Genomic DNA, 271,465 nt, shown 5'->3' on the forward strand with positions numbered 1-271,465 from the left:
CTGATCATGGCTTGCTGCTGAAGCCTTGAATTGCTGGGCTCAAGTGATCCTCCTGCCTCAGCCTCCTGAGTAGCTGGGACTACAGGCATATACCACCATGTTCAGCTAATGTTTTCTTTTAAAAATTTACTTGTAGAGATGGGGTCTTGCTTTGTTGCCCAGGTTAGTCTCATTCTGGTTTCAAGTGATCCTCCCACCTCAGCTTCCCAAAGTGCAGGGATTACAAGTGTGGGCCACTGCACTCAGCCCACAATGTCTTTTATTTTTTCTTCAAAAACAATGTCCTTTTCTGTTTTAATTGACTTATAAGTTTCTTCATTTGGATCATGGTTTATTCCTAGTTTTTCTTGCATTATATTTTCCTGCCAGTTATAGTTTGTAAACAGAACAGCCATTCAAGTGCAAATAAAACCATCCCTGAAGTGTCATTTTCTTACTGAGCAGGTGGATAAGAGTGAAATATTTTTAAAATTCTGTGTCAGCAGAAATGAGGAAATGAGTGTTCTTACATAAGTTGGTGGGGAAAAAAACAGGTACCAAGTTGCTGGAGAGGATCTTGTCTATATGTATCAGATGTACAATGTGCATTGTCTTTGAGCCAATGATCCTGCTTCTCAGAATGTATTTTTAGGATGTAATTACATGAGTGGAAAAAGATGGTTTCAGAAAGAAATATGTTCTAAGAATTTTGCAATAAGAAGACCATAAACGACCTGAAGCTTAATGTATAAGAGATTAAGTAAATTAGGGCATCCCATATAATGGAATAACATGGCTCCATCAACAATGATCTAGACCTATAAAAATGTCCACATATTATTGTCCATGTCCACCACATACTCCAGTCCTCCTACTTGCAAACAGTAGGTTAGAGAAAAAATCTGGGATACACATTATCCCAGGAAGCTTTTGGGGTTTAGAATGGGTGCAACATTCCCTCATGACAGAATCGGCCCTCAGCCTTGGTGGAGGTGTCCCAGGCAATCCTGCAGTTTGGCCAGGAGCAGCCCTTGCATATCACATTAAGCTTTTTAAATATATGATGCTAACAGGATTGTCTCCCTACTTCATAAAATTGTTTGCTTTTCCTCTTGTAACAAAGTAGCATGGAAAAAGCAGAAATTAGTCTAGCTCCCAATCAGTGGGAGCCAACTCATTTACAAATATAGACGCAGAGATCCTATATAAATATGAGCATGTCAAATCCAATGATTTGATAAAAGCATAACAGACTCTGCTCATGTATAATTTATCCTAAATATGCTTATCAGCTTCTGCCTCATAACACACACAAGAACTGAGTAGCTCTACATACAAATTTATTTAGCTCATGATGTGTGAGCTGGCAAGTTCAGTTGGGCTTAGCTGGGCAGTTCTGGTGTGGGACATGCTAGATTATCTTAACTGGGCTTTGTACATGCATCTGCATTCAGCTAATGGCTCATCTGGGCCTGGCTATTTTATGATGGTCATAGATGAGACAATGAAGTTCTCTCTGTCATCATGGTCTCTCATCGTCCAGAAGACCAATCTAGGGTTGGTCCCATAGTGCCAGGGTTTCAAGAGCAAAAGCTGTGATCTCTTAAGGCCTCATCAGAGAACAGGCTCAATGATACTTCCACCACATTCTAATGATTAAAGCTAATGAGCTAATGATTAAAGCTAATGAGTCACAACACTGGCCCAGATTCTTGCGGTGGGATTAAGACAAGATAAAAAATGTTGAGACGTAATCATTGGAAGGAAAAAGAAGGTACTATTTTTATGTTAGAGAATAATGTTATTTACTTATGAAATTCAAATCCGCCTGTAAAATTTGACCAATTGAAGTATGTTTTAAAATTATCAGTTCCAAAAATTGGTTTCATACAAAATTGGCACATGAAAATTCATAGCATTACTATTTAAGAGTCTTTTATAAAATGTAGCCAAAATGTTTCATTCACAATAACAATTGTGTGCAAAGACCAGAATTCTCCAAAGGTAATTCTGGGAGTTCCCTTTGGGATGCCTAGGTGAGTAGCTATCTGGAGCCTCAGACTCCCACATTCTTCAGTGGGAAAAGCTTTACATGAGCTCAACTTCCTAGCGGCTTTCTCTTTCTGATGGGAGGTGTTAGAACCTGGCTTTCTCATGCAACTTCTGTGAAGCTCTGACAACTAAAGCCAGATTGTCTGCTTTGGTCAATCTGTTAGATCAATTAGTCATTTGATCTGACAACTAAAGCCAGATTGTCTGCTTTAGTTAAGTAGTCCAGATTACCTGCATAGTCAATTTGTTCCTTCACCAACATGGATGCCTTCACAATTGCTCTTTAAGAAGGATAAAAAGATAGGGGTGAGGTGTGGTCTATCTCCTGCTTCACTCAGGCCCTGGTGCTTCCTCAAGTGGTGTGAGAAACTGTGGTCCTGTGCGTTCTCTTCCAGACCCTTAGCTTATATATTTTCCCTATAAAACTTAGTCCTAATCCCAGCATTTTGGGAGGCCGAGGAGGGTGAATCATGAGATCAGGAGTTTGAGACCAGCCTGGCCAACATAGTGAAACTCCGTCTCTAAAAAATTAGCTGGGCATAGTGGCAGGCACCTGTAATCCCAGCTACTCAGGAGGCTGAGGCTTGAGCCCAGGAGGTGGAGGTTGCAATGAGCCGAGATCACACCACAGCACTCCAGCCCAGGCGGCAGTGAGAGACTCTGTCTCAAAAAAAAAAAAAAAAAAAAAAAAAAGAAGTCCCTTATGTGTGATGATAAAATTTGATGAAGAGCAACATTGGTGGACTTACACTACCAGAGATCAACATTTATTATAAATGTTCTATAATTAATACAGTGTAGTATTAGCTCAGGAGAGAAAAAATAGATCAATGGAAAAGAATAGGGAGTCTAAAAACAGATCCACATGTATACAGTGAGTCAGTTTATCAGCCTTGAAATACGTTGGAGAAATAATAGTCATTTTAATAACTGATGCTGGGTTCACTGGCTACTTAACACTAGTTCTTCATACAATTGCAGGCAATAAATACAAATAGCATGCAGCTGGCAGACTGGGATCAGTGGCTATGCCTCCACTAGACTGCCCATAGAAGCACATAGTAACAGCTACCAAAGGTGTCTGATCTGTCTTGTCTTTTTTTTAACTCATTTTGTTCAGGTATAATTTACATAAAGTGCAGACTTTAACCACATTTGTTTTAACAAATGTACATATCCTTGTAAATAATGCCCATTCAACATGTTAAACATTTTATTTACCCCAAAAATTTCCCTTGTGCCCCTTTCCCTTCATTTCTTTCCAAAAAAGGATATAATCACTGTTTTGGTTTCTATCACCATATGTTGGTTTTGCCTATTCTTGAACTTTATATAAATGAAATCATACTGTAAGATAATCTTGTATTTGGCTTTTTTTCATTCAACATGGTTTTCTAGATTAGTAATTTATAATAAAGAGTACTGCATATTTTATTATTGTTTATAAATTGTGTTCTAAAAACATTCTATGTTAGTAAAATTTATAGTAAACTTCTATAATGTACAACTTTTCTTTCTGGAGAGCCATTTATTAAACATTTATTAGCATATCACTCACAGAGGAGATGTAAGCCCAGAATTGGCCTTTTTCTTCTGAAGTCAACTAGCTTTGAATTAGAATGTAACATTAGTTATTATTCCTCATTCCCCACTCATTCTCTGTATCTACTTCCCTTATTTTTTTCTTTTATTTTTCTGCAGACACTATGGTTATTTAAGTGTCTACTTCTCTTTTTCTGCATGTCTTTGAGTGGAGACACTGGTCACCTTTGTTTCCCACTGTCTTTTCAAAGGTGCATGTTAGGGAACAAGAATATAGTGTCTCCCTCTGGAGCAGTAGATTTGTTTATGGCCCACTCTAGTGAAGACAGTGTCTCCCTCTAGGGTGAAGGGCAGTGGTTTTATTCCCACAGGCTATCATAAAAGATTCAGATTTCCTAAGCTTAGGGTTCTATTCCTACAACACAGCCCGCTAGGCCTGTGGCACCTGGCCTTCCATGTCACTCTATGGGATTAGAATGCCAGAAACCATTGCAAAGAATGACACTCTGGCTACTGCTGTGGTTGTGGCTAATAAAGTCCTTTGTCTCAGAGCCAGGAGTCTTTTGTCTTGTGCCAGCATCTGTGAGACTGTCAGGCTAACTTGTGAGCTCATAAATTGGTTACTTTCAGATCCTTGGTTTTTGATGGAAATAAATGTCTCTTAATCTTAGAGGCAAACTAGAGCTACCTGGAATGCTTTCAGCTTTTTACAATTTTTTACTGGTGAAATATACATAACATGAAATTTACCATCTCAACCATTTTTAAGTGTATAGCTTAGTAGTGTTAAGTACATTTACATTGTTGTAAAACCAGTCTCCAAAACTCATTTTATCTTGCAAAACTAAAACTCTATCCCATTCAACAGCAACCCTCAATTTTCCCCTGCTCTCAGCCACTGGCAACCACTTTACTTTGTGTCTCTATGCATTTGACTTCTCTGGGTCACATAAATGGAATCATACAGTATTTGACTTTTTTTTTTTTTTTTTTTTTTTTTTTTTGAGGCGGAGTCTCCCTCTGTTGCCCAGGCTGGAGTGCAGTGGTTCCATTTTGGCTCACTGCAAGTTCCGCCTCCAGGGTTCACGCACGCCATCTTCCTGCCTCAGCCTCCTGAGTATCTGGGACTACAGGCACATTCCGCCACGCCCGGCTAATTTTTTCCATTTTTAGTAGAGACGGGGTTTCCCCATGTTAGCCAGGATGGTCTCGATCTCCTGACCTTGTGATCCGCCCACCTCGGCCCCCTAAAGTGCTGGGATTACAGGCATGAGCCACCACGCCCGGCCCAGTATTTGCCTTTTTGTGACTGGCTTATTTAACTTACCATAATGTCCTTAAAGCTTATTTGTGTTGTAGAATGTGTCAGAATTTTCTTCTTTTGTACACTTGGGTTTCTTCCACTTTTCGGCTACTGTGAATAATGCTGTTATGAACATAGGAGTAGAAATATCTCTTCAAGACCTTGCTTTCAATTCTTTTGGACACATACCCAGAAGTGGAATTGCTGGATCATATGGTAATTGTATTTTCAATTTTTTCAGGATCTGCCATTCTGTTTTCTATAGAAGCTGCCACCATTTAACATAATGTTTTTAAGTTCATTTATATTATTATGCTTGTCAGTCTTCTTTTTGTGTTCAGAGTAATCAGGAAATTACCACAGTTTGCCCATTCTCACGTTGGTGAACATTTGTTTCCAGGTTTTGGAAATTTTGAATAAAGCTACTAAGAATATTCTTGTATTAGCGTTTTTGCAGACATATGCTTTGATTTCTCTTGGGTAAATACCTAGGAGTTGAATTGCTGTCATAAGCTAAGTGTATGTTATCTTTATGAAGAATTGGCTGTCCTTGTCTATTAACATAAAGAATGAGGTACTTTATTGTTCACTTAAAATCCTTATGTGGTCGGGCTGTGCGGGGTGGCACATACCAGTAACATACCTGTAGTCTCAGCTACTGAGGAGGCAGAGGAATCACTTGAGGGCAGGAGTTTGAGGCTATTGGGTGCTACAATCGTGCCTGTGAATAGCCACTGCACTCTAGCCTGGGCAACTTAGCTAAAAAAATTTATGTGGTTAAAATTTCAATGTGTTTATGAAATTTTTGTATAATGATTTTTTAAAAGAAAACTTTCCCATACTCCCAGGCACTAATTATTTTCAAAACATGAAGAATATGTTTTAAGTGGTGTCAGGCACAAATCTAATTTTAATTTTTTCTAATTGGATAGTCAAGGCTTTCAACATTTATTAATGAGTCCCTTTTTTATTTACTGATCTTAAAGGTCACATTTATACTACACTAGGTATATCCATTCCTGGAGTCTCCTATCTTTTATGTTTATCACTGAAATCTCTGACCTTTTTTTTTTTTTTTTTTTTGAGATAGAGTCTTGCTCTGTCACCAGGCTGGAATGCAGTGGCACGATCTTGGTTCACTGCAACTTCTGCTTCCTGGGTTCAAGTGATTCTCCTGCCTCAGCCTCCTGAGTAGCTGGCATTACAGGAGCCCGCCACCATGCCCAGCTAATTTTTGTATTTTTAGTAGAGAGGAGGTTTCAGCATGTTGGTCAAGATGGTCTCCTGATATCATGATCCACCCACCTCAGCCTCCCAAAGTGTTGGGATTACAGGTACGAGCCACCATACCCAGCCCATTTTTGTTTATTCTCAAACCACTATCTCACATCTTTAAGAATGATACTTTTGGTAGAAGGCAAGTAACAGTGAATATGCTAAGTGTATGTTTAACTTTACCATTTCTAAAAATGACTATACCACTTTATACTTCCATTAGCAGTCAATGCAAGATCACTTGTTCTACATGCTAACCAACACTTGGGATTTTTAGTCATTGGGATTATTTGTAGTGTTATCTCACTGTGGTTTAATTAGCATTTCCCTGATAAGTAATGATGTGGTTATCAGTCATTTTATCATGTGCTGATTGGTCATTTTATATCTTCTTTGGAAAAGAACTTTTGAAAGTTTTGCTTGTTTTTTGTTGGTTTGTTTCCTTACTGTTGAGTTGTAAGATTTCTTAATATAGCCTAGATACGAATCCTTTCTCAGATAAATACATTATGAATATTTTTTCCTAGTCTTGGCTTGCCTCTTCATTTTGTTAATGTTTTTAAGAGAGTAAGTTAATTTGATGAAGTTCTGGTTTATCTTTTTAAATTAGATTTTGTGTTCTTTTTTGCCTACCTATGAAATCTTTTTTTGCCTATCCCAAGGTTTTGAAAATGTTCTCCTATATTTTCTTGTATAACATTTGCAGTTTTAGCTTTTCATTTAGGTCTGTTACCTATTTTGAGTTCTTTTTGTGTATGATGTGAGGTAAGTGTTGAGGTTCATAATTTTCAGATAGGTGTCCAGTTGTTCTAGTGCTATTTTTTGAAACAACTTTCCCCCATTGAATTACCTTTGTGGCTGCACTGAAAATAAACTGATCATATATACTTGGCTGTATTTTCTGGAATCACTTCTGTTCCACTGATTTATATAGATATTGTTAAGCTTTTGCTATGTCTTGACTACAGGAGCTTTAGAACAAGTTTTGAAATCTGATACTGTTATTCCTCTAATGATGTTCTTCCTTTTCAAAAAATTTTGACTATTCTAGTTTTTTTAGTTGGCTGTTTTTTGCATTTCAGTGTAAATCTAAATATTAGTTTCTGCAAAAAGCCTGCTCTAAATTTGATTGATACTGTGTTGACTTTATAGATCAATTTGGAATTCTGGTTCTGGGTAAGATGGAGTAAGCCAGTGGCTGGGAAATTCTGGCCTAATGGTTAAATATGGTGTATTGACTGTTTTTGTATGCCCCCATGAAGTAATAATGGCTTTTACATTTTTTATTGAGACAGGGTCTCACTCCATCGCCCAGGCTGGCTCACTGCAGCATCAACCTCCTGGGATCAAAAAATCCTCTTATCTTAACTTCCTGAGTAGCTGGGACTACAAGCATGCACCGCCATGTCCAGCTAATTTTTTGCATTTTTGTAGAGATGGGGTTTTACCATGTTGCTCAGGCTGGTCTCAAACTCCTGAGCTCAAGCATTCTGCCCTCGGCCTGCCAAAGTGCTGGGATTACAGGTGTGAGCTACCATACCCAGCCTACATTTTTAAATAGTCAAAAAAATCAAAAGAAGAATATTTTATGACATATGATAAGTATGTAAAATTCAAATTTCAGCATTCATAAATTTTGGTTGAAACACAGTCATGCTTATTTGTTTACATATTGTCTATGGCTGTTTTCCTGTTATATTGGTACAGTTGTGTACTTATGATAGAGACCATATACAATGCTCTCATCACTTCATACTGCGACTCAGTGTATCATAAATCACAGTAACACAGTTATTACAAGTTAACAGATTTTTGAGTGCCATATGTATCACTCTACTATGATATTTTATTTATTTTGCATATTCGTCATGTCAAAACAAGAAGAGAAAATCAAATTTTGAATGTCATGCTTTTAAGGTATAGTAAAGTGTGGATTATTTTGTTAGAGAATCTGATGGCTGACTATTGTGTTTGTTATGCAGTGACAGCTGTACAAGAAGAAAAATTATAACATTAATACTGCCAGATTAAAAACTTATCCCAATATTTCCAAATCACAGATAATTATGGCCAAAAATAAAAAATTTAAAATGGAATATCTTATCAAAGCAGAATTACTTTTATGAAATAACAAATGAAAATGAGGCTATAACCAAAGTAAGTTTTAGAGTGGCTAATCTGTTAGTCAAGCAAGAAAAGTTATTTACTGATGATGAGTTGGTCGAATCATATTTTGCAGCAGCTGAAGAAATGTATCATATAAATTTGTCTAAGACTATAAGCCTTTTGACAAGGACAGTTTCTTAAAAAGTTGAGAACATTGGGAGCAGCACTGATAGTCACTTTAAAAACAAGATCATAAAAAATTCCCAATTATTGTTGCCAGTGATAGTGAAAATTTATCAGCCATAAGTGAACACAAAACAAAACAAAACTGAAAGACAAAATTATAAGAAAATTAAAATGAGAAAAACAGAGGATCAACAAATTTCTATTGCCACTTTGTATTTACCTCTGGGAGCCAAGAAACAATGCAACTGGGCTTAAGACCATCACTGAGGTGTACTTTTCTGGTGACAGATATTACCTGGATTTGTTACATGAATCTATTTGGCATCTCTGTGGGACCCCCAAAACTGTTAAAAAAGTAATTTTCAAAAAATAAAATCATAACTCTTACACAGGTATGAAAAGACCAGCTAGGGAATGATAAACTATTTGCAAATCATGTATGTGTAAAAGTCTTGTATAGAGAACATATAAAAACTCTCAAAACTCAATAGGAAAACAATCCAATTTTTTAAGCTAAAAGATTTAAACAAGCATTTCACTGAAAAAGATATACGTATGACAAAGGGGCACATGCAAAGATAATCAACATCATTAGTCATTAGGGAAATATAAATCAAGACCACAATGAAATATCACTACACATCTATTAGAACAGCTAAAAAAAAATAGCAACAATGTCAAACTCTGACAAGGATGTAAAGAGACTGGAAGTCTCACAAATTTCTGTTGGGAATGTAAAGTAGTAGAGCCACTCCAGAAAACAGTTTGACAGTTCCATAAAAATTAAACATATCCTTACCATACAACCCCATAACTTCAATCCTGGACATGTACTCCAGAGAAATGAAAACTTACATACACAAACAAATGCACACAAACCTGTACATGAATGTTCATAGTAGCTTTATTCATAATGGCAAAAAACTGGAAACAACCAAAATGTTCCCTAATAGGTAAATGTTAAACAAATCGTGGTACATCCATACCATGGAATACTACTCAGCAATAAAAAGGAATGGACTATTGATACACACACAACTTAGAGGGATCTTAAGATAATTATGCTAAGTGAAAAATGTGAATCTATTTTATGGTTGTAGTTGTATAACATTCTTGAAATGACCAAATTATAGAGATGGAAAGCAGATTAGTTGTTTCTAGATATCAGGAATGGTGGAAGGGAGGGGACTGGGTGTGACTATCAAGATGTAGCAAGAAGGAGGGCTTTGCAGTGATGGAATAGTTATTTATCTTGATTGTGGTAGTAGCTATATCAGTCTACAAGTGATAAAATACAACAACACATATTCATGGTATCAATATAATTCCCTGGTTTTGATGTTGTATTTTAATTAAGGACAGTATAATCATTGGGTGAAACTGGGTGAAGGGTACGTGGGACCTCTTTCTACTATCTTTTCAATTTCATATGAATCTGTGATTATTTTAAAATAAAATGTTTAAAAAATAATTGGATGCTTAGGATCTCTATAGAGGATTTTATTTATTTCTGCCAGATTTACAAGCAATACAGGGTCAGGGATTTAGTTGACTTGGATTTGGGTTTGAATACCTGCCAAGTTGGGCCTACTTCCCATTCAACTTTACACCTAGGATGCAGCCCTTTGGTGTTCCATACACAAAACCCAAGTGATTTTTTTTTTTTTTTTTTTTTTTGAGACGGAGTCTCCCTCTGTAGCCCAGTCTGGAGTGCAGTGGTACGATCTCGGCTCACTGCAAGCTCTGCTTCCCGGGTTCAAGTGATTCTCCTGCCTCAGCCTCCTGAGTAGCTGGGACTACAGGTGTGCGCCAACACAACCAGCTAATTTTTGTATTTTTAGTAGAGACAGGGTTTCACCATGTTAGCCAGCATGGTCTCAATCTCCTGACCTCGTGATCTGCCCACCTTGGCCTCCCAAAGTGCTGGGATTACAGGCGTGAGACACCACGCCCCAAGTGATTTTTTAAACCATGGTTATCCACCCCATCTTTGGCAGGTCCTAGACTCCAACTATCAGCTTCTCAGGTTTTTACCTTAAGGAATTGGCAAATTCCACCTCAAACTTTTTTTGAGATAAAAGTGGTCTCAAATACCTAGCTTACCTTAATGGATTTTTTGCAGAGACAAGGTCTCACAGCATTGCCCAGGCTGGTCTCAAACTCCTTGGCTCAAGCAATCCTCCCACCTCAGCCTCCCAAAGTGCTGGAGATTACAGGTATGAGCCATTGTACTCAGTCTAGAATCTGATTTGTTATGATGGTTTCCATATTTTAATCTGTCTCTTTTTGCACATATGCTGTTATTTATTTTTGTCTTTCTCTTCAGAGGGAAACTTGCTGAGGATTTGCATTGACTTTAGTTGAAGAGAATATGGTTTTTGTTTCCAATATTTCCAGTCCCTTCTATGAAGTATTGCAAAAACCAATAACTTGTATTTAATCTAGACTTTACATCAAATTTCTACTTTACAGAACATTTAAAAGAGCAGAGGAGAAAATATGGGGATGCCTTTAGACAAATCCAGAATTTAGACACCTAATTTGACATTTTTATTTCCCCAACAGTTCAAGGAAATAAAAAATGGTGGTGGTAGTGCTGTGTGTGGGAGGGTCGGGGTGGGGGCACAGTTTTAGAGTAAATGACTTCTTGGTGAGATAACAATCAAATAAAATGGATCAAAATATTCGGATAATGACTGGAATAAACCAGCTGTAAAAGTACTTTTCCCCCAAAAAACAGGATTCAAATTGGGATGCATGTTAGATAATACTAAGAATTGTTAATTTTATTTCATGAGGTAACGATTTTGTGGTTATGTTAAAACATCATTATTTTTAAGTGATACAAATAGTATTGGGAAGGGATAAGTCCAGGGATCTACTTTAAAATATTTCAGTAACAAAATTCAATAGTCATAGATATTGCCTGTATGGCAAAATGTTGGGAAGTGTTGAATTTAGGGTAGGCGCATTTGGTGTTTCATGTTATCATTTTCTTTTTTTATTTTTCTTTTTTGTTTTTGAGATGGAGTCTCCTCTGTCACCCAGGCTGGAGAGCAGTGGCACGATCTCAGCTTACTGCAAGCTCCACCTATTTGTGTTAATATCGAAAGTTTCATTAAAAAATTTTTTCCTGCCCAGAAGGAAAGTGGTAAGTACATACTTCCTGTAGTTTGACTTGTTATAGTTATCTGGAGTCCGTCTCCCATCTCAACCTACCCACCTCTTCCTGAATAACCATAAATTCACATGGCTTAAACAGATTTGTAGAAAAGATACGTTTATGTTAAATATGTGAGGTCAACGGGCAACAGAGGAATAGCCAATTTGAAGCCTGATTTGAATTCAAAAAATTTCAAGACAGGAGCCATTTTCCATATCATATTTTCTAAATTTCCTGCCAGTACAGCTTCCTTCATTTTTCAGATACAACTTGCTCTTTCTGTGCTTGATTTCAAGACTGATTTGTCCTTGGAATTCCTTGTGGATTCTTGGCATCTTGAAATCAATTGTCTGTGCCAGATAGCATAAGCAGAGGTCTAGATGAGTACAGGCACATATAAAGAGGCAACGGAGTTAAACCACGTCTGAGATTCCATATTCCTGTCCAGTGGACAGCCCAACTCCCTTTTAGAATCTTGTTTCTTCTCGTACTCATCACTTTTCCGCTAAAGTGTGTTTCTTTTCATACTAAAACCTTCGCTTTTATCCCCAAATAGTTATATTTTCTTTATATTTCCACATGCTCGTTTTATCTTGAGGAAAAAAATTACAAAAATAAAAAGCCCAAGCGCTCATCGCGCTAGAGAAGTGACTTTCAGTTTGAACGCCCTGAACCAACAGAATGAGCTGCAGGAAGGCGGAAGCACTAGCGTGCTGGGCATTCTGGGAACTGTAGTCGGAAGTATTTTCGCCCAGGCTGGTGGAGTCCTTGTCGTCATTCCGCTTAAACATTCTGGGAAGTGTGGGTCAGACGTTTCATACAGTCGACAACACTTCCTCTTCGGGAGTACAGGGTGTGGCCCTCTCGTGTGACTCCGGACTCTGGGAAGTGAGTCGCAGGAACTTCCGCTCCAGGGAAAGTTGCGGCCATCATGCTGCATGTGAGACTTGAGCCCCAGCGACGCTTCTGCGCCTCCTCAGCCTGGGTGAGGGACCAAAGATGGTCAAGGCCCTCTGTCTTGAGGAGGAAAAGTGGCAGCCGGCGGAGGATTAGGATTGGAAGTGTTTGCGTTTCCCTCGACTCAGTAGAGCTTTCTAGTGTTAGGGGATGTTCCTGAGTCCCGGGTTGGGGAATGAGGCAGGGTCTTGCATCATTGGGTTTGATGGTTTCTTGGGTCCTGTACTCCCGTAGCCCTTCTGTTGGACCCACCAATCAGCATTGCTGCTTCCTAGGGAAGTTTTTGTGGCGTTGGAAATATTGTGTATCTTGATCGTGTTGGTAGTTACATGTCTGTACATATTTGTTAAAACTCATTGAACTATACACTTAACAATAGTAGACTTTATAATGTATGTACATTGCACTTCAATAAATGTGACTTTTTAAAAGTGTCTGGAACTTTATTTTTTTTAAGTGGCAGGACCTCATTACAAGTAAGTTCAGAACTAAGTTAGGACTACTATAATCCTGCTAGCACCACCCTCATGTAAACATTTTCATTTTGGTTTATTTTATACGTATATAGATATTTGCTTTTTATTAAATAATGTGTAAATTTTAAATTAGTATTTCAGTTAGTAATGTACCATAAGTTAATTTTGCTGTTTCCCACATTCTTCATAAAGTTCATCTTTAATGATTGTGTTGTATTGAATTGAGTGACTGTGCACTTGTTAAACCTGGGCATCTGGGATGTGTTTAAAAATTATTCTCATAATTTTATGTACATATGAATTGTTTTACAATTTAAGAGATATATGCTGACTTCCATGCCTCTGTTCATCTTTTTTGTCTATCCTACTTGGGGTACTCATTTCCATGGTCATACTATAGGCCTTAAATTAGCAATAGCTGCAATCCCTCCATAGTCTCCATTTAAGGCATTACACTCTGCTCTACATATTCTCTTGCCAGATCTTCCTGTGGTTTACTGTGATATTGACTTCATCAATTTCTACAATTCATTGATCCTATTGCATTTTCAATATCCCTTATTCATCTCATATCCTCAATACCAACCATATCTTTTCTCTTCTTTCTAGTATAAACAGAAGACTTACACTTACATCTAATTGTTCAAAATATTGTCCTATGACAACCGTAGACTTAAGGAACATTAAGAAAGTATTTTGATTTTCCCCCATTATTTTATAGAAGAGACATGCAGGGTCAAAGGGATTATGAATGGATGCTCTGTGAGCCAGTCAATAGCATATGTCCCAAAGGCTACAGGTTAAGTATATTACCTGGCCCAGCAGCTTTAAAATCATCTTTTGGTCTCCTACTCTAGACAGCAAACTTCAGTTCAGGCCCCAGTGATGCTATTATGTGAGGAATATTGACTTGCCTCTGTTTTTGTTTTTAAATAACATCAGATTTGGTATCAGTTATCACTTAAAAGTTATTTGTGAGACATTTTCTCAGTGTATGTGACCTTGGCTGGGAAGCATTGCTTTAGAGGTGCAGAGATCAGAGATCAGATAACTTTGATAAGTCGGTATGTGCAATGGTAGAAGTATTTTAAACATGCCATGAAAGGGGATATTTCAATTCATAGCATCTATTTTTGGGGAAAAGGCTCCCAAATAGTATTGGCTCAGTCAGTCAGATCACTTGTTTGGAGATAGGGTTGGTAATATGACTCTATGCACTGTGCATACTCTTAGATTCAAGCGTCCCATTCAAGGAATTTATATTATGGTAGCACTCATTTAAAGATCAAGAAAAAATGGACATGGGTGTTCACTAAAGCATACTTTTGTGAACCCAAAAGTATGTGAGACAGGTCTCAATCCATTTAGAACATTTAGTTTGCCAAGGTTAAGTACGCACCTGCGACACAGCCTTAGGAGGTCCTGACGACATGTGCCCAAAGTGGTCAGGGCACAGCTCGATTTTATACATTTTAGGAGAAATCAGGCATCAAACAGTATGTTTAAGTTATACATTGCTTAAGTCCAGAAAGGCAGGACAATCTCAAATGGGAGTGGGAGCTTCTACATCATAGGTAGATAAGAGACAAACAGTGGCATTATTTTGAGGCTCTGATTAGGCTTTTACTGAATACAAAACTCACACGTGAGAGGTGGGTAGACGAATAGTGACTTAGGTCTTAATGTTGCTTAGTGAATATGCATTATTACAGAAACAATAGGTAAGAGGAAGCAATCAGATATGCATTTGTTTCAGGTGAACAGACGAATGACTTTGAGTTCTGTCTGTCCTTTGTCCCACACCTGTGAAGATAAGCTATCAATTTACATTACCAGGGTGAAATTCAACAGAAATGCTTTTGGATAAAGATGTTCAGGCCCACAGGGAATTTCCTTGTCGACAAATTATGAAGGAGGTATGTAGCTTTTTCTTCTTTATAGCTATCTTATTAAGAAATAAAATGGGAGGTTTGCCTGACACAGTTCCCAGCTTGACTTTTCCCTCTGGCTTAGTGATTTGGGGGTCCCGAGATTTATTTTTCTTTCACATTTTGCAAGACTATGGATGCTTAATAGGATGAGATTAGCAATTGAAAGAGAAAAAATTTTGATTCTTAAAATCTTCTCCCTTTCCCTCAAACTCTTTGAACCTTGTTCTTCTTCTAATGGACATTTGTGTGCATGATTGAGGTGTAGTATCTTAGGTGCTGTAGGAAACAGTAATATTCAAGAATGTGCTGTGATCTCCACTAAGGAGGTGATGCTACTGAACAAGGCCAAAATAAATCTACCTATGGAGAAGTATTCTTGCCGAAAACGATGAACCTTAATCTCATCTGCTCTCTAAATCTAAATTGTAGTTTACCAGAGCCACAAAAGATATTCAAGAAAATGTTAAATGGCAGCATAATGAAACATTTTTAAAAATCCAGAATGTGGGACATCTTACTTGACAACTGAACTGATGTCTTCTATAGGCCAAAAGCATGAATTTAAAGTGGATCAAAGGGGGGATACTCTTCCAGATTCAAAGAGACTCAAGAGAGAAAACAATCACATGCAAAGAATGGGTATTTTTGAGATGACTGGAAATTTTGAAGTTTCGTTTTGTAGGGTATAAAATAATATTAAGGAATTATTAACTTTCTTCAGTGTGATAGTTGTATTTTTGTTATATTAGAAAATGTAATACTTTGAAGTATGCATGGGAGTGTTTAGGGGGAAAATAATACAGTGTCATGATTTTGTTTTAAAATTACAATAACAAAAAGGGCAGAAAGACAATATTGATAGATAAAGGAAGTGTGGCACATGTTGAAAATTGCTGAATCTGGGTGATGAGGTGATGGAATACTTCACTCTTTACTTCTATTAATGTTTGAAAATTTTCATAATATAAAGGTATGAAAATGTTTAGTTCTTGTCCAGAAGAAAAGTGGTAAGCAGAACCTTCGTGTATTTTTATTTGTTGGATTTTCTGGATTTGCATCCAACTGTCAATTGACTCACCTGAATGAAATACAGTTATTATTGTATTTATGATAATAAGAATAGGGTGGAAGTGGGTGATGTGATATTTGAACTTGAACAAAAAGAAATTTCAAATTTTTATATATTTATCTCTTTTCATATTATAATAATTCCTCCACATGAACACACCTCCTTTCATTCACCTCATGAGCCATGTTTTACAGTGAACAATTAAAGTCAAGGAACACCCAAAAGCTTTTGCTGCTTCTGCTTTATACTTTAATGAACTTTGCATGACCTTCTTGTGGGTTCTTGTATCATGGAATGAATAGCTTATATCTGATAACACCGCCAAGAGTTCTAGATGCATCCAACACACATGGATTAAAGTAGAAAATCCAGTCAAAGTAGGTTTGAGATCTTGTGTTCCTTACATTCGTGCCCCGTTTCTAAGTTCTGCATTTTTAGCTCACACATATCTTCCCCTTTATAATTTATGCCTCCTTTTCATTTCAAACTGTGTTCTCTACTAAAGGGAATTGGGTGGGGGACAGGGTGGGAGTGGCGTTCAAATACACTTGTTTTGTCACATGTGAAAGAAAAAAATGAGAATAAGGAAAAAGAAGGCTGAGCTTGACCAGTGAGATAGAATGATTCGGACTGAACCTAGTTATCCAAAATAAAAAGGGAAACGCTGGTGAGAAGCGCTACCTGAAGAGGATTCTGGAAACTGGTCCAAAGGATTCACGGCGTCAAAAACACTTCTGTTCCAGGAAAGGTGGCTTTAATGATTGGGCTTCTGGGGGAAATATTAAGTATAAATTAGAATCCTGTTTTTGGTGACATTTTGGTTCAAAGAAGACAGTGCTGAGTTTGCATTCTGCTCTAGAATTGTGTGACATACAGTCCAAATTCAAACGGTAGTAGCCAGCCCTCCGCCAGAGAAAGGCAACGACATTGCCAATTCTTTGCAAGGATTCTGGGAGCAGTAACCTTGGAGCTCTGTGTAGGCGGCCAGGCTTCTGCTACAGGAGGGCGTGGCTGTGACGATTATCTCATTGGGGATTCTGGGGTTATAATCCAGGAATTGTGGGTAAGTACAGTCACTTCTGCTCCATGAAAGTGAGGTCATCATTCGTTTCAGGAAGTTGAGTGAGGCCTGAGACAGCAATGTTTCGTTTAGCCTGGCGGTGGCCCTCCTTGTCTTCAAGAAGAGCATCCGTGGCTAGCAGTGGAAGATGGGGTTGGGCCCCAGGTGAGTGACCCTTGGTCGAGTTTGCAGAATTTGGTCTTGGCGGGTTGAGAATCTCTTGTATTTTGTGCGCTCTGTTCCTACTCCAGGACTGACCAGGCAGTTCTGCCACCTTCTAGGGGTGTGAAATTGGGAAGTAATTCAAACTGTATGTGCCTCGCATTCCTTTTACGTAACATGAGGGGAATAGAAGTACCAAAGCGATGCAGTTCAGTGGAGAATTAAATGAGATAGTCACAAGTAAAAGGCGGTAAGTCTGGTTCATTTTATTAATTTTCTTTTAATTTCCCGAGAAGCCCCAGTTACCTGAAAGCTTCTGTGAGCCTGGGAAGGGATCAGAGTTCCACCTGCAGTGCTATTTTGCCCCTTCTTTCTGATCCTTACAGGAAGCAGGACGATTCCTGGATTCCCTTTTTAAAAAAGTGGGGGTGGGGGTGTGGGGATGGGGGTGGGGGGTGGGGCGGGAATCACTCCAGGCTATTGTATGGGGATGTCCTCTGATTCGTGCAGGAGGGAGACATAGTTCTGGTTTCTCTCAGATGGTCACAGGAATGAGGAAAGAATGACGCTTTGGCTCCTAGCAGCAGAATCTTAACTGAGTATGACTTAGCATCCTTCTTCTTGCTGTGTCATCTCTCTTCTCAGGGCAGAAGATATTTACTAATTAGCACATTCTGCTAGCACATCTGTGGGAAAAGGTAGGAAGGAAGGAGGGAGGGTGGGAAGGAGGAAAGAAGATCCACTCTTTATACTGGAAAAAAAGGAGCAATATACTTTTCCTCAAAATGAGAAGTCAAGCCCAAAAGAATTCTGTACAGACCACCTCAAAATAACATCTTTCAAGCCTGTCTGCATGATTTAGTTGCTTCTTTTTTTAAAAAAATTTAATTTATTTTTATTTTGTAGAGACACGGTCTTACTGCATTGACCAGGATGGTCTCAAACTCCTGGCTACAGGCTATCCTCCTGCTTCTGTCTCCCAAAGTGCTAGGATTACAAGCGTGAGCCACCAGGCCTGGCCCAATTGCTTCTTAACAACTTACTATTCTTTGTTCACTACAGTGTATACATAACTGACTTTTTCTTTGGAGCTTCATTTTGTAATGAAGGCTCTGGTCACATGTAAGACTTGTATTAAATAAATTTGCCTGCTGTTCTGTTAATCTGTGTTATGCTAATTTAATTCTTGAGCCCAGCTGGGTCCTGGAGAGGATAGAGTGAAGTTTTGTGGCAGCTACATAAGTCAATGAAATTGGAAACAGAAAAACAATCTTTAAAAATCAACAAAATCATAACCTTATTCTTTGAGAAGATCAATATAGTTTATAAACCTTTCAACTGACTCACCCACAGGGAAAAAGAAGAAAACAAAAATCAGGAGGGAGGGAACATTATTACAAATTTTGCAGATACTAAAAGGATTATAAGGGAACATTACAAACAACTCTTTGTCCATAAATTCATCAATTTACATGACATGGAATATTGCTTGAAAGGCACAAACTACCAAAGCTCACTCAGAAAGAATGGATAACCTAGATACTTGCGTGTATGTATGTGTGTGCATACATACAATTTTTACACACACACACACATATATATATATGCACAGTTAATTTTTTCTATCTTTTGTAGAGATGGATTTTTACCATGTTGCCTGGGCTGGTCTTGAACTCCTGGGCTCAAGCGCTCTGCCCACCTTGGCCTCCCAAAGTGCTGGGATTACAGGCTTGAGACACTGAACTTGCCTGGCCTGATATATATTTCAAAACTGATTTAATAGATAAAGCCTTCCAACAACAATAAAAAAACCAATATTGAGATGAATTCATTGGTGGATTCTACTAAACATTTAAAGAGTAAAGATGTGAATTTTAAATAAACCCAGAAACAAAAAGAGAAGGGAACACCCACCCACCCCCAGCTTGTCTCATGAGGCCAGCGTTAATCGATAATACCAAACAAGACAAAGAAATTACAAGGAAAGAAAACTACAGATGAATATCCTTCATGAACTAAGTGAAAAAATCCTGAATACAGTAGTCCCTTGGTATCGGTGGGGAATTGGTTCAGGGACCCTTATGGAAATCAAAATCCGTGGATGCTCAAGTCTGTTATGTAAAATGGCCATAATATTCTCATGTAACCTTTTCATATCACCCTGCATACTTCAAATTATTTCTAGCCCTACACAATAAAAATGCCCTGTAAATAGTTGTCATACTATATTGCATTTTTTATTTGTGTTATTTTTATTGTTGTGTTGTTAATTTGTATTTTTTTCTGAATATTTTTGATCCCTGTTTCATTGAATCTGTGGATGCTTCTGTAGTATCCACTGGCATGAAGACCTAGATGACAGAGACTGAAGTGACCACAGGACCTGGAAAGTGAGGGAAGAAATCCTGGGAAAAAGATATCAAGCAAAGAATTGCCCCTTATTCTACATTAAACTCTGCCCAAATTTCAGACTGACTGACACCCAGAATGTATAAAGACTTGTACAATTCAATATTAAAGAGCCCAACATCTCAATTATAACGGGCAAAATTTGAACAGTTACTTTACAAAGGAAGACATACAAATTGTTAATATAGCCTGTGAAGAAGTGTGACATTATTGGTCATCAGGAAAAAGCAAATGAAAACTGCAGAGATACAACTACACAACCACCAGAATGGCAGATATTAAAAATAGTGATAGCAGGCCAGCCGTGGTGGCTCACACCTGTAATCCCAGTACTTTGGGAGGCCGAGGTGGGTGGATCATCCAAGGTCAGGAGTTCGAGACCAGCCTGGCCAACATGGAGAAACCCCATCTCTACTAAAAATACAAAAATTAGCCAGGCATGGTGGCAGGTGCCTGTAATCCCAGCTACTCAGGAGGCTGAGGCAGGAGGATCGCTTGAACCCAGGAGGCAGAGGTTGCAGTGAGCCAAGATCATGCCACTGCACTCCAGCCTGCATGACAAGAGTGAAACTCCGTCTCAAAAAAGAAATATTAATAACAGCAAATGTTTATTAGGATTCAAAACAATCAGAAATTGCATATATTTTGGGAGACAGTGTAAAATTAATCTTTTGGGAGATGATCTGGTGTTTTCTTAAGCAGTTAAACACGCCAAGCAATTCTAATCATAGATATTTATTCCAGAGAAAAGAAAGCATATGACCACAAAAATACTTTTATAAGTATGCTGCAGGATCTTTATTCATAAAAATATTTAGACAATTAAAATGTAAGCAAGTTTCCAAAGACATATATTCATGCAATAGAACATCACTCAGTAATAAAAAGGATCAAATGACTGATATGTGCATCAACATGGATGGATCTGAAAAACACTATATTCAGAGAATTGTAATGCAGAAGAGTTCTTACTGTATGGTTCCATATATTTCATATTCTAAAATTAGTAAAATTTATGGTGAAAAAGTGGAACAGTGGTTGCCACTGGGGGAAGGGGTTAGAGATTGACTGGTAAGTGTCATGGGGGAATCTGTCGGGTAATGCTAATGTTCTGATGGATAAGTAATAAGTAAGATAGCTAGATGGATGACTAAGACGTAAATGTTGCTAATTTTAGAATCTAAGCTGAGAATATATGGGTGACTACTGTATAATTCTTCCAACTCTTCTTTATGGTATAAAATTTCAGAGCTAGGCACAGTGGCTCCTGCCTATAATGCCAGCACTTTGGGAGGCCAAGGTGGGAGGATCACTTGAAGCCAGGAGTTTGAGACCAGCCTGGGCAACATAGTGGGACCCGATCTTAGCAAAAAAAAAAAAAAAAAATAGCCAGGTGTGGTTGGGCACACCTATAGTCCCACCTACTTTGGAGGCTGAGGTGGGAAGATGGCTTCAGCCCAGGTGGTCAAGGCTGCAGTGAACTGTGATCATGCCACTGCACTCTAGCCTAGGTGACAAGGTAAGACCCTGTCTCAAAAAAAATTTTTTTAGTAAAATATTGAGAAAAACCTAGTTTTGAGTGAAAAATTTTAACAGAGTTTTATAACACAAGATATATATATATATGCATCTGAAATTCCATACATTTGCCAAAAAGACATACCAGCAACAGGCACACATTAAACAGATCGACCTGGCTACTGATGCTACAGGGGAGAAAATGAGAGTGGGTAGTGGGGGATATAATGGAACAAATAAATAATATGTTTGTTTTTTTCTTTCTATTTTTAATATGTATGCCCTCAAACATTCCCCTATTCAAATAAATGATATTTTATGTTCACATTTTATTCAGTATTTCTATGTAAATAAACTAGGAAGACGGTCTGTGGAAGCTTTATCTGTGTTGTTGCCAAAGGTCTGTAATATGTCTTCAAGAATATTTTCCAGAAAGAATTTAGAAGTGATTCACAACTGAATCTTGTATGCCAAGAATAGTGCACATGAACAAAACATTCTCTGACCATAGAAGGATCAATCTTTTCATCTCAAAACCCCATAGATTATTTTTATATTTTATTACTACTTTTAATATTGCAGACAATAATTAAAATGAAAAGCTTATTTTTTCATTCCTTTGAAATTGACTCAATTCTTTAGTCTTCAGCCTTGCCATTAAAAAATATTTTCAATGTCTACAAGTGCATCTCTAGGAGTCTTTTCCTCCTTTTTCTCTTACTCTTCCTCTCCTACTTCTCCTCCTACACACCCTGGCCTTCCACCCACTTCTCCTCCATCTTCTTCTCCTCCTTCCAATATGTGATTTTGCCCATTTGGATAAATTGTTTATTCTCTCTTAATGATTTATTTATTACAATCTGCTTCCTTCTCTAATCCTCATTTTTTCTCATTAGCTTATAAGATACACCTGATCAATATGTTCATATTCATTATAGAGTTTCTCATTATTTTTAGCCCTTCCCTCTAAGTTCTGAAAAAAGTTCTATGCCATATATTCAGTTTCCTTTGAAACATATCATTGATTTTTTAAAAAAGACTTTATTTTAAGAGCAGTTTTAGGGTTACAGAAAAATTGCAGAAAAAGTATTAATATTTCCCATATGCTCTCCTTTCCCCTGCCCAGTTTCTCCTATTGTTTGCATCTTGCATGTGTGTGGCATATTTGTTACAACTAATGAACCAATATCGACACATTATTATTAACTAAAGTCTGTGGTTGACATTAGGGCTTACTCTTTGTGTTGTACATTCCATGGGTTTTGACAAAGCATAACATCCTATATCCACCATACCATATCATACAGAATAGTGTCACTGCTTAAAAATACCCTGTACTCTACCAATTAATCTCTCTGAACCTCTAACAACCACTGATCACTTTACTGACCTTTAGTTTTGCCTTTTCCAGATTATCATATAGTTGAATTACAGTATGTAGCTTTGACAGACTGGCTTCTTTCCATTAACAATATGAATTTAAGGTTATTCTATGTGTTTTCATAACTTCATATCTCATTTCTTTTTATGGCTGAATAATACTCTATTGTATTGATGTACCATAGTTTGTTGGTCATATATCATTGATTTTTACAGATTGAAATATCACTTACATTCAGAAAAGTGTCCAAATCATAAATATACATGTGAAAGTATGAACATAAAATGAACAGCTGTATAATCACCACTCACAACCAAAAATGGAGCATGGTAGAATTGCAAACACCCCACTCTCACAGCATCATGATGCTTTCTTCCCCAGGAAAAGAAACCGCTACCCTAAGTTTTAAGGTTCCCTTGCTTTTCTTTGTATTTTTACTATTTAATTGTCCAAAGTCATCCTACTGATGAATTTTGCATGTCTAATGAACAAGTGGAATCACGCTGCATCTACTGGGTTTGTCTAGTTATTTTGCTCAACATATTTATGGGAGTCATCATGGTATTGCATGTACAGCTAAAGTTTGTTCAATGTCCTTGCTCTTACCTTGTGTAAATAACAAAAAATATTTATCCATATTATCATCAATAGACATCTGAAGTATTCTCAGCATGTCATTGTGATGAATGATCCTGCTATGAACATTCTCATATGTGTATTTTGGTACACATTTCTTATGGGTTTATACACTGAGTAGATTTAAGTGTCATAAGAAATGCTTTTCAAATTGGGCTCTACAATCCACCAGCCTTAGATTGTTGCATGTAGTGGGATGTATAGGTCAATTTCAGTTTTATTTCACAATATTCAATTTAACAGCAACATGTGTTGAATATTTGCCCTGTTCCCGTGGTGCTGCAGTGCCACATTTGTTGCAGATCTGAAGTCAACATGAGCATGCATATAAAATTCAAAAGATCCACACATAAAATATTAAAATTAATTAGATTAGTTGGCAAGATTGCAGGATAAAGGAGCAAATGTGGTATTTAGTAGAAATGGTTGGAGTGGACATCATTATTTTGTTCCTCATCGTAGAGGAAATGTTTTCAATATTTCACTATTCCTTTTGGTATTTGTTGCCATTTTTGTAGATCTTTACTATGGCTTAGTTGCCTAAATTTTCTTATGACAAATGGGTGATTAATCAAATTTTTTTTTCTGTTTCTGATACCTAGGTCATGATGTGTTGCCCTTTTATATATGATTGGCAACATTTTGTTTAGGATTTTTGAAAGTATATTTATGATGAGATAGACCTGTCATTTTCTTTTTCTTTCTTTTTTCTTTTCTTTCTTTTTTTTTTTTTTTTCTTGAGATGGAGTCTCACTCTGTCACCCAGGCTGGAGTGCAGTGGCATGATCTCAGCTCACTGCAATCTCCACCTCCCAGGTTCAAGTGATTCTCTTGCCTCAGCCTCCCAAGTAGCTGGGAATACAGGCGCGTGCCTCCATACCTGGCTTTTTTTTTTTTTTTTTTTTTTTTTTAGTAGAAACGGGGTTTCACTGTGTTAGTGTTTGCCAGAATGGTCTGGATCTCCCGATCTCATGATCTCCTGATCTCATGATCTGCTCGCCTTAGCCCCCCCAAAGTGCTGGGATTACAGGCATGAGCCACCGTGCCCGGCCAGACCTGTCATTTTCTATTCTAATGAAGCCTCTCACAAATTTTGTCAGTGTTATTATAGTGGCCTCATAAAGTTAGTTGGAAAGTGTTTCCTATTTTGTTATTCTGAGGAATAATTTTGAGATGAACATGGTTTCTTCTTTAAATATTTGGTGGAATTCACTGATGACACCAGATTTCAATGCCATACTCTTTTATCTATGGATTACTTAAAAGTGGTTTGATTAATTTCCAAACAAGTTTATAATTTAGGGTCCACCTAGAAGATAGAAACCTTACCAATTATTTGAAAAGAAAAATTAGCATATTGTAGAGTTGGTAGCTAGATTTCTGAAAGAGCAGAAAAAGAACTCTGGGCCAGATGCTGTGGCTCACGCCTGTAATCCCAGCACTTTGGGAGGCTGAGGTGGGTGGATCACGAGGTCAGGAGTTCAAGACCAGCCTGGCCAACATGGTGAAACCCCATCTCTACTGATAACACAAAAATTAGCTGGGAGTGGTGGTGCATGCCTGTAATCCCAGCTACTTGGGAGGCTGAGGCAGGAGAATTGCTTGGAGCCGAGACGCAGGGGTTCCAGTGAGCCGAGATGGCACTACTGCACTTCAGCCCGGGGAACTGAGCGAGACTCTGTTCAAAAAAAAAAAAAAAAAAAAAAAAAAAACTCTAATATATGATGGAAGTAGCAACTGCAGGAAGTAGCAACTGCAGCAAGCAGCAACCACCTGAGGTCTGAGGAAACAAAGTGAAGAGACAGGAATTACTAAAACTTAGAAGCCTGGAGGAAGGTCATGCTCACCTGAAACTCAGACCTCTAAGGAGAGGCCAGTATTCAGCTGGCTCTGCTGTCTCTGAGCTCAGAAACAGGGCCCTGCAATTTTAGCACTTAGACATCTAAGGATCAGTCTTTGGGAAGTTGTTTAATAATGTGTATAAAGAGCCATGATGAAATAGGTATTCAAGTGTTAGAAAAACTGAAAATTAGGCAGTTGCTACAAGAAAAAGTACTGCTGGCTGGCAGGCACAGGATACAGTATATCTCCCTGCCCCCACCACCCCTATACTCTTCCGCTAATAGTTGCCGAACACAGAACCAGATTGGGGGTGTGGAGGTCGGGAAAGATTGGCTGCAGACTCCCCCATTCCAGCCCCATAAAGCAGAGTGAAGAATGGTGGGTTTGGAGATGAGACAATATTTATTAAATGCACACATGAATCATTTAGTTGTATTTTTATTGATTTCTAGCCAAATTTCACTGTATTCGAAAACATAGTATTTCAGTATTTTGAAATCCCATATCATTTTACTCATTTGTACAAATCTTATGTGCGCTTGAAAAGATGTGCATTTTAATTTTTGCTAGAATCTTTCTTTCCCTCAGCTTCATATAGGTGTCAAAAGTGCTGCAGAGATTCTAGGCTTTTCAGATCCTAGACTAGACCATCATCCCCAGGAGAAAAGTAGCCCCAAATGCATGACTCTCCCAACTGTTTCTGAATTTTGGCCCACCATTTCTCCATTATCTTGTCTTTTGATGTCTTTTGACATTTAAAAAGTTTGCTCACCTTTCCTCTGCTACATGTTTGTTCCAAATCACTCATTTTATTATTACTAGAAGTGGAAGTATACAAAGTATTATTCTGTCCCTTTTATTTTTAAATTTTCATTTTTTCAAAAAAAAATCACCTATTATCAGATTGATCCTCTTTAATATGTAAATCGTATGGATTTTCAAAAACATTTCCTTGGAAAAGAGTTAAATAAAGAATCAAATAGTCTCCTCTCTTAATAGTGTCTTTTAAGCCACTGAGCGTTTTCACAGATTGGTCGTTATGTCTTTTTATTTTCCTCTTCCTTTTCTGGATTGAGTCAACCCATTCACCGTCCTCCCTGAGTCATCCTCCATAAGACAACTTACAATATTTGCTATATCAAGAGCAGGGTGAAAATAGGTGATAGATTTTTCTCAAAGAAGAAAAAAATTTCAAGGTTTTACAAGGAACTTATCCCTTCCCATAATAATAACATTTTGTCTGTATCAGTACAGCCCTTCTATTTGCCTTATGACTTGCATTTCATCATCAGTAGTTAAAGCAGAGGAAACGTGGGAACCACTTACTGTTTCTGCTTATGGCCTCATCAACGGTCGCATCTGTTTTTTTTTTTTTGTGGATTCTTGGCATCCACGTTCTTGTGGATCTTGCAACAAACACATTATGGTAGGTAGCAGCAGCACTATCAGTTTCAGACGCGTCCACACCAAAATGGAATAAAAAAGTAATCCAGTCAAAGAAAGATTGAGATCCTGTATTCCTCAAATTCGGTGTCCAGTACAAATCAGCCCAATTTCCTTTAAGTACCTGCATTTTTAGCGCACACATCCCTTCCATTCTGTAATTCTTTTTTTTTCTTCCTGTATTGCAAGCTTCTCCGTTCTCTCCTTTGTGGGATATTTTCTTGGTAGGTAGGTAGGAAGGTAGGTAAAGTCCGCTTTGGTTGAGTTTATTTGGGTTTGTGTAGCGTTTGAAGAAAAATAAATTCAAACTCTAGGGGGAAGGGAGTAGAGCTTGACTAGCAGTATAAAATTAGACGGCTAACCAAAAGAGAATAGTGACTATACAAATACTGACTATCCAAACGAGAAAGAGACGACTTAAGGGGAAGTGCTGCCCTGCAAGAAATTCCGGGAATTGTCCAGAAGATCCACAGGGTCAGAGACACACGCGCCAGGAAAGGCGCCTTTCATGCACGGTCCTCTGGGGAAAACAGAGAAATATATATAGGAGCTCTCTGTCTTTGGAAGCATTTCGGTTCCAGGAAGGGAGAGTTAAGGAATTCCTCTGGGACAGGCACATGTGAAATATGATCCAGGCTCTCCGCTTGGCACCCTGCACTTGCGTCCTAGGCAGGCAGAGAGTGGAGAGTTTTTCTAGGAATTCTGGGAAGTGTAGTTTGGGAGCCCCGTGTAGTCGTGTAACTTCCGCTCTAGGAGGCTGAGGCCGTCTCCCTGATCCCGTCGAGAATTCTGGGAAGCGTAGTCCAGGAGGTCTCCGTAGGGAGAGCCACTTCCGCCCAAGGTACGCTAGGTCGCGGCCTTCTTTCCTCCCAGAAAGGTGACCCTCCCCGCCCTGCGTCCTGCTCCTTCCGTCTATACTGATGTTCGTTTTGCGGGAGGCCAGTAGCAACTGGACAGTAGCCCTAGGGGAGGAGAATCCACCTGCGGCGAAGGGTGGGATTTGTTTTCTTTGAGCCTTCTCCAGTGTGGGGCAGCTGGCGCATCTCCACTTAGCGCAGGGGGTCCGGGATCCTACATCGCAGGGACTGGGGAATCTCCTGGGTTCTGTACTCCCCCAGCCCTTTCCCCTGACCATCAGCCAGCTCTGCCATTTCCTAGCAGTATAATAAAAGGCGAGTATCTTAATCTCTCTGCCTATGTTTCTTTTTCTTTAAAATGGTACTAGTATCTATCTAATGGAGTTCTTTTGAGAGTTAAATAAAAAGGCTTGGAACAGAGCCTGACAGGTGGTAGAAGATGGGTCTCTTGTTATTAGCACTTTTTAATTTTCTGAGAAGGACTCAGTTCCCTGAAAGCTTCTGTGAGCCCAGGATGGGGTCAGAGCTCCAGCTGCAGAGTATCCCTGGCCCTTTTCTGATCACTGAGAGATTTTTCTTTAGGAGAGGATCACTCCGGGCTGTCTGGGCAGTCCACTGTAATTCATGCAGGAGTTCTGATTTCTCCCATCCTCCTTTCCTTCTTTAGCCTTGACTTCTTGAAAAAGGCTGCAGGGAGAAGGAGGGAATAACCCTTTGGCACTTGGCAGCGGAGTCTCACTTGAGTAGTACTTATCATCCTTTCTTCCCAGGGGAGACGATATTTCCTTCATTCATTGGCAAATTCTGCTCGAAGATGCCCTGATATTTGTTCAATAAATGCAGAAACGGATGAGGGAGAACTTGGGCATGAATAATAAAGATAGTATTTAAACATTGAGTGCTGATCATTCTAAGAGTTTGATATGAATCAACATATTTAATCCTCACAAGAGCCCTTTGAGGCTGGGTTGGGTGCCACCATTCCCATCTTAAAGAAAAGCATAGAGACACACAGCATAGGTGGTTTATCTTTAGGTCACCCAGGTGGTAAGAGCCTGAGCCGAGATTTGAATTCAGATAGTTTCCATCCATTGCCTTAGTTCTTGATGTGTTTAGTGTCAGCTTCAGAAGACATGTTTGGATTTTTCTAGAGGACCGTAAAAGCGAGGTTAATGAGCTTTGAATTTTTTATTTTTTTTAGTTATCTGTAATTTAATTTTATTTGAAATATTTACGTTCATATTCTGATTATATAAATGATTGCATATTGTAAAAGATTAAGAAAGTATAGAAAGAGTAAAAGAAAAAAATTAATTATGCTAACCACAAGATATAACAATAACAATATTAATTCAATGTTTTCCTCTTCCAGTAGACTTCTTTTTGGATTTTTACCCATGTTTAACCAAATAGACTTCATAGCTTTTATTTTTCCCTTAAGTTTTTACTATGGAAATTTATAAGCATAGCCAAATGTAATATGACTAAAATAATTCTGTGGAAGCATCACCCAGCTTCAACCTTTGTTAACATTTGCCTGTCTCGGATCAACTCCATGCCCCTTTTTTTTTGGTTTCAGTATTTTAAACCAAATCTCTAACATCGACTTAGTATAATATTGTTTGATTGATTGTCATAATTGTCAAACATTGATGATCATAAATTGCTTATATCCAAGACCGTGAAAGGGAAATGCCAGCAGCTACTCTAAGGTTTTCATTCGTTGCAGCTTACAGAATGGTCCTTACTTGAGGACGCTAGGGGACGCAAGAGAGTTGTACCTTGGAGAAGAATGGTGCTGAATTTTGTGTTCCAGTATAGAGTTTGCCTTGCCTTAGTCTTATAGCTCTTTGTTTCTTATTTCTCTTTATCTAAGTCCATACACTGAAAGTTCTTCTATTTCTGGGACCATGTCATATTTTTCTCTATGTGTCCAGGACATCGTACAAAGTTGTTAAGTGTTTATGGTTAGAGTAGCTACTCAACAGACAGCTGGCATCAAGGATTTGCAGTGTAGAATTGGAATTAGGTATCAAAATAGAATAGAAATAACCCCTGGATATATTCCTTAATCTCACTTAATATTGGTAGGCTATATAATCCACCAACTATTTCAGAGTATTGAAGAGTTGAAGAGCAATGATTGGTTATGTTTCGATAATCTAAAAAAAAAATCCCTGGAAACAAATTGTTAGAAATGATAACAACATTTATAGACCATGCCTTATAACTGAGATTGTGTTTCCAGGTTTTTAAAACAGGTTTTTAAGAAATGTTTCTACAGTAAAATTGACTATTTTGTTATTTTTGGTGTACAATTCTATTACAACACAGGCATAGTTTGTGTAATGACTACCGTAGTCAGAAAAAGAACATTTCCATCACCCCAAAAACTCTGCTCATGTCTTCCCTCATAATTACCCCTCACCATACCTGTAACCACTGGCAACTACCATAAGCACTAAAACTCTACAGCTTTGTCTTTTTGAGAATGTCATATAAATGGACTGATGCTATATGTAACATTTGAGACCGGATTCTTTTACTCAGCAAATTGCTCTTGACATTCACCCAAGTTGTTATACGTATCAATACTTCATTTCTTTTACTTCTGGTTAACGGAAGTATCCACTTTATGGATATATCACAGTTCATCTATTCACTGGTTGATAGACTTTTTCCCCCACTTTTTGGCATTTATCAATAGAGCTGATATAAACATTCATGTATAGTTTTTTTGTGCTTATTTCTGTAGCATACGAAGCCAGGAGTATGTTTACTGGGTCATATGGGAAATGCATGTTTAACTTTATAAGAAACTGTCAAATTGTAGTATCTGTGCCATTTTGCATTCTCACTAATGATGTAGAAATTTCCAGTTTATTTACATCTTCATCAGCACTTAGTATTTTCCTTATTTTTTTATTGTAGCCATTCTAAGCATTGTGAGTTTAATTTACATTTCCCTAATGGCTAATGGTGTTCAGCAGATATTACTTTTTTGTTGTTGTTTCTTTGCCATCCTTATATCTTCTTTGCGGAAGTGTCTGTATGCATGCTTTGCCCAGTTTTACAATGGGTTATATTTTTCCTATTGTTGATTTTTGAAAGCTATTTATATATTCTGGATATAAGTCCTTTTTTGGATGTGTGATTTGCAAATATTTCTTCTCAGCCTGTAGCTTGTCTTTTCATTCTCTTAATAGTGTCTTTTGCAGAACAAAATTTCTAATTTTAATGACATCTGATTTATCGATGTTATCTTTTTTGGATTGTGCTTTTGATGTCATGTCTAAGAAGTCTGCCTAGCCCCAGGTCATGAAGATTTTCTCTTGTTCTAGACGTTTTATGGTTTTACACTTAAATCTGTGATCCATTGTGAGTTAACTTTTTAATAATATGCGATGGTTAAGTTGGGGTTTATTTCTTTACATATGAATGACCAACCATCCCAACACCACTTGTTTGGGTTTATTTCTGTACTATGTTCTGCTAAATTGATCTATGTGTGTATCTCTTCACCAGTACCAAGATGTCATATTTACTGTAGCTTGATAGTAAATCTTAGGATAGTCTGATTCCTCCAAATTTATTCTTTTTTTCCAAAATTGTTTTTAGCTATTCTGGTTCCTTTGCCTTTCCATATAAATGGAATGCATGCCTTTCCATGCATTTTAGAATCAGCTTATTTATATCTACCCAAAAATTCAGCTGGTATTTTCATTGACATTATGTTAAATCAGTAGATCTGTCTTTCTCACATTGAGTTTTCCAGTTCATTAATATAACAAGTCTGTTCATTTAAGTGTTCTTTAATTTCTTGCTTTAGTGTTTCATGATTTTCTGCATACAGATCTATACGTGTTTTGTTTAGACATATGCCCAAGTATAATCAGCCAACTGGTCTTCGACAAAGTAAACAAAAACATAAAATGGGGGAAAGGACACCCTTTTCAACACATGATGTTGGGATAATTGGCGAGCCACATGTAGGGGAATAAAACTGCATTCTCATCTCTCACCTTATACAAAAATCTACTCAAGATGGATTAAGAACTTAAACCTATTTTCTGAACTATAAAAATTCTAGAAGATAACACTGGATAAACCCTTCTAGACATTGGCAAAGGCAAGGATTTCATGACCAAGGACCCAAATGCAAATGCAATAAAAACAAAGATAAATATCTGGGACTTAATTAAACTAAAGAGCTTTTGCATGGCAAAGGGAACAGTCAGCAGAGTAAATACACAACCCACAGAGTGGGACCCCTGACCCTGACCCTGATCCCTAACCCTGACCCCTAACCCCTGACCCTAACCCTAACCCCTAACCCTAACCCTTAACCCTAACCCCTAACCCCTAACCACAACCCTCACCCTCACCCTAACCCAACCCTAACCCCTAATACCTAACCCCTAACGTCTCTTAACCCCTAACGCTAAACGTTGACTCCTAACCCCTAACTCTGACCCCAACCGCTATCTCCAAACCCTAACCCTAAACTTAACCCCTAACCCTAACACCAACCTTAACCCTAGGTTCGTTACTACGTTGGTATTGACTATGTCAATGTTGATTATTATGATCGCTGTCTTAGGACTGCACGGCAGCGAGGGGATTGCGGATCTATATTAATATTTTTGTATTGAGGCAGTGCATTAGCATTACAGGTGCTTGTTACATGAGCAATGGGGGTGTCATATTTTGGGTGTCATGTCTGCATTAGGAATGCTGCATTTGTCTTCTGAGGCTGCGGTGTGGATCTCGCACTGCGGCCGCCTCGCCTTGGCTGGGGAGAACCTCGGTGGGCAGGATTCAGAGGGGATTTTGGTTTCCCGTTTTCCACACTGAACCCTTCTAACTGGTCTCTGACCCTGATTATTCAGGGCTGCAAACGGGAAGGATTTTATTCACCGTCTATGCGGCCCCGAGTTGTCCCAAAGCGAGGCAGTGCCCCCAAGGTCTGTGCTGAGCAGAACGCAGCTCCGCCCTCGCGGTGCCCCCGGCCCGCCCGCCCGGGTCTGTGCTGAGAACGCTGCTCCGCCTTCGCTGTATCTCCGAAGTCTGTGCTGAGGAGAACTCAGCTCAGCCCTCCCAAAGGCCCAGCGCCGGCGCAGGCGCAGGGGCAGGGAGGCGCCCAGCAGCGAGGCAGGTGGCACCACCAGGGGGGCCCTCAAGCCTGGCGCGCACGCATTCCAGACGACACCCAGACCATGCTCCGCCGCCTGGGCGCCCAAGCTGCAGTCGCCCTCTGTGTGCAGGCAGCAGCTGCCTAGCAACCCCCGAGCCCGCTCGCGCTCCCAGCATCGCAGAACCAGGGCCAGGTATCCCAGTGGCTGCGGCCAAGCCAAGCATTCTGCCCGGCGGCGGCGGCTGCACAGGAGCCAGAACTGAGAACCCGCCGCTCAGCCCCACTCGGGGTGACTGCCGAGTGCCCGTGCCAGCGGCCCCGATCTCCCTCAGGTGGAGGAGTGGGCGAGAGGCACGGCCTGGGGGCCCTCAGGCTGGGCGCGCTGGCGATCCTAAGGCCAACCAGGCCATGCACCTCCAGCCCGCCTGGGCACCTAAGCTGCAGCCGCCTTCTGTGTGTAGGCAGCAGCCTCCAGGCAACTCCCGAGCCCTCCCGCACTCCCCACATCTCGGAACCAGGGCCAGATGTCCCTGTGGCTGCGGCGAAGCTAGGCGGTCTGCCCTGCAGCAGTTGCACGGGGGCGGGAACCGGCCCTCAGCCCCATCCCCGGTGGCTGTAGAGGACCCCTGGCTAGAGGTCTCGAGCTCTGGCAGAGGAGGACCCGGGCGGGGGCAGGGTCTGGCGGGCTCTCAGGCCAGGGGCACTCGGGATCCAGAGGCCGCCCAGGCCGTGCTCCACGACCTGGGCGCCCAGCTACAGGCGCCGGGCAACTTCCAAGCTGGCTGGCGCGCCCAGCCTCGCAGAACCGGGGCTAGATGTCACCGTGACTGAGGCCAAGTCAGGCGGTCTGCCCGGAGGCGGCTGCACCGGGGCAGGAACCGACCCTCAGCTCCATCCCCGGTGGCTGCAGACGGCCCCTGGAGCGGCCCCGATCTCTCTTTGGAGGAGAAGAGGGGCGGGAGTCACGGCCAGGCGGGCCCTCAGGAGGGAAGGGATGAGCGCCTGCGATTCCGGGAAGTCCCGCGCCAGCCCAGGAGAACCCGCAAGCCAGAGGCGCCTGTTTCTCTGTGTGATTCTTTGAGGAACCACCAAACTGTTTTCCACAGCAAGTGCATCATTTTCTGTTCCTAGCAGCCAGTTCATGAGGGCTCCAATTTCTCCACCTCCTTAGCAACATTGATTTTCTGTGTCGTTGTTTTGAAAGCCTTACCAGTGGATGCAAAGTGGCATCTCATTTGGGTTTTGTCTTGCATTTTATTAATGAATAATGGTGTTTAGCATCTTTTCTTTTCCTTCTTAGACATTTGTGTATCTTCTTTGGAGAAATGTCTATTCAAGTCCTTTGCCTCTTTTTTAATTGGGATCTTAGAAATTCTGTTGTTGAGTTGTGGGATATTAAGCTTTTATCAGATACACACTTTGATTTTAGCAGATACATATTTTCTCACATACTATGGGTTGTCTTTTCACTCCCTTGATAGTATCCTTTGATGCATAAAGGGTTTTTATTTTGATTGAATCTAATTTACATATATTTTCTTTTGTTATCTGTGCTTTTCTGTCATATTTCAAAATACACTTAAGACTCAAAGGTCATAAAGATGTACCGTGTGTTTTCTTCTAAGAGTTACATATTTTTAGTCCTTACATTTAAGTCTTTTATTAATTTAGAATTAATTTTTTGTGTATACTGCAAGGTAGGGGTCTAACTTCTCTCCTGTGCACTGACATCCAGCTGTTGAAGAGACTGTTCTTTCCTCTCTTGACTAGACTTGGCCACCTTGTTGAACAGTCATTGACCATATATGTGAGGACTAATTTGTAGGATCTCAAATCTGTTCTATTGTATTGGTCTAAAAGTCTATTGGTCTTATGCCAGTACCACACTCTCTTGATGACTGTAGATTGGTAGTAGGCTGTGAAACTGAAAAATGTGAGTTTTCCAATGTTCTTTTTCAAGACTGTTTTGTCTGTCAGATCCTTTGAATTTTTGTATGATTTTAGAATGAGTTTCTTTGTTTCTGCAAAAATGCCTTTGGGATTTTGATGATATTGCATTGAATCTGTAGATACTTTAGATGGTATTGTCATCTTAACAATATTGTCTTACAACCCGTGAACACAGAATGTCTTTCCAGTTATTTCCACTCTCTTTAGTTTTCTTCAGCAAAGTTTTGTGTATACCACCATGGTTACATTTATGCCTGAATAACTTATTCTTTGATGCTATTATAAATGGAATTTTTAAAATGTTTTCATAGTTATTTACAACTAAATAGAAATATAGCTCATTTGCCTATGTTTGTTTTGCATCCTGCCTCTTTTATTAGTTATAAATGGTTTTGTGTTTTGTTTGGAGCTTTATACCCATAAGATCATGTGTAGATATAATTTTACACCTATTTTTTATTTCTAATGCAGATGCCTTTTATTTCTTTGTCTTGCCTAATTGCTCTGGCTAGAACTGCCAGTGCTACATTGAATACAAGTGGCAAATGCACCATCCTTGTCTTGTTCTAGATGTTAGGAAAACAGCTTTCAGTGTTTCATCATTGATCATGATATTAACTGTTGGATTTTTGTACATCCCATTGTCATGTTGCAGAAGATCCCTTCTATGCCTAGTTTACTGAGTATTTTTATTATAGAAGGATGTTGTATTTCATCAATGTTTTTTCTGCATCAATTGAAACAATAACATGCTTATTCATTTTAGTGTTACAGTATATTACACTGATTGATTTTTTATATGTTACAGTATATTACACTGATTGATTTTTTATATGTTGAGCCACACTTGCATTTTGGGGATAAATCTCAAAGGGTGATAGTTTACAATCCTTTGATTATGCAGTATTGCGGCTAGTATTTTGCTAGTATTGCTAGTATTTTGCTGAGATTTTTGCTTATATATTCATAAGGGATATTGTGCTGTAGTTCTCTCTTTTGTGCTCTCTTTGGCTTTGGTATAAGGATAATGCTGTTACCAAAAAATGAATTAGCAAGTATTCCTTCTTCATATATTTTGTCAGAAGAGTTTGAGAAGAAATGGTATTAATTCTTCTTTAAATGTTAGGTTGACTCAGCAGTTAATGCAGCTATTTGGTCATAAATGTTTCTTTGTTAATCGCTTTTGATTACTAATTCAATCTCCTAGGTTATAGATCTGTTCAGATTTTCTCTTTCTTCTTGAGCCACTTTGGTAGTTTGTGTCTTTCTAGTGATTCATCCATTTCATCCAGAGCACCTAATTTGTTGTTAGACAGTTGTTCACAGTATACTCCTGTAATCCTTTTGTAGTTCTGTAAAGTTGGTTGTAATGGCTCTGCTTTCATTTATTATTTTAATAATTAGTCTTCCATCTTTTGCTCAGTCAATATAGTGAAAGGCTTGATCTTTCAAAGAATCTTTTTTGAGTTCAACAAATGTATACCTTCTGTGTATTGATTTATGTATTCCCCTGTAATTTCTCCCTCTCTAAAATGGAAAATCAACTGTAATTCAGCTGCTTTGCATGCAGTTTCTCAGGACTCCTTAAACCTGTGATTCACTGGGACACAGTCATTCATATAAGCTCAAAATAAGCCTCTTTAAAATCCCTCAAAGAGTTTGGTTTTTCTTCTAAAATTTTGTAATGTAAATTATATGTAAATCATGGTAGTTGGCATTTTTCCACGCATCAGTAAGTTGTCTCACAGTGACCAAATGCAACTTGCAGAAAATAATTGGATATTATCTTCAAAATAATAGCAATCTTACTTCAGATGTTCTTTATCCAACATAGATTTAATACCTAAGAGATAACCTATAACATAAAGATTCATTAATTATGTCATCTTCTCCACCATGATCCATGATGATCACATACTTTGGAACTTATTCTATGGAGAATAGCCTAAAGTGAAGTCATAATAATGACACATTGTTATGCATTATCTGTCTTCTTCTTCTTCTTCTTTTTTTTTTTTTTTTTTTTTGAGACACAGTCTTGCTCTTGTTGCCCAGGCTGGAGTGCAATGGTGTGATCTCAGTTCACTGCAACCTCTGCCTCTGGTGTTCAAGTGATTCTCCTAACTCAGCCTTTCAAGTAGCTGGGATTGCAGGTGCATACCACCATACCTGGCTAATTTTTATATTTTTAGTAGAGATGTGGTTTTGCCATGTTGGCCAGGCTGGTCTCAAATGCATTATGTGTCTTCTGAGAGTGGTCAGGGGATTCACTCTAGCTTAATTGTCACTTCTTACAGTGAGTGCTGAGGTTTGTATTAAGATTTTACATTTTGAATGTATTTATTAGGACCTGATTACACTCTCTTACGCTCTGACCAAACAATATGAATTCTATAAATTTTAATTCTATATCACTTCTCCAGGTACATATCATATTTTCCAAGACCCATTATTATTTTCATGGTGGAGCTACAAGATTCAGCAAATAGTCATATAGAATATACTTAAGTTCAAGATTCTGAAAAAAATAATACTTTTCTATTATGATATCTGCATACTTGCATGCAATATGTATATGCAATACTTTATAAATACACTAACTTTTATCTATTATTTATCTGAAGTTCAAATTTAACTGTGTCTTTTGTTATCTCTCAACTCCGATGCATGGGAACCTTGGTGTTCTTCTGTCCAAGCTTAGCTCCAACTACCTCCAGAGACCCATTGGAGAAAGACACCAGTTTTTGAGCCAACTACTACAATTCTTATAATGTGGATACCATTGTGTCTTAAAGTCAGTTTTTTTCTTATTATTCTTGTGTCCAAAATGACAGTAAAACACAAACAATATGACTGTGCTGATATGTGTTGGTGGCACCTATTAATTATTTGGTTCTGGCACTGAAGATAAATATGTGTATTTATGAGATTAATCTTTTAGCTCGAGAATAACAACCACTTAATAAAATATACAATTTTGCTTTTATAAACTCAAATTTAGATTAAATTTTTTTCAAGATGATGGATTAGAGACTTTAAGCATGCTTCAGCCACATGGACATAGCACAATAGTGCATAAATGTCAACTCTCTGAGCTTTAATTTAAGAAGAAGAATAGGAATCCACCAGAATCATGAAGGACACACCAGATCCCAGGAAGGAGAATGGAGGCAAACTGGCCCCATGATGGCATCCAGCTAATAAAAGTGAGTGAAGTACCAGTAAGTAAAATGTATTTTAAATATATTCTAAATATATATGCAATATATGTCTATTCTAAATATATATGCAGCCAACATTGGAGCACACAGATTGGAACACACCCCAATGACAGTGTTAGACAGATCATTGAGGCAGAAAACTAATAAAGAAATTCTGCATTTAAATTCAATGCTTGACCATTTGGAATTACAATATACTTCATTCATCAACCACAGAACATACACTGGAGTATCATCTGCGTGCAGATGAGTATACTGCTCAAAGCGATTTACAGATTCAATGCTTTTCCTATCAAACTACTAATGTCATTTTGCACAAAATAGAAAACATCTAAAATTTATATGGAACCTAAAAGGAGTCTGAATAGCCAAGCCAAAGCAATACTAAGGCTAGAGACATAGGCTAGAGACATCATATTACATGACTTCAAACTATCCTAGAAGACTATAGTAATCAAAACAACATGGCACTGGTGGAAAAACAGACACATAGACCAATGGAACAGACTAGAGTACTAGAAACTAAGGCCACATGTCTGCAACCATCACATCTTTAACAAAGTTGACAAAAGTAAGCAATGGGAAAAAGACTTTTATTTAATAAATAATGCGGGGATAACTGGCTAGTCATATGCAGAAGAATAAAACTAGACCCCCATATTTCACCAAATACAAAAATTAACTTAAGATGGATTAAACAGTTAAATGTAAAATCTCAAGCTATAAGATGCCTAGAAAAATCCTAGGAAATACTTTTCTTGCTTTTTTATTTTATTTTATTACTATTATACTTTAAGTTTTAGAGTACATGTGCACAATGTGCAAGTTAGTTACATATGTATATATGTGCCATGCTGGTGTGCTGCACCCATTAACTCATCATTTAGCATTAGGTATATCTCCTAAAGCTATCCCTCTCCCCTCCCCCCACCCCATAACAGTCCCCGGAGTGTGATGTTCCCCTTCCTGTGTCCATGTGTTCTCATTGTTCAATTCCTACCTATGAGTGAGAATATGTGGTGTTTGGTTTTTTGTTCTTGCGATAGTTTACTGAGAATGATGATTTCCAATTTCATCCATGTCCCTGCAAAGGACATGAACTCATCATTTTTTATGGCTGCATAGTAGTCCATGGTGTATATGTGCCACATTTTCTTAATCCAGTCTATCATTGTTGGATATTTGGGTTGGTTCCAAGTCTTTGCTATTGTGGATAGTGCCGCAATAAACATACGTGTGCATGTGTCTTTATAGCAGCATGATTTATAGTCCTTTGGGTATATACCCAGTAATGGGATGGCTGGGTCAAATGGTATTTCTAGTTCTAGATCCTTGAGGAATCGCCACACTGACTTCCACAATGGTTGAACTAGTTTTCAGTCCCACCAACAGTGTAAAAGTGTTCCTATTTCTCCATATGGCAAATAATTTATGGCTAAGTCCTCAAAAGCAATTGCAACTAAAACAAAAATTGACAAGTGGGAGTTAATTAAACTGAGAAACTCTTGCACAACAAGAGAAACTATCAAGGTAGTAAAGAGATAACACACAGAATGAAAGAAAATATTCACAAACTACGCATCTAACAGAGGTCTATTATTCAGAACCTATAAGGAACTCAAACAAATCAACAAGCAAGCAACAAGTAACTCCATTTAAAAGTGGGCAACAGGACATGAACAGACACTTCTCAAAAGAAGACATACACACAAGCCCCCAACAAACATATATAAAAGTGCTCATCATCATTATTTATTAGAGAAATGCAAATCAAAACCGAAATGAAATACCATTTCACACCAGTCAGAATGGCTTTTTTTGAAAAGTCAAAAGAAAAACACATATTGGTGAAGATTTAGAGAATAGAGAACACTTATACACTTTCTGAAGGAATGTAAATTAGTTCAGCCACTGTGGAAAGCAGATTGGGGATTTCTTAAAGAACTGAGAGTTGAACTACCATTCAACCGAGTAACCCCATTACTGGGTATATACCTGAAAGAAAATAAATATCCTACCAAAAGGACACATGTAGCCATATTTTTATCACAGCAGTATTCACAATCACAAAGACATAGACTTAACCCAGGCGTCCATCAGTTGTGGTCTGGATAAAGACTCATGGAATACTATACAGCCATAAAAAACTCAAATTTATGGCATTTGAAGCAACATGGATGCATTGTTTCCAGCAAACTAATGCAAAAGCAAAAAACAAAATACCGCATGTTCTCTCTCATAAGTGGGAGCTAAATGCTGGGTACACATGGTCATAATACAGAGGGGCGGGAGGGGCCGGGACTGGTGGCTCACTCCTGTAATCCCAACACTTTGGGAGGCCAAGGTGAGCAGATCACCCGAGGGCAGGAGTTTGAGACCAGCCTGGCCAACGTGGTGAAACCCCGCCTCTAATGAAAACACAAAAATTAACTGGGCATGGTGGCTGGCGCCTGTAATCCCAGCTACTCGGGGTTCTGAGGCGGAGAGTCGCTTGAACCCGGGGGGCGGAGGTTGTAGTGAGCCAAGATCGCGCCACATCACTGCAGCCTGTGCGATGGAGCAAAACTATGTCTCAAAAACAAAGAAAGAAAGAAACAAACAAAGAAAGAAACAAACAAAAAAACAAAGAAGGAGGAGGGAGGGAATACAGATTGATTAAAACTACCGATTGGTTAGTGTCCTCTCTACCTTGGTAATGAATTCATTCATTTAATTCATAATTCATTCATTCAATTCATAATTCAGTTCCCCCTGAGAAAAAAATATTCACTTGTCATTAAAATCTCTCTGTATCTTACTGATTTCAGATAGAAGTTAAATTTCACCTTAATAATAGACACAAAAGAACTAGTTAAACTGACAAAAACTAATAAACGTTTGCTCAAATTTACTGACAGAGTCATGGGTACTTCATATAATAGTAACATTCTACCAGTTTCAAGTAAAATAAATAAGGAAACAATCTTAATTTCATCGCCTACCGGGAGGGACGTGCCCCTGCTCCCAGGTGAGTGGGACCCTGCGCTCTGGGCGGGTTGCGCCGCGGTCTCTGGCACCTCTTGTTGGCAGCGTCGCCGTTGCAGGCACAGGGCAGGTATGGGGGGCAGGCAGCGGGCCAGGCCCAGGCGACTCCTTTGCCAGGGGCTGGGCAGGTGCGGAGAGGGGCGGAGCTGTGCTGCCCTGGGTGAGGGAGCCTCCCGCTCTGGACGGTTCGCTGCCCCTGCCCCAGGAGGGCGCTGCAGGAGCTGGGTGGGGAAGGGGAGGGACGAAGGGACGCAGGCCAGGCCAGTGGCCCCTTAGACCTGGGTGATGCGGGAGGGTCTGTGGGAGACCAGAGAGGACCCGGAGCAGAAACAGGGAACTGATACCTCTGGCTGAATATTTGTCCTCTTGCTGAAGTTTGAAAGTCAGTTATTTCATTAAAGTTTAATTGTATTATAAAAATAACAACTATTAAAAATTCCGTGTAGTCACTGGAATGATAAATTTTGGTGCAGTTTCAGCATAACAATCTTTGGAGTTTTTAGATATTCTAATTATTCAAATTGCGGCCATGTTTCAAAATATATGCCATATATTGTTATGGCATCCACCCCTGTGTCCCTGTGTCCCGCATCCGCGTCTGTGTCCCTGCTGGCTCAGGGAACGAGCTTCTTCCTCCTTCTGCAGACTCAGATCAGGCCGTCCTCCCTCCAGCGCCTGAGGCGGTCATGGGGACAGCCTGCCCTCGAATAGCCCGATAAAGCCCAGCCTGTGCCCTGTGCTCCGCGTGGTGTCCTGGCTCGTGCCGCTCAGAGCCCCGCACAAAGCAGTGTGACAGGTGTGGAAGGACTCAGCACCAGGCAGCGGTGAGCGGATGGATGCTCCAGGGATGTGGGGCTGCTGGCAGTCAAGAACCCATTGCCAAATTCCATGGCATAATTTTGGATATTTTTCCCTTATATTTTTGTGTAAGGCTTTCAGACTTACACATTTTGAGTTTTTAAAAAAATGTAGTATAAACTACAATTCTGACTTCTGTATTTACATGTTGATAGCAAGTCTTCACACCGTTTTTTGTTAAAGGGGGCTATTCTCTCTCCATAGGTTGGCCTTTGCACCCTTGTTGAAGATCATTTTGACTATATATACAAGGCTTTTGTGGAGAGGGGGGTCTCTATTATTTACTATGTCTACATGTCTTGATTTAATACATTTCTTTTTAGATTTTATCCTTTTTACTTTTTGAGACAGGTTCTCTGTCATCCAGGCTGGGGTGCACTGGTGCGACCATGGCTCACTGCAGCCTTGCTCTCCCAGGCTTAAACAATCGTCTCACCTCAGCCTCTGGAATAGCTGAGACTACAGGTTCATGTCACATTGCCAGGTTAATTTTAATTTTTTTTTTCTAGCGATGGGTGTTCTCACTATGATGCCCAGTGTGGTTTGAACTCCTGGGTTCAAGGAATCCTCCTACCTCAGCCTCACAAAGTGCTGAGCTTACACGTGTAACTCATAGTGAATGAATAAACAAAATGTAGTCTGTATATACAATGGAATATTATTCAGCCTTCAAAAGGAATGAGGTCCTCTTACATCCTACGATGTGGATGAATCTTGAAGGCATTATGCTAAATGAGAGAAGCATGACACATAAGGACTAATGCTGTATGAATCCACTCATGTGAAATGATAATATGTTTATAATAGGTCTATCCAAAGAGACAGAAAGCTGACTAGTGGTGCCAGACAGTGGGAGGCAAGAGGAATGAGGAGTTACAGTTTAGTGGGTATGGAGTTTCCTTTGGAAATTAAAATATTTTGAAGCTAGATAGAGGCAATGGTTGCATAGCATTGTGACTTTATTAAGTACCACTGAATTGTTAACTTTAAAATGATTAATATTATGCTATGTAAATTTTAACTCAATAAAAGAGAAAAAAAAGAACTTGCCCCTTTGAGAGTGACATCATCACCATGGCCTTCACCAACATCACCATCACCAACATTGCCACACCATCATTATCAACTCCTCAACCACTATCATCACCACCACCATCATCATCACCATCACCAGCATTGCCACACTATCATTATCATCACCACCTCAACCGCCATCATCATCATTACCGCCACCACTATCATCATTATCATCACCACCTCAACCGCCATCATCATCATTACCGCCACCACTATCATCATTATCATCACCATCACCAGGTGAGGTGAGACAGGAGAACTGCTTGTACCCAGGAGGCGGAGGTTGCACCATCACCAACATTGCTACACCATTACTGTCATCATCATCTCAACCACTGTCATCATCACCACCACCATCACCACCAACACCACCATGCCAGCATTATCACCATCATCTCAACCACTATCATCACCACCAGCACCATTATCACCAACATGGCCACACCATCATTGTCATCACCCCCATCACCATCATTATCATCACTATCACCACCATCATCATCCTCCTTACCATCATCATCATCACCACCATCACCACCATCACAAACTCCATCATCACTAACTCTGCCTGAGCACTCACTCTGAGACAGGCAGCATGCCAAGAACTCTAATAGCATTGTTTTCCAACAACCCTGAAATAATGGGAATTCTTATTATTAGCCTTATTTACCAGAATAGGGAAATTGAGGTATGAGAGGTTAAGTGCCTGCCCATACACAGAATAGTCTCCTTATTCATTCACTGGGGATAGTACTGCCCTTGCCCTTGGGACATTTACACATGCAAATGAAGCCAGGCAAAGAGATGGGTGGGCCTGGCCCAGAGAAAACACTTGTTAGACAGCGTGAGCTGTTTTTATTAGTGCCCTATGTATCAGACTAACCCTCAGGCCACCATGGTCTTGGGCCCTAGACGAGTCTTCTCTTCCACAGCCACCACAGTCCTGAGTTCTGACAACAGAGCATGAAGCCCAGAAAAAGATCTTGGCAAATTGTTTTTGAAAATATGAAATTCACTCTATCTTAGAATACAAGCTAAAATAAAGTCCACGCAGTCCAAAGAGTCAAACGTAAAAGAAAGGCCATTGGCTGGGCACAGTGGCTCATGCCTGTAATCCCAGCACTTTGGGAGGCTGAGGTGGGTGGATCATGAGGTCAGGAGATCAAGACCATCCTGACTAACACGCTGAAACCCTGTCTCTACTAAAAGTACAAAAAATTAGCCAGGCGTGGTGACACACGTCTGTAATCCCAGCTATTCGGGAGGCTGAGGCAGGAGAACTACTTGAACCAGGGAGGTGGAAGTTGCAGCGAGCTGAGATCGCACCACTGCACTCCAGGCTGGGTGACAGAGTGAGACTCTGCCAAAAAATTAAAAAAAAAAAAAAAGCCATAGAAAGCACAACGTGAGGGAATACTTGTCTGCTCTGCTCTCAGGGTGCAAAGTGACTTTCTTTAGAAAGAAACAAACAAAAATTGGAAGGAAAGTCAGCAAGAACATTGATGGATGAAAATCATGCTCCAAAACACCAAAACAAACTTTAAAATGCACGCTATGAAAAATATTTACATCGAATATGACAAAGTGTTAATATTCTTCCTTCATGAAGTTTATACTAAAGGTGCCTTCCTAATGGAAGTAAAGGCCCAAAGCCAGGAACTGGACCAGGGCACAGCACTATGGCACGTGAAGAAGAGCTCAGCAAAGAGGAGGACAGGACAGGGCTGGAAAACGTCACATGCACTGACCACAGTGCCATGTATACCTCAGGTTCTCATCAGTGACACCAAGTTTCAGTCACATGCAAAGACTTTCGTGGGGCTGGATGAGCTGGGAGCTGAGGACAGTCCCTTCAGCACCATCATTATTCATTTCAAAGACACATATTATACTACATTGCCCTGGAGGGGAGCCAGTTGAGCTCTTGCAGCCCAGAAATTAGACCCAGAATCCACACCATATGTCAGACCCCACATCCATGTTGAGACCCCAAATCCACATCCACAGCCACATCCACTCTCCCTGTCTATGCCCACATCCATAGTCACAGCCATGCCCCATGTCCACACCCTCACCTGGCCCCCAGGCTGCTCCAGGCTGTGCTCTCACTGCAGCATCTGGAGCAGATGAAGCCACAGGATGACCTACACCACGCTGACCTGGTTCTGCACCATCTCAGCAGGGCCTCACACGCACATGGCTCATCACACACCCCTACCTGCCAGGCCTTTATGGGTTGGTGCTGACCCTCAGGCAGAAGGTCAGAGGTCAGACCACCAAACTCAGAGTAGAACAGACAGACTCAGTGCTCAGTTAGCAGGGCCAGTACTCCCTGAAACATGCCTGTTCTTGGGACAAGACTTGGAGTGAGGGGCTGGAGTCACCAGGATCCTCACAGGGCCTTTGGACAGGAGCCCACCTGAAGGATTCGCTCTCCAGGCTGGAGGTTGGAAGTCCAAATGGGTCTCAATGGGCTAAAATCAAGGTGTGGGCAAGGGCAGCTCCCTCTGGAAGCTCTAGGGAGAATCTGTTTCCACCTCCTCCAGTTCCTAGAGGCCACCTGCACTCCCTGGCTCCTGGCCCCTTCCATGTTCAAAGCCAGTGATGGCCAGCCGAGCTCTCACAGACATCACCCTGACTCAACCCTCCTCCTGCCCTCCTCCCCTCCTAAGGACCACTGTGAGGACACTGCAGCTGTGCAGACATGCAGGGCAGCCTCCCCATGCACAGCTGGGTGAACAGCCCCAACTCCATCCACAGCTTCCCTTCCTCCTCTCTTCCCATGCAACTTAAAGTTGCAGGATTAGGACATGAGTGCATTCAGGGGCTGTTATTCTGCCAACCGAGCTAAGGAACACACCTCAGCATGACCTCAGGCTCAGCATATGGACAGGCTGGCTGTGCCCTGTCTGGACCCCAAGCCCAAACTTCATGAGGCCCCAGCTGTGCCTGTGAGTGTAAGGAAGTCCTAGTCTCCTCAAACTCCATCCCTCTGGCATCCCAGGCCTCACCTCTCCCTCTGATGTAGCAGGGACAAGGTGCCAACAGCCATGGTGAGCCAGTGACTCAGCACAGGAAGGTCAGGTGGGGATCTGGTCCTCACACCCGGCCCCGCCCTCCATGCAGTGCCCACTTGTGTGGCTCCAGGCTCTGGGCCAGTGTCTGTTGCAGGATGCCCTGCCCTGGCACAGCCAATCCACTTACACAAGCAGGGGTCCCTTGGGGGCTTCGTGCTTCCAGCATCACCCATCCCTGGGACACCCACTGGGAGGATGAACTGGGTGGTACAGGTGACAGGCCTCACCTTGACCAGGACAGCCACCTGTCAGTCATTTGCTGCTTTGTGCAGGAGACCCCAAGAGACTGAGAGAAAAGAGAAGTGGTCACAGTGGGAGGGTCCTTCTGCTGCCCAAATAAGCTCAGAGAACCAAAGGCCTCAGCACCCGAACACCACCTGGGTGACAAGGCCAGAGGCAGGGGCTGCATCCAGGTCCTGCCCACTGGGGGGTGACAACCGGGCTGCCCCTCCTCCCCCACCAAAGCTGAAGGAAGTGGACCCTCCACAGGGATCCAGACCAGATCCCCTGCTGGCACTGATCCTACATCTGCATCACTGCTCCAACCCCCACTGCCTGTGCCACCAACCGTGACAGTGGCCACTTGGCAGGTGAAACTAAGTCTCAGGGCTTTCAGCTTGGTTCTGTCACTAGCTGTGGTTATATGTTGAGGAGACAGCACCTAACTCCTGGGGCTGCTGCTGGGATTCAGGGCCCCAACTGTGCATGCTCCAGCACACTGAGCTCCATTGGGGCCATTCTGTCCTCACAGGAGGGGCTGTTTGCTGACACTGGGCATGTATTTTATTGTATCAGAATTAAGACTCTCTAAAGGCCCCTTAAGAAATTACTTGGAAAGTTGGCAAAATGAAAAAATAAGAGAATAATAATAGCTACAGAAAAATGGAAAACATTTTCCTTGCACTAAAGCTAGGAGCATAAGACACTGAGAATCTGAAGGAGACTAGGTAACACCAAAACAGTTACGGCATCCCAAGGCCATATTAGTGGATAAGTTATTATTTCAGAGACAAAAACGGGCACACACTTCCCATTAACACAAAACCAACCTCACCTCCTCACTAATGCAGAGTGGGCAATTCCAGATGTCCACGTGCTTGTGGGCTGTGGGTGGCTTTCCTTGCATCTCAGCTGGCAGATGGCCTATTGCGGAACTTTAAGATCATGTGATTTAATACTTAATAAACTCATATATATATATATATATATATATCTCCTATTTGTTCTGTCCCTCTAGAGAACCCTAACTAATACAGACACCAAAGGAAATGGCCAAGAAAAAGAAAACAGAAAGGGGTCGGGGGTGGGGAGCGTAGAATTCAGACACTTCCAGAGGCTCCACAATTGTCTCTGAGGATCTCTAAGAAGCCTGTCTGCTCTCTAGGAAGTCAGCCCACTCCCCGCCAAACCTGCACTCCCTCCCAGGTTCTGGTCTGGCTGCATAAGATCCTCAGGCAAGGGTGGCCCCAGAGGGCTAGTGGCTCTCCTGAGCTCTTCCCACAGGAATCCCCACTCTGCAGACATGACACAGTGGCTTTCTCATGGGTGACATGGAATTATGAGCCCAAGCATGCCAGTGACAGCCCTGCTCATGGAGCTGTAGCCCTGCTGCGGGCCACAGGGCACTGCCCCCCATGGGACCTTGAGTGGGCTGGATGCTACCTTCAGAGGGTCTGGAGGATCCAGCACAGAAGCCCAGCCAGGGATGACTGACACCTGGCCCTGGCCCCTGGCTCAAAAACCCTCCAACCATGCCACCATCCAGACAAGGCCAAGTCTAGAAATGATCTCCTGATTACAACTGGATTATATTCCTGGTTTCTTCTATTGTTGTTAAGAACATCTGTTTAATGTAAACCATAATTTTTGAACCTGATTTTGACATTAAAAAAAATTGGCTGGGTGCGGTGGCTCACACCCGTAATCCCAGCACTTTGAGAGGCCGAGGCGGGCGGATCACCTGAAGTCAGGAGTTCAAGACCAGCCTGGCCAACATGGCGAAACCCCATCTCTATTAAAAATACAAAATCAGCCAGGTGTGGTGGCACATGCCTGTAATCCCAGCTACTTGGAAGGCTGAGGCAGGAGAATCGCTTGAACCCAGGAGGTGGAGGATGTAGTGAGTTGAGATTGAGCCATTGCATTCCAGCCTGGGTGACAAGAGTGAAACTCCATCTCAAAAAAAAAAAAAAAAAAATATATATATATATATATATATATATATATATATATAGGAGAAATAACAAAAAAGGAAGTGGCCTCTTTCATTACCAGAGGTGAGGCAGACACACAGAGCCTTCGCCTTACTTTGCAGCCCTCTGCAGCATCTGGCACTGGGTTCAAGGCACACTGTTGGAGCTCACATTGGTGTCAGGCACACATTCAAGCTAGAAATGTCCCTCTGGCAAGGCTTATCTTTTAATAATACAAATCCACAATGCAGGTGGGGCTGCAAAGCAGGCACTCTTTCCCTTATAGTCAGGGGACTAACTTGGGAAGGTGTTTCCTATACCCCAGCAGTATGTATCAAAAGCTTTAAAAAGATTTGCACCCTTCAGGCCAGTAATTCCACATTGGCAAATCTATTTTAAGGCAAAAAGCACAAATGCACCCAAAGATTCATGTTAATGTGGTTCCTTCCATGGTTATTTAAAATAGCAAAAATTAGGAACACCACACATCTCTAACCAGTAGGGGTCAGGTAACCAGGAAATGATGTGCTCATGTGATGGAGTATTACACAGCCATTCAACAATGAGTTGTACAAGTTTTCGAGTTTAGAACTTTACAGTCTAGGCAGACACTAAAAACTACAGCCCTTTTTTCCGTGGTACTAGGCAGCGGCCACGTTCTTTCCATTATACTTTTCTGTGCTTTCCTAAATCACAGAAAATGAGCATGTGTTCCTTTTATAACAAGCAACAAAAGTACTGCTTTATTTTTAAAACCAGAATGGCCCCCAACAGCTCCCTTCCCTGCTCATCTCTTCCTGGCTTTCCTGTGTCCTGGTCCCCTGCAGAGAAGGCCTCCTGAGCCATCAACCCTGGAAGGAGGCTGAGGATCCCTGTCTCCGGACCAGCGGGCAGATGGATTCCTGGTGTTTGGAGTCCCCCAGGTGTCTCACAAGGAACCTGTGGAGAGAGGGGAAGAGGCCAAGTGTTAAGGGGCTAACAGGATGGCAAAAAAGGCCTCCCAGCACAACACATGGGGCATCACCTGAAGCCTGTGACACCCAGTGCATGCAGAAACCCTGGGCTGTGATTGCCACCAACAACTGTGTGACAACAAGATGTACACAACTTCAGTGAGTCTCAGACTCCTTCTCTGCAGAGAGTGGATCATCATATCCAGTAGAAGATCAACGACTAAAATACTGGAGGAGTTGTATGTACCATGCCTACTACTGTGCCTGGCACATAGCTGGTGCCTGTAAGGATAGTTTACTGCTTGTCATAGTTATCATCACCATCACCATCGTCATCACCATCACTGCCACCATCATCATCACCATCACCATCATCACTATCATCATCACCATTACCATCATCAATCACTATCACCATCATAATCACCATCATCATCATCACCATCACTGCCATCACCACCACCATCATCACCATCGCCATTTCTATCACCATCATCACCATAACCATTTGTATCACCATCATCACCATCACCATCATCATCACTATCACCATCACCACTACTATCATCGCTATCACAATCATTATTACCATCACCATTATCACTGTCATCATTGCCATCATCATCACTATCACCATCACCACCATCATCATTACCATCACAATCACTACCATTACCATCATCACCCTCACCACCATCATCATTTTTTTCTGCTGGGCTGGTGGACCATGACCCTAGCTTTCATTTCTGGCAGGGAGTAGCTGAGAAAGCACAAAACTCCACAGAAAACAGAGAATCTGCGTGGAAAGAATGTTGACATCTCTTCTCTCTTCCCAAGTGTGCCATGTCCACACCTCCAGGAGTATGAGCTGAGTGGACCCCAGCTCAGCCCCTTCCTGTCTTTAAAGAGAGGTTGGAGGGGCTGGGCAGCCTCTGTCCGGCTGGGCTGTGCCCCCACGTCACCCAAAGTTTCTTCCTCCCTAGCCATGATGCCTTCATTTGCACCTTCCCTGCACTTCTCTTCAGCAGGAAGGGCAGCCAGAGGGAACAGAAGCTAGCTGGGACCCTCCATGTCTGCCCCGGGGACACTGCTCCAGGAATCTGGAAAATGCCCTGCTGCTGGGAGAGGAAGTGAGGTCCACCCTGTGCTGCTTAAAGAGCCTGTGCTGCTTAAACTTCTCAATTTGTCACAATCCACAAAACAAGTGGGTGATGGCCCTGTAAGCCAACGTCACTCACTCTAGAGGGATGTGGCCAAGGTCTGACGTAGAGGGCAAGCCCTGACACCATGTGCCTCTCCCCTCAGCAGCCTTGGGGCAGGTAACTCAGTGCCTTCCTTCATCCAGAAAGGGGACAAGGAACCACCTACTCCACAGGAACTTGTGAGGATGAAACAGCAAGAAAGGGATGTGTAGAGGCAAAAGCACCAGGTCCACCCAGCAGCCAGGAGGAGAGGGACCAGCCCAGGAGCTGACAACCCATAGAGATTTCTGGTCTGAAAATGTGGGCCAGGTGTGGTGGCTCTTGCCTGTAATCTTAGTGCTTTGGGATGCTGAGGTGATATCCTTGTTATTTGAGCCTAGGAGTTTGAAGCCAGCCTGGGTAACACAGTAAGACCCTGTCTCTATAAAAAGTACAAAAATTAGCCAAGAATGGTAGCACATGCCTGTAATCCCAGCTACTCAGGAGGCTGAGGCAGGAGGTTCGAGGATTTCCTCACTTAAGCCTTGGTGTTCGAGGCTGCAGTAGCTATGATTGCTCTACTGCACTCCAGTCTGGGAGATAGGGTGAGACCCTGTCTCAAGGGAAAAAAAAAAAAAAAAAAAGAAAATCAGAACCTCAATCCCCACTGGCACCTACTGAGTCAGAACCTGTTCCTAAGGACAAGCCAGGCCTGGGTGCCACCGCAGCACAGCCTGTTTCAGGGCCCTTGGCCAACCCTAAGTACCCTGTCACTAATTACCCAGGGTTCCCCATGACCCATCAGGGCTATAACTTCTGTTACAGGGGCCACAGAATCCCATCTAGAGGAGCAGCCCAAATGTGTGACTCAAGTCCCAGAGCTGCCTTCTTGCAGGCCTCTTTGCATGCGGCCATGGAGTCTGTGCTGAGGTGCTGGCTTTGACTCGCTTCTCTGGGAATTCACTTCTTAACTGCATTTCTAGAATATATTTGCTCAAAGAAAACCCCAAGCATGACCGATGGGAATCACATATGGAGCAGAGCCACCTGAACTGTGGAGGTAAGTCACTTATCCTTCACGAGCCCTGGTTACTCAGCTCTCAGGCAAAGTGCTTTGCCAGGCACATCTCAATAGCCCCAGACAGCTAATGCTCTGTGACCAGGAAGCCTAAGGGCCTGGCACCAGCTGTGCCTGCTTATAGACGAAGTGGGGAAGCCCTGGAGTTCCCATTGGCACAATCATTCCACGTGAAAGATGCAATTAAAGTCCCCCATCTGTGAGCAAACAAGAGCATGTCAGGGCTGGCTATGGCATGGGCCTCAGAGGAGAACTGGCCCTCCTCACAAGCCCACAGAGACACTAGTGGGTGGGGGACACCCCTCCCAGTGCCCTGCAAGAGTGTGCTGCAGTCAACATTGTAGGTACAAACATCAAAACAATTCAGGACAATACCATAACTGCCCATTATTCTGAAAAACATCAAGACCCAAAATAAATGCTTGCTTGCAAATGAGTCATACGTACCTAAGGGAAACCTCCATCTACTTCTGAAATGCACATGAAGGATGTAGTAAGCAATATGAAAATTCATTTTCCAAATCACAAAATGAAAATGTTATCTGTCTGACTAGTGATTTAACTTTAAGTAAACAGTTTATATAAAAGGCCACACAAACTGCTTTTTACCATATGAGAAGCTGTGCAACATCACTTGTAGTAAGAAACGGAACCTACAACTGCAATAAGATTTCTCACCTATCTGGCTGGCGAAGGTCAAAAGTCTGGGGTGTGCCTCACATGTTCCTGCTGATATAGACCAACAAGCATTCTCTCATATTCTTGGCAAAAACACACATTAATAAAAACTTCTTCAGTAGGAGCTGTTGGTATTTTAGACACAGACCCTGTTACACGTCCTCTCCCCACAGATACGTGGATCATGTGTATTCACTGCAGCGGCAATAGATTCAAGTCAAGCTAAGTGTCCATTCTTGGGAGACTGAGAGGAATATTCTGGAGTGCCCACAAGGACAAATCCTGTATTTGCTGATCTGGAACAATTTCCAAGATGTATACTGTTCAGCAAAGAGCACAAGTTTGCAGAAGAGTATAGAGATACATCTTTTTTGTGTGTGGAAGATTGAAGGAAATCCATAAATATGCCCTGTCTGTAATCAGAATGTTCTGGAAAGACACACAGGTCCCCGATTCCAGTGGCCATCTCTGGAGAGGCCACACTTTGGTGGCTGTGCTCAGCAGGGATAGAGGGCAGGCTTCTCATTGGAGACAAATTTTTGACTATTCAGTATATTCCTATGTATATATATTGCTACCCATCAAGAAGTGTAAAGAATATTTTTAATCCTGGTGAGGCACAGCCGCTCATGCCTGTAATCCCAGCACTTTGGGAAGCCGAGACTGGAAGATGGCTTGAGTCCAGGAGTTCAGGACCAGCCTGGGCAAAAATGCAAGACTCCATTTCTTCAAAAAATAAAAATAAAAAAACAGCCAGGCATGGTAGCATATGCCTATAGTCCTAGCTACTCTGGAGGCTGAGGTGGGAGGGTTACTTGAGCCCAGGAGTTCAAAGCTACACTAAGCTACGACCACAACAGTGCACTCCATCCTGGGTGAGAGAGCAAGCCCCTCTATTAAAAAATAAAAGGGATATTTTTACCTTTTACCTCCTTTGCTAAGTATAATCTTAAGTTTAATCCAGAAAGACCCTCTGCCACAGAGAAAGCAGAGGTCTAGAGAACAGCATGAAGACAATAAGAGACTTGAGACTCACTTCCCCTTTGTCTTCAGGCCACAGAAAGCCAAAAGCATCTGAACATCTTCTTGGAGGCATTTTCCTAAAAGAGAGCTATTGAAACTTGAAGAAAAATGTGAATCAAGAAACTAAATTTAAAGATACATTATTTTCTCCAACCCTTCCTCACAAATTAACCACAGAATAAGTCTAGTGAGATAAAACATACCATTTACACAAAATACGGAAGTGATACGGTCTTTATGTGAGCAGAAATATGTTCAAATTTTACTCCTTAAATGTATTTTCTTTTACTACTAGAAATAGTAATTTTCACTTGATCATTACTTTATTTTATAATTATCTCAATTTAAATTTGTGTTAGCCCGCTCCTGGGTATCTACCTAAAGGGAAAGAAGTCATATGAAAAAGACGCTTGTACACACATTTATAGCAGCACAATTTGCGGTTGTAAAAATATGGAACCAGGTTAAGTGTCTATCAGCCAATGAGTGGACAAAGAAAATGTGGTATGTATACAGCATGGAATACTACTGAGCCCTAGAAAGGAACCAAATAATGACATTTGCAGCAGCCTAGATGGAGTTAGAGATGATTATTCTAAGTGAAGTAACTCAGGAATACAAAAAAACAAATATTGTGCATTCTCGCTTATAAGTGGGAGCTAAGCTAGGAGGCTGTAAAGCATAAGAATGATATAATGGACTTTGGGGACTTGGAGGGAAGGTTGTGGGAGTGAGGAATAAAAGACTACACATTGGGTACAGTGTACATGACTCGAGTAATGGGTAAACCAAAATCTCAGAAATTACCACTAAATAACTTTTCCATGTGACCAGAAACCACCTGTTTCCCAAAAACTATTGAAATAAGGTAATATATATGAAAACAATGATAGACTTGAGGTGCAATATTCACTAGGTTTTATATGGGAGAAAAACAGAGCTAAAATCAAACACATGGACAGGCAGTCAGAACAATGTCCATCATATGCAAAGTCAAATTAATATGAGGGCAAACATTCATGAGTGGAGTCCATTTGGAATAGCCTGCAGTGAGGATGTATGCCTTAGGGCCCGCATAACTCATGTTAGGGAGAAAACGTAATTTTACTCAACGTGAAAACATCTTTGCAAATAACTCAATCCATGCTGCGCAGATGCAGTCCTGTACTGTAGAGCCTAAGAATAAGAATCATCAAAGTGGAAAAACCTCTGCCCCTGCTCCAAACTCTGCTTCACACAGGAGTAGTACTACTGGAGAGAAAAGCCATACATGTCCCAAATGTGGGAAAGCCTTTACTTATCAGTCATTTCTCATGAGACGTATGAAAATTCACACTGGAAAGAAACCTTACGAAAATAACTAAAGTAGGAAAGCCTTTAGATATTCCCTACACCTTAATAAACATTTAAGAAAGAACATTATGCAGAAGCCCTTTGAATTTAAGGAATGTGGGAAAGCCTTCAGTGAGCCTCAAGACATGCACATATAAGGAGTCATGCTGGAAAGAAATCCTATAAATGTGACAGATGTGGAAAAGACTTTGCAAAGTCATTGGAATTAAAAGCTATCATCTTCAGAGATACAATAGTGAGAAGCCCTGTGAATGAAAGGTGGGAAAATCATCATTAATTTTTTCACCATACTGAACATGTAAGGAGGACATACTGGAAGGGAGCTCAATGAGTTAACATTCATGAGAACACCTTTCCTGAACTCTCATATCTTACAGAAGTGTGAAAAGAAACCCTGTGAAAGTAAAGTCTATGGAAAGCCTTTCATCTTCATTCACCTTGAGTAGATATTTGTTCTCACACTGGAGCAAAACTATGAAAGTAAGGAATATGATAAAAAAAAGCCTCATTATTACCTCAGACTCATAGTTCATACAAGAAGTCACACTGCAGAGACTTCTTCTGGAAGTAAAAAATGAAGAAAAGACCTCTTTAAACACTTATCCCTCCTGTTACACATGATTCCACACCCTGGAGGGAGACTACAATTGGAATAAATAAAGAAAGCTTTCAGTTCCAACTCCTCACTTATTGGGCATTAATGAGCACAGGATCGGACTGAAGCACTGTAAATGTGAACAATTGCTGCCATGCCATTATCATTGTCTTATCCCTCAATTAGAACTCAAATTCAGAAAATCTGTTTGGAAATGGGACAGTTATTTTTCCTCTTTTCTCTTAACCAAGTTCCCCTTGCTCTCTATGCTTGCTGCTCTCTGGAAATAGGATGAAATGCCCTGAGTCGGGTTTAGCACCTTGAAGACCATTGGACTGAAGGTCCCAATAACAAAACCTTCAAATTACAAAATTTCTCACTTCCCAATGGCATATTGGGTATCCATGGCTGCCCTGGACTATTTCTGGACTTACTTCATGCAATTAACCCCTTGTAGAATTAAGAAACATTTTAGGAGAGATGTTTATAAGAGATTAAATGATAAACCTAAAAAATGAATAAAACATACTATAAAAATAAAGAGAACAAACCAAATGGGCTTGCAGATTCTGACTGGCCACATTCATCCTTGACGCTTGTCCCCATGGATGCCTCACCTACTGTGACACTTGGAGGGCTTGCAGCCATCACTCAAGGAATCAGAACACATTGGCCTCTACTGCAGCATCAGGGAACAAAGCAAAAACAGCCTCTCAGCTCTCAAGAGACACACTTATGTGTATAAACATATGTTATATAAATTTATCCAGTGACTTTGAGATGTCTTACACTAAATGGATAAAATTAATTAAAACTAGCGCAAATTTCTGGCAACAGCACTCCAACTCCCCATTGTTTATCCAGGGCATTGAAAATTGGCACACATCACAGATCCTTAAGTCATTCTCTGAATCAGGAGGAGAAAAGAGGAGAACAGAGGGAGCTCACTGTATGTGCCAGGCACTGGGCTGACAGCTGTGCCTACATCATCCCACTTGATGCTTGCCATAACCCTGCAAGATAAAAGTAAAGTAAACACACACACACACAAACTCACACACATACGCACATGCTCAAGCACACACTAGAAACTACAGAACAAAGAAAGCATTGGCAACTAATAGAAGTATAGTGCTGGCCAAGCACAGTGGCTCATGCCTATAATCTCACCACTTTAGGCCAGGAGTTCAAGACAAGCCTGGGCAACATAGCAAGACACCATCTCTACAACACATTTTCTAAGATAGAAATTATTTTTAGAAAGATATAATGCCTAAGGGCTCAGGGAAGCAATACCTTTATGACTGTATGGTAAGCATCAGGCAAGGCTGCTTATCAGACCAAAGTGGTAGTGATTCCAGGGTTCTTTTGCACACTTAGTAGGAACCTGGTTCACTTTACCCTTTCTACAGCTCTAAAGCTCTGGCAGGTGGGACCTAAGCATAAGAGAAAGTGATATTATGCAGGACTCTCTTGACTTCAAATGAGTCCTTGACTCACTTAACCTAACCGGATCCAGCAGAACATTGAATTATTTGTCTATCACAACTAAAAATATCCAGGAGTAGATGGCTTCTGGCTCAGTGGGATCAGGGGTCAACTAATTTCAACCAAGGCTCATTCTGTCCCTTCATTTCCTGGGCCAGCTCTGCTTTTCAGAGAGGCTATTTTGAGAGAGCAGCAAAAATGGCCCCATAGATTTCTTATCACTTACTTCCTTGCAAGTAGCTATTCCAATAAAAATAAAGCATCCCATTCAAGGCCGTTTCATCAAAAGTGCAGGGATGGCTTCCATGAGCCCAGCTTGGATCACATGCCCATCCCTGAATGAATTACCCTGCTGATCTGATTGCCCAGGGTAGGTCAGCCCTTCCCAAAGCACATGGACTAGAAATGGAATAGTGGTCCTCCCATGAAAAAAAAAAAAAAAAAAAAAAAAAAAGAAAGACAGCATAGTGGGAAAGGAATATGGGGGGGATGGTCTAACTCTATATAAAAAGTATGACCGTATTGGTGGTCTTTTGTACACTCATTTATATAGTCACTGGGAAAAAAATTGAGAAAAACTCACACATGAGTTTCTATATGCCTCTGTGCTTTGTTTTCAACACCAAGCTGTGATAAATTTAATTATTAAAACAAAACTTTGAAAAGAAATAACAATTTGGACAATGGGGACACTTAGCTGATGCAGCACAGGTGAGCAGTTCTTTTGTGCCCAGGAAGACACAATTCCCAGGAGCCCACCTGTGGTCTCCTAAGACAAGCATGCAGGCTGCCCACAGGCTGCAGTTCCACCTTTCCTTTCCTGGACTCTTAGGAATAAACAAGTTCTGAATTCAGCTGAACTGAGTTCAAATTCAGGCTCTCTGACTCACTGGGTAAGTCTCTTGCTCTCCTTGAGTCCCATATCCTCCTTGGAAAAATGGAGGGGTAGAGTTGTTAGGTTTTGAAGGCAAGGCGAGGGTTAAAGAAATACAGAGAGAGACAGTTGGCGGCTTCAACAGCAACACTTTTATTGCCAACAAAACCCTGAGGAGGGGTGAACCAGCTTAGTGCCAGCGCCAACTGCCGCTCACAGGCTGAGGTAATCATGGGATGGGAGGGAGGGGTCTGGGTGGTAGAGCTTGCTGCCCAGCAGGAAATGGCAAGGATGTCCCTGCAGTCAGGCTGTTGGGCCTTTGCCTGGGAGGGTGCGATAAGGATGTTCCTGCAGTCATGTGGTTAGGAAGGATGATTCTCACAGCCTGAGTTCCCATGGAATGTTTCACTGTGACCAGGGTCTGCAAAATGGCTGGGGGTTTACAAAATGGTACAGGTTAGGCTAACAGTAACATCTCCCAGGTAAACAGTTCTTCAAAGTAAACTTCCCCTTAGCATTTACACTGTAGTAGACATGGTGCCAGGACCCAGGCCACAGGATGAACAGGACAGATGAGGCCCCTGCCATCCTAGTGTTCATGTCTGATGAAGGAAGCTAACAGGTCATAAGACCAAATCAGATGGTGGTGGTAATCAAAGACATTACCAGAGTGAGAAGAACTAGAAACAAACTGAGGAAGCTGTTCCAAACACAGTGAAAGGGAGAGACCCCTCGAAGAGGTGACTTTTGAGCAGAATCCTGAGAGATGTGGAGGAGGCAATGGAGAAGGACCAGCCCCTGGAGCCATCCCAGCAGTAAAGACCCAGCACCAGGTGGGCAATTGAATGTCCTGACCTGTGCGTCCTTCATGCTTCCTTCCTCAGTGGTGCACAAAGGGAAACATGGGGTAATTTCACGCAGGGTCCATGGAGGAATCAAGAAGCAGGTGTGCTGCAGAGCTGGGATGGGGATGAAATCTGGCCCAACAGTGAAGCTAGAAGCAGGTGCATGAAGCATAACCAGCCCCTGAAGTCACATCCATGGCCAGACCAGCTGGCCGGGCTGCCAACATCTTAGTAGAGATCCCTGGAGATCAGATGAGCTGGTTAGGGGGGTAATAAAAAAGCTGGAAAGCTTCAGAAAATTCCAGAGGACACATGACACTTAGCATGAACTTTCCCCGAGTGGGATCTGTTTGGCATCGCTGGTTCTAAAGAGTTGGTACCACCACTCCCACCTGTCCATTACCCCACCAGGGAAACACTCAGGGTACAGTCCACAGAAACAATCCCTGTGGAAGTGAAAAGGGTGTTTCTCATCCCAAACCAAGGGAGGGGACCCAGAAAACCACTCATAAAGAGCAGAGGGGCCTGCTGGGAGAGACAGGGTTCTGCTGCTCATTTGGGTATCTGCTTCCCAGCGGGAAAGGGGACCATGCAGGATAGAGCGGCTAAGGGGAACCTGGGCTGTCGGGCCAGGAGAGCCGGTGCTGACTCACTGTTGGAGGTGAGCCACAATAGGAGGCTTAGGAACCCTCCCGGCAGCCTCTCCAGTCTAATAAGGGGATGGTAGTGTGGTCAGTAGGGGCATCCAGACGCAGTCAAAGGGCAAGGGAGTGATGTCTCCTCTGGCCTCCCCTTTCAGCTGCAGATTCTCCCTATGAGTTCCTGAGAAAGCTTCTCTATGGCTCCACAAGACTGGGGGGTGGTGACAGTTCCCAGATGACCCTAACCCCAGGGCCTTGTGCCATCCCTCCTCGTTCCCCCTGACCCTGCCCACGCCGTTGTAAACAGCTCCTTCTTAATGGCCCGTCAGCTGATGAGAGTTTCCTGCCAGCACCTGACTGCCACACTGCTTTGCCAAAGGGACCAGGCTCCTCGGCACAGGAGCTGAGGTTTCTACAGGCACAGAGAAAACACTGTCTGAACGTTGGAATGGAGTCAGGAGTGGAAAAAAGAATGTTTGTTCTCAATGCTTACACTTACCAATTGTTTCCTTTTATCACATGAAGACTGTGTGTCATTTTGAAGTAGAATTAGTAATCTACATAATTACAAGTTATGTTCTTAAAAGAAACTGCTCAGTGCCATGCTTGACACAAGGTGGAACTCCATTATGAGATGTGTGAGAAACCAGGGTGCCATGGTTACAGACAAGGACACTAGGTGCAGACTGCTTGCTTCAAACCTGGACAAGCAGTATGAATTTTGGCAACTCTCTTGTATTGCTCTTTGCCCCAGTTTTTTTCACCTAAAAACTAAAAGTAAAAACAAGGTTATTGTGAAAATTAAATGAATTAAAGTAAGCAAAGTACCTACAACAACACCCCGAGGCACAGTCAGCCCTGAGCATGTTTTTCATTATTACTCTTAATGAGGTAAGAATGAGAACACAGGCACCAACCATGAGCCTCTGGCACAGGCATCAGAGACCAAATTTTTAACAGCCTCCATTCATTCATTTGACCCTGATAAGAGAGAAGTCTCATGCCAGAGGAGCAAGCATCCACCTTGGGACCAGACAGCCTATGGTCAAAGTTGAACTCCACCACTGTTCAGCTGTGTGACTTTGGGCAAGTGACTTTCCCTCTCTGATCCTCAGCACAATCACAGGTCTATGAGGATTGTAGGAGCTGACTGAAAAATGTGTGTCTTAGTTTGAGTTTCCTGGAAGTAGATCCAGAGGAAAAGATTCAGATACAAAAATTTTGTTTGGAGATGACGCTCGGACAGTAATTCTACTGCCAGTTCTTCCTTAGGGTGGTAATCCCAGGAAACACCAGAAGAGGAATGGGGAACTGAGACAGGAAAGGAATGCAGCAGTTAAAGCGACCTTCATCAGGAAAGTTTCCACTGTGGCAGCCAAGACTCAGCCCTGCCAGGTACTTCTGAGAGACAGCACAGAACATGTATCTCAGAGTCATCCCACCAAAAGCAAGGGAGCTGGGATATTTATCCACCAATACCCACCAGTCACTCCTCAGGGCTCCTTCCAAAGACATGATTCCTCCTGAACGCCCTGCCTGCACTGCAAGGGTTAGACCTTGGGTTGAGGGCAGGGGAGCTGACAGCACCTCCAGCAATGAGCAGAAACACAGGCTGGTGTGGACTGTTTCAGTCACTCAGTGACTCCAACACACACACACACCCCACACTCCAACACCAATACAGGGCATATGTACATACACATACATGCATACATGACTGTTACCTGCTTCAATCCTGGTGAATCCATGGGATCAATGATAAGGTGGGAATCAGAGGGAAGAGCAAAATAAAGGGGAGTGAAGGTCTTAGGAACAAAATGCAAATATAGGCAGAAAATCAAGGGGGAAGAGGAGTGGTCTGGACTCCAAATGCTGGCTGGGTGCCACCTGCTCTACATTCACTGTCAGGCATTCCCCAAGCAGCTTTGTGAGGTAGAAGAAATTCCCCTCAATTTACAGGTGGCAGAAATGTAGTTCAGAAAAGAAAACTGATTTTATTAATGTCTTACAGAGTTAGTGGGTGATAGATATGTTTCTGTCCACAAAGCCTACAAATTTTCCTCGTTATGCAGGCTGGGTACCAGGCCTTGCTTCTGGGCTCTGCTACTTTTCCTGCTAGGCAATCATGGCAGAATTGACAAAAACATTTTCCCCCTTCACCACCTGGAGCAGAGCCAATGAGAAGGGCTGGGGAACAGGCCATGAGGCCCTGCACTCACCATTCAATGTCTTCAGGACTGTGGTCCCTCAGGACTCTTGCACCATGTTCTAGCAGCACTCCTGGTGTCTGGGGGTCTTGTGAGGTTGTACAGGATCCAGTAGAGGTCACTGGCTGTGCTGTCATATTCTAAAGGTGGCCAGGCAGGTTTGTGTCTCTTGGCTGCTTCAGTACCAGAGGATGGAGAGTGCCAATGCAGTGAGGCCCTTGGTAGAATGGGAGGAGGGAAGGAAAGGGCAGAATGGAGTGATGTAGGGTCCATCCACCATGTCCCTGGATGGACAGACCCCTGTTCTCATAGTAGCCCCACACCAGGACCACCACTGGCATTCATGAACAGGCCAGCCTCCATTTACACGTCCTCATCTGACAACTCCTTCCCATTTTCATCCTAGAGACAAGACCTCTGAACACACTAGCTCTGAGGGCACCTGATTGTAACCTGAGACAGTCTCTGGAGACTGTTCATCCAAGCAGGATCCCTCCCTTGCCATCTCCAGACCTGCCCCACAAGCTCCCTCCCTGGTCTGCTCTTGTTCACTCATTCCAGTCAGCCTTCTACAGTCATCTCTAACACGTATCTGACTGTCCCCTCCTTTATCCAGCACCTTCCATGGCTCCCCAAAGCACTCCAGATCAAGTTCAAGTTCTTTGATCGGACACTTGATCTCAAGCTGCATTCTACCTCCTGAATTAAGATCCCGGAGAAGCCCACTTGCTCAGGATGATGGTGTCTGAAGTTGTGCACCAAGTCACAGGCCTTGTAGAAGCATCACCCCTCAGGAATGGGTACACTGGCGGCAATATAGTCACTGGATTCCTGCAGGGTGAGGCTGGGGAGAGGAAGTAGCTCCATAACACATATGAAACCCTGGAAACCCTTCCCAGCAAAAATCTCAGGACCACGTTACATGCAGAAATGGGTGCCCTCTGAGCACGCTTCTCTCTGCCTCCCACTCTGAGCTCCCTCCGGGCCCCACATGCCCCATCCTGGACCAGGGCTTGGAGCCCAGCAGGTGTTCAGTCCATGGTATTGACTGCTTCCTGGGCCAGGAGAGCCCTTGGTGGCTCTGTGACTCCTCCTGTGGAACCCCTGCCTCTGCCTTGGGACCTCCCAATTCCCCTGGGAAGCCCCCATGGCTATGGATTGCCACACCTGCCCCGGGATCCTCCAACCCCATAAGACTTGCTTAATGCCTTAGCCCTCCCAGAATATGACGTGTTTCTCAGAAGGTGACTTATCTCCAGGGCCATCTGTGGATGTTTGCTGGGGACCTCTTACTGTTCTTCTTTCTGATCTGCAGGGCAGGGCCCAGAGGAGAAAGCAGCCCAACCGCAGAATGAACAAAGGGCTCACTGCCACAAAAAACAAGCACCAGTCAGCAGTGCTTCTGGAAGGAAAGGAGGTTTCATTCTGCAGAAAGCTCCTTGTTTGGCTTCTTTCTGAAGCCAGGAAGGGGTACTAAGCCCAGCTTACCTGTGGTGCCTACGTTACCATCTGTGCCTAGGATGTGCAATGGGCCCCTGCTCCCACTGCAGGGTTGACGTTCCCTCCAGCTGGAGACCTGGGCTCCTGACATCGCCTGGCCTGTTTGTCCTGCTCTGGATGAGCGTGGAAAGTCTGTACCTGGTATTTTCCTAGGTCCTTGGTTTCCACCTTCTAGACATCCAGCAGGATTGACCTTGCCCAGCCCCATACCTGAAAGGGGTCTCCCTTGAGGAGCAGCCGAGGACCGGGACTCCCCTCCCACGATTCAAAGAGTGGATGAGTGCTCAGCGTCGGGAAATCTGATCTAGACCTATTTTTTCATTTAGGTCACCAAGAGACAACCCCTAACCCCTGAGCTAGGGATGGTGCCAGCTCAGGCATGAGATTCTCTTCCAGCAATGTGATGCTTGCAGGGACAGGCCGAAACCTGGTGACCAGGTCTGCTGTCCTCTGGGTAAGGACAGTGTGCTATTCACCCTGAGAGAGACAGGTGGTGCCAGGACACAGCACTGGGTGCCTGTACCCCTGGCTCTGCAGATACCAGTCATGGAGTTCCTGCCCTCTCCACATTACCTTCTTGCTGCTCCTAGATTTCTTCTAGTCATTAAGCACTTCCAGTCATTTTTCTGTGCATCCAATCTGACATTTTTGTTGTCAGATGAAACACAATAAAGTAAGCTGAGCCACCAGGATTCCTGGAGGGGACCTTGGATGCTGGGTCTTGGGCTCCAGGGCCCTGATGGGACTGAATCAGAAGTAGCCAGGGAAGGATAAACACTGGGGCTGAGCCCCTATGACACAATGGCCATTGTTGGCCTGGCCTTATGGCCCCAAGACACACTGTCCTCAGGCCACAGGCACCATGGGTTTTGGTCAGGTCCCAGCCTCCCAATAGTGTCCTGGCACTAGCGGGTGCTGACCCCTGAGCCACAACCACAGTTCTGGGTTTGGGATTTAGTAAAACCACCTCAGGGGCAGAGTTCTGGGGTTGGGTTTGGCAGGAACTATGGCAACTCCCAGGGATGGTGTGTCACTTCTACTTGCCACCAAATGTGCACATAGGCTGTCGCCCGAGACCAGCCAATCCTACTGGACAGAATGGAGGAAGTCAGGGAACAGGCAGAGTGGACAGCTGGGGTGCAGGCAGAGGCAGGTGCATGCTGGGAGGTCAGGCCTGTGAGGGCTGCGGGGATGTCAGGTGGAGTGGATTCCAGGTGCACCCTCAGTGCATGTGGCAGGTCTCAGTCCAGGCCCTCTGGACCATGGCTGGGTGATGTGGTCACTCCCTGGGGTACTACTGTCAGACCCTGGCCACCCACCCTGGGAAGCATCGTCCCATCCCAGGACTGGACTTTCTGAGTCCTGAGACAGGACAGTGCTGTCCAGGCCTGACAGACTGGGAGAACCTGCCAAGTCCTCCATCCCTAGAACAGCCTCCCACACAGCAAGGACAATCTCTTACCTTCACCTTCAGGGCACTAACTGATCCTTCTCACTCTAAGGCAACAAAGGCAGAGCTGAGGACCTGCACCAGGCTGGGAGCCAGTCCCCTCCCTAAGTGGGCCTGAGGGAAGCACCATCCCTGTCCCAATCCGCCGCTAGTTTCCACCCGGGAGACACATAGGGAAGGGAGGAGGGGGCCTACCAGCTGGCTGATACTGGAAAAGTGGGACCTGGGAGAAGAGGGAGTGCAGGGCTGGCAGGGGATGCTCCAGACCCATGGAGAGCTCGGGCTGCACCATGGTGCTGCCCCTCCTGGGCTGGAGGCTGTGCCCTCTGCAGGAACTGAGAAAGTCCAATCCTGAGATGGGACAGCACTGCCCAGGGTGGTTGGCCAGGGCCTGACAGCAGTCCCCCAGGGAGTGACCACATCACTTGGCTGGGGTCCAGGGAGCCTGGGGTGAGACCTACCCAGTGCACTGAGAGTGCACCTAGAGCCCACCTCACCTGATGCCCCCACAGCCCTCACAGGGTCTGACCTCCCAGCATGCACCTGCCTCTCCCTGAACCCCAACTGCCCACCCTGCCTGTTACCTGGCCTCCTCCATCCTGTGCAGCCCATAGACTGTGACCATCTCTCCAGCCACTCTGGCCCTTCCTTTACCGTTGTCCTCTCAGAATCTCTCAGCAGGATCTCCCAGGTCCATCCAAACACATGCTTTGTCCACTTTTGACTGGGCCCTTGGGCACCACTGGGCTACCCCAGCTGTCCACAGGGCCTTCAATAATGCACATTGCACCTGGCTTATCCAAGCAGTGCTCAGTAGCCCACATTGACCAGGTCCCTGCTGACCAGACCCTGCAAATCAGGTCCTCCCTGACAACACCCTCACTGATTAGACCCTCATGACCAGGCCCCAATAACAAGGCCCCCACTGCCAGGCACACAATGACAAGGACTCCACTGACCAGGACCTTACTGACAAGGCCTCACTGACAAGGCCTCACGGACAAAGTCCTTACTGACAAGTCCTCACTGACTAGGTCATTATTGACAAGGCCTCACTGATCAGGTTCCACTGATCATGACCTCATTCCCTGGCCCCAAAGATGAGGCCCCACTGACCAGGCCTCCAGGGAACAGGTTGCCACTGATCAGGCCACTACTAACCAGGCCTAAGGTCACCAGATGCCCCTGACTGGGACCCTCGTGAGTAGACCCCACTGAACAGGCATGTAATGCTCAGATCCCCGCTGACCAGGTCACCCTGTAGACCAGTGCTACAAAAGTCACCACTGACAAAGTCCTCTCTGACCAGGACCCTACCGATTAGGTCCTACTGACAAGGCTGCCCTGACCAGGGACCCACCGACAAGGGCCTCACTGATGAGGACACGCCTACCAGGCTCTGCTGACTGGGTTCCATGTGCCCAGTCCTCCACTGAATAGCACCCCTTGACCTGGTCACCAGTGCCCCAGCCCATGCTGACCAGGCCAGCACTAAGTCCCAGATGACCAGGTCTCCACTGATCAAGCCCCACAGCCCAGGTTTGCACTGACCAGACACCAAACATCTGGCAGCCAATAGGTCCCCACTCACCAAAACCCCTAAAACTTGATCCCAGTAATAAGACCCTCTCTAAGCAGACCCCTGCTGACCACGATCCCACTAAATAGGCCTCACTGACCTACCACTGACCAGGCCCACAATGATCAGGCCCCTCCTAACCACACCGGAAATCCAAGCGGCAATGACATGTTTCATATGGCAGAAGTTGGAGCAAGACAGAGAGAGGAAAGAGGTTCCACAGCCTTTTAAACTACTAGATCTCATGAGAACTCACTCACTATCAGGAGGATGGCATTAAGGTCTTGGTGCTTTACCATTTGTGAAGGATCCACTCCCACTCCTTTATGATTAAAGCTTTTTCCACCTAGGCCCCGACTCTAACATTAGGGAGTGTATTTTCACATGAGTTTTGGAAGGGGCATAGAGAAAAACCGTATTATTCTGTCCCTGACACCACAAATCTCATGTCCTTCTCACTTTGCAAAATACAGTCATGCATTGCCAGCAGTCTCCCAAAGTCTTAACTCATTTCAGCATTAACTCAAAGTTACAAAGTACAAAGTCTCATCTGGGTCAAGGCTACATTCTCTTTTTCCTACGAGTCTCTGAAATAAAAAGCAAGTTCACTGCGTCTAAAGTAAAATGATGGTACAGGCATTGTGTAAGCTTTCCATATCCAAAAGGAAGACATTTTCCAGAAAGCTTCTTATTTTTATCTAGGCCCCCTCAGCCTGGCCTTCACTGTCCATGTTTCTGTCAGCATTCTTGTCACAACCATTTAACCAGTCTCTAAGATGGCCCAAAAATGTTCTCATCTGTCTGTCTTCTTTTGAGCCCTCCAAACTCTTCCAACCTCTACCCATTACCCAGTTCCGAAGCTGCTTCCACATTTTTAGGTATCTTTATAGCAAAGCTCCAGTCCTCATTTGCCATTTTTGGTATGATTTATTTGGAAAAAGAGGTTTAATTGGCTCATGGTTCTGCAGGGTGGACAGGAAGCACAGTGCTTCTGCTTCTGGGGGGTCTCAGAAATCTTTCAATCATTGCACAATGCAATGAAAGAGCAAATTGTCTCACATGGCAAGAGGAAATCACGGAGAGTAGGGAGTGATATAGAGTTTTTAGTGGCCAGATCTCACGAGGTCACTCATGATTGTGATGAGGACAGTACCAAGGGGATGGTGCTGAACCATTCATGAGAAGTTTGCCTTCATGATTCAATCGCCTTATACCAGGACCCACCTCCAACATTAGGAAATATAACACAACATGAGATGTGGTGGGGACACATATTCGAATGGCGTCATCAGTCTTTGAGTATAAAGACATCCACAGCAGGCTTTATCCAGCCAGCTTCTTTGAGACTCTTTATAGGGCTTGAGGTCTATAGCATATCCACTAAAATATTCCTACTTCAAAAGGCAATAAAGTAAGTGATATTATCATTCTTCAAAAAGTAACCATGGTAGCGTAGGCATTCATAGTATGACTTAGTTCATTTGCTGCTGTTTCTATTTTATCACCATATTAACACTATCCTACACAATTCTATATTCAGCTGGGTTTCAGTTGAGCACAAAATCATCCTTGTACTACCACTGATAGCTGGCACTAGCTCTTTGATACTGTTATCATTCTGCTGTAGAAAGTACCTGTGAACTGGAAAAAGTTCACAATCAAATAACTAGTCATTCAACACTATCAAATTTTAGGTGACTTTTTGAAAAAATAGTATCTCTTGTTGCAAGAAATGCTCCATCTGTGATTTCAAGTCTCTCACTTGAGTGAATTGGATGGAAGTGGTAAATTTCAGCCAAAGTGGCCAAAGAAATCCTGTTCCTGTGATAATGACGCCATCAGCCTCTGTAACTCTGTCTTCCCTTCTGCCACATGTTGCCTGTTGTCCGTGACTTTGGTAAGAGCTTCCTTGTGTACGAGGATGATGTCCAGGATGTTGGTCTGGTGTCCCTGAGACAGCACTAACAGGTCCATGGCTGGCTCCAGGTCCTTCCTGGACTGATTGGCAAAGAGCTCACTGATGTTCTTGAAGGCATCTCTGCTGAAGTGGATGGCCTAGTCAAGCTCCAAGGCCTGGCTGAGGCTGAAGAAAAACTGGCCACCTTCTGAAGCTCTTTCTAAAAGAGCTTGCACTGTCATCTGCTTGCATGTCAACTCATTGGCTGTGAGGTTGAGCTGAGTGTCCTGTGTCCATCTTCTTGGGGAAGCATTTGAAGCCATCAATCTTGCTCTCCCACCCCTAAAGGTTGATGGTCCCCACCTGGGGGTGTGCTGAGGGTCAGAAAGAAGCCAGCACTCACCATCTCATCCTTCTCAGCCTTCCTCTTGCACTCTCTCCAGGCTGTCTCTTCAGTGCTGGTGGGATACATCAGAAAGTGATGGAAGATGTGGCACTGTGCCCACACCCAGAAGCTGGCCATGTGGTTGGCTCATCCACCAGAATGGATGCTCTGGTTGCTCTTTGAGCCAGCTTGGCCTTGACTGGCAATGCACAGGCCCCAGGTATAGACACGTTGCTCTGAGTGAACTTGTCCTGCCTTGGGCCAAATTCTGTCAGGCCAGGGCCACAAAAGGCCGAGTCCCACGGGTGGTAATCCTGGCTGTTTTCTGCACTTCAACATAAAGACCTCCTGAAGATGGCCTGTGGTCTGCCTCTTTGCAACCAAGAAGCCCGCAGTGCCATACGAGCCCTGAGGCATGGACTGGAGCCCCCGAGGCAGCGCACACCCTGCTCCTGAGCCTGCTGCTCAATTTCTCTGTGTGGCTCCATTTGTGTCACAGTTGTTGCACTGACTTGTGCATGCCGGGGAAGGCCAAGCTGGCTCAAAGAGGAATCAGCCACCTCTGCAAGCGTGTGCCTGGAGCTGGTGGACCAGCCACCAACCTGACTTGCTGCCGGTCGGGGTACATCAGTTCTTCTACCCTACAGGTAGGGCCACAGTGCTATCTGCTTTTCCTCAGGCCTCTGCTCCATCAGTCATCAGGAGGCAGCCCCTCAGGCTGTAGGAATCTGGCCATCCCTGCTTCCTTGAGTGGGTGAGGTTGGTGGCTGCTCCACCTGCTCCAGGCACACCCTTGCAGAGGTGGCTGATTCCTCTTTGAGCCAGCTTGGCCTTGCCTGGCATGCACAGGCCCCAGCTACCTATACGCTGTTCCAAGTCAGCTTGTACTGTGTTGGGCCAAATTCTACCTCTGGCCAGGGCCACAGAAGGCCAAGTCCCCTGGGTGCTAATCCTGGCTGCTTTCTGCACTTGAACATAAAGTCCTCCTCAAGACCGCCTGTGGTCTGCCTCTTGGCGACCAAGAAGCCTACAGTGCCATACAAGCCGTGAGGCATGGACTGGAGCCACAAAGGCAGTGCACGCCCCATTCCTGAGCCTGCTGATCATTTCCTCTTTATGGCTCCATTTGTAGTACACTTGTTGCAGTGAGGCTTGTGCATGGCAGGCAAGGCCAAGCTAGCTCAAAGAGCAACCAGCCACCTCTGCAAGGGTGTGCCAGGAACAGATGGACCAGCCGCCAACCTCACTCACTGTCAGATGTGGTACATCAGTTCTTCTACCCTAAAGGTGGGGCCGAGAAGCAGACCACAGGCCGTCTTGAGGAGGACTTTATGTTCAAGTGCAGAAAGTAGGCAGGATTACCACCCAGGGGACTCAGCCTTCTGTGGCCCGCAGTGCCATATGAACCCCGAGGCAAGGACCGGTGCCATCTGCTTTATACAAAAATTAACTTAAGATAGATTAAAGAGTTAAACATGCCACCTGCTTTTCCTCAGGCCTCTGCTCCATCAGCCATCAGGAGGCAGCCACTCAGGCTGTGGAAACCTGGCCATCCTGGCTTCCTTCAGTGGGTGAGATTATTGGCTTGTCCACCTGATCCAGGCACACCCTTGCAGAAGTGGCTGATTCCTCTTTGAGCCAGCTTGGCCTTGCCTCGCATGCACAGGCCCCACCTACTGGCACACTGCTCTGAGTGAGCTTGTCCTGCCTTGGGCCAAATTCTGTCAGGCCAGGGCCACAGAAGGCCGAGTCCTCTGGGTGCTAATCCTGGCTGCTTTCTGCACTTGAACATAAAGTCTTCCTCAAGACGGCCTGTGGTCTGCCTCTTGGCAACCAAGAAGCCTGCAGTGCCATAGGAGCCCTGAGGCATGGACTGGAGCCCCAAAGGCAGTGCACACCCTGCTCCCGACCCTCCTGCTCCTTTCCTATATATGGCTCCATTTGTAGAACGGTTGTTGCACCGAGGCTTGTGCATTCCAGGCAAGGCCAAGCTGGCTCAAAGAGCAACCAGCCACCCCTGCAGGGGTGTGCCAGGAGCAGGTGGGCCAGTCACCAACCTCACATCCTGCCAGTCAGGGTACATCAGTTCTTCTGCCCTAGAGTTAGGGCCACAGTGCCATCTGCTTTTCCTCAGGACTCTGCTCCATCAGTCATAAGGTGGCAGCCACTCATGCTGTTGGAACCTGGCCATCTGGGCTTCCTTGAGTGGGTGAGGTTGGTGGCTCCTCCACCTGCTCCAGGCACACCCTTGCAGAGGTGGCTGGTTGCTCTTTGAGCCAGCTTGGCCTTGACTGGCATGCACAGGCCCCAGGTACTGACACGTTGCTCTGAGTGAGCTTGTCCTGCCTTGGACCAAACTCTGTCAGGCCAGGGTCACAAAAGGCCGAGTCCCACGGGTGGTAATCCTGGCTGCTTTCTGCACATAAAGACCTCCTGAAGATGGCCTGTGGCCTGCCTCTTTGCAACCAAGAAGCCCGCAGTGCCATATGAGCCCTGAGGTATGGACTGGAGCCCCCAAGGCAGCGCACACCCTGCTCCTGAGCCTGCTGCTCATTTTCTCTGTGTGGCTCCATTTGTGTCACAGTTGTTGCACTGACTTGTGCATGCCGGGCAAAGCCAAGCTGGCTCAAAAAGCAACCAGCCACGTTTGCAAGGGTGTGCCTGGAGTGATTGGACTAGCCATCAACATCGCCCACTCAAGGAAGCAGGGAATGCGTGTTTGTACCATGCATTTCACTACAGGTGCATTTCCCCTGAGCTTGGTGGCCTAGGTTTCTTCTAGATTTTTTTATGGTTTTAGGTCTTACGTTTAACTCTTTCATCCATGTTACTTAATTTTTGTTTAAGGTGTATGGGTGTGGCCCAGTTTCAGTTTTCTGCATAAGGCTAGCCAGTTTTACCAAGATCATTTATTAAATAGGGTATCCTTTACCCATTGCTTGTTTTTGTCAGGTTTGTCAAAGATCAGATGGTTTTAGATATGTGGTGTCATTTCTGAGGCCTCTGTTCTGTTCCATTGGTCTATAGATCTGATTTGGTACCAGCCGCATGCTGTTTTGATTACTGTAGCCTTGTAGAATAATTTGAAGTCAGGTACTGTGATGTCTCTAGCTTTGTTGTTTTTGCTTAGGATTGTCTTGGCTATGTGGGCTCTTTTTTGGTTCCATATGAAATTTAAAGTAGTTTTTCTAATTCTATGAAGAAAGTCAATGGTAGCTTGATGAGGATAGCAATGAATCTATAAATTACTTTGGGTGGTATAGCACTCAGGCACAGAAATATCCTTGTGTTAGGCAATATCATTCAGGGCAGAGCCATGGGGAGAGACTTCATCACTAGAACACAAAAAGCAATGGCAACAAAAGCCAAAATTGACAAATGGGATCTAACTAAACTAAACAGTATCTGCAGTGCAAAAGAAACTATTATCAGAGTGAACAGGCAACCCACAGAATGGGAGAAAATTGTTGCAATCTATCCATCTGACAAAGGGCTAATATGCAGAATCTACAAAGAACAAATTTACAAGAAAAAAAACAAACAATCCCATCAAAAAGTGGACAAAGGATATGAATAGACACTTACCAAAGAAGACATTTATACAGCCAACGAACATGTGAAGCAAAGCACATCATCACTGGTCATTAGAGAAATGGAAATCAAAACCACAGTGAGATACAATCTCACACCACTTAGAAAGGCCATTGTTAAAAAATCAGGAAACAACAGATGCTGGACAGGGTGTGGAGAAATAGGAATGCTTTTACACAGTTTGTGGGAATATAAATTAGTTCAACCATTGTGGAAGACAGTGTGACAATTCCTCAAGGATCTACAGCTAGAAATATCATTTGACCCAGCAATCCCATTACTGGGTATATACACCCAAAATTATAAATCATTCTAATATAAAGACACATGCACCTGTCTGTTTATGGCGGCACTGTTCACAACACCAAAGACTTGGAACCAACCAAAATGCCCACCAATGATAGACTGAATAAAGAAAATGTGGCATATATACACCATGGAATACTATGCAGCCATAAACAAGGATGAATTCACGTCCTTTGCTGGGACATGAATGAAGCTGGAAAGCATCATTCTCAGCAAACTAACACAAGAACAGAAAACCAAACACCACATGTTCTCATTCATAATTGGGAGTAGAACAATGGGAACACATGGACCCAGGAAGGGGAACATCACACACCAGGGCCTGTCAGGGTGGGGGGCTAGGAGAGGGACGGCATTAGGAGAAATAACTAATGTAGATCATGGGTTGATGGATGCAGCAAGCCACCATAGCATGTGTATACCTATGTAACAAACCTGCATGTCTGCACATGTACCCCAGAACTTAAAGTATAATTTAAAAAAAAAGAAATTTGCTTTTAATTAAGCTTTTAATCATAGAACTTGTAAAGAAAATCCTTTCGAATCTTTTACTACCACATCATAGCTGGGACAAACTGCTCACGTTCTAAAAGTAACACAAATATCAAACAGAAAGAACTAGACTTAGGAATCAAACTCAGGTTTCTGTAGTGAACAGGGCAGAATCTTCACATTAGGTCACCACCAGTACTCCTTCACTTTGGCCTTGGCTAGCAAAAGAATGGCCTTTTTATGTAGATGAGACCACTTACGTAAAAAAAAAAGTTTTAAAAAATAATTTCTGCTAACTGGAATGTTTTTTGTTGTTGTTTATTTGTTTGTTTTTTTGCAGCCATAGGAGTTTTAGCCAATTCAGAGGCCTTGCTCCCCACAATTTGGAACATTCCTTTGAATTTGACCAAGTCAGGAAGAGATGGGAGAAAAGTGAAACAACAACAATAAAACCCCAAGCATAAACAAACAAAAAGAGTTAAGCAAAACAACAAATGCATAATTCATATGATTACTGAGTGTTCTAATGGTAAGGAGAAATTAAAAGCAGAAATTAAAAGCAACTGGTGAGTAATCTTAAATTTTAGTCATTAAGGAAAAATTTTAAGACAAAACTCAAATTCAGCTACTTACCTGGAAATAAGGCTCAGGCTGGTGATCATTCTCTGCCATCTTAGAAGCTGGAAAAAACTTACACTCACCTTCCCTGTCAGAAGCAAGCTGAAACTCAGGAAAGGAGGTGCCTGCTCTCCATCATCGTGGAAGCAGGAAAACTTGCCTTCCTTGTTGGAAATGAGTAAAACTTCAGAAAAGGAGTTGTACAGCAAAATCAAACTTAGATCTCAACTAGGTTTTGGGAGATCAGGGACCCTCTGCAGGGGAGAAACTCCACAAACTCAGCAAATTATCCTGTTGATTTGGGCAATAAAGATAGCCCAGGTTGGTATCAAGCAATAATGAGATTTATCAAAGGTCAGGGACATCTTTGTAATGTCCTTCTCTGTCTTTTTAAATCTTTATTGGTATATACGTTTTGTCAAAACTAGGAGGGCAACACCTGCTTTTTTCTGTTTTCCATTTGCTTGAAAGATTTTTCTCCATTCCTTTATTTTGAGCCTATGTATGGCACTGCATGTGAGATGGGTTTCTTGGAGATGGCATACTCAAATGGGTCTTGGTTCTTTATCCAGCTTGCCCCCCTGTGTCTTTCAATTGGAGCATTTAGCCCATTTCCATTTAAGGTTAGTAATGGTATGTGTGGATTGGATCTTGTCGTCATGCTGTCAGCTGGTTATTTTGCAGTCTTGTGTATGTGGTTGGTTTTTAGCATCACTGTTCTGTGTACTTTGGTGCATTTTTGTAGTGGCTGGTGATGGTCTTTTCTTTCCATATTTAATGCTTCATTCAGGAGCTCTTGTAAGGTAGATCTGGTGATAATGAATTCTCTCAGCATTTGCTTGTCTGGAAAGGATCTTGTTTCTCCTTCACTTATGCTTAATTTTGCTGGACATGAAGCTCTGGGTTGAAATTTCTTGTCTTTTTTTTTTTAACCATTTAACTCTCTAGCTCTCATTTTAACCATTTTAACTCTCTAGCTGCCTTTAACATTGTTTCTCTCATTTTGACCTTGGAGAATCTGATGATTATATGTCTTGGGGACGATCTTCTCATGGCATATCTTACTGCGGTCCTCTGGATTTCCTAAATTTGAATGTTGGCCTGTCTGGCTAGGTTGGGGACATTCTCATGAAAGATATTCTGAAGTACGTTTTCCAAGCTGCTTCCATTCTCCTCATCTCTTTCAGGTACATTAATCAGTCATAGGTTTGGTCATTTATATAATCCCATATTTCTCGGATGCTTTGTTCATTTCTTTTCCTTCTTTTTTTCCCCCATTCTTGTCTGCCTGTTTTATTTCAGAAAGCCAGTTTTCAAGCTCTGGGATTCTTTCCTCTGTTTGGTCTATTCTGCTGGGTGGTCTTGCACATGAGATGGAGCTGGTCTGACCTCAGCCCTCCTTAGTCTGCTTGCCTCTCCCAGGACCCCAGCCTGGCCACAACTGCTTACAGGGCAATCTCGGGTGCCCACACACACTACAATAATTTTCATAATGCAATCACACATAATCACCATGTGACTCCATTATGAAAATTCTTATAGTGTGCTTTTCAGCTCTATTAGGTCGGTTATGTCTTCTTTATACTTGCTATTTTGTCTGTTAGCTCCTGCAATGTTTTACAATGATTTTTAGCTCGCTTGTATTGCATGACAACATACTTCTTTCACTCAGTGAACTTTGTTCCTACGCATATCCTGAACACTGCTTGTATCATTCCAGACATCTCAGCCTCAGCCCAGTTCTGAACACTTGCTGGAGAGTTGATGCAGTCATTTGGAGGAAGGAAGGCATGCTACTTTTTGAGTTTTCAGTGTTCTCACACAGATTCTTTCTCATCTTTATGGGCTTATCCACCTTCCATCTTTGAGGTTGCTGACCTTAGGACAGGGTATTTTTCTTTTATTGTATTTGATGATCTTGAGGGTTTCATTGCGGTATAAGGTGGATTCAACCAACTGGCTTTGTTTTTGGAGGATTTTGGGGGGGCCAATGTGCAGCTCCCAATTCCTGGACTGTGTGCTTTAACTCTGGGGAACTTGTCTTGGGCCCCAACTTTGTTCTCTGGCTCCTCGAGGTTTGGAGTCCACTGCACTGCGGGGACCGAAGTGTAGCAACTGTGACGGAATGCTAGTGGATGCAAAATTCCCTGCCTCCCTGCGGGTGTTCACCCAGTGGTGGAGACAAGACAGCTGGGGTGTGGGCCAGGGCTCCCCTGCTGTGTGTGTGTTGTACTGGAGGTAGTGTTGGTTCAGAGTGAGCTGCTGGCCAGTGCAGACCATGGTGCCTTCTCTGTGCCCCTCAAAGCAACAGTGGTCGCTCAGGGTATAAGAAGGTCCCTTTTTCTCTGCACAGCATTAGCTCAACGGTGAGGTGCTGGCAGGGGTGGGGTTCTTGGTTCTGTGCCCACCAAGGCTCTGTCTTCAATGGCAGTTGGTGTGGGTTGGTGTGTGTGCTGCACTCCCATGTGCTCTCAGGGCAAGTACAGCAAAACCCACCTGTGTAAATACACACAGCAAAGTGATGTAGGAAGTTTCCATATAAAGGGCTGCAGTATGGAGAGGTAATCTGCAGACTGGTGTGTGGCTGTTGGGGCCACCTTGCTGCAGCTCTCCACTGATCAGGTATGGTCCACTAGCACGGAAGCTATGCTGTGGGCATCCGAGAGTGCCCTGTAAGCAGGTGTGGTCAGGCTGGGGTCCTGGGAGAGGCAAGCAGACTAAGGAGTGCTGACATCAGACCAGCCCCATCTCATGGGCAAGACTGCCCAGCAGAGATCAGGTCTCAGAGGAGAACTCTCTCAAAAGTGAACCCCCAGCACAGCATAGCTGCTTTACACAAACATGGGCAGGCTTCTTTTTTAAGCAAGTCCCCTTTTTTAAGAGAGGAACTCTGGGACCTGATCTCTGCTGGGCAATCTTGAACATGAGATGGGGCTGATCTGAGCTTAGCATTCCTAAAGTGCTGGGATGAAGTGTCTCACAAGGGCAAGTGGAACCTAGAGAGATAGCTGTCCCTGCCCTCTGGGCTCCACATCACCTGACTTGCTGCTCCACCACTCTGCTTTTCTCCTGGGTGCTCCATCCCAGAGAGATGTGAGTTAGCAATCACTTAGCGTAATCAGCCCAGGATGGAGGGTCTGTGTTGTGAGCCCAAGCCAGGGTTCCCTCTCTGGTGATGAGCAGTGTGGGGTGTGTGGCACACGTGGGAGATGGACTGGCTTGTTCGTTGGGTCAACTGCAGCTTATTGGAGGTGTCGATATGGCACTTAGGGTCTTTGCTCCCTTGATATTCTGAGGGTAGCAAGGGCAGTTCCACTGCAGAGACAGTGGCAGAGAGAATTTCATTTGCTCCTGGAAGCTCTGTCCAGGGAATTGCTGAGTTGCTACTGGCTTGATAGCTCCAGTGGTGGACTGGCTGGAGACCCAGGCCAGGAGGACCTTCTTATCAAGTAGACTGTCTGGCAACTTTTCTGTCAGGCTGCTGGTATGCTGGGTGTCCCCTCCAGTCCCTATTTGCCTTGTATTTTCCAGGGAAGATGATAGCCTGCCCCTTCCTCTGGGAGCTCTGGGCCACTGAGGTACGAACTTGTTGCCGATATGAACACACCTATAAGATATGACTGCAGACAAGTTGAGAAGTCTTATCTAGTCAGGAGGAACAAGAACAGGGACTTGCTTAAAAAAAAAGTCTGGCCACGTTTTTCTAGAGCAGCTGTGCTATGCCGGGGGTTCACTTCCACTCCTGGTCGCCTCAGACACTCTGAAGCCCTAAGGCTGAAATGGCTGAGTTGCCCCAACAGCAAAGATGACAGTCTGGTCCTCCTCCTGGGAGCTCTGACTCAGCGAGGCCTGAAACCTCTGTCGGCCAGAGAACAGCAGTGAATGTAGCTGGAGACCCTGGTTGAAAGGCTTCACCCACTGATTAGAAATGTGGTCGGGGACTGACTTAAACAAGAGTCTGGCCACGTTTTTGTAGTGTGGCTGTGCTGTGCTGTGCTGAGGTTCCTCTTCCACCCCTTTTCACCTTGGGCTTTCCAAAGCCCGCAGGCCAGAACGGCTAGTCACCCAAACAGTAATGGTGGTGGCCTGCCCCTCTCTCTGGGAGCTCTGTCCCAGGAACACTTCAAATTTCCATTGGCCAAGGAATGCTGGTGGCGGTAGCTGGAGGCCCCAGTTGGGAGGTCCTGTCCTGTGACGTGGAACAGGGTCAGGGGCCTGCTTACAGAAGCAGTCTGGCCATGATTTGGTAAAGCAGCTATGCTGTGCTGTGGGATCTCTTCTGCCACTGGTCAGTTTGTACTCTCCAAAGCCCTCAGGCTGGAATGACTAAGTTGCCTGAACAGGAAAGATGGAGGCCTGCCCCATCTATTCTCTCAGAGTTCATCTTGTTTGATGGAGCTTAATTTTTAGCCTGTTAATTTTACTGTCTACGTTAGACTTGTTCTGAAAGAATCTGTTATATTTTAGGTTAGATATATGAGAATTCATTTTTTTCTGTAAATAAACCTGTTCATGTCTTGTTCTCTGGAAAGAAATCTCTTTCAACTATCTGACTTTGGTCACAATCATGTAGAGCAGTAGCCAGTCTACAGTGACATAATTGAATTTCCATTTCCAGTGTTTCGTTTTTGTGTCTTACATTGTACAGTTCAGAACTGCGCATTTTATTCCCAATTGTCAAAATGTTAAGCTGTCCACTGTACTGAAATACTGTTTTTGTTAATTCTTCGTCATTCAATTTTTTTAAAGATGTGCACTTTTATCCAACTTTTCTCATCAGAGTACAGATAAGCCCTGGCTGCCTCCAGCCGCTCTCAGGGAGACAAAAACCCTTCATACACTCCAAGTTGGGGTACAAAAAAGGGGGGGCATGAAGGCTAATCATTAAAAATAAAAGTTAAAAGTATTAATGCAAAGATTTAAAAATTTTTGCATTATGTAATTTACACAAAGCAATGCTATCACCTCCTCTGTGTGAACTCGGGAGAGGACTGGGCCATTCTCCTTAGAGAGAAGTAGGGTGGCTTTTAGGAGGGCAAGGGGCTTCCTGAAACAATACATCTCACAATATTTGGAATGACTATTGAAAAGAAGAACAATGTACAGTCAAAGTCCTTGGCGACATTGTAGAACCAGCGGGCGCTGACCCCTGAACCACAACCACAGTTCTGGGTTTGGGATTTGGTAAAACCACCCCAGGGACAGAGTTCTGGGGCCGGGTTTGGGAGGAACCAAGGTGCCTCCCAGGGATGATGTGTCACTCCTGCTTGCCATGAAATGTGCACACAGGCTGTCCCCCTGCCCATCCCATCCCGCTGGACAGGATGGAGGAAGTGAGAGAATAGGCAGGGTGGACAGCTGGGGTGCAGAGAGAGGCAGGTGCATTCTGGGAGGTCAGGACCTGTGAGGGCTGTGGGCTCATCAGGTGGAGTGGGCTCCAGGTGCACCCTCAGTGCACTGGGCAGGTCTCAGGCCAGGATTCCTGGACCCCCGCTGGGTGATGTGGTCACTCCCTGGGGGACTGCTGTCAGACCCTGGCCACCCCCCCTTGGCAGCACCGTCCCATCCCAGGACTGGACTTTCTGAGTCCTAAGACAGGACAGTGCTGCCCAGACCTGACAGACTGGGAGGACCTGTTAAGTCCTCCATCCCTAGACCAGCCTCCCAAAAGCAGGGACAGTCTCCTACCTTTACCTTCAGGGCACTGACTGATCCATCTCATTCTAAGGCAACCAAGGCAGAGCTGAGGACCTGTGCCAGGCTGGGAGCCAGTCTTCTCCCTAAATGGGCCTTAGGGAAGCCTCATCCCTGTCCCAGTGCACTGCAAGTTTCAGCCCAGGAGACACATAGGGAAGGGAGGATGGGGCCTCCCCACTGGCTGACCCTGGAAAAGCAGGACCTGGGAGAAGAGAGAGTGCAGGGCTGGCAGGTGATGCTCCAGGCCCATGGAGAGCTCAGGCTCCACCAAGGGGCTGCCTCTCCTGGGCTGGAGGCTGTGCCCTCTGCAGGATCTGAGGAAGTCCAGTCGTGAGATGGGACAGTGCTACCCAGGGTGGGTGGCCAGCGCCTGACAACAGTCCCCCAGTAAGTGACCACATCACCCGGCCGGGGTCCAGAGAGCCTGGGCCAAGACCTGCCCAGTGCACTGAGGGTGCACCTGGAGCCCACCCCACCTGATGCCCCCACAGCCCTCACAGGGTCTGACCTCCCAGCATGCACCTGCCTCTCCCTGAAACCCAGCTGCCCACCCTGCCCGTTCCCTGGCCTCCTCCATCCTGTGCAGACCATAGACTGTGACCCTCTCTCCGGCCACTCTGGCCCTTCCTTTACCTTTGTCCCGTCAGAATCTCTGAGCAAGATCTCCCAGGTCCATCCAGACACCTGCTTTGTCCACTTTTGACTGGGCCATTGAACACCACTGGGCCACCCCAACTGTCCACAGTCTCCTCGATAACATGCATTTCCCCTGACATTTCCCAGTAGTGCTCAGCAGCCCCCACTGACCAGGTCCCTGCTGAGCAGATTCAGCATATCAGATCCTCCCTGACCACACCCTCACTGATTAGACCCCCTTCACCAGGCCTCACTAACTAGATTCCCGCTGCCAGGCCCACAATGACCAGGACTCCACTGACGAGGACCTTACTGACAAGGCCTCACTGGCAAGGCCTCACTGACCAGGTCCTTACTGACAAGGCCTCACTGATCAGGTTCCACCGATCATGACCCCATTGCCTGGTCCCACAGATGAAGCCCTACTGACCAGGCCTGCAGGGAATATGCTGCCAGTGACCAGGCCCCTGTTAACCAGGCCTGAGGTGACCAGATGCCCCTGACCAGGACCCTAATGAGTATGCCCCACTGAACAGGCATGCACTGCTCAGATCCCTGCTGACCAGGTCACCCCATAGACCAGTGCTACAAAAGCCACCACTGATCAAGTCCTCTCTGACCAGGCCCCCACTGATTAGGTTTCCACGGACCAGCCTGCCCTGACCAGGGCCCCACTGACAAGCGCCTCTGCTGACTAGGTCCCATGTGACCAGGCCTCCACTGAATAGCACCCCTTGACCTGGTCACCAGTAACCCAGCCCAATCTGACAAGGCCATCACTAAGCCCCAGCTGACAAGGTCTCCACTGACCAAGTCCCACAGCCCAGGTTGGCATTGACCAGACACCAAACATTTGTCTGCCACTAGGAACCCACTCAGCAAGACCTGCACTACTAGATCCCTCTAATGAGACCCTCTCTAAGCAGACCCCTGCTGACCACCCCCACTAAATAGGCCTTACTGACCAAGTCCCGACTGACTAGGTCCACTGAGCAGGCCCACACTGATCAGGCCCCTCCTAACCATATCAGAAGGCCAAGCGGCAAAGAGATGTTTCATATGGCAGGAGTAGGAGCAAGACAGAGAAAGGAAAGAGGTGTGACATCCTGTTAGACAACCAAATCACATCAGAGCTCACTCTCAGGAGATCAGCATCAAGAAGATTAACCAATGGTGAAGGATTCTCCACCCACACCACCGCCCACTGCTTCCAGGCAGAAGCCTCCTGCAGAGGCAGAACCTCTTAGGAAACTTCCACTATGGCAGTGCAGAAGGAAAATATAGGCTTTGAGCCCCCACACAGGAGGCCACCATCCTCCAGACTCCAGATTTTTAAGCCCACCAACAGCTCACACCCTCAGTATGGAAAAGCTACAGGCACTCAACACCAACCCAGCCCATGACAGCAGCCATGGGGGCTACACCCTGCAAAGCCACAGGTGCACTGTCCTAGTAGAGGTTTCCCATGAGCCTCTGCCTCTGCAGCAGGTTACTCCCACCCTCCCACCTCCCTACTGACAACCTACTCCTCCCCACACTACCACCCCTTTTCCTTCCACCCCAACCCCCTCCCATCCAAGATTAAATCACCTCCCACCTGGCCCACCTCCAACATTAAGGATGACACGTGAGTTATATAGGGACACACAGCCAACCCATATTATTCTGACCCTGATACCCCAGAACCTCATGTCCTTCTCACAGAGCAAAACACAATCATGCTTTTTCAAAAGTTTCCAAGTCTTAACTCATTCCAAATGTAAAAATTTCCAAGTCTCATCTGAGACAAGGTTACAGTCCCTTCTGCCAATGAGTCCCTGAATTTAAAAGGGATTTCTTTTCCTTCAAGGTACAACAGGCATTGGGTAAGGTTTCTCAATCCAAATGGAAGAAATTCCCTAGAAAAATAACACAAATGCAAATCCAAAACCCAGCAGGACAGTATTCACTCAATCTCACAGCTCCAAAGTCACCAAAAGAACGTACTGTCATGCGGACAGCATTAAGGAGATAGAGTTTACCCATTTGTGAAGAATCTGCTCCCCCACCCTTATCTTTCACTCCCACCCACAAAATAATCTCTCCCATTCTCCCCACACCCCTACCTCCAACACCCACTCTTCTCCATGATTAAATCACCTCCCACCAGGTCCCACCTTTAACATTCTCCACTACAATTCCACATGAGTATTGGTAGGGACACAGAATCAAATCATATTATTCTGGCTCTTGCTCCCCAAATCTTGTATCCTTGTCACACTGCAAAATACAATGATGACTTCTCTACTTCCCCCCAATGACTTAACTCATTCCAGCATTTACTGAAATGTACAAGGACTTACAGACCCCATGCAAGTCCAAAACCCAGCAGGCCAGTCATTGAATCCTACAGCTCCAAATCATCCTTTCTGAATCTACATCTCACATCTAGAGCACAGGTGTGTGATGCCTGGGCTCCCAAAGCCTTGGGCAGCTCTGCGCCTGTGGCTGTGCAGGGTCTATCCCCCACAGCTGTCCTCATGGGCTGGGCTGGTGTTGAGTGCCTGTAGCTTTTCCACACTAAGGATGCCAGCTGTTGGTGCGTCTATGAATCTGGGGTCTGGATAATGGTGCCTCCATATTTAGGGACTCCAGCCCTATATTCTACTTCTGTACTGCCCTAGTAAAGGTTTCCCATGAGGCTCTGCCTCTTGGAAAAGATTCTGCCTGAACACCCAGGTTTTTCCTTACATACTCTGGAGTCTAGACAAAGGCTCCCAAGCCTCTAGTTTTGTCCTCTGCGCAGCTGCTGGCTTAACACTATGTGGAAGCCACCAAGGCTTGAAGCTTGCACCCCTGAAGCAGTGATGCAAGCTGTACCTGTGCATCTTTCAGCCATGGCTGAAACTAGAGCCGCAGGGATGCAGGCAGCAGTGTCCTGAGGCTGCACATAGAGGGGGGTCATGGAACTGGCCAAGGAAACCATTCTTCTCTCCGAGGCCCCAGGGCCTATGATAGCAAGGGCTGCTGCAAAGGTTTCTGAAATGGCTTCAAGGCCTTTTCCCTATTGTCTTGGCTATTAGCACTGGGCTCCTTTTCATACAAATTTCTGAAGCCTTCCTCAGTTTTACCCTGAAAATCAGCTTTTCTTTTTGACCATTTGGCCAGGCTGCAAATTTTTGAGTTCTGTTTCTCATTTAATATAAGAGTTGGGACTGATTTAATGTAAGACCCATCCAGATGTCATTTCCTCAGTCACACATAAGGGCACAGGCTGTTTGATACAGACAGGACACCCCTTCAGCTTTGCTGCCCAGAAGTTCATTCCATCAGATACTCAGTAAGTCGTCACCCTCAAATTCAAAGTTTCACAGATCTCCAGGGCAGGGTCACTGTGCAGCCACGTTCTTTGCTGCAGCAAAACAAAAGTAACCTTGGCTCCTGTTTGCAGTAAGTCCCTCCTTTTCATCTGAGAGCTTCTCAATCTGATCCTTACTGTCTATTTTCCTATGAGCCTTCTGATCACAAGTATTTAACAATTCTTTACAAAGATCCAAACTTTCCCTCATCTCCCTGTCTTTGAAGTCCTCCAAACTCTCCCAAACTCCATCTGCTATCCCCTTCTGAACCTGCTTCTATATTATCAGCTATCTTTGTCACAGGCTGGCAATGTGGTAAAGGAAGACAAGCCCATTTTCTGGGGAAAAATTCAAGGAGGCTTCAGATACTTGAGTGAAAAGAAGCTGAGTGCTGATTGCCAAGACATTAGGGAGAAGGCCTTGAAGACACTTAATAGATCCACTTTGCAGTCATAATTTTCTCCATGATCATAAAGAAAACAGGTTTAATTGGTTAATGATTCTGCAGACTGTAAGGAAGCATAGTGGCTTCTGCATCTGACAGGACTCAGGAAGCCTCCCAATCATACCAGAATGTCAAAGGGCAAGGAGATGTCTCATATGGCAAGAGTAGGAGCAAGACAGAGAAAGGAAAAAGTTGTCATACCCCATTATATAAGCAGATCTCATGAGAACTCACTATCAGAAGGTCAGCATCAAGAAGATGGTGCTTAAACATTCGTGAAGGATCTGACCCACACACCCAACTCCCACTGTTTCCAGGCAGAAGCCTCCTTCAGATGCAGAGCCTCTTGAAAACCTCTATTATGGAAGTGCAGAAAGAAAATATGGGCTTAGAGCCCCCACACAGGTGGTCACCAACCTCCAGATCCCAGATTCATAGACCCACCAACAACTCACACCCTTGGTGTGGAAAAGCTACAGGCCCTCAATACCAGCCCAGCCCACGAGAACAACTGAGGGGCTAAAACTTGCAAAGCCACAGGTGCACTTCCCTAGTGGAGGTTTTCCATGAGGCTTTGCCTCTGCAGCAGTCTACTCCCCCTTCCTACTTCCCCCCACCCTCCCACCACCCTACTGCCAACCCACTCCTCCCCATCCTACCGATCCCTTTTAACTTCCACCACCCTACTGCCAACCCACTCCTCCCCATCCTACCGATCCCTTTTACCTTCCACCACCACCAACCTCCTGTCCATAATTAAGTCACCTGCTTCAACATTAGAGATTACAATTCCACATGAGTTTCATAGGGACACACAGGCAAACCATATAATTCTGACCCTGATATTCCAGAATCTCATGTCCTTATCACAGAGCAAAATACAATCATGACTTTTCAAAAGTTTGAAAAAGTCTTAACTCATTCCAAATTTTAAAAATTCAAAGTCTCATCTGAGATAAGGCCACAGTCCCTTCTGCCTATGAGTCCCTGAATTTAAAATGGAGTTCTTTTCTTTCAAGGTACAATGATGGTAGAGGCATTGGGTAAGATTTCTCAGTCCAAAGGGAAGAAATTTCCCAGAAAAATAACACAAATGGGCCCACAGGCCCAGTGCAAGTCCAAAACCCAGCAGGACAGTATTCACTCAATCTCACAGCTCCAAAATCATCAAGAGAACTCACTGTCATGTGAACAGCATTAAGGAGAGTATGCTTAACCATTTGTGAAGGATCTGCCCCCCCACCCTCATCTTTCACTCCCACCCACAAAATAATCTCCCCCATTCTCCCCACTCCCCTACTTCCAACCCCCATTCTTCTCCATGATTAAATCACCTCCCACCAGGCCCCACCTTTAACATTCCCCATTACAATTCCACATGAGTTTGGTAGCGATGCAGAGCCAAATCATATTATTCTGACCCTGGTCCCCATATCTCATGTTGTTCTCACACTGCAAAGTACAATGATGCCTTCTGTACAGTTTCCCAATCTCTTAACTCATTCCAGCATTTACTGAAATGTCCAAAGCCCAAAGTCTCTTCTGAGACAAGGCTGCCATATGTTCTACCCCTGAGCCTCTGAAATACAAAGCAAGTACTTCCAAAGTACAATGATTGTACATGCATTGGGTAAGTATTCCCAGCCAAAAGGAAGAAATTTGCCAGAAAGAAGCACAAAACACAGTTGGGACTTACCGACCCCATACAAGTCAAAAACCCAACAGGCCAGTCATTGAATCCTACAGCTCCAAATCATTTTTTTTGAATCCAGATCCCACATCCAGAGCACAAGGCTATGAGGCCTGGGCTCCCAAGGCCTTGGGCAGGTCTGCACCTGTGACTTTGCAGGGTCTAACCTCCACAGTTGCCCTCATGGGCTGGGCTGGTGTTGAGTAGCTACAACTTTTCCACAATCAAGGTGCAAGCTGCTAGTGAGTCTATGAATCTGGCATTGGCAGAATGGTGCCTCCCTGTATGGGTTTCCAACCCTATATGTTCCTTCTGTACTGCCCTAGTAAAGGAGGCTCTGCCTCTTGGAAAAGTTTCGACCTGGACACCCAGGTTTTTCCATACATACTCTGGAGTCCAGACAAAGGATCCCCAGCCTCTAGTTTTGTGCTCTGTGCACCTGCTGGCTTAACACTATGTGGAAGCCACCAAGGCTTGCAGCTTGCACCCTCTGAAGCAGTGACCCAAGCTCTACCTGTGCATCTTTCAGCCATGGCTGGAGCTGGAGCTTCAGGAATGCAGCCAGCAGTGTCCTGAGGATGGACATAGCAGCAGGGACATGGGGCTGGAAAAGGAAACCATTCTTTTCTCTCAGGTCTCAGGGCCTGTGATAGCAAGGGCTGCTGCAAAAGTCTTTGAAATGCCTTCAAGGCCTTTTTAACATTGTATTGGCTATTAGCACTGAACTCCATTTTATGCACATTTCTGAAGACTTTTTGAACTTTCCCACTGATAATCAGCTTTTCTTTTTGACCACTTGGCCAGGCTGCAAATTTGCCAAACTTTTAAGCTCTCCTTCTCATTTAAATATAAGTTTCACCTTGAGGTCATTTCTTTGGTCACATATAGGACCACAGGCTGTTCGACACAGACAGGACACCTCTTAAGCTTTGCTGCCTAAAATTTCATTCCACCAAATACACTCTAAATTATCACCCTGATGTTCAAAATTTCACAGGTCCCCACGTTAGGGGCATAGTGCAGAAACGTTCTTTGCTAAGGAAAAAACAAAAGTGACCTTTGTTCCTGTTCCCAGCAAGCTCCTCATTTTCATGTGAGACCTTCTAAGCCTGGTGATCACTGTCCATCCTTCTGTCACCTTTTTAATTATAACTATTTAACAAGTCTCTACACTGAACCAAACTTTTCCTCATCTTCCTGTCTTCTTCCAAGACCTCCAAACTCTCCAACCTCTGGCCATTACACACTTCTCAACCTGCTTCTACATTTTCAGCTATGTTTGTCACAGCCTGGCAATGTGGTAAAAGAAGAAAAGTCCATTTCAGGAGAAAAATTAATGCAGGCTTCACATATTTGCCTGAAAAGAAGGTGAGTGCTGATTGCCAAGACAACAGGGAAAAGGCCTTGAAGGCATTTCATAGCTCCACTTTATAGCATTAATTTTCTGTATAATCAGAAAGAAAAGAGGTTAAACTGGCTGATGTTCTGCAAGCTTTAAATAAATCATAGAGGCTTCTGCTTCTTGGAGGATTCAGGAAGCCTCCCAATCATACCAGAAGACCAAGCAGCAATGGGATGTTTTATATGGGAGACATAGAAACAAAACAGAGAGAGGAAAAAGGTGCCACACATTGTATAACCCTGTTATACAACCAGATTTCCTGAGAACTCACTATCACAAGGTCAGTATCAAGATGTTGCTGAACCATTGGTGAAAGTTCTGCCCCCTACCACCCACACCCCTCACTGTTTCCAGGCAGAAGCCTAAGGCAGAGGCAGAGCCACTAGGAAAACCTCTACTAGGGCAGATCAGAAAAAATAGATGGGCTTGGAGGCCCCATGCAGGAGGTTACCATCCTCAGACCCCAGATTCATAGACCCACCAACAGCTTGCACTCTCAGTATGGAAAAGCTACAGGCACTGAACACCAGCCCAGCCTATGAGGGCAGCCATTGGGGTTACACCCTGCAAAGCCACAGGTGCACTGCCCTGGTAGAGGTTTTCCATGAGGCTCTGACACTGCAGCAGGCTACTCCCCCTTCCTACTGCCCACCACCCTCTCACAACCCTACTGCCAGCCTACTCCTCCCCATCTTACCCATTTGTTTTCCCTTCCACCCCTACCAACCTCCCGTTTGTGATTAAATCACCTCCCACCAGGTCCCACCTACAACAGTCAGGAATGCAATTCCCCATGAGTTTTTGTAGAGAAACACAGCCAAACCTTATTATCCTGACCCTGACACCCCCACATCTCATGTCCTTCTCACACAGAAAAATACAAACACGCCTTTTCAAAAGTTTCAAAAAGTCTTAACTCATTCCAGCAGTAACTCAAATGTAGTAAGTTCAAGTCTCATCCAAAACAAGACCAATCCCTTCTGCCTATGAATCTCTGAATGTAAAAGACAATTCTTTTCTTTCAAGTTAAAACGATGGCACAGGCAATGGGTAAGCTTTCTCAAACCAAAGGGAAGATTTTCCCAGAAAAATAACACAAATGGGACACAGGCCCAATCCGACTCCAAAACCCAGCAGGACAGCATTCATTTATCATGAGAACTCACTATCACACAGACTGCATTAAGGAGACTGTATTTAACCATTTGTGAAGGATCTGCCACCCATCCCCATGTTTCACCCTCACTCACACCATGAATCTCCATTCCTCCACATCCCCCTTCCAACCCCCATTCTCTACTATGATTAAATCACCTTCTACCAAGCCCCACATTTAACATTCCCAATTATAATTCCACATGAGTTTTGGTAGGGACACAGAGCCAAATCATATTATTCTCCCTTTGGCCCCCCAATCTCACAACCTTCTCTTACTGCAAAATACAATGATGCATTCTCTACAGTCCCCCAGTGTCTGAACTCATTCCAGCATTTACTCAAATGTCCATTTGTGAAGGATCCACCCCCCACACCTACCTTTCACCCCTAACCCCACCACAATGCCCCCAACCCTCCTCACCCCCTAATCCCCCCCACACTCCCCACCCCACCAACCATCCCACCTCCACTCTCCACCATGATTAAATCACCTTCCACCAGCCCCTACCTTTAACATTTCCCATTAAAATTCCACATGAGTTTTGGTAGAGACACAGAGCCAAAACATATTATTCTGTCCCTGGTCCCCCAAAGTTCATGTCTTTCTCACATTACAAAATGCAATGATGCCTTCCCTAGAGTCCCCCAAATCTTAACTCATCCCAGCATTTACTCAAATGTCCAAAGCCCAAAGTCTCTTCTGGGACAAGGCTGCCATACCTTCTGCCCTGAGCCTCTGAAATACAAAGCAAGTTAACCACTTCCAAGGTACAATGATTGTACAGGCATTGGGTAAGCATTCCAAGCCAAAAAGAAGAAATTTGCCAGAAAGAAGCACAAAACACAGATGAGACTTAAAAACCCCCTGCAAGTCAAAAACCCAGCAGGCCAGTCATTCCATCATACAGCTCCAAATCATCTTTTTGGAATCTATGTCCACATCCAGAGCACAGGGTGGTGTGATGGCTGGAATCCCAAGACCTTGGGCAGCTCTGCACATGTGGCATTGCAAAATCTTCCCCCTACAGCTGACCTCATTGGCTAGGCTGGTGTTGAGTGCCTGTAGCTTTTCAACACTAAGGGTGCAAGCAGCTGGTGGGTCTATGAAACTGAGATCTGGAAAATGGTGCCTCCCTGTATGGGGACTCCAACCCTATACTTTCCTTGTGTACTGCCCGAGTAGAGGTTTACCATGAGGCTCTGCCTCTTGGAAAAGCTTCTGGCTAGACACTCAGGCTTTCTGATATATCCTCTGGAGTCCAGACAAAGGCTCTGAAACTTCTAGTCCTGTGCTTTATGTACCTGCTGGCTTAACACTATGTAGAAGACACCAAGGCTTGGAGCTTGCATCCTCTGAAGCAGTGATGCAAGCTGTACCTGTGCATCTTTCATCCATGGCTGGAGCTGGAAAAGGAGCTGCAGGGATGCAGGCAGCAGTGTCCTGAGGCTGCACACAGCAGTGGAGCCATGAGGCTGGGCCAGGAAACTATTCTTTTCTCCTAAACCCCAGGGCCAGTGACAGCAAGGGCTGCTACAAAGGTCTCTGAAATGCCTTCAAGGCCTTTTTCCCATTGTCTTGAATTATTAGCATTGGGCTCCTTTTTATGCAAACATCCGAAGGCTTCTTGATTTTCCCTCTGAAAATCAGCTTTTCTTTTTGACCACTTGTCCGGATTACAAATTTTCCAAATGTTAAAGCTCTGCTTCTCATTTAAATATAAGTTCCAACTTATGGTCATTTCTTTCATCACACATAGGAGCACAGGCTGTTCGATGTAGGTCAGACAACTCTTGAGCTTTGCTGCTTAGAAGTTCATTCCACCAGGTACACCCTAAATCATCACCCTCGAGTTCAGTTTCACAGATCTCCCGGGAAGGGTCACTGTGTAGCCAATTACTTTGCTAAGTCAAAAAAAAAAACCTTGGCTCCTTTTCCCAGTAAGTTCCTCATTTTCATCTGAGACCTTACAAGGCTGATCTTCACTGTCCATCCTTCTGTCAGCCTTTTACTCACAACTATTTAACAAGTCTCTGCAATGGTCCAAACTTTCCCTCATCTTCCTGTCCTCTTTCAAGCTCTCCAAACTCTCTAACCTCTCGCCACTACCCAATTTGGAACCTGCTTCTACACTGTCAGCTATCTTTGTTGCAGCCTGGCAATGTGGTAAAAGAAGAAAAGTCCATTATCAGGGGGAAACATCAAGATGGCCTCCAATATTTGCATTGAAAAAAGCTCAGTGCTAATAGCCAAGAGAATGGGGGAAACTCCTAGAAGTCATTTCATAACTTCACTTCACAGCATTAATTTTCTGTATCTACATAAAGAAAAGAGGTCTAATTGACTCACAGTTCTTCAGGCTGTAAAGAAAGCATAGTGGTTTCTGCTTGTAGGAGGACTCAAGAAGCCTCCCAATTATACCAGAAGGCCAAGCGGCAATGAAATGTTTCATATGGCAGGAGTAGAAGCAAGACAGAGAGAGGAAACAGGTGTGATATCCTGTTATACAATTAGATCTCATGAGAGCTCACTATCAGGAGATCCGCATCAAGATGGTGCTTAACTGACGGTGAAGGATCCGCCCACCACCCCATATCCACCACCAACTGTTTCCAAGCAAAAGCCTGCGGCAGAGACAGATCCTCTTGGAAAACCTCTACTAGGGCAGTGCAGAAGGAAAATATGGGCTTGGAGCCCCCACGCCACCATCCTCCAGCCCCAAGAGTCATGGACCCACCAAGAGTTCACACCCCCAGTATGGAATACCAGCCCAGCCCATGAGTGCAGCTGCAGGTGCTAAACCCTGCAAAGCCACAGGTGCACTGCCTTAGTAGAGGTTTTCCATGAGCCTCTGCCTCTGTGGCAGGCTACTCCCCTCCTGCTACACACCACCCTACAGCCAGCCTACTCCTCCCCACCTTACCCGCCTGTTTTTACTTCCAACCCCACCCCTCTCCCATCCATGAATAAGTCACCTCCCACCAGGCCCCACCTGCAACATTCAGGATTACAATTACATGTGAGTTTAGGTAGGGACACGCAGCTAAATCATACTATTCTGACCCCGATCCCCCAAATATCATATCCTTCTCACAGAGTAAAATACAATCATGCCTTTTCAAAAGTTGCCGAAAGTCTTAAGTCATTTCAGCATTAACTCGAATGTAAAAAGTTCCACGTCTCATCTGAGAAAAGGCTACAGTCCCTTTTGCCTATATGTCCCTGAATTTAAAAGGGAGATCTTTTCTTTCAAGGTACAATGATGGTACAGGCATTGGGTAAGTTTTCCCAATCCAAAGGGTAGAGGTTTGCCAGGAAAATAACACAAATGGGATCACAGGGCCAATGCAAGTCCAAAACCCAGGAGGCCAGTATCCATTCAATCTCACGGCTCCAAAACCGTCACGAGAACTCACCATCATGAGGAAAGGATTAAGTAGATGGTGTTTAACTATTTGTGAGGGATCCTCCCCCACCCCCACTTTTCATCTCTCACCCCCACCATAATCCACCCATTCTCCCCAATCTCCACCTTCCAACACCCAGTGCCCTCCGTGATTAAATCACCTTCCACCTGGCCCCACTTTTAACATTTCTGATTACAATTCAACATGAGTTTCCATAGGGACACACAGCCGAATCTTATTCCTCTGTCTCTGCCTCCCCAAATCTCATGTCCTTCTCACTTTGCAAAATACAGTGATGCCTTACTTACCATTCCCCAAGCCACTATGCTTTTTTTTTTTACAGCCTGCAGAACCTTGAGCCAATTAAACCCCTTTTTGTTATGATCATACAGAAAATTAGTACAGTGAAGTGAAGCTATGAAACACCTTCAATGACTTTTCCCCATCGTCTTGGCTAAAACCCCCAACGTCTTAACTCATTCCAGCATTTACTTAAATGTCTGAAGCCCAAAGTCTCATCTGAGACAAAGATGCCGTCCCTTCTGCTCCTGAGCCTCTGAAATACAAAGCAAGTTAACTACTTCCAAGGTATGATTGTCCAGACATTGAGTAAGAATTCCCACCCTAAAGGAAGATTTTTGCCAGAGAGAACAACGAAACACAAACGGGACTTACAGATCCCATGAAAATCCAAAACCCAGCAGGCCAGTTATTAAAACGTACAGCTCCAAAGTCATTCTTTTTTAATCCTTGTCCCACATCCAGGGCACAAGGGCATGAGGGCTGGGCTCCCAAGGCCTTGGGCAGGTCTGCACCTGTGGCTTTGCAGTTTTCAGTTCCCGCAGCTGCCCTCATGGGCTGTGCTGGTGTTGAGTGCCTGTAGTTTTCACCCACAAAGCTCTTGGTGGGTCTATGAATCTGGGGTCTGCATGATGGTGGCCTCCAGTGTGGGGGCTCCAACCCCATATTTTCCTTCTGCACTGCCCTAGTAGAGGTTTCCCAAGAGGCTCTGGTTTTTGGCAGCCTTCTGTCTGGACACCCAAACATTTTCATACATCTTCCAAAATCTATATGAAGGCTCCGAAGCCTCTGGGCTAGTGCTCTATGGACTCGCTGGCTTAACACTATGTGGAAGCCATGAAGCGTTATAGCTTGTACCCTCTGAAGCAGTGATGCAATCTGTACCTGTGCATCTTTCAGCCAAGGTCAGAGCAGGAGATGGGGCTGCCGGGATGCAGGCAGCAGTGTCCTGAGGCTGCACTCAGCAGCAGGGCCATGGGGCTGGCCCCGGAAACCATTCTTCTCTCCTAGGCCCCAGGGACTGTGACAGCAAGGGCTGCTGCAAACATCTCTGAAATGCCTCCAAGGCTTTTTCCCCCATTGTCTTGGCTATTAGCACTGGCCTCCATTTTATGCAAATTTCTGGAGCCTTCATGAATTTTCCCCCTGAAAATCAGCTTTTCTTTTTGACCACTTGGCCAGGCTGCAAATGTTCCAAACTTTTGAGCTCTGTTTGTCATTTTTAAATATAAGTTCCAACTTGAGGTCATTTCCTCGGTCACACATAACCTCGGTAACACAAGAGCACAGGCTGTTTGATGCAGACAGCATCCCCCTTGTGCTATGCTGCCTAGAAGTTCTTTCCACCAGATATGTACTAAATCGTCACCCTCAAGTTCAAAGTTTCACAGATCTCGAGGGCAAGGTCACCCTGCAGCCATGTTCTTTGCTACAGCAAAACAAAAGTAACCTTGGCTCCTGTTCCCAGTAATTTCCTCATTTTCATCTGAGACCTTGTAAGCCTGGCCTTCACTGTCCATCCTTCTGCCAGCCTTTTAATCACAACTATTTAACAAGTGCCTACGATGGTCCAAAATTTCTTCATCTTCCTGTCTTCTTTCAAGCTCTCCAAACTCTCCAACCTCTGGCTTTTACCCACTTCTGAACCTGCTTTACATTTTCAGCTATCTTTGTTGCTGCTTGGTAATGTAGAAGAAAAAGAAGTCCGTTTTCAGGGGGAAACTTCAAGAAGGCTTCAGATATTTGCATTAAAAAGAAGTCCAGTGCTAATAGTCAAGACGATGGGGAAATGTCATTGAAGATATTTCATAGCTCCACTTCGCAGTACTTTATTTTCTGTATGATCATAATGAAAAGGGGTTTAATTGGCCCATGGTTCTGCAGGCTGTAAAGAAAGCACAGTGGCTTCTGCTTCTGGAAGGACTCAGGAAGCCTCCCAATCATACCAGTAGGAAAACAGCAATGAAATGTTTCATACGGCAGGAGCAGGAGCAAGGCTGAGAGAGGAATGAGGTGCCACACCGTTATATAACAAGATCTCATGAGAACTCACTATCACTAGGTCAGCATCAAGAAGATAGTGCTTAACCATTGGTGAAGGATCCGCCCCCCAACACAGCTCCACCTCCTACTGTTCCAAACAGAAGCCTGCTGCAGAGGCAGAGGCTCTTGGGAATCCTGTACTATGGTAGTGCAGAAGGAAAATAAGGGCTTTGAGTGACTATGCAGGAGGCCACCATCCTCTAAACCCCAGATTCATAGATCTACCAACAGTTCACACCCTCAGTATGGAAAAGCTACAGGCACTCAACACTAGTCCAGTCTATGAAAGAAGCCATGGGGTCTCAGACCTGCAAAGCCACAGGTGCACTTCCTTAGCAGGGATTTTCCATGAGGCTCTGCCTCTGCAGCAGGCTACTCCCCCTTCCTACTACCCACCACCCTCCCACCACCCTACAGACAGCCTACTCTTCCCCACCCTACCCACCCCTTTTTTCTTCCACCCCTACCCCTCCCATCCATGATTAAATAATCTCCCACCAGGTCCCACCTCCAACATTTGGGATTACAATTCCACATGAGTTTTTCCAGGGGCACACAGCCAAATCATATTATGCTGACCTTGACCCCCCAAATCTCATATCCTTCTCACAGAATAAAATACATTCATGCCTTTTCAAAAGTTTCCAAAAGCCTTAACTCATTCCTACATTAACTCACATGTAAAAAGTTCAAAGTCTTATCTGAGACAAGGCTACTGTCTCTTCTGCCTATGAGTCCCTGAAGTTAAAAAGGTGTTTGTTTCTTTCAAGGTACAATGATGGTACAGGTATTGGGTAAGCTTTCTCAATCCAAAGGGAACAAATTTCCAAGAAAAATAACATAAATGGGACCACAGGCCCAATGGACATCCAAAATCCAGCAGGTCAGTGTTCATTCAATCTCACAGCTCCAAAATCATGAAGAGAACTCACTATCAGAAGGACAGCATTAAGGAGATGGTGTTTAACCATTTGTGAAGGATCCACTCCCACCTCTGCTTTTCACCCCCAACCCCACCACAATCCCCTCCAACCCTCCCCACCCCCAATCCCCTCCAACCCTCCTCGCCCCCCAATCACCCCCAACCCTCCCCACTCCCCAACTATCCAAACTCCACTCTTCACCATGATTAAATTACCTTCCACCAGCCCCCACCTTTAACATTTCCCATTAATATTCCGCATGAGCTTTGGTAGAGACAGAGAGCCAAAACATATTATTTTGTCCCTGGTCCCCCAAAGTTCATGTCTTTCTCACATTGCAAAATGCAATGATGGCTTCCCTAGAGTCTCTCAAATCTTAACACATTCCAGCATCTACTGAAAGGCCCAAAGCCCAGAGTCTTATCTGAGACAAGTGTACAGTCCCTTCTGCCCATGAGTCACTGAATTATAAAGAAACTTTACTACTTCCAAGGTACAAGGATCGTACAGGCAATGGGTAAGCATTCCCAGCCAACAGAAAAAAAAAATTGCTAGAAAGAAGCACAAAACACAGATGGGACTCATAGGATACATAAATGTCCAAAACCCAGCAGGCCAGTCACTCAATGCTACAGCTCCAAAATCATCATTTTTGAATCCTTGTCTCATATCCATGGCACAGGGCTGTGAGGGCTGAGCTCCCAGGGCCTTGGGCAGATCTACACCTGTGGCATTGCAGCGTTCAGCCTCCGCGGCTGTCTCTCATGGACAGGGCTGTTGTTGAGTGCCCGTAGCTTTTCCCCACTGAGGGTGCAAGCTGTTTGTGGGTCTATGAATCTGGGGTTTAGAGAATGATGCCTCCCTGTGTGGGGGCTTCAACCCTATAGGTCCCTTCTTTGCTCCCCTAGTAGAGGTTCCCCATGAGGCTCTGCCTCTTAGAAAAGCTTCTTCCTGAACATCCAGGATTTTCTATACATCTTCTGGAGTCTAGATGGGAGCTCCCAAGCCTCTAATCTCTTTCTCTGTGCACCTACTGGCTTAACACTATATGGAAACCATCAAGACTTTGAGCCACCTCTGAAGCAATGACCCAAGCTGTACCTGTACATCTTTCAGCCATGGCTGGTGCTGGAGCTGCACGGATGCAGGCAGCAGTGTCCTGAGGTTGAGTACAGAAGCAGGGCCATGAGACTGGCTTAGGAAACCATTCTTCTCTCCTAGGCCCCAGGGCCTGTGACAACAAGGGCTACTGCAGACATCTCTAAAATACCTTCAAGTCCGGGTTCCCATTGTCTTGGCTATTTGCAGTGGGTTCCTTTTTATGCAAATACCCTAAGCCTTCTTGAATTTTCCCCCTCAAAATTGGCTTTTCTTTTTGACCACTTGGCCAGGCTCCAAATTTTCCAAACTTTAGATCTCCACTTGAAGTTCCAACTTGAAGTCACTTCTTAGGTCACCCATAAGAACACAGGCTGTTCAATGCAGACAGGACACCTCTTGTGCTATGCTGCCTAGAGGTTCATTTCACCAGATACATCCTAAATCATCACCCCCAAGTTCATAGTTTCACAGACCTCCAGGGCAGGGTCCCCGTGCAGCCAGCTTCTTTGCTAAGGCCAATCAAATGTAATCTTGGCTCCTGTTCATAGGAAATTCCTCATTTTCATCTGAGACCTTTTAAGTCTGGACTTCAGTGTTTACCCTTTTGTCAGCCTTCTGATCACAAGTATTTAACAATTCTCTATAGTGGTCCAATATTTTCCTCATCTTGTTGTCTTCCAAGCTTTCCCAACTCTTCTGACCTCTGTCTTTTACACACTTTTGAACCTGGTTCTACATTGTCAGCTATCTTTATCACAGCCTGGCAATGTGGTAAAACAGAAAAGTCCATTTTCAGGGGGAAAATTCACGAAGGATTCAGATATTTGAATGAAAAGGAGCTGAGTGCTGGTTGCCAAGACAAAGGGGAAAGGGCCTTGAAGGCATTTAATGGCTCCACTTCATAGCACTAATTTTCTGTATGATCATAAAAAAAAGAGGTTTAATTGGCTCACGATTCAGCAGGCTGTAAAGGAAGCATAGTGGCTTCTGCTTCTGGGAGGATCAGATCAGGAAGCCTCCCAATCATATCAGAAGGCCAAGGGGCAATGAGATATTTCAAATGGCAGGAGTAGAAGCAAGACTGAGAGAGGAAAGAGGAGCCACCCCCTGTTTTATAACCAGATCTCATGAGAACACACTGTCATGAGGACAGCATCAAGAAGATGTTGCCTAACCATTGGTGAAGGATCTGACTCCCACCCCCACCTCCCACTGTTTCCAGGCAGAAGCCTGCTGCAGACGAAGAGTTCTTGGGAAACCTCTACTAGGGCAGTACAGAAAGAAAATATGGACTTGGAGCCCCCATGCAGGGGGCAACCACCCTCCAGATCCCAGATTCATAAACCCACCAACAGCTTGCACCCTCCGTGTGGAAAAGCTACAGGCACTCAACACTAGTCCAGTCTATGAAAGAAGCCATGGGGTCTCAGACCTGCAAAGCCACAGGTGCACTTCCTTAGTAGGAATTTTCCATGAGGCTCTGCCTCTGCAGCAGGCTACTCCCCCTTCCTACTATCCACCACCCTCCCACCACCGTACAGCCAGTCTACTCCCTCCCACCCTACCCACCCCCTTTTCCCTTCCACATCCACCCGTACCTATCCATGATTAAATCACTCCCTCCCACTCCCTCTCATACTCTAATCCCTCCAAGCCCTTCCAATCTTTGTTTGCTACCCACTATTGGGCTTGCTTCTACTTTTTCAGATATCTGTATAGCAGGTTGGCTATGTAGCAATAACAAAAATCCCATTTAAGGGGAAACATTCAAGAAGATTTCAGAAATTTGCATATAAAGAAGCCCTGTGCTAATAGCCAAGACAAAGAGAAAAAGGCCTTGAAGACATTTCACAGCTCCTCTCTGCAGTTCTAATTTTCTGTATTATTGTAAATAAAAGAGGTGTAATTGACTCATGATTCTGCAAGCTGTGAAGGAAGCATTGTGTCTTCTGTTTCTGGGAGGAATCAGGAAGACTCCTCATTATATCAGAAAGCCAAGGGACAATGAGATGTCTCCTAAAGCAGGAGTAGGAGGAAGACAGAGTGAGGGAAGAGGTTCCACAGCCTGTTAAACAACCAGATCTCATGAGAGCTCACTATCAGGAGGATAGCATCAAGGTGATGGTCCTTTATCATTCGTGAAGTATCTACATGCACCATTTTATGACTAAATCTTTTTCCACCTAGGCCCCGCCTCTAACATTACAAAATATAATTCCACATGAGTTTTGGTAGGGACATAGAGAAAAACCATATGATTCTGCCCCTGACCCCATGAATCTCATGTCCTTCTCACATTGCAAAATACAATCATGCCTTGGCAGCAGTCTCCCAAAGTCTTAACTCATTTCAGGATTAACTCAAAGTTACAAAGTCCAAAGTCTAATCTGGGTCAAGGCTGCAGTCTATTTTGCCTATGAGTCTCTGAAATAAAAAGCAAGTTCACTGCTTCTAGGGTTCAATGATGGTACAGGCATTGTGTAAGCTTTCCATATCCAAAAGAAAGACATTTTCCAGAAAGCTTCTTATTTCTCTCTGAGACCTCCTCAGTCTGGCCTTCACTGTCCATGTTTCTGTCAGGATTTTTGTCACAGCCATTGAGCCAGACTCTAAGATGGTCCAAAAGTTTTCTCATCTATCGGTCTTCTTTTGAGCCTTCCAAACTCTTCCAATCTCCTTCCATTACCTGGTTCCAAAGTTGTTTCCACATTTCCAGGTATCTTTATAGCAATATTCCAAGTCCCCATTTGCCATTTTCTGTATGATTTATTTTGAAAGAGAGGTTTAATTGGCTCATGGTTCTAAGCACAGTGCTTCTGCTTCTAGGAGGCCTCAGAAATCTTTCAATAATCATGGAAGGCAAAGAAAGAATCAGTTGTCTCACATGGCAAGGGGAAAACACGGAGAGTAGGGAGGGGACATAGAGTTTTCAGTGATCAGATCTCATGAGAGGTCACTCATTATTGTGAGAATGGTACAAGGGGATGGTGCTGAACCACTCATGAGAAATTTGCCTTCATAATTCAATCATCTTATACCAGGATCCACCTTCCACATTAGGAAATATAATTCAACATGAGATTCGGTAGAGACACATATTCAAATTGCATCATCAATATTTGAATATAAAGACATCCACAGCAGGCTTTATCCAGCCAACTTCTTTGAGACTCTTTATAGGGTTTGAGGTCTAGAGCATATACACTAAAATATTCATACTTCAAAAAGCAATAAAGTGGTATTATCATTTTTCCAAAAGTTACAGCAGTAGTTTAGGCATTCATAGCATGATTTAATTCACATTTGCTACTGTTTCTATTCTATCACCATATTAACTGTTTCCTATACAATTTTGTATTCAGCTGGATTTCAGTTGAGCACAAAACCATCCTTGTACTAGCTCTTTGCTAGTGTTATTATTCTGCTGTAGAAAGTATCCTTGAACTGGAAACAGTCCACGATTGAGTATCGAGTCATTCAACACTATCAATTCCTGGGTGACTTTTTGAAAAAGTAGCATCTCTTGTTGCAAGAAATGCTGCATCTGTGAGTCCATGTCTCTCACTGGAATTGGATGGAAGTGGTAAATTTCAGCCAAAGCGGCCAAAGAAATCCTATTCCTGTGATTCTGACATCATCAGCCTCTGCATCTCTGTCTTCCCTTCTGCCACATGTTGCCTGCTCTCTGTGACTTTGGTAAGAGCTTCCTTGTGTATGTGGATGATGTCCAAGATGTTGGTCTGGTGTCCCTGAGACAGCACTAACAGGTCCATGGCTGGGTCCAGATCCTGCCTGGACTGATTGGCAAAGAGCTCACTGACAGTGTGGAAGACGCTCTTTCTTAAAGCCTGTCACCACTCATTGGCTGTGAAGTTGAGCTGAGTGCCCTGTTGTCCATCTTCTTGGTGAAGCACTTGAAGCCATCAATCTTGCTCTCCCACTGCTAAAGGTTGAGTGTCACCCTGAGGGAGGGCTCAGGGCCAGGAAGAATCTGGCACTCACCATCTCATCCTTCTCAGCCTTCCTCTTGCACTGTCTCCAGGCTGTCTCTTCAGTGCTGGTGGGGCACATCAGGAAGTGACAAAAAATGTGGCACTGTGCCTGCACCCAGAAGCTGGCTGTGTGGTTCATCTACCAGATTGGGCCCTTTCTGCAATGGAACATAGGTCCACTTCACCATAGATTCCTTCCACACTGTCAGTGAGCTCTTTGCCAATCAGCCCAGGCAGGACCTGCACCCAGTCGTGGACCTGTTAGTGCTGTCTCAGGGACACCAGGCCAAAATTCTGGACATCATCCACATATCCAAGGAAGCTCTTACCAGAGTCCTCCTCAAGATGGCCTGTGGTCTGCCTCTTGGCACCTGAGAAGCCCACAGTGCTGTAGAAGTCCCAATGCATGGACTGGAGCTCCAAAGGTGGCACACACCCCGCTCCTGAGCCTTCTGCTCGTTTCCTCTATGTGACTCCATTTGCAGCACATTTGTTGCACTGAGGCCTATGCATCCCAGGCAAAGCCAAGCTGGCTCAAAGAGCAATGAGCCACCTCTGCAAGGGTGTGCCAGGAGCCAATGGACCAGCCACCAAGATCACTCCCTGCCAGTCAGGGTAAATCAGTTATTCTGCCCTGGAGGTAGAGCCCCAGTGCCATCTGCTTTTCCTCAGGTCTCCACTCCATCAGCTGTCAGGTGGTGGTCACTCAGGCTGTGGGAACCTGGCCATCCCTGTTTCCTTGAGTGGGTGAGGTTGGTGACTGCTCCACCTGCTCCTGGCACACCCTTGCAGAGGTGGCTGGTTGCTCTTTGAGCAATCTTGTCCTTGCCTGGCATGCACAGGCCCCAGGTACTGAGAAGTTGCTCCAAGTAAGCTTGTCTTGGCCCAAATTCTAAGTCTGGCCAAGGCCACAGAAGGCCGAGTCCCCTGGGTGGTAATCCTGGCTGCTGCAGGGGGGCACATGGTGCCCCTCCCCTCCCAGGGCTCAGGATGAGGCCCGACTGGGATAGGATGCTTTAGGTATGGGACTTGTGCCCCAGGAGGGGGCCTCTGTCACACAGGTTGGGTGAGAAGATGTATGGCATGCTGCTGGCTACCAGGGCTGTTGGGATGCATGTTCACCCTTCCCTTCAGGGACCTCAAAGTGACCAGCTTCCCCTTGAAGAATGACTCTCCAAGGCCCAGGAGCCATCTGGGGCTGCAGAGCAGCTGGCTGCTTGCTGCCCTGGCTTCTTCCATGTTGTGCTGGTCACTACCCACCAAGGGGGGTCAGATGCAGGCACGATGCAGGATGGTTGTCTCTGGACCTGTGTCTTGGTTATCATGGAGCTGGACTAGGCCTGGTGACAGGGCCCTGATGGGGTTGTCCTGGGTGGTCACGGGGGTGATGAGAAAAGATGCAGAATGGAATTGCTGTGAGGATGAATGAGATGACTGTCAGCACAGAACAGGCACCCGGTGAGTGTTCAGGGATTACCCTCAGTAGCTGCCCAGAGGCCAAAACCGCACACCTGATAGTGACTGTCCCCAAGCCAGGAGGAAGAGAGGAGAGCAGGTCCCACTCACCTGAGTCTGATCAGTGAGCTTTGTTGAGATGTGCCTGTCATCTAGAAAATGGTCCTTCACGCAGAGCTACTCACAGACACTGCTGTGTGTCTCTAACTTCTCCACAACACAGAGGCCATGGGGACTCAGGAAGAGTGACACTGTGGGGTGACACAACCCACCACAACGGGAGCCTGCTTGGGTCAACAGGGCCCAGCGTCAGGGTCGTCTATCCCCTGAACTGACATGTGGGTATGCAATGTGTTTGTGTATGCATGTGTGCCTGTGTGCGTGCGCGCATGTATGTGTGTGTTTGTCTTGCTTCTCTGGACAGGCCTAGCTTCTCCACTCATGGGTGCCCCCAGGTCCTCATCACTGTCACCTTAGAGCATTAGAGCCTCTATAGGTGCTCCCCAATCTCTGCCCTCCCCACCCATGGTGGTCCTGGGGATGCAGACAGAGGACGGGCACTGCATATTGCTGAGAGGGCTGGCACCCTCTCTAGGTGGAACACAGGTCATTTGTAAAGTTGTAGGCCTGCCAAGCAATACTGGATTCAACACATTTTCTCACCTTCTCTTACCAGCCACCCTCCAGGGTTCCCTGACTCACCTTCCCTGCAGATGGAGGCAAGGAGGCTCCACAGTCAAACCCCCTGCCTGAGGTCACATAGTGGCTAGCAGGTCACGTACTGACTAACCGCCCCGACCAGGTTCCCAGTGATGAGTGATGAGGCCCCTAAAGACCACTCCTCCATTGACCAGGTCCCACTGATCAAGTCCCCACTGACCATGTCTTCCTAACCAGGCCCGCACTTAATAGGCCTCATGGGCCAGACCCCACTGACCAATTTTCCACTGAGCTGGTCCCCACTGACAAAACCGGGTTCCCACTGACAAGACCACAATTTACCAGGTTTCTGCTCACCCGACCCCCCCACTGAACAATTCTCCATGGATGAGTCCCCAGCTGACTGAGCCCCCTCTGACCAGGCCCTCACTGACCAGGCTTCAAGCCACTAAGGCCCCACACCGACCAGGACCCTGGTATACTGTATATGCCCCACCAACCAGTTTTTCATTGTTTATGTTCCAACTGATCAGGCCCCACTAATAAGGCCACCACTGACTAGGTCCCCCCACTGACCAGGCTTCCAATGACTAGGTCACCAGGTCCCCACTGATGAGGCCTTTACTGAGGAGGCCACCACTAACCAGGCCCCTGCTGATCAGGTCCCAAATGACTAGGTCCTGGTGACCAGGTCATCTCTGACCATGGTCCATTGACCAGGCCTATGAGCAATGGGACTCAAAGTCTCATTACAATGTCCCCTTCAGCTCATAGACCCTCCCTCCCTGCGTGTGTGCCCAGAGATTAGGCCCTGGGGGTTTTTTTGAGACATGGTCTTTCCTCCAAGACACAGGGAAAGACAGTTGGCCTCAGGCTCCAGCTCACCCCAAAGGCCCTCTGGCCCCATCTCAAAGGAGACAGTGAGGTGGCCTGACACTGCCTGGACATGCCATCTACCCTATTCCTGAGTGTCAGAGTGTGAGGAAGGGAGGGACATTTGGCAAATGAGACACCCTGTGCTGTTGGGTCTCCCAGGGCCCTTCCCATACAGCCCCGATCTAAAGACACAACACAGAGGCTACAGGAAGACTAATCCAGAACCTCTGAGTCTAAGCCAGGGACCACCTGAGGACTCTCCCCAGACAGCCAGAAGGCCCTTTGCTAGTTTCTTGGTACCTCAGTGGATGTGGCAGCGGTTCTTCTGTTGGGGACCAGTGAGTACATGCTGGGGAGGGCTCACCTGTGCTTCCTCATTGGCTCCACTTCTGCTTCTAAAAAAAATTACTCATTCCAGAGCTGGGGCAGAGAAAATACAAGATGAGCTTAGAAAATCTTCTGCCAGAAAGTAAAAAAGTGCTGACAGAGTAATGGAGACAAATCAAAGAGACATAAAGTCAGATTGGAATGTCTACTACTGGCCTAATCTTGGGGAATTGGAGCATCAGAATCATGAGCTTTCCTTCCCCCTTATTTATTGGTTTTATTTCTCCATGTAGAACAAAGAAGAGAATAAGAAAATAATCATCTGGCAACCATCAAAGTAATAATTGTTCAAACACAAGTCATCCATGAAATGCTAAATCTAGTGGGTTCTGAGGAGTAACCAGATATTTACAGAGCCTCAAAGTATCTCCATACAAAATACGGTTGAACTACAAAAAGAAAATCATAACATTAGCATGGACAAACCTGGCAGGTACTCCTTAAGTCTCCTAAGTAATAAAAACTGTAAAATGCAAATAAGCCTTTGATGACCTTTACTAACCTTTACTAAAGTATCGATGACGTGGTTCTTTAAACAGCTGACATTTGGGCAATTTGAGTATGTCAAACTCAATAATACTGGTTTTCATTTGCAAGATCCACTTAAAACTTAAGGAGGCTAAAAAACATCATTTAAAATACCCTATAAATTATCATCATACATATGATACAAAAATATCCTACTTCAGTAAATGTTGTAATGTTATATATTTTTTGAGAAACAATTAAAATGTGTAAATAGCCCAGTAATAAAGTTTTATAATCCTTTAAATCATACAATTTTTCCTTAAGACTTTATGGTTAAGTATTCTCTTTGTTAGATATGGCTTACCAGTGGATTCTAGAGAAGAAAGTAGATGGGAGCAAGTGTCCAACACAGCAACAGCTGGAAAGAAAAATAAAGAATTATGTTCGTTACCTAAAACACTTCAGTTAACTAAGTGTGCGTTTAAAAACTAAAGAGTTGAGAACTTTATCAGAGTTAATAAGAATGAGAAATATGTACGTACATTTACAATACAAAATTACTATTTAATAAATTACACATGGCATTAATTCTAATTGTGTTTAAATATCACAGCTTTTTCATTCTTCATTCATGTAATCAACAGCCACATGCTAAGGTACTAGAACCAGCACTGGAATTACAAGATGAAGATGGCATGGTCCACCTCTCAACAATCATATGCTATAAACTAAAAAAACAGACAGGCAGGCAATGTCCATATAGAGTCATAGATACTATGATGGGTATACAGCAGGGCACTACTGGAACACACAGAAGTGACATCTACCCACTTTTATGTCAATATCATGGGCTTTCTGGTGGAGGAGATAACATAGATTGATACCTGAAGGACAAGGAAAAGCTTCCCAGATAGAGGGAAGAGGCGAAGGCAAAGAGCCTGAGGTGAGGAAGAGCCCTGCAGAGTTCCACTCCATCCAGTTTGGTGCTAAAGCAAAGGGCAGAATGCAGTAACTGGTGAGAGACAAGGCTGAGTAACTTGATGAGAATTACTTTGACATGGGTGTTTTTATTTCATGGTGAAAAAATTGGAACTTTTCCTGAGAACAAGTGTAAGCCACTGACACAGTAAATGACAGGAGATTTAAAAGACCACCTGTCAAGTGACTGCTTATGAAGGGTTATTGCTCAGCTAAGTATTTCTGAATGAGTCTTAGGTCTGTTGGCCTTCAATCTCTACCAAAACCTTTGTTTTTTGATGATGCCTTTGTTTTCTGAGAATCGTTTCAGTGTGCTGGCTGACAGTTCCATGAAGATGGCAAAACTTAAGAAAGTGTAGAGCCAGTGAAAAAGAGATGCCCAGACTTCTTAGGAATTGTTTAAGCTATGGAACATGATGAATTTATGGTGCATAAGTACAGTCTTCTCTGTGAAAGTTTTTGTTTTCACATCTTTCATTTGAAGTGTGTAAGAAAATAATACTTGATGTAGTATCTACTAACCCAAGAATGAAAAGGAATGCCATTTGCTATTTACACTTTATTTCTAAAATAAACCTGAATTTAATTAATAAATTTTGGCAATGTACTTCTCTTTGTTTCTCTAATTATTTGTTCTACAAAGTCTGCCTCCATCTACAATAAGTAAAAATAATATTAATGTTTAAGTTAAACAAAAACATTATCATGAAAATAAGGTATCACTTACAAAATGTGGCCTTTAGTATTTTTAGTGACTAGACATAACTTGAAATTTGCTTAAATAGAAAAATAATCACATTAATAAAGTAAAATTTCTACTTATTTTAAGTTTAGATAACAGAGGATGTATATGTATAATGCTGTTTAGAGTAATCTGACAAAAATGCAGTTAATATTGATCTATTGCATATACATGGTTTTAGAAAGGAAGTGTTTTATTAGAACAAAGGTTAAACAGTGGCCAGGCATGGTGGCTAATACCTGTAATCCCAGCACTTGGGGAGGCCAAAGCAGGCAGATCATAAGGTCAGGAGATTGTGACGATCCTGGCCAACATGGGGAAACCCCATCTCTACTAAAAATACAAAAATTAGCTGGGCGTGGTGATGCGCATCTGTAGTCCCAGCTACTTGGGATACTAAGGCAGGAGAATTGCTTGAAGCCAGGAGGTGGAGGTTACAGTGAGCCAAGACTGCACCACTGCATTCCAGCCTGGTGACAGAGTGAGACCTTGTCTCAATATACGAAAATCAATAAATGTAATCCAGCATATAAACAGAGCCAAAGACAAAAACCACATGATTATCTCAATAGATGCAGAAAAAGCCTTTGACAAAATTCAACAACCCTTCATGCTAAAAACTCTCAATAAATTAGGTATTGATGGGATGTATTTCAAAATAATAAGAGCTATCTATGACAAACCCACAGCCAATATCATACTGAATGGGCAAAAACTGGAAGCATTCCCTTTGAAAACTGGCACAAGACAGGGATGCCCTCTCTCACCACTCCTATTCAACACAGCATTGCAAGTTCTGGCCAGGGCAATTAGGCAGGAGAAGGAAATAAAGGGTATTCAATTAGGAAAAGAGGAAGTCAAATTGTCCCTGTTTGCAGACGACACGATTGTATATCTAGAAAACCCCACTGTCTCAGCCCAAAATCTCCTTAAGCTGATAAGCAACTTCAGCAAAGTGTCAGGATACAAAATCAATGTACAAAAATCACAAGCATTCTTATACACCAACAACAGACAAACAGAGAGCCAAATCATGAGTGAACTCCCATTCACAATTGCTTCAAAGAGAATAAAATACCTAGGAATCCAACTTACAAGGGATGTGAAGGACCTCTTCAAGGAGAACTACAAACCACTGCTCAAGGAAATAAAAGAGGATACAAACAAATGGAAGAACATTCCATGCTCATGGGTAGGAAGAATCAATATCGTGAAAATGGCCATACTGCCCAAGGTAATTTACAGATTCAATGCCATCCCCATCAAGCTACAAATGCCTTTCTTCACAGAATTGGAAAAAACGACTTTAAAGTTCATATGGAACCAAAAAAGAGCCCGTATCGCCAAGTCAATCCTAAGCCAAAAGAACAAAGCTGGAGGTGTCACACTACCTGACTTCAAACTATACTACAAGGCTACAGTAACCAAAACAGCACGGTACTGGTACCAAAACAGAGATATAGATCAATGGAACAGAACAGAGCCCTCAGAAATAAAGCCACATATCTACAACTATCTGATCTTTGACAAACCTGAGAAAAACAAGCAATGGGGAAAGGATTCCCTATTTAATAAACGGTGCTGGGAAAACTGGCTAGCCATATGTAGAAAGCTGAAATTGGATCCCTTCCTTACACCTTATACAAAAATCAATTCAAGATGGATTAAAGACTTAAACGTTAGACCTAAAACCATTAAAACCCTAGAAGCAACCCTAGGCATTACCATTCAGGACATAGACATGGGCAAGGACTTCATGTCTAAAACACCAAAAGCAATGGCAACAAAAGACAAAATTGACAAATGGGATCTAATTAAACTAAAGAGCTTCTGCACAGCAAAAGAAACTACCATCAGAGTGAACAGGCAACCTACAAAATGGGAGAAAATTTTCACAACCTACTCATCTGACAAAGGACTAATATCCAGAATCTACAATGAACTCAAACAAATTTACAAGAAAAAAACAAACAAACCCATCAAAAAGTGGGGGAAGGACATGAACAGACACTTCTCAAAAGAAGACATTTATGCAGCCAAAAAACACATGAAAAAATGCTCATCATCACTGGCCATCAGAGAAATGCAAATCGAAACCACAATGAGATACCATCTCACACCAGTTAGAATGGCGATCATTAAAAAGTCAGGAAACAACAGGTGCTGGAGAGGATGTGGAGAAATAGGAACACTTTTACACTGTTGATGGGACTGTAAACTAGTTCAACCATTGTGGAAGTCAGTGTGGCGATTCCTCAGGGATCTAGAACTGGAAATACCATTTGACCCAGCCATCCCATTACTGGGTATATACCCAAAGGACTATAAATCATGCTGCTATAAAGACACATGCACATGTCTGTTTATTGTGGCATTATTCACAATAGCAAAGACTTGGAACCAACCCAAATGTCCAACAATGATAGACTGGATTAAGAAAATGTGGCACATATACACCATGGAATACTATACAGCCATAAAAAATGATGAGTTCATGTCCTTTGTAGGGACATGGATGAAACTGGAAATCATCATTCTCAGTAAACTATCACAAGAACAAAAAACCAAACACCACATATTCTCAATCATAGGTGGGAATCGAACAATGAGAACTCATGGACAAAGGAAAGGGAACATCACACTCTGGGGACTGTTGTGGGGTGGGGGGAGGGGGGAGGGATGGCATTAGGAGATACACCTGATGCTAGATGACGAGTTAGTGGGTGCAGTGCACCAGCAAGTCACATATATACATATGTAACTAACCTGCACATTGTGCACATGTACCCTAAAACTTAAAGTATAATAATAAAAAAAAGATTAAGTAATTAAAGCCATCTTTTGCAGTGAATGGATTGCTTTGAAATTCTTAGAAAACTCTGCCCTTTATAAAAGTTTAATGCATTTTTTACTTCAATAAATTTTATCTTAAAAAGAAATTTCTATTCTCTACTTATAGTAAACTTTTCTTTTTTTTCTAGTTTGTATTCTGAATTAAGGTGGTACCTCTGTAGGTTTCTTTCAAAGGCATATTTACAGATGCCGAGGTTTTCAGTACAATTGAACTCATCACACAGGTAGTGAGCATAGGATCCAATAAGTAGTTTTTCAACCCTGGCCCACTCTGTCCCTCCCCATTCTTATTTCCCAGTGTCTATTATTCCCATGTTTATGACAATGCGCACCCAATGTGTAGCTCCCACATGAGTGAAAACATGAGATATTTGGTTTCTGTTTCTGCGTTGGTTTGCTTAGAAGAGTGGATTCCAGCTGTATCCATGTTGCTGCAAATGACGTGATTTTGTTCTCTTTATGGCTGCATAGTATTCCATGGTATATATGGAATTTTCCAATCTACCTTGGATTTTCAATCTACCTTGGATGCACCTGGATTGACTCCACATCTTTGCTATTGTGAATAGTGCTGCAATGAACATACATGTGTATGCATATTTTTATTACAATGATTTATTGTCCTTTTGTTATACCCCTAGTATAACAATGGGGTTGCTGCATCCGACAGTCATTCTTAGTTCTTAATTTCCAAGCTGCTCTCTATAGTAGCTGAATTAATTTACATTGCCACAAACAGTGTGTGTTCCCTTTTCTCCACAGCCTCCCCAAAATCTTGTTTAATTTTTTTATTTATTATTTTTTTTAACAAAAGTCATTCGGACTGGTGTGAAATGGTATCTCACTGATGTTTTGTTTGGCATTTTTCTGATGATTAGCAATGGTAAGCATTTGTTAATGTTTGTTGGCCACTACATGTGTTATTTTGAGAAGTGTCTGTTCATGTCCTTTGCCCATTTTTAATGGTGTTATTTATTTTTTGCTTGTTGATTTGTTTAGGTCTCTTATGGATTCTGGATAATAGGATAATAGGTGTTTGCTATATCCATAGTTTGTGAATATTTTCTTCCATTCTTTAGGCTGTCCGTTTAATCCTGTGATAATTTCTCATGCTGTGCAGAAGCTATTTAGCTAAATTAGATCACACTTGTCAATTTTTGTTATTCTTGCAATTGCTTTTGAGGACTTAGCCATAAATTAATTGACAAATATGATGTCCAGAAGAGTACTTCCTAGGTTTTCTTCCAGGATTTTTATAGTCAGAAGATGTACTCTTATGTAAGAAAAGCACAAATATTTTTATTTTTTGAGATGGAGTCTCCATCACCCAGGCTATAGTGCAGTGGTATGTTCTTGGCTTACTGCAACTTCTGTCTCCTGGGTTCAAGTGATTCTCCTGCCTCAGCCTCCTGAGTATCTGAGATTACACATGCCTGCCAACACGCCTTGCTAATTTTTGTATTTTTACTAGAGACAGATTTCATCATGTTGGCCAGGCTGGTCTCAAACTCCTGACCTCAGGTGATTCATCTGCCTCGGCCTCCCCAAATTTTGGGATTACAAGTGTGAGCCAACGTGCCTGGGCAAGCACAAAGCTTTTAAAATAAAAATGGAAATGAACATTTTAGTGTTTTGTTTAATTCATAAAATGCAATTATTTTGGATTCTACTAAATAATAAACATCCATATGTGGCAAAGTGTTTTGATGCCAATCATTCAGTTGTGATTATGGGTGGGAAGAGTTGAGATGGTGCAAATAAACTTTTTTTAAATTTTTTTTATTTTCAAGATGGAGTCTTGCCCTGTCACCCAGGCTGGAGTGCAGTGGTGCAATCTTAGCTCCTGCAACCTCCGTCTCCCAGGTTCAAGCAATTCTCTGCCTCAGCCTTCCTAGTAGCTGGGATTACAGGTGCCCACCATCACACCAGACTAATTTTTTTTTTTTTTGTACTTTTAGTAGAGATGGAGTTTCACCATCTTGGCCAGGCTGGTCTTGAACTCCTGACCTCGTGATACACCTGCCTCAGCCTCCCAAAGTGCTGGGATTACAGGCATGAGTCACAGCACCTGGCCGGTGCAAAGAAACTTTAAAAGTGACATGGGCCGGGTGCGGTGGCTCATGCCTGTAATACCAACACTTTGAGAGGCTGAGGCAGGCAGATCACAAGGTCAGGAGTTCAAGAAGAGCCTGGCCAATATGGAGAAACCCTGTCTCTACTAAAAATACAAACATTAGCTGGGTGTAATGGTGGGTGCTTGTAGTCTCAGCTACTCAGGTGGCTGAGGCAGGAGAATCACTTGAACCCATGAGGTGGAGGTTGCAGTGAGTGGAGATGGCACCAAGACACTCCAGCCTGGGCGACAGAGTGAGACACTGCATCAAAAAAAAGAAAAAAAAAATGTGGTATGAACCACAGCTAAACTACAATCAATTAGAGAGTAAGCCAAAGCATCTCAAAGTATATCATCAGTTATCAGGCAATAACATGCAATTTCTAAAACCTAACCTATATGCAGCTTTTAAAGACATTTTAAACGTGTCAGTTTAGTCACATTTATTGAATAAAGTTAGCAAATGGATATCTCTTGAAAATGAGAGCTCCAGAGAATTAAAAAATGTAAAGTTCCCATTTCCTTTCTGTGTTAACACAGCTAATTATGATCTTTACTTAACATGCAAAAGTCAACAGAACAACTCAGTATTTCACCAAATTAAAAACAAGAATTACACTAGAGAAATGAAACCCTAAAGAAAAACGGTCATATAACTAACCTCAGTCAAGTAGTTCTGGCAGTTATTTGAAGTCTGAGGGTTTGAAGTAGGAATTCTTACTGGCATTTGGGGAATATATTTTCTGTTGAGTCCTATACTAGTAAGATTTTCAACACAAGGTGACTCTCAGCCTCACCTTGTAGGAAGAGTGCTGAGAAAATATTTCACCTCCTCTTTCTCCATAAGGAGCTTGTTGCTGATCATTGTTATTTTCTTATTCGATCTGTAAAGATAACAAAGACAAATGCTTAGTATTTCATTTTTCCTTAAATGATTCTTAATGACTTGCAGTTTTTAAAAACTTGCTCTGAGAGTAAACCAAATTACCCACTAAACCGTGTTTTCACACTGAAGATGTGTAAGAGCATACCTGTTGTAAGGAATTATAATTTTAAAATCGTTCTAAAGAAGCACCTTTGTTTCTAAGGTGATTTATACCGAACAAGCAGTTCAAACAAAGTAGACAGGGAAGAGAAATGGCTATCAGTCATGTATGGCTCAACAGGCAAAACTTGCTGCCTTCTAAAATGGCTCTACTTGTAAGATTCTGAAGATTCCATTAGAAATACTTGTATTTAAAAGGTAATAATGTGGGAAAATGAATATGTTGATTTGCTTGATTATAGGAACCACTTCAATAGAAATAATTATATCAAAACATCATGTTGTACTCCTTAATGTAGGTTAAGAAAACTAAAATGAACAAAAAAAAAAAACCTAGGAATACTTGTGTTTAGTAAACCAGTTTTAGATTTCACCCTTGTACATTTCACCCATTATCTAGGACCAATTAAAAATTTGGCACTGAGGAATAATTCAGAGCAACAACTCCTAGGGGAGAACTAGATTGTCTGGTTGGTGATCAAAAATAACTAAAGCATCTCTGAAGGCAATTAGCCCTCAACACTGTGACCCAGGCCCTGGAGGTGGGGCATGTTCTTTCTGCCTTCCACACACCCCTTCAGGCTGAACAAGGTGTTATTTTTTAACCGCTTTGTGAATTACACTTCTTTAAATTCCTGTGATAATTATTCCCTATTTCACAAGGATGCCTTTCTGTAACATCTTGAATATGTTACACAAATAGTCTTTCTTGAGGCACCCTCTGATGATAATACTAAAGATCACAATCAATAACAATTGTGCCCAGAGTAGCAGTACCACTTTGCATTTAGGTTGTGATCTACTGAAAAATAAATTAAACACATTAATATTTCTATTTAGGGAAATTCTGACAAGTAATTTTATAACAGGATCACTTCATTAATTATAAAGCTTCAAAATACTTAATAAAAAAACTAACAGATCAGGTTAATTACATGAGACTTTTCAGGGGAAAAAGCCATACAAAAACAAACCAAAAAAAAAGAGAGGAGAGACAAAAACTATCTTTGACTAACATTTTAGAGGTAAGATTATTTACTAACATTATTTTTCAAAATTACATTGTCAAATTAGCATTCACTTCCTAGTAATATCCTGAAGCCATCTCACTAAAAATTATGCTTTTGAAACAAATTAATGAGCTTAATTCATTTTCTATGAGTGTATGTTTGGACTTGCTTCGTTAATTTTTTTGACATGGAATTGTTAGCTTTCAATGCTGCTGCAAAGACTTCCTTATATTCTTCTAACTCAGTTGTAACCTCTTCATAAGCAGTTTACATTTTGTAGAATTTACATTCCACATCTTTAAGTGTGAGTTCTTTCTTATTTAGTGAAGCCATATTATCCTTGTTTAACTGCTCTAATTGTTTTTTATATTGTGCTTGTAACTAAAACAAAGGAAAAGAATACACTTTTAAAACAATTATAACCTAATTATTGTATGTTTGTTGCCTTTCATTTTGAGTCAGTGATTCAAAGAGCATTTTTGAATATGTTAAAAAAGAGGCAGAAGCTTAAAATATTTCAGCAATATCAAAACTAATAACTGAATTCAGAATTAAGTCTGATTTATAAAAATTTGAAATCATAATTATGTTAGTATTAATGTAATCTGGTCATATAAAAAGTAATAGAATCCATTCATAATTTTAAAAAGTGATTAATGAACAATGTAGCTTAAGACCAATTCAAAAGTGTCACGTAATTTCTAAATCACAATTTTTTCCTATGCCAACTGGTCTTAATCATCAAATGACTCCATAATGAGAATCATTACTCTGAAAGATTGATTTTCTTATAATAATAATGGAAATTTAAATATTTAAAAGAAAAAACAGATGCCATTTTTTTTCTAGAACTTTACAAAGCAGATTGCTACAAGAGAGGCAGAGGAAACACTATATATATACATATATATGTATATATATATGTATATATATGTGTGTGTATATATATGTGTGTGTATGTGTATATATATATATATATATATATATATATATATATATATATATCCGAAATATAATTTACAGTGAAATAAATGACAGTACATTACAGGTAAACTTACCTGATTTAAACAACTAACCTGTAAATGGATTTCTTCTAATTTTTCTACTGCCTGTATTGCCCTTTCATCTAGCTCTGATTTATATTCTTGTAGTTTACTAAGTTCTACCATATTGTTTTCCATATGTGTCCTAAGATTTAATATTTCTTCTTCCAACATCTTTTTATCCTCCTCAAGTTTTTCACATTCTTGTTGTACTTTTTTCATAGATAATAACTCCTGTTGAATAACTTGATTGTCTTTAGCCAAATTGATGCATTTTGAAGATACAGCTTCCTCCTCTGGTGTAAGATCATCAAACTGCATGAATAAAATAGTATAGCTTGATAATGAAATAGGCTGAGAATAATCTAATACAAAACCAAGAGCAAATTTTAAAATGCATTCACTTGTAATAAAATGTTATCAGTAATGCATCAGATTCTTCAAATGTGATCCCTTAAATTACTCAGAATTTTAAGAACAAAGTTAAAGCTACCATGAGTCACAAAAATATATTCTTTAGTATCATCATCTTTGCCACAGAACTTTTGTACTTCATCTTACTTTTATTTTTCTGATAATTTATTTTTGTTCCTCCTTAAATGGCACAAAGTTATCTCCTAGTAAAAAATGTCTAACCCCCTTCCCTCATTATCATTCCCCACAATATTTCAAAAAAAGTTTCAGAGATATCATATTGAGTTATTTAGGCCAAAGTCAATAAATGGCTCTAGGAATAAGACTTTGAAAATAATATTACACTCTATACTAGGCATGGTGGCTCATGCCTGTAATCCTAGCACTTTAAAAAGCTGTGGCAGAAAGATCACTTGAGGCCAGGAATTTGAGATCAGCCAGAGCAACATAGTGAGACCCCCATCTCTACAAAATTTTTTTTTTTAATTAGCCGGGCATGGTGGCTCATGCCTGTAGACCCAGCTAGTTGGGATACTGAGGCAAAAGGATGGTTTGTACCCAGAGTTCAGGGCTGCAGTGAATTATTGTCACTGCACTTCTGCCTGGATGACAGAGAAAGACCCTATCTAGAAAAAAAACACAAAATAACGAATTCTATAATTAAGGATTCTGATGCCATAAGCCTTTCCTTAAACTGCAAATATTTCATGCTAATTTGAATTGCATTTTAAGAAGTAATGATTCTTGGGGTAAAGGCCATAGGATACAGCACCCAGAAATAAATCCACATATTTCCAGCCAACTGATTTTGGATGAACATGCCAAGAACATATGCTGGGGAAAGGACAGCCTCTTCAAATGAATGGCACTGGGAAAACTAAATATCCATATGGAGAAGAATGATACTAGCTTCCTATGCAACACCATATAACAACATAAACTCAGAATTGATTGAAGACTGAACTGTAAGGTCCAAAATTATCAAACTACTATAAGTAAATATAGGGAAAATGCTTGAGGACATTAGTCTGCACAAAGATTTTTATGGGTAAGACATCAGAAGCATAGGCAAACAACAAATGATAGACAAATGGTACTACATTAAGCTAAAGAGCTTCTGTCAGGCAAACAACTGAGTGAAGAGAAAACCTGTAGAATGGGAGAAAGTATTGTCAAGCTATTCATCTAATAAGGGACTAATATACAAAATATACAAAAAACTCAAACAACTTCACAGTAAAAAAAAATCTGAGTTTAAAATTGGGCAACATATCTAACCATATTTTTTTAGAAAAAGAAATACAAATAGCCAATAAATAATTTTTAAAATGCTCAGTATCACTAATCCTCAGGGAAATATAAATCAGATCTACAATGTGATATAATCTTGCTTCAATTTGAATAAATTGCTATCATTGAAAAGACAAAAAAAAAAAAATAGCAAATGCTGGTGAGGCTCCAGAGAACAGTAAACTCTTACATGCTGTTGGTGGGAAGGTAAATTAGTGCAGCCACTATAGAAAACAACATGAGGTTTTCTCAAAAAACTAATAATGGGGCTGCTGAGGGATCCAGCAACCCCACTACTGGGTATTCAGGAAATAGGAAAGAAAACAATAGATCAAAAAGATACCTGTCCTCATATGTTTACTATAGCACTATTCACAACAGCTTATGTATGGAATCAACTTACATGTCCATCACCAAATGAATGGATGAAAAACTGTGGCACACAAACACAATGGAATACTATTCACCATATAAAGGAATTAAATCCTGTTATTCGTGGCCACGTGGATCAGTCTGAGGGATGTTTTGTTAAGTTCAGACACAGAAAGATAAATATTGCACATTCTTACTCATGTGTGGGAGCTAAAGGAAAATTGAGGGATGGGCAATATGGCTGATGCCTGTAATTTCCTAGCACTTTGTAAGACCAAGGCAGGAGAATCATTTGAGGCCAAAAGTTCCAGAGCACCCTGGGCAACATAGGGAAATATCTCTACAAAGTAAAAAATCAGACAGGTGCAATGGTGCATGCCCATAATCCCAGCTGCTCAGGAGGCTGAGGTGTGAGGATCACGTGAGCCCAAGAGTTTGAGGCTGCAGTGAACTATGATCAAACCACTGTCTCCAGTCTGGGTGACTACAGTTGCCCAGAGCCCAGACTACACTAGCAAGATCCTGTCTCTTAACAACAAAAAAAAGCTCATAGAACTAGGGGAGGGGAGGCTGGTTAATGGATACAGAATTACAGTTAGATAAGAGGAATGAGTTCTGGTGTTCTGTGTCATTGTAGGGTGAATATGGTTAACTATGATTTATTGTATATTTTTAAAAAGCCAAAAGATTTTGAATGTTCACAATTGAAAGAAATGAAAAATGGTTGAAGTAGTAAATGTGCTAGTTAGCTTGATCATTACACACTATATACATGTATAAAAATATCACTCTATAGCCCATAATTATGTATATATGTGTCAATTAGAACAAAAGAGAAGCTACATTCATCCCATTTAAAACAAAGAATATGGGCCAGCCTTACTGACTTCCTTCTAATGAGTAGAATGAAGAGAAAGGGATACCATGTGGCTTCCCTATCTCAGACTGTTTTCCCTTGGAACCCAGCCCCAATTGTGAGAGCCATTAGGCCACAAAGAGAGCCTGAAAGTGCCTGTGTCAGTGTTCATGCTGCCTGTCCCAACCAAGTTTACAGCCGATGGCCAGCATCAACCATCAAACACGTGGGAGAGCAAAGCTTCAGAGGATTCCATTTCCCCAACTGATCAGCTGTTCCTAGGGAAGCTGAAGGGAGCAGAGACAAGCTGTCCTGGCCAAGTTTTTCCCAAACCACAGGTTCATGAACAAAATAAATGTTTTTCTTTCAAGCCACAAGACTCTGGGTAATTGTTAGGAAAATAAGTTTTAAAAAGAGACAACAGGAAACATAACTTATGCAGCAGAAAAGAGTCTCCTTTAAAGCAGGATCTAATAAATGTTGATATGTATTTATTGATGTCAAACATTATTGAGAAGCAGCAGATAACCAGGAGAGAGACATAAGCTGCTGAGGAGGAATTTTCCTAAAACTCCTTCAATTATGAGCTCTGATAACAAGGCAAGGGTGTCTCTTTACAATTTCCCCTCAAGTTAGGGAATAAGACTGGGAAGCAAGAAGATGTATGATTTGAAAAACAATTAGAAATGCTTGGTGACATAGCCAAAATCAGACATTTACCTGATTTCAATTAACTAAAATTCTAAAAGAAGAAGCTTTGAGTGTTTACTAATCAACCTAGTATTCAATTTTCATTTTCTTTTCTAAATGAGGAAATAAGGAGAATATTATGGAATGATTTTTAGTCTTCACAGAAGTAAAATAAGCATAGTGTGTTTTGAGTGTTAAGACATTAAATGCAATTTCTCCTTTACCTTACTCCAAGCTTGTTTCTATGGAGAAGTAAAGACCATCCCATCTCTATGTTATGCCACAATGCTTCTCTATAGCACACAACTTGGCTCTGAAATTTTGAAAGTCAAAATAATAATCTACTATGTGTCTCTGATAAATTGCCTGAACATTACCTGATTTTGAAGTGCTGCACTCCTAAGACCTTTTCTTGGAATGAGTTAAACTTTTTATTCCAGGAATCCTCTACTGAGCTAGAAAGCAGAGCTGTGCATCTCTGTTTCAGTAAAAGGAGGTCAATACAGGGAACTGTGGTTTCTGAGAATGCAAGATCTGCACTAAGAAAAGGATTAGCCACAGTGCTACCCAAGAGAAGCAGCTACCAGGAGGAAAGAGGGTCTGTAAACTGCAAGATGATTACTTCACTTGATTTCCACTGAGGAAAGCTGGTGGCTCAGACTTAAACTTCTCCTTCCTAGATGGTAAACATCTATGGAAGGTTCTATGGATTATAATGAGTTAGTAAAACATAATGCACTAAATATTAGACTATGTCAGCAGATCCTGTGACCAAAACTTACTGAAAATATAACTATAGTGGGAGGCAATGGAAAAGAGACTAAAGGTTTGAATGGAGAAAAAAAGAAATTAAGTGTGCCTTGTAAGCCTGGCTTCTGATCATGTCTTAGAAGAAGTAAGGTATAAGCTGGCCAGAGACTCCTTTGTGACACAAAAGGTGAAGTTAAAGATATTCCACTAAATTTAATTTTTATTATGACATAAGACAACTGGTAATATGCAACATGATTGAAAAAAACTTCTCATTCAATTCGATTGGGCCTTGACATAAGAATAGACATAAACGAGCTAAGAACTGATAATCTAAAAATAAACCTGCATATTTACAGTCAATTGCTTTTATACAAGATTAACAAAATAACAAAATGGGAAAAGAATAGTCTTTTCAACAAATGGTGCTGGGACAACTGGGTATCCATATGCAAAAAATAAATAAAATTTGACCAAATATCTTATTTAGAAATTAACTCAAAATAAAACAGTTAACTGTAACAGCTAAAAGTATAAAACCCTCAGAAGAAAACAGTGGCATAAATCTTTGTGACTGCATTTGGCAGTGTTTTCTTAGCTATGACTCCAAAGGAAAAATGCATTCAATGGACTTCAAAATTGAAAACTGCTGTGCCTGAGAAGACAGTATCAAGAAGTGAAAAGGTAAGACGCCAAGTAGAAGAAAGTATTTGAAAAGCGTATATCTGATAAAGGACTTACATATATAGGAAATATAAATAACTCTTGCAATTAATAAACAACAAGATAACCCAATTTTAAAAAATGGGCAAAGATTTTGAATAGATATATCTGCAAAGAAGATATAAAGATGGATAAGCACATTAATAGATGCTTAACGTAATTAGTCATTAGGAAAATGTAAATCAAAACCACATGTGGCATCACTTCACATCACAGGATAAAATCTTTGTTCAAGAAAAAAGAGTAAGTGTTAGGAAAAATGTAAAGAAATTAAAACTCTTATCTAATGCTGCTGGGAATGTAAAGTGATACAGCCACTTTGGAAAACAAACTGGCAGCTCCTTAAAAGGTTAAGCATGAAGTTACCATATGACCCAGAAATTCCAGTCATAAGTATATACTCCAGAAAAATAAAAACATACACAAGCACAGAAACTCATACAAAAATGTTTACAGCAGCAGTATTCATAGGAGTCAAAAAGTAGAAAGAACCGGAACGTCTATCACCTTTGGGTGGGAGAGAACCCAAAGGTCCATCACCTGGCCAATGGATAAATAAAATGTTTGATGTATCCATACAATGGAATATTACTCAGCAATAAGAAGAAATTAAGTACAGATACTGTATTAGGAGGAGACAGCAAAATTCCTAGGCAGATACGGAAGGGTCCCCGGAGAATCTCCCACCAGCCCCACAAGTGTTTACACCAGATGTTATGTGCAGATAAGAGAACCTGGACTTGTCTTGCCTGGACATGCCTGCAGCAGACCGGAGGCCCACATGCACTGGGGGGATGGGGTGGAGTCACCAGGAATTCACGCCTTATGCAGAGGAGGAACCTGGCCGCTTCAGCTCATGTGCTCCTGGTATTCAATTGTGAGGTGGAAACCTGTTTGCAGGACCCCTCTCTTTGCTGAGAGTTTTCCTTTCACATAATAAATTCTGTCCTCCTCAATGTGTCTGCGTGCTTAATTTTTCTTGGTCATGAGAGAAGAACCCAGATGTAGCTGAACCAAGGAGCAAAAGCCCGGCATCAATACCTGCTACAGCACAGATGTAGCATGGAAAATTATGCTCAGTGAAATAAGCCAGTCCCAGCAGACCACTTGCTTTTCATTTCAGAGGCTTATAGGCAAATCTATACAAAGAAGGTGGGTGGTTCCCTAGGGCTGAGGGAGGAAGGGAAAACTAGTGAAGATGGCTAAATGATGTGGGGTTTGTTTTTAGGGTGATGAAAATGTTCAAAATTGATTGTAATGATGACTGCATAACTCTCTGAAAATACTAAAGTTAATGAATTGTATATTTTAAATGAGTGAATTGCACAGTGTGTTCATTATTTCTCAATAAACCTGTTGCCCCCTACCCCAAATTAATTTGGTACTAGTGATTTTGGTACTAGTGATCTGGAGACAGGTACTGCTTGGTTTCAGATCACTGGCCAGGGTTCAAGGCCTAAGAGAATCAACTGCATGTCCTCTATAGAAAAAGAGATTTATATTTTAAAAGCTATCCTTTTCATTAGTATCAAGCCTGTAAAATTAAATGAAAAATCTTTCTTTCACTGCTTAAAGCACTGACAGACTTATATTGAGGAATAAGACCTTGTTTTCTTTGGCCCCAATTTCTATCTAAAGGGTCTCATCAGATGGGTTGTATTAACTCTTATAATGTGGCTTCCTTTCTAACTTGATTCTGGTGCAGCATCACAGAGAGAAGAAGCTGAAAGAAATCAAAATATTTTACCCCTAAATATATTTTTTGACATATTTTGAAATAGCTGCTGCAGGGCCAAGAGATTGAAATGGCTCTCACTAATGTAGCCCAATCTCTCCCCTTCTAGGTCTTCCCAGATCTGGGGAAGATTAACTAAGAGCCTGAGGCATTTAAAGTCTGAAAAAATATATTTACCTTCTATTTTCTCCACATATTTTGGCAGAATTTGGGTTTTTCCATTATCAATATTTTCCAAAATTACATGATTTTTAATACCAAAACTGATTTAAAATTACCATACCTTGGAATATAAATTATTCTACTATAAAGATACATGCATTTGTATGTTCATTGCAGCACTATTCACAATAGTACAGACGTGGAATCAACCCAGATGTCCATCAGTGATAGATGGGATAAAGAAAATGTGGTATATATATACCATGGAATACTATGGAGCCATAAAAATGAATGAGATCATGCTCTTTGCAGGGATATGGATGAACCCGAAGCTGATATCTTCAGCAAACTAATGCAGGAAGAAAAAACCAAACACTGCGTCTTCTCACTTATAAGTGGGAGCTGAATGATGAGAACATGTGGACTCGGGGAGGGGAACAACAAACACTGGGGCCTGTTGGGATCAGGAGGGAGAGCATCAAGATCAGTAACTAATGCCTGAAGGGCTTAAAATCTAGGTGATGGATTGATGGGTGCAGCAAACCATCATGGCAGACGTTTACCTATATAACAAACCTGCACGTCTCACACATGTAATCTAGACCTTACGAATTTTTTTTAAAAACTACCTTCTGTTTTAGCTTCTTAATCAGAATATCCATTTTTAGTTGATCTGTTTTTAAGTCTTCATGGCAAACAAAGTCTTCATTTCCAAATACATTTAACATATTTATTGTCATTTCCAGGAATTTCTTATATCTGCAGAAATGTACAGAATTAGTAAGTCAAGTATTTTTAAGAGTAAATATTTAATAATTGTTTAAACATATATTATGTTATGGCATATCAAAGAAACAAATCTATAAACTATGTTCCTTTCAGTTTCAACTGAACATAGTTTTAAAGCATTCTATATGAAATTATAATCTTAGATAAATAATATGAAGAACAATTTTATGGCATAAATGGCAGGTAAAGTGATATTATAACCATACAGTGTTTTTGTTTTGTTTTGTTTTGAGATGGAATTTCACTCTTGTTGCCCAGGCCGAAGTGCAATGGTGTGATCTCAGCTCACTGCAACTTCTGCCTCCTGGATTCAAGTGATTCACCTGTCTCAGCCTCCCAAGTAACTGGGATTACAGGTGTGTACCACCATGCCTGGATTATTTTGTATTTTTAGTAGAGATAGGGTTTCACTGGTCAGACTGGTGTTGAACTCTTGACCTCAAATGATCCACCCACTTTGGCCTCCCAAAGTGCTGGGATTACAGATGTGAGCCACCACACCTGGCCTAACCATACACTTTTTGTAAATAAACTACTCAAATCCATGTTGGTATGCTAGGTAAAATAACCTATTACTAAATATAAGCCATAACCCAGAGATGAGTAACCAAGATAAAAAAGTAAAACACATACATTTGAAAAAGACACAAAAATACATTTTGATACCCATTGGCCACAGTCTCTCAGAAGAAGAAAAAGTACACACAAAAAGCCTCAAGGAGATCATTCAATGTAGAAAAAGAGAAGAAAACATCTTTAATATCTGAGTTGAGGAGAAAAAGGAAACAGGCAGTTTTAGAAAAAAGGAAAGGGGCAGAGAGATGTGAGACGATTTAAAGACTTTGAAGAAGAGATCTAGACACCTTTGCTGACATAATGTCAACAAAATGAAAGAGATACAAAACCATGTAGAGAAAGGCAATGACAGAAAAATGTTGATTAGAATCAGAAAACCAAATTAAGTGCTCAGTAAATACATAGAAAAGTAGCTGTGTTCAGGGCTTCAAAGACAGATTCCATTGTTTTAAAAAAAATCTGTGATCAAAACATGAATGTTCATTTTACTTTTTCTTCAAGTTATACATATATTTTTATATATATGAAATTTATTTATGTAAAACAAGTTTAATAACATGTATACTTCATGTATACAACAGAGGTACTCATGTACAATGAGTAAATTTCCATGATATGTTTTATATCTAAAAGAAAAAGAAGCAGAAACAAAATATAAGCTACATATCAAGATAAATTTGATGTTAAAGAATGACACAAACAGGTCTTCTTTAAAGAATTTGAATGCAGCAGAGGATACTACAAAAGAAAGAAAAAATGACCACAGACAGCAAAAAACATCTTCAGAAATAAAAATTCAAACTAGATAATGAAGAGTGCACTGGACATTATATGTCCAAGGCGTGGTCATTGTTCTCAAAATCATTAAAGAATAAGTGGCCAGGCATGGTGGCTCACGTCACTTTGGGAGGCCGAGGCGGGCAGATCACGAGGCCAGGAATTTGAGACCAGCCTGACCAACTTGGCAAAACCCCGTCTCTACTAAAAATACAAAAATTAGCTGGGCGTGGTGGCACCTGCCTGTAATGACAGATACTCAGGAGGCTGAGGCAGGAAAATTGCTTGGAGGCATAGGTTGCAGTGAACCAAGACCGTGCCATTGCACTCCAGCCTGGGAAACAGAGCCAGACTCTTTCTCAAAAAAAAAAAAAAAAAAAAAAAAAAAAAGAATATTTTGGCATTCAAAAAAAATTTCACCTTGCCCCAGCAGCTCAGCTGACTCCCATCCCCATGACACAAATGTCTAAAAAGTTGTGCTGTGAGTTTCTGAAATACATTTTAAAATAGAATTCATTTAATTATGAAAATGCAAACATAAAATGAATTTGTATCTATGTTTCAGTCAAGTAAAATTATAGTTAAATCAATTAATAAGTGGTTAACATGTTCTAGAATATGAAAACCATACCCAGTTGCCTCTTCTTCTAATTCATGATTTTTCTTTCTTATTTGATCCACATTATACTCCAGTGATGATATTAACTCAAAAAGTTTTCTTATTTCTTCATTTTTTTCTTCAGGCTTAAAAAAAGTGTTTAAAATTATTTTTGTAAAATCTAGAGTCCCTCTTTTATCTCAAAAATATTATTTCTCATAAGTGGATGAGTAATATGTATTTAGGCAGGTGTATAAAGTGCATTTTATAAACCTGATGCCAATAAGGGCAGATTTCAAAAATAGTCACTTTTCTTAAAACTGCTAAAAATGATTCAAATTTTCATCATCTTTTCTGAAATTTAAACTGCCAAAAATGTTTGTTACAAATGAGGGTTTTTACACACAAAATACTAAGGGTTAGTAAAAAAAAAAAAAGAGTAGTTATATTTACATTTTAGTTTTTAAAGATGCTCTATAAACATTGTCTTTAATAGTTTAAGATATTCCAAGTTTTCTTAAATTACATCTTACTAAGACAATTTTTAGAAAACTCTTATCTAGTTCCCATTACATTTTTGATCCTCATCTGTCTTCAGGCTGAGCTAAATACTGTCATTCTAAGTATTCACCCATAGGTTTCAGTTTTTCCCTTTCTCTTAACCATTTCTCTTTAAATAAAGTTTATTTTTTCTATAATCAACAAAAACAACTTTTGTCTACTTTTTGTGGCTTTTCTATTATCCTGTTTCTCCCCTTCCATTGGACTCTATGACACATGGTCTCATTCAGAAATCTATTTTTCATCACTTATTGTGTTTTTTATACTGAAATCTGATTTTTAATAATTCCAATAAAAAAGTCCAAGGGTCATGAAGGACTTTATCCTGCTTTGCTCAGCAGAGCAGTGACCAAATACTCCCTCTGTTCCTCTGACCCCTCTTCCTTTCTAAATGCAGTGACCTCTATTCTTCAGCCCTAACCCTTTCTATTCCTCTGACCCCACTTCCTTTCTAAATGCAGCAATCTCTGTTCTTCAGCCCTATCCTTTTCTATTCCTCTGACCCCGATCATTTCTAAATTTAGCAACCTCTGTTCCACAGCCCTATCCTTTTCTGGTTTTTTGCTTTGAGATGGAGTCTCCCACTGTCACCCAGGCTGGAGTGCAGTGGCATGATCTCAGATCGCCGCAACCTCCACCTCGTGGGTTCAAGCTATTCTCCTACCTCAGCATCCCAAGTAGCTAGGATTACAGGCATGTGCTACCCGCCCAGCTAATTTTTTGTATTTTTAGTAGAGATGTGGTTTCACTGTGTTGGCCAGACTGGTCTTGAACTCCTGACCTCATGATCTGCCTGCCTTAGCCTCCCAAAGTGCTGGGATTACAGGTCTGACCACCATGCCCAGTGGCTATTTCACTTTTTACATTCTCTCAGGACTCCTAAAATCTCAAAACTTTGACCTAGATTCCCTAATCTATATTTCCAGCTCTGAACTTCTTCTTGAGGTCTCTTCCTTCTAGTACACATATTATAGACAATGTTCTCAACCACACGCTCATACATTGCTACTTGGTGCAGATTACTTTTGTAGATAGTGAATCTTGTCTATTTTATGTTGGCTCTCATTAATGTTACTTTGTGATTTTCTAATCTCAAAGGGGGACTATCTCACTGTTATGATACTAACCAGTATACTTTGTCCTTTTTTTCTTTCTTTCTTCTTTTTTGGACCAGTATACTTTGTCCCTTTTTTGTTTTACATTTTTAATTTTTTTTTTTTTGAGACGGAGTCACACTGTGTCATGCAGGTTGGAGTGCAGTGACACCATCTCAGCTTACTGTAATTTCCACCTCCTGGGTTCAAGTGATTATCCTGCCTCGGCCTCCCAAGTAACTGGGACTACAGGTGCACACCACCACACCTGGCTAATTTTTGTGTTTTCAGTAGAGACAGAGTTTCACCATGTTGGCCAGGCTGTTTTTGAAATGCTGACCTCAGGTAATCCACCCACATCAGCCTCCCAAAGTGTTGGGATTACAGACATGAGCCACGGCAGCCAGCCCTCTTTTTCTTTTATAATGAAAACTTTCCCATGTGAATCAGATTATCAATTGTTTGCCTTTGTTTTCTTTTAAAGAAATTCCTTTTCCATAGAGATATGGCATGATGAAAGGCTTGTTCTAAAGTTTCTTTTGGGGGACATTTAACTATGTCATTGGGAAGCTTCAGTAAGCAGAGATCTCCCTTCTTCCCACTCAAGATTCTTCATCTCAAAATGGTGTCCACCAAATGTCTTAATCCAGGTTGTCTCTTGTTTAGAAATTCATGAAATAGGAACCTTCTCGAGAAGTTGGAGGCTATTGATTGAGATGGTTAAAGCTGCCCCTTATTATATGTTTTACTTCCAAGGTAGACATCAAAGTGGCTAATAATTCTATGTCTGATGTCTAACTCACTTCTATGGGAATCTATACAAAACGTTTTATTTATGAGACAGAGTCTCCCTCTGTTACCCAGGCTCGAGTGCAGTGGCTTGATCACCGTTCACTGCAGCCTGAATATTCCAAGCTCAAACGACCCTCCTACCACAGCCTCCCAATGTAGCTGGGACTACAGGCATGCAGCACCATGCCTCAGCTAAGTGTTTAAAAAAAAAAAATTTTTTTTAGAGACAGGGTCTCACTATATTGCTCCGCCTGGTCTCAAACTCCTGGGCTCAAGCGATCCTCCTGCCTCAGCCTTCCAAAACCAGGTGTTTAACTGGGGACTAACATGAAGCACTTAGAAGACTATGTGGAACATAGTGAGCTACATAAAATATTTCCTATTAGCATAATAATTTTATTGTATATCTTAACAAAATTGTGTATTTTAGGCAGGTGGCATGCCAATGGACCTATAGCTGAACTGAATCATTCTTACCACTGAGAGTTGCAGCAAATGGGGGACATAATTTATAACTTACTTTTCTCTCTGTATGACTCATTAGTCAATGACTATGTATGTACTACAATGTAAACAGCACCTCCTGGATTGAATAGTACATAACTGACATGACCAGCAGAGACAGACTAAAGACACTGAGCTGAAAACCCTGGACTCTATTGCTAAATCAAGGCTCCTGAATCCGTTCACTCTGAGCAACTGTTGCTGTGGTGCTGCCTTCACAAGCACTCTGCTGAGCACTCAGATTGAGGGGCTGTGCTATCCGTCATCAGAGAAGCTGCAGCCAGAACTGTTCAGCTGACAAACTGGTAACAGTCCAGAAATACAGTTCTGACTGCATAGTGAAAAAACGCCGATTTAGATTCTTTTTCATAGAGAGAAAAACATAAACACGTGATTGAACGCGTCTCCTGTATTAGACTAATTGGTTTAGATTTGATACTTAATTGCTAAAAATACATTTAGAATATAAACTTTACTGTGTCAAGGTCTCAAAGCAGAAACAATTGGTATGGCATAAAGGATTGAATTGAATGCTGCAAACTTCTAAGCTAAAATATTTTCAATGTATGCAAGGATAGGTGGCATACATATTATATATTATTCCCCCATTAAGCAAATTTATAATGAGAGAAAATTATCTTCCATAAAAAAATAAAAGCCATGTAAAATTAAGGACTAAGTTTTTCTGCACAGACTAGACAACGATTGCTAACGCATAAGGTCAATGAGAGAACACTCAGACAAAGCTTCTTGGAAACAATAAATTGTCTGCCACGTCTGAATGAATGAGGCTAGATGAACAGAAACTGAGAAGGCAGAAAGGATAGCATGAGCAAGACAAGTGCTGATATCTGCCCAATTAACTCTGAGGATAAAGTCCAATGGCAGGGAAATAAAAACCCGTGTCCACATAATAACCTGTAAGTGAATGTTTGCAGCAGCATTTTTCATAATAGCTAAAAAGTGGAAACTAACCTAAAGGTCCATCAATCGATGAATGAATGGAAAACCAGTATAGCCATGGAATAGAATATCATTTAACTATAAGAAGAAATAAACTACCAATGTGTGCTAAAACAGGCATGAATTCTGAAAACATTATGCTAAGTGAAAAAGCCAGTCACAAAGGACTAAATATTGTATAACTCTATGTATATGAAATATGCAGAACAGGCAAACATATGGAGACAAAAGTAGATAGATGGTGGTTGCCTACAACAGGGGTAGGTGGAGGGACATGGAGGAAGGCTGCAGTCATGCCTAGGAGATGTGGGGTTGCTTTCCAGGGTGATGAAAATGCTGTGAATATACTAATAGATACTGAGTTGTACATTTTAAATGGTTGAACTCTCTGAAATGTGAATGATATCTCAGTGAAACTGTTTTTAAAATCCCAAGGCAGGATCAAGATAATTTTCTCAACTCTCAATTTTTGATGTACATGCTATCTCAAATTTAAATATTTCTACAGTTTTATAGTATATTTTAAATAAAAGACAAAGAAAATGCCTAACTTTTCAAATAGTTTGTAAATTAACCTAAAACATGCACATTTCAAAGAATAGTATAATGGCCTTTCTGTACAAGTTAACCTAGAATCTGTGAAATAAATAGACACAGATTCTGTGTCCATTCACAAAAGTGAAGAAATAAGACAATTTTCTGGAACATTCCATGAAACATTCTCCTCTGATTTAATCTGGCCTGCCTCATCCGAGCAATACAAAAATTACTTAAAAATACTGTTTTAACAGGAAAAAAGTCAGTTTTCTATGAGGAATGATGTATAATTCTCAACTTTTCCAAGGTTACATATTGTAAGAGAAAACGTATGTAATGGTTTTTCAAAATGGTAGAATGAAAGTCACAATATAAAAAAAAAGTACATTATAAAGATAGTAAAATGGAAATAATTCATTGTAATGAAAATAAAAAATCAAGCTTCTGCCAAAATTAGTATCCTAAAACATGTTATATAATTCAACTAGCTACAGAATACAGTTGACATGTTAAGCTCCTTACATACTGACTTTCCACTTGAAATAATTTCTTCTTTGGGGCCTGCGTCTCATCCAAATTAATGTGATAATGTGATATACCTTCCAGTGGAGACTCTAACATAGTTAATTTTTTTAAGCTGTCAGCCGCTTCTTGTTGAAGTTGTCTCACAACCACCTGAGAAAATATTTTTGTTACTAATTTTATAAATTGCCTTATTATTAAATTATGTTAATAATATTTAACTCTAACATACCTACTTTGAAAATTATCACCACACATATCAATTCCCCTTCTTTTAATCACATGTACACATTTTTATTTATTACTGAATTCAGTGAGGGATGCAGAATATGTTCTCTTCCTGCCAAATTGGTATTCTCTTACTTACACAACAGATTCATCCCACCATTCAATCATCTTAGAAGCTCAACTCAACCTCAAAGTTCCTAACATATTCAATCACCTGTTCAAATCCTTCCAACAGATTCCTATCTCAGAATAAAAGTAAAATTCCAATGGCCTTTGAGATCCTAGGTAAACAGGCCTTTACCTCCCTCTCTGACTTCAGAGCTCCTACAACTCCCTCCTGTGATTATTCCATTCCCACTGTACGTGAAGCCTGCCACCCCTCAGTCTGAAAATAGGGATCTAATGCCTAACTCATAAATCACAGGCAGCTACAAGTATCTTTCTACTGAACAAAATTATATTCCAATGATAGTCATTGAGCCTTGAAATAAAAATTATCAGCTAATTATTAATATAAATATTCAAAGTAAACTATAAATATCAGTGGGAAGACTAAACCAAATATAGTTTTGCTAAATATTACCACATGTATCCTAAATTATGATTTTATAACAAGTAGGTGCCTTTAAAACATTACATAGTCATAAAAATATGTAATTTGACATATTTTCAGATTTGTTAAATTAATATGAATAATAACAAAGATATACCAACTAAAATACATAAAAAGCTACTTAAAGCAAGGTATTACAGGACACAGCAATACACTTCAGTTCATCTGGGAAATCTAGAATTAAGTGTCGAAGAAAATCACTTAATTAAATTTTAATTTGAAAATACTCATTTCAGGTGTAAACATTTCCATTTATGCCTATATTATGGTCTTAACATGTGGCAACATAAAGTCATTAAAATTATTATTTCAGCAGTACAGAACTATCTACCTTAAAATATGACTCTGTGCCTAATAAAATTTCATAGGTGACACAATGTCTTTTCTCAAAGTAAATCATCTCTCACCTCTACCTTTTATTTCCTAGAAATGAGGCATGTTTCTAAGATGGCATAGTAAACACATTTTTCCTTTTTTTATTAAAACAGCTTTGTTGAAATATAATTTACATACTATAGAATGTATCTGTTTTAACTTAAAGTTAAAAGATTTTTAGTACATTTACTGAGTTGTGCAGCCATCTCTACAATCCAACTTTAGAGAATTTCCATCACTGCAAGATCTCTCACGCCCATTAGCAGTCACTACCAGCTTCCAGCCCCAGCCCTTTACAAACATTAATCTACTTTTTGTCCCCATACGTTTATCTTTTCTGGATGCTTCATGTAAATGGAATTATACCGTATGGTAAACACACTTTTATCCATTGATTTTTATATTCCACTAAGTTCAACATGTATCCAGAACCAAATGTTTAAATTTTCTTTCTAGAAGTTTGAAAATATTTATCTTCCTTGATACTTACTACTCTTTCTGCTTTCTCTCTCTCATATTGAAAGAGACTTTCTTTTAAATGATCACATTCATTCATTAGCTTCTTATTTTTCTCTTCTAGCATGAGGTCTGTCTTTCCACTCTCAATAAAGACTCTTTGGATATTAGTTACTATCTCTTTATGATCCTTTTTCTGATGAACATCATCTAGTTGCTGTTCAATGCATGGATTTTCATATTGGAGTTGACATATCCTGTCTTCTACAGAGCTCCACTTTCCAGTGGAATTACTCACTTTAGCTTCTGCATTTTGATACATCTCTTTCATTTCCTTTATTTGCTGCTGTGTTTGGCTTAGGTAGTTTTGGACAGTTTCTAAAGCCAATAACTTTTTTCTGAGAGTATCTCTTGTCTTACGGAACTTATCTTTTAAGGTATTGAATTTAATTTGTGTTTTAGAAAGTTGTTCAGTAAGAAACTCATTCTTATCTTCTACTTTGGGAATATCAGAACTCATTTTTACTTGTATGGAAACATCTTGTGTTCACTCTAAAGCAAGTTTTAGGTTTCTTTCTGTTTTCACACTTTCACTATGTTTACTTATAGCAGCAGCCAGTCTAGACTGATAAGATTCAATTTCAGCTTCCAGTCTTTTGTTGCTTTCTTCTTCCTTCAACAGTTCAGAATTGAGCCTTGTATTCTCAGCTTTGAGATCATTAAGCTCTTGTTGATACCGGAATGCTGTTTTTGTTATCAATTCCTCATTGAGTTTTATATAGTTTTCAAGGGCAGCATTTGTTTTTTTAACAATTTTAACGTCCTTAAGATATTTATTTTCTTTTTCCAGGTTGTCATTTTTCATTGTGCATATTTCCTGTCTGAGTATAGCAATATCTGTCTTCAAAATGCAATTTTCATCCATCAGATCTTTTATTTCTTCGTGATTATGAAAATCCTAAATAAAACAAAAGAAAGTTTTAGCTAGTACTCAATAAAATGACATATCATGATTACCTCTGAAGTTAAAGAATAACCTGCGCATCATACACTAAAAAGATTACTGTAAGTGGATGTCCAACTAGAGAAAAAGTTGAAGCAAAACTTTGAACCCTATAGAGCATAAATTCCAAAAAGTTCAGAAATTTATTTAAAAGTCAATGAATTTATAAAAGTAAACACGTATACACACATGCACACCAGAGAACTTTTAAGAATTTCAGAATTGGAAAAGCCTTTCCCTGAATTACAACAACCTCAAAAGCATAAATTAAAGCATTAACAAATTTGACTAAATTAAAATATATCAAAAAATTGCATTTACCCTTTGATATCTAACCCATACACCACCCTATAGTAAGAACCTTAGTTCACACGTATTTGGACAGTTAAATTTCCCAGAGTTATTACAGTTCTGTTTCACTGATAACATTCTATTTCAATTTGACTCTTTTAACACTTTTATAGTCAGTTGTAAGAATTACATTTACTAAATCATAAATCTAGACATTATACTAGTCACTCCTATATACATTCATTGATGAACTCATCTAGTTACCACAATTTTGAAAAGAAATATTGAAAATATAAGCAAGCTACAGAATTTTCCCCAGGACTTCTGACTCTACTTCTAGTTCTCTGACAGATCACAGTTACTTCTGTGGTGTAAATATATCAATACGAAAGAAAACTTTTATTTCAAAACACCAGCGGTAAATAAGATAAAATTTATAGAGCTCTTCTTAGAATATCATGAGATTATTTGTGATTGCAATAATTTGTTTCCTCTTTATAATATTAGGTACAGTAATCAATATGAAATAGGGGGAAGTACAAGGAACAATTTTACTGGGAACAAAATCTTTATCAATAGGTTATCACTAAGTATATATTATGGCATAATATTGTTTTCAAAAGCTCTTTGTAATAAAATAATAACCTACATGGAGGTCAAGACTTATAATAAATATTAATAATTGTACCCGTAACTGTCATCATTCATTTTTTAAAAATGAGATAACATTTCTGGTTTGTTTTAGACCTAAATATTACATATTAAATCAAGAGGATATTATAAGTAACATTGATAAAATAAAGTTTAAAATATAGAATTTTTACCAAAGATTGATTTATCTGATTTGGAGTATTTCTTGCAGTCTTCGGTTTCATCTCTAGTGATTGAACATTTGGTTCAAGTTGTTTTGCTTCAACTTCTTTCTTATATTGTTTCTCTTTCCTTTCTAATTCTTCTCTATTTTTTTGTACAGCATATTAACATTTGTTTTTTCTTCATTTTCTTGTCTTAAGATGCAGCTGCAGATAAAGGCATTTATCTGAAAATTCATTTTGTTAAAAAATAAAGAGATCATCCTGTGATCTACCTCTGCAGATGCTCTTTATCATCCTAATAAAATTTCTATATTCTGGATTATCTTTCCTTTGTAGTTCTCAGATATTTAATTTCTCACTTCAACATCTTCAAAAGAATGCATATACTTGAAAAGTAGTAAGGAAAGAATATTCTGCTAAAGTTTTTGTTACTAGTCACTCTAGTATGTATTATAAAAAAGGATACTGGAAATAATTCAGTATAGTTAGAAGTTCAAAATTACCTTTTCAAATCACACAGTCATAATTACTCCCTGATTAGAAAAGGTCATTTACAATCAACTAAATTTTTAAAGTTACTATTTATTGACAAGCATATAAGTTCACTAGAAATAAATTTTCATCTCTATGAAATATTGCAGGTGTCTCTCCAAATGATTTACAGAGTAAGATGTCTCTCACACAAACTATATTTGCAGATGATTGTCATCTAAAACTAGGCTAAAGAGTCTAACATCTGTTACCCCACACTTTTTATAATTCTTTCTTAATACTTCCAATTCACCTTCTTATTACATATATTTTATATATTTATTAAGCTATTGTTCATTATGTGTAATATATAATTAATGCCCTTAATGTGTGTATGTTTACACAAGTTATGTTTTCCTGTGAAATCTAGTCCCAGAAGTGGAGTTGTTGAGTTAAAGGGATGTCAGGTTATTTGAAATTTTGATACACAGCACTAAGTTACCCTTCAGAAATAATTTACTAATTTCATATACGAACAGTGTATGAGAATGCCTTTTTCCTCACATTTTCAATGGTAGTAATTACTTTTTCAATATCAGCATGACTTTACAAAATATATCTTATTTTATGTGAATTTGCATTTTTCTGATTACCAGGCAGGGCTAAATATCCCTGGTAAAACTGTAAAACTTGTTAATCATAAGGAACATTAGTCCAATTTTGAATTAGTTTATAGCACAATGACAATTATCTGCTGAGAAATACTGCTATCGGTGGCCGGGCACGGTGGCTCACTCCTGTAAACCTAGCACTTTGGGAGGCCGAGGTGGGCAGAACACCTAAGGCCAGGAGTTAGAGACAAGCCTGGATAACATGGTGAAACCTCATTTCCACTAAAAATACAAAAAATTAGCCAGGCATGGTGGCACATGGCTGTAATCTCAGCTACTAGGGAGGCTGAGTCAGGAGACTCACTTGAACCCAGTATGCATAGGTTGCAGTGAGGTGAGAACACACCATTACACTCCGGCTTGGGCAACAAGAGAGAAACTCCATCTCAAAAAAACAAAAAAACAAAAACACTGCTATAGGCTTACTCACCTATCGTGCTCTTCCTTCAGTTTCTTGGGAAATTGCTGAGGATACGTTTTCCCAATCTTTCTTTGTTTGGTTAATCTGTCAGCAGCAGCAGAAGATGTACTATGACATACCTTTTTTGATAGTTGTCTTTTTTCACTTTCGTTTGTATTATTTCCTTCTTTGACCTCTAATAAAAGTAATATGAATAATAATTGTTATTATTTTATTCAATAAAAAGAACTTTTTCCCTGATTTTTTCACTTGATTCAGGTTAACTATCACCATTTTAATGATAAAAGTATTTTGTGCTTACTTTAATTTTATCATTATACATAATTATTATAATTATAATATACTCATCATTTTATCATTGAAATTTTTGTCAAGTCTTCTCATTTCTGTTTGTGTGAATGGAAGAATTTTCCAAAATTTCAAAAAGGGCTCTTCTCCATTTTGTGTTTTTATTCCCATCCACTCTTTGCTATCTGATATAAGTGTTTATGCTATCTGATTGGCAGAAACAGAGAAATAAAAAAAACACAGGCATAACATATATCTTCTGTCATTGCCACCTGGATTTTACATGAAATAGTCAGATTAAGAGGATGTGACCTTGTAGGGCTTCAGGAACAGTAAAGAAGTTTTCCCTTTTCTGCACTGAGCTATTCTTTTCCCCACTGCCTTTTATCTCTCTTTTTTTTTTTAATCCTGTGATATCAAAAAAGTGAAACTTCTCCCTGAACTATGGGAACAAAAGTTTGCCACAACACAAGAAGCAGAGTGAAACTGCTGAGTTTCTAGTGCAGAATTCTGGAAAATGAGATGCTTCGCAGATTTCACATTCAATTACCACAAACGTTTATAGGTGGAAAACATATGGCACAGTTATCTACTTTAGCCCCATTATCTATTGAAAATGGGAGTCAAACCAACCAAGACATATGAAATGTTTCATCCAGAGCTCTTGAGGTGGCATTCTCTAGCATTTCATGGCACCAAATAACATGATACAATTCCATATTGCTGAATGACATAAATTACCAGATAAATTTATCAAATTAGTAAGATATATTAAAAGTCTAACTTGAGCAAAGCAATTTAACACCTCAGAGGGTGGAAAAAGGCCTCATCTGCTTTTATTTTGAAAGAAGAAAATCTCTAGATTTTTGTCTATCTTTAGAACACAATGTACAGAACTCAACTTTCTACTAAAGAGTCAAAGGCTAAATTTTTAGCTAAGAAATTACGCTTCTTACATGATAAAAATCATACATGCCAAAACTTACCATACTTTATTAAACAACATAATGTAAGGTCTGATTCAACAGAAATATTGGAGTGGTGATTTTTTTAAATACGTGGAAATATATATTTGTTTTCAAAGTATTGGAAATAACCATGATGGAACTATAAATTCAAATAGTTTGAGCTAAGCAGATAAACTTATATGCATGAAAACACATTAAACAGACTCATTTGGCTGGGAATATTCATTGCAACCCTCAAGGCTAGACATGTTTTTGTGGCTCATCTCAGTCATTGCTTCCCTCCCATTGTATCCCCATTTTATCATTAAATAAATGTAATTCATCTCTAAATGAATACAAAAAAAGAATCTAGAATCTAAAGCTTATTTCTTTAGCAATTTCTTTATGTTGATCTGGTTCAGAACGTGTATGGCTGAATTAGTTTCCCAGCTCGTATGCCACTTGGAAGACTGAGAGTGAGACTTAGGTTGATTAATGAACAAACATTATGAGAACATTCTCCAGAACCATTGTTTAGATAACAGGACTAATCTACTTTGACACATAATTACACATTTAGAAAACCCCACTGTAACTGTACACATGAGATTTTCTTGAATGGAAAATTTGACTAAATCAAATAATTGATAAAGAGAAAAAAGAAGCAGCAAGTGAACCTCTGCCTTTTTGAAGTTGGACTTTCTTTTTCTCCAAATCCAGGAACTCTACTTGTAACATGCCTACCTAATTCTTTTTTAGTATTATTACACTTTAAGTTCTGGTACATGTGCACAATGTGCAGGTTTGTTACATATGTATACATGTGCTATGTTGGTGACCTTGGAATATCTTGCTGTAAGTCTTCTAGCTATATTTTTGATGTTCTCTTACTATGTGGCAAAGAATAAGCCACATTTTATAATTCAAGATTCATGCTTTTGTAGGTATTAGCACTGGGACTGTCATATAGTGGCTTCTGGAATAAGCACTGTATTGGTTTTCTGTTTTTATAAGTATCTGTAGCAGCAGAAATCCTGTGGCTTTGTATCTGAATCATATGCTTCATTTCTTTGGGGTGAGTAAACCACAAATCAAAAAGACTTTCTGGATCTCTAGACTGAGGTCAATGCCTAATGTCTAATTTCCAATTAGTGATATTTGGGTTTATATTTTTTGCCATTTGCATGTCAAACTCTTAATCATCTTTCATTTCAATCATAATTACTGGGTTCCTTACTTTTCCAGTTTCTGTATCATAACAAAAATTTTCATTATCTGTGTTAGAATCAAGCTATGTGTCTGGTTTGTTACCATTTTTATAGTCTGATTTATTTTAATTTAAATGAAGCTTAGAAGATGACTGGTAAGTGTATTTCAGGGACCTGCAGTGAGAATGGAATAAAAAGACATTTGACATGGGCTTCCTCTGTTCAGGCGCTGCCTGGACTGCCACAGAGTTAGATCCTCCAGATGCATTTTTCTCCTCACAATCAGGGACATGATTCATCAGATTAGAGGGCACTCCTTTTTTTTCGTCCCTCTTTGGAGTTACTATGTAGGAGCTCTTCCTCAGGGCAAGCAGTAATTTTGGAGTTTTCAAAACTTTTACCAATATTCAGCTTGAATTTTTTTGTAATGAATTTTAAAAAAGTCGTGAATATATAGATAGATTCCCTTTATCACAATTCTTACCCAGTTCTGGTTCTTGCGACTTTTTTTGGGGGGGGGGGGGCAGGTGCAAAATGGAAAACAAATTTGCTTGTTTTGTTTCTCAGATGTCTTTTCTGTCAGAGTGTATGTTTTAAAATTAGCTTTAATCAAGTATAAACAAATAAATATTAGAAAATAATTAAATTTTAACTGTGAAACTTAATCTGTGTGTTGCTACTCTTAAATTATGGGATTGTAACTAAAAATTGAAAAATAATTTGTCTTGGCTTAACATAGGACAGAAACATGAACCAGCAAGCTGAACTATCAGTGTCTGTTTGTACTAAACTTAATGCAATATGTGTAAAATCTACCAGAAATGAATTCAAAGATGATAGGTAGTATTATAAAAGCTTCCTCTCTTACAAAGACTTAACCTCAGCATACCAGAAAGAGTGAGCCCCTACAATGCATGTTTATTTCTGAAGATTAACTAGAGCACTAGGCAAACACTAAATTATTAAGAGTCAAACTGAACACCAATAAGAAAGAGAAGCAAAATTTTAAATTCTAATTCAAATGATATACTATGATAGTGTGATGTATCTAGATAGAATTTCTGCTTATATCCATTTCTAATATATTTTATGTTCCAGTAGTGACAAGGTTTGGATTTTTAAAATTTTAGTAATATTTACTATGTATTTATGTTGAAATAAAGTTATTGTTTGCACCCTGACACCAAAGGTCCCATTCTGCAAGGTAGGATTCTCTTAATAGGCAACTGGGTTGACTTTTATGACCCCATTCACTCCCTGAACACAGACACAGAAGTGAACTGGTGACCACGAAAGAGAATAAATCTTTAAACTCGGCACTGGTGACCAGCAATATAAAACTGCAACATTTGAACCACTGGCAATGATGACTCCTTTAACACTACTTTAACTCAGTGGCCATTGTTGTTAAACTGTTCATAATTTCTATTCCTTAATAATATGACCCAATATTTCATGTTACCTTCTGTATTATGAGTAAGGTTATACAAATAAAAGAGCAAGATAATTCTGAAAATTTCTTGCCTCAATTCCAAGGGTAAAGACAGCTATGAGTTATTAGAGATAGTAAGAATTACTAGAATAACTAATAGTTACTAGAGATAGTAAGAATATTTTAAGTTTCATAACTGGTTAAAATGTTTTAAAAATTAAATATAAAATTATGATCTATTGGACTGTAAAGGTATAGTCTAAAAGGTCATATCATTTGGACTATGCTTTGTTACTAAAGCCAAAAAAAAAACTAATATTAAACAAGAAACTTAAATTTTCATATACCTGTGGTTGCTTCTTTTCACTTCTTTCACACCTTTCTTTCTCTTCCTCTGAAGCCACTGGTAAGGCTTGTTCTGTTGACAAATTCACTGGTTTAGTTCAAATGAACTAAGAAGAGTTAGATAAAGATGATAATCTTTATAAAAATAAATAAAGAATAACATTTCTTTATATTTTGAGAGTTTAAATGAAGCTTAATGTTTAATGAAATATTTACTTATGTAAGAAATACTTCTAATTATCCAAAACTTCAACAAATCACTTGGGGAGACACTAGATATCACCAGATTCAAGCCATACAAAATCTCAGGGTCACTCACAAATTGTTCCACCCAACGTAAGTCAACAAAACTGTTGGAAACAAAACAGAATTTTGAAATACAGTCAAAATATACAATGTAACACTTTACTATACCTCATAACAGTATCTTTTTAACAAGATACTAATTGAGTTGGCAGTTACTAATAATTTGCAAAATTATCATTGTTTATATCTCAATTAGTGTGCACACCATTTTTTACATCACAAATGTTTTCCCCTGCTATTCTGAACAATTTATTTTCATCTTTTAAGACTCAGAAAGTAGGCTGGGCATAATAGCTCACATCTGTAATCCCAGCACTTTGGAAGGCCAAAATGGGAGAATTGCTCAAGGACAAGATTTTAAGACCAGCCTGGGAACCATAGGTAACCTTGACTCTACAAAAAATTAGACAGGCATGGTGATATGTGCCTGTTGTCCCAGCTACTCAAGAAGTTTAGGTGAGAAGATCCCTTGAGCCCAGGAGTTTGAGGTTGCAGTGAGTCTCAATCATGCCATTGCACTCCCTCCAGGGTAATAGAGTAAGAACTTGTCTCCAACAACAGAAAAATAAAAGGCTCAGAATGCTACGTGAAGTATTCCTTGATTTTAACTATCTTTCTCCACACACACAGGTGTCTGCTTCGTTGGGGTCCCTTAGCACTTTGTCAATTTTTCTAGTGTCACTTTACCACCTGAACTGCACATCATGTCTTTACATGTTGATCCCCTTTGCTGCCAGACTGTAGAGGACAATCTTTTGAATCATCTTTGTATAAACAGTCTTAATTTTGCTAAATAATTAGTTATTGAGTTCCTGCTAGGTGTTAGGCACTGGGGAATAAGGAAGGAAAATAAAAGCTGTCAGGGATGGCTTTCCTAAAGATCATGCATGAGCTGAGACTTAGAGAGTGAGGTTAGCCAGATTAAGTGAGGCAGAGGGCAGGAAAGAGTGAGCACATGCCAGGAAGCAACAAGAGAGGGAGAGAAGCCTCCAAGAGAGTACGTATTTCTCTGCAGAAGAGGAATGGTGAGGGGGCCATTACAAGCAGCTCAGTAATTCCGGAGAAAAAGGCAGATGGGGAAAGGGCTACAGATGGAGATTTGGGCAGAAATCACTTTCCTTTCTTTTCTTTTTTGGGACAAAGTCTTACTCTGTCTCCCAGACTGGAGAGCAGTAGCATGATCTCAGCTCACTGCAACCCAGCCTCCCAGGTTCAAGTAATTCTCCTGCCTCAGCATCCTGAGTAGCTGAGATTACAGGCACGTGCCACTACCGCCTGCTAACTTTTGTATTTTATTAGAGATGGGGTTTCACCTTGTTGGCCAGGCTGGTCTTGAACTCCTGACCTCAAATGATTCACCTGCCTCAGCCTCCCAAAGTGCTGGGATCACAGACATGAGCCACCGTGCCCAACCCAGAAGTCAGTTTCTGAAATCCTTATATAAACCATTAAGATGCTTGGACATTAGGTATTCAGGAGTGGTTCATGGATCTATTTGCATTAGGGATAATTCACTCTAAATACTGTGAGGAGCATAAAATTCTGAGGCATGTAAAGAAATGAACAAAGATAAAATATAAGGCAATGTTGCAAAGATGATGCAGGCCTGAGGAGATGTTTTCAGAAATATTTAGGATATAGGTATCAGTGGCCATTATAAGAATGAATTTCTATTGAATGAATAAATGTATATATCTGGGTCCCTGGAGAAATACACTCTGCTCATTACTTTACAAATTTTATCAAATGAGAAGTAAAATAATATACATAGACTCTTTCAGTTACTTGTATTTACTTTACACTTTTTCTGTTTCAGTTTTTTGGGTTTTGTGGTGGTGGTTGTTGTTGTTGTTGTTGTTGTTGTTTTTTGAGATGGAATTTCACTCTTCCTGCCCAGTCTGAAGTGCAGTGGTGTGATCTCAGCTCATGGCAACCTCTGCCTCCTGGGTTCAAGCGATTCTCCTGCCTCAGCCTCCCAAGTAGCTGGAATTACAGGCATGTGCCACCATGAACAGCTAATTTTGTGTTTTTAGTAGAGATAGGTTTCTCCATGTTGGTCAGGCTGGTCTCAAACTCCCAACCCCAGGTTATCTGCCCGCCTCAGCCTCCCAAAGTGCTGGGATTACAGGCACAAGCCACCGCACCCAGGAACATATGGGGATTTGTTTTAAAAGTTCTGTTTCCTGGATCTACCAAGCTCATGAGAAAACAAGTCATTTGCATAGGTAAGAAACTTTGGATTTATAGCTTGTCATCACTACTCTAGAAGATTATCATCATGTTTTGCAAAACAAAATGTTAATTACAGACATAAGGGGGAAAAAATTAAAACTATAGGGGTGGGTGAAAAAATATTGCATAATTTATTACTGTTGACCTCATCATATGACTGATTAAGGGCACTGAATTTAACTTGTATGTGAAGTAGACCCCATATTAGCTGCAGTTAATCAGTAGACCAGGTGTTCTAGCAGAATTAAATTTGATGCTCCTGTGTTATCTTTAAATGACACAGCTTTTCTGAAAACCCATACTCATAGTGCATGATTATCCATTAAGAAAAGGTGATGAAATATGTGAATACAGCTGAGGAGACACCACAAGGCAAATGCTCAATGGTTCCCATTAATGTTGGGAAAATCAACACTATAAAACAGAAAGCCATAGACATTGTTTAATGTTTGGTTTTGGAAGGTATTTTTAGTGACTCTGCATACAGTTGTGCCAAATAATTGCTAAATTAGAGACGTAAAAATAAAACAAAGGCACATTGTGTTTGAGTAGGAAATCTGTAGATATCTAGGTGGTTTTCCCATCCAGCCACAAAATTCTAAATATAATCATGGTACCTGCACTCAAATTTATGTTAAATACCAATCTCAATGAAATCACTCTTTCTTCTCATTCTCTTTGTTATTTATATGTTGCTTTCCTTAAGGGAAGAATACAAATGCCTTGCTAAGAACCATTCTGTTTGGTTGTAGGCTGCATAAAGGGAGTAAACACAAAGTACATTTGACCAAAAAATGACTTTTAAAAGTCAGAACTATGGTAGCATGAAGCCAAACGAGGTAATCTAGAATAAAATATTCTATGCTTCTTTCCCTTCTTTGCTCTCTTTCTACTCTAATAACTGCGATTCACACAGGTAATGAAGAGTGTAATTCCCTGATAGAAACACAGCTCCAAGATTAATCCTTTCTTTAACTATGAAGTTCGCGTGTCCAAAATCTGTGGTAGTTGCTGTCTGATTTTTGATCACTGATGGTGATACAGATATTTATCATCAACTCACAACTTCCCAAATCTTTGAAAAGTCTTACTATTGATGGTTCAACTAGCAGAAACATGATGTAAAATATCTGAAAATAAAGTTTTTATTTATTAGAATGTAAATAATAATACAAATTGTAATAAGGTGTAAAAGTTCTTTCTTCACTGAAGCAGTACCATGTTGTCCTTTACCCCACAAATGCACTACTCCCCCATGGTCTAATGTATTTCAAAAGTCCTGTAATTGCTATTAACTCAGACAAGTTTACTTAACTTGTTCTAAGCTTCTCGTATTTACTACAGTTTACTTTCTATCACTCAACCATCTCTGTTATATATGTTGTTTTCCATGAGAAATTTGTTTATTAGTAATTAAGATTCTTCAGGGATAAGAAAATATTTGAATAACTAAGTTTGTGCATAAACACATTAAGGTCAAATACCCATGATATTATTGTGTGTTTCTGTGTACTAGAGACAAAAACTTCAAAAAAAATTTTAATGAATATACGTTAAATTAAAAACTGCTTTCATTAAACTGAGATAATCTTCCCTCAATGCATGAATACCTTCAGAATTCACATAGACCAAAGAATTGTATAAAATATAATAGCCTTAAAAATCTTATTTGTAGCTGGCACAGTGGCTCCCACCTGTAATCCCAGCACATTGGCAAGCCGAGGTGGGCAGATCACCTGAGGTCAGGAGTTCGAGAGAAGCCTGGCCAACATGGTGAAACCCCATCTCTACTAAAAATAGAAAAATTAGCAGGGTATGGTAGCATGTGCATGTAGTATCAGCTACTTGAGGGGCTGAGGCAGGAGAATTGCTTGAACCCGAGAGGCAGAGGTGGTAATGAGCCAAGACTGAGCCACTGCACTTCAGCCTTGGTGACAGAGCAAGACTCTGTCTCAAAAACACAAACAAACAAACAAAAAACTTAATGTTCCCATATAAGTCTATGTTCACACAAGATCTGAAGAGTACACAACACCATGAGACAGGACAGACATATATTTTAAAAGTTATATTCCTGGTTTCTGTAAAAATAAAACAGTTGAATTTAAGCTTTCAAGACAAGTCAAGGAAAAGAGCAAAAAATGCAAAAGTGAAACTCAAAAAGTCATTTCCCCATCAAGGGCTCATGATCACTGGACATTCACAAACTATACTGTTCAAAACATTAGTTCTGAATTTTGACCCGAGTATCCGTTTAGTAGCAGTTTCATTCAAGGATGTCCAAGAGGTAAAATAAGACAATATCATTTGCTATTTTCAGTTTTCTTTTCTGAGAACAGCCCAGCATTCTTTTTCAGAGAAATGAATTGTCCTAACTTCATAGGCTAAAGGCTCATGAGTCATAGTTCTAAGGGCATTAATAAAATATAGTGGTGCATGCTTGTATTCTGAACTTTTCAGGTTTAAACTCTCATATAGTAAATGCTAATAGATACAAACTGATTAAAGAAAAGCCCTCTTAATCTGACATTATTTTTATTTTTATTTCTTCATGTATCAGCAACAGGAGAGTCTAACTAAATGTGGTAAAGTGGCATGAGGGAATACCATGAACAGTGTAAAATGAATTAAACCAGAGATAATCACACCAATGTGGGTACAAGTGTAAAATATAATACAAAACACACCAAAGAAAGTGGCAGAAAGGTATATAAAGCGTATAACCACTCACGTACCATTTTAGGACACAAAAAATTCTGCATATTATTTCTGAGCATCACAATGTAGTTAAAGATTTCAAAAGGGCATTGAAATGAAAAACAACCAACTTATGATGTTGGTAGCCTCTATGCAATCATGTTTTAAAAACTTTAACACCAAAAAGTCTCAAAATCACCATTTTAAAAGACTGTGTCTACCAGTTATAAATGAATCATTACTTTTGTCATTTGTAATAGTCAAAGATGCCACAAACGCACGCATACACACACCTATATATACACCTACACACACAGTCTTGCTCATTAGAACATCTGATAGGCTTCAGATCATCAGTGTAATAACACTAGCAGCAAGCCTCTAAAGTTAAAACAGAAACTGACACTTTAATAAGTGAAGCTTTCCTCTAGGTAAAGATCAGAACTCCAACTAGCACTTAACTCACTGGAAATATCTTAAGAGTCTCAAAATTCACTGCTTTGAATCACTGACAAGTATAAAAATTTTATACTGAAAACTTCATGCTATTCAAAACATTAAAACAGAAACATCTGACTTAAAGCTTACATTTTTAAAATATTTTTTATGCTTCTAAATTTGTTTTTATTCAAATATGGATACCAACAATAACATTTATGTCAATGCCTTCTGTTCAATATTGAACAAATAGAATTAGGAATAAGAATAATGTGAGTACTTCCAATCATTGAATGTACTTATTTCCAGTATCCCATTAAATGTACCTGCTCTCAATGTCTGTACATCCTTTCTTTGTACTGATCCTTTCACAGCAGGATCTTCCACTTCAGTGCTAGGCTGAATGGGTTTTAAAAGAAAATGATTCATAAATCATATATATTTTACACAACATGGAGTTAATGATTCAAAAATATACATAATTAATTACCTTCAAGGAAGGATGTTTTGCAGGAGGCCCTACAAAGCAAAGGGGATATGTCATCAATTATATGTAAGTATGACAGGGCCAACCAAACATTCATGCAGTGTTACTATCGAGCTGAATTCTCAGGCATGGCTATAAAAATAATTACTTAAGGTTTTGAGGGTTCTTCTTGGCTTCTTGTTTTCATTGCCTAGGACAGCAACATGACAGAAACATAATGAGGAAAATAGGAATATAGGATTCCCAAAATGCACAGTTTACATTTCAGTAGTGAGATTATGTTTCAAATGCCTATACTTAAAATAGAAAAGCATTGATATAACCGTGAACATGTGGACTGGTGAGGAGAAAAGGGACCATCAAACAGAGGGGCAAATCAAACCTGAGGGAATCAATGTCAAAGCTGATGGTGAATGTACAGAGTATTTTAACTCCACACACCAGAGGCATTGCTGCCAGCACAGCACAAGTAAATTCCCCTTGTCTTGTCACTGAGGAAATACACAGTTGGGATGACAGTTCAGGTGAATGTGTGATTCACCTCTCATCAAAGAAAGGGTTCTACATTGATCAGCTAGGATACACACTTATGAAATAACAGCTAATCAAACTACTCATTTTTCCCATGATAACATGGGCTACTGCAGCACCTACATTTCTCCTATCCCCTCATTTGGCCTTGAATTAGAGCTCCTTGATCCACTTATGCAAGGTGGTCCATAAAACACATCAAATAAACCATGTCGAATAAGCTTCTGATATCAAAATATTTATCAAAAAAGAAAACACTGAATGACCACAGACTTGCTGGATATGAATACATATTTATATTTCAAAATCAGTGCAGTATTTATTGAAAGTGAGAATTTTGGTTTTCACAGAATGAATTTTATGATTACTTCTAAAATTAACTAAGTTTGGTATGTTATCTTACACTGTAAAGGACTTTTATAAAACAGCTATCATATCAAAGAACTGGCTGTCTCAAAAAAAATTTGCCAAAGCATCTATATGCAACTTAATCACATCTTATTCACTCATGTCAGTGAAACTTCTCTCCCTGAGGCCTGACAGTTATCAAGTGAATTGAGCTGCTGTGGTTTACCCCAACTCTAGCACTCTCTCCTGCCTCCAGTACTCTCCACAGCAATAACCTCTTTTGTGAGACTGGGCATATGCTGAAGCAAATGGAAGTGAGCTGTCTCAAGTTTACTTGGCTTTAACTCCCAAGACCCCAGCAAATATCTTTCTTTCTCCTTTTGTGTCCTTTCACAATCCCTCTTCCTTTGAAAAAATGATTATCAGAACTGTCATCCTGATGCTTCCCTTCCTAACTGCTTTTTATGGATGACTGTGACCACTTTTTTCATCTGTATTCAGCAGTAGTATACACCTGTAATCTCTCCTTTTTCATCTCATTTTCCTTCCCCTGTGGCTAGAATCATGCTCAGAAATAAAAGGAAATTAAAGCTTTCCCTGGATTCTGTTATTTTTTAAATTGCTCTCCAGTGGTTCTTTTTCCAGATTTCTCTAAAGGAAGGCTATTCCCTTGATATTCAGAGCTGTGTCCAAGGACCAGCACAAATATCACCTGAGTGCTCATGAGAAATGCAGACTCCCATACCTGCTGAGTCAGAATGTGCACTTTCCAGAAGCTCCTCAACTAATTCATGACAATTTGAATGCCCTGTTCTACACTGGTGTGCTTCCATATTGGTTTACCCTAATTGGCCTTTTTGGTCTAGCCTCAATTTCTTTCCTATTATGTCCCTGAATTTAATACTACATTATAAGCCATAATGTTTCTAATGAACTTTTAATCAGGCAAAGCTTCTCTAATTAATTTCTTCCCAATAAATCACCCAACACTATTCTTTTCAATTATGTTAATATGATACTATCCTATGAAGTTACAACATTTTCTATAGAAACAAATTATAGCCATACATGGCTGACCATTTACGGTGATGTTCATCTATGGTAGATAAAACACAGGTCTGCGTGGTAAAGTACCTCAATCCTTAATGCCTCCCCAGTAGCGAGGATGACAGCAAGAGAAGGAAAATGTTACTGTAATTATATGACATATTTTGGTACTGGAAGCTCACTTTATCTTCCTTCCTATTTCTAACACACTGTTCTTCCTTCTTCTACGATCAATTTGACTTTACTACCCTCCATTACATACATCCACATTTTTTTTATTTATCCCATGTACACTCTGCCCTCCTCATTCTTTGTTTCTCTTTTATTCATTTCCTCTTCCCTCTCTCCTGACTTGCCTCAGGTCTTAGAGTATCTTAAAATGGAACTCATAACTCAGCTCCTTTAGTGGTACTTCAAATAGAATCAACTGCTGACCCTTGGTTAGAGACACCACTTATCACCATTTCACTTCTCCTTTACTTATTATACAGTTAGTCGGACATTTTCTTTAGCTATTAAACTCTATCAGTGCTCATATTTTAAAAGAAACATTCCATCAGTGACTTTTTTTTTTTTTTTTTGAGATGGAGTCTCACTCTGTCACCCAGGCTGGAGTGCAGTGGCACGATCTCCACTCACTGCAAGCTCCACCTCCCAGGTTCACACCATCCTGCTGCCTCAGCCTCCCGAGGAGCTGGGACTACAGGCACCCGCCACCATGCCCGGCTAATTTTTTGTGTTTATAGTAGAGATGGGGTTTCACCATGCTAGCCAGGATGGTCTCGATCTCCTGACCTCATTACTGGTCCACCTCGGCCTCCCAAAGTGCTGGGATTACAGGCGTGAGCCACCGCGCCTGGCCTCCATCAAATGACTTTTTAAATAAAATACGGTTCTCACCTTCTCCTTTTCCATTGACTATTCTGTTTCCTTTTTCATGAGAAGGTCCACGTAAAGGCTCTGACACTTTCTCGGGGACACACTGCTAAGGTAATATCAAGAATTAGTTTCCATTTAAAATTATAATGAGTTGCATCAAGAGTTTCTTATCAATCTCTTTTTATGAAACTGGGTCTCACTCTCTCAACCCAGGGCTAGAATGCAGGGGCCTGATTATGGCTCACCCTGGTCTCAAACTCCTGACCTCAGGCAATCTTCCCACCTCAACTTCCTGAATAGCTGGAGCTACAGGTGCATACCATCATGCCATGCTAATGTTTTTATTGTTATCTTTGTAGAGACAAGGCCTCATTATACTGCTCAGGCTGGTCTCAAGCTCCTGGGCTCAAGTAAATCTTCCACTTCTGCCTCCCAAAGTGTTGAGATAAGCAGCGTGCACCACCACACCCAGCCCTAATCAATTTCTTTAAATCAATCTCAATGTTGCCCAGGCTTGGTGGCTCACACCTGTAATCTCAGCCCTTTGCCAGGCCAAGGTGGGTGGATTGCTTGAGTTCAGGAGTTTGAGACCAGCCTGGGCAGCATAATGAGAACACATCTCTACACAAAAATACCAAAAGGAGTCAGGCATGATGGTGTGTGCCTGTAGTCCCAGCTGCTTGGGAAGCTGATGTGGGAGGATCACTTGAGCCTGAGAGGTGGATAGTGCAGTGAGCCAAGATCATGCCCCTACACTGCACATGGACAACAGAGCAAGACCTTGACTCCCCAAAAATTTCAATTTAAAATGTGAGAATGAAGAGAGATACAAACAAAAAACAAGCCTAATTGGTCAATGAAATATAAGCTTAAGCCAAGAAAGAAAACAAACAACATGAAGTACAATAAAGCACATGGGGAAATAGATCTATAACAGAGCCTTCGGTCTTTCATACCCCTGATAATACTAATTAATATTTATGCTGCAATTAGTTTTTTGTAAGTACTTCTGTGATAGCGTTTCTTACTATAAGACATTCAATTAGCTAAATATGGTCATCTACCACTACCTGAAAGAATATTATTATAACAGAAAGAGAAAACTGGAACTTTCCATCAACTTTCCACCCAGAAAAAGAATTGGTCACCAGAATTCTAAAGAGTAATGTATGGCAGACACATGAAAAAATACTCATCATCACTGGCCATCAGAGAAATGCAAATCGAAACCACAATGAGATATCATTTCACACCGGTTAGAACAGCAATCATTGAAAAGTCAGGAAACAACAGGTGCTGGAGAGGATGTGGAGAAATAGGAACACTTTTACACTGTTGGTGGGACGGTAAACTAGTTCAACCATTGTGGAAGACAGTGTGGAGATTCCTCAAGGATCAAGAATTAGAAATACCATTTGATCCAGCCATCCCATTACTGGGTATATACCCAAAGGATTATAAATCATGTTGCTATAAAGACACATGCACACGTATGTTTATTGCGGCACTATTCACAATAGTAAAGACTTGGAACCAACCCAAATGTACATCAATGATAGACTGGATTAAGAAAATGTGGCACTTACACACCATGGAATACTATGCAGCATAAAAAATGATGAGTTCATGTCCTTTGTAGGGACATGGATGAAGCTGGAAACCATCATTCTGAGCAAACTGTTGCAAGGACAGAAAACCAAACACCACATGTTCTCACTCATAGGTGGGAACTGAACAATGAGAACACTTGGACACAAGATGGGGAACATCACACACCAGGGCCTCTCATGGGGTGGGGGGGAGGGGAGGGATAGCATTAGGAGACATACCTAATATAAATGACCAGTTAATGGGTGCAGTACACCAACATGGCACATGTATACGTATGTAAGAAACCTGCACATTGTGCACATGTACCCTAGAACTTAAAGTATAATAATAATAATAATAATAAAGAGTAATGTATGGCTTGAAAAGGTATATTTAATAGAACATGAGTTGGGTCTAATAAAAAACTTAAGAAATGTTAATCTAAAATCTCAATGTTAAGATTCCAGTTGAATGATACTAGAAAATATATTGTAACCCTCTTTGCTACCAATGACCTATTTCTATTTTATTTTCTTTTTAATTATGGCATAATTTCTCAACATAACATATCAAAACTTATACACCCTTTAATATTAAAAAATAATACAATGTAAGCAATATTTTAAAAATGGTATTTAATTATTAGATACATTAGGTTTATTATATTACTTATAATATTCCATTATATAAAAATTCATTTGTCTATTTATTCAGATTAGACAACTATTAAAGCTGAATGTCTCATGCCTGTAACCCCAGCACTTTGAGAGGCTGAGGCGAGCAGAACACTTGAGCCCAACAGTTAAAGACCAGCCTGGGCAACAAGGCAAAACCCTGTCTCTATGAAACTCAGCCTAGCATGGAGACACAGGTCTATGGTGACATAGCTCTATTGTTTCAACTACTTGGATTGCTGAGGTGTGAGGATCACCTGAGCCCAGGAAATGGAGATCGGAGTGAGCCAAGATCTCACCAGTGCCCTCCAGCCTGGGTGACAGAGTGAAACCCCATCCCCCAAAACAACAAGTAAAATGCTTCTTACATGGAAGACTGTATTCTAGGTACTCCAGGATACACACAAATATGTTTACTGACCTCCAGCAGCTTATGGTATGCAGGAGCTTCCAATGATTATTTAAACAACTAAATAGAAAACTTTCTGACATTCAAAATTTCAGAATATGATATAAGGACTTTGAGTGGTTATATTATTTTATTTTATTTTATTTTATTTTTTAAGATGTAGTCTTGCTCTGTCACCCAGGCTGCAGTGCAATGGTGCGATCTTGGCTCACTGCAACCTCCACCTCCTGAGTTCAAGCGATTCTCCTGCCTTGGCCTCCTGAGCAGCTGGGATTACAAGCATGCACCATCATGTCTGGTTAATTTTTGTGCTTTTTATTTTTTTTTACAGACAGGGTTTCACCATGTTGGCCAGGCTGATCTTGAACTCCTGACCTCAGGTGATCTACCCACCTCAGCCTCCAAAAGTGCTGGGATTACAAGTGTGAGCCACCACACCTGGCCAAGTAAATATTTTAAATAAACTACAATGACAAAATTACGATGATAAAGTCTTACCATATTGGTATTAAGAGTCTCTGCTTCTAGAACTGGTTATTTGCAGCAAAATACATGTTATTCAATTAGCTGACGTGTTTTATATAAACTCTTCATGGACAACTCATAAACCACACAAAAATCCCTTTGCAATACAAATCTTGAGAACATAAATTTAAATTTCTACATTTCCACAATTTATATTTTTCAATCAGATACAATATTGCCCAGGCTGTTCTCAAACTCCTGGGTTCAAGCAATCTTCCTGCCTCAAACTCCCAAGTATCAGGGGCTACAGGGGTAGACCACCAAACTCAGCTGTTTTTCTACAATTTTTAATATTTTTTAGTCTCACTACAGAACCAATAATATAAGTAGAGAAACAATTTCTCCTAAAAACTATATCACATCAAAATAATAAGTTTCCAAGAACAAAAGCTATATGCTATGTGCTGAACATTTTTGCCACTAAAAATTACCAGGAAGATTCCATGATTACTGCAAATAATTTGATCCACTGAAGATTTATACAAGCATAAATATTAAGAAAGTCACACTTGTATGATTTAAAAGTCAAAGTATTAGTATTTATCCATATAAACCTTAACCAAATTTCATATTTCCTCTATTGGAGAAAGAATTTCCTAATGTGATTTTCCTGCGACTACTTATTTTCCAGTTCATTTATTTTTCAGCTCCCACCCTGTCACAGTACTTATCAATCTCTGTTAGTTACCAAAGTTAAACACATTTTTTGAATCAACTAGCCATATGTATGTTTTTCTCTGAGCAACTTTCCATTACCACCATAAAACAATTATAGGTGAACCACTGCTAAATTTGAAAAGTAAACACTTGCAAAACTACATTCAGAGAGAGAAAATTAATTTTACAAGAGACCACTTTACCTTAGTAGCAACACTCAAGTCTTCATCATCCAATGCAGGCAATGAATCCACACACAGTTCATGCAAAATGCTTGAGAGCAAAAATACACAATGAAAATGAGCAAGTTGATTTCTTTACAATTTTTTTAACTGCTGGTTTATATCCAGCTTCCCCCTCAAAAAAAGGAAAACATAATCTGGGGAAAGGTCAGTGATCTATATATTAAATTGTGATTCTTGATATAATTAAAATATGTCCTCTGTTCTAAAAATAGATTCTATTTACCTACTTCTGCCTCCACCTGTCTAAATCTATAAAATATTCAATGAAAACTAACCTTGAGCTTTATAACAAATAGTGACAGTCAATACATTGGCAGAGCCTGACAATACTTTGCCCTCACAAATTATCTGTCCTGAAGCTGAACTTATAATTCAATCAGTGGATGACATAAATTTTGTTATCTAAACTGGAAGAAAACTGATGACCTAAAACAAGTTAGAAAGATCCACTGTCTCTTTCCCATGATCTGTCTCTGGATAAAAGACTAATCTGCATCACTTCAAAATGGCAGTCTTGATTCCTCAGCATGGATCCAACTTAGGAAGGTCCTATTGCTTTCCTTTGCCCTAAATCGGTACAGGAAAGCCCCTACAATATTTGAAATGTATGAAAGCCAAATGTACAGAAGTCAAATAACAAAGGTGTATGTTCTTACTGAGAATGCTTTTCCCAGAAAGATTAAAATATTAACAATTATAAAATCCCATTATTTTCACTCTATAGGTCCTACCTTATTCAGGTCCACATAAACTAGCAAGCCCTTAAAAATTTTCATAGGCACTCAGACACCCAGGGAGAGAGACTGCCAGAAAAAAACCGAGTCCTCATAGTTGTACCTCTATTTCCCTAAGTATTATCTAAGCATCTTTCTTCCTATGGGCTCCCACTTCCAGATTCCACTTCCGCAGGGCTCCACGGAAGTCTCCAATCTTCAAATCTTCAGTCTATGAAACCACAGATTCCTGAAAGGATGGCCTCAAATAACCAGGAGTAGGAGCTCTCTATATCCCTGCTCTTGAAAAACAAGCTAACTGGAGTCTCCATCACCTGCCCCCAGCTATACACACTACCAACTACACAACTGAACTCCATGACTGATTTGCCAGCTAATCATGCCCCTGACCCAGCCCACATGGACATGGGAAGGACATCAGTGAACTGGGAAAACAGGCAGAGGTGAGGAGACACCTGCCCTGTGCCACATGTCTATGTAGTTCAGCAATTTCCAGCCCCTTAGTACTCCAGGGGCTCTAAGCCACCCCTTTGTAAGTCAGGATGGAAGTAGATGACACCTCATTTGTATCTGCTGTAGACACTCCTCCCAGTGTCTCAAAATGTTTTAGCATCTTTCAGTAAAAATCTTCAAGTTTGTCAGTCATTGATTTAAAAAAAAGCAGCAAACTTTTTAGAGCTCCCTTGAACCTTCTATTTTAATATGCCTTTGTAGATAATTCCCAATATCTTGTGTCCTTCATTTTTATAATTTATCTTTATCAAACTTGTCATAAACCCCAATACTTTGATCTCTTATAGAAGAGTCCGTACTCCTATCCAATCCAGTGCTGTTTATCTTCAAACTTGGACTTCCCCTGCTCATTCCATTCTTATCTACTTCCATTGTGTTCACCAGCTAATTCCATTCTCATTCTATCTACAGACTCACTCCCGTTTGTATTATTAAAACACATGCCAATAGTATACAATAAGAAGCAAGAGTACTGGGCTTTAACATGAGTTCAAATCTCATTTCTGCCAATTCCTATGTCTAAAAAAAAGCATCCTAATCTCTTTGAGCTTCACATTCTCTATCTAGAGAATCACTTGACCAGAGTTCAACACAGGTAAAAATACCAGAAAGTATTTTAATTCATTCCAAGATTCCTTAAAATCCTGTAATTCTGTGTCCTCTTGATTCTGTCTATAGAAAAACTTGGAATACATAGGCAGCAGAGTTTGAAAAAATAATAGAACAAAAGAAACACCAAGAAAAGCAGAGAAGAAAGTTTTAAAAAATGAAGACAAGGTTATAGAAAAGTCATGGAAAAAGCAACAAGACTAAAAAATGTATTATGGAAGTAAGCAGAAATACTTGCCTAAATGGAAAACCAAACTGGGAAGTCAAATAATTTGTCTCTAAGACTTGCCTAAACTTGCTTTGGTAAAACTTACAGTCCTATGGCCAAAGCTAAGTCAGATCTGCCCTAGAGCCTTTGATGGTAAAAATAAGATACTGGCTACCACTGAAATTGTCAAATTTATTAGGACTAACCACATTCTAGCAGTAAACTTAAATGAGAGTTCAAGGTAGTTAAACTCTCATTAACTTAGACATTAATCAGATTAATGAATCTGATTAATCTGATTCAGACCTATACCTTGATCCAAGGGCTGCACAGATACCTATCTATGCTGAGGAGCAAGAGAAAGGATTTGGAAGGCAGGCAGGCTGATGGTCAAACTGTAGGCCAGCTACTTTTTTAACTATGGGATCATGAGGCAATTAGTCAGCTCTAATTCATAGTTGTTTATTTAATAGTAGGTTATAGGAACACAGATGTTATGATGGCTTTATGAGATTATAAATGAATAGAACATATTAGGATGTCTAGCCAAGAATACAACACTCAATAGATATTAGTTTCTTCCATCTATATTTTCTTAGTTAACATAATTTTTTAAATCTATGAAATCTTACCTGACTGCAGATTCATCAGAAATTCCAACACCTATTAAAGAAAAAGGTAAAATGCATTTTAAATCAACAATAAATGTACAGAATATTAAAAGCATAAGAATGCACAGTGACGCATGCCTCTAATCAAAACTACTTGAGAGGATGAGGCAGGAGGATCACTTGAGGAGCCCAGAAGTTTGAGACCAACTTGGGAAACATAGTAAGACTCTACCTTCATAAAAAAATTGTGTACACTTGTGTGTATGCTTTAGATCCTGTTTTGTTGTTGTTGTTGTTGTTGTTGTTGTTGTTTTGTTTTGGTTTGGTTTTTTAAAGCATAAGACTGATGCTTTGTTACAGAGCATTCCTTTGGGAGCATGCCTGGGACCTTATTAGAATTAACATTCATCATACTTATTGGTAGGTAATTAATGCAGTAAGAACTCTTCCCTTTGTATTTATTAGATGCAAAGAAGAATACATTTATTAAAACTTGGTATCTACAAGTGAACTGCAGTATACAAGTCATCCTAGCCAAACCCTATGAGATTGAGTAAAAATGGTATTGTTAGCAGAACAGGTATGATGAGTCAACAGTGTCAAAGAGCATGGTTTCTGGAACAAAATATGAGGGGCCATTAAAACAGAGTATACAATAGTACCCCTTATCCACTATATGCACAGAAAGACATACTTGACAAGTTTTTCTCTGCTGTCACACCACAGCAACAATCATCAACAAAGAAGGCTTCTGTGACCAAATGTGTGGAGAGTTTTTCCCCACCAACAAGTAAGTAATCATTTCTGCTGATGACACAATTCAATTCTCACACCCTATCTACAGATAACATCAGATTTAATTTAATTTATAAATTAAAATTTATCATAGATATGTATGTATAGGGAAAACAGTTTGTGATTTAGTACTATTCATGGTTTCATGCATCCACTGGGGGTCTTGGAATGTATCTCCCACAGTTAAGGGGGAGCTACTGCATTTATTTTGTTATAACACAATACAGCCTCTCTAGTTCTTCAGTTCAAACTGTTTAGTTTAGAATAAAACACGCTATCACCAGAAACCAGCAAAACATAGGACTCAGACCAGAAACAGGAATCCTTGCAAAGACTTTCTAGCCACCAGCGGAGAAGACCTCAATAGAGATCAGTGTGTTACTCTGGCTAATACTCTTCTGGGGAAGGTGCTGGGTGGTTTCCTTAGTTGTAGCTATTTGCTCTGGCCTACGTATAACAAGGCCCAAATTCACCTGCCATTTTACCTCCCACAGAAAGAACCACTGGAAAGATCACTCCTTTAAGAGCTTATCCACATTCAGAGAGAAGCTGAAGAAACACTGGGGAGGTGTGGCAGGCTGCCGGGCAGTATTATCTGATGTGAAAAAATATATAGAAAGAAAACTATCAATGCCCTTTTACTATCAGAACGTTCTAATGCTTGCCCTTCTCCCTAGTAGGAGAAAAAAATTTTTCACCTCACATAAAGCAAAACTCCCTTGTCATCCCTCACGACAGAATCTAGTTGTAGGTGAATCATGTCATCATAATACATGCTATTGTCAACCTCATCCCTCAAAGGAAGAGGATCAGTGAGGAACTTATGTATTTACCTAATAGCATTCACTGCCTGGTCTTATTTCCAATCAAAGATAAGTGTGAAAGACTTTGTGATTCCAGTTTTATAAAGTACAACCCTTTGCACTTGTCCCCTTCCATTGCTAGAGAGTCTATCTGGACCCACCTCACAGAGCAAGATGCTCCAGGTTGTGCTGTGTGGTATGGCGTGGTGTCCTTTTCCTCAACCCTTTCTATTATGTGCCACATATCTATACAAATCATGTTTTCTAAGTATGTAAAGCATATCTCATCAGAATATACCATTCTTTACAATGATAAAGAAGCAAAAGAAAAACAAAAGGACAAAGAACACCTTAAATGACTACATTCAACTGCCATGGAGCTTTAATTTTCTAACTATTCAAAAAGATATCCACTCTTCTTATTCCAACTATATGACTCTTCTGAAAAAAGTAAAACTATGAAGACAGAGTAAACATCAATGGTTTCCACGAGTTGCTAGGGAGAAAGGGAGAGATGAACAGGCATAGCATAGAGAATTTTTAGGGCAGTGAAACTGTTCTGTCGATAATATTACAGTAATAGATACATGTCATGTCATTATACATTTGTCCAAATTGACAGAATGTACAGCATCAAGAGTGAAGCCTGATGTAAACTATGAAATTTGAGTGATTATAACGTGTCAATGTAAGTTCATCAGTTGTAACAAATGTGCCACTCTCTGATGGAAAATACTAATAATGGGGGAGGCTATGCGTGTGTGGGAGGCATGGGATATATGAGAAATCTCTGTACCTTCCTCTCAATTTTGTTGTGAACCTAAAACTGCTCTAAGAAATAAGGTTATTGATTTAAAAAAAAATATTCAGCTGGGCTTAGTGGCTCATGCCTGTAATCTCAGCACTTTGGGAGACAAAGGTGAGTGGATCACCTGAGGTCAGGAGTTCAAGACCAGCCTGGCCAACATGGCAAAACCTCATCTCTAATAAAAATACAAAAATTAGCTGGGCATGGTGGCTGGCACCTGTAATTTCAGCTACTCAGGAGTCCAAAGCAGGAGAATCGCTTGAGCCTAGAAGGCAGAGGTTGCAGTTAACCAAGATCACACCACTGCACTGCAGCCTGGGAGACAGAGTGAGACTCCATCTCAAAAAACAAAAAAGATATTCACTGTCTATGCATCCCAGGATCTCCAGAACAACAATTAAAATAAATAAGTAAAAAAGATGGCTGGGGGCAGTGGCTCATGCCTGTAATCCCAGCACTTTGAGAGGCCGAGGTGGGTGGATCACCTGAGGTCAGGAGTTCGAGACCAGTCTGACTAACATGGTGAAACCTCATCTCTACTAAATACAAAAAATTAGCTGGGCATGATGGTGCATGCCTGTAGTTCCAGGTACCTGGGAGGCTGAGGCAGGAGAATCATTTGAACCTGGGAGGTGGAGGTTGCAATGAGCCAAGATTGTGTCATTGCACTGCAGCCTGGTCAACAAGAGCAAAACTCTGTCTCAAAAAAAATAAGTAAATAAAATAAAAAATAGAGATATTCACTGAACCTATTACTATGATATATTTAAGCAAGACAGGGTGACCCTAAAAATTAGAGATCATTGAAGACCAAAGTAACAACATGTGGTCATTATTTCTCAAATTGAAGTATATAAAATATATAAAATAAATAAATTTAATTGCATGCTTAGGTAAGAAAATATTGATAAAAATGATTGAATATTTTATCTTATTTCATAATTCTAAGCAGGGATTTAGCACAATCTGAAAACTAGATTATTCATGTAATCAAAATAAAAGACAATTTTTATTCTAATTTTAACTCAGAAAATATTTTGCTTATTTAACAATTTTACTGAAAGGTAAATGAGATAAATAGGACAGATTATAATTACCTAACATTGCTATGGTAACTTATGTACAAATAGCTGTTCGTCACTGAAAGTCAAAAAAGTAACCAGCACTGAAACTTAAGATGGATCATACAACAGAAACTAGTACCAAGTTACCTTATCTTATAATATTATGTTATTAAAATGAAATTTTAAAACAACACCAAAAATTAAGTTGGGGCTATACAAAGTGTGCAGAAAAGATTTCATATAACAGGCAAGAGACTGCCATCCTTAGAAAGGCCTACATGCAAGGCTGGCCCTTGGCTGGTGTTTAGGAAATTTGAATTGGGAGGGTTTCCACCATTCCCTGAGAAGAGTGGCTCACTGTGTCTAAAGTGTTTATAGAAACAGTGTGTTTTCTCTGAATAGCTGCTTTCCTTGTAAGAGTCTGGAATTTGGGTACATGAGAGGGAGAGTAACCTCCATAGAAAAACTTGGACACTTAGTCTCTAATGAGACTCTGGTACTGGTAGACATCGCTGCACATATGTTGTCAAAATGTGAGCCTGGGAGAATTAAGCAGATCCTGGGAACTCCACAGGACAGAACTCCTGGAGGCTTGTGCCTTGTTTCCTCCAGAATTGACCACATGCACTTTTTCCTCTTCTAATTTTGCTTGTCCCTTTTCTTGTTATCAATTAAAGATCTGAGTATGACTATTTGCTGAGTCCTGTGAGTCCTTCTAATGAACCAACAAACCTGGGGTGGTCTTGGGAAACCTTGACACAAATGCATTGTGTAAGATTTGTATTAAGTTGATATGATATATGTAACTGTAATCAGATGGTTATTTCACAGAATAACTTTCCGTAATCTGTTTTTCTTTTCTTTTTTGCCCTTGATATTTGACTTGGAGATTCTTGTATTTCTATATCTATCCAATTGAATAAAACCATAAAAGGAATAAATGAAACAATAATGTCAGAAAATAATGTGAAATAAGCAGCAATCCTCTTTTAACCAAACAAAAAATAGAGAATCTGGGTGATTGACAATATGTTCTACAATATGAATGTTTTTAGAAAAAAAAATGAAAAAATAGTCAATTTTCTGCAACTCAACTGGGTTTTATTCCTTTTTATAATAATTGTGCAGGCCAGGTGCAGTGGCTCACACTTGTAAATCTGAGCATTTTGGGAGGTTGAGGCAGGAGGATCACTTGAACCCAGAAGTTCCAGACCAGCCTCAGCCATATAGTGACACCTCACCTATTAAACAAACAAATAAACAAACAAACACCCTTAAAAAGAAAATTAGCCAAGTGTGGTAGTGCATGCCTGTAGTCCCAGCTACTTGGGAGGCTAAGGTGAAAGGATCATTTAAGTACAGGATGCAGAAGTTGCAGTGAGCCAAGATGGCACCACTGCATGCCAGTACTGGAAACAGAGGGAGACCCTGTATCAAAAATAAATAAACAAATAAATAATTGTGTATCAGGCCAGATGTAACCACACAAAACTGTAGTCCCAGCTACTCAGGAGGATGAGGTAGGAGGACTGCTTGAGCCCAGGAGTTCAAGGCTATAGTGAGCTATGATTGCACCAATGAATAGACACTGTATTCTAGCCCAGGCAACATAGAGAGACCCCATCTCCTATGATAATAATAATTGATTAATTGTGCATCATTCAAGTAAATTGTATAACTGGAGAAAAACCTATGACTATTGAGTATACTATTATAGTCTACTACTGACCATAGAGTTCCCGTTTACTTGCTTCTAATCTTTTTCTTCATTTCTTATAAAACTAAAAACATGATTTAAACCCATTAAAGGCAGTTCATTGCAAAACAAGTCAAAAAGTCAAAAGAATTGCATCCAAACAGTAGGAAGTGTTATCCACCGCTTTCTGTGAACAGTTGGATTTGGTCCTTAAGAATCAGCAGGACTTTTAACTTTGTGTCTGTGTGCACACGTGTGTGCACATGTGCGTGTGTGTATGTGTACGTATGTGAACTATGACAGATAAAATCATTTTGCTTGTGTAAGAATATGTAATATAACTTGTGCTTCTCACAAAGGAATTGCTTTTCCATCTTCTGTGCTCAGTAGCTATCTTGAAAAAAATAATCTCCTATTTGTATGGGTGCCCGCTGGTTCAGTTCTACAGTTCTTATTGCCATTTATTTATGGTACCAGAGAGGGATTGCTGAGTTCCTGGTTCTAAAGATAGTTACTTTCTTAGTGACACAAATCAATATGTAATACAGTTCACCCTTGAACAGCAAGGGTTTCAACTGCAGGGATTCACTTATATGCAGATTTTCTTCTGCCTCTGCAATGCAGAGACAGCAAGATCCACCTCTCCTCTTCCTCCTCAGCCTAATCAACCTGAAGATCATACAGACCTTTACCAGGATCTACTAATGCTTTATGAAAAGTCAATATGTTTTTCCTGATGACTTCCTTTCTAACAGCTTCATTTCTCTAGCTTATTTTATTGTACAAACACAGTATATAATAATGCAGCACAAACAAAATAGTTGTTCATCAACCGTTTATGTTATCAGGAAGGCTTCCAGTCAATGGTGGGCTATTAGTAGCTAAGGTGAAGGAATCAAAAGTTATACTCAGATTTTCAACAGCACAGGGATCAGGGTCCCTCACCCCCACATTATTCATGGGTCAACTCTAGTTATTTGTTTACTAAATGTAAACAATTTATTATAAAAATGAAATAGAAGATCCATTTGTATAACAAGTCCCATTTGTTATAATGTGACTATAGAGGAAACATACAACATACTAACTTAAACATCTTTTTTCTTATTTATGCAAAAATATTATGTAGGATTTTATGGATCATAATTAAATAAATGAATGTTTTTAGACAATAATATATGAGATTATAAATTAGCTACAACTACCTTCTTAAATAAATCTGAATTTCAAACTAAAGAAGTTAAATTTTAAAAATTAATTTACATATGTATATACATATATACGCATTCAATTTACACATATTGTTAAACTGGTCTTTTTTGACTGACACTACGATAATATTACATCTTACTTCTTATTTTCTTATCAAGAGTAGGACCACCAAGAGAAGTAAGAAATTCACTATCAGAAGCCTTACCTGGTTTGTCCTTTTTAAGTATCTTCTTTTTATGTTCCAAAATTTGTTGTTGAATTCTAAGTATACAAAAGTAATAAATAAAATTGCGATTTTAATACTGAAATAAAAAATATTTACCAAACATATTAAATTCCAAAACCATTTCAGGCAATATCAGACCTAATATCAGAATTTTAAGGTCCCATACACTTCAAATTTTTAAACCTTACAAGCTTATTAAGCTTATAATTAAAGAAGAAAAGAAAGTGAAGTACCCATAAATGGAGGAAGCACAGCTCAGTAAATTAACTCTAGTTAGCTGGATATCACGCAAAGTGTCCTGCACTCACAGTAAGTCCTCACTCTGTAACCAAAATACCTCATTATGTAGGTATTTTGTTTTCAGACAAGTTGCTTCTCTTTGGCTCCATGGTTTCTTCTAAAAAATAAGGATTCTGCTACCTTACTTCACTAGGTTGTTTAGAAGATGTAATGAGATTACATGTTTAAATGTTCAGAGAAATAGTAAAGCAATGGAATAATTTATACTTGAACCTTATTGCTGAAACCATTTTGGAATCCCAAATAATGCTCGGTGTGTGTTTTTCTATAAGTTCTAATATTCAAATGTTGCAGTTTTCAGAAAATGTTATTAAGTGCTAATTTTGGTTATTACTTGCATTCATTGTGGCTTGTAATTCAGGGCATTTTACCTAATTCATAACTTATTACTAAATTTATATACATATATAAATTTAGTGAGCTCATCACTGAGCTCATCAATCACACCAAGGGCAGAAAACTAATAGGTGTCAAAACCTGGCTTGGACAACTACCACTCCTTCTCTACCTCCTCAAATTCTGAGCCAGCAGATCTGTGCTTGGCTGCTGGATCTCCATGGTCCTCTCCAACTAACAGACAAGAAGAAACCCTGCTATGATTGTTTTTCAGTTCCATGAAGGAAATGCAAGTTGACATTTTCTCATTTCCAAGACACGTACTAGCAACATGTAATATCCCCTTATTACTCAGCTCTGTTCCCATTTCAGAGATCACCGTACATCAATAGTTTCACAGTGATAATCACAATTTCAATATTGTGTGTCACCTGTTTTGGTTTTGCTCACACTGCTTCCTTGGAGCTACTCAGCAAATAGTCAAATGGCCTTCCTGGGACTATGCAAAATATGGAATGCTTTCTGAATTTGTGTGCCATCCTTAGGCAGTAGCCATGCTTATCTGCTCTGTATTGATCCAATTTTAAAATATGTGCTGTTGAAATAAGTACAAAGCCCTGTTTGATACATGGATACTCATGAGTCATGGATGAAGCTTAGCTCTGTTAAATCCAACTCACTTACTTCAGATTCAGAGAATTTTATTGAATGGCTTCCTGTGAGGAGGTAGAATTTTAAAATATATTGAAAACTTGAGGAAGAGCTGCAAGTAGCCCAGGAGATTTTCATGATTATAGAGACACATTACTTGAGGGGCCAACTGCAAGCTGGTTCCCACTACTCAGTGGAAAGATAACATGGAACATTCTGCTATCTAACCAAAGCTGCTGCACAGGATATAAAAAAGCCTCAAGGTACAGATCTGATAGCAAAAGGGAAAGGGAACTCTGATCTCTTCCTGTAACATTATTTGAACATCCCTGACTATTGAGAACAATCCCAACTAATATTGGTTAAAGGAAAGACAAGCATGGCTCTCAAAGGATAACATACCATGAAGGCCTAGGCAAAGTCTAGCTAAGAGGCAGGCTCCATATAAGGTTTTTAGTGTAAGATGAGCATCAACTTGCTCAATATTTGTGTGGATAAAGCTAGGAGGCCTAGCTGCCAGAGCACAGTGCTAGGAACAATGACTGAGCACAAGTACATAAACTAATAAACACCGTAGCTTTGACCTGTATATATGAATCACCATGAAAACTGAGAGGTCTGAATCAGTGAAGGCATCCTGGTGGCAAAGATCAATCATTATCAGATTGCAGGACCGGTTACAATGGCAATAATACAGCAAGTGAGGCCATGGAAATAACAGAATGATTAGAATGCCCTTTTTTCCCCTTCTTCTGACTTGTAAAGAAAGATTGCCTTCCTTGGACTTAGGAAACCCCTTAGCTTCTTGGAAAATTCAAAGAAGGAAGGCACAGGAGAGAGCCCCAGGGGACAATACAAGAATTTCTGCTAAATTGGACATTACAAGACTCAATAACTAATTAGAAAAGTCAGGCCAGTCATGGTGGCTAGCACTTTCAGAGGCTGAGGCAGGGGGATTACTTGAGCTCAGGAGTTCAAGACCAGCCAGGGAAACAGAGTGAGACCTTGTCTCTACAAAAAAAAAAAAAAAAAAAAAAAAAAAAAAAAGGAAAGGAAAGGAAAATAAATCAAAGATGTGGCTCTTTTTATCCCATGCATGGGGATTATACTTAGAATAAAATGAACAACATTGAGATCCCTAGGGATAAAGGTCGCAAAAATCCAGAAAAAATTTTGCACTCTACTTCTAGCTAATCTAGACTTCTGCTTGATTTCTGGCTAGAAGGTAAACTAACTCATGGCTATTTCAAACTATCTGAACCAAACTATGAACTCTCACCTAATGTATATAAGATGGAGTAGTTGCAATTATTTTAAACTTCAATTTAGTATTAACTGGATATTTAACATAAACACTTACTTTGTCAAATGATGAGAAATAGCGTAATCTTCTGCATCTCGTCCACATATGTCTTTAGCGAAGACATCAATATTTTGCTTAAGAAGGATATTGACAATACCTGGTGAGTCATAGTGTATAGCAAGCAAGAGGGCTGACCTAAAGTAACAAAGAAATAACTCCACTCAAGAACTTTAATAGTTTTTTAAAAAGCTAGTTCGATACACTTTACCAATTTAATATCTGCCTGTCAGTGTAGACGTAATAACCATTTGTATGTACTAGCTTTGGTCTATAAGCATCTAGGGTGCTCAAGTGTTCATCTTTGTAAATTGTCACCAAGGCTAAAAGAAAGGGACAACAGGGAAGCCTCTTGTCCTGCTGGGGTAAGACATAATACAAGTTGCCAACTTATAGTCCTTTGATGGCCAAGAAACTGTGCTGAGGTCACTTATCTAAAGTAGGCAAAGATTTAGATGAAGATTCCCCCATTGCTTTCCTAGTTAAATCAGCTAGGGGTCAGATAAGAGTTATCTGCAGGCTGAAAACAACAACAACAACAATGACAATAATAATAATAATGACAATACTAGTAGTCATAAACTAAAAGTCCACACTTTAAAAATTAATAAAACTGGTCAGGTGCAGTGGCTCATGCCTGTAATACCAGCACTTTGGGAAGCCAAGGAGAGCAGATCACGAGGTTAAGAAATTGAGACCATCCTGGCCAACATGGTGAAATCCCATCTCTACTAAAAATACAAAAATTAGCTGGGCATGGTGGCATGCACCTGTAGTCCCAGCTACTTGGGAGGCTGAGGCAGGAGAATCGCTTGAACCTGGGAGGTGGAGGATGCAGTGAGCCGAGATCACACCACCTCACTCCAGCCTGGTAACAGAGCGAGACTCTATCTCAAAAACAAAAAAATTAATAAAGCTAATACAAAACCCTTTAGCTAATAAAAGATTACAGTACCAAAAGCATCTGATTATAAATACCAAACACTCTATATTATAAGAGAAGATGAATCCTACTATATACTATTCTTTATGTTACTCAGTCCAAATATTTGCTGGTCTACCTGATTATTCGTGGTGATATTTTTCATTATATGCCAATAATTATATTAATCTTCTTATGAATATTTCTGACTTGAGTGACTGTTACCACTCTAGAATACTCAGGTTTTATTTTTAAAAAAAGAACTGTACTGTCTCAGCCTATCAACAGCATGTGTACTTGCTTTGGTTTTCAATAAAAGTTCCACCATTTTCTCTTTCTTGCAAATTATGGCAAATAAAAGTGGGGTATTATTGTCCTATGAAACAGCAGAAAAAAAATTAATAATTCACAAAATTACATATTTCTCAACTAAACTGAAAATCTTCTCTGGGATGCTTTGAACTTCAACATACAATATAGAAAGGAAGTAAATGAAAAGCAGTCCCTTCCTTCTCACTCCTCTGACTCCTCTGTGCTTTCTGATGTGCTGCGCTTTGCCTTGCAACAACCCTCCTCTGTCTCCCCGGATTAACTGTGGTCATTGCCAAAACTCACTTTAAACGTTTACCAGTCCCAAGAATCCTTGCTTTGATCACAGCACTTAGCATGGTACATTGTAATCATTTCACTGTTTCCCACTGAAACCAAGAGCTTCTTGAGGCAAGGTCTGTATCTTTTGTCTCTATAGCCCCAAAACCCGAAGACATAGTAGCAAACATTTTAAGTTTTTTACATAAATTAATGATCTAAATTATTCTCACTAAAGCAGTGTTTCTTAAACTATATTCCAAAGAATATTTGCTTTACCAGAAGTATTATACCCCAAGAGAAAGACTCCATGACCATCTGCATTTGAGAAGTATTATAAAACTGTATGTTATGTCCAATAATCAAGAAATCTCTTGAATTTTACCTAATCCCCATTTGACAATACAATTTGTGGCAAACATTAACATTTGAGGAATTAAGAGTTTTAGGGGTACAGTTGCCAGAGCTTCCCAATGCTGGTGGAGGTTTCTTCTGGGTGGTACAAACTTGCTTGATTCACTTCTATCAATGTTGTCAGGATCCCAGATGCCAATGTCAGGCACTCCTGCTCCAAATGGGTCACTATGGAAATGAGCTCTGAATTAAGAGAGATTGGCTTCAAATGCACTTATTTTCCTTATTATTAAATAGTCCATGGGTTTTTTCCCTAATACAAGAGAATAGATTTTTATCTTTACTGTTAGAAAGCTCAGTATGTTCTGTGTAAGAGAAATAGGTTTAAAAAACTTAAGAACAAATATTTAAAAAACCAAAGCTCAGTAAGAAATACTATTCTCAATTTTAATGGTAATCCCAGGACCCCAGGGCAGCTCTACTTTTTAAATCCATTTTTATTGGCTTCCACTTAAAGGGCTACTTAAAATTATTTTTTATTTTAGACAAAATATAAATCAGAAATAAAAACATAATGGCTTATCAATAAAAGTTCTCATACTGATCCATATGAATGATTTCTGGCATAATAAAAGCCAGTAAGTCACTGGCATTTCTAAGGAAGAGCACTGATGAGAAAGATGTAATGTCTGCAATATTCATAAATTATCCAACTATAACCAGGAATAACCTAAAAAGGCTTCTAGACATTCTTATGGGCAGATAATTATTTGTGGTATATATAAAGAAAAGAGTTTCAAAAACTTCTAAATTCTAAAATTCAACTCCATAACTGAGGGATTTACATACTCTATAGACTATATATTATAACAAATACATGCTGACTTAAAAACCTTGAAATCTTTATCTAAATATACTATAACATAGGAGTTGTAAACTCAGATACTTACAAGGACAAAGGAAGGTTGCCTGAGTAAAGGAAGTACTAAGGTGGGCACAGTAGCAAACTGGAGAATACATGCCTTCTCTAAAGGGGCAACCTCTGCACAGCAGACCAAACAGTAATAGAAACTCAGGGGACACCAGATTTGATTTTTTAGAATAAGCCTGAAGTCCAGATATCTACACCAGTCTTCTAAATTTTACATGCTGATTCAACTTATAGAGGAAAACAAACAAATCTGTGTACCACATTAGAATATAGCCCTTGTGTTTTTATATTCACTATTAATGTGTTACTAAATGGTTGTGTATAATCCAAGTATTTGCATGTAAAATATTTTCTTTCTCTAGTATCATATGTTTTACCAAAAAATCAGGCACTCATATATAATAAAAATTGCCAAAAAAGACTCATAATACCTACTTCAAAAATTTTTCCAACATTTATTCATTTAAAATATATTTGTATATAATTTTCCCAGATTGTTAACCAAATAGATAATTGGTTCATAGGACTGTTAAAACTAAATTATTAAAAGAATTCATATCTGTATTTTTATTAACTCCATGGACTTCAGTGTTTAAAACTGACATTTTGGGTATGCTAAAGCTCTATAAACTTAACAAACATACTGAGCTAGTTCATAATACAACTTCAACTAAACGAATAGTTTAGGATTTGCTACTATTCTAATTGAGAAAGCCCAACTTGTAATGAACATTTGTTGACACATAATCACGTGCATGGTGACAAAGGGACATCAAATCATGAAAGGGCCAGCCTCTACTTATTGAATGATTACCCATAAGCAAATTTCTAAAGACTCTGAATGTTAGTGAAGGATTCATGGTGGGAAGGAAAAGGTGCTATTCTGTAAGCTGAGAGATATTGCCAGTAATATTTCCTTTCACTTCCCAGTCACAGATGTAGAGAAAGACAGATAAGTCAGGCTAATATTACTGAAAAGGAGAACTTTGAAGGAAGTAGCACCTATCGAATGCCAATTCTTCTAGAGATTTCTTACGTTTTTGAGATACAGAAATTTATATGTTGCACTTACCTATTCTGGGGTTCTTAATCAGGACTGTATCTGAAACTTGAGGTTTTTTTTTTTTTTTTTTTTTTTGCTGTTATTGTTGTTAGAGGCAAGAGTCTCATTATGTTGCTCAAGCTGAACTTAAACTCAGGCTCAAGGTGGGACTACAGGAACATGTCACTGTGCCCAGCTTCAAGAAAACATTTTTTAAAATGTTCAGGCCTTATTAGGTCTATTACATCAAAATCCTCAGGGGAAAGCCTACAATTGTAGATTTTTAACAAAATGTCATCAGGTCACTGTAATGCACAATTCTGAGAATTGGTGCAGCAATCACTTCAGACTCATCTCTCACCCACATGGCTAATTCCCTTTATCAGTTGGACATGTGGCCAAAAAGAGAAAAGAGTAAGAGATAGTGTCATTTATTAAAACTCCAATTAAGTTTCCTGGGTATGGGTAGAACACAGACAAATAAACTCAAAATCTCACTTGATTTTGCTATTTACAAGCTCCTTATCTCCCACCTTCCCACCAAGACATTCTAGGTTTGAGAGGAGGCTTTAGACTCTTATCTAAGTGGCTGTTTCTGCCAGAATGGGCAATAAGTCAGTTAATAATTTGTTCTACCTTCTGCTGAAGTTTTTCTCACTTCATCACCACCTATTCACTGCCAAATTGGTTTCCTCAGAGTCCTCCTGAAATTAATCTCTAGGCAAGTTTCAACTCATTCTTCTTCAAACCAAAAATTATTAGACCCAAAGCTAAAGAGCACCTTATCTCAACACATAAACTGGAAGAACAACAAACTAAAAAAAAAAAAACAAAAAAACTCTTCTTGTCATTTTCCCTCATTACCTAATTTCCAAGTGACCTACATATTTCTCATTGCTCTCCTTTTCCCTACCCATTTTTCCCTCGTAAGCCTTGTGCCACTGAGAGATGATACATCAGTTTTTCAGAAAATTATCAGCAGCAGCAACATGTCCATTTATTGTAAGTTGCTTTAGTTTTGTTTGAGTTTTAAGATAAAGCCTAGTTCCAGGGCATGTTTTCTTTCCTGTGTTGTTTTACCCAATTCGAGGGGAAAAAAAGGAAAGAATAACCCTGCATAGAAAAAAAATTGAAAAGGTTTTACCTTTAACATATTCACAAATATTCAGGGAATGGTTGAGCTTCCAAATATAAAAAATTGACCCTTACCTATGTCAATGTTAAAACAAATATTTTGGAAAGAAAGTTGATTGATCTATACCTTGTCCAGTGCTTCAATATTTGCACCATGGAAAAGCAGTTTTTCTGCCAGTGAGGTGCTCTCACTATACACAGCATAATGGAGAGCAGTGTTGCGGTAGATATCCTTAAGGTTTGGATTGGTGCCATGTTCCAGCAGAATAACGGTGCAAGCCTCTTCCTGGCAATGGACAGCCTGTCCGTATTAGACCAAGAAATAGATTGTAAATTCTAAGAAATTCAAAATAAACATTCCACAGGTTTCACCAACTAGTTGTATTTAAATGAGATCAATTTATTTCAATTCTATGTATGCAAATCAAATCCATGTCATGCTAAAAGAGTTGGCTCTAATATACCTGTATCAAAGGTGTTCTATTTTCTTTGTCACAGATATCAATCTGGCATTTTCTGCTAACCAGGAGAGTGACCACTTTCACATGGCCACTGGCACAGGCCAAATGTAGAGCAGTTCTACGAGAGTAAGAGGACTTTTTAGGAAACTGTAGTGCAACATCTCAAAACATACAATCATTCATGTAACTATAAAAATTGAAGAGCATGCTTTTCCTCTGCCTTCAAAACAAATACTTAATTTTTTGAAGAAAGCACAATACTTACTAGCTCTTATTGCTCACTGCCTTAATAAAAACAGTAGCCTATTTGAATAGAAAGAACTCAGTCTTTGGATTCAGTTCAACTAGGGCTTGAGTCCTACTTTAAACCCTGTCACTTACCAACTATTGCTTAGCCTTTCTGTGTCTCAACTTCCTCATTAATAAAGATGACAATAGTAGCTATCTCACAGGACCCCACCGTGATGCTTAAATGAGAAGCTACGTATTTAGAATAGTTCCTACAACAACTCAATAATTGTAAGATTTTTGTTTTTTGAGACAATGTCTCACTTTTTTGCCCAGGCTGGATGTAACTATAGCTCACTGCAGCCTGGAACTCCTGGGCTCAAGCGATCCTCCATCCCCAGCCTCCTGAGTAGCTGGGACTACAGATGTGAATCAGCATGCCCAGATATTTATTTAAAAAATTTTTGTAGAGTAAGAATCTCACTTTGTTGCCCAGGATGGTCTCAAACTCCTGGCATCAAGCAATCCTCTCACCTCAGTCTCCCAAAGTTCTGGGATTACAGGTGTGAGCCACTGCACCCAGCCAGATATTATAATTGTTACTATTACTACTACTTAACAAAAACATTTTAATTAGGTAAAAGACACAATTATACCTACTTTGCAGGATGGCTTAAAGAGTAGGTCACATTTTAACACTTCTGACATTGGAATGTCACTTATATTATTATAACTATAATTGGTAGCATTTTAAAAATTATCTTATCTATATATAAAATAGCGGGGCATCTCACAATCCATGAGACCTTACATTAAGTAGAATATGGTGTACTAAACAGGTCTAGGGCAGTTCTAGGCATATAACTGGCACGTAAATACATTTTAGTTCTTAAAGGTACTATGGGGATAGAACACTGAAATTATAATAATGCATTTTTTAAACAAATTAATTCTTTGATTTTCAAACAAATTGACAAAGGAAACTCATGATTCAAATGAATACATATGGCTCATTTTATTCAATATTTATGCTTACAGAATATATGCAAATAAGACTTTCCAATGATTAATATTAGCATTTAAGACTGATAAACTTTTGAATGGCAGTTAAAGGTTATCTTCTACTATTTTCTAACTTCAGAAATGCTTTTGTTTGAAAGTTGGGAGACAAAGTTTCAAGGAGATTAAGTCCCAATATTCCTATTTTAAATCTCTCAGCTTGTGCAGGCAGGGCAGGTAAACACGAAGTTTTTAAGGATAGAAGGGTCCTGAGAGATAGCAGAATATATCTGCTACATAACAGGTACTCAGGTTATGTTTGATGAATAAATGGAATGAAAGAATGGATAAATACAGTTGGGGAGTTCAATATTTTTAAATAACCTCCTATAAAGCAATATTTTTGCAATAGTAATTATTCATATGTTATTTTTATTTTTAAAGAATACAATTAAAATGAAATGATTAATCTATCATTGTTTGCATAAATTGAATGAATACATAAGAAAAACGTATGTACATAATAAAATATATAGATAATAAAATCTGGAAACAGATAAAAACATTCCCTTTTTACTTCTGAAGAGGCTAAAAGTTCAAAGAAGATAACAATACACTCAATAATTATAAAAAATAGAAAGTGAGAAATTATTTTTAATATTGTAAGATTCATATTCCCCTCTTCCCAAGGATTATTCCTTTACTAATAAACTTTACTAGAAGTTTTGTACATGCTCACTGCAGCAATCACAGATAAGAAAAAGGAAAAGAACTTTACCTAAAATACAAATGCTCAGAAATTACAAATTTTATATTTTGTACATATTTTTTGCTAAAACAAGACCATAGTATGTTTGTATGTATAACTTTATTGATTTTTTTCCTCCCTAGCTATAACAAAATACATCTTCACACATCAATATACTTCTGTATCTATTGCCACCTTCAATGGTCACACATTATTCTATCCTGTGGATGCAACTGGAATTTATTTATAGGATCCATTCTATGGGTTCTTTTTAAAATAAGTGCTGTGAAAAATAAAGTGCATGTATCTTTATTTCCTAAGGGTGTTTTAGTATAATGGAATTGATGGGTAAAGGGCATACATATTTTTTAAATGTAGTACTTACCACCAAATTATCTATTTTAAAAGTAATCAGCAACTTAAACTTTAAGCAGGAGTATAAAACATCCTCACAAATATTGTGGATAGAAAACTGTTTCATTCCTCTTAATTTAAATTCTTATACCAGAAATGCGAAGGACTTTTTCCTATGTACACAAGTAACTTGCAGATCTGGAAAAAAGTACTTTGCCCAATTTTAGAGTGTTTGATGATTTGATTTGAAAGAATTCCCTGTCAAATGAAAATGTACTTTTCATCTAATGTGTATATATAACTGACATATATGACATATTATATCTGGTATATACTTATAAGGATCAGTTATATATATATATATATCTTATGATATATAATAAGCAACATAGGCTCGGCACGGTGGCTCACACCTGTAATCCCAGCACTTTGGGAGGCGGAGGAGGGCAGATCACTTGAGGTCAGGAGTTCGAGACCAGCATGGCCAACGTGGTGAAACCCCCCTCTCTACTAAATATACAAAAATTAGCCAGGCACGCTGGCACCTGCCTGTAATCCCAGCTACTTGGGAGGCTGAGGTAGGAGAATTGCTTGAACCCAGCAGGCAGAGGTTGCAGTGAGCCAAGATTGTGCCATTGGACACCAGCCTGGGCAAAGAAGCGAGACTCCGACTCAAAAAAAAAAAAAAAAAAAAGAATGTAATGAATTCCCTATAAAATAAAAACATACTTTTCATCTGAAAAAATATATATATAGTATAGTAAATATTTTTCAAGTAAGCTCTCTTATCTGAGAACTTTTCACCTACTGAAATAACTCACGGTATTTTTGATAGGGGAATGAGTTCTCTCATTAGGCACCTCCTATAATGTATATAAACCATGTTTTAAACGTGTACGTTAAAAATAACAACACTGTGTATGCTTAACTTTGTGAGTTAAATCACTCAAATTCTCCAACTGCTCCAGCCAGGGAATTATGAGGGATGGAAAACAGCTGAGAGTCCTTTTGGCTCCGCCGCTCCGAGGGTGCCCGGTGCCCTGCAAGGCCCCATCCCAGGGGCTGCGGGGAAGCCGGGCCTGGGGACCCCCTCCCACCACGGGCTGAGCCCCCGCTACCTGTGCTGCTTGTCCAGGGCGTCCAGGTCTCCGCTCCTGCGCGCCAGGCAGCGCTCCACCCCCGCGGCGTCGCCCTTGACAGCTGCCCTGTGGATCTTCTGCAGTTCGGAATCCCGGATTCGGTATCCGGAACCCGTGTAGACATGTTCTATAGAGCCCTGGGCCGTCTGGCCCCTGCGGCTCCCGAAGGCGAATAACTTCATAGTGGTGACTTCTCAGACCCCCAACCTCCGGCTCTTGAGCGGGGGCAGCTCCCTGTCACCTTTTCACCACCCCCCTCCCCCGACCCCGGCCGACCTCCCTGTCACCTTTTCACTACCCCCCTCCCCCGACCTCCTTGTCACCTTTTCACCACCCCCCTCCCCCGACCTCCCTGTCACCTTTTCACCAACCCCCTCCCCCGACCCCGGCCGACCCAGCCCCAAATCCCCTATCCAACCCCAAATCCCTGATCCAACCCCAAATCCGCGATTTAACCCCCAATCCGCGATCCCAAATCTGTGATCTACTCCACAATCCGCGATCCAGCCCGGTCCACCACAGCCTTCAGCAGCGACACTCGCAGCCTCCGACCTCTCAGACCGAGTGAGACTTGAAAAGCCGTTGGGCGCGCGCCTGCACGGCGGTTGCTGCCCGGCTCCCGGAAGCCGCTCCCTGGAGGCGCGCGCCGGCAGGTGGGGCTGCAGCTCTGGGCGGGCGCCGATGGGCTCGCAGGTCCTCTTGGGATCGCCCGGGCGGCCCCAGGATCTCAGGAGCGCCGCCAGCCCGGCCTGAGAAGGAGAGCCTGTCTGGCCTTGCAGCCCGCCCCGCTCCTCCTCGGAAGGGAGATAGGGTGCTGGCAAGGGAACTCCGCGGCCACCTGGGTGGCTTCGCGGATGGCCCGGCTTCACGCTGAGGCTCTGGACCTGGAGTCTGTGTGGCTAGTATCAGGTAGCTGGAGAAGCATGGAGGCAGAGTCAGGGGCTGCTCCTTCCCCCACTCGCCCTCACTGCTGCCAGTGCCCCACGCGCAGTTTGCAGCTGCAGATCTGGCACTGGCGCTGGATGGCGGAGCTTCCCTTAGATGGCCTCGGGGTCGCAGAGCGCACAGCCCACCTGGGTTCAAGGTCCGCTTCTCTTGTACATCTCTCTGGATCCTGGGCCCTGGCACTGGGCACTCTGTATCCACACGGATGAAACTGAGCGGCTGCTGGCGGGGCCCGTCGCCTGATTTTGCCGCCTGGGGGTCTGGCCTCAGTGTCCGCGCTACTGGGGGGCGGGCCTGGTCCAGTCACTTGCTGCCGGTGCACCACATCTAGACTGCAGCTGCAGCTCCGATGCCGGCCTGAGCTGGCGGGCCTGGTACCTGATGTCTTCAGGGTCAAGTGCATCGCCCGCCCACTTGAGGGGTTGCAATGACTTGGCCTTCCAAGAACGCAGGGGCCGCCGGGGCTGGCTCTTCATGGTAACCGGGATGGTATCGAGCAGCAGATTTTCACCCTGGTGCCGCTGCTGTGCGGACTGCCTGACTTGGGCGCCCAGGCACCGGCCTCAGGGTCCGCGTGGCAGGTGTGTGTGCGGGTAGGGTGAGTGGCACGGAGGGTCAGGGGTTGCTCCGTCATCTCTGCCCGTGTGCAACTTGCAGTTTTGCAGTTTTCTGCAGCAGCTGAGGCGCTGGCGCGGGAAGGCGGAGCTCCCCTGGATGGCGTCAGGTTTGCAGGCACAGAGCACAGCCCACCAGGCCTGAGGGTCCGCTCAGGGGACATGTTGGTTGAGTTCTCCGTGGAAACTGGGATGGGGTGAATGGCCAGTTCCCGTCCTTTGGCCGCCTGGACAACTGCCAGACTTAGCCGCTGCCGCCCAGGCATCTGCCTCTAGGGTTGCCGCTATTTGGATAGAAGTGGGGGTCGGGGTGGGGCATGGAGCGTCACCGGTTGCCAGGCCAGCACTGCCTTTGCAACATATTCAGATGGCGGCGGGCAGCTCGGGCACCAGCATGGGCAGGCGGGGCTCCCCTGGACGGCCCTCAGGTCGCTCACAGCATTGTCCCGGGACTTCCTCCGGCTGTGCCAGGTGGGCAAGGTAGGGGGGAGCTTCCAAGGCTTCTATCCCAACTCTACCTATTTCTAGCTATTTTCTCTTGAGTTATTTTGCCTCTATCTCAGTTTTATTTGCAAAAATAGTATATGCAAAATACATCCAGTGAATGTACATCAGGCATATAGAAGATCTGGCAGAAACACTTTTTCTCATGCCCATTTCCAGTCACTATTTGAACACAGAGGCTTCCATGGTTTTGATTCTTTCCACAAAAGGTTAGTTTTGTCTGTTTTCACCATTTACGTAAGTGAAACTATAAATTATATAATTTTTATGTTCATTCACTAAACATGTTTGTGACACTTATCATGTTGCTCCTATTGATTATTCATTAATTTTATTTTGTAATACTCAATTTTATGACTATACCACAGGTTTGAGGCCTTTGCTTGTTTTGTTTTTAATCCATTCCACTATTGATAGACACAAAAGCAGTTTCTGATTTGAGGCTATCATGAATAAACCTGCTACGAACAAATCAGATATACATGTTTTTCTGTAATAATACTTTCACATTTCTTGAGTTTAAGTACATAAGAGTGGATTTTCTGGGTTATAAAATAAGTATATATTTGGCATTGTATGAAATGGGGAGACATTTTCCTAAGTGGTTGTGCCATCTTAAACTACAATGAAAATGTTTGAGAGAATCAGTTCCACTTTCTAACCAACACTTGATGCTGTCAGTTGTTTTAGTGTTATCCATTCTTATGGGATATAACTGCTGAGTAGCTGTCTGCCTTCCCAATAACACAGAAAATTGAGGGCTCAGAGGACAGTTTTATTTTCATATTTGACATCTTCTATTATTTTTTATAGAAGGGTGATTTGGGTAGTAAAATTATCTTTCAACTTTCTAGGTTGTCTCTGAATCTTACTGGGGTTCCTTGTCCTAAACCACATTCAGAAATTTTCACGACCAACTTCTTTTTATCTTTGTCATACCAGGCCAATGAGGGACTGCATTCCTGAGACTTTTAAAGTACTTTTTGTGTGTATGATGGTCTAATAATCATAGCCTTAAAACTTTCTGGCTGGGCATGGTGGCTCATGGCTGTAATCCCAGCACTTCGAGAGGCCGAGGTGGGCGGATCACCTGAGGTCGGGAGTTCGAGACCAGCCTGACCAACGTGGAGAAACCCCAACTCTACTAAAAATAAAAAAAATTAGCTGGGCATGGTGGCACATGCCTGTAATCCCAGCTACTTTGGAGGCAGGAGCTACTTGGGCTGAGGCAGGAGAATCACTTGAACCCACGAAGTGGGGGTTGTAATTAGCCGAGATCACACCATTGCACTCCAGCCTGGGCAACAAGAGTGAAATTCCGTCTCAAAAAAAAAAAAAAAAAAAAAAAAAAAAAGAATCTCAGACTTCTGGGAGACACTGAATTTGTGAATGTGTACAGCATGTCACAATAACTTTTTTTTTTTTGAGACCAAGTCTCACTCTGCTGTCCAAGCTGGAGTGCAGTGGCCCATCTCAGCTCACTGCAACTTCTGTCTCCTAGATACAAGCAATTCTCCTGTCTTGGCCTCCCGAGTAGCTGGGATTACAGGTGCTGCAACCATGCCTGGCTAATTTTTGTATTTTTAGTAGAGACAGAGTTTCACATATTGGCCAGGCTGGTCTTGAACTCTTCACCTCAGATGATCCACCTGCCTCAGCCAATGGGTGGATTGTTAACTCAAAATGCGCACCGTTGAATACTGAGGAAAATGTATAGCCATCAACACCAACAGCTGAGATGACAGTTGAGATACCAGAAATGCCCCAGCATGTAACTCCTCTTTTAATTCACACACACACACACACACACACACACACACACACACGTACACTCATGGTAACCAGTTCAGGATGGACACAGAAAGTCACAGTCTTTTTTGGGAACACACTCCCCTGTGACACTTAGATCCTAATGCTGACTCCAATTCCCTCCCGGGACCTCCCCTCTCCTTGCAGGATGCTGGGCTTTCCCTTAGAAAACCCCATGTCATTTCATTCAATGGAACATCAATCAGCTTCACCCACAGTGTCTGCATGTCTCTGTCCATAGCAAATGTTTTTATTACTTTAAAATATAGATTTTTACCTTAACTAGCCAAGACTTAGGACCCTTTTTCCAAGCTCTTTTAGATGAAGTAATAAATGCAAATATTAGAGATGTGTATATGTGTATAAATATATGGAGAAAAGATGTTGCCTAGTTGTACAAATTAGCTTTAACAAAACTCCTGATTTAAATTATTTAATTGTGAGAAGGGCGATTCTAACTCAACACACCAATGAAATTAAAGCCTTATCCCTCTGCTCCGCCAAAATATACCATTTAGAGCCAGCGTGTGTGTGTACACACACGTGTGCACTCATCCCCATCTGACCGTATCAAATTGTTATTTAAACTAGATATTTTTACTTTGTTGTATAGTAGTAGTGGTTTCTGGAATGAAAAAAAAAAAAAAAAAAAAAAAACAGGAGAATAAAACTGTTTAAATGTATCTCCAGGTGAACGCTGTGGCCACTGCACCGACCCAGCCGATGATGGCGCCCAGTACCTGCGTCTCAGGAAGAGGTTCTGGCGGGGCCTCCGCCTGAGGCCGCGCCCCTGGGACCTGTCCCGCGTCCACGTGAACGCGGAGCACAGCATTCACCATCCACTCCCTGAAACAGCGGGCCCCGAGGTGCTCCACAGGCAAGGCCGAGCTGGGCGAGGGGGAGCCCAGGCCCTGCACGGGCCGCCCTGAGCGGCGGGGACGCAAGAAGAGCTCGCCGGCTCCACCAGCCCCTACCCCAGACGCGGGACCTGGGACCAGAGAGGACCTGGAGCCCCCGCCCCACGGCTGCCAGGAGGCTGACAGGGGCAGCTCCTGGGGGGCTACCGCCCCGAGGCCGTTCCGCCAGAACTTGAGCCACTTGGGAAGGGGCAGCGCCCCGCCCCTGAAGAGGAACCTGTGTCCTGGAGGCAGCAGCCTGGGAGCTACTCCTCTGAGGAAAGGGCAGAGGCGAGTGACTCTGGAGGCGCAGCGCAGGCTTTCCCGTCCGTGGAGGAGGAGAGCTGCGGGGCTGGGTGAGCTGGACCAGGGAGCACGGCTGGCTGCTCTCGGCCTCCGATGGGGAGTGGACAGCTTAGGGGGTTGCCCCCGTGCCAGCCGGTCTGCTGGCCACGCTGAGCTTCATCACCGCCTCACCTGCCTGCGCAGGCACCTAGCACCGCAGGCTGGAGCTTCTGGCCATGCTGGTCAACTTCCCCAATGAGCCTCCGCTGCCTGGGAACAGCAAGGCCAGGGCTACACTGCCCTGAACTTGGCAGCCATGTACCTTGGAGATGGTGAAGCTGCTAGTAGGGACCTAGGACGCCGATGTGGAGATCAGGGACTACATTGGGAAAAGGGCCTCCCAGTATGTGAGTCAGAGCATCACAGAAGAGATCGAGACCCTGGTGGGAGTCCTGGACAAGGACGACGGGGAGAGCACCGCCAGCAGCGGGGATGGGTACTGGAAGATTTAAAAGGTGCCCCCTCCATTTCATCACCTACAAACTCTCACACGTCCTGGAAGATGGGGGGACCCTCTTCACCATCACCACTTGGCTGAAGGTGGTTCAGAGGTGAAGCCAAGGATTCCAGGGCACACAGCCTCGGGCAGGACTAATGGACTTAAAAAAACACAGGCTCAACAAAATCCACTTCACAACCCAGATGGTTCACATCACACCCTCTTTCAGGGACCCAGAGCAGCCACTGGAAGAGAAGGAGTAGGAACGCTCTCTTAAAGGCCACTTATCCTATTCCTTCAAATTAAGACCAAAGTCCAATGTATTTAGGTAAAAATAATTTCTTTTAGAAAATGCTAAGGTTTGTCTTCTGAAATTTAATAACAGAAACAAAAAAAGAACACTAGATGTAAGGAAGTGGGACCAGAAAAGACAAACTAAACTATCCTTACTAGGTTGGAATGGATGGGGTGGAGTTCCCATCAGGCTAGCATTCTGGGGAAAGTGTTTTTTTTTTTTTTTTTTTTTTTTTTTGGTGGGGGGGCACGGAGTCTCGCTCTGTCGCCCAGGCTGGAATGGCCTTTGACATGTCAATGTTTTATTGTAAATCGTGACAGACTATCTACATAGAATACTCATGATTTACAATTTGAGATTGTCAACCCAGCCAGTAACCTATGTAGCACTGAATTCAAATACCAGAAAAAGGACCCAGATTCCCTCACCACCTAGCAGAGCTCAAGTGAGCTACACAGCCTGGTAGGAAATGGGGAGTAATTAAAAGGTTGTAAGCAGGTACTACTATAGTCAGATTAGTTTTTGACAGGTTATTCTAAAAGCACTGAGAAAAGAAAACTGTTGTAGTATTCCAGATAAGATCATATGGTCTGTAAAAAGACAGTGTCAAGGATATAGAAAAGAACAATCAAGGAATTTCAAAGGGTAAACTGGATGTGATTATATAGTACCACATCAAATGAACATCAGGCTCAAAGAAGGCACGGGGGAGCAGGAGGCTGCTTTCCCCAGGTACTCTCTTTCCCAGGCTTGCCCAGTAGTCCCGGCAACTGACATATATATATATATGGAAACCATCATTCTGAGCAAACTATTGCAACGACAAAACCAAACACCACATGTTCTCACTCATAGGTGGAAATTGAACAATGAGAACACTTGGACACAGGATGGGGAACATCACACACCAGGGCCTGTCATGGGGTGGGGGGAGGTGGGAGGGATAGCATTAGGAGATATACCTAATGTAAATGATGAGTTAATGGGTGCAGCACACCAACATGGCACAGGTATACATATGTAACAAACCTGCACATTGTGCACATGTATGCTAGAACTTAAAGTATAATAAAAATAAAAAATAAAAGTCTTCCTCAAGTTTACCATCAAAAAGTGCTACACATGATTTGCAAGTATTTTCTTCCATCTTGTGAGTTGTCTTTTCACTTTCTTGATGGTGTCCTCTGAAGTGCAAAAATGTTTAATTTTGATGAAGTCCAATTCATCAATTTTTATTCTTGTTGCTGGTCTCATATTTAAGAAAACTGACAAATTCAAGGTCATGACAATTTACTCCTATGTTTGCTTCTCAGGATTTTATAGTTTTAGTCCTTATGTTTATGTGGATTAGCTCAAAATGGGTCCATTTGATCCATTGTTTTTGCATCCACAGTTTTTGTATATGGTGTTGGGTAAAGGTACTACTCCAGGTTTTGCATATGTTTACATATCTAGTTGTCCCTGTGCCAGTTTTCAAACATCTTTCCCCACTGAATAATCTTGGCACCCTTGTCAAAAATCAGTGTTTATGTATGTATGGGTTCATATCTGACTCTCAATTCTATCCCACTCGTCTATACATCTATACTTCTGCCAGTATTATATTGTCCTTATTACCATTGTCTTGTAGTAAGTTTTAAAGTCGGTAAGTATGAGTTCTCCTACTTTGTTTCTCATTTTCAAAAGATTATTTTGGCTATTCTTAGTCCTTTGCAATTCCATATGAATTTGAGAGTCAGCTTGTCGATTTTACAGAGAACTCATCTGGGATTCTGACAGGAATGAAGTTAAATCTGTAGACGAGTTTAGGGAGGACTGCCATCTTAACAATGTTAAGCCTTCGGTCCATGATCATGGGATACTTTTACATTTATTTAGATCTTCTTTCATTTCTTTCAACTATGTTTTATAGTTTTCAGAGTACAAGTTTTACACTTCTTAAATTTATTAGTATTTTATTCTTGTTGATGCTATGAGAAATGAAGTTGCTTTCTTAATTTCATTTTCTGATTGCTCATTGTGAGTATGTAGTACTCAGTTAAAGTGTGTCAAATACTATTGATTTTTGTATATTGATCTTGTATCTTGCAACCCTGAAGAACACAAGGGATTTGTGTCTGGCATACATAAGGAACAATTACAATTCAGTAATAAAAAAACAAAACAACCCAATTAGAGATGGATAATTCAAGAATGGATAAAAAAACTGCAATACATGCAAACAAATGGAATATTATTCAGCAATTTAAAAAGTGAGCTATCAAGCCATGAGAAAACACAGAAGAACCCTAAATGTATACTGCTGGGTGAAAGAAGCCAGTCTGAAAAGGATACATACTACATGATATTATATGACATTCTGGGAGAGGCAAAATTAGAGAGTAAAAAGATCAGTAATGACCGGGGGTTTAGAAGGAAGAGGAGGGGGAGGAATGACTCAGTGGAGCACAGGAGATTTTTAGGGCAATGAAACTGTTCTACATAATGTCCCTGTCTGACAGCTTTGAAGAGAGCAGTGGTTCTCCCAGCACGCAACTGGAGATGTGAGAATGTGCAGACTGCCTCCTCAAGTGGGTCCCTGACCCCTGACCCCTGAGCAGCCTAACTGGGAGGCACCCCCCAGCAGGGGCACACCGACACCTCACACGGCAGGGTATTCCAACAGACCTGCAGCTGAGGGTCCTGTCTGTTAGAAGGAAAACTAACAAACAGAAAGGACATTCACACCAAAAACCCATCTGTACATCACCATCATCAAAGACCAAAAGTAGATAAAACCACAAAGATGGGGAAAAAACAGAACAGAAAAACTGGAAACTCTAAAAAGAAGAGCGCCTCTCCTCCTCCAAAGGAATTCAGTTCCTCACCAGCAACGGAACAAAGCTGGATGGAGAATGACTTTGACAAGCTGAGAGAAGAAGGCTTCAGACGATCAAATTTCTCTGAGTTAAGGGAGGACATTCAAACCAAAGGCAAAGAAGTTGAAAGGCTTGAGAACTATGCGAAGAATGCAGAAGCCTCAGGAGCCAATGCGATCAACTGGAAGAAAGGGTATCAGCAATGGAAGATGAAATGAATGAAATGAAGCAAGAAGGGAAGTTTAGAGAAAAAAGAATAAAAAGAAATGAGCAAAGCCTCCAAGAAATATGGGACTATGTGAAAAGACCAAATCTACGTCTGATTGGTGTAGATGGGCAAGTGATGGGCAGAATGGAACCAAGTTGGAAAACACGCTGCAGGATAATATCCAGGAGAACTTCCCCAATCTAGCAAGGCAGGCCAACATTCAGATTCAGGAAATACAGAGAACGCCACAAAGATACTCCTCGAGAAGAGCAACTCCAAGACACATAATTGTCAGATTCACCAAAGTTGAAATGAAGGAAAAAATGTTAAGGGCAGCCAGAGAGAAAGGTTGGGTTACCCTCAAAGGGAAGCCCATCAGACTAACAGCGGATCTCTTGGCAGAAACCCTACAAGCCAGAAGAGAGTGGGGGCCAATATTCAACATTCTTAAAGAAAAGAATTTTCAACCCAGAATTTCATATCCAGCCAAACTAAGCTTCATAAGTGAAGGAGAAATAAAATACTTTACAGACAAGCAAATGCTGACAGATTTTGTCACCACCAGGCCTGCCCTAAAAGAGCTCCTGAAGGAAGTGCTAAATATGGAAAGCAACAACCAGTACCAGCCGCTGCAAAATCATGCCAAAATGTAAAGACCATCGAGACTAGGAAGAAACTGCATCAACTAACGAGCAAAATAACAAGCTAACATCATAATGACAGGATCAAATTCACACATAACAATATTAACTTTAAATGTAAATGGACTAAATGCTCCAATTAAAAGACACAGACTGGCAAATTGGATAAATAGTCAAGACCCATCAGTGTGCTGTATTCAGGAAAACCAACTCACGTGCAGAGACACACATAGGCTCAAAATAAAAGGATGGAGGAAGATCTACCAAGCAAATGGAAAACAAAAAAAAGGCAGAGGTTGCAATCCTAGTCTCTGATAAAACAGACTTTAAACTAACAATGATCAAAAGAGACAAAGAAGGCCATTACATAATGGTAAAGGGATCAATTCAACAAGAAGAGCTAACTATCCTAAATATATATGGACCCAATACAGGAGCACCCAGATTCATAAAGCTAGGCCTGAGTGACCTGCAAAGAGACTTAGACTCCCATACATTAATAATGGGAGACTTTAACACCCCACTGTCAATGTTAGACAGATCGACAAGACAGAAAGTCAACAAGGATACGCAGGAATTGAACTCAGCTCTGCACCAAGCAGACCTAAGAGACATCTACAGAACTCTCCACCCCAAATCAACAGAATATACATTTTTTTCAGCACCACACCACACCTATTCCAAAATTGACCACAGATGGAAGTAAACCTCTCCTCAGCAAATGTAAAAGAACAGAAATTATAACAAACTATCTCTCAGACCACAGTGCAATCAAACTAGAACTCAGGATTAAGAATCTCACTCAAAACCACTCAACTACATGGAAACTGAACAACCTGCTCCTGAATGACTACTGGGTACATAACGAAATGAAGGCAGAAATAAAGATGTTCTTTGAAACCAACGAGAACAAAGACACAAAATACCCGAATCTCTGGGACGCATTCAAAGCAGTGTGTAGAGGGAAATTTATAGCACTAAATGCCCACAAGAGAAAGCAGGAAAGATCCAAAATTGACACCCTAACATCACAATTAAAAGAACTAGAAAAGCAAGAGCAAACACATTCAAAAGCTAGCAGAAGGCAAGAAATAACTAAAATCACAGCAGAACTGAAGGAAATAGAGACACAAAAAACCCTTCAAAAAATGAATCCAGGAGCTGGTTTTTTGAAAGGATCAAAAAAATTGATAGACCGCTAGCAAGACTAATAAAGAAAAAAAGAGAGAAAAATCAAATAGATGCAATAAAAAATGATAAAGGGGATATCACCACTGATCCCACAGAAATACAAACTACCATCAGAGAATACTACAAACGCCTCTACGCAAATAAACTAGAAAATCTAGAAGAAATGGATAAATTCCTTGACACATACACTCTCCCAAGACTAAACCAGGAAGAAGTTGAATCTCTGAATAGACCAATAACAGGAGCTGAAATTGTGGCAATAATCAATAGCTTACCAACCAAAAAGAGTCCAGGACCAGATGGATTCACAGCCGAATTCTACCAGAGGTACAAGGAGGAACTGGTACCATTCCTTCTGAAACTATTCCAATCAATAGAAAAAGAAGGAATCCTCCCTAATTCATTTTATGAAGCCAGCATCATTCTGATACCAAAGCCAGGCAGAGACACAACAAAAAAAGAGAATTTTAGACCAATATCCTTGATGAACATTGATGCAAAAATCCTCAATAAAATACTGGCAAAACGAATCCAGCAGCACATCAAAAAGCTTATCCACCATGATCAAGTGGGCTTCATCCCTGGGATGCAAGGCCGGTTCAATATACGCAAATCAATAAATGTAATCCAGCATATAAACAGAGCCAAATACAAAAACCACATGATTATCTCAATAGATGCAGAAAAAGCCTTTGACAAAATTCAACAACCCTTCATGCTAAAAACTCTCAATAAATTAGGTATTGATGGGACGTATTTCAAAATAATAAGAGCTATCTATGACAAACCCACAGCCAGTATCATACTGAATGGGCAAAAACTGGAAGCATTCCCTTTGAAAACTGGCACAAGACAGGGATGCCCTCTCTCACCACTCCTATTCAACATGGTGTTGGAAGTTCTGGCCAGGGCAATTAGGCAGGAGAAGGAAATAAAGGGTATTCAATTAGGAAAAGAGGAAGTCAAATTGTCCCTGTTTGCAGACGACACGATTGTATATCTAGAAAACCCCATTGTCTCAGCCCAAAATCTCCTTAAGCTGATAAGCAACTTCAGCAAAGTGTCAGGATACAAAACCAATGTACAAAAATCACAAGCATTCTTATACACCAACAACAGACAAACAGAGAGCCAAATCATGAGTGAACTGTCATTCACAATTGCTTCAAAGAGAATAAAATACCTAGGAATCCAACTTACAAGGGATGTGAAGGACCTCTTCAAGGAGAACTACAAACCACTTCTCAAGGAAATAAAAGAGGATACAAACAAATGGAAGAACATTCCATGCTCATGGGTAGGAAGAATCAATATCGTGAAAATGGCCATACTGCCCAAGGTAATTTACAGATTCAATGCCATCCCCATCAAGCTACCAATGACTATGAAGAAATTTTAAATATCATCAAGCATGTTGAGAGGTGCTAGCGAGGGCATGGAGCAAGGAATCAAATTCCATAGGTGATTGTTTTCTCTATCTTTGTATAAAAATGTCCTTGCCCCAATTAAAGCCTCCACCAAGTATAAAAAGAAAGCCTTTGGTGATATTAGCAAGCAACAGTTTCCCAAATCTACCTTGCCCACCTCTTTGGCCTAAACTCTGCAGGTAATTTATTCAAAAAAGAGAAGTGTCCTTTGGGTAACAGATGTATCACTTCTTACTCTCTTAAACCAAACTCTGATGCTGCATCTTAGATAAAAGCCCTCAAATCTGGCCTCCTGAAGTCATGCTGTCATTTAACTTGGTTGCAGGCCCCTGATACTCTCCTGCAGGGAGAGAGTCTGCTCTTTGCCCCAGCCTTTACCCCATTCCTACTTTCTTTCACTCAGTCCCCCTCCACTCCCAGCACACCTCTGGCGGTATTTTATTATTAGTAGTAAGCTTTATTTTTATCAAAAAGGGGGTTGGGGGTATTTTTGAGCTTATGTTGCAGAATACTTTATATAAGCCTAAAATATACATTCTGTTCATTAGATTTCTAGCTGCCCCAACTACATAAGCTGAGATGCTTGGTAGAAGCAATGGAACAAATTTCTCTAGTTTTACAAATATAACATTTGACTAATTTAGAACAGAAATTAATTAATTTCTAAATATTTAACTTATTTTAGTTTTTTAGAAAAAAAAAAAAAAAAAAAAACACTGTCTGAGTAAAACAGGGCACTTCCTATTTCATTTAAGGAGAAAGCCAAGCTGATAATGCCATCATACTGCCTAGCTTTCTCATGCATATGACACTGATTTGACTTAGAAAGAAAAAAGTTTTAATACTTTCTTCTACTTCCCACTAGCAGGAAATTCCATTCTTGCCTTTCCTTTTCACCATTTCACCTACAATCACCTAGAAAAATGATGTCTGGTGCATATTAGGCCCTTAATAAAGGAATAAAGAAATGTGTGAAAGGAATTTCTTGAATAACTATTTTAAAACTTTTTGAACAAGAAGACTGTTATTAAGAGTGTTCCCGTGAGCAGGCAACAAACAAAGACAAAAGCTATTATTCAGAGATAAAAATGTCCAAAACATGGTTAGGATATAACTCTCTATCAGTGCATGACAGGTATCTATCAAGAAGTCTCAGAAAAAATACCAAGAAACATCACAACCAAATGCATAAATCTTGAATGAAATCTGTCTCTAAACAAACAAATACCAGCTATAAAGATATTCTTGGTAGCACTTTGAGGGGCCAAGGTGAGCAGATTGCCTGAGCTCAGGAGTTCCAGACCACCCTGGGCCCAGTCTTTACTAAAATACAAAAAATTAGCCAGGCATGGTGACAGATGGGCCTGTCGTCCCAGCTACTCAGGAGGCTGAAGAAGGAGAATCGCTTGAACCCGGGAGGCAGAGGTTGCAGTGAGCCGAGATCGCAACACTGCACTCCAGCCTGGGTGACAAAGTTGAGACTCTGTCTCAAAAAAAAAAAAAAAATTCTCCAGACACTTAGGGAAATTTAAGTATTAACTGCATATTAGGTGGCATTATGGTTTTATTTTTTTCTTTTTTGAGACAGAGTCTTGCTCTGTCTCCCACGCTGGAGTACAGTGGCTCAATCTTGGCACACTGCAAGCTCCACCTTCCAGGTTCACACCATTCTCCTGCCTCAGCCTCCCAAGTAGCTGGGACTACAGGTGCCCAACACCACGCCTGTCTGATTTTTTTATTTTTGTACTTTTAGTGGAGACGGTGTTTCACCGTGCTAGCCAGCATGGTTTCGACCTCCTGACCTCGTGATCCACCCACTTCAGCCTCCCAAAGTGCTGGGATTACAGGCGTGATCCACTGCACCCAGCCAGGTGATATTATGGATTCTTAGGTTTAATAATGGTATTGATGTTATGGAGAAAAATGTCCTTATTCTTAGGAGATAAATGCTTATATATTTAGGAGTGTCACAAAATCCGCGCCATACTCTCAAATGATTTGGCAAAAAACTGTGTGTGTGTGTGTGTGTGTGTGTGTGTGTGTGTGTGTGTGTGTAGAAAGAAAAATCAAGCAAATATGGCAAAACATTAATGATTATTCAATCTAGGTGCTCACTATTCTGTTCTTTTCTGTATGTTAGAATTTTTTTCAAAACAAAAAGCTGGGGAGAAGGAGAAAAAATTATAAGAGTCAAAGAAACTGTGTAATCCCCATTTTTATCACTTTTTTTGTGACCAAGTGATTTCACTCACCATTTTATTCATCAGTTCCCTATCTACATACTTAGAGCAAATGAGATAACATAGAATGCTTTGCAAAGTAAAAAGCATGATACAGAATACATAATGTCATTGTAACCAACAAGCTCTGAAGTTTAATCGCATCCAGACATCTGGCTTCTTTTTCCCTACCTTCTTATGGTTGTAGATTTCACCATTGTAACAGAGCCACATATATGGATATGTCTTCACTTAAATTGTCTGCATTCCAAACAGCAGGTCAACTACCACCAATGGGTGAAATCCAAAGCAGCAGCTGGTGTATCCATTGACATTCTCAAAACAGGATGCATCTGGACCCCTGTGTGCAATCTTCATAGCACACAGACACTAAACAGAAAGGCAGTCATTGCTGCCAAACAGGACCCAAATGCCACACACAGTGCAATGAAGCTATAAGCTCCCTATGGAGAGAAAAGTAGACAAATCAAAAATATTCAATATCCAATCCAAGTCCACGTTAAATCTAGATTCCAGAAACGTGCATAAACCACTTCAAAGACTAAAATTTAAACCATCTTTTCTATAGCGATTTCCCATTTGGTTGGCAGGCATACAGGAGTAGAGAATGATTTAATTTACTTACAAATATTCAGAAAATATAGTGACCTCTACATTCAACCAGCTACAGCAGCTTAGCACCCAGCCAAAGCCTGCATCTCTCCCACCTTAAGATTTAGTGGTTGGCTAGAGTTAGCAGCATCCAGGCCACATATATCTCTGCATTCTAAGTTTGCTTCCAAGATAAAGATACAAATGCAGGCTGGCTCCAACCTAGCCAGAGATCCCAGCCCCACTCTCTGCATCCCCAAATCCCTCAAAGACCCAAGAGACTTTCCAGATTTCTACAGTCTCCTCTCAGGTTCCCTTGACAGTCAAATGTCCACTCTTTACCTCAACTAGCTGCAGGTAGAATATAATGGGTACAACAGAAAATCACTGTAAGTGTAATATGAAGATACACAGCCCTTTTAAGCATTTCATTATATTACATCTAGCTTACTTCTAAGTGATTTATTCAGATGTGACTGAAGAAAGTCTAAAGGGAAAAAAGCAATTTAATTTGATAAATTAAATTATCAATTATAGCCAAATTATTTGGCTATAACAAATTAAACATTTTAAGCTGACAGAAGATGCAAACATTTTAAGTTGACAGAAGATATAAAATGTTCACTATCAAAATGTCGCAACTGATAAAAATGTTCTCAAATACTTCTGTCTCAAAGTTGCATTGTTCATTAAGGAAGCAAAATAAGTGGGACATACACAGCAACAACATCCCTCAAAAAACAACTTGGCTCATTCCTATAAGCCAGGCAGCAAATACATCATCCTTACATATGCTAATTACCTTCCAATTTCAAATTCTCAACTGTGAAATAAAGGGCCATTTTATTTGGCTGCTGCCAGTTCAAAATGACTGTTTTTATTAAAACATCTCCAACTTGAAAAATATTTGGTGTTTTCTAAAAAACTGCAAATTGCAGCAAATGGCCAGACAATTTGGAATAAACATCCTACAGAAAAAATATATATTCAAGTTTCATAAGTCACTTTGAGCAATCCTTTGAGGATATTTCATTTATATCTAAATGAACCACAAGTTTAGCTGGCTTTTCCGGAAAACCAGAAGCAAATAAAGTATGATTATAATGAAAACCATCTCAAGAAATTTGGAAATGAAGTACCACACGTCCTATGCTGTCCCTTCCAGACACTTGACAAAACAGCCTATAACAAATTGTTTACTTTGAGATTTAGCAGGAAAATTCCATGAGATTTAAATGAGATGACTACTAATAAGCCATCTACCTTTGACTCTATTCCAATTAAAAATGGGTTAGGAAAGTGCTTTGAAAATCAAGTGTGTTCATCAGGGAATCATTTACCTAAGTCTCCTTAACACTGCTTAGTGAATATTAAGCCTGATATAGTATATACACGCTAACCACTAAATTGAAGGGGAAAGAGGGAGAACAAAGAGGCATGTAAAGTACACTTACTTTTCTAGTAGGAAAAAGCCAATTAAAACTATCACCTATTAGTTTTATTGGAATCAGTCTTACAGGAGGTCAAACTTCCTACTCTCACTACCTATTCTCAATATTTTTCTTATTTCTTCCTAAACTTCTAGAGCCGTGCTGTCCAATAAATATGTGAGACTCATATGTAATTTTAAATGTACTAGTAAGTCCCATTAAAAGAAAAGGTGAAATTAATTTTAAATATACTTAACTCAGTATGTCCCAAAGAGTAATCATAGCAATAATTTTAACATGCAATCAATATAAAAAATTATCAAGCAGATATTCTACGCTGTTCTTCCCACTCCAATGACAAAATCCAGTATATTTAACACAACACATCTCAATTAGGACTAGCCAGGATTTCAAGTGCTCAACAGTTACAGGTGGCTAGCGCCTACTGAATTGGACACTGCAGTTTCAGTGCATTGAATTTCTATCCCACTTAGTGCTAATTAAAACTTCACCCTCTCACCTGACAATTATGTTAAGATCTCAGTAAGTAACCAACTACAGGCAGTTTCATGCCCTACTTTACCTCTAATTACTCTTACAGCAATATAATGAATCATGATTTAAAATTAAAAAAAAAAACTGCTGTTAAATTATTAGTCAAGTGCCCAGGGCAATGGACAGTAAAGAAATAATGTAGGCCATGGGCCGAGATGACAAAACGGTCCTTTTATTTAAAGCTATAACAATAATCTGAAGCCAGCCCTGTAAAATAGACATCCATTGAAAAGGGCATGCTAGTTCTTTTGCTTTTTTGTGTACTTGGCCTCCTGTGTCCCTAAACAGACCTCTTCTCAGCAGGGTTTGCTCAGCAAGTCACTTGTTGAGTCTTGCGGTCTACAGAGGGGGTGGGGAATGGCAGGGGCTGGCATAGGAATGAGAGGGGAGGAGGCAAGGTGAGGGGGGCAAGGTGAGGAGGGGGGCACTTAATGGGGAGTTCAAGACCAGCCTGGGCAACATGGTGAGATCACCGCCCCTCACCGCCGCCATCTCTGGTCTCACTCTGGTCTCACACACATGCACAAATTAAATTTAATTTAAAAATTAAAAAATTGTTTTAAAATAAGTGAAATATTTACATGGATTATGTGTACATTCATTTTGTAGAACTATAGATCCCATGTAACTGGGAACTCTTTACTCTTCTAACACAACATTTATTTAGCCACAAATAAAAGAAGACCAGTGAGGTAGCCTGTACACAAAAAAGTATGAAAACACTGGTTAGGCTGGGGCAGGGGTTGGGGGAAGAGATCTACAAAATTAAAATTTTATTGGGAAGAATCACTAATTAGAATCAGAACAATTACTGCTAAGTAGTTAAGAACAGAGCACAAGGAACCCAGCGATGAAGCAGATATGATTCAGAGCAGAGCTCACAGAGCAGATGGTATCTGAGCCGAGACTGATAGAATAACATTAATAAGGGCATTCACGGCCATTTATTATCACTTAACTGCAATGCATTTTGTATAAGTTATTTCTACTCTTCATATCAACCATGGAAAATAATACTTACTCTTCTCTTTTGAAGTTAAAGAAGTGGTAAGTGGTCTAAGAAGATAAATTAACATACCAACACCAAATAGCTCAAGTTCAGTGACTCAAGAGTGCCCGCGTCTCCCCAAGAGGTTGCTCAGCAGGCAGACGAGGTAGAGAGCCCTTCCAAGAAGTGACAGTGAGATGTGAAAGGTCTCAGTGTGTCTCTGAGAACAACAGAAACCAGTACGTAGACCAAGTGGGAAAAGCCACGGAAGAGGCAGGGATTTCCTCTTAAGAGAGCAAGAGTAAACAGAGCAGGGCTGAGGGAAGCGATGGAAAATGGGCAGAATACCATGCATTTAGTGAGAAAAAAACAACTTTTACTTTAGAAAGGGGGAAAGAATGGTGGTGGTCTAGGTAAGCCTAGAAGCAGAGGAAAGGGCAGTGGAGAAAAAATAAACAAAATGTATGAGTCAGGGTTCTCCAGAGGGACAGAACCAACAAGATATACGTATATGTATAAGGGAGTTTACGAGAGAGAATTGGTTCACACGGTTAGAAGGCAGTCCCACAATAGGCTGTCTGCCAGGTAGGGAAAGAGAGAAGCTAGTAGTGGCTCAGTCCAAGTCCAAAAGCCTCAAAACCAGGAAAGCCCGCAGTGCTTCAGTATGAGGCCGAGGGCCTGGGAGCCTTGGGGAAGCGGCTGATGCAAGTCCCAGAGTCCAAAGGCATAAGAACCTGGAGTCTCATGTCCAAGGGCAGGAAGAAGGGAAGCAAGTGTCCTGCACGGGAAGAAGAAAAAAAGAGAGCCAGAAGCTTCAGCTAGCAAGGTTATCCCACCTTCCTCTGCCTGCTTTGTTCTATACAGTGCAGCATGTGTACACCACTTTTGTGATATTATTCCTAATATCCATGGGAAGAAAGGGTGATGTTACTCCCAATAGCGCATGGGGGTGTACATCCCCTGTGATATTATTCCTAGTAGGCAGGGGCAGGGAAAGGATGACATTACTCCCAATATTGCAGAGGGTGTACTCCCCGCCTTGTGATATTGTTCCTAATATTTAGGGGATAGTGGGTGATATTACTCCCAATATCACAGGGGGTGTGCACCCCCCGTGGTATTCTACCTAATATCCGGGGGCGGGGGAGAGGTTGATATTACTGTCAATGTCACAGGGGGTGTACATCCTCCCGTGTTATTGTTCCTAATATCTGGGGGGGAGAGGATATTACTGTCAATATCACAGGGGGTGTAGACCCCTTCGGTGATATTGTTTCTAATATCTGGGGGAGAGAAGATGATATTACTGTCAGTATCGCAGGGGGTGTACACCACCTGTGGTATTGTTCCTAATATCCGGGGAGGAGAGGATATTACTGTCAATATCACAGGGAGTGTAAAACCCTTCTGTGATATTGCTCCTAATATCCGGCGGGGGGGAGAGGATATTACTCTCAATATTGCAGGGGGTGTACACCCCTTCTGTGATATTGTTCCTAATATCCAGGTGGGGAGAGGATCATATCACTTTCAATATCTCCAAATGTGTACATCCCCATTGTGATATTGTTCCTATATTTAGGGGATAGTGGATTATATTACTGTCAATATCGCAGGAGGTGTGCCCCCCCCATGGTATTGTTCCTAATGTCCAGCAAGGGAGAAAACACTACTACTCCCAACATGGCAGGGGTGTACACGTCCTATGCGATACTGTTCCTATATCCATGGGGGAAAAGGATATTGGGAACAATATTACAAACAATATCACAGGGGGGTGTACATGTCCTGCGATATGAGGAGTAATATAACCCTCTCCCCCTCTGGATATTACAAACTGTATCACAGAGGGGTGTAAACCCCCTGCAATGTGGAAAGTAATATCATCCTCTCCCCCACTGGATATTACAAACAATATCACAGACGGTGTACACATGAGGTGTTTACAATACTGGGAGTAATATCATATCCCCCAGTGGATATTATGAACAATATCACAGAGGGGTGTATACACACTCTGCCTTATAGGGAGTAATATACTCCTCTCCCACCCTGGATATTACAAACAATATCACAGAGGGTGTACACACAGGGTGTTTATGGTATTGGAAGTAGTATTATCTCCCCCATGGATATTACTAATAATATCGCAGGGGTGTGTACATCCCCTGTGATACAGGGAGTAATATCATCCTTTCCCAGCCTGGATATTACAAACAATATGGCAGGGGGCAGTACACCCTGGCGATATGGGTAGTAACATCATCTCCTCCCCGCATGGATATTACGAACAATATTCTAGGGGGTTGTACACCCCCTGCAATATGGGGAGTAACATCATCCTCTCCCCCACTAGATATTATAAACAATATCACAAGGGGGGTGTACACTTCCTGTGATAAAAGGAGAAATATCATTCTTTCCCCCCAGAGATATTATGAACAATATCGCAGGGAATTGTTCTCCCATGCTATATGGGGAGTAACATCTTCATCTTCCCCCTGGATATTATGAAAAATAATGCAGGGGAATGTAAATCCCCTGCGATATGGGGAGTAAAATCATTCTCTCTGGCCAGGCGCGGTGGCTTACACCTGTAATCCCAGCACTTTGGGAAGCCGAGGCGGGCGGATCACGAGATCAGGAGATCGAGACCATCCTGGCTAACATGGTGAAACCCCGTCTCTACTAAAAATACAATAAAATTAGCCAGGCGCGGTGGCGGGCACCTGTAGTCCCAGCTACTAGGGAGGCTGAGGCAGGAGAATGGTGTGAACCTGGGAGGCGGTGCTTGCAGTGTGCCAAGATCAGGCCACTGCACTCCAACCCGGGTAACAGAGCGAGGCTCTGCCTCAAAAAAAAAAAATCAAATCATTCTCTCCCTCCCTGGATATTATGGACAATATCACAGGGGGGTGTACAACGAGTTTCTAGAATATATTTGAGGAGGCTGACGGGCGGTGTGTGCGTGCTTCATGGCCTTATTCAGTTAAACACTCTGCTCTCAATTTATTGCTAAATCCTCCTTGAGCCCTTAGATTTCATAACGGTTGTCGCGAGATTTTTCTGGATGTAGAAAACGTTTCCATTTCTTGCCACCTCATGGGCTACACCTTGACCTAACGTTTTTATGTAGATACTTGTGCTTACTCTGTGGCCTTTCCAGGGTTTGCGGAAGATGGAGGTATTTAGGCTGGGCAAGAGGTGGTGAGATAAATTGGGGTTTATCGATTACAGAACAGGCTCCTTTAGAGGGATATAAAGCACGGCCAAGTCCTTTGAGTTTTAAGCTGTTGCTTGTAGTGTTCTGGTGAACAGTTTTGTTGATCTAACTATTCGAGTTTAGGGTTAAGCATAGCGGGATATCTACTCCCAGTTTGGATCTTAGCTATTTTGTCTTCAGAATATTAAAGGCACCTTCGTAGTTATTTCAGCTGGGGTTATTTAGAACTTTTTTACAACTTATTTAGAAACTTTCAGGTTTCTAAATATATGAATGAACCATAATATAAGCCTCGGCCAATACAATGCCGGTTAGGCCTCCTACTGTAAAAAGGAAAATAAATCCCCGGGCTCACAGCATTGCGGGGGATCATTTGATATTACCGCTGTGAAGTGTAGCTAGCTAGTCAGCTAAAAACTTTCGACGCTAGTAGGAATAGCAATAATTATAATAGCAGAGGTGAAGCAGGCTCATGTATCCACATCTATCCCTACCATAAATATACGGTGGGCCCATACAATAAACCGTAAGAACCCAACTGATCCTATAGCTCACACTAGGCCCATATACCTGAATGGTTCTTTTTTTTTGCAGAATAGTATGTTACGACGTGGGAAATTATCCCAAAGCCCAGTGGGATGAGGATGTAGACTTCAGAGTGACCAAAGAATCTGAATAAATGCTGATATACGATAGGATCACCTCCGCCAGCCAGGTAGAAAAAAGTAGTATTAAGATTGCGGTCAGTTAACAATATAGTGATGCCGGCGGCTAGGACTCAGAGACAAAGGAGTAGAAGAACTGCTGTAATTAGGACTAATCAGATGAAGAGGGGTGTGTGATATTGGGACATGGCTGGGGGTTTTATATTAACAATTGTGGTAATAAAGTTAATAGCCCCTGAAGTAGAAGAAACACCTGCCACGTGGAGTGAAAAGATAGTGAAATCTACAGAGGTGTCTGCATGTGTTAGGTTTCCTGCTGAGGGAGGAGAGACTGTTCAGCTGGTTCCAATGCTGGCTTCTACTATAGTGGATGCAAGTAATAATAGGAAGGAGGGTGGGAGGAGTCAGAAGCTCATATTATTTATGCAGAGAAATGCTATATCTGGGGTGCCAATTATCAGGGGGACTAATCAGTTGCCAAGACCTCCAATTATAGTATTACTATAAAGAAACTTATGACAAATGCATAGGCTATAACAATGACATAAATTTGATCATCTAGTAGAGTTCAGCTCGAATAAGGCTTAAAGCTGTACTGACTATCCCTGCTCATGTGCCAAATAATAAATATAATGTCCCGATATCTTTATGGTTGGTTGAGAATAGTCAACTGTCAGCCAACATAAATGAAGTGAGAAAAAAGGGTAAAATGACTGAGTAGGGCATTAGACTGTACATCTAAAAACAGAGGTCAAGGCCTGTTTTTACCAGTCCCGAGGTGATTTTCATGTTGAATTGTAAATTCAAAGCAGCAGCTTCAATCCTGCTTCTCTCACCTTCTTCCCCCCAGCAGCTGGAGAAGTAGATTCAAATCAGTTGACTAGGGAGTTTAGCTGTTAAGTTTTCGTGGGTTTAAGTCTCATCAATTTAGTAAGGACTTAGCTTACTTAAAGTGATTGATCTGTATTCAATTGACCAAGGGTGATCTGTATCTGAGAAAGTACATTTCAGGGCCACCATACAACAACCGTTCAAAAAGGCCTCCAATATGGGATAGTCTTATTTATTATCTCAGAAATATTTCTCTTCGCTGGATTATTTTGAGCATTCTACCATTCTAGCCTAGCCCCTACTCCAGAATTAGTAGGACATTGACCCCCAACAGGTATTTCTCCCCTTGACCCCCTGGAAGTACCTCTCCTGAATCCATCTGTATTACTTGCATCAGGAGTTTCAATTACTTGAGCCCATCACAGCCTAACAAAAATTAATCAAAAACATACAATCCAAGCACTACTTATTACAATTATATTAGGTATTTACTTTACCCTCCTACAAGTCTCAGAATACTTCAAAGCTACCTTTGCTATTTCTGATGGTATTTATGGCTCTACATTTTTTTATAGCTACAGGCTTTCACAGACTTCACGTCATTATTGGATCAACATTCCTCAGTCTGCCTTCTCCGCCAATTAAAATACCACTTTACATCTAGTCATCACTTTGCCTTTGAAGCCGCTGCCTGATATCGACACTTTGTAGATGTAGTATGACTATTCTTGTATGTTTCTATTTATTGATGAGGATCTTACTCTTTTAGTATAAATAGTACCATGATTTCCAAAGTTTCGATAGCATCCGAAAAACAGTAATTCACCTAACATTAACCCTAGTAATCAACATCCTATTAGCCCTGTTACTAATAATTATTACATTTTGGCTTCCACAACTTAATATATATATATATAGAGAGAGAGAGAGAAATATATATATATGTTTAAAATAAATATATATAGAAAAATCTAGCCCTTATGAATGCAGATTTGACCCTCTATCCTCTGCCCACATTCCCTTCTCCATAAAATTCTTTCTAGTAGCCACCACATTTCCCCTATTTGAGTTAGAACTCGCCCTACTACTACCCTTACTGTGAGCCCTTCAAATAATCTGATACTAATAATCTCTGTGATGTGTAGTGACTTCATACTTCACCCCCCCCGATATTACGGCCAATATCAGAGTGGAGTGTGCACCCTCTGCAATATGGGAAGTGATATCATCGTCTCCCCACTGGATGTTATGGACAATATCACAGGAGGTTTACTTTCTCTGTGATATGGGGAATAATATCCTCCTGTCCCCGCCTGGATGTTAGAGATATTTACAGGAGGGTGTCCACCCCCTGCGATATGGGGAGTAGTAATATCCTCTCCTGCCCTGGATGTTATGGACAATATATAGGGAGATGTACAATCCCTTCAATATGGGGAGTAATATCATCTTCTTCCCCCTAAACGTTACGAACAGTATCACAGGGGGGTGTACACCCCCTGCGATATCTGGAGTAGTATCATCTCCTTCTTCCCTAAATGTTACAGAGACTATCACAGGGGTATGTACACCTTCTGAAACATGGGAATAATATTCTCTTCCCCTCTGGATGTTATGGACAACATTACAGTAGTGTGCACCCTCTATGATATGCGGAGTAATATCATCCTCTCCCCCCCGGATGTAAGTGACAATACCACAAACGGGTTTACATCCCCCGTGATATGGGGAGTAATATCATCCTCTTTCCCACTGGATATTAACAATATCACACGGGGATGTACAACCCCTGTGATATTCGGAATATCTTCGAATCCACTGAAAATTATAAACAATATCACCAGTGTACACTCCCTGTGATACTGGAAGTAATATCATCCTCTAATCCCTTAAAAATTATGAACAGTATCACAGGGGAGTGTATACTTCCTACTATATTGGGAGTAATATCATCCTGTCCTCTTCTAAATATTATGAACAATATTACAGGGGATGTAACACTCCCTGCGATATTTGGAGTAATATCATCCTCTCCTCCCCTAAATATTGTGAACAATATCACAGGAGGTTGTACACAACCTGCGATATTGTTTGTAGTATCCAGAGGGAAAGAGGATGCTATTACTCCCCATATCACAGGGGGTGTACACCCCCACTGTGATATATTCAATAACATCCAGAAGTAATATTACTGACAAAATTGCAGGGGGTGTAAACCCCACCTGTGATACCGTTCCTAATATCCCGGGGAAGAGAGGATGATGTTATTCCCAATATTGCAGGGGGTGTACACCCACCCTATGATATTGTTCTTAATATCCAGGAGGGGAGACAATGGTATTACTCACAGTACCAAAGAGGTTGTACAGCCCCCCTGTGATAGTTTCTAATATCCAGGGGGTGTACACCCCCCTTGTGATATTGTTCCTAATATGTAGGGGGAAGGACAATATTACTGTCTGTATCACAGGGGGTGTACAACATGCCCCCCCGGGATATCATTCCTAATATACATGGGAAGAAAGAATATTACAATATCACAGAAGTTGTACACCCCCTCTGTGATATTGTTCCTAATATCAAAGACGGAAGGGTATGATGTTCTTTCCAAAATCACAGGCAGTGTACACACACCCTGTGCTATTTTTCCTAATATCGAGAGTGAGAGACAATGATACTTCCAATATCGTAAGGAGTGTACACTCTCCCCGTGATACCAGGTGGGGAAATGTTGATATTACTCCAAATATCGCAGTGGGTGTACACACGTTTTGCGATATTGTTTCTAATATCAAGTGGGGGGGAAGGATTGTATTACTCCCAACATATTACACCCCACACTCCATTATACTGTCCTTAATATCCAGATTTGGAGAGGATGATATTACTCCCAAAATCTCAGGAGGTATAGACCCCTTCTGTGACACTGTTTCTTATATCCAGGGGAAGACTAGATGATATTACTCCCAACAGTGCAGGGTGTTACATGCCATCCCCCATGATATTGTCTCTAATATCAAGTTGGGGAGAGGGTGATATTGCTCCAAATAGTGCAAAGGGTGCACACCAGCCCTGTGATATTATTCCTAGTATCCAGAGGAGGAGAGAATGGTATTATTTTTAATATCACAGAGGGTGCAAACCCCCCTTGTGATACTGCTCCTAACATCCAAGGGGTAGAGGATGAAATTACTCCCAATATCACAGTGGGTATACACCCCCTCCCGTGGTATTGTTCCTAATATCCAGGGGGTATAGGATGATAGTACTATAAATATCGCAAGGGGTGTACACCCCTTCTGATATTGTTACTAATATCCGTGGGGGGAGTCGATGATATTACTTCCAATATCACAGGGCATGTACACCCCCCCTTGTGGTATTGTTCCTAATATCCTGGGAGGAGACTACAATATTACTGGCAATATCGCAGGGGGTGTGCATTCCCGTCATATTGTTCCTAATGTCCAGCAAGGGAGAAAATATTACTCCCAATATGGCGGGGGTGTACACTTCCCATGCAATATCGTTCCTAATATCCATGGGGGAAAAGGATGATATTACTCTAAATGTCATAGGAGGTGTAAACTGCCCCTGTGATATTGTTCTCAATATCCATGGGGGGAGAGAATGATATTACTCCCAATATCACAGTTGGTGTACACCCCTCCTGTTATATTATTTCTAATATCCAGGTTGGGAGAGAATAATATTACAGGTAAAATAGGAGGGGGTGTACACTCTGCCTGTGATATTGTTCCTAATATCCTGGGGAAGAGTGGACAATATTACTCCCAATATAGCAGGATGTGTACACCCCCTTTGTGATATTGTTCCTAATATCCATAGGCGGAGAGGGTGATACTACTCCCAATAGTGCAGAAAAGGTACAGCCCCGCTGTGATATCATTCCCAATATCCAGAGGGGACAGGATGATATTACTCCCAATATCACAGAGGGCATACACCCCCTCCCCATGATATTGTTCGTAATACCCAGGGGGTAGAGGATGATATTACTCCCAATATCTCAGTGGGTGTACACCCACCCTGTGATATTGTTCCTAATATCCATGTGGAAAGGGTATAAAGTTACTCCCAATATCACAGGGGGTGTACAACCCCCTTGTGATATTGTTCCTAATATTCGGGGAAGAGACAATGATATAGCTGTCCATATTGCAGGTGGTGTACAACCCCCTGGGAATTTGTTCCTAATATTCAGTGGGGAAGATGATATTAATTAAAATGTCACAGGGGGTATACAACCCCTTTGTGATATTATTCCTAATATCCAGGGAAATAAAGAATATTATTCCCAATATCACAGGGGATGTACACCCCTCTCTGATACCGTTTCTAATAGCCCTGGGGGGAGTCTATAATATTACTGGCAATATCATAAGGAGTGTATACCCCCGTTATATTGTTCCTTATGTCCAGCAAGGGAGAAAATATTAATCCCAATATGGAACAGGGTGCACACCCATGAGGTATTGTTCCTAATATCCAGGGAGGGAAAGGATGATATTACTCCCAATGTTGCAGTGGTGTATAACCCCCTGTGATATTGTTCCTAATATCTAGGTGGGGAAAGTACAGTATTACTCCCAATATAGCAGGGGTTGTACACCGCCTTTGTGATATTGTTCTAAATATCCATGGGGAAAGAAAATGATAGTACTCCCCAATATCGCAGGTGGTGTACAACCCCTTGTGATACTGTTTCTAATATCCATGTTGGGGGAGGATATTACTCCCAATATTGCACGTGTTGCACAGACCCCCTTTGATATTGTTTGTAGTATGCAGGGTGTGGGGGGAGAGGATGATATTGGGAGTAATATCACCCTCTCTTCCCGGATATTAAAAGCAATATTCAGGGTGGTCAACACCTCCTCTCCCAACCTGGATATTAGGAACAATATCACAGGGGCATGTACACTCCCTTCCTTTCACCATATACAAAAATCAGCTCAAGATGGATGAAGGACTTATGTAAGACCCAAAACTATATAAACCCTAGAAGAAAACTTAGGAAATATCATTCTGGACATAGACGCTGGCAAAGATTTCACGATGAAGATTCCAAAAGCAATTGCAACAAGAAGAATTGACGAGTGGGACCTAATGAAACTAAAGAGCTTCATCACAGCAAACGAAACTATCAACAGAGAACACCCTACAGAACAGAACAAAATATTTTCAAATTACATATCTGAAAAAGGTCTAATACTCAGCATGTATAAAGAATCAATAAGCAAAAAACAAACCCACTACAAATAGGCAAAGAACATGAACCCCCACATTCACCATCCTGAAGTCCATGTACAACTTCTTTCTGGATGCTGGACAAGGACTTGGGTACCAAGAGGGCACTGAACGGGTTAACACTTAAGCCGTCTGTGGATTCTTTTTTCAAAAGACAACGTATGTGTGGCAAACAACCATATGAAAAAATACTCAACATCACTAATCATCAGAAAATAAGAACCATGAGATACCATATCACACTGGTCAGAATGGCTATTATTAAAAAATCAAAACATAACAGACGGTGCTGAGTTTGTGGAAAAAAGGGAATGCTTATACACTGCTGGTGGTGATATAGAAAGGAAACAGGGAAATACTGGGTAGAAGAGAGTGGTTCCCTGGCAAAGCCCTGCCCACAAGCCTGGAAACCCACGGCACTAAATGGGAACAGGCATTCCTGCTTTTGCACCCAAAAGTTGTCTTTCAGCTCACCATGCACCCCCTGTCCTGTACCCATATATGCCCCAGACCCCAGGCTCCAGAAGCAGACAAGCAGATGAGGAGATGAACAGAAGAGCAGAATTGCAGAATGATGTGGCAGAAAGAAGAGAAGGAGCATCTGAATGCCAAGAGGAATTTGGCTGGCAATGGTTGGAGAGATCAGCCTCTGGATGGCAAAGCTCCCGGGGAAGATCATCTTCCCATTCCATCCCCTTTCCAGCTCCCCATCCATCCCATTGAGTGCCACCTCTACCACTCAATAAAACCCCCACATTCACCATCCTCAAGTCTGTGTGCAACTTAATTCTTTCTGGATGCTGGACAAGGAACTGGGTACCAAGAGGACACTGAACAGGTTAACACTTAAGCCGTCTGTGGATGGCAAAGCTAAAAAAGTGCACTGTAACACATGCACACTTGGGCTGTGAGAGTCACAGGCACCCACCCCTAGACAGTACCATGGCCACTTGCCCTGCCTATTGCACCTGCCTGTCTGCATGCTCCCCTGCCCAGTAAGGGGTTTGACAGCACACACGGTGGCCAGACAAGCCACACCCCTGTTGCACATCCTGCCAAGGGGAGTCAGGGAACTCTCCAGTTACATCAGGAATGTAAATTTGTTCAGCCACTGTGGAAAGCAGTTTGGAGATTTCTGAAATAACTTAAAACAGAACTACCATTCAACCCAGCAATCCCATTACTGGGTATATACCCAAAGGAATATAAATCATTCTGTCATAGACATATGCACGCATATTTTCATTATAACACTATTCACAATAGCAAAGACACGGAATCAACTTAGATGCCTGTTAACAGAAGACTGGATTAAAAAAAATGCAGCGTGCACACACCATGGAATACTACACACCTATAAAATAGGATGAAATAATGTCTTTTGCAGAGACATGAATGGAGCTGGATACCATTATTCTAAGTGAATTAATGCAGGAACAGAAAACCGAACAAACACTGCATGTTCTCACTTATAAGTGGGGGCTAAACATTGAGTCCACATGGACACAAAGAAGGGAACAATAGACACAAGGTCTACTGTGGGTGGAGGGTGGGGGGGAGAGTGGGGATCAAAAAACTCCCTATTAGATACTACTCTCACTATCTGGATGACTACATAATCTGTACACCAAATCCCACTGACACACATTTTACCCATGTAATAAACCTGCACATGTACCCACTGAACCTAAAATAAATGTTGGAAGGAAATAAAGTTACAACCAACTCTTGTACTATTGTGAGGAAACAGTCATATGTGTTGACAAAAAATCAACTACTAATAGATTTATAATAGTATATATGTAGCAGAAAAATATCAGATATAACTTATATACCCAAAAGTATGACTTAAAAACAGCATGACAATCTTTATGATGGGATATTGTGCACTTACTAGAAGCACATTTTCAGAGATTATTTATTAACGTATGATAATGACTACATTGAGTGGTTTTTAGAAGCATGAATTGAAACCATGTATAAGCATGACTTTATTGAACTTATATATAACATTACACACACATTTACATAATTATAAAATAAGTATGCTCATGTTCATAATATTTATTTATTTATATTCATATGTAAGGTCAATAGGAAGTAATCTCTGTATCTGAGTTATTATTTCATAAATAATTTATGCTTGTTCTGTGAAAATAAAAACACTGCTATGGATCTTCCAAGTATCCTGAAAGGATACAGTTTATAATTAAACAATAACAATTTTAGAAATAATTATTTTAAATAAGGCTATGATAAATCTGGTTTCATTGCACACTTTAACTTTGGAACATTTCATGAAGCGTCCCTTGATCACGACTCTCATATTCAGGAGTTTTTTGAGATCAAATGGGACAATCAGTATGAATCTATTTTTTAGACATGCAAATGGATAACTTTAAATAGCAGTAGCGATATAATCAGAGTGCACAGTTGCTCTGGGACAAAACTTGGAAATGAGCATATTTTTAGATTCTTAATGTTTTACACATTTTAGCATTCCACAGCACCATTACATACTCATTTTTCTACTAGAATACCTTGGTAGAAATTCACAGTAGAGATCAGGCTTGTCCTTCATACATTAACTAATCAAGTAGGAAAGTGCAAATGAGAACACAGTGCCAAACATAGGCACCACATGGAAAAAAGCATGGAACTTCCAGGAAGCCATTTTTGTAGCTTTATAGCCCAATTATATTTTTCCTAATGTATTGCACACAAAACTTGGGGGGAAAAAAAAGAGGCAGAGAGAAAACAGGTTATATCAGCCCTATCTCACAACCCACAAGTTCATCCTATTAGAGGAGTAACTATGTAAAACAAATTTTATCTGCTGAATGTCCTATTTAGTTAATCACAAAACTGTACGAGAACACACTTGTGACTTATTTAGCAGCTTGTTTGTTCGCTTTCCACTGGCTTCACAAATGTCCTTTGGAAAGAGAAAGTACATTTGGAACCCTGTACACCTTTTCTTTCTCCAGTACCCTCTTGTCACTTCCATCACTAAGGTGACAGAAGCAACTAGGGGCAATGCATTTGTAGCACACCTGGGTCAGAGGTATCCTCCAGGGGAAGGATCAGACCTGCTTGAAAGCATGTCGTTGGAATTGGGAGGCTTCTAGTAGCTATAACATAAGCACTGATGTTTACTGTTCCCTGCCCTCCACTTTGATCACTCTGGGAAACGTTTTTTTTTTAAAAAATCAATTGTATTGAAACATAATTTACATAAAATAAATACTATTTTAAAGTGCACAGTTTGCTGAGTTTTGCCAGATGTAACCATCCAGGTGAATAAAATTGATCAAACTGATCTTTCAAATAATAAATTAACCTTGCAATCTTGCTAGAAATTTAATTCGTTCACAGTTTATTATCCATTCTATGTACTGCTACATTCAATTGGTTATTATGTTTTAAGGACTTTTGAGTCTATGTTTATGAGGAATAAACATCAAAGTTGTATAATGCCTTTGTCTTGATTTGGAATCAGGGCAATACTGGGTTCATAAAATAAGATAGGAAGTGTCCCTTTAAATTTTCTTTTTTTTTATTTTTATTTTTGAGATGGAGATTCACTCTTGTTGCCCAGGCTGGAGTGCAATGGTGCAATTTCGGCTCTCCGCAACCTCTACCTCCCAGATTCAAGCTATTCTCCTGCCTCTGTCTCCCGAGGAGCTGGGATTACAGGCAAGCACCACCATGCCCTGCTAATTTTGTACTTTTAGTAGAGACGGGGGTTTCTCCATGCTGGTCAGGTTGGTCTCAAACTCCTGACCCCAGGTGATCTGCCCGTCTTGGCCTCCCAAAGTGCTGGGATTACAGGCGTGAGCCACTGTGCCCGGCCCTTAAATTCTATTTCTTAAAAAGAGTCCGTTCAAGATTGATATTATAGATACTCCTCAACTTACAATGGTCTTATGTCTTAACGAACTCATCCTAAATTGAAAATATTGTAAGTCTAAAACGCATTTAATATATTTAACCTACTGAATATCATGACTTAGCCTCGCCTACCTTAAACTTTCTCAGAACACTTACATTATCCTACAATTGGGCAAAATCACCTACCACAAGGCCCATTTTAAAATATTGAGTATCTCATGAAATTTATTGAAAACTATACTGATAGCGAAAAACTGGTCATATTGATGCTCATCATTAATGTACACAGATGAAAGCACCATTATCAAGTCAGAAGAGCACAAATCAAACCACCATAAGTTGAGGACTCTCTGTACTTTCTTAAATGTTTGATAGAATTCACCTAAGAAACCATGTAGCCTGTAATTATAGAAATCTTTTTAAATTAAAAAAATTCTTCAATACATAGAGAAGCTATTACTTTTTCTATTTCATTTTGCATCAGTTTTAAGAATTAGTTTTACAAATAATTTCCCATATTATTTTATTTGTCAAATGTATTGGCCTAAAGTTTTCATAATTATATTGATGTCTGTAGGTTCTGTAGTTACATCCTCTATTTAATTCCCATTGTCTACATAATGTAGCTTCTCTAATTTTTTTTTGAGATAAATCTTGCTAGCCATTGTTTATTTAAAAAATTTTTTTTCAAAGAACCAATTTGTGGGTATATTAATTAGCTCCAGCTTTTGTTATTTGCTGTGTTGTTGGTTTACATTTTTATCTTTATCATCTTCCTTCTTCTTAATTTGGATATACTTTGCTCATTTTTTTAGCCTCTTAAAAAAGAACCTAAAGGTCATTGATTGAAGCCTTTTATTTTCAATATATTACATCTATAAATGTAGCTTTAAGAAATGATTTATCTGCATCCCACATTTTATTAAGTTTTTTAAAAATTTTCTTTCAGTTTAAACTATTTTGTGTGTGTGTGTGTGAAACTTTTCTTGGCCAATGGGTTTTTCTGAAGTATTTTGTTTAATGTTCAAATGTTGGGGTGTTATTGTATATATCCTACGTTGTCCATCTCTGGTTCATGATACAATGCATGTTCTCCATTGCACTTACATAACATGTCTCCATGTCTCTGGCGAATTCCTCAGTCTTTCTAAAATGCTTTTGAAGAATACTGGCAGTTATTTTGTAGAATGTCTCTCCTCAATTTCAGTTAGTCTGATGTTTTCTCACGATTAGGACTAAAGTTATACATTTTGTCTAAGAATACCATAGAATTGATGTTTTGTCCTACTCAGTGCATCATATAAGAAGTTACATGAAGTTCATTTATCTTATTATTAGTAATGTTAACTTTGATCACTTGGCTAAGTTGACATCTCCACTTTGAAGTTACTATTCTATAATTATCTTGTGGGAAGATACTTTCATATTATGCAAATATGTTCTTTCCCAACATATATTCACCACTAATCTTAGCATCCCTCCAAGGTTCTTTCTTGCAACAATTATTACTATGATATTTGCAAAGTGATGATTCTTATATTTTATGTCTCCTACATTTAATGAAATCTTACTGTAATAAAATACTGCCCATTCTCAACCTTTGGTTTATTATTTATGTCAATATGGATTTTTTTTTTGAGATGGAGTCTTGCTTTGTCATCCAGGCTGGTGTGCAATGGTGCGATTTCTGCTCACTGCACTTCCACCTTCCAGGATTCAAGCCATTCTCCTGCCTCAGCCTCCCGAGTAGCTGGGACTACAGGCATGTGCCACCATGCCGGCTAATTTTTGTATTTTTAGTAGAGGCAGGGATTCACCACATTGGTCAGGCTGGTCTTGAACTCCTGACCTCAAGTGATCTGCCTGCCTCAGCCTCCCAAAGTTCTGGGAATACAGGCATGAGCCACTGCACCCGGCCTGGATTAATTGAAAATTTTCTTCTGTAGATTGTAATATATTACTATTGTTATTTATTTTATTGCCCCAATTTTCTCAAATTTGTCTATGGAAGTTTATTCAAAGTGGATTCTGTCTCCTTTTCACATTTTCCCCATTTTGTGAGCATTTCCTTACTTTCTAACATGACAAAATATTTCAAACTAATCTTGTATTTTCCCTGCCCAATCCTGATATCAAATATGTCCCCAAGGAGCCTTGTTTCCTTTAACTGGAGAATGGTGTTCTCATTGTTACTGGGATGATGTTGTTTCTAGGCCCTTTTGTTAGAGGAGCTAGAAAATGTATGTATGTATACTCACACATTTATACACATCTGTACTTATTTATACAATTATCCATCTGCACATATACTAAAAACAATGATTTCATAAAACTTTTGACCCCAATCCAACACTAGATAAAGACTATATAGGCCCATTTATTTTCAAATCAGCACATAAACATAGAAGGATTATTAACAATATAAGCTGTAGCTTATGCTAAATGTTGGTTGGAACAGACAATAAATTATGGAGAACTTCAGAGGACACTAAGTTTGGATGGGATCTTGGAAGTTGTACAGGTCAATGCCACTCCATCTATTGGCTGAGTTTCACAGGTTAATACATGAACAACAACAAAAATAACCTAGATCAGAAGTTAAAGATCATTTTATTGACTATCTGCCGTGTCTGTGCCATTGCAATGTACTAGGTGCACTTACCAGTCCTCTACTTACAAACTGCTTTTCACAAAATATGAAACTCCAGGCAAAGGTTCAGACATATGATATTTGTTTTTAAAATCTTTCTACAGCCTTGTATCCTTTTTCCTTTCCTTCCTTTTACCCTTTTTAAAATGTGTTATGAGTTTTATCTTAGACTAACATCTGTAATGTTGCTATACGCCAGTATTCAGTTGCTGTGTTTGATGAATCATAAAATGGTGTAAAACTTCAATTAGTGTACTTTTTAAATAAAGTATCTATGAATGTATCCAGCAAAATGTTTATGATTTGAGTATTCACAAAATATTAGTTTTCTCTGGATCTAACAATAATGTGAAAACCCAAAATGAATATAAAATATTAGCTAATAATAGATTTCAAAGTATTCTACAAGTATGAAAAATATGATATATTATTACTTTCATATATGTAAAACATTAATAATTTTTGTCAACATAAACATCATCTTTACACCTAAACTTGTATTAATTCAATTAAGAGTTAATATAGTATCCTAAAGTCATCAAATATTCAAAAATAGGATGTATTCTGACTTGGAATATACATAAAATTAACTATTTTCAGCTGAGCACAGTGGCTCATGCCTGTAATTCCAGCACTTTGGGAGGCCGAGGCAGGCAGATTGCTTGAGATCAGGAGTTTCAGACCAGCCTGGCCAACATGGTGAAACCCCGTCTCTACCAAAAATAGAAGTTAGCCAGGCATGGTGGAACCTGCCTGTAATCCCAACTACTCTGAAGGCTGAGGCAGGAGAATCACTTGAACCCAAGAGGCAGAGGTTGCAGTGAGCCAAGATTGCGCCACTGCACTCCAGCCTGGGTGACAGAGTGAGACTCTGTATCAAAATAATAATAATAATAATAGTAATAATAATAATAACTATTTTCTGTGAGTCCCAAGATAAAATAGCATTACAGAATACCTAATAATCCTCAGTTTGGTTTTCTTGGTTTTATTTTTTCATTTAGTTTTGTTCACCTTGACCAGTGGGCTGGTGGTTCTTAGGTGCACCAAGGTTTTCATTTTTCAGTTCAAGATTTTAAAACCTTAATGTGGTAATTTCCCTAATTTTTTTTGACAATTACGTCCCAGGTTGCAAGTTAAAATAAAATTCCCATTTTACTAAAGTCCTTGGTTTATTAATGATTTTATAATGACTTAATATATAATTTAATGAGTAATGAGGGGTACTACATTTCAGAAATCAACACTGAAGAACTTATTCATGGAACCAAACACCACCTGTTTCTCAAACACCTATTAAAATAAAAATACATATAAATAATTTTTTAAAATAAACACCAAAAATAAAGTGAAAATGAAAAAATATATATCCAGGTTTAAAAAAAAACTACTTCAGTTAAACAATAAATACTTTTTGGGGGGACTCAACTCTACTACAAAATTATTTGTTGTTTATTACAATCAATAATACAGGTAAAAGAATAAGTTTTTAAAAATTGAAAAATTGTAAAAAATAAAATGATATTAACAAATATTGGTATACTGGTGAAGGCCAGGCTCAGTGGCTGCTTTCCAAAGTGGTTACACCAGTCGGGTGTGGTGGCACACACCTGTAATCTCAGCACTTCTGGAAGCTGAAGCAGGCAGATCACTTGAGCTCAGGAGTTTGACACAAACCTGGGCTACATGACAAAACCCCATTTCTACCAAAAACTGTAAAAATCAGCTGCACATGATAGCATGCACCTGTAAGTCCCAGCTACTTAGGAGGCTGAGGTGAGAGGATCACTTGTGCCTGGAAGGTCACAGCTGCACTGGCCATGTTCATGTCACTGCACTCCAGCCTGGGCAACAGAGCAAGATTTTGTCTCAAAAAAAAAAAAATGTTGGTGACAATTGGAATAATTGGAACTCACATACATTACTGGTGGGAACATAAAATGGTGTAATCAATTTGAGTGTTTTCTTGGCATTTGATTTTTTTAAAAAATCAAGACATTGTTTCCCTATGTTGCCCAGGCTTGTCCTGAACTCCCGGGCTAAGAAAATCCTCCGAACTCAGCATCTCAAATACCTGAGATTAAAAGTGTGAGCCACTGTGCCTGACCAGTGTAACCACTTTGAAAAACAACGTGGCAGTTCCCCAAAGACTAAATGTATAGTAATCACATAATGCAACAATTTCACTCCTGAGTGTAAATCCAAGAGAAATAAAAATATATGTTCACACTAAAACTTACGTACGAGAGTTCATAGCAGCCTGACTCATGATGGTGAATACGCAAAAACAACACAAATGTCCATCAACTAATGAGTCGATAAACATAAACTATTACTCAGCTATAAAAGGAAAGAAATCCTGATACATACTATAACATGAAAGAAATTTGAAAACATTCTGCTAAGAGAAAAAAAAAGCAAACTACAAAAGATCAGACATTGTACAATTCTATTTCTATAAAAGGTCCAGACTAGGCAAAACTACAATGACAGAAAATAAATCAGTGGTTGCCTATGAACATGGGGGACATAGGAGGTAGCAGCTAAGAGGTGAGGGTTTCTCACTCATAAGTGGGTAACTCATAAGTGGGTAATCACTTCTAAGAAAGACTGTAGTGATGGATGCACAGCTCCTTGAATATTCTAAAAACCACTCAATTGTATACTTTCTTTTTTTCTTTAGTTATTTAGAGACAGGGTCTCCTTTTGTCACCCATGCTGTAGTGCAGTGGTGCCATCTGGTCTCACTGCAACCTATGGCTTCTGGGCTCAAGTGATCTTCCAGTCTCATGTCCCCAAGTAGTTGGGAATACAGGCATGAGCCACCACACCCAGCTAATTTTTGTATTTTTGCTAGAGATGCTGTTTTGCCATGTTGCCCAGGCTAGTCGCAAACTCCTGAACTCAAGCGATCCACCTGCCTCAGCTGCCCAAAGTCTTAGCGTTATAGGAATTAGCCACTGCGCCCGGCCTGAATTGCGTACTTTGATAAATGAATTGCATGATATGTTAATCATATTTCAATAACGTTATTATTTAAAAAATGGCTGGGCGTGGCATGGTGACTCACGCCTCTGATCTCAGCACACTGGGAGGCCAAGGTGGGTGGATTGCCTGATTTCAGGAGTTCGAGACCAGTCTGGCCAACATACTGAAACCCTGTCTCTACTAAAAATACAAAAATATTAGCTGAGAGTGGTGACATGGGCCTGTAATTCCAGCTAGTCAGGAGGCTGAGGCAGGGGAGTTGCTTGAACCAGGGAGGTGGAGGTTGCAGTCAGCTGAGATCACGCCACTGCATTCCAGCCTGTGTGACAGAGCAAGAGTCCGTCTCCAAAAGAAAGAAAGAAAAAGAAAATGGGCATTGAACACAGGTGGCTCCACCTACGTATAATCCAAGCACTTTGGGAAGCTGAGGCAGAATGATCACTTGAGGCCAGGAGTCTGAAAACATCCTGAGCAACACAGCGAGATCCCGTCTGTACAATAAAAAATAAAGAAGTTAGCTGGGCATAGGAGCAAATGTATGTAGTCCCAGCTACTTGGGAGGCTGAGGTGGGAGGACTGTTTGAGTCCGGGGTTTCAGGCTGCAGTGAATCATGATCATGCCACCGCACTGCAGCCTGGGTGACAGAACAAGACCCTGTCTCTAGAAAGAAAAAAAAAAGAAATCCAAGTTTTTATCACCTTCTGAGAGTAATCAACATTCAGGAGGAACAGAGAAGAACAAAAGACCACTGAATGGTTGAGGGAGGGTTGCTGGTGAGGTTCAGTGGCCAGCTGAGTAGTATCTGAAAAATCCATTAGTAAAATTATGGCACTAGGGGTGAGTCATGCAGTCGAATGATGAATACTAAATCCAGTACAAACACCCATGGTCTTTCTTTACATGAATTCCAGTGAAAAATTTCTAAGTGCCTAAAATAGCAAGTGGTCTGAAATGATGGCAGCAGTTTATTAAAGACTGAAAAAAGAGGCCAGGCACGGTGGCTCACACCTGTAATCCCAGCACTTTAGGAGTCCAAGGCCAGTGGATCACAAGGTCAGGAGTTCAAGACCAGCCTGGCCAACATGCTGAAACCCCGTATCTACAGAAAATACAAAGCTTAGCCGGGCATGGTGACATGTGCCTGTAGTCCCAGCTACTTCAGAGGCTGAGGCAAGAGAAATGCTTGAACCCGGGAGGCAGAAGTTGCTGTGAATCGAGATTGTGCCACTGAACTCCAGCCTGGTGACAGAGGAAGATGCCGTCTCAAAAAAAAAAAAAAAAAAAAAAAAAAGAAATGACATCTTCAAGAACCACGAGAGTTCCACGCTGAAGAAGCTCTAATTCTGCATTTGCTGAACTATTGATTTGAGTTAGCCAATATAACACTATCTTAGATAAAGTATACAAACAACTCAATTTCATCTCCTCATTAATAACTGATTAGGTAGTCTAATATCAATTCTGATTTTTAAAAAGCTAATTAGAAAAAGAATTAATTATAGAACCAATAAGAGGTTTGAATAGTTACAAGCTATTCAAAGGAGAATTCAAAAAAACACTCAGGTATGAGGCCATAAAGTATGATGAAATAAATTGCACTAATATATTTTAAAATAAACTGATTAGACAGGCAACAACACCTGGGCACGGTCTCCTCACCTCCAGCAACACAAACCCAATCGCGCAGCTATGGGGTTGCAAAGGCTGCATAGTGACAAACAGACTGCTCTGAGTTGAGATTTCTTTACTTGTATCTGTATTCTGAGACCGGGTCTCACTCTGTCACTCTGGCTGCAATGCAGTGGTGCACTCATAGCTAACTGCAACCGTGACCTCCTGGGCTCTGGGGATCCTCCTGCCTCAGCCTCACCATAGCTATGACTACAGATGAGCACCACAACACCCAGCTAATTTTTTTTTTTTTTTTGTAGAAAGAGGAGCCTTGCTATGTTGCCCAAGCTGGCCTCAAACTCCCGCCCTCAAGAGATCTGCCCACCTCAACAACCTGAGTAACAGGTTCTACAGGAAAATACCACTATGCCTGGATAATTATATTTTATTAATTTTTATTTGCATAGACAGGAGGTCTTGCTATGTTGCCCAGGGTGGTCTCAAACTCCTGGACTCAAACAATTCTCCCATCTCTGCCTCCCAAAGTGCTGAAGCTACAGGCATAAGCCACTGCACCTGGCCTGACTTAAGATTTCTTTAATCTAGCATACTTCATATAATTGGGAAAAGCAGCAGTGGTTTTTTTTTTAATTACTTAGTATTTCAACAAGAATCAACCATCTCTCACCATTGCCAGGGCCCTGGTCAGAACGACTATCATCTCCCAGTTGGAGGTTGCCACAGCTTGGCCTCCCTGCTTCTACCCAAATCTTTCCACAATCTTTCTCAACTCAGCCGCCATGGGATGCTGTAAATCAGTAGACAGTTTGTGTCACCTCTCTGCTCAGAACCCTTCCACATCTCCCATCTCAGACAGAATAAAAGCCAAAGCCCCAGCAATAGCCTCCCAGGGCTTACACAATCTGTACTGATCTGAGCCCAACAACTCCCTGGCCTCCTTCCCTACTTCTCTCCCTCTCTCTACTCCACAGACCTCTTTCCTGAGCTTCAGACACACCACAGAGTTCCCTCTTAGCATCTTTATTCTGTTGTTTCTGCCTACAATGCTCTTCCTCAGTACCTTGGCCAGCTCCTTCCCCTCCTTCAAGTCTTTGCTCAATTTTCACTTAGGAGGCCAACCCTGACCACTCTATTTAATATTGCTACCTGTCCCTATTCCTGCCATGCTCACTCATTTCTTTTTTCTTTTTTTTTTTTAAGATACAATCTCGCTGTGTCACTCAGGCTGGGGTGCCATGGAACGATCACAATGCACTGAGACCTGGAGCTCCTAAGTCAAGAAATCATCCTGCCTCAGGGCCTCTAGTAGCTAAGACTACAAGTGCATGTCACCACACCTGCTAATTTTTTTTTTCCATGTAGATAGGGTATCATTTTGTTTCCCAGACTTATTGTGAACCCCTGGGCCAAAGCAACCATCCTGCCTCAGCCTCCTAAATAGCTGGAATTATAGGTGTGGGCCACCAACCCTGGCTCATGTTCATTTCTTCTTGCTGCTGTTACAAACTACCCTACATTGAGTGGCTTAATACACCACAAATCTACTACCTAACAGGTCTGGGGGCCAGAAGTCCAAAATAGGTCTATTAAGGCTAACGTCAAGGTGCCAGCAGGACTGCATCCCTTCTGGAGGTTCTGGAGAGAATATGTTCCCTTGCCTTTCCCAGTTGCTAAAGCCACCCCTATTCTTTGGCTCATGGCCCCTAATTGCATCTTCAAAGCCAGAAGCAAAGCATATTCGAATCTCCCTCTGTGACCTGTGCTTCCATCATCAAATCTCCTTCAATTCTGACTCTCTTACCTCCCTCTTTCACTTATAAAGACCTCTTGTGATTGCTGGACACAGAGGTCGTGGCTCACAACCATAATCCCAACAGTTTAGGAGGTCAAAGCAGGAGAAACGCTTGAGGCCAAAACTTCAGGACCAGCCTGGGAAACACAGCCAGACCCCCTCAATTAAACAACAAAAAGAAATAAGAAAAAATTAGCTGGGCATGGTAGTATGCATCTGTAGTTTCAGCTACTTGAGAGGTTGTGGTGAAAGGATCGCTTTAGCCCCAGAGTTCAAGACCAGCCTCAGCAACATAACAAGATCCCATCTCTACAAAAAAAATACAAAAATTAGCTGGGCATGGATGGTGTGCACCTGTAGTCCCAGATGCTTGGAAGGCTGAGGCGGGAGAATTGCTTGAGCCCAGGTGGTTGAGGCTGCAGTTAGCTACAACTCCATCATTGCACTCCAGATTGGGTGAAACAGAGACTCTGTGTTCAAAAGAAAAAGAAAAGAAATACACATTTGGTTTCTGCCCCTCATCCTGGCACAGAGCTTCTCAAGTTCTTATAAAGGCCTTGGTGATGAAGGTGATGGGACATCTTTTGTTTCAATATTTGGTCTTAGTCCCAGGTTTCTGACACAAGAGCCTCTAAGACCTTTGGGATCACCATAGTAAGAATGCATTTGGTGATGTTACTGAGATGACTGGGTGACTGAAAGCTCCTAGACAGCTTCAGAAAAAGGGCTGGTTGTTGTCAGAAAAACAAACCATGTGATTAGAGGCTTGGAACTGTCGGCCTCACCCACTGGGCTCCAGGAAGAAATAGTGGCCGAAGACTGACTTAATCACCAATGGTCAATGACTTCATCAATCATGCCTGCATAATGAAGCGTTCATAAGCACCCTCAACAACTGGAGTTGGAGAATGTCTGGGTTGCTGAACACAAGGGAGATACCAGGAAGGTAACATGCACAATAGAGGGCATGGAAGTTCTGTACCCCTCCCGACATACCTTGCCCTGTGTGTTTTTTTTTTTTTTTGAGACAGTGTCTGGCTCTGTCTCCCAGCCTAGAGTGCCATGGCACAATCGTGGCTCACTGCGACCTATGCCTCCCTAGCTCAAGCCCCATCCTCTCATCCTCTCACCTCAGCCTCCTGAGTAGCTAGAATTATAGGCACTGAGTAGCTAGAACTATAGATAACTGTGCCTGGCTAATTTTTAGAAAAATCTTTTTGTAGAGATGCATTTTCACCATGTTACCCAGGCTGATCTTAATCTCCTGAGCACTTAAGCGATGCTCCCGCCTCAGTCTCCCAAAGTGCTGAAATTACAGGCATGAGCCACTGTGCCCAGCATGTACATCTCTTTCCCTGGCTGTTTCTGAGATTTAGCCTTTAAAATGAACCAGTAAAAGAAAGTAAATTGGTGAGATGCAGTGGTTCATGCCCATAATCCCAGCATTTTGTGAAGTTGAGGTGGGAGGATCATGGGAGCCCAGAAATTTGAGACCAGCCTGGGCAACATAACAAGACCCCATCTCTACAAAAAGTAAAAGAACATAGCCAGATATGCTGGTATGGGCCTATAATCTCAGCTATTTGGAAGGCTGAGATGGGAGGATCACTTGAGCCCAGGAGTCCCATGCTACAGTGAGCTTTGATCACACCACTGCATTCCAGCCTGGCAACAGACTGAGACCCTGTATCTCAGAAAAAAAAAGAAAACAATCTGTTTTTCTGAGTTCTGCAAGCTGTCCAAGCAAATGATTCCAGCCACCAATGGGGGTCATGAAACCCTGTTTTCTCGCTGGTTGGTCAAAACTACATGTAACAACCCAAGACTTGCAATTGGCATGTGGAGTGAGGGTAGACTCCTGGTACTGAGCCCCCATCCTGCGGGGTCTGCACTAACTCCAGGGAGTGTCAGGATGGAATTGTGGGATACCCAGTTGGGATCCAGATTGTCCGAAAATCAGTGTACAAACTCCACATGCACATTTGGTCAGAGGTGTTTGACCGTAACTGCTATTCACGAAAAAGGTCTACTCATTAGAACTAAAAATCACAAAATTGTAAGCTCTACAAAAACAAATCAACCTTATCTACCGCCCAGTCCTACCGAACTACAGAATGTGAGAACAGAAGGTCTGACCGTGGAGTCGAGAGCTGACAGGAATGTCACCACCATCCTGTTCTCCAAGGACTCCTCATCTTCAACAGACTCCTCATCTTCAATGGGCAGGGTGGAAACTGCAACTTGTGCCATGATCCTTGCACAAGAAAAGTAGTAAGAAAATGAGTGGTAGAAATCCAGTGCCGTAAACTCACATCCAGAGCTGTGAGAGTTTTTTACCGGCTGGATAATTCACAGTTTTCTTGAATCAGGGAAAAATAAGACTCAGAAACTAGGAATTTGTTTTGCCCAAAACTCTCATCAGATACAGAATCCATCTGCTAACTATCTAGTATTATTTCCATAAGTTAGATCAATTATCACTCCCAAAACAAATGCACATGGCACCCAGAATCTGTGAATTTCTCCCAAGTAAAAGAGGAGGTGGACAGGAGCAGTGTCTCATGCCTTTAACCCCAGCACTTTGGGAGGCCAAGGTGGGTGGATCACCTGAAGTCGGGAGTTCAAGAGCAGCCTGGCCAACATGGTGATACCCTGTCTCTACTAAAAATAAAAAAAAAAGTTAGCCAGGTGTGGTGGCATGTGCCTGTAGTCCCAGCTTCTTGGGAGGCTGAGGCAGGAGAATCACTTGAACCCAGGAGGCTGAGGTTGCAGTGAGCAGAGATCGCACCACTGCACCTGAGCCTGGGTGACAGAGTGAGACTCTGTCTCAAAAAAAAAGGGGGGGAGGAAAGGAGGCAAGGCACTTTACAACCCAGTGATGGGCTACCACAACTCAACACAGCAAAGAGGTGCCAAGCTCCCTTTCTCCCCTGCACAACCTGACACAGAAGAGTTGGTGCAGTGGAATGAGGCTGGATGGAGAGAAGTTCCTCTTCTTTCTTTCCTTTTTTTTTTTTTTTTTGAGATGGACTCTCGCTCTGTCACACAGGCTGGGGTGCAGTGGTGCAATCTCGGTCACCGTAACCTCTGCCTTACGGGTTTAATCAATTCTCTGTCTCAGCCTTCCGAATACCTGGGATTAGAGACGCCCCCCACCACACCCAGCTAATTTTTGTTTGTTTGTTTGTTTTTTTAGTGGAGACTGGGTTTCACTATGTTGGCCAGGCTGGTCTTGAACTCCTGACCTTGTGATCCACCTGCCTCAGCCTCCCAAAGTGCTAGGATTACAGGCATGAGTCGCTGTGCCCAGCCAAGAAGTTCCTCTTCTTACTTAGAAAACAGATCACAGGGCATCAAGTAACACATAAAATCCTTTATAATAAGCAGTATTATTTTTGGAAAACCTTTCCTAATATTTTGGTATCAGCAAAAAGCCTCAGATTAATTTCAAACACTATAAAAATACAATACATAAACAGAAAATATTAACTGTCAGCAATACTATAGGGAAATTGGAAGCTGTATGCATTGCTTTTTGGAATGTAAAATGGTACAGCCCATTGTGGAAAATGGTTTAGCAGCTCCTTAAAAATATGAAGCACAGAATTATATGATCCATCAACAACCTTTAAGCATATATACCCAAAAGAACTGAGAGCAGAGACTCAAACAGGTATTTGTACACCCGATTAACAGCAGCATTATTCACAGTGGCCAAAAGGTAGCCCAAACCTAATGCCCATCAGTAGGTGAATAGATAAAGAAAATGTAATATATGCATACATAGAGTATTATTCAGCCATAAAAAGAAAAATATCTGGCCAGATTCAGGAGCTTACACCTGTAATCCCAGTATTTTGGGAGGCCAAGGTGGGCAGGTCTCTTGAGCCCCATATTTTGAGACCAGGCTGGACAACATGGCACATTTGGTTAGAAGTGTTTGACCATAACTACTATTCCAGAAAAAGATCGACTCATTAGAACTACAAATCATAAAATTATAAGTTCTACAAAAACAAATCAACCTTATCTACCACCCAGTTCTACCCAATTATATCATGTTAGAACAGAAGGTCTCACCGTGGACTCGAGAGCTGATATGAGCAATGTCACCACCATCCTGCTCTCCACGGAATCATCTTCAACAGACTCCTCATCTTCAATGGACTCCTCATCTTCCATGGACTCCTCGTCTTCCATGGGCAGGGTGGAAACTGCAACTTGGCCATGATCCCTGTGCAAAAAAGTAGTAAGAAATTGAATGGTAGAAATGCAGTGTCCTAAACTCACATCCAGAGCTGTGAGAGTTTCTCACCGGCTGCCAAATTGTTTTTTGCGTCAGAGAAAAAAATAAAACTTGGTAACTTGGTATTCAATTTGCCCAAGACTCTCATCACATAGAGAATCCATCCACTAACTTTCTATCTAGTATTATTTCCATGAAGTTACATCAATATCACTCCCAAAATAAATCCAGGTGGAAGATTAAATCCAAAGCTAGCAGAAGGAAAGAAAAAATAAAGACCATAATTGGAGCATAAATCAATAAAATAGAAGGTTGGAGAGCAGTAGAACGAAAAAATGTAGATTCTTTGAAAGATCAAGCCTTTCACTATATTGACTGAGAAAAAGATGGAAGACTAATTATTAAAATAATAAATGAAAGCAGAGCCATTACTACCAACTTTACAGAAATACAAAAGGATTACAGGAGTATACTGTGAACAACTGTCTAACAACAAATTAGGTGCCCTGGATGAAATGGATGAATCACTAGAAAGACACAAACTACCAAAGTGGCTCAAGAAGAAAGAGAAAATCTGAATAGACCTATAACCTAGGAGATTGAATTAGTAATTGAAAGCGATTAACAAAGAAACATTTATGACCAAATAGCTGCATTAACTGGTGAGTCAACCTAACATTTAAAGAAGAATTAATACCATTTCTTCTCAAACTCTTCTGACAAAATATATGAAGAAGGAATACTTGCTAATTCATTTTTTGATAACAGCATTATCCTTATACCAAAGCCAAAGAGAGCACAAAAGAGAGAAATACAGCACTAGATCCCTTATGAATATATAAGCAAAAATCTCAGCAAAATACTAGCAATACTAGCAAAATACTAGCAGCAATATTGTATAATCAAAGGATTGTAAACTATCACCCTTTGAGATTTATCCTCAAAATGCAAGGGTGGTTCAACATATAAAATATCAATCAGTGTAATATGCTGTAACAGTAAAATGAATAAGCACGTGATTATTTCAATTGATGCAGCGAAAACACTGATGAAATACAACACCCTTCTATAATAAAAATACTCAGTAAACTAGGCATAGAAGTGATCTTCTGCAACATGACAACGGGATGTACAAAAACCGAACAGTTAATATCATGATCAATGATGAAACAGTGAAAGCTGTTTTCCTAACATCTAGAAGAAAAGGATGGTGCATTTGCCACTTGTATTCAACGTAGCACTGGCAGTTCTAGCCAGAGCAATTAGGCAAGACAAAGAAATAAAACGCATCTACATTAGAAATAAAAAATAAAATGTAAAATTATATCTACACATGATCTTATGGGTATAAAGCTCCAAACAAAACACAAAACCGATTATAATTAATAAAAGAGGCAGGATGCAAACAAACATAGGCAAATGAGCTATATTTCTATATAGTTGTAAAAAAGTATGAAAACATTTTTAAAATTCCATTTATAATAGCATCAAAGAATACGTTATTCAGGCATAAATCTAACCATGGTGGTATACACAAAACTTTGCTGAAAAAAACTAAAGAGAGTGGAAATAACTGGAAAGACATTCTGTGTTCACGGGTTGTAAGACAATATTGTTAAGATGACAATACCATCTAAAGTAATCTACAGACTCAATGCAATACCATCAAAATCCCAAAGGCATTTTTGCAGAAACAAAGAAATTCATTCTAAAATCATGCAAAAATTCAAAGGATCTGACAGACAAAACAGTCTTGAAAAAGAACATTGGAAAACTCACATTTTTCAGTTTCACAGCCTACTACCAATCTACAGTCATCAAGAGAGTGTGGTACTGGCATAAGACCAATAGACTTTCAGACCAATACAATAGAACAGATTTGAGATCCTACAAGTTAGTCCTCACATATATTGTCAATGACTGTTCAACAAGGTGGCCAAGTCTAGTCAAGGGAGGAAAGAGCAGTCTCTTCAACAGCTGGATGTCAGTGCACAAGAGAGAAGTTAGACCCCTACCTTGCAGTATACACAAAAAATTAATTCTAAATTAATAAAAGACTTAAATGTAAGGACTAAAAATATGTAACTCTTAGAAGAAAACACATGGTAAACCTTTATGACCTTTGAGTTTTAAGTGTATTTTGAAATATGACAGAAAAGCACAGATAACAAAAGAAAATACACGAAAATTAGATTTAATCAAAATAAAAACCGTTTATGCATCAAAGGATACTATCAAAGGAGTGAAAAGACAACCCATAGTACGTGAGAAAATATGTATCTGATAAAATCAAAGTGTGTATCTGATAAAAGCTTAATATCCCACAACTCAACAACAGAATTTCTAAGATCCCAATTAAAAAAATAGGCAAAGGACTTGAATAGACATTTCTCCAAAGAAGATACACAAATGTCTAAGAAGGACAAGAAAAGATGCTAAACACCGTTATTCATCAATAAAATGCAAGACAAAACCCAAATGAGATGCCACTTTGCATCCACTAGTAAGGCTTTCATAACAACGACACAGAAAATCAGTGTTGTTAAGGAGGTGGAGAAACTGGAGCCCTCATGAACTGGCTGCTAGGAATAGAAAATGATGGACTTGCTGTGGAAAACAGTTTGGTTGTTCCTCAAAGAATCACACAGAGAAACAGCCGCCACTGGCTTGCGGGTTCTCCTGGGCTGGCGCGGGACTTCCCGGAATCGCAGGCGCGCATCCTTTCTCACCTGAGGGCCCGCCTGGCCGTGACTCCCGCCCCTCTTCTCCTCCGAAGAGAGATCGGGGCCGCCCCAGCGGCCGTCTGTAGCCACCGGGGATGGGGCTGAGGGTCGGTTCCTGCCCTGGTGCAGCCGCCCCCGGGCAGACCGCCTGGCTTGGTCGCAGCCACAGCGATATCTAGCCCCGGTTCTGCGAGGCTGGGCGCGCCAGGCAGCTTGGGAGTTGCCCGGCGCCTGTAGCTGGGCGCCCAGGTGGTGGAGCATGCCCTGGGCGGCCTCTGGATCGTGGGTGCCCCTGGCCTGAGAGCCCGCCAGACCCTGCCCCCGCCCGGCTCCTCCTCTGCCAGAGCTGAGACCTCTAGCCAGGGGCTCTCTGCAGCCACGGGTGATAGGGCTGAGGGCCGGTTCCCGCCCCCGTGCAGCTGCTGCAGGACAGACCGCCTGGCTTGGCCACAGCCACAGGGACATTTGGCCCTGCTTCCAAGATGTGGGGAGTGCGGGCGGGCTCGGGAGTTGCCTGGAGGCTGCTGCCTGCACGCAGAAGGCGGCTGCAGCTTGGATGCCCAGGCGGGCTGGAGGTGCATGGCCTGGTCGGCCTTGTTATCGCCAGCGCGCCCAGCCTGAGGGCCCCCAGGCCGTGCCTCCCGCCCACTCCTCCATCTGAGGGAGATCGGAGCCGTTTGTATGGGCACTCGGCAGTCACCTCGTGTGGGGTTGAGCAGTAGGTTCTCAGTTCTCGTTCCTGTGCAGCTGCTGCCGCAGGGCAGAATGCCTGGCTTGGCCGCAGCCACTGGGACACCTGGCCCTGCTTCTGTGATGCTGGGAGCGCGAGCCGGCTCGGGGGTTGCCAGGCAGCTGCTGCCTGCACACAGAGGGCGACTGCAGCTTGGGCGCCCAAGCGGCGGAGCATGGTCTGGGTGGTCTCTGGAATGCGTGCGCGCCAGGCCTGAGGGTAACCCTGGTGGGGCCACCTACCCCAGTCTTCCTCTGCTGGAGCCTGGAGCAGCTGGAATGGCCACTATTCAGTCACAGGGGATAGAGTTAAGTTTTCTTATCCCACGCATGCACACAAAAAGGTAACTATTCTGTGAGGTAATAAACATGTTAATTGACTTCATTCATGCCACTCTGCATCCACAAGTAAGGCTTTCATAACAATGACACAGAAAATAAATGTTGCTAACGAGGTGAAGTTGGAGCCCTCATGAACTGGCTGCTAGGAATAGAAAATGATGCCCTTGCTGCGGAAAACAATTTGGTTGTTCCTCACAGAATGAGCATTGGGTGAAAAATGAAATCAAGATGGAAAGGAAAAAAATTTCTTTGAACTGGATGACACAACCTATCAAGACCTCTGGGATACAGCAAAGGCACTGCTAAGAGCAAAGTTTGTAGTCCTAAAAACCTACGTCAAAAAGTCTGAAAGAGCACAAACAGACAATCTAAGTTCACATCTCAGGGAACTAGAGAAGCAAAAACAAGCCAAACCCAATCCCAGCAAACACAGGAAATAACCAAGATCAGAGCAGAACTAAATGAAATTGACACAACAACAACAAAAAATACAAAACATAAATAAAACAAAAAGTTGGTTATTTGAAAAGATAAATAAAATTGATAGACCATTAGCAAGATTAACCAAGAAAAGAAGAGAGAAAATCCAAATAACCTCACTAAGAAATGAAACAGGGGATATTACAACTGACACCACTGAAATATTAAAGATTATTCAAGGGTACTATGAACACCTTTTGGTACATAAACTACAAAACCTAGAAGAGTTGGATAAATTCCTGGAAAAATACAACTCTCCTAGCTTAAATCAGGAAGAATTAGATACCCCAAGCAGACCAATAAAGCAAGCAGCAAGATTGAAATGGTAATTTTAAAATTACCAGCAAAAAAAGCCGAGGGCCAGACAGATTCACAGCAGAATTCTACCAGACATTCAAAGAATGTCTTCTTTCATTCAAAGAAGAAATGATACCAATCTTTTCATACTATTCCACAAGACAGAGAAAGAAGAAACCCTCCCTTATTCATTCTATGAAGCCAGCATCACACTAATACCAAAACCATGAAAGGACATAACCAAAAAACGAAAACTACAGACCAATACCCTTGATGAACGCAGATGCCAAAATCCTTAACAAAATACTATCTAACTGAATCTGACAACACATCAAAAAATAATCCACCATGATCAAGTGGGTTTTATACCAATGATATAGGAGTGGTTTCACATATGCAAGTCAATAAATGTGATACACCAAATAAACAGAATTAAAAAAATATAATATGATTATATCAACAGGTGCAGAAAAAACATTTTACAAAATCTAGCATTGCTTTATGATTAAAGCTCTCAGCAAAATAGGCATACAAGGGACACACCTTAATGTAATAAAAGCCATCTATGACAAACCCACAGCCAACATAATACTGAATGGGGAAACGGTGAAAGCATTCCCTTTGAGAACTGGAACAAGACGAGGAGCCTACTCTCACCACTCCTCTTCAACAAAGTACTGGAAGTCCTAGCCAGAGCAATCAGACAAAAGAAGGAAATAGAGGAAATCCAAATTGGTAAAGAGGAAGTCAAACTGTCACTGGTTGCTGACGATATGATCTTTCACCTAGAAAACCCTATGGACTCCTCTAGAAAGCTCCTAGAACTGATAAAAGAATTCAGCAAAGTTTCCAGATACAAGATTAATGGACACAAATCAGTAGCTCTTCTATACATCAGCAGCTACCAAGCAGAGAATCACATCAAGAACTCAACCCCTTTTACAATAGCTGCGAAAAACAACAACAACAACAAAAAACAAAACTTAGGAATATACCTAGCAAAGAAATCAAAAGACCTCTACAATGAAAATTACAAAACACTACTGAAAGAAATCATAGATGGAGCCAACCATGGTGGCACATGCCTATAATCCGAGCTACTCGGGACGCTGAGGCAGGAGAATCGCTTGAACCCAGGAGGCAGAAGTTGTAGTGAGCCGAGATCACACCATTGCACTCTCACCTCAGCGACAAGAGCGAAACTCCCTCTGAAAAAAAAAAAAAAAAAAAACAAGAAAGAAAAGAAATCATAGATGACACAAACAAATGGAAACGCATGCCCATGCTCATGGATGGGTAGAACCAATATTGTGAAAATTACCATTCTGTTAAAGGCAATCTACAAATTCAATGCAATCCCCATCTGAATGTCACCATCATTCTTCACAGAATTACAAAAACAATTCTAAAATTAATATGGAACCAAAAGAGAGCCATATAGCCAAACCAAGCCTAAGCAAAAAGAACCTGGAGGTATCACACTACTTGATTTCAAACTGTACAATAAGGCCATAGTTGCCAAAACACCAACGTACTGGTTTAAAAATAGGAACATACACCAATGGAACAGAAGAGAGAACCCAGAAATTAACCCAAATGCTTACAGCCAACTGATCTTCGACAAAGTAAACAAAAACATAAAGTGGGGAAGGACCCCCTTTTCAACACATGATGTTGGGATAATTGGTGAGCCACAGGTAGGGGAATAAAACTGGATTCTCATCTCTCATCTTATACAAAAATCTACTCAAGATGGATTAAGAACTTAAATCTAATTCCTGAACTATAAAAATTCTAGAAGATAACACTGGATAAACCCTTCTAGACATTGACATACGCAAGGATTTCATGACCAAGAACCCAAATGCAAATGCAATAAAAACAAAGATAAATAGCTGGGACTTAATTAAACTAAACAGCTTTTGCATGGCAAAGGGAACAGTCAGCAGAGTAAATAGACAGCTCACAGAGTGGGACCCCTGAACCTGACCCTGACCCCTGACCCTGACCCTAACCCCTAACCCTTAACCCTTAATCGTAACCCCTAAGCCTAACCCCTAACCACAACCCTCACCCTCACACTAATCCAACCCTAACCCCTTATCCCTAACCCCTAACCTCTCTTAACCCCTAACTCTGAATGTTGACTCTTAACTCCTAACTCTGACCCCAACCCCTATCTCCAACCCCTAACCCTAAACTTAACCCCTAACCCCTAACCCTAACACCAACCTTAACCCTAGGTTCGTTACTACGTTTGTATTGACTATGTCAATGTTGATTATTATGATCTCTGTCTTAGGACTGCATGGCAGCAAGGGGATTGTGGATCTTATATTAATATTTTTGTATTGAGGTAGTGCATTAGCATTACAGGTGCTTGTTACATGAGCAATGGGGGTGTCATATTTTGGGTGTCATGTCTGCATTAGGAATGCTGCATTTATCTTCCGAGGCTGCGGTGTGGATCTCGCACTGCAGCCGCCTCGCCTTGGCTGGGGAGAACCTCGGTGGGCAGGATTCAGAGGGGCTTTTGGTTTCCCGTTTTCCACACTGAACCCTTCTAACTGGTCTCTGACCCTGATTATTCAGGGCTGCAAACGGGAAGGATTTTATTCACCGTCTATGCGGCCCCGAGTTGTCCCAAAGCGAGGCAGTGCCCCCAAGGTCTGTGCTGAGGAGAACGCTACTCTGCCTTCGCGGTGTCCCCCGGGTCTGTGCTGAGCAGAACGCAGCTCCGCCCTCGCGGTGCCCCCGGCACGCCTGGGTCTGTGCTGAGGAGAACACTGCTCCACCTTCGTTGTATCTCCCAAGTCTGTGCAGAGGAGAACTCAGCTCCGCCCCGGCGATGCTCTCCTGGCGATGTCTGTGCTGGGAAGAACGCAGCTCCGCCCTCGCAAGGGCGCGCAGCGCCGGCGCAGGCGCAGAGAGGCCCGCGGCGCCGGCGCAGGCGCAGAGAGGCCCGCGGCGCCGGCGCAGGCGCAGAGAGGCAGAAGGCCCGTGAGGGGAAGGTGAGACACCTGGGGCAAAGAAAAAAAAAAAAAAATGCGCCGCGAAGCGGTGTCTGGGTCATCCACGGACGAAAGTTTTTTCCCATCAGCCCTTGCGCTGGGCCCCAGGGACCCTGGCATCCCTGGTTCGCGCCCAGGGTGCGCCTCGGGCGACTAGGGGTACCCCAACTCGGACAGAAGGCCCATGAGTGGAAGTTGAAGTTTGTGGGAGGAGAGGTGAGGCACCAGGGGCAGGAAAAAAAAAAGAGTACCGCGCCTCAGAGAAGCGGGGCCTGGGTCCCCCACGGATGAAAGTGCCTTCCCATCAGGCCCTATGCTGGGCCCGGTGGAACCTGGCGACCCTGATTCGAGCCCAGGGTGCGCCTCGGGACCGCTTGGGGTACCACAAAGCGAACAAAAGTTCCATGAGGGGAAGGTGAGGCACCTGAGGCAGAGAAAAAAAAAACGCGCCGCCGAGCAGTGCCTGGGTCCCCCACGGATGAAAGTGCCATTCCATCAGCCCCTTCGCTGGGCCCTGGGGACCCTGGTGTCCCTGGTTTGACCCCAGGGTACGCCTCGGGCCAGTAGGGGTACCCCAAGGTGGGCAGAAAGCCCCTAAGGGAAAGGTGAGGCACCTGGGGCAGAGAAAAAAAAAAAAAAAAAAACTTCGCCGCGGAGAAGCACGGCCTGGGTGCCCGACGGACGAAAGTGTCTTCCCATCAGTCCCTGCACTGGGACCCGGGGACCCTGGTGTCCCTGGTTCGAGCTCAGGGTGTGCCTCGGCCGCTAAGTGCACCCCAAGGGGGGCTTTGGGGGCACAAAGCCCATGAGGGGAAGGTGAGTTTTGAGGGAGAGGTGAGGCACCTGTCACAGAAAAAGAAAAAAAAAAAACCCGTGCCGCTGAGAGGTGGGGCCTGGGTCCCGCACCGGTGAAAGTGCCTTCCCATCAGCCCCTGCGCTGGGCCCCGGGGAACCTAGAGTCCCTGGTTCGAGCTCAGGGAGAGCGTCGGGCCACTAGGGGTACCCCAACGCGGTGGAAAGCCCATGAGAGGAAGGTGAGCTGTGAGGGAGGAGAGGTGAGGCACTTGTGGCAGAAAAGAAAAAGAAACCGTGCCACGGAGAAGCGGGGCCTGGGTCTCCCATGGAAAAAAGTGCCTTCCCATCAGTCCCTGCGCTGGGCCCCGTGGACCCAGGCGACCCTGGTTCTAGGCCTGGGTGCACCTTGGGCCCGGTAGGTGTACCCCAAAGCGGGCAGAAGGCCCATGAGGGGAAGGTGAGGTTTGAGGGAGGAGAGGTGAGGCACCTGCAGCAGAAAAAAAAAAAAAAACAACCGTGCCGAGGAGAAGCGGGGCCTGGGTCTCCCACGGACGAAAGTGCCTTCTCATCAGCCCCTGCGCTGGGCCCCCTGGACCCTGACGACCCTAGTTCAAGGACCAGAAGAGACTCCGGCACGCTAGGGTACCCTAAGGAAGCCAGAAAGCCCATGAGGGGAAGGTGAGATTTGAGGGAGGAGAGGTGAGTCACCTGTGGCAGAAAAAAATATATATATATATCAGCGCCTCGGAGAAGCCTGGCCTGGGTCCCCATTGATGAAAGTGCCTTCCCATCAGCTCCTGCGCTAGCCCTGAGAACCTGGCGACCCTGGTTCGAGACCCGGGAGCGCCTCGGGCCCGCTCGTGGTACCCCAAAGCAGGCAGAAGGCCAATGAGGGGAAGGTGAGGCACCTGGGGCGGAGAAAAAAAAAAAAAAACCAGCTTTGAGAAGCGGGGCCTGAGTACCCACGGATGAAGGTACCTTCCCATCAGCCCCTGCGCTGGGCTCCGGCGACCCTGGCATCCATGGTTCGAGTCCAGGGAGCGCCTTGGGCCGCTAGGGGTACCCTAAGTCGGGCAGAAAGCCCATGATGGGAAGTTGACATTTGAGGGAGGAGAGGTGAGGAACCTGTGGCAGAAAAAAAAAAAAAAAAAAAAAAAAACAAGCCGCGCCTAGGAGAAGCTGGGCCTGGGTCCCCCACGGATGAAAATGCCTTCCCATCAGTCCTTGCGCTGGGCCCTGTGGACGCGGGAGACCCCGGTTCGAGCCCCGGGTGCGCCTCGGGCCCGCTAGGGGTACCCCAAGGCGGGCAGAAATCCCATGAGGGGCAGTTGAGGTTTGAGGAAGGAGAGGTGAGGCACCTGTGGCAGAAAAAAAAAAAAAAAAAAAATGCACCACGAAGAAGCGGAGCCTGGGTCCCCAACGGACGAAAGTGTCTTCCCATCAGCCCTTGCGCTGGGCCCAGGGGACCCTGGCGTTCCTGGTTCGAGATGAGGGTGCGCTTCAGGCCGCTAGGTGTACCCAAAAGCGGGCAGAAGACCCATGAGGGGAAGGTGAGGCACGTGGGGCAGAGAAAAAAAAAAAAAAAACCGCGCCGCAGATAAGCGGGGCCTGGGTCCCCCACAGAAGAAACTGTCTTCCCATCAGAGCTTGCACTGCGCCCCGGGGACCCTGGTATCCCTGGCTCGAGCCCAGCGTGCGCCTCGGCCTGCTAGGGGTAACCCAAGACAGACAGAAGGCCCATGAGGGAAAGGTGAGACACCTGGGGCAGAGAAAAAAATAAAAAACTGCGCCGCCCAGAAGTGGGGCCTGGGTCCCCCACGGACGAACGTCCCTACCCATCAGCCCTGCACTGGGCCCCGGAGACCCTAGCGTCCCTGGCTCGAAACCAGGGTGTGCTTCGGGCCCGCTAGGGGTACCTCAAGGCGGGCAGAAAGCCCATGACGGGAAAGTGAGGCACCTGGGGAAAAAAAAAAAAAAAAAAAAAAAAAAAAAAAAAAACGCCGCAGAGAAGCAGAGCCTGGGTCCCCGAGGAAGAACGTGTCTTCCCATCAGCCACTGCGCTTGGCCCCATGGAACCTGGCTTCCATGGTTCGAGCCCAGGGTGCGCCTCGGGCCTCTAGGGGTACCCCAAAGCGTGCAGAAGGCACATGAGGGGAAGGTGAGGCACCTGGGGCAGAGAAAAAAAAAAAAACCTCGCCGCGGAGAAGCGGGGACTGGGTTCCCCCCCCCCCCCCCCCACGGATGAAAGTGTCTTCCCATCAGCCCTTGCGCTGGGCCTCAGGGACCCTGGAGTCCCTGGTTCGAGCCCACAGTGCACCTCGGGCCGCTAGGTGTACCCCAAGGCAGACAGAAGGCCCATGAGGGGAAGTTGAGGTTTGAAGGAGGAGAGGTGAGGCACCCGTGGCAAGAAAAAAAAAAAAAAAAAACGCGCCGCAGAGAAGCGGGGCCTGGGTCCGCCACAGACGAAAGTGTCTTCCCATCAGCCCTTGCGCTGTGCGTCGGGGAACCTGACGACTCTGGTTCGAGCCCAGGGTGCGCCTCGCTCCACTAGGGGTACCCCAAAGCAGGCAGATGGCCCATGAGGGGAAGGTGAGGTACCTGGGGCAGCCGAAAGAAAAAAAAAACTGCGCCGCGGAGAAGCGGTGCCTAGGTCCCCCAAGGACGAAAGTGTCTTCCCATCAGCCCTTGCACTGGGCCCCGGGGACCCTGGCGTCCCTGGTTCGACCCCAGGGTTCGCCTCGGGCCGCTAGGGGTACCCCAAGGCGGGCAGAAGGCCCATGAGGCGAAGATGAGGTTTGAGGGAGGAGAGGTGAGGCACCTGTGGCAGGAAAAAAAAAAAAAAAAACGCGCCACGGAGAAGGGGGGCCTGCGTCCCCCACAGACAAAAGTGCCTTACCATTAGCCCCTGCGCTTGGCCCCGTGGACCCTGGTGACCCTGGTTCGAACGCAGTGTGTGCCTCGGGCCTCTAGCAGTACCCCAAAGTGGGCAGAAGCCCATGAGGGGAAGGTGAGGCACCTGGAGCGGAGAAAAAAAAAAAAAAACCTCGCCACGGAGAAGGGAGGCCTGGGTTCCCCATGGAAGAAAGTGCCTTCCCATCAGACCCTGCGCTGGGCCCCAGGGACCCTGGCATCCCTGGTTTGAGCCCAGGGTGCGCCTTGGGCCGCTGGGGGTACCCCAAGGTGGACAGAAAGCCCATGAGGGGAAGGTGAGGCACCTGTGGCAGAAGAAAAAAAAAAAAAAACGCGCCGCAGTGAAGCGGGGCCTGGGTTCCCCACTGACGAAAGTGCCTTCCCATCAGGCCTTGCGCTGGACCTCGTGGACACTGCGACCCTGGTTCGAGCCCAGGGTGCGAATAGAGCCCGCTAGGGGTACCCCAAAGCGGGCAAAAGGCCCATTAGAGGAAGGTGAGGCACCCGGGCAGAGAAAAAAACCGCGCCACTGAGAAACGGGGCCTGGGTCCTCCACGAACGAAAGTGTCTTCCCATCAGTGCCTGTGCTGGGCCGCAGGGACCCTGGCGTCCCTGGTTCGGCCACAGGGTGTGCCTCGGGACGCTAGTGGTACCTCTAGGCGGGCAGAGGGCCCATGAGGGGAAGGTGAGGTTTGAGGGAGGAGAGGTGAGGCACCTGCGGCAGAAAAAAAAAAAAAAGCTCACCTCAGAGAAGCGGGCCCTGGGTCGCCCACGGAAAAAAGTCCCTTCCCATCAGCGCTGCTCTGGGCCCCTAGTACCCTAGCATCCCTGGCTCGAAACCAGGGTGAGCCTCGGGCCCGCTAGGGGTACCCAAAGGCGGGCAGAAAGCCCATGAAGGGAAGGTGAGGCACCTGGGGAAGAGGAAAAAAAAAAAACAACCCTTCGGAGGAGCAGAGCTTGGGTCCCCCACAGACGAAAGTGTCTTCCTATCAGCCCCTGAGCTGGGCCCTGTGGACCCTGGCATCCCTGGTTAGAGCCCAGGGTGCGCCTCGGCCTGCTAGGGTTACCCCAAGGCGGGCAGAAGGCCCATGAGGGGAAGGTGAGACACCTGGGGCAGAGAAAAAAATTAAAAACCGCTCCGCCTAGAAGCGGGGCCTGGGTCCCCCACGGAAGAACGTGCCTTCCGATGAGCCCCTGCACTGGGCCCTGGGGACACTGGCGTCCCTGGTTTGAACCCAGGGTGCACCTCAGGACTGCTAGGGTATCCCAACGTAGGCAGAAGGCTCCTGAGGGGAAGGTGAGGCACCTGGGGCAGAGAAAAAAAACCGCGCCGCCGAGAAGCGGGCCCTGGGTCCCCCACGGACGAAAGTGTCTTCCCATCAGCCCCTGCACTGGGCCCCAGGGACCCTGGCGTCCCTGGTTCGATCCCAGGGTGCGCTCGGGTGGCTAGGGGTACTCCAACGCAGGCAGAAAGCCCAGGAGTGGAAGGTGAGGTTTGAGGGAGGAAAGGTGAGGCACCTGGGGCAGAGGGAAAAAAAAAAAAACCGGACCACGGAGTAGCGGGGCCTGGGTCCCCCACGGATGAAAGTGCCTTCCCATCAGCGCCTGCGCTGGGCCCCGTCTACCCTGGCGACCCTGGTTCGAGCCCAGGGTGCGCCTTGGGCTCGCTAGGGGTACCCAAAAGCGGGCAGAAGGCCCATGAGGGGAAAGTGAGGCACCTGAGGCAGAGAAAAAAAAACTGTGCCGCGGAGAAGCGGGGCCTGGGTCCCCCACGGAAGAAAGTGTCTTCCCATCAGCCCCTGAGCTGGGCCCAGGGGACCCTGGCATCCCTGGTTCAAGACCAGGGTGCGCTTCGGGCCTCTTGGGGTACCCCATGGCGGGCAGAAATCCTATGAGGGGAAGGTGAAGTTTGAGGGAGGAGAGGTAAGGCACCTGTGGCAGAAAAGAAAAAAATAAAACCGCGCCACAGAGAAGCAGGGCCTGGGTACCCCACGGACGAAAGTGCCTTCTCATCAGCCCCTGCACTGGGCCCCGGGGACCCTGGCATCCCTGGCTGGAATCCAGGGTGCGCCTCTGGCCTGCTAGGGGTAACCCAAAGCAGGCAGAAGGCCCATGAGGGGAAGGTGAGTCACCTGGGGCAAAGAAAAAAAAAAAAAACCGCGCTGCGGAGAAGCGGGGCCTGGGTCCCCCACGGGTGAAAGTGTCTTCCCATCAACCCTTGCGCTGGGCCCCAGGGACCCTGGCGACCCTTATTCGAGCCCAGCGTGTGCCTGGGGCCGCTAGGGGTACCCCAAAGCGGGCAGAAGGCCCATGAGGGGAAGGTGACCCACCTGGGGCAGAGGAAAAAAAAAAAAAAAAAACGCGCCTCAGAGAGGCGGGGCCTGAGTCCCCCACGGAAGAAAGTGTCTCCCCATCAGGGCTTGCGCTGCGCCCCGGGGACCCTGGCATCCCTGGTTCGAGCCCAGGGTGTGCCTCGGGCCGCTAGGGGTACCCCAAGATGGACAGAAGTCCCATGAGGGGAAGGTGAGGCACCTGGGGCAGAGAAAAAAAAAAACTGCGCTGCCGAGAAGTGAGGACTGGGTCCCCCACGGACGAAAATGTATTCCCATGAACCCTTGCACTGAGCCCCAGGGACCCTGGCGCCCCTGGTTCCAGTCCAGTGTGTGCCTAGGGCGGCTAGGGGTACCCCAAGTCGGACAGAAGGCCCATGAGGGGAAGTGAGGTTTCAGGGAGTAGAGGTGAGGCACCTGTGGCAGGTGCCCATCTGTAAACTGTTTATCCATGTGAGCCCTGATGTCCACCAGGGGCTGGATGTCCCCCTGGGGCTAGATGTTCACCTGGAGCCTGGTGTCTACCTGGGGCCTGATATCCAGGAGAGGCTTAGTTATCCACCTATGGCCATCTGGAGCCAGATGCCCACCTGAGGTCTGGTGTACACCTAAGGCCTGATATCTACCTGGGGCTTGGGTGTTCATGTGGGGCCTGATGTCTACCTAAGACCATGTGTTCACCTGGAGTCTGGGTGACCATCTGGGTTATGATGTTCAGCTGGGGCCCAGAGTTCAGCTGGGGACTGGGTCAACCTTCTGCTTGTTGCACACCCGGGGACTAGGTACCCACCTGGGCTCCGGTGTTCACTGGAGCCTGATGTCTACCTGGGGCCTTGTATTTACCTAGGACCAATGCATCCACCTGGGGTCTGAGTGCCCTCATGGAGCCTGGAGTTTTCCTGGGGCCTGGGGTCTGCCTTAGTCTTAAGTGTACATCTGTGGCCTCATGTCCACCTTGGGATGGATGTTCACCTGGGGATTGGATATTCAGTAGGGGCCTGAGTGTCCACGTGGTTTGTGATGTCTACCTGGGGCCTGGTGTTCATCTGAGGTTTGATAGCCACCTGGGGCCTGGACATTTGCCTGGAACCTGATGTACAGCTGGTGCCTGAAGTTCATCTATGCCTGGTGTCCCCCTGGGGCCAGGTAGTCAACACGGGGCCTGAAGACCTTCTAGAGTTCAGTGTTCACCTGTGGCCTGAAGTCCACCTAGGGCTTGGGTGTCCAAATAGGGCCTTCTGTCAGCTTGAGATTTGTGTATTTACCTAGGGCCTGGTTGTCCACTTGGGGCTTGATTTTTCACTTGGTTTTTGTGTTAATTTGGGGTCTATTGTCCACCTGAGGTCTAGGTATCCACCTAGGGACTATTGTCCAGCTGGAGACTAATGACTACCTATGACCTGGTAATCACCTAAGGCTTTGTTTCACTTAGGTACTTGGTGCCAAACTGTTGCCTGCTGTTCACCTGGGGTATGGTGTCCGCCTGGGGTCTGGATGTCAGCCTGGGGCTTGTTGTATACCTGTATCTTAGATATCCGGATAGGGGTCTATTTTCTGCTTAGGTGCAGCAGTCCATCTGGTGCTTGAGTGTCAACCTAAGGCCTGATGTCTATGTTGGACCTAGGGTTCACCTGAGGCCTGATATCCACCTGGGGCCTCAATGTCCACATGGGGCCTGATGCCCATCTGGGCCCTTGATGTCCACCTGCAGCATGGATGTCCACTGGTACTTTATGTCCACCAGGGGCCTAATGTCCACCTAAAACCTGGTGTTCACTTGGGGTCTGATGTTCAGCTGAAGACCGGATGTCCACCTGGAGCCGAGGAATCCACCCAGGGACTGGTGTTGAACTGGGGCCTGATGACCACCTGGGGACAAGGTACACATCAGCCTTGATGTCCACCTGTCACCAGATGTCCACCTGAGTCCTGATGTCCATCTTGATCCTGGGTGTCCACATTAGGCCTGATGTCCAGCTGGCACCTAGGTACCCACTGGGGGCTTCCTGTTAACCTGGGGACTGGTGTCATTCTGGGGCCTAATGACCACCTGGGTTGTATTATTCACCTAGGGCCTGGTGTCCAGTTGGGGCTTGAGTGTAACCTTGGACCTGGCACCCACACAGGACTTGAGTATCAAACTGGCCTCTTGGTGTCCAGTTAAGACATCATGTGAACCTGGCGCCTGAGTGTCCACATGGGGCCAAATGACTACTAGGGGCCTGAATGTCAACCTAGAATCTGAGGTTTACTAGGGCCCTAGGTATCCACCTGGGGCCTAATGTCCACCTGAGCCTGGGTGTCAACCTGGGGCCTGAAGTAAACCTCTAGTTCAGTGTCCACCTTGGGCTTGATGTCAACCTGGAGCCTGATGTCCACCTGAGTACTGATGTTCACCTTTGACTTGATGTCTGCCTGTGGACTGTTTATCCACCCATGGCCTGATGTTCACCTGGGACTGAATGTCCAACTGTGACCTGTTGTGCACCTGGAACCTGGGCATCCACCTGCAGCCTGATGTTCAGCTGGGCTGGGACCTGGAGTTCACCTGAGGCATGATGTCCACCTGAAGCCTGATGTTCATCTGGGGGCTGGGTGTCCACTTGGGGCCCAATATCCACCTGGAGACTAGGTACCCACCTGGGATCTGGTGTTCACTCAAGATTGGTGTTCAGCTGTGGCCTAATGACCACCTGGGTCATGGTGTCTACCTTGGACTGGGTGCTCACCTGGAGCCAGTGTTCACTGGGGACCTAGTGTGCACCTGAGACTAGGGGATGCACCTGGGGCCTCGTGTCTACCTGGTGCCTAGGTATCCACTTGGGGACTAATGTTCATCTGGAATCTGACATCCACCTGGGGCCTTGTAATTACCTGGGGTCTGGGCATCCACCTAGGGCTTAAGTATCCTCCTGGGGCCTTGAGTTTTACTGGGGACTCGTGTCTGCCTTGGACCTGGGTGTACATCTGTGGCCTAGTGTACACCTTGAGAGTGATGTCAACCTGGGGACAGATGTCCTCTTGGGGTCTGAGTGTGCACCTGGTGCCTGATGTCTGCCTGGGGACTTGTGTTCACCTGAGACCTGATATCCACCTGGGGACTGGGCGTCCACGAGGGGCTGATGTTCAGCTGGACACTGGATATCCACCTGGGGCTTAAGGATCCACCCAGAAACTGATGTCAAACTGGGGCCTGATGTCTACCTGCGGACTAAGTATCCATGTGAGGCTTGATGTTCATCCGCAGCCAGACGTCCATCTGATGCTTGATGTCCACCTTAGTCCTGGGTGTCTACTGGAGACCTCATGTCCAACTAGAGCTTAGGAACCTACTGGGGGCCTCGTGTAAACCTGGGGACTGGTATGCAGCTGGGTCCCAATGATCCCCTGGGTCATATTATTCACCTAGGGCCTGGTGTCCACTTGGAGCTTGAGTGTCAGCCTTAGGTCTTGTGTTCATCTTTGACGTGGTGTCCACCTGGGACTTGGGTATCAACCTGAGGACTTGGTGTCCAGTTGAGGTGTCATGACCACCTGGGGACTGAATGTCAATCTGGGGTCTGATGTAAACCTCTAGTTCAGTATCCACCTGGGGCCAGATGTCTTCCTAGAGACTTATATTCACTTTTGACCTGATGTCCACCTGGGGACTTGCTATCCATCCATGGTCTGATATTCACCTGGGGACAGATGTTCAACTGTGGCCAGAAGTGCACCTGAGGTCTGGGCTTCCACCTGGGGCCTGATGTTTAGCTGGGGCTAGAGTTTACGTGGAGAATGATGTCCACCTGAAGTTTGATGTTTACCCGGGGCCTGATACCTGCCTGGTGCCCAAGTATTCTCATGTGCCTAATGTCCACTAGTTGGCCTGGTGTTCATCTGAGGGCTTGGTGTCAACCAGTGGCTTTACGTACACCTGGATTCTAGTGTCCTCCTGGGGCCTTATGCTTACCAGGAGTCTAGTGTACCCCTGGGGTCTAGTATCCACCTGGAGTCTGGGTGTCCACCTGAGCCTAATGTTGAGCTTAGACTGAGTGTCAGCCTGAGGGCTGATGTCTACTTAGGACATAGGCATTCACCTGGGGCTTGTTGTTTACCTGGGGACTAATGTCAACCTTGAGCCTAGGTATCCACCTGGGGAATAGTGTCCAGTTGCAGCCAGATGTCCACCTGTGGCCTGAAGCATGGTTGTTATCCTAAGGCCTTGTATTAGTCCATTTTCACACTGTTATAAAAAACTACCTGATATTGGGCAACTTATGAGGAAAAGAGGTTTAACTGACCCACAGTTCTTCAGGCTTAATAGGGAGCATGACTGGGTGGGCCCAGGACACTTACAATCATGATGTAAAGCCAAGAGGAAGCAAGCCCTTTTTACCATGGGGGAGGAGGAGGGAGAGAGAAGGGGGATGTGCTACACACTTTCAAATAACCAGATCTCGTAAGAATTCTATCACGAGAACAGCAAGTGGGAAGTCTGCCCCCATGATTCAATCACCTCTCACCACGCCCCTTCTTCAACCCATGGGGATTACAATTCAACATGAGATTTGGGTGGAGACATAGAGCCAATATCAGGCCTGATGCCCGCCTGGAGTCGTGTCTACCTGAGGCCTAATGTAGACATGAGGCCTGGGCATCCACCTAGGACCTCATGTTAAGATAGGTTCTGGAGTTCTTTTGGTGTCTAGTGTATACCTGGGGCCCAGATGTATAACTAGAGCCTGATGTTTCAGATGGAAACCTGCGCCCCAGGTGCTCATCAGATCCTAGGTGAAAATTCAGGCTTCAAGTGCACATCAGACTCCAAGTGGACACATAGGCCCCAGGTTGATACCAAGATTTCAGGTAGACTCTGGGTCCCAGAAAAACACCCCGCCCTAGATGGACAGCTGAACCTGAGTAGGCATCAGGCCCCAGATCAACATCTGGCCCCATGTAGATTCCTAGGCCCAAGGTGAATACTCAGTCTCCAGCCCTAGGGGAATTCAGTCTTAGATGACTAAGGACTGGTTTTCCTCTGGGGCCTCATGTCTACCTGGGCCCTGGGAGTGCACATGGAGCCAGATGTCTATAAAGGGCGTGAGTGTCCCCTAGGGCCTGAGGTTCACCAGAAGCATAGACATCCACCTAGGACCTTGTGTCCACCTAAAACCTGGTGTTCACCTGGGGCCTGGGTGACAACCTGGGATCTGATGTTCACCTGAGGCCCAGAGTTCAGCTGGTGCCTATGTCAGCCTGGCACCTGATGCACACGAGAGGACTAGGTGCCCACCTGAGGACTGGTGTTCATGGGGAACTGGTGTTCAGCTGTGGCTTGATGACCAACTGGGTCCTGGTGTCCTCCTAGAACCTGATGTCCACCTGGGACTGCATGCTTACCCAGGGCCTGGTGTCCCCCTGGGGCCTGGTGTGCCCCTGAGACCTGTGATCCTCCTGGGCCTAGTATCCACTTGGGGCCTCATATCCATCTGGAACATCATGTCCACTTGGGACCTTTTAGTTACCTAGGGACTGGGTGTCCTTCTGGCGCTTGAGTGTCCTCCTGGGGCCTGGGGTTCTCCTGGGGCCTGGGTGTACATCTCTGGCCTGATGTCCACCTTGGGATGGATGTCCATCTGGGAACAGATGTTCACTTGTGGCCTGAGTATCCATTTTGCGTCTAATGTCTACCTGGGGTCTGGTGTTTGCCTGAGGCCTTATATCCACCTGGGGCCTGGGCATCCATTTGAGGCCTGATGTCTACCTAAGACCCGGTGTTTAACTGGGGCACAGACTTCTTCCTGGAGCCCGACGTTCATCTTTAGCCTGAAGTTCACCTATGCCTGTTGTCTACCTGTGGCCTATGTGTCAACCTAGGGCCTGATGACCACCCTGAGTTCAGTGTTCACCTGGGGCCTGACATCTGCCTGGAGTCTGGGTGTCCACATAGGGCCTGATGTTGGCTTGGAACCAAAGTATTTACCTAGGGCCTGGGTGTCTGCTTAGAGCCTGACTTCTACATGGTTCATTATGTCAACCTGGGGCCTGATGTCCACTTAGGGCCTAGGTAAGCTCCTTATGACTAAAGTCCACACGGGGGCTGAAACCATCTCAGACCTTGTGTTAATCTTGGGCTTAGTGTCCACCTGAGGCCTGCCTGGGACCTGGTGACCCCCTGGGGTCAAGCTATCCACCTTGGGCCTGATGACCAATTGGGGCTTAAAGCTCTACTTAGAGACTGGTGTCAACCTGGAACCTGATGTCCACTTGGAGTCTGGTGTACACCTTCGGCCTGATGCCCACCTTGGCACAGGTGTACAATTTGGGCCTAGTGTGCACCTGAAGCCTAGGTGTCAACCTGGGTCTTGATGCACACCTTTAGTCAAGTGTTTAACTGGGGCCTGATGAAATACTGGAGCCTGATTTACACCTGTGTACTGGGTCTCCACCTGGGGCCTGATGTCCACCTGCAGCCAGATATCCACCTGGCATCAGATGTCTACGAGGAATCTGGGTGTCCACCTTGAAAATGATGTATTCCAAGAGACTAGGCATGCACATTGGGCCTGGGGTGCACCTGGGTCCTGATGTCTACCTGAGGCTGGTATTGAACTGGGGCCTGTGTGTTCACTTGGAGCCTGATGTCCATTTGGAACCTGGTGTTCACCTAGGACATGTGTATCCACCTGGATCCTGATTTTCAGGTGGGGAGTGGATATAGACCTGGGATCTGATGGCCACCTATGCTATAAGTAACCCAACCACCTGAGGCCTGATGTTTACCTGCCGCCTGATATCCACCTGGTACCTGTGTGTCAATCTAGTGCCTGGTGTTCACCTGAGGACTAGGTAGACACCTGAGGCTTGGTGTTCACCAGGGTCCTGGTGTTCATCTTGCACCCAGTGTCCACCTGGACCCTGTGTATCAACCTGTGGCCTAGGTGGCCACTTGGAGCTTTATGTGCACCTGAGGCCTGAGAGTTTCCTAGGATCTGATGACCACTGGGGCCCAGGTATCCACCTGGGACATCAGGCTCCAAGTGTATATCCAGGCTCCATATGGACACCAGGCCAGGAAAACGCCAGCCTTTATCTGAATATCAGGTCCTAGATGGATGCCCAGGCCCCATGTGTACATCAGGCCCCGGGTATACACTGGACTCCAGGTGGACACCAGCACTCAATTGGATACACACAATCAAGTGGACACCAGGCCCCACGTGAATTCCTACACTCCAGGTGAACATCAGGTCCCAAGTGGATACCTGGACCCCAGGTGGATACCAGTCTCTAAATTAATACCAGGCCTCAGATGGTCCTTAGGAGCCATGTTGGCATTAGTTATCAGGAAGTTACCTAGGCCCAAAGTGGACATCAGGCCCCCTGTTGACACAAGATATATTTGGAAGTCAGGCCCCAGGTGGACACCCAGGCCCTAGGTAAATACTTAAGTCCCAGGTTGAGAGCAGGACATCAGGCCCTATGTGAACACTCAGAACTCAGGTGGACATCAGGCCTCAGGTGGACATCTGAGTTCATCTGGAACCTCGTGTTATAGGCCCCATGTAAACACCAGGCCTTAGGTGGATACCCAATCTCTAGGTGGACATCAGAGCTCAGATTGACACAAAGACTCCAGTAGACATAATGTACCAATGAATATCCAGGCCCCCGGTAAATACCCAGGCCCCAGATTGACATCAGGGTCTATGTGGACCCACAGGCTCCGGGTAGTAAACAGGCCCAAGGTGGACGCTGGACTGGACATCAGGTCCTAGGTTGACAACCATGCTTCAAGTTGACACCAGGCACCAAGTGAACATCTGGTCCCAGCTGGACACTAGTCTCCTGGTGAATACCTGGGCTCAAGGTTGACAGCAGGCCCCATGTGAACACTAGACCCCAGCTAAACACTTATGCCCTAAGTGGACATCAGGCCTCAGGTGGTTACCCAGTCCCAAGGTGAACATCAGGACCCCGATGGGCACCAGTTATCAAGTGGATTCCCAGACCCCAGGTGAATATCAAGTCCTAGGTGGATACCAGGCCCCAGGTGGATACCAGGATCCTGGTAGACATCAGGTCCTAAGAGGACACTAGAACCCAGGAGTACATTAGGCCACAGGTTATCACAAAGGCCCCAGATGAATAGCAGGCCAACTTGTGGACATCAGGCCTGAGAAGGGTCCTTGGGCTCCAGGTGGATATCAGGCCCCAGGTGAATATCCAGCACTCAGATGAACATGAGGCTTCAGGTAGACATCATGCCTCAGGTGAACTCCAGGCCCCAGCTGAACATCAGGCCCCAGGTGGATGCCCAGGATCCGGGTGCACATCTGGCCACAGTTGGACATTCAACCCCTGGTGACCATCAGGCCATGGGTGACTACACGGTTTCCAGGTAGACATCAGATCAAAGGTGAACATCAGTCCCCCAGTGGATATCAGGCCCAAGATGGACACTGAACTAGAGGTTTACATCAGGCCACATGTTGACACCTAGTACCAGGTGGATATCAGGCCCCAAGTGGATACCTAGGCTTCCAGTGAATTTCAGACCCCAGGTTGACATTCAGGCCCCCAGTGGTCATCTGGCCTCATGCGAACACTCAGACCCCAGGTGCAAATGATGTCTCAACTGGATACCAAACCCCTAGTTTTATACCCAAGGCCCAGGTGGACACTAGGTCCAAGGCTGACACTCAAGCCCTAAGTGAATACCAAACTCTAGGTGAATAATTCAACCCAGGTGGTCATTAGGACCTAGATGGATACCAGTCCCCAGGTTAACACAAGGCCCCCAGTGGGCACCTAGGCACCAGCTGGATATCAGGCCCTATGTAAACACCCGGGTCTCAGGTGAACACCATGCCCCAGGTGTACATCAGGCCCTAGGTGGACACGGGGCCACAGGTGGACATCTAGCCGCTGGGCAACATCCAGCCCCAGGTGGACATAACTGTTTCCATGGATAAACCATTCCCAGGTTGATATCAGGCCTCAAGAGGATAGCAGTCACCAGGTAGACATCAGGCCTCAGATAGACACCAAGTTCCCAGATGTACAGTAGGCCCCAACTGAACCCCAGACTCATGTGGACATCAGGCCACAGGTAGACACCAAGCCTTAGGTAGATACCTAACTTCAGGTAGACATCAGACCCAAGGTGGACACCCAGTCCCCAGGTGGGCAATCAGGCCCCAGGCACACATCAGGCCTTAAGTGGACACCCAGGCCCCAGGTTGATATCCAGCTCCCAGGTGATCACCAAGCCCCAGGTAGACACCAGGCCATAGGTGAGCAACAGGATGCAGTAGGTCATCAGGCCACAGCTGGATACCAGTCCCTGGTGATCACAAGGCCCCAGTGGGACATAGATCTAAGGCAGATATCAGGCCCCAGGTGGACATACAGGCCTGAGGTGGAATTCACCCCTGAGGGGGACATTTGGCCCCAGGTATGCATCAGGCCTCAGGTGAATAACCAGCCCCCAGGTGGACATTAGCCCGCAGGTCAACCACAGTCCCCAGGTTGATATGTGGTCCCCAGGTAGCTACCCAATATGCAGGGTAACATTAGGCCCCTGTAGGTTCCTAGGCCCCAAGTGGATTCCTAGGCCCCTGGTGAACATCAGGTGCAGGTGTCCAAGCAGGCCCTGGGTGGACATAACTGTGTACAGGTAAGGAGTTGACCTGTGGGGAGGATGAGCAGTCAGCAGCCCACTGGGGTCCTGAGTAGGTCTTCTGGAAGGAGGAGGCCGAAGGGATGGAACCTTAAAGAAGTGACCTCACTTCCTTGGCAACAGACCCTAACAGAACTTAGAATTCTGGTAACCAGACCAGGCACGGTGGCTAACACCTGTAATCCCAGCACTTTGGGAGGCTGAGGCAGGAGGATCATGAAATCAGGAGATCGAGACCAGCCTGACCAACATGGTAAAACCACATGTCTACTAAAAATACAAAAAACAAACAAGGTCAGGAGATCGAGACCATCCTGGCTAACACAGTGAAACCCCGTCTCTACTAAAAATACAAAAATTAGCCAGGCATAGTGGCAGGTGCCTGTAGTCCCAGCTACTCGGGAGGCTGAGGCAGGAGAATGGCATGAACCCAGGACGCAGAGCTTGCAGTGAGCCAAGATCGCGCCACTGCACTCCATCCAGCCTGGGCGACAGAGCGACACTGTGTCTCAAAACAAAAACAAAAACAAAAACAAAACAAACAAACAAAAAAAAACTAGCCAGGTGGGGTGGTGCGTGTCTTGTGCCTGTAATCCCAGCTACTCAGGAGACTGAGGCAGGAGAATTGATTGAACCCAGTAGGCGGATGTTGCAGTGAGCTGAGATCATGCAACTGCACTCCAGCCTGGCCAACAGAATGAGACAATGTCTACAAAAAAAAAAAAAAAAAAAGAATTCCGATAACCAGGCACCCACATCCTAGAGTTAGCCCCATAGCCAGCTCACTTGGTGGGAGATGCTCAAGAGAGCAAGATATTCTTGTGCTGCATCCCCACATCTCAAGGCTCCTGCTTCAGGAATGGCAGGAGTGAGAGCCTTCCTTTTCCGACGACGCCCTTGTAGGCTCATCTCTCACCCCAGATGCCTCTGGCCATTTAGCAGAAGGCGCCCCCAGGTACCACAGGACAGGAGTCACCAGGTAGACATTAGGCCCCAGATGGAGCTACCAGGCCAGGCCTCACCAGTGATCCCACCAGGGCCACATCTGTACATTGTCCTTGTCCAGCTGGAGCCTCTGGAGCTCATTGAGACACAGGCACATGCTGAGGTCACCTGCAGTCTGGAAGTCTTTCCAGGGACAATGTTTTCAGGCTGAAATTCCTTTAAATTCAGTGAGGTTGTTTTCATGTTTGGAAATTCCAGTGGAAAGTGAGTGATATTGGTGACCTCTCTCCTTTTTCAGCTCCTGCTTCAGGTGCAGAAATACAGCTATTTCCAGTGCCAGCTGTTGAGCCAGTGCCAGCACCAGGGTCAGAGCCCCCTCCAGGGACAGCGCTCAAGCTAGAGGAAGCTCCAGAGCCCTCTTGCCGCTGCCCTGGGACTACCCAGGACCAGCCCAGTGAGAAGCTGCCTGACTTCATGGCACCTCCTATACAGCCACCGGCCTCAGCCCTGGAGCTGAAAGTGTGGCTGGAGCTAGAGGTGGCAGAGAGGGGGTGATCAGCACAGCTCCAGCCAGCAGCTCCCACACTGCTCCCAGTCCTGGGCACAGTGGAAGCTATGGAGGCAGAGACCAGGGTGTGCAACCTGGGCTCCTATGCCTTACTGGAGAGGGACTTCTCTCATTCAGCAGAGCAGCAGCCCTGCTGCTGAAGGGCCTGCTGCTACTGCTGCTGGGGTTGTTTGCCTGCCTGCAGGAGGTGCTGGAGAGCAAGAAAAGGAGCCTGTGAGCAGGGGTTCCAGCAGGTCCTCCTGCTCCCAGAGGCGACCTCCTCCTCCAGGCATGGAGGTTTGCCCTCAGGTAGGCATCTGGGCCATTTGCCTCTAATGTGCTGCCCAGGATGGCCTCTTCTTGACAGGCAGACAGGGGTTGAGGGGGCCAGGGGAAATCTCCAAAGGAAGCTTTTAAACTCAGCAGCTGCACCCCAGAATCTCCATGCCTGCACCTGCCCAAGGATTTATTCATAGCTTAACTAAGAATTTCAAATTTCTACCATAACACTGAAATAAAGTTTGACTTTTTGAAACTTCCATGACTTCTTTCACTCCCTAATATTGTAGATGATGTTTTTGAGGTGACATTGAAAACCTCTGATAGTTGTGTGTTTTGTTATGGCCCTTTGTGTGATTAAATTACCATCTGATCAAGTGATATTGAAAACCCTTCAGGTATGGCTTTTAGAAGACTTTGACCTATTTTTGCTTGTGTTGACTCTCCCTCCAGCTTTGTGGAAAGAGGGATCATGTAGCTTCATTTCTCAGGCAGATCAGTCACCTTTTGCCATCAAAGTTTTAGCATCCATTTCCAAAATTTGGTGTACAAGTTGATATTTTGGTGTTTTTAGCTAATCTGGGGTCAAAACAGAATGCCATAGATGAGGAAGCTTATAAATCAATTTGTTTCTTTCAGTTTTGGAGATGGCAAAATTCAAGGTCAAGTGGTTAGCAGATTCCATGTCTGGTGTGGGCTTGCTTTGTGGTTCATAGACAGCCATGTTTCTACCATGTCCTCACATGACAGAAGGGATGAGGGAGCTTTCTATGGTGCCTTCAATAGGGGCTACTAATCCCACTCTTGTGGTCCCTGCCTTCATGATCTAATCATTCCCCAAGGCCCTACCTCCAAATATCATCATGTAGGGAATTAGATTTCAGCACTTGAATTTGAGGGGGACAATAACATTTGGTCTATAGCATCAGGTTACCCAGAGCCTTATGCATTCAGAGGAAATCCAAAATCTTCTATAAGTATTCACTGGTCCCCTCTGGACTTAGGGAAATCTTTAATTGCAGCTCTTGATTCAGCTTGGTCCAAGCTTAAATTCTACATTTGCCTGCATAACTTGCTCATGGGACAGAGGGAAGTTTAGAGGCAACTGACCATTTGGAGTTTTAGGACAATTGATGGAAGAGGGCTTGGCATCTGGATGAGAAGTGGAGGGAGAATAGAACAAAGGCACAGAAGGAGAGAGTACAATGAGAAAGGGGAAGAGGGACATCTGGACATAAGGGCCAAATGGAGGGCAGGGAAGGTAATTTTCCTTGCATTTTAAACTCAGACCACATATCACATCAGAATCACCTAAGGGAGATATTTTCAATGCATATTCCTGGGTTTCTTCTCTTGGAAATTTTTATTTCTTAAATCTTGAGTTGTGCTGATTTATCCATATTTATCATAAGAATTTTGGATAATTCTTACTTTGGGAGGCCCAGGCAGTGGATCACTTGAGGTCAGGAATTCAAAACCAGTCTGGCCAACATGGTGAAACTTCATCTCTACTAAAAATACAAAAATTAGACAGGCATGGTGGTACACACCTGTAGTCCCAGCTACTTGGGAGGCTGAGGCAGGAGAATCACTTGAATCAGGGAGGCAGAGATGACAGTGAGCTGAGATTACGCCACTGCATTCCAGCCTGGGCAACAGTAAGACTCCATCTCAAAAAAAAAAAAAAAAAAAAAAAACAGATTTGTGGATAATTCTGATGCAATTAGAAAACAAAGCAGAGCTTGACAACCACTGGGTTGGGACGTATGTCAGGAAGACATTTGATTATGTAAAATAATTGCAAAACAAACTAAGGGGAATTATCTTAAAATGCTTGAATATAATTATATAATTCAACTCTTCCTATGTATGTAGTTTGACCACATATTTGATATCTGCTATACTAAGATTGGAAATGTGTAGAAGTTTTTTCAAAAATCAGGTAGAAGCACAGAAAAAAGGGGTTGGAGAGAAAAGAAAACTAGCTATTGTCTGGTAACAAAAGAGAAGGGAAACGAAGTAGCATATTTTTGTTCATTGTTTGATGGCATCTAAATTATGATCCCAAATATTATTGTCTAAGAAATCCAATAATACAAGTATTCAGAGTGGAGTACCAACACTGGTTTACTGAGAAAGAGAAGTGTACTCTGTTTTGCTGCATAATGTTGAGGGAGAAGGAAAGGAAAATTAGTTGAGTAAACAAGTAAGAGACTGGTCATCAGGGAAGCTGTCTGCCTGAAAAATCACAACTACTGCACCTACAGATAAGTTCTGAACAGATAAGCATGCAGGTCCAGCACACATGCCTTCTGTTCTTTGTGTAATTGGCAAGCTCCCAGGTAAAATTTTCCTCCCTTTTTCAGGCATATACATGGCGGCCTCTGTGGGAACTTGCACAGGGAGGAGGGGGGCTTACCTAAAACAAACCCACAGTTATACAAACAGGAGAAGCCCACTTTTTGCTTGACTAGAGACATACCCACAGCTGGATATATAAAGGGAATTGTGCAGACAGTTTTATATATAGCTGAGAGGAGTTTCTTATAAAAGCTTTTTGATTCAACTGTAAAAACGGCAATCCACTTGGACCCCCTTGTCTGCTGCAGAGAGCTTCCTCCTTTTGCTTATTAAACTTTCACTCCAACCTCATCTGTGTGTCCCTGTCCCTTAATCATCTTGATGGTGACATGAAGAACTCCAGGTGATACCTCACAAGAGAGACTGCTACATTGTGGTGCATTGGCGAGACTGCAACTTTAAGAAGTGTGACTTTTATTGCTGCTGAATTATTTTATCTCCTACCCAGTTGAAAATAAAGGATATAAAGTGCTTAGGTTGAACACAAAGTCCTCTGCTCTAGGTAACATCTTCAGCAACCACATTAGCAGAGGGATGGGTGGTAATGGTGGAGTAAATGTCTCTTTGCTTCTGCAGGGTGTCTGCTTATGTGTTAAACAAAATAGTATGGTATATATTTCATTAAGAAATCAGCTAAAAAATGAAGTAAAACAGGTTCATGTTCTTAAGAGGCACAGTATTTGCTACGGCAGCAAGACCAAAAGGCTTAAGTAACAAAAATGTGCATAGTAGTTACAAACATTTTCATCTAAACAAAACAATGTGAGCATATGACAATAACTCATGCAAAAAATATTTTTTAGCTGAGATTGAAATCATTTTATACATAACAAATGTTATCATTATATTCTCAGGTAATATATTGTTTTTATATAGATGTTATAAATAATAAGTTATTCATCATTTATACAATGAAGAATTCTTTGGAATCTACAAAATGCTGGTTTTGTTCTAGGCATTGAATGTACAAATTGTTTTAAAATATGTGTTCTTAGAGTGTGGTAGATTAAAAAATACAAAATAGGCTGGGCACAGTGGCTCACACCTGTAATCCCAGTGCTTTGGGAGGCCGAGGCAGGTGGATCACCTGAGGTCAGGAGTTCGAGACCAGCCTGACCAACACGGTGAAACCCCATCTCTTTAAAAATACAAAATTAGCCGAGGGTGGTGGCACATGCCTGTAGTCCCAGCTACTCGGGAGGCAGAGGCAGGACAATCGCTTGAACCCGGGAGGTGGAGGTGGCAGTGAGCCGAGATTGCACCATTGCAGTCCAGCCTGAGCAACAAGAGCAAAACTCTGCCGAATATATATACATATATTATGTGTATATATACATATATACATATATTATGTGTATATATACATATATACATATATTATGTGTATATATACATATATACATATATTATGTGTATATATACATATATACATATATTATGTGTATATATACATATATACATATATTATGTGTATATATACATATATACATATATTATGTGTATATATACATATATACATATATTATGTGTATATATACATATATACATATATTATGTGTATATATACATATATACATATATTATGTGTATATATACATATATACATATATTATGTGTATATATACATATATACATATATTATGTGTATATATACATATATTATGTGTATATATACATATATACATATATTATGTGTATATATACATATATTATGTGTATATATACATATATTATGTGTATATATACATATATTATGTGTATATATACATATATTATGTGTATATATACATATATACATATATTATGTGTATATATACATATATTATGTGTATATATACATATATTATGTGTATATATACATATATTATATGTATATATACATATATTATGTGTATATATACATATATTATATGTATATATACATATATACATATATTATGTGTATATATACATATATTATGTGTATATATACATATATTATGTGTATATATACATATATTATGTGTATATATACATATATTATGTGTATATATACATATATACATATATTATGTGTATATATACATATATTATGTGTATATATACATATATACATATATTATGTGTATATATACATATATACATATATTATGTGTATATATACATATATACATATATTATGTGTATATATAACATATATACATATGTGTGTATGTAAACATACATACATATGTGTGTATATATAACATATATGTGTGTATATATAACATATATACATATGTGTGTATATATAACATATACACATGTGTGTACATATGTGTATATGTAATATACACACATATGTGTGTACATATGTGTATATGTAATATACACATGTGTATATATTACATATATACACATGTGTATATATAACATATATACATACGTGTATATATAACATATACATATGTGTGTATAACATATATACATACGTGTGTATAACATATATACATGTGTGTATAACATATATATGTGTGTAACATATATACATATGTGTGTAACATGTATACATATGTGTGTAACATGTATACATATGTGTGTAACATGTATACATATGTGTATATATAACATGTATACATATGTGTATGTATAACATGTATACATATTTGTATGTATAACATGTATACATATGTGTATGTATAACATGTATACATATGTGTATGTATAACATGTATACATATGTGTATATGTATAACATGTATACATATGTGTATATATACATATATACATAATATATACATATATGTATATGTATAATATACATATATGTATAATATACATCAATATCTGTCTAATATATACACATATATTAAATATATATATACACATATATATTGGAAGTTGTACTGCTGAAAACAAGAGCTACTAATAAAATTTCAGGAAACCTAGTGTGATTACTTTTAATAGAAATGGACATTTAATACAGCTCTCTTGTTTTTTCTTTTGGAAATATATGACAAGATGGAATTTCTGGGTGTTTGGTATCTGAATATTTAAGTATAGCAGGTATGGTCAGTTTTTCAAAGGCATTTTACCATCTTACTTTTCCATGGGCAACTCATAAGATATTATGTGGGACAGTGTCCTCTTCAACAACCTCTAGTATCAGTCTTTGTAAAGTTTGTCAATTAAATGGGTGTCTTTTTTTTGTTTTTCTTTTTGAGACAGTCTTACCCTGTCACCCAGGCTGTAGAGCTGTGGCATGATCTTAGCTCACTGCCGTCTTTGCCTTCCAGGTTCAAGTGATTCTCCTGCCTTGCCCTCTCAAGTAGCTGGGACTACAGGTGCCCCCCACCGCACCCAGCTAATTTTTGTATGTTTAGTAGAGACAGGGTTTCACCATGTTGGCCAGGCTGTTCTCAATCCTGACCTCAGATGGTCCACCGGTCTCAGCCTCCCAAAGCGCTGGGATTACAGTCAGAAGCCACCGCACTTGGCTGGGTTTTCTCTCTCTGTCTCTCTACTTTAAGTTCTGAGATAAATGTGCAGAACATGCAGGTTTGTTACACAGGTATACATGTGTCATGGTGGTTTGCTGCAAAATGGGTGTAGGTTTTGCAGGTAATTATTATATTATTAAAAGATAACAGAATACCTAGCTAAAAAAAAAACACGAGGAGGAATTGATGGGCACATGTTTACTGAGCACATCCTGACTCCAGAATTAAAAATCCAATTTATGCCTCTGCAATCCAATAAAATTTTTCCTTAAGAATCCAGAGATCAGACTTTCATTTCAGCAACCGCTCCAATATGGTTTCTCACCTATTCACTCCAACGAAGCTGTTCCTATCAAAACATAAGTGCTATCCATATTGTTAAATTATAAATTGAATCATAACTCCTCAGCCTTCATTTTAATTTATATATCAGCAGCATTTCACACAGTTGATCTCCACCTTCTCTTTGTAAAACTTTTTTTATAGAATTCCATAACACTTAACCTAATTTCCCCCCACCACATTTTTGATAATTACCCCTAGTCCTTTTTTGCAGGTTTCATCTTTACTATTTTTTAAATGTTAGAGGACCATTAGGCTCAGGATTTTGACTTCTTATCTTTTTGTCTTTGCTTTCTTACTAATTTTTGTGTCATTAATTTCCTGATATTTCATGTTACATCTAAACACTGGACACTACACCCAACACTCCCTGACTTATCCACGTGGATGTCAGTTAGAAATCTCAAAATTAATATGTCTATATGGAGCCACTGAAACTCCCCAAATTTGCTCTTCCCCATTCTGTTTAATGGCAACTCCCATTTTATAGTTTCTCAGCTCAATATTCTTGGTGTCCCCTTTTAATTCTGTCTTTGTAGCTCTGTCACTCTCTTTCTGTATCTGTCTGATTCTCTCCCTCTCTCTCCTCTCTCTCTTGCTCACTCTCACTCTCTCTTCCTGCTTCACACACACACAAACACACACAGGCCCACACACACACACACACACACACAATTTTCAGATCTGATGTGTATGGAATTCCTGCCAGCTTTACCTTTAAAGTGTAGTAATTCCAAATGTTGTTTGAAATTCACCTTCCCACACCCACCACTTGGTAACTATAGCGCTTCCCTCACAAGGCCAAATGCACAGATTTCTTGGGGAAATAATGAGAACTATTATACATTCTTATTTCAAGGACCCTTAAAATTATAGGATTGCCATATTTGATACGAATTTAAGCTTCTGTCATTGCCCTTTCTTCAATCCATTCTCCACACAGCTACCACAGTGTGCAAGTAGAAGTCTCAGCCATATCACCACACTCCTTCTTTAATGTCCCTACTCCATTGCTTCTTTTCTCCTTCAGAAGAGTTTAAGCTTAATGAAGCTGGGCAACTTTACATATTTTTCCACGAGATGGAGATCACTTGGTGTAAGGTAAACGATCAATAAATATTTTCAAATAACAGAATCCACGAATAATAGTTTTGTTTCTTTGAGAGTACATTGACTTTTAAAAATCAAGAAAATAGATTGGTCAAGAGAATTCTGCTTGTTTTGATTTTGTTATCACTCGATTAGATTAACTGTGTTAGTATAAATGTCAGGATGGAAAGCTATAAGCATTTCCTAAACTTTAAAATGAAAGGCATGGAATTTAAATATCTGCTCCTTTTATTCGAGCAACCAAAAAACACAACTTTTTAAATATATTTTATGTATGTATGAAATCTAAATTTATTTTTCTGTCTTTATCCCTGAATACTTTTTAAAGTTATTCATGTCCTCATTATTTTTTAATCCACTTCAGTAACATTTCAAAATATATTTTGACTTCATTAAGAATATCTTTGTGTTCCACTGAATAGCTTGCCAAATAATAAAACATTAGCAGTATAATTTCCTCATAAACATTATTTAATTTGCTTGATTAAACATAGATTTCCTACTCTCAACTCATAATTTCATTCAAGTATAATACTTGAATTTGCAGGGTTTTCATACCATACTACTTGACATCTGCGGGGTTTTCATACCATGCATTTGTCAATGAAATTGGTTTTTGATATTTGAACCACTAGTTTATAATTGTCTTGTTGGTTAGACTGGTCTGTAGAATCTTTCTTCGTTTTGATTCCGTGGTTTATTCATTACGGAGTAGCTGTGCTACTGTAAATTTTGAGGTCAAAAGCTTAAAACATTTTATGTATTTTAAAACAAAGTGGATGGCATTTAAATATGTATTCCTCAAAATTTGGAAGAAAGGTTAACACCATATAAACCCAGAGCCTGTATTTCTAGATTAGTAGCACGTAGATAATTTCAATTTCTTCTAAAGTTGAAAAAAATAAACATTTTGTATTCATAGAATGCTTGATAACAGAAGGTAAATATTTAATTTTCACTTGAAATAAATTTGGTTACATTGAAAGGAAATTTGGCTAATATAAGTTAGATACATTTCTAATTAAAACAATAATTTAAGATAAATAATGCTCAAAGAACAGTGGTCACTGCATTTATTCCAGAGAGAGGACATTTATCCTGATCTGGCTGTAATAACGTAGTAGGTAGAACTGCTGGCGTGGACACCCAAGCAAGGAAGGGAAGCTGGTGTCCCAAGGGGTCCCACTGAGATGGAAAGTGGTCAGGGCCCAGACTGTTGATGTCACCTGGACCCAACCACAATGTCTCAGAAGAAGAAGTGACCCTCCCCTCCTGGTAGACTCTGACAGAGTCTACCAAAATGAGAAGGAACCAGAAAACCAACCCTGGTAATCTGACAAAACAAGACTCTTCAACACCCCCCAAAAAATCACACCAGTTCATCACCAATGGATCCAAACAAAGAAGAAATCACTGATTTATCTGAAAAAGAATTCAGGTTAGTTATTAAGCTAATCAGGGAGGGGCCAGAGAAAGGTGAAGCCCAATGCAAGAAAATCCAAAAAATGATACAATTAGTGAAGGGATAAACATTCAAGGAAATAGATAGCTTAAATAAAAATAAAAATTAAAAAAAATTAAAAATCAGGAAACTTTGGACACACTTTTAGAAATGTGAAATGCTCTGGAAAGTCTCAGCAATAGAATTGAACAAGCAGAAGAAAGAAATTCAGAATTCGAAGAAAGATGTTTGATTTAACCCAGTCCAATAAAGACAAAGAAAAAAGAATAAGAAAATATGAGCAAAGCCTCCAAGGAGTCTGGCTTTCTGTTAAAGGATGGTGGTGGCAACCGTGGTGGCATCCAAGGAAGCAGCAGTTCTCCTCTCCCTGGAGTCCACACTCCAGAGAGCGACCTCCTCTTGCTCATACTGGAGCATGACAGGTACACTGTTTCCGTGGGAATCCTGAGCATGGCAGAGCCCCCACACCTGCGCTACTTCCTGGGCCCTTGCACTCTGGGTCTATGCCACAGAGACTGCCTGGCACCCCCAGATATGGAGTAGCAGCCACCACAGGGGACAGTGTCCTGTGTGTGGAGGCATCTGGAATGGGAATTGGCACCTGGGTGCGGACAGTTGGGTGGGTCTGAGTTTCTGCTGCTCCTGCTCCCCCAGGAGTGCAGCCCGGGTGGGCCCAGCAGTTCCTGTGGAGTGGGAAGCCGAATGCTGTGGTGTCTCCAGCACCCACCCTAGGCCCCAGTTCCTGGACAGCTTGGGCCAAAAGGAGAGGCTGGACTTTGGAGGGTGGGTGTGAGTCCCTTTGCTGAAACCGGTCCCTGCCACCCAGTGGCTGGCATGACAAAGTGAAGCTCTGACGCTACCACCCCTTGCATCTTCCTCTAGGCTTTTCTGGCTTTACCTGCCCAGGTGCTCCGTGCCAGGGAGAGGAGGAGACACCTGCCATATGCTGGAGGATGGAGCCTGGGACACCGTGGCTCACCTTGCTGTGAGTTCATGGTGGTGACAGACACTACAGCATGCCAGAGTGGTAGGAGGGCAGGCAGCGGCTGCAGCCAGGGTAGGGGCAGGCCTGCAGCAGTGGCCAGGTGGTAGGAGCCTTGTAGGGAGGGCTGGTGCATTGGCATTCGGCCTGGTCCTGCCCTGCCCCTGCCCTGCCTCTGCTGTGGACCTTGCCCTGCACTGCCCTGCCCTGCCCTGGACTTGCCCTACAGTTATCTGGCCTGTCTTGGCCCTGCCCTGCCCTGGCCCCACCCTGGCCCTGTCTTGGCCCTGTGTTACCATGTCCCTGCCCTGTCCCTGCCCTAGTACTGGCCCTTACCTGGTTCAGGCCCTGGCCCTGCCTCTGCCCTGGGCCTTCCCTGAACCTGTGTTGGCCCGGCCTTGGCACTGGCCCTGCCCCTTCTCCTGACCCTGGTCCTGCCATGGCCCTGGTGCTGCCAATGGTCATGGTCCTGGTCGTGTTCTGTCCCTCACCTTGACTTGGACATGTCCTGACCCTGATTTGTCCCAGCTGTGCCTTGGCCTGTCTCTGCCATGGCCCTACCATGGCCCTGCCTATTCTGCCCTCTCCCGGCAATGACCTCGCCCTGCCATGGCCCAGTGGTGCCATTGCCCTGCCTTACCCTGCCCTGGCTGTGCCCTGGCACTGCCTGGTGCTGGCCCTTCCTTGAGCCTGCCCTGACTCTGCCTTGGCTTTTGCCCTGCCCTCACTATAGCCTGACCCTGGCCCTGACTCTGTCCTGGTCCTGCCATATCTCTGGCCCTGGCCCTGCTGTTATCCAGGCCCTGCCCCTGCCCTGGCCCTTCCCTGGATTTGACCAGGCACTGCCATGGCCCACTCCTGCCATTCCCATGCCCTACTCTGCCCTGGTACTGCCATGGCCCTGCCTGGGCCCTAGCCCTGCCTTGACCCTGGACCTACCCTGACCCTGCCTCACCCCTGGAACTACCCTGACCCTGCTTTGATGTTGGCCCTTCCCTCTCTATGGCCTGGCTCTGGCCCTGCCTTGCACAGGACATGATCTGCCCTGTGCATCCCAGCCTGGGCCCAGCCCTGGTCCTACCATATTCCTTGCCCTGGCCATACCCTTGTCCTGGCCCTGACCCCGCCCTGGCTCTGTCCTGGCCCTTCCTTGGTCCTTCCCTGACCTTCCATGTCCCAAGCTTGCCCTTGCCCTGCATTGGCCCTGAGCTGGCCCTGGCCCTGCCTTCTCCCTGGTCTTGTGCTGGCCCTGGCCCTACCCTGGCCTGACCCCAGGCCTACTCTGTCCATTACATGGCACAGGACCTGCCTTGCCATCCTCTGTCCTGGCCCTGTATTGTCCCCACCATTCCCTGGTCCAGCACTTGCCCTGGTCCAGCAGTTGCCCTGGCCCTGTTTCTAGTCCTGCCCCAGTTATGACCCTGCCCTGCTTTTGGCCATGCCCTATGCTACCCTAGCCCTGCCCTGGCCTGGCCTTGCCCTTCCCAGGTCTTGCCCTTCCCTGGCTTTGCCCTTCCCTGGTTTTGTCCTACTCTGGCCTTTTCCTACCCTGGCCTTGCCCTGCCCTGGCCTTGCCCTACCCTGGCCTTGGCTTTGCTTTTTCCTGGTCCTGGTTCTGGCCTGGCCCTGCCCTTGCTCTGGACCCTCCCTGGTTCTGCCTTCTCCCTGGCCCTGCCCTTGCTCTGGCCCTGTCCATGGCCCAGCCTTGATCCTGGCCCAGTCCCTGGCCCTGTGTTGGTCCTGGCCAGGCCCTGGCAATGCCCAGGCCCCACACTGGCCATGCCTTGGCCCTGGCCCCTCCTCGGCCCTGCCCTGCCCTGTCCCTTCCTTGGCCCTATGCTATCCTAGTCCTGCCCTGGCCCTGACCTTGCCCGGGCCCTAAGCTCACCCTATCCTGTCCCTGCCCTACCCTGGCCTTGCCCTGCCCTGGCCTTGTCTTTGGCCTGCCCTGGCTCTGGTTCTGTCCTGGCTCTGCCTTTGTTCTGGTCCCTCCCTGGCATTCTTTTTCCCTAGTCCTTCTCTGGCCTTGCCCTATCCCTGGCCCCTTTCTGGTCCTGCCACGTTTCTGGCCCTGCCCTGTCGATGTCCCTAACCTGGCTCTAGCCCTGGACTTCCTTGTCCCTGCCCTGCCATCTCCTGGCCTGGTCTGTGCTCTACACTGGCCCTGCCCTTCCTTGGCCCTGTGCTACCCTAGCCCTGGTCCTGCCATGGCCCTGTCCCAAGGCCCAGCCCTGCCATATCCCTGCCCTGGCCCTGGTTCTGCCCTGCTTCTGGCACTGTCCTGGCCCTGGTTTTGGTCCTGTCATGTCCCTGGGTGTAACCCTGCCCTGGTTTTTCCCTGGCCATGACCCTGCCCTGGTTCTGCCCTGGCCTTGGCCCTGTCCCGGTTCTGGTCCTGCCCTGGCCCAGCCCTAACTGGGCACTGCACTACCCTGGCCCTGCCCTGCCCAATGATGCCCATGCCGGGTCCCTGCCTTGGCCCTGGCCCTGACTTGGCTATGCCCATGGCCCTGCCCCTGCTCCTGCCATGGCCCTTACCCTGCCACTGGTCCTGCCATAGCCCTGACCCTGACTTGGCTCTGGTCCTGACCTGGCTCTGGCCCTGTCCTGGCTCTGGCACTGCCTTGGCCCTGCCCTGCTTCTACCTGCCCTGGCCTTTTCTTGGCCCTGTGTTACTCTGGCCCTTCCATGCCGTGGCACTGCCTCTGCCTTGGCTCTGCTCTGGGCATGGCCTTGGCCTTTGGCCTGGCCCTGCCCTGGACCTGCCTTACTGTTACCTGGCCTGTCCTGGCCCTGCTCTACCCTGGCCCTGCCCTCGTACTGGCCCTTCTGTGACCCTGGCCCTGGCCCTGCCTCTGCTCTGGACCTTCCCTTAACCTTCGCTGGCCCTGCCTTGGCTCTGGCCCTGCCCCTTGTCCTGACCCTCGTTCTTCCAATGGTTATGGTCCTGGTCCTGTTATGGCTCTGACCTGGCTTTGGTCATATCCTGGCCTTGATTTATCCCGACCCTGCCTTGGCCCATTCCTGCCCTGGCCCCAGCATGGCCCTGCCTGTTCTGCTCTCCCCTGGTGCTGACCTCACTCTGCCATGGCCCAGTGGTGCCATTGCCCTGCCTTACCCTGCCCTGGTTGTGCCCTGGCCCTGCCTGTGCTGGACCCTCCCTGGACCTGCCATGACCCTGTCTTAGTTTTTGCCCTGCCCTCACTATGGCCTGGCTCTGACCCTGTCCTGGCCCAGCCCGGGCCCTGGGCCTGCCATAACCCTGGCTCTGGCCCTGCCCTTATCCAGGCCCTGCACCTGCCACTGCCCTGGCCCTGCCAAGGACCTGCCCTGGCTCTGCCATGGTCCTGGTTGTGCCACGAACCTGCACTGTCCTTGCCCGTGTTTTGCTCCGGCCCCGAACCTGATCCTGCTCCTGCCATGGCCCTGGCCCTGGCCCTGGCTGTTCCCTGGCCCTGCCCTGGTCTTGGCCCTGTCCTGGCCCTACCCTAGCTTTGACCCAGCCCTTGCCCTACCTTGGCCCTCACCCTAGGCTTGCCTGTGCCCTGTTTCTAGTCCTGCCCCTTTGCCCTGCTTTTGGCCATGCCCTATGCTACCCTAGCTCTACCTTGCCCTGACCCTGATCTGGCCCTGTCCCTACCCTGGCCTTGCCCTACCCCTGGCCTTGTCCTACCCTGGCCCTACCCTGGCTTTGTCCTACCCTGACCTTTTCCTACCCTGGCCTTGCCCTGGCCTTGGCTTTGCCTTGTTCTGGTCCTGGTTCTGTCCTGGCCCTGCCCTTGCTCTGGACCCTCCCTGGTTCTGCCTTCTCCTGGCCCTGCCCTAGCTCTGGCCCTGTCCATGGCCCAGCCTTGACCGTTGCCCGGTCCCTGGCCCTGTGTTGGTCCTGGCCTGGCCCTGGCCCTGGCCCTGACAATGCCCAAACCCCACACTGGCCATGCCTTGGCCCTAGCCCTGCCTTGGCCTTGTGCTATCCTAGTTCTGCCCTGGCCCTGGCCCTGACCTCACCCTGGCCCTGGCCCTGACCTCGCCCTGGCCCTGACCTTGCCCTGGCCCTACCCTTACCCTACCCTGGCCCTGCCCTGCCCTGGCCTTGCCCTGCCCTGGCCCTGCCACTGCCCTGGACCTTCCCTGAACCTGTGCTGACCCTGCCTTGGTTCTGGCCCTGCCCCTTGTCCTGACCCTGGTCCTGCCAGTGGTCATGGTCTTAGTCTTATTATAGCCCTGACCTGGCCTTGGTCCTGTCCTGGCCCTGAATTGTCCTGGCCCTGCCTTGTCCTCTTCCTGCCCTGGCCCTACCATGGCCCTGCCTGTTCTGCCCTCTCCTGGCACTGACCTTGCCCTGTCATGGCCCAGTGGTGCCGTTGCCCTGCCTTACCCTGCAATGGTTGTGCCCTGGACCTGCCTGGCACTGTCCCCTCCCTGGACCTGCCTTGACCCTGCCTTGGTTTTTGCCCTGCCCTCACTATGGCCTGGCTCTGACCCTGTCCTGACCCAGTCCAAGCCCTGACCCTCACCTTAGTGCTGCCATGCCCCTGCCACTGCCCTGGTCCTGGCCTGGAACCTGGCCCTGCCAAGGACCTGCCCTGACTCTGCCACAGCCCTGGCCCTGCTCTGCCTTGGTCCTGGCACTGACCCAGACCCATTGTTGGCTCTTCCCTGGCCCTGGCTTTTCCTCGGTCCTGAGCTGGCACTGGTCTGCCCCTGGTCTTGGCACCACCATGCCCTGACATGCTCTGGCTGTGTCATCACCCTGCCCTGGCCCTGCCCTTGCCCTACTCTGGCTTTGACCCTGCCCTGGCCCTAACTTGGCACTCATGCTAGCCTTGGCTAGACCCTGCTCTGGCCCTGGTCCTGGACCTGGCCCTGGCCTTTGTCTTGCCATAGCCCTGGCCCTGCCCATGAACTGGACACGGAGGTGTCCTCGCCCTGAAGTTACCTGGCCCTGCCTTGGTCTGTCTTTGCCCTGCCCCTACCATCGCCTTGCCCTGTTCTGCCCTGTCCCAGCACTGACCTGGCTGTGCCACTGCCTTGCCCTACCCTGCCTTGGCCGTGTCCTGGCTTGGCTCTGGCCCTGGCCATGCCCTGGACATGCATTGGCACTGCTTCAGCCCTGACACTAGCCTGGCCCTGCCTTGGCATCAGCCCTGCCCTCTCTATGGACCAGCTTTGGTCCTGTCCTGCATTGGCCATACCATGCCGTGGCTAAGCCCTAGCTTTGGCCTTGCCCCTGGTCTTGCCATATCCCTGGCCCTGTCCCTACCTTGGCCCTGACTTTGACCCTTACCCTGCTCAGGCCCTGCCCTGGCCCTGGCCTTGCTCCTGTTCTGGCCCTGCCCTCAACCTGTCCTGGCTCTGGCCCTTCCCTGCTTGAGCCTTACCCTGGTTCTACCCTGGCCCTGAACCTGTCCTGACCCTGAAATGTCTGGCCCTACCTTGGTCTTGCACTGCTCTGGCCCTTGCCCTCACTCTGGCCCTGCCACTGTCCTGGCCCCAGCCCTGTCTTTGGTTTCTCCATGGCCCAGACCCTACCCTGAACCTGTTCTGGACCCTGGCTATGCCATGAACCTGCACTGTCCCTGCCCTTGTTCTGCTTCTATCGCGAACCTGGCCCTCCCCTTGCCATGGTCTTGGCCCTGTCCCTGCCCTGGCCATTCCCTGGCCCTGCCCTGGACTTGGCACTGCCCTGGCCCTATCAGCCTTGGACCTATGGTTCACTGGCACTGCCCTGGCCCTACCCTTCATTGGACCTATGGTTCCCTGGCCCTGCCCTGGCCCTACCCTATCTGTGACCCTGCCCTGGCCCTACCTTGGCCCTCACCCTAGCCTTGGCTGAGCCCTGTCTTGGACTTGGGTGCAGCACAGACCTGGCTGTGGCTCTGGCCCTTCCATGGCCCTGTCTCAGACCCTGGCCCTACCAGGTACCTGTCCTGGCCCTGCTCTGGGCCTAGCTTTGTCCCTGGTCCTTAGATGACCCTGGCCCTACCAGGTACCTGTCCTGGCCCTGCTCTGGGCCTAGCTTTGTCCCTGGTCCTTAGATGACCCTGGCCCTGCCCCTGCCCCTGGCACTGGCCTTGGACATGACTGTGGTCCTAACCTTCGCCCTGCCCTGGAGCCACCACTCTCTTGGCCCTGCCCTGGCCCTACACCTACCTTGCTCCTGGCCCTGCCCTGGCCATAGACCTGCCCTGGTTGGCCCTGCCCTGCCTTCGCTCTCTGCTACCCTGGGCCTGCTCTACCCTGCCCTGCCCTGAATTTGGCCCTGCCCTGACCCCGCCTTGACCCTCACACTGGCCCTAGTGCAGACCTGGTCCTAGCCCTGGCCTTGGCCCGGCATTGACCCTGCTCCTGGCCCTGGTCCTGCCACGGCCCTTGCTCTGCATGGCCATAGTCCTGGCCCCCTCCAGGGGCCCCTATTGTGAGCTGCAGGTCCCGGAGATGCTACAGTGAGCCTGAGAGTACAATGATCTTTGGCCTGGCACAGTGTTTTAAATAATATTCTGATGTAATCTTTCAGGGTCAGGACCAAGACAGGGCCAGGGCCAGGTCTGACAGGATCATTGGCATCTGCCATCATCCCCGGTTAATTTTTATGTTTTTATTAGAGACGGGGTTTCACCATGTTGACCAGGCTGGTCTTGAACCCCTGACCTCAGGTGATCTGCCCTCCTTGGCCTCCCAAATTAACCAGCCCGAATATTGCTACTTTTGCAAACAGCTACAGCTAACCCTGATCTGGACACCTTGAGTTGATTGTAGCTTTGTAAAAGAGGATAGCATTGTAAAACTATAAAATTAGACTAATAATAAATAACATAGAATGCTTTCAGATTAAGAAATAATACTGTTCTAAACAAAAATAAATAAATAAAACAAACTGGAGGAATTATATTATCTGACTTCATATTATACTACAGAATTATAGTAACTAAAAGAGTATGGTACTGGCATAAAAACAGACCCATATATCAATGGAACAGAATAGAGAACCCAGTAACAAATCTACATACCTACAGTGAACTCATTTTTGACAAAGTTGCCAAGAACATACACTCATGGGAAATGGTGTTGAAAAAAAACAAAGAATGAAAACAGACTAGTATCTATCACCATATACAAAAGTAAAATCAAAGTTGATTAAAGATGTAAAGATAAGACCTCAAACCATAAAACTAACACAAAAAAACTTTGGGGAAAATCTCCAGGACATTGGTCTCGGCAAAAATATCTTGAGCAATACCCCACAAGCACACGCAGTCAAAGCCAAAATGGACAAATGGATCACATTAAGTTAAAAAGCTTCTTCACAGAAAGTGATACAATCAACAAAGTTAGGAGACAATCCCCAGAATGGGAGAAAATATTTGCAAACTACTTATCTGAGAAGGGATTAATAACCAGAATATATAAAAAGCTCAAACAACTCTTTAAGAAATAATCTAATAACCTGGTTAAAATAAAAGGGGCAAAAGATTTGAATAGATATTTCTCAAAAGAAGAACTACAAATGGTAAACAGGTTTAAGAAAAGGTGCTCAATATCACTGATCATCAGAGAAATACAAATCAAAACTATAATGAGATATCATCTCACCACAGTTTAAATGACTTGTATGCAAAAGACAGGCAATAACAAATGCTAGCAGGGATGCAGAGAAAAGGGAACACTTGTACACTGCTGCTGGGAATGTAAATTAGTAAAACCACTAAGGAGAACAGTTTGGAGGTTTCTCAATAAACTAAAAGTTGAGCTACCATATGATCTAGCAATCCTATTGCTGGGTGTATACCAAAAATAAAGGAAATCAGTATGTCAAATACATATCTGCACTCCCATATTTGTTGCAGCACTGATTACAAAGCTAAGATTTGGAAGAAACCTTAGTGTCCATCAACAGATGAATGGATAAAGAAAATGTGGTACATATACACAATGGAGGACTATTCAGCCATAACAGTGAATAAGATCCAGTCATTGTCAGTAACTTTGATGGAATATTATGGATCATTATGTTAAGTGAAATAAGCCAGGCACAGAAAGACAAATGTCGCATGTTCTCACTTATTTGTGGAATCTAAAATCAAAAGAGATTCACGGACATAGAGAATATAAGGATGGTTATCTGAGGCTGGGAAAGGTAGTGGGGGCAGTTGGTGGGAAGGTGGGGATGGTTAATGGTTATAAAAATAGAGAGTTAATAAGACCTACTATTTGCTAGCATAATAGTGTGACTATATTCAATAATAATTTAATTGTACTAAGACTGTAATTGAATTTTTTATAACTTGAAGGATAAATGCTTGAGAGGAGGGATACCCCATTCCCCATGATGTGCTTATTTCACACTGCATGCTTGTATCCAAACATCTCATGGACCCCACAGATACATACACATACTATGTACCCACAACATTTTTAAACAATCTAATACAACTATTTAAATGGCGCTTGCTTTTTGTTACCTTCAACTATTGTAAAATATATTCTATTATTTATGATTAGCCCTGTTTGAAAACAAATTTTAAAAACACCATTTAAAACCAAATAAATGGACTAGGAGAAACTTGCATAAAAATGACAGAAATTGCTGCTACTTCTTCTAATTATTGAGATGGTATTTCTATATTTGTGAAATTATCTGTGATAGAAAATTGAATTGTTTCCAACATTATTATTTTTCATAATTGAACATGTTATATTGCTACTTCTTTAAAAGTAGCCTGTAAAATATTACCAACCTATTTTAAAGTCTACTTGCCAAAATATTAAACTATTCATAAAAAGAAGTAATTTATTTAATTACCTAATTTCCTCAAGCAATGTCCTAATTTTCTCAAGCAATTATCTGATTTTCTCAAGCAATTGATACTATCAAGTTGTGCTAGTTAACTGCTGAGAATCATTGTCTACATATGAGATAAATCATCTGTAAATCCTTTAAAAAAGACTTTATGAGCCTTAGAGATTGTAAGTCCAATCTGTATCACTGACTTTAAATATTGGATAATTGACACTCCATGTTGCCTGTAAGCCTATCTCACAGCAGCTGAGTGATGCTAATAGATGCTTCTCGGAGTGCCGTTTTCCTTATAACCCGTAGATTAATTCAGAATGCCTGAGTTCTGTGTCAGTGGAAATTGCCAGAATTATATCATTGTGCTTTGGATCCAGTTTCAATTTTCCAAAAGCCTACACAGATTTCAGATATTTAGAAAATAGCTCTTGTTTTCCTTCTGGGTAATCTTTTTCATGTCACCACTCTTGTCAGCATCTGCATTGGGCAAATTTCCTAGGACCTCCCTTTTGCTTCTTTTAAAATATGAAAACAAAATCGATGTAGAGCAGCAAGCCAGGGAAAGTCTGTTTTGATTGACTTATTGCCATAGTCACCCAGTAGTTCCTTCAGATGTGGCTTCCCAGGTCAGCCACTGAGCCCACACGCTGTCCTCCTGCCTGCAGAAGTGCCTCTGTGAGCCCTTTGAGGAGAAAATGGGGGACTTTGGGTTTCAGCCCGAGGAGAACACGGTAGAGATGGAGGAGCCCCTGGGCGTCCGCAGGTTAACTGACAACATGAGAGGACACAAGCACGGGACCAAGTCTGTCACTAACCTATAAAGAACCCTGACCAAGCTGACTGGGCACTCTGTCTGCACGCCTGCCTTTGCCACCACCGTGTGCGGGAATCCCTGGGTCATGACTGGGCCACCCCAGTGTTCTTATTTCTAGCCATTCCGAGGTTACCCCTCAGCAAAACGCTGAGGCTGGCAGACACAGTGGAGCATCCTGCAGTAGGGGTCTGAAGCCATGGAATCTCCAAAGGGCCACTTGACCGCGTCCCAGAAGCTCCAGCTCATGCTGGACGTCGCCCAGAAAGCCCAGATAGTCTTTGGCAAGACCTACCAGAGACAAGGAACTTGGTCCGGGCGCGTGGCCTGAGATCACCCGAAGCTCTTGGGCGCCTTCCTGGCCTGCTTCTTCCCTGGCCGCCTTAGGGGGCTCGCCTCGCCGGGGGTCTCCCTGCGGGCGGCATGGTGGTGCTCCTGGATATCATCTCCAAGCACTTTTGAGACTGCGGCCTGCACCCGGCACTGCACCGATGGATTGGCCTCCCAACCCCCGGCTCAGGGACCTCCAGCGTGCCGTGGTGCCGGCTGTAGGTGACCTCAACATGGAGCTGCTGCCAGCGCCGCAGACCCCAGGGAGGCCCAGGATGCGGCCTCCCGGCCCCAAGAAGGGCAGTTTCGGAAAGTCTTTGGCCTGATGGAAGGCGGCACCCACCGGTGGGGCTGAGAATGGCTGGAGCTGCTGCCTGGTAAGCGAGGACAAAGAGGCCCACGGCCTCCATCAGGAACCAGGTGCTTCTCCAAAACTGGGACTTCAAGGAGGAGCAATGGAGTCAAGCTGGCGGACACCAGGAACACCCAGAGGTCCCCAGTCCTGTCTGTCTGTCCCACCCCGAGGACGACGGGATCACATCAGCGGCAGCATCCCGCGCTGATACTCAGTATTGACTTTCCCCGGACATTGCTGGATTTTTTTTCCTTTTTAAAACAATTTTGCAATGGGAGAACAAAAAAGGGCATCCTCAGAGCTTTTGCAAAATTCTTCTGGACCTGTGGGTCCATGGTGTTCACCTCTGCGTTTTACTGACCACCAACTGGCCAGAGCTCCTAAGGCCTATAAGGGTATCCCTGCCCCACCCTGCGCTTTAGACACCTGAAGGACACCCCCAGCTCAGGAGGATAACGGTCCTCAGGGGCCTGCTGCGAGGAGGACATGCAGCCCCTCGGCCGCCGCGTCTTCCTCCATTCCAGCCTGGAAAGAGAGACCTTGCCCTCCACCTCACGGACGCTGATGACCTTGGGACCCACTCTTTAGAGGCCACGCGCATTTCCACTGCCAAAACAATGACACAGGAGATGGAAAGAAATTCTTTTGCCTTCACTATCTGCCTAAGTAATTTCCCTATTAGAGCCCAGAGTCGTGGGGCCCGCACTGCCAGCCGACACATGAAAGTGTGGCAACGATGTGGTGGTGTCTCCGTGTGGCAGCATGGTGGTGTGTTTGTGTGGCAGTGTGTCTGCATTTCTGTGTGGTGGTGTGTCCGTGGGGCAGAGTGTCTGTGTGGTGCTATGTCCATGTGGTGAAGTGTTCATATATCTGTGTGGTGATGTCTCCATGTGACAGTGTGTTTGTATATCTGTGTGACAATGTGTCTGTGTGTCCTTGTGTCCACGTGGCAGTGTCAGCATGGTGGTGTCTGACAGTGTGGAGGTGTGTCCATGTGACAGTGTGGTGGTGTGTCTGTGTGTGTGGCAGTGTCCATGTGGCAGTGTGTCTGTGTGTTCGTGTGAGAGTGTGATGTTGTGTCCATGTGACAGTGTGGTGATGTCTCCGTGTGTCTGTGTGTCTATGTGTCTGTGTGTCTGTTTGTCTATGTGACAGTGTGGTGATGTCTCTGTGTGCCTGTGTGTCCCTGTGATAGTGTGGTGGTGTGTCCTTATGGTGATATATCTGTGTGTCTGTGTCCATGTGACAGTGTAGTGCTGTGTCCATGTGGTGATTTCTCCGAGTGTCTGTGTGTCCGTCCATGTGACAGTGTGGCAAAGTGTCTGTGTGGTAATGTCTCCGTGTGTCTGTACATGTGACAGTTTGGTGGTGTGTCCATGTGTCCCTATGGTGATATTTCCATGTGTCTGTGTGTCTGTTTGTCCGTGTGACTGTGGGGCGGTGTGTCCGTGTGGTGGTGTCTCCGTGTGGCGGTGTGTCCGTGTGACAGTGTGGCGGTGCTCCCTCCCTGGTGTGCGGAGCTGACACCTTCCCCTCTTAGCCCAGGACACCCCAGGAGGCACCAGCTTGGCGGGCAAGAGGCAGCTTCTGTGGAGGGAGGTGCAGGCAACCCCCACAGCAGAGTTTGTGCAGTCCCCTGCATTGGGTCGGAGTGAGGAGAAAGGCGCCCGGGCAGCCAGGACAAGCCTGGGCCTGCCCTAAGGAGGTGACCCGCTCTGGACCTGCATTTCCTGGGGCGAGTACTCTAGCTCGGTCATCTTGTCCTGCGTCCTTTATGTGCCCTGGAGATTGCTGAGTTTTGAAGAAGGGAAGGTCATCTTTGTCGCAGAAAGCCTGATGTGTTTCTCTATTGCTGTCACTTTTCAGCCTCATCTGAACCTTCTGCCAAGGTTCTTCAACCTTCTGCCAAGAAAACTCCCGGAAGTAAATGGGACTGGCAGTATCCAACCAGAGGAGTCACACACCGATTTCTGTTTGGTTGGAGATCAGCCGTTTTTCCCTGTGGGTGGCGGAAGCGCAGCAGCTCTGCAGCGGGAAGGAAGGTGGGTTCTGTGCGGCCAGGAAGGGCCTGGCCTGGGGCGGAGGGGCGAGAGGGGATGTGCGGTGAAAAGCTGTGCAGGGCAGCGGGCCCTGTGCATCGCCCCTACTGCCGGGCACCCAGGAGGAAGACAGGTCCCAGCCTGGTGGGAGAAAAGGCGGCGGGGTGGAGTCCCCGCACCAGGCATAAAGGCCAGCAGAGCCGCAGGCCGTGGCCCAGGGGGACTCCCGGGCACCTGGTGGGCGTCCTCATGACCAGGACGCACACCGGGCTCCGGAGGCCAGGAGGACCAAGCTAAGGGCGCCAGGGGAGGCTCGGGGTTCCCGTGGCGGGAGGTGGGTTCCTGAATCCTGATCTCCTGCTGCTGTCCCGCACATGGGCCGCCTTAGCTCAGGGGCGCCCCGCCAGGGTCGCCTATCTGGGACCTCAGCACGGCTCCTGGCGGGCGGGGGGCTGGGGCAAAGGCCTCGGGGCCGGGTCTGCAGTTTCCACCACTCGCGGCGTGGGGTGAGCTCAAGCTGTGCCGCCCAGGCAGGAAACCCTCCGACCTTGCCCGCTTTGGCGCCAGCTTTGGTGACTCTCTCCAGCTCAGCTTCAACACCTTTCAACAGTTCTGTGTTCTCTATTATCACAAGAATTCTTTCTGTATTTGCTATCCTTTATCGAATAAGAATTTAAATACGCATATGGAGTGATAGATATCACAGTTGAAACATTGAACAATATACAATTTCAAGTGTCGTTTAATGATTTTGTTTAATGTATAATTTTCTAAGAAGTAAAATTATGACTCTACTGAAAATATAAGATAAACACAGATCAACAATGTTATTCAACTCAATAAGCGATGAGGGTTCCAGTAACAGGTTCAAATCATTGCGAGGAACATTAAAGGAGCTTTACAGCCAGTGATAAGGTCAGATCGTTGGGTAGTTACAATACTTGTTAGTATCCAACATAGCCAGAAGCTGTCATCTTTGTGAGTTCTCTCTTCCATGGCACAGAAATTACACGTTTTTCTACTGTACAAAATATTTATCTTTTCTACTACTTCTGCACATAAAAATATTGCTAGTCAGAAAAGACCAGGATTGCACTGAAAAAAAAAATCTCAGTAATATCTCTCACCTGTATTCATACTTCTTTTCTTCCTTTATGAAATATCTTTCAACTGCATTTTCTATCTGAAGGTTTATAGAGAGAGGAAAATGAATAAAAGCAGAGTAAGTGAATATTTTGATAATATTTTGCAGCTTTATTCATGTCTAATGAACATAAAACACACTACCAGTATTTAAAGTATAAATGAGATGAATTTGCTATACACATGTGCCCATTAAACAATCACCATGAAGGGGACGATGAGCATATCCAATACTCTCAAAACTTCCCAGTTCCCCTTTGTAATGCACACTCATACCTCTCAGGTGTGAAGTATTGAGCTACACACATAGACACAAATACACACTGGGATATCTAATTGTTTCAGAAGCATTTGTTGAAAATATTATGTCCATGAATGGCCTAAGAACTTTATTAAAATTTAGCTGATAGCTGATATACATGTGTATATCTATATTTGTACTACATTATCTTACGTACTGTAACTTTATAGGTCTTGAAACCAGGTGCTGTTAATTCTCCAACAGCACCTGGTTTCAAAGTAACTGTTTCCTTTCAAAGTAATTTGCCATTATAGGTCCTCTACCCATCGATGTACATTTCAGAATTTTAGTTTCTCAATTTCTAAAATAAGAAATCCAGCTGCAATTTGATTGGAATTGTAATAGATCAATGTGGCAAGAGCAGACATCTTAACAATATTGAGATTTATAACTCATAAATTCCATTTATTTAGTTCTCTTATTTATTTTAGCAATATTTTGTAGTTTTGTAGTTTTCAAATGTTTCTCTTTTTTGCAGGTTTATCCCTAAGTACTACACGCTTTGATAATTACAATATCAAAATTCTGGTAATATTAATGTAAATGTTTTATTTTTTCCTCCGTTAATTGTCAGGTAGCTTTAAATCATAATTTACTTGTATGATACAACTGGGATTTGAGAAACATATACATATTGTGTATATACATTTTTTTTTCAGTTTGGCAGATTGACTCCACTATCATGTCATAATTTAAAATGGCACTAATTACCACTCAGCCTGCTCTCAAGGACAATATATCAAAATATATAGCATGTTTCAGTTTATTTAGCATCATGAAACTCTCATATTGCACTTACTTTTGGAAACCTGGAAAAATAAAATAATGTAGATATCAGCTCACAGGCGAAATATGAGTACATGTGACAATTTTCTAAATATTGACCTATCACTCTTTAATTCTATGTTTATATTGTCAACTTTTTCCTCCTCTTGAAACTCTCTTATGCAGCTTGTTGACTTTTGGTTCAATTCCTTCCCTGTTTTTTCCCCTAATCTACTTTCTAATATTTTACTGACGTTGTGCTCCTTTTAATTTGGACACTTTTTAAAAGCAGTGTAATTTCTCCTTTGTATTATAATGCAAATCCATATCCAAAATACATGAACACAGCAACCAAACAGATGTTTGTGCAGCCTGTCCATTAGCAATGTTATTCACAATAATCAAAGGGAGGGAGCAGCCCGTGTGAATATTGATGGATGAGTGGTTAAACAAAATGTGGTATATACAGCAACATAATAATATTCAGCCTTAAAATATATTCTCACGCATGCTATGAAATAGATGATATTTGAAGACATACTAAGTGAAATAAGCCAGTCAGAAAAATTCAAACATTCTGTATCATGCCATTTCTATGAGTTACTTAGTGAAATCTGTAAAGACAGAAAGTAGAATGGTGATTGCTAGGGGGAGGGAGAGGCAGAGGAATGGGAAGTTGGTATTCAATGAATACAGAGTTTTAGTTGGAAAAGACAAGTTCTGGAGGTGCATGGTGGTGACTGTTGCACAACAGTGCAAATATACTTAATGCCACAAAACCGTGCACTTAAAGTGATTAAAAAGGTAAATTTTATGTTCTGTATATCTTTCCAGAATTATAAACCTGCAATCACAGTATAGAAATAGAATATATTATTTAGCTTTAGCTGATGATATATTACACATTTGCACTTAATTAGAATTTCAAAGACTTAATTTCAGGTAAGGTAGTCTAGGACATAACAATATTGATGTAAGAAAGCCATAAGCAATGTTTATTTTCAATCAGATTTACTAGAAAAATTTTATTAAACTGGTCAATTTTCTTTGCCAATATTACTGTATTCTTATTTCTAGTAATAGAAGTGTGAAAAAGCATCAGGGAAACCTAAATTGCATTCTCATACTGACTGCATACAATAATTCTGAAAACAGCAGAAGTTATATATATCCCCCATAAGTAAAACATGAGTAACAAAACAAAACAAAAATTAATAGGAGACAATTAAAATAATGGTGACCTGTTATTCTTGTCTAGTTAAGTACTGTTCTTTTCTAATAGGAATTTGCTATTTCAAATATATTATCTGAGATGTCTATATTTATATTTTGAGATGCTATACAAACTTGAGTCAATGACATGGAATTTTACAAACCAAGAAGCTTATTCTGGGGCCATTTCTTTTGAAGTTTTCTCTAAACTACTAAAGAGACCTTAATGATCCATAAATTACATTATCTACATTTACAGCATTTAAAATGTGTTCAGCATGAAATATTAGCTACAGGGTAAGCTAAATAAATAAAACATGGAATAAAGATTTGTCCTTAAATATGATTTACAAGAAGATTTTGTATTTGTTTTTCACAAGTGAAGCATTCTTATAAAGTGTCATAACCTTTTGGGGGAAACTCCGGGAAAAATGGAGAAACTCTGAAGGGTTTTAAGTATCTTTTCTGAAGCTTCACTCTCCATAACCTCTCTTGATAGGGAGCTCCTGCAGCTCTTACAGAAATGAGTGGCTGAGATTGTTGACTGCATAGCAGAGCTTCTCATCCAAACCATTTCCCTTTTTAGTGTCTGTATATCAGTGGAAAAGTTCTATAAACTGTAGTTACTTGTTTTAATCCCAAAGTGCAGTAACAATATATTATTCGACTTTCTTCACAGTATTGGAAAAAACTACTTTAAAGTTCATGTGGAACCAAAAAAGAGCCCGCATTGCCAGGTCAATCCTAAGCCAAAAGAACAAAGCTGGAGGCATCATGCTACCTGACTTCAAACTATACTACAAGGCTACAGTAACCAAAACAGCATGGTAGTGGTACCAAAACAGAGATATAGACCAATGGAACAGAACAGAGCCCTCAGAAATAATGTCGCACATCTACAACCATCTGATCTTTGACAAACCTGACAAAAAAAAAGAAATGGGGAAAGGATTCCCTATTTAATAAATGGAGCTGGGAAAACTGGCTAGCCGTATGTAGAAAGCTGAAACTGGATCCCTTCCTTACACCTTATACACCGTATACTTATATTGGTTCCCGGAAGATGAAGGAAAGGTGGTGCAGATCCTCACAAGGTAATTCACCCAATGCAAGCCAGAAAATAATAGAACTCCCTCAAGTCAGTAAACTGCAGAAGCACAAGTTCAGTCAAGCCCAACTAGGTTCAACCTAGATCAGCTTCGTCTTAGATGTTTCCAAATACTTGAGCTGAAAGGATAAATGATTATTTTTTTGAGCTGTGGGGTGGTTCGTTGTGCTGCAGTTGATAACCAACACAAAATTGTAAACTCCTTCCCCTGCTTTTTGCAGATGATAAAATGAAACACAATGTCTGATAGGAGAAGCTTACAGAAGTGTTGAAGTATCTTTGCTGTCTGTGCATAAGAAAAGTTCAACACTAATGTTAAGAGGCAGAAAAGACTGGGTTTAGGTGGCTTGTTAGTTTTTCTATCTGTAAACAGTACTCGATGTTCTCTATTAATCTAGGACAAAAGATGAGAACCAAACGGAAAGGATAGCATACATGATGTACTGTAGTGACATGCCAGGATACTTCTGAGTATATAAATGTCAAGAAGTGTTTTGACTCACTCCTCTCTGCATGCCCTGCTGGAAGAAGTAAAATATAACAGGCAAGGCTCACTTTTGTAAGTAACCACGGAAATTTTAAACGGTCCATCATGGACTGACAAACGATAGCCCATAAGCCAAATCTAGCCTGCTACCACTTTTTATTAAGTTTCACTGAAGAAGACAGCCACATCTCTCATTACATATTGCCTATTGCTGCTTTTGCTCCACATTAGCAGAGATGAGCTGTTGAGAGAGATATTAAGGCAATAAAACTTAACATACTTACTATCTGGTTCATTTTAGAAAATGTTTGCTGACCCTTGCTGTAGAGTGCTGTAGGAAGGCAAGGCTGGAAGTTGTTAGACTAGAGCAGGAAAGTACATCTGATCATGTGAGGAAATTGTGTAGGTGTAGTTGTGGCTGTGGTTGTAGTACTGTGGTTGTACTTAACAAATGGGAAAAGAGACAAGATTTCAGGGAATTCTCACTGGGGTCCATTGTGAAATTTGAGGTCAATGCTTCTGCCATTCACCTGCTCTAGAAAATTATTGAATGGCTTATCTACTTTAAAAAACCTTATTTTGATGCAGCATCTTAACAACATTAGTGTCATCCCAAAGACTTAACTTAATTTCTAGGTAGAAATTTGAACCAAGAGAGATGGGACATTCTGGAAATGTAGCCAGGCCCAGATATATTTTGTATAAAACATCATGTGTGTGTTTAAAAGGTATCAATCAGATTTTGCTCCAATAATGTGTATGTTTGGATCAAGCACAAAGTGTAGACATAACTACAAGGCATTTGCTGTCTGACCATATTTCAGAGCAATCTAAATTGTTTATTTGTTGTGTGCATCCTCCAGCCCTGACAAATCCCCAAGGACCAAATAAATACTACACTCCTCTCCACTTCAAATTTCCTCTGAGTTTTACCGTTCAAATTATGGTGGTGGCTGCTTTCCCCCTCTCTATTTGCTTGTCCTTTGTTTTCACACTCCTCCTGGCTGTGTAATCAATCATTCTCTCTCATTTATCACTGCCTTTCCCGGTCCTGACTATGCTATCTTCCCATTTTTGTCATGGTGCACTGGTACATTACAAATAAAATTAAACTTCTTACAGCATTGCCGCTTTTGCCCAACACATCCAGCTTCAAGGTTGAAAGATTTCTAATATTACCTCCGATATTAGTTCTTTCCCATTTATTGGCAGTGTCCAGACTAATGCAGTAGTGTTGCAATAATTAAAGGAAGCATCTGGTAATACTGCTGATTTTGCCAGTTTGACACTAAATCAGGAGTCTAATGCCTGCTCATGTTTATCACCTGTGTCATCCCAAAGCAGCCAGCTGTCTGACCCAAGCCTCATTTGCATTTCATCAACCACAGGCTCTCTTTCCCCATCTCAATCTCATGTCTTTGTATTGCAGATTTAATTTTTTAAAGCACATTTTTCAAAGAAGGAGCTTAGCTAAAATTACTAGGCTCCACAGAAAGTTGATTTCAATACCAGACACAAGTATCCATACTGATCGTGGCCAAAATGAGTAACACAGACTATGCCTTGAATTTGTTCTTTCTCTTGGTCAGGTGATGGAGAGATGGGGAGAGCTGTAACCACTACCTCTCTCCCAAAATTGGTGCAGAAATTTTATTGATATTTGCATTTGATAGTAAATATACAAATTCATTTTCATTTTCTGATTATGAAAACAATTTATTACAGTAACAAATGAAATATATTTGATTTCATTTCATAATTCATTTTGAACTTGGCCCTCTGTTCTTCCTACTCTCTCCAATCCCACATTATATAACTTCCCTACCCACCAAAGCCTTTTAGACATATCTTGACAATGGCCCACATTTCTCAAACCAATGGAAAATCAACTAATGAAACTGTGCAATTTGAAACTATTTCAAAATAAAATCAGCATTGGTCTTCATAATTTCAAAATCTGTGTAATTAATGTACACATTTTCTTTTTTTACGTATGTCTTTACTAGATCCCTCTGTTTTATCTATTGATCCAAATTTTAATCTCTTGAGAAAATTTAGCTTTTCTTTCCAAGGCAAAAATAATACTTCTGCCTTTCCTTGAAACGTTTTTATAGTAAATACCTTTTCAGGAAGCTTATGCAGAATGTGTGTGTATGTTTGTGCATTGGTGAGGATTGTTGGTTGAGTTTGTGTGTATGGAGAGTGGGGTGGAGGAGATTATGTTAACTCACTGTACTGTAGACTTGTTCAATCTCAATATTTGGTGTAAACCAAATCCCTGGAGGTAATATTTTAGGGGCAATCATCCCTTTTTATGTTCTTGCTTTAAACCCAGATGGTCAGCAACAATGGACACCTGTCTCCCACTGAGACCATTTGATAAAGGTCATTTAACAGTTTTTCCTAATAATACCCTTCAGTCAACATGCGGTTGGTTTCAGATTCCACTCAGTGACCTAGAAACTTGAAAGCTCTATATCCATAACTAATCCTTTGGGATTCTGGTCCTCAATAGGTAATTTTTTCAACAAGTTTCTTTTTGAAAAGTAAGTGACCTTTTGTAATTTTTATTAAATTGAATGGGAAAATAAGAATTTTGTATGTATTAAATCTAATTTACATCTCAAGCACATTTTAAGATGAATATCACTTAAATTTTAATCAACCCTGTATCATTTAGAGCCCAAAAACACTTTCCAATAAACTATGTAAAAAGAGGTTTTAATTTGATTAAGTGTAATTTATTATTACGTATTTGATAATCTTCCTAATCCATTTTCAAAACACCTTACATTTTCAGAGCTGCAAAATGTGCTTCAGTAAGAAAAGTTATGTTCTAAAATCCCTTTTAATGCAGTCAGGATACTATAAATTATTGCATAAACACTGTACACTTATTTTCCACTGACTTGAAAATGCCATATTGGTACTTCTGAACTAACATTCATCTTGCAAACAGTAAACTGGTTTTCTGTAGCTTGTATGTTGTCATATATTCACAAAGATTTATAAAAGAAATATTTATTCTTTTACATGTTTTCATATCTCTTAATGCCTTTGTCTTTATTTTCCTTCAGATTTATGAACTAAGACGTTAATTTTTGAAGCTGAAACTTTTTCAGTCAGCTTTTGTACATATAAATCTCGTTTTATATTACAACTTTTCCTGCCATGTTCAAAGTAATTAAAATATGTTCACATTTTTGTAGATGGATTGTTTTGCTAATAACATTTTTGTAAACACTTTCACTACTTTAATTTGCTTTTGTATTTTTTCATAATCCTTACAATATCATGAATTTTGAAAACATGGAATAAGGGCTTCTGTCATTAAGAAGAATGGGTTTAATGAAATCAGCTTATTTGACTTCTGAGTATATTTTGCCCCTCCTTAGCAAAAACATCATAAAATTGTGATAGAAGATGTCTGTTAGTTTTATGGATTGATCATTTTAAACACTAGCTGGGTATGTATATATAGTCTTTTTTTTTTTTTTTTTTTTTAGACGGAGTCTCATTCTGTTGCCGAGGCTGGAGTGCAGTGGCGCAATCTCGGCTCACTGCAAGCTCCGCCTCCCGGGTTCACGCCATTCTCCTGCGTCAGCCTCCCAAGTAGCTGGGACAACAGGCGCCCGCCACCATGCCCCGCTAAT

At 42.5% G+C, this 271,465-nt stretch overlaps 3 protein-coding genes, 2 long non-coding RNA genes, 1 other non-coding gene and 3 pseudogenes across 50 annotated transcripts in view; 4 read left to right on the top strand and 5 right to left on the bottom strand.

The window, feature by feature from the left end:
- The window catches only part of LOC465131 (zinc finger protein 285-like), a 16,980-nt gene extending 16,032 nt beyond the window's left edge, over positions 1 to 948 (top strand). The window contains 1 exon segment of the mRNA XM_024352273.2: positions 1 to 948. This exon segment is cut by the window's left edge and continues 2,353 nt beyond it. The gene's annotated coding sequence lies outside the window, so the exon portion shown is untranslated.
- Positions 949 to 16,265: 15,317 nt separating this feature from the next.
- Positions 16,266 to 31,630, bottom strand: LOC134809204 (uncharacterized). The gene is made up of 2 exons (XR_010154321.1): positions 26,374 to 31,630; positions 16,266 to 17,947 (listed from the first exon to the last, which is right to left on the bottom strand). It is a non-coding gene; the product is annotated as an uncharacterized LOC134809204 (long non-coding RNA).
- LOC134809205 (uncharacterized) lies at positions 17,157 to 19,962 on the top strand. Its single transcript, XR_010154322.1, has 3 exons — positions 17,157 to 17,264; positions 17,351 to 17,511; positions 18,168 to 19,962. It is a non-coding gene; the product is annotated as an uncharacterized LOC134809205 (long non-coding RNA).
- A 16,961-nt stretch (positions 31,631 to 48,591) lies between the features above and the next one.
- Positions 48,592 to 128,811, bottom strand: LOC112206537 (uncharacterized). 45 transcript variants are annotated; one of them, XR_010154326.1, is made up of 12 exons: positions 128,786 to 128,811; positions 127,084 to 127,232; positions 122,140 to 122,252; positions 119,996 to 120,125; positions 112,408 to 112,689; positions 110,074 to 110,160; positions 103,475 to 103,576; positions 102,955 to 103,008; positions 102,100 to 102,155; positions 61,493 to 62,163; positions 60,809 to 61,013; positions 48,592 to 48,819 (listed from the first exon to the last, which is right to left on the bottom strand). XR_010154326.1 is itself a non-coding variant. In XM_063803281.1 (6 exons), the coding sequence occupies exons 2-5, from the start codon at positions 110,139 to 110,141 to the stop codon at positions 102,131 to 102,133; spliced, it is 249 nt and encodes an 82-aa protein (XP_063659351.1). In that variant the 5' UTR covers positions 110,142 to 110,160; positions 119,996 to 120,086; the 3' UTR covers positions 97,913 to 98,902; positions 102,100 to 102,130. The 45 variants fall into 45 exon arrangements, 4 of the variants coding, with proteins under 4 accessions (XP_063659351.1, XP_063659350.1, XP_063659349.1 ...); XR_010154328.1 differs by lacking the exons at positions 48,592 to 48,819; positions 112,408 to 112,689; positions 122,140 to 122,252; positions 127,084 to 127,232; positions 128,786 to 128,811 and adding exons at positions 57,233 to 57,535; positions 57,959 to 59,360 and having other exon boundaries at positions 119,996 to 120,086; XR_010154327.1 differs by lacking the exons at positions 48,592 to 48,819; positions 112,408 to 112,689; positions 122,140 to 122,252; positions 127,084 to 127,232; positions 128,786 to 128,811 and adding exons at positions 57,233 to 57,535; positions 57,959 to 59,360 and having other exon boundaries at positions 102,036 to 102,155; positions 119,996 to 120,086.
- LOC129135425 (putative ankyrin repeat domain-containing protein 20A2) lies at positions 128,369 to 175,243 on the bottom strand (annotated as a pseudogene).
- LOC129138255 (U6 spliceosomal RNA) lies at positions 160,128 to 160,234 on the bottom strand. Its single transcript, XR_008541405.1, has one exon. It is a non-coding gene; the product is annotated as a U6 spliceosomal RNA (small nuclear RNA).
- LOC100610939 (ankyrin repeat domain-containing protein SOWAHC-like) lies at positions 172,461 to 180,450 on the top strand (annotated as a pseudogene).
- A 25,743-nt stretch (positions 180,451 to 206,193) lies between these two features.
- Positions 206,194 to 221,429, bottom strand: LOC104004597 (uncharacterized). The gene is made up of 4 exons (XM_054674406.2): positions 218,430 to 221,429; positions 215,535 to 215,688; positions 213,591 to 213,708; positions 206,194 to 211,924 (listed from the first exon to the last, which is right to left on the bottom strand). Exons 1-3 carry the CDS (start codon positions 219,002 to 219,004, stop codon positions 213,670 to 213,672), a joined length of 768 nt encoding a protein of 255 aa, XP_054530381.1. The 5' UTR covers positions 219,005 to 221,429; the 3' UTR covers positions 206,194 to 211,924; positions 213,591 to 213,669.
- A 9,548-nt stretch (positions 221,430 to 230,977) lies between these two features.
- LOC129138180 (uncharacterized protein C2orf27A-like) lies at positions 230,978 to 241,008 on the top strand (annotated as a pseudogene).
- The last annotated feature ends 30,457 nt before the right edge of the window (positions 241,009 to 271,465 follow it).

This window comes from Pan troglodytes, chromosome 21 (assembly GCF_028858775.2).
Source record: "Pan troglodytes isolate AG18354 chromosome 21, NHGRI_mPanTro3-v2.0_pri, whole genome shotgun sequence".
In the NCBI taxonomy this organism is placed as follows: Eukaryota; Metazoa; Chordata; class Mammalia; order Primates; family Hominidae; genus Pan; species Pan troglodytes.

Coding starts and splice junctions, on each gene's coding strand:
- LOC112206537 (XM_063803281.1), bottom strand. CDS start 110,141: ATGATCAGCAACAAGCTCCTTATGGAGAAAGAGGAGGTGAAATATTTT. Junction 103,577..110,073: donor CTCAGCACTCTTCCTACAAG/GTGAGGCTGAGA, acceptor CCTTTGCTTTAG/CACCAAACTGGATGGAGTGG. Junction 102,156..102,954: donor TTCTTCTCTAGAATCCACTG/GTAAGCCATATC, acceptor TCTCTGCCCCAG/CTCTGGAATGAGTAATTTTT.
- LOC104004597 (XM_054674406.2), bottom strand. CDS start 219,004: ATGCACCTCCAGCCCGCCTGGGCATCCAAGCTGCAGCCGCCTTCTGCG. Junction 215,689..218,429: donor ACGGCCAGGCGGGCCCTCAG/GTGAGAAAGGAT, acceptor TTTTTTGCACAG/GGATCATGGCCAAGTTGCAG. Junction 213,709..215,534: donor TATCAGCTCTCGAGTCCACG/GTGAGACCTTCT, acceptor TTCTTGTGCAAG/GATCATGGCACAAGTTGCAG.